The sequence below is a fragment of the Oncorhynchus clarkii genome, chromosome 4, assembly GCF_045791955.1.
Source record: "Oncorhynchus clarkii lewisi isolate Uvic-CL-2024 chromosome 4, UVic_Ocla_1.0, whole genome shotgun sequence".
NCBI lineage: Eukaryota > Metazoa > Chordata > Actinopteri > Salmoniformes > Salmonidae > Oncorhynchus > Oncorhynchus clarkii.
The window spans coordinates 62773096-63016888 of NC_092150.1; the positions used below are offsets into that span (position 1 = coordinate 62773096).

At 43.4% G+C, this 243793-nt stretch overlaps 4 protein-coding genes and 1 pseudogene across 12 annotated transcripts; 1 reads left to right on the forward strand and 4 right to left on the reverse strand.

The window, feature by feature from the left end:
- Positions 1-8994: 8994 nt before the first annotated feature.
- On the reverse strand, positions 8995-10026 carry LOC139407769 (trace amine-associated receptor 1-like). Its single transcript, XM_071151629.1, has one exon. The coding sequence runs from the start codon at positions 10024-10026 to the stop codon at positions 8995-8997; it is 1032 nt and encodes a 343-aa protein (XP_071007730.1).
- A 1583-nt stretch (positions 10027-11609) lies between these two features.
- On the reverse strand, positions 11610-12263 carry LOC139408023 (trace amine-associated receptor 13c-like; annotated as a pseudogene).
- Positions 12264-70826: 58563 nt separating this feature from the next.
- Positions 70827-73434, forward strand: LOC139407075 (protein LEG1 homolog). Its single transcript, XM_071150414.1, has 6 exons — positions 70827-71278; positions 71453-71536; positions 71645-71829; positions 72398-72519; positions 72740-72978; positions 73233-73434. The coding sequence occupies exons 1-6, from the start codon at positions 70855-70857 to the stop codon at positions 73397-73399; spliced, it is 1221 nt and encodes a 406-aa protein (XP_071006515.1). The 5' UTR covers positions 70827-70854; the 3' UTR covers positions 73400-73434.
- Positions 73435-73593: 159 nt separating this feature from the next.
- On the reverse strand, positions 73594-79333 carry LOC139407076 (protein THEMIS-like). The gene is made up of 6 exons (XM_071150415.1): positions 79183-79333; positions 78609-78758; positions 77867-78328; positions 74655-75700; positions 74374-74515; positions 73594-73916 (listed from the first exon to the last, which is right to left on the reverse strand). The coding sequence occupies exons 1-6, from the start codon at positions 79280-79282 to the stop codon at positions 73732-73734; spliced, it is 2085 nt and encodes a 694-aa protein (XP_071006516.1). The 5' UTR covers positions 79283-79333; the 3' UTR covers positions 73594-73731.
- Positions 79334-79918: 585 nt separating this feature from the next.
- Positions 79919-230406, reverse strand: LOC139407077 (protein tyrosine phosphatase receptor type K). Of its 9 annotated transcripts, XM_071150416.1 has the most exons (34): positions 230196-230385; positions 180783-180905; positions 169941-170212; positions 159278-159359; positions 154789-154904; positions 153832-154006; positions 145142-145435; positions 114839-115141; positions 112660-112769; positions 111379-111580; positions 109304-109409; positions 107142-107412; positions 106914-106950; positions 100086-100221; positions 98940-98975; positions 94670-94699; positions 92384-92544; positions 91994-92029; positions 89238-89428; positions 87917-88004; positions 87616-87692; positions 87406-87423; positions 86623-86659; positions 86382-86479; positions 86081-86197; positions 85724-85878; positions 85233-85368; positions 84921-85070; positions 84469-84642; positions 82724-82855; positions 82473-82598; positions 82174-82337; positions 81825-81960; positions 79939-81184 (listed from the first exon to the last, which is right to left on the reverse strand). In XM_071150416.1, the coding sequence occupies exons 1-34, from the start codon at positions 230266-230268 to the stop codon at positions 81131-81133; spliced, it is 4416 nt and encodes a 1471-aa protein (XP_071006517.1). In that variant the 5' UTR covers positions 230269-230385; the 3' UTR covers positions 79939-81130. The 9 variants fall into 9 exon arrangements, with proteins under 9 accessions (XP_071006519.1, XP_071006522.1, XP_071006524.1 ...); XM_071150425.1 differs by lacking the exon at positions 98940-98975 and having other exon boundaries at positions 87559-87692; positions 230196-230381; XM_071150417.1 differs by lacking the exon at positions 91994-92029 and having other exon boundaries at positions 98949-98975; positions 230196-230381.
- Positions 230407-243793: the final 13387 nt, after the last annotated feature.

The window sequence follows — 243793 nt, forward strand, 5'->3', positions numbered from 1 at the left end:
GCGCTCGGTGTCTCCGGTTCGCCTGCATAGCCCAGTGCGGGCTATTCCACCTCGCCCGCACTGGCAGGGCAACCGTGAGCATTCAACCAGGTAAGGTTGGGCAGGCTTGGTGCTCAAGAGCTCCAGTGCGCCTGCACGGTCCGGTTTTTCCAGTACCACCTCCACACCCCAGCCCTCCGGTAGCAGCTCCCCGCACCAGGCTTCCTGTGCGTGTCCTCGGCCCAGTACCACCAGTGCCAGCACCACGCATCAGGCCTACAGTGCGCCTCGCCTGTCCAGCGCTGCCAGAGCCTTCCTCCTCTTCAGCGCTGTCGGAGTCTCCCACCTGTCCGGAGCTGCCAGTCTGCAAAGAGCTGCCAGTCTGCAAAGAGCTGCCAGTCTGCAAAGAGCTGCCAGTCTGCATAGAGCTGCCAGTCTGCATAGAGCTGCCAGTCTGCAAGGAGCCGCCAGAGCTGCCAGTCTGCAGGATGCCGCCAAAGCTGCCAGTTTGCAAGGAGCCGCCAGAGCTGCCAGTCTGCAAGGAGCCGCCAGAGCTGCCAGTCTGCAAGGAGCCGCCAGAGCCGCCAGTCAGCATGGAGCAGCCAGGGCCGCCAGTCAGCATGGAGCAGCCTGGGCCGCCAGTCAGCATGGAGCAGCCAGGGCCGCCAGTCAGCATGGAGCAGCCAGAGCAGCCAGTCAGCATGGAGCAGCCAGAGCTGCCAGTCAACATGGAGCAGCCAGTCAGCATGGAGCAGCCAGAGCAGCCAGTCAGCATGGAGCAGCCAGAGCTGCCAGTCAGCATGGAGCAGCCAGTCAGCATGGAGCAGCCAGAGCTGCCAGTCAGCATGGAGCAGCCAGTCAGCATGGAGCAGCCAGAGCTGCCAGTCGACCAGACTCTTCCAGATCTGCCAGTCGACCAGACTCTTCCAGATCTGCCAGTCGACCAGACTCTTCCAGATCTGCCAGTCGACCAGACTCTTCCAGATCTGCCAGTCGAGCAGACTCTTCCAGATCTGCCAGTCGACCAGACTCTTCCAGATCTGCCAGTCGACCAGACTCTTCCAGATCTGCCAGTCGACCAGACTCTTCCAGATCTGCCAGTCGGCCAGACTCTTCCAGATCTGCCAGTCGGCCAGGATCTGCCAGAACCGCCAGCCAGCCAGGATCTGCCGGATCCAACTACCTGCCTGAGCTTCCTCTCAGTGCTGAGCTTCCTCTCAGTGCTGAGCTTCCTCTCAGTGCTGAGCTACCCATCAGTCCCGAGCTACCTCTGTCCCGAGCTGTCATTTAGGAGGGTAACCTATCTAGGGACGCTAAGGAGGTGGACTAAGACTATTATGGAGTGGGGTCCACGTCCAGCGCCAGAGCCGCCACCGCGGACAGATGCCCACCCAGACCCTCCCCTATAGGTTCAGGTTTTGCGGCCGGAGTCCGCACCTTGGGGGGGGGGGGGGGGGTACTGTCACACCCTGACCATAGTTTACTTTGTAAACTACTTTTGTATGTTTGTATGTTTTGGTTGGTCAGGGTGTGATCTGAGTGGGCATTCTATGTTACATGTCTAGTTTGTCCAGTTCTATGTTCCTGTCTATGTGTTTTCACCAGATAGGGCTGTTTAGGTTTTCGTTACGTTCTTTATTTTGTAGTGTTTGTATTGATTCGTGTTTTGACGTTTGTTTATTAAAACATGGATCACAATCTACACGCTGCATTTTGGTCCGATCCTTGTTCTACCTCTTCATCAGAGGAGGAGATAGAAGAAAACCGTTACAGAGGCCACTGTGTTCTTGTGGACCTTCAAGGCTGCAGAATCTTTTTTGGTAACCTTCCCAGGTTCAATCCTGTCTCGGAGCTCTACAGACAATTCCTTCGACCTCATGGCTTGGTTTTTGATCTGACATGAACTATCAACTGTGGGACCTTATATAGACAGGTGTGTGCCTTTCCAAATCATGTCCAATCAATTGGATTTACCACTGGTGAACTCCAATCAAGTTGTAGAAACCTCTAAAGAATGATCAATGGAAACAGGATGCACTTCAGCTCAATTTTGAGTCTCATAGCAAAGGATCTAAATACTTATGTAAATATAGTATGCCGTGGAAATTACAACTAGGGACACCTGAAGTCAATCTTAAATGAATCATTCTTTATTATTAACAGCAAGCTGGAGAGGTCACAGTCAAACTTAGATGCATAATGTACCGGGCTGAAGTGAGCTCTACCGGGGCAGTCCCGTTAGTTCTCTTATATACTGCTTACACAGACAAGTTATATTGGCATGATTTAGCTTATTCATCATTCATAATGAATTCCTCATTAACGTTTGGTTCATGCATGTGACCATTCATGCATGTGACCACAACATTTTCCATCAAACGTATTTCTGTTTTTTATTTGTAATACATTTGCAAAAAAAATGTCTACTTGTTTTCACATTGTCATTATGGGGTATTGTGTATGCATTGATGAGGATTTTTAAAATCCATTTAAAATAAGGCTATAACATGACAAAATGTGGAAAAAGGGAAGGGGAAGGGGTTTTGGTAAGTCGGTTAGGACATTTACTTTGTGCATGATACAAGTAATTTCTACAACAATTGTTTACAGACAGATTATTTCACTTATAATTCAATGTATCACAATTCCAGTGGGTCAGAAGTTTATATACACTAAGTTGACTGTGCCTTTAAACAGCTTGGAAAATTCCAGAAAATGATATCATGGCTTCTGATAGGCTAATTGACATCATTTCATTTGAGTCAATTGGAGGTGTACCTGTGGATGTATTTCAAGGCCTACCTTCAAACTCAGTGATTGATTGACATCATGTGAAAATCAAAAGAAATCAACCAAGACCTCATTTTTTGTAGACCTGGACAAGTCTGGTTCATGCTTGGGAGCAATTTCCAAACGCCTGAAGGTACCACGTTCATCTGTAAAAACAATAGTACGCAAGTATAAACACATTGGGACCACGCAGCATCATCCCGCTCAGGAAGGAGACACCTTCTGTCTCTTAGAAATGAATGTACTTTGATGCGAAAAGTGCAAATCAATCCCAGAACAACAGCAAAGGACCTTGTGAAGATGCTGGCGGAAACGGGTACAAAAGTATTTATATCCAAAGTAAAATGAGTCCTATATCAACATAACCTAAAAGGCCGCTCAGCAAGGAAGAAGCCACTGCTCCAAAACCGCCATAAAAAAAGCCAGACTACGGTTTGCAACTGCACATGGGGACAAAGATCATACATTTTGGAGAAATGTCCTCTGGTCTGACGAAACAGAAATAGAACTGTTTGGCCATAATGACCATCGTTATGTATGGTGGAAAAAGGTGTAGGCTTGCAAGCCGAAGAACTCTATCCTAACCGTGAAGCACGGGGGTGGCAGCATCATGTTGTGGGGGTGCATTGCTGCAGGAGGGACTGGTGCACTTCACAAAATAGATGGCATCATGAGTCAGGAAAATTATGTGGATATATTGAAGCAACATCTCAAGACATCAGTCAGGAAGTTAAAGTTTGGTCGCAAATGAGTCTTCCAAATGGACAATGACCCCCAAGCATACTTCCAAAGTTGTGGCAAAATGGCTTAAGGACAACAAAGTCAAGGTATTGGAGTGGCCATCATAAACCCTGACCTCAATCCTATAGAACATTTGTGGGCAGAACTGAAAATGCGTCTGATAGCAAGGAGGCATACAAACCTGACTCAGTTACACCAGGTCTGTCAGGAGGAATGGGACAAAATTCACCCAACTAATTGTGGGAAGCTTGTGGAAGGCTACACGAAATCTTTGACCCAAGTTAAACAATTTAAAGGCAATGCTACCAAATACTAATTGACTGTATTTAAACTTCTGACCCACTGGGAATATGATGAAATTGTCACGTTCTGACCTTAGTTCTTTTATTATGTCTTTGTTTTATTATGGTCAGGGCGTGAGTTGGGTGGGTTGTCTATGTTCCTTTTTCTATGTTTTGGGATTTCTGTGTTTGGCCTGGTATGGTTCTCAATCAGCGGCAGCTGTTTATCGTTGTCCCTGATTGAGAACCATATTTAGGTAGCCTGGTTTCACTTTTGAGTTTTGGGTGATTATTTTCCGTGTTAGTGTTTGTTACCACACTGGACCGTTTCGTTTGTTTCACTTTGTTATTTTGTATTTTTGTAGTGTTCAGTTTGTCTTATTAAAATGGACACTTACCACGCTGCAAATTGGTCCGATCTCTCTTACTCTTCATCAGAGGAAGACGACGAACGTTACAGAATCACCCACCACCAAAGGACCAAGCAGCATGGTAACGGGCAGCAGCAGCAGCAGCGATCTCAGGACTCCTGGACATGGGAGGAGATCCTGGATGGCAAAGGACCCTAGGCACAGGCTGGGGAATATCGCCGCCCCAAGGCAGAGCTGGAGGCAGCGAAAGCTGAGTGGCGGCAGTATGAGGAGGCAGCACGGCAGCGCGGCTGGAAGCCCGAGAGGCAGCCCCAAAAATGTATTGGGGGAGGCACACGGGGAGTGTGGCGAAGTCAGATAGGAGACCTGCGCCAACCCCCCGTGCTTACCGTGGAGAGAGAGGGACCGGGCAGGCACCATGTTATGCCGTGAGGCGCACGGTGTCCCTGGTGCGCAGGCATAGCCCGATGCGATACATAGCATTGCCTCGTATCGGCTGGGCTAGAGTGGGCATCGAGCCAGGTGCCATGAAGCCAGCTCAGCGCATCTGGTCTCCAGTGCATCTCCTCAGGCCGGGGTACATGGCACCAGCCTTATGCAAGGTGCCCTCGGTTTTCCAGCACAGCCCAGTGCGGGCTATTCCACCTCGCCGCACTGGTCTGGCTACGGGGAGCATTCAACCAAGTAAGGTTGGGCAGGCTCGGTGCTCGAGAGCTCCAGTGCGCCTTCACGGTCCGGTCTATCTGGTGCCCCCTCCACGCACCAGCCCTCCGGTGGCAGCCCCCTGCATCAGGCTGTCTCTCCGTCTCCTTCCTACAGGTGCTCCCGCCTGCTCAGAGCTGCCAGAGCCGCCCGTCTGTCCTGAGCTGCCAGAGCCGCCAGTCAGCCAGGAGCTGCCAGAGCCGTCAGTCAGCCAGGAGCTGCCAGAACCGCCCTTCACTCCGGAGCTGCCGGAGTCTCCCGCCCATCCGGTGCTGCCGGAATCTCCCGTCCATTCGGGGCCCCGTGGCTTGGGTCCCCAGTCCGAGGTCGGCGGCAAGGGTCGCCGCGTTAAAGAGGCCACGGAGGCGGGTAAAGAGGTGGAGAAGGACTATGGTGGAGTGGGGTCCACGTCCCGCGCCAGAGCCGCCACCGCGGGCAGACACCCACCCAGACCCTCCCCTATAGGTTAATGTGTTGCGGCCGGAGTCCGCACCTTTGGGGGGGGCGGGGGGTACTGTCACGTTCTGACCTTAGTTATTTTATTATAACTTTGTTTTAGTATGGCCAGGGCGTGAGTTGGGTGGGTTGTCTATGTTCCTTTTTCTATGTTTTGGGATTTCTGTGTTTGGCCTGGTATGGTTCTCAATCAGAGGCAGCTGTTTATCGCTGTCCCTGATTGAGAACCATATTTAGGTAGCCTGGTTTCACTTTTGAGTTGTGGGTGATTATTTTCTGTGTTAGTGTTTGTTATCACACGGGACCGCTTCGTTTGTTTCACTTTGTTATTTTGTATTTTTGTAGTGTTCAGTTTGTCTTATTAAAATGGACACTTACCACGCTGCAAATTGGTCCGATCTCTCTTACTCCTCATCAGAGGAAGACGACGAACGTTACAGAAATAAATAAAAGCAGAAATAAATCATTCTCTCTACTATTATTCTGACATTTCACATTCTTAAAATGAAGTGGTGATCCTAACTGACCAAAGACAGGGAGTTTTTACCAGGATTAAATGTTAGGAATTGTGAAAAACTGAGTTTAAATGTATTTGGCTAAGGTGTATGTAAACTTCCAACTTCCACTGTAAACAAAAGTATCTGGACACCCCTTCAAATGAGTGGATTTGGCTATTTCAACCACACACATTGCTGACAGGTGTATTAAATTGAGCACACCGCCATGCAATCTCCATAGACAAACATTGGCAGTAGCATGGCCTTACTGAAAAACTCAGTGACTTTCAACGTGGCACTGTCATAGGATGCCACCTTTCCAATAATGATTGCTAGTTATAGCATCAATTCTTAGTTTCACAGTGTTCTCTGACTAAGGTATTAATGTGAGTTTCTGTGCCTCTGCCTCCACAACACAGACACCAGAGAAGAAGTAGATACTTCTCAAATAATGACATGCCTCCTTTGTGTAATACAGTCCATTTGGTGAGCCAGCAGCAGTGCCATTTGTTGATGTATAAGTGCTGTTAGTATTTCATGAGATATTGTCGAGATGATCAACTAATGATGTTATATCTACATCAAGATATAACAGAGAGAACATGCTGCCGACAAACAGGGCCCAGTAGATGATTATTTTGATGTTCCTCTTCATCCAGATGCAGGGTGCTCACTGGGCAGGGATCTTGTATAACTCTGAGGTTTTGTTTTTGTATATCTACTGTAGGTGGGACAGTATATAGGCCTTAATATTGGTATGTGAACCTCATCACGCTCTTATGAACATACTGCAGACTTATCGTATGTTCTGCACACGTTATTTTTGTGCTCTTGAATACAAGTGAATGTGAACAAATGAAAACGTATCAGTACTGAATCACCTGGAATGAGTTATCCATCTTGTTAATCTTTTTCTCTGCAAAACTGACAGGCGCTCAACTGAAGAAGTTTGTTTGTCCGTCTGTATTTATTTGGACAGTGAAGCTACTTTTTTTTTTAAACATTTTCGCTCTATACTACATAATTTTGGATTTAAGATACATTGTTTCTTATGAGGTTACAGTACAGAATGTCACCATTTATTTGAGGGTATTTTTTTTAATACACATCTGTTTTACGGTTTTGGTCCCATATTCCTAGCATGCAATGACTACTTCAAGCTTGTGGCTCTAGAAACTTGTTGGCTGCATTTGCAGTTTGTTTTGGTTGTTTGATTGTGTTTTGCCCCAATATGAACTGAATGATGAATATTGTATTGTGTCATTTTGGGAGTCACTTTTATTGTAAATAAGAAGCGATGTTTCTGAACACTTCTACATTGTGTATGCTACCATGATTATGGATAATCATAAATGAATTGTGTATAATGATGAGTGATCATTACCCCCCCAAAACATGCTAACCTACCCTTTTTTTTATTGGTTTTTGTGAGAGGTAAGCGTGTTTTGGGGTTATGATCTTTCAGAATCTGTGACTTTCTCTCTCATCATTATTCACGATTCATTCATTATTATCTGTAATCATGATAACAACCACATTAATGTAGAAGTGTTCAGAAACAGGACTATTTCTAGCTTTTTTGGGCCCCTAAGCATTTCCTGGTTGCTAAAATTCTAATAGTTCACCTAATTTCAGTTTATGGGGCAAAACAAGCAGTGAAATATATTTTCCATAACCAAAAATATTGTATTTTCAGCTGTTTGAAGCTGATGTACAAAACCAAAAGGAAAAGAAGCAAAAACAAAACTTAAAGGGAAGCAGCGAAGTAGCGCGCACAGAACAGATGTACTGCTTCGTAGACTTGCTTTCAATGCGAAAGACAGATCTATAAATCTCATTTCTATGTGAATTTGGTAGGGTCGCCCCAAAAAGTTACATATTGTAGCTTTAAATTAGTGTATTTATGTACAAAAATAATACAAGAAGAATTGAGTTGAAACATGGATAATTGGTGGAGTACTGTGGATACTACTAAACCTTGTAAACCTCCAAGGCCCATGTTGCCCAGGGTTAAGAATGTACATTGTAGATTAATATTATTACATTGTATTGTACTATACCCTCTAAATATTATTATTCCAATCTGTTGTTTTTTAATATTCCTTAAAAAAAAGAAAAAAGAAAAACGGGACCGCGGACCCCACGTTGATAACGCCTGCCCTAGAGATCTGGATTGCGTGACCGGTCAGTAATTTTGCCATGATTACTTCAATGTTTAGATAGCTGGGTAGACTACCTTCCCTAAGGGGGGCCCCTAACCGACTGCTTGTCTCTTATTCCTAGAAACGGCACTGTTCAGAAACTATTCTATTCTTATTTACGATAAAAGTGACTCCAAAATGACACACAACATTATTTACCATTCGTTTCTATCGGGCAATACATTTCAATTTTGGCCCATTAAATTACTGGGAATTTATACATATTGAGTGTGCGACTCTCTTTGTTTTTCTAGTTTATTCACCGTTAGACAGCACCTCTACACTAAATAATTTTCTCTGGGTGTGCGCCAGCTCACGCTTTTTATTACACAACATTATGTGAAACACGACCAAAACAAACTGCAAAAGCATCAGCCAAGTTTGTAGAGCCACAAGCTTGATGCAATCATTGTGTGCTAGGAATATGGAACCAAATACTACATTTTTGACAAAATGTAACACACTATAAGTGAATTTGTCCTAATACTTATTACACCTTCAAATTCAGGGGACCACAGATGTAGGATATTTTGCTACAGCAGGAAAAAGATTCAGCAGCAACAAGAAATGTGGATTATAATGAATGGACACTTTTGTATTGGCTGATATTTTATTTGCCATAACAAAAAATCTAAGTGGAAATTAGAAACTTCAGAAGCCTTTTTAATACTCAAATACACTACAATTTTTCTCAGCAAGAAAGTGTGATCAAATTAAAAACATACTCTGTAGATACATGAAATGCATTCATTTCTAAACAGTAAAACAGATATGTATAAAAAATACCCTAAAATAAAATGTGACTGTCACTTCATATGAAATATTTGATCTGAAATGCTGGAGTATAGAGCAAAATTCAACTGGATTGTACTTGTTTTTTACACCTACACACCTGTGTCTGATATTGTTGAATAAAGGACTGAGAGCAAGGCACATATGTGTCACACTTCTTTGTCAGTATTAGATTTGGCCATATTTATTCTGAAAACAATTGCATTATTGAAGAGTCAGGTTGAAATATTTGACCAGAAATGATCATTCTAAACGCCCTCCTGAACCAACTGTAGAAGAATGCATACACCATGGGATTAATTGTTGAATTCAAATAGCCAATCCATACAAATGTTACAAACAAAACGGGTGGGGTAGAGTAACTAATAAAAGGATCAATGCAGTTGACAACAAAAAAGGGTGTCCAGAATGATAGAAATACACCCATAATGACAGCAAGTGTTTTGGTGGCCTTCCTCTGTGATTTGCCTACTGAGTTCTGATTGGTTGTACCCTGAATTGAGCGTGCCTGTCTCTGTGCTATAAGGAAAATCTTTAGGTAGATGCTAAGCATCCCTACTCCTGGGATGTAGAATGAGATCACCGAAGACACAGTACTCGACACTTTGTTTTGAAACAAAATACATTCTCCCTCACAGGCAACATTATTATAGTAAAAATCCTCCATGCCCCAAATATTGATCCCCAGAAATATCATGCAAAACCCTACTACGGCAGAAACCGTCCAGATGACCAGCATCATAATCAGAACAACATGAACAGTTATTTTAGTTCTATAAAGGAGAGGGCGACACACTGCATAATACCGGTCAATAGAAATAAAACACAAGTTAAGAATGGATGCAGTGCACAACATGACATCAGTGCTGGTGTAGATTTTACAGAATAAATCGCCAAAATACCAGCAGCTTTCCAGTGAATGTACCATGCTGGGAGGCATCACTAAAACCCCCAAGAGGAGGTCTGACACAGCCAGAGAGAGGATGAGGTAGTTGGTTGGGGTGTGGAGCTGTTTGAAGTGAATGATGGGGATGATTACAAGAAGGTTGCCACACACTGTGAGAACAGACATTGAGCCTAGTAAGAGATAAAGTAATACTCGTATTGTTGGAGGAAAGATTGATCTTTTGCAAGACCCATTCACTGACTCAAAACATAGAAATATATTCTCAACAATATCAGCCTTGCTGAGACTGATTCCTGGTTCCATTGTCATTGTTGAAAGAATCTGGAAAAAATGTAATAACATGATTGTCACATTAGTTAGTTATATACATTTTAAACAATTACATTTTGGAAATTACATTATGCATGGTTTAATACAAACAAAATTAAATGCTGTATTCTTCCCAACAGTATACTGTCACTTAGTAAAATCTATTAAATTACTGTTGCTTATTCATTGGAAATATTTTCACAAACACCCAAAGGGACATGCTTTTTCCATTTCAAAAGGTGTGACATTCAATGTAAATGTTTCCAATTCAGCAAGTATGATTTGTTTTCGTGGTGCTTCATCATAGCTTACCTCTCAGCCATGCAGATGATGCATCACATGTGAATCCCTTATCTCTGGTCACAATGTGATACAAAAATCTGAACTTGAATCTCATGCTTTTGTACCTATAGTCTATTAGCATAATGGTGATTACAATATCCTTTTGACCAATCAGACATTTCTACATTCAACTCTATAGGGCACTCAAACTGATGATGTCGTATGGTTGTCATCACTCCCCTCAACACCATTGTGGATAATTGTAAAACCTTGACAAGTATCATGCCATTTTATAATAGACTCAAATTCAGTCAAACATTGTCAAACATTGTTACACAAAAAGAAAGTCAAATATAGAGAGCAGTAGAATGTGCAAAATATATTTCTTAAATGCTTCTATTCAGTTTACTGGGGGAGGTCGGGTAATGTAAGTCCCGTGCAAATCGACATCCCCGTGTTTTGAGAGAAATGTCTGTGGTTTTAGCAAGAAAACATGAACTGGTGCAATAAATTGAACGAAGTACTGCGCATAAGATATATGAAGGGCCTACATGTATCAACCTGCACAGTGAATGTTTCTGTTCATGTTTTGTGCGTGTGAATTGAATATTGACAAATGCATCAGTAAAACATATTTCCCCCATTTAATGCGACCCTTGCTGTTAATAGATTGCAAAGCAGCATACAACTGACCTAAACGTTTGAAAATTACAAGTTAAATTTCTCATCCATCGTCTTAAAACGCATCTCAAGTGCACTGTTTAGCTCACATCTGAAGGCTGGGGGGGGGGGCATTTTAGATGTAAAATATGCTAACGATTATGATCACACTTCCTCAATTCAAATATTATGGCGACACTATACCAAAGATGGTTTTGAAACTTGGGAACCAAACTCAAGTTATCATTGTTGCCCTGTTGTCGCCTAGCCCTAGACTTGTTGAAATACATTATCTACACGCGTAAAAAGAAACCTGCAGGCTTCCGTCATAACTATCAGTATGAAAAAAGGTAAGAATGACAGGGGGTAGTTTGGAAAACACTAATCCGGTCCGAATCGTTCTCTGGAAGAACAGACATTCTGGGTTAATAATTACATAACCAAATGTTCTCTAGTAATACTAGTCCCGTGCAAATAGGGTTTAAAAACACTCTATTCAGGGTGAGCATGTCATTGCTTAGGTAAAACAAATAAAAATACAGCCACTAAGCCACATACATTTATTGACATTAATCCAACAAAGACTATTTTCTGGAAAGTAAATTACCTGGCACATCAGTCTGCCCCTCCAAAAAGGTCCCTTATGTTTTCAATGTGACAATAAGATGAAGACGTTTTTGGAACCAATAATAAAACACTGCATAGATGATTGGATTTGCAGTAGAATGAAAGTAACGCAGACAGATAAACACTTCAAATAGAATGGCAAGTGTGCTAAAGTTTGTATGTAACAACTACGGCAGTAACAACGATAGGCAGCCAGGATAAGATGAAAACACCCACCACAATGCCTAATATTTTAGCTGCTTTTCGCTATGACCGTTGAGACACCATGTCTCTACTTCCCTCAAAGGATTTAAAAAAATCTGTCTTCAGTCTTTCTTACATGTTATTTTGCAACCAAAAGTGTTCTGGTATACAAACTCCCCATAATAGAGCATGGAAAGAAAAAGCTATCAATTTGTCTATGGAGCCCCACAATGTATTAAAGAAAATATTCCGACTTCCCAGGCAATATATGGGTGCAAGGAATTTATCCAGGTCACTTACATTTGTCTTTTAAGATAGTAGGCCATAGGAGTACAATGCAAAATGGCCCAACTGGCAAAAACCATGAGCCATGCAATTGGTATAGTAATCTTGGTGGAATAGCGAAGTAGATTGTACACAGCCTCATATCGATCTATGGCTATAAACACCAGGTGAAACATTTCAACAGATGGTGCCAGAGACATTGTAAACATGTGAGTTAGCATGTGGAGCTGATGTATGTGAGCAAAGGATGCATGGTGCAGGAGGCATTAGATTCTGGATAACATAACAGCTTGAGATCCCACTAAGCACGGACCAACAGCAAAGTCTTTTTTTTTGGTGCAGTCAGGACCGGCCTTGATTTCAATGTCCCAAGACCGTTATGTTTGGTTCAGATTTGGTCCGGACCGGCCTATTGTTTTCTTGTGATGTTTTGTTCCAGTTTGGATCCCAGTAAGTGTAGCTGCTGCCTTTGCATACTTAAAGGCAGTGTTTCCGCTTTAGCGGAGATGTCGGCTCAATCACCTTTACATATCAGCAATACTATTTGGCCCAAACATAGACGTCTATGATTGGTTCAGATCTAAACCGATCATAGGTCCTCTAAAGTTGAATGAATTGGTGCCGATAGTGAAAGGCTGACTGAGGACATTTTTGCTGAAGAATGTGTTTATTTTCTATAATTGTATTTAGATTTTAGTGTATTGATGTGAATATTGATGTGTATGTTGATGTGTACAGTGCCTTCAGAAAGTATCCAGACCCCTTGACTTGTTCCACAATTTGTTAAGTTACAGCCTTATTCTAAAACAATTCTCATCCATCTACACACACTACCCCATAATGACAAAGCGAAGACAGGTTTTCAGAATTTTTGAAAAAACTGAAAAAACGTGTTTATATAAGTATTCAGACCCTTTGTTAAGAGACTCGAAATTGAGCTCAAGAGCATCCTGTTTCCATTGATCACCCTTGTTTCTACAACTTGATTGGAGCCCATCTGTGGTCAATTCAATTGACTGGGCATGATTTGGAAAGTCACACACCAGTCTATATAAAGTCCCACAGTTGACAGTGCATGTCAGAGCAGAAACCAAGCCATGAGGTCGAAGGAATTGTCCGTAGTGCTCTGAGACGGGATTGTGTCGAGGCACAGATCTGGGGAAGGGTACCAAAAAAATTCTCCAGCATTGAAGTTCCCCAAGAACACAGTGGCCTCCATCATTCCTAAATGAAAGAAGTTTGGAGCAACCAAGACTCTTACTAGAGCTGGCCGCCCGGCCAAACTGAGCAATCGGGGGAGAAGGGGCTTGGTCAGGGAGGGGACCAAGATTTCAATGGTCACTCTGACAAAGCTCCAGAGTTCCTCTGTGAACATGGGAGAACCTCGCCATCCCCAAGCGGTCGATCAGTTTGTCCGCCCGGGGCATGGGGTAGGCATCGAACTTACTGACCTCATTCATGAGGGGAGATGTGAAGCCCTAAGAAGAAAAAAATGTTGCCATTAGGCGATGGCCTTGTCCCCCGAACCAAGAGGCAGGTGAAGTCATTCCTGGAGTTAGCAGGATACTACAGTCGGTTTGTACCTAACTTTGCTGCAATATCTTCTCCCCTCGCAGACTTAACGAAAGCATGACTACCCCAGACGGTGCGATGGACGGAGCACACAGAGGCGGCATCTCAGGCCCTGAAGGATGCTCTATGTTCGCACCCGGTACTTGTCACCTCCGACTTCTCAAAAAACCTCCTGGTCCAGACAGACGCATCTGACACAGGGGTAGGGGCCGTTTTGTCCCAAGAGCAGGAAGGCGAGGAGCACCCAATCATGTTTGTCAGTAGGAAGCTCCTCCAGATGTAGAAGAAGTACTCAATTGTTGAGGAGTGCCTCGCCGTGCAGTGGGCACTGGACACCCTCAAGTATTACCTCCTCGGAAGTTCGCCCCGATCACTGACCATGCCCCTCTTGCATGGATGGCAAGAGGTAAGGACACGAATGACTGTGTTACCCGCTGGTTCCTGGCCTTACAACGATTCTCTCTCTCTCTGTCATCCACAGGTCGGGGGCCCAGCACGGCAATGCGGATACCCTCTCCAGGAGGGATGCAAACCTAGCCCTGAGCATACCTCCCTCCCAGTCAGGGCTAAGGGGGGTATATCCCAGCAGGTCTACCCGAGGAGGTCTACCCCAGGGGATGGTAATAGAGGGAGGTACGTGATGCTACATTGGCTCCCTCTGCTGGGCACCCTGACACGGATAGCTCCAAGTGGAGGAAATTAGGGGAAAGTGCCAACCCGCCATGGAGGCCAAATAAAAGGAGAACTGTGGCACACCGCGAGAGAGAACGGGGAGAGACATACACAGAGCAGAAGTGGAGAAGGACTGAGCCAAACCTATGTGATTTTCTTTATGTTTATTCTATGTCCTAGTAAAGTTGTTTTTGCTGACTAAAACCTCCCTGTCTCTGTTTTAATCTCTGCACGTTCAACCCAACACCCCACGGTTGGGTGCCGTGGGGTCGAGCGTACGGATATTACCATGGAGGAGCTGGTGGCTCAGTTCATCCTAAGCCAGCAGAAGCAACAGGCTCTCCAGGAGCAAGCGCTGGAGGAGCAGCACCAACAAAACCGCAGACTGTTAGCGGAGTTAGCCCAGTTGAAGGTTGGGAGGGCTCAGGAGTCTGGCCCGAATCTGTTCCTGGTTCAGTTAAGGGAGGAAGATTTGTGCACCTTCCAGAGGACGGCACAGAGGAAAGGATGGCCCAAGTGGGCCAGCCTGTTGGCACCCAACTTCTCTGGGAAGGCCCAGAAGGCCTAATTTGATTTGAACGCTGACCAGGCCGCGAATTATGGGGGAATCAGATGGGAGATTCTGAGCGGTTATGGATTCAGCCTCACACACCGTGCACAACTGGTCCACGACTGGGCCTTTGACCTCACCCTTTTCCCCCTTGCTCAGATGAGCGACCTGGTGCGCCTGACCAAGGGCTGGCTACGGACTGAAGTACCATCCCTCACGATGATTGACAAGCTCGTCCTGGATCAGTACCTTCGGGCCCTGCCATACGAGATGAAGAAGATGGTGATCATGCAGAACCCACAGAGCCTGGAGGAATTGCTGACCGCTGTGGAAATTCCCCAGAAGACCCAGGACCTGCTGAGAGGGGCCCGAGTGGAGAGAGGAGATGCGGCGAGGGGGATGAACAACACAAAGAGAGGAGAGGAGCTGAAGGGGGCCCGGACAGAACCAGCCAAGGCTGTGTAGCAGGAGGGTGACCCAAACCGACGACGTTGGCGGCTGCTGGACCTAGATCAGAGACACTGCTGTGAGTGCGGTGAGCCGGGGCACCTCGCGTGGAGCTGTCCCGGCCGGGAGGAGGCCATGCCCTCCACATCCCCCAGCTCTGGGGACTGAATACTTATGTAAATGTGATATTTAAGTTTTTTATTTGTAATAAATTTGCAAAAATGTACTGCGCTGTTCAAAGTTGTTTAGTACTTGTTTGGGGGCGGTACTCATTAGAATAATACCCAGCGTGCTTAGCATGTGTTTGTTTTTACATTTAGATTTTCGTCATTCCGCAGACGCTGTTATCCAGAGTGACTTACTGTCAGTGCATTCAACAAAGGTAGATAAACAACAACATATCACATTCATAGCAAGAAATAAATATTACTTTAACTGTTATTGAGAATGTTATTGTACACTAAACAAAAATATAAACGCAACAATTTCAAAGATTACAATTTTAAAGAGTTACAGCTCATATAAGGAAACCAGTCCATTTCAATAAATTCAATAGGCCTAATCTATGAATTCCACATGGGACTACAGATATGCATCAGTCACAGGTACCTTAAAAAAAAGATATGGAAAAAAAGTCAGTATCTGATGTGACCGCCTCATGCAGCGTGACACATCTCCTTCGCATAGAGTTGATTGGGCTGTTGATTGTGGCCTGTGGAATGTTGTCCCACTCCTCTTCAATGGCTGTGTGAAGTTGCTGGATATTGGCGGGAACTGGAACATGTTGTTGTACACGTCGATTCAGAGTATCCCAAACATGCTCATTGGGTGACATGTCTGGTCAGTATGCAGGACATTGAAGAACTGGGACATTTTCAGTTTCCAGGAATTATGTACAGATCCTTGCGACATGGGGCTGTGAATTATCATGCTGAAACATGAGGTGAATGGAATGACAATGGGCCTCAGGATCTTGTCACGGTATCTCTGTGCATTCAAATTTCCATCAATAAAATGCAGTTGTTTTCGTTGTACCATAACCCCACCCCACTCTGTTCACAACGTTGACATCAGCAAACCGCTCACCCACACAAACCATACACTGCCATCAGCTCGGTACAGTTGAAACTGGGATTCATCCGTGAAGAGCACACTTCTCCAGCATGCCATTGGCCATTGAAGGTGAGTATTTGCCCACTGAAGTCGGTTAAGACACTGAACAGGTCAGGTCAAAACCCTCGGTGAGGACGACGAGCATGCAGCTGAGCTTCCCTGAGGCGGTTTCTGACAGTTTGGAAGAAGTTCTTTGGTCGTGCAAACCCAGAGTTTCATCAGCTGTCCGAGTGGCTGTTCTCAGACAATCCCACAGGTGAAGAAGCCGGATTTGGAGGTCCTGGGCTGGCGTGGTTACACGTGGCCTGCGGTTGCGAGGCTGGTTGGATGTACTGCCAAATTCTCTAAAATGACGTTGGAGGCGGCTTATGGAAGAAAAATGTACATTAATTTCTCTGGCAACAGCTCTGGTGAACATTCCTGCAGCCAGCATTCCAATTGCACATTTGCTCAAAACTTGAGACATCTGTGGCACTTTGTTGTGTGACAAAACTGCACATTTTAGAGTGGCCTTTTATTGTCCCCAGCCCAAGGTGCACCGCGTAATGATCATGCTATTTAATCAGCCTCTTAATATGCCACACCTTTCTGCCAAGATAGTCCATCCACCGAAGGGGAAATGCTCACTAACAGGGTAAACAAGTTTGTTTGCAAAATTTTAGCAACATAAGTGTTTTGTGTGCATGGAACATTTATGGGATCTTTTATTTCAGTTCATGAAACATGGGACCAGAAATGTACATGTCGCTTTACTATTTTTGTTCAGTGTTGTTGAAGTGGTCTGTTGGTTTATTCTGTAGGTTGGAATACTTTTGAAGCTTTTGAAAATGCTGCCATAAGTGCACCTGACAGATTGGAGCAATAATACATATCATATGTTGAAATCTTTCAGTTTAGCTCCTCTGTCCTATTTTAAATGGATTTAAAAGTAATTGTGATATAATGCTTACTTCGTTGAGAATGTTTGAGCAGTTGAAATTTCTTAAAATGTCATGAAATCAATGACCAAAAAAATACATTTTCAATGCCTGTAAATGTATTTTCAACTTTCATTCAGAATCGAAATTCAGAAAGGATGTTTGTGAATTAATAAATTATGACACATTTAGGTTTTTATCAATTACATTCAATTCAGCTTTTAGAAAAGCACAAGTTTAAGTTTGTTCCACCTAAGTGAGTGACCACAAGTCAGACACCACTATGATAACACACCAAATGCATTTCTTCTAATGCCTCTTGAGGGGAAAGTAACTGAAAGTAATCAGAATACGTTACTGAGTTTGGGTAATACAAAAGTTACGCTACTGATTACAATTTTGTACAGGTAACTAGTAACTATCGGATTAGATTTAGAAAGTAACCCAACTAACCCTGTTATGCCGTTATGTTTGCACCCCGGTAACCTCATACCAAGGCTATTGTGCACAGTTTATGTAAACCTGGTACATCAACAATTCAAAGTAGGTCTTAGTGGGAGTGACCATAGAATTTTATTGAAGTGACCTTACTGAGTGAAGAATTTGTCATCATTCAATTTTAGGGAATCACGCGACTGCGAGGCATGGCTCTGTGCTTGTGGTGTGCTAGCATACAGAGGAGGGTTAGGGAGAAGGTGTTGTGGAGAGATGATTGGTTGGTAGATTAATTATTATTAAGACAATGCCTATGCGCCTGGAGTTACTCCCAGTATTTCTGTATTGGCTAAATAAGGCCAAGTTGGAGGTGTTGATCCACCATACTATTTGCTCATTTGGCATACGTGTCTGTGAATGAGATTAGCACCCCGGTGTAGTTTGAAAACATACCTCAATCTAGGGATGGAAGGTGTCACTGTACTCCTAATTATCCCATTGTCCGATGTGGAACATTTACAAGATTGAAATACTGCTAGTTTTGAATTAAAATGCCTTTTTCGGCAGCATCCTAGGCCAGCTAATGCTAAACCAATTCATTGGATTCCACTACACTTCCAGTAGCTACTCAGCCCAATGCTAGGTGTTGTATTTTCATGGAATCCAGTGGTCTGCTTTAGCATTAGGTTGTCTAGCATAAACAGATATGGGATACCATTAAAGGACATCCCCTGGTCAAAATGGTCACAACATCCATTTTGAACTGTTTAATATTCTGGCTGCTCCACAGCCAATGAAATCAGATGATTAGTCAGTGGAGACTCCTACTGTATGTTGTTCACTGTGTCTGATGAGTCCACATGATTCAGTTGATAAAAGTTATTCATCAGTCATGGGCCCAGTTGTAATAACCCTGTATTGTTAGAACGCTCACTGTTTATCTTTAAATCTGAAATAGCAATCCATTTCGGGTGCAATTCAATCCGCGGGAACATTGTCTTTACATTTCTATCGCACCGTACTGCAGCTCTTCAGCACTACGGATTGAATCAAGCCCTTACTTCTTCAACAATCAATGGGTATACTGTCCAATTGCTCAATTGTTATTTCTATTAAGGAGACATCTACAGACTGTGTGCCTTTATGGAGTGTTTTGGAGTGCGATGTGAGTTGTACATCAGTGAGTCTGCAGCACCTTAATCAGGACCTCCTACAAACCCCTGCTTTACAGGTCCTGTGATGTAATGGTCTGTAACTCTATCTGTTTGTACACTAACTACAATAATATCTTGCCATGCTGCTTATGTATTCTCTACAGTAGCTGTCTGACAAAAGCATTGACATTGTTTGAGATACTGACTTCTGTAAGTAATAAAATGAACCATGGCAAACGTCTTTTAATGTTCAGACACAAACATTTTGAGAATGTAACTGTTAACTGTAATGATGACCAAGCAGGTACTATAAACATTGGTAAAATGACTGCAGTATGTCCTAATTAGAAGATTTTACATTATTTTGCAGAGACCTGATTAAAAACCACACTAGTACAGAAGAGGTCGGTCACTTTGTGTAGTGAGTCTGTGACCTCAATGACCTGTTCATTGAGGTGCCCATGGCAACCACTTCATGGCATCAGATGAGCATGTTGAGAGGTCTCCATAGTAATGATTCTGTTAAAGGTGGACAAATGGAGGATCCACAGGGCTCTGTTAACACCTTTTAATGATGATTCCATTCCCACAGGTGTCTCGCCACTCAGAAGGTGTTGATAAACAATAGGGGCGATGTCATGTTTGGCAGTTGGTTCTCATTTTGATCCCATTCCCAAAGGTGTCTCGCCACTCAGAAGGTGTTGATAAACAATAAGGGTGATGTCATGTTTGGCAGTTGGTACTCATTTTGATTAGGCTCTCTGATCATGCAACTGTAGAGGGGTAATCTGGGATTCGAAAAACAACAGAGGTGACCCCGCCATTTGTTTTGGTTAACAGCTGAGGAATGTGGCTAGAAAAATGTAACCACTCTTCAATTCATAGACAAGCTTTAAATGCAAGGACTGACCATAAATATATAGATTAATACATAAATAAAAAAGAATGTGCCTCATTTGTAAAAGAGAAAGCATAATTATCACATTATAGTCTACATTCTGGACAGTTTCACAGAGACAGATGGAATATATCCAGGAGTAGGTATAGTTCTGGTTTATAAAACAAGAACTAAAAAGGTGAAGGTGAAAGATTCCAGGTGTAGAAATCCTAGACCCACAGCGCATAGCGGGATTCAGCGGGTGGGCAGAGCAGGATGCAAATGTCTCCTTACAACACCACTGAGGACACCTCAACTAAAAAAACACGATTTATTTTTTTATGTTTTTATTAAACCTTTATTTAACCAGGTAGGCTAGTTGAGAACAAGTTCTCATTTGCAACCCCGACCTGGCCAAGATAAAGCAAAGCAGTGTGACACAGACAACAACAGAGTTACACATGGTGTAAACAATAAACAAGCCAATAACACAATAAACAAGTCAATGAGACAGTAGAAAAAAATAAATTATATATACAGTGTGTGCAAAATGCATGAGGAGGTAGGCAATAAATAGGCCATTACAATTTTTAGCAGATTATCACTGGAGTGATAAATGAGCAGATGATGATGTGCAAGTAGAGATACTAGTGTGCAAAAGAGCAGAAAAGTAAATAAAATAAAAACAGTAGAGGCCTCCCGGGTGGCGCAGTGGTCTAGGGCACTGCATTCCAGTGCTAGCTGTGCCACCAGAGACTCTGGGTTCGCGCCCATGCTCTGTCACAGCCGGCCACGACCGGGAGGTACGTGGGGCGACGCACAATTGGCCTAGCGTCGTCCGGGTTAGGGAGGGTTTGACCTTGTCTCATCACACACTAGTGACTCCTGTGGCAGGCTGGGCACAGTGCACGCTAAGTAGGTCGCCAGGTGCACAGTGTTTCCTTTCGACACATTGGTGAGGCTGGCTTCCGGGTTGGATGCGCAGTGTGGCTTGGTTGGGTTGTGTTTCGGAGGACGCATGGCTTTCGACCTTCGTCTCTCCTGAGTCCGCACGGGAGTTGTAGTGGTGAGACAAGCTAGTAACTACTAACAATTAGATACCACAAATTAGAGTGCCATAGACTGCATCCAGTTTGCTGAGTAGAGTGTTGGAAGCTATTTTGTCTAGCCAGACACCTAGGTATTTATAGTTGTCCACATATTCTAGGTCGGAACCGTCCAGAGTCTGCCGATAAGAATACGGTGATTGACAGAGTCGAAAGCCTTGGCCAGGTCGATGAAGACTGCTGCACAGTACTGTCTTTTATCGATGGCAGTTATGACATTGTTTAGTACCTTGAGCGTGGCAGAGGTGCACCCATGACCGGCTCGGAAGCCGGATTGCACAGCGAAGAAGGTACGGTGGGATTCTAAATGATCAGTGATCTGTTTATTAACTTGGCTTTCGAAAGACTTTAAATAGGCAGGGCAGGATGGATATAGGTCTGTAACAGTTTGGGTCTAGGGTGTCACCCCCTTTGAAGAGGGGGATGACCGCGGCAGCTTTCCAATCTTTAGGGATCTCAGACAATACGAAAGAGAAGTTGAACAGACTGGTAATAGGGGTTGCAACAATGGTGGCAGATAGTTTTAGAAAGAGAGGGTCCAGATTGTCTAGCCCAGCTGATTTGTATGGGTCCAGGTTTTGCAGCTCTTTCAGAACATCTGCTGTCTGGATTTGGGTGAAGGAGAAGCTTGGGAGGCTTGGGCGAGTAGCTGCGGGGGAGGCAGAGCTGTTGGCCGGGGTTGGAGTAGCCAGGAGGAAGGCATGGCCAGCCGTTGAGAAATGCTTATTGAAATGTTCAATTATCATGGATTTATCAGTGATGACCGTGTTACCTAGCCTCAGTGCAGTGGGCAGCTGGGAGAAGATGCTCTTGTTCTCCATGGACTTTACAGTGTCCCAAAACCTTTTGGAGTTAGAGCTGTACCTGGTGGGTTCCTTGATGATTTGTATGAGGTTGAGGGCACCTAGCTTAGATTATAGGACTGCCGGGGTGTTGAGCATATCCCAGTTTAGGTCACCTAACAGAACGAACTCTGAAGCTAGATCATTCTGAAAGGATCTTCTATTACTCACAGATTGTTTATGGTGGTATACAGTATCTAGGTGGGTCTGTCCCTTACAAAAAAACATATGATTTCACGTGACATTTCACATGTGAAATCATGTGAAAATTAGTTAAAAAAAATGTATTCACATGTGATCACGTGTAGTTTCATGTTATCACATGTTGCTTTACATGTTGTCACATGTTATCACATGAAATAAGATCACATTAAAACATCGCACTGCTGGCTTGACTCTGAAGCTAAGCAGGGTTGGTCTCTGGATGGGGAAACCAGATACTGCTGGAAATGAGTTGGAGGGCCAGTAGGATGTAGTCTTTCCTCTGGTCTAAAAATAAATATCCCAATGTCCCGGGGCAGTGATTGGGGACTTTGCACTGTGTAGGGGGACATTAAATGGGTGTCCTGACTCTCTGCGGACACTAAAGATCCCGTGTGTAACCATTTTCATTGGTGGAAGGAGAGGAGGACCAATTGTCAGCATGGTACGTATCCATACTACTTTTAATTAAGGATGAATACACGAACCAAAACGAAAAACGAACAGTTCTGACAGGTGCAACACACACTAAACAGAAAATAACTACCCACAACCCATAGTGGGAAAATAGGCTGCCTAAGTATGGTTCTCAATCAGAGACAACGATTGACAGCTGCCTCTGATTGGGAACCATACCAGGCCAAAACCAGAAATACAAAACATAGAACAAAAACATAGAATGCCCACCCCAACTCACGCTCTGACCAAACTAATATAGAGACATAAAAAAGGAACTAAGGTCAGGACGTGACACCGTGGCACATATCGTAATAGTACTGGTGTCAACCCCGGTGCCCTGGCTAAATTCCCAATCTGGCCCTCATACCATCATGGCCACCTAATCATCCCCATCTTCCAATTGGCTCATTCATCCCCTCGCTCCCCTGTAACTATTCCCCAGGTCGTTGCTGTAAATGAGAATGTGTTTTACATGGTAAAATAAGGGTAAAATACATCAAAATAAAAAATGGCGTGCAGCGTATAAAGGCTTCATAAAGCCTTCATAAACACTACATAAATATGTCACAAATCATCTATAACCGTATGTAATGTCTATAAATGTGGCGTAACTGTGTGACATAACCACCCATGTCAAATGTGATATAACCCACAATGTCAAACATGACAAACATGTGTTTTATAAAGGGTGGCATAAGCACCGCTTATAAGTAATATTAAATTGTGTTCACAACAATGCTTAAACCACATCAGGGGACGACATTTGAGGTCTGGGAAAAATCGAAGAAACTAATTTTTGAGTGTAGTTGCCCTTTATTGCCTCTTTATTTCATAGGGCATGCCCTTGCACAGTTTTTTTGTTTACTATTGTAGCACAATAAGTGCACGTGATGAGTTTGCAAATCAAATGCCCACCTTTGGTGCCACTGGACAGCATAAAACGAGTAAGTTAAAGAGGTTTAAAAATATTTTTAAAAGGGATCTGCCCCTTTTTTTTTCAAGGGATCTGCCCCTTTTTCTCGCCTAAACTGAAAAACCCAAATCTAAATGACTGTACCTCAGGCCCTGAAGCAAGGATATGCATATTATTGGTACCATTTGAAAGGAAACACTTTGAAGTTTGTGGAAATGTGAAAGGAATGTAGGAAAATATAACACAATAGATCTGGTAAAAGATAATAACAAGAAAAAACAAACCGTTCTTTTGTATTTTTTAGTACCATCATCTTTGAAATGCAAGAGAAAGGCCACCATGTATTTTTCCATCCCTGGTGCAATTTAGATTTTGTAACAGTGTATGTGCAAATTTTCAGACTGATCCAATGAACCATTGCATCTCTGTTCAAGCTTTTGTATCAAGACTGCCCAAATGTGCCTAATTTGCTTATTAATAACTTTTCATTAAAAAAATTGTGCACTCTCCTCAAACAATAGAATGGTATTCTTTCACCGTAATAGCTACTGTAAGTTGGACAGAGCAGTTAGATTAACAAGAATTTAAGAATATGTATATGTCCTGGGAAGTGTTCTTGTTACTTACAACCTCATGCTAATTGCATTAGCCTACTTTAGCCTAACTGTCCTGTGGAATGTATTTATTGTCATTTAAATGAGTTTGTAGCAGTTAAGTGTTGAGTTAAATTACATAGCTGTTGTACCTAAATCGTCATTTCAAATCATTTCAGTGACTTTACAGCAGTTGCTTGCTACATTACCTAGCTAACAAAATGTATGTAACTAGTAGGTTCAGCTAAATAAAAATCCCCCAAGATACACCGACCGAGGAATATAATAGTACGAATCAAATGGAGTTTCCAATCTACCCTTTACAGAAATGCCCTTATCCAGATGGTGTGACAAAGGCATTTCCTAACAGACCTGCTCATTTTCTTTGTTGTTACTTTTAAGGTTGGAACCAACGAGTCAAGAACCATTCATCCGCCAGCTCAGAAACAAGCTACACTCTTCACATCCCTGTGTAATGTTCAATGTAATTGCATTGCTGAACTTTTTTAAACTGAATGTATTTGTATTGTTTTAAAAATGTAAAAATAAAAGGACGTATGTTAGTTATTAGTTATAATTCCCTAAGTGTTAATACATTTGTGTTTACATCATTAAGCCTTTATGTGTAATGAATGACCAAAGGTGTCTGACTTTATAGTAAGTACAGCGTCACATGATATAAGGCATTTATGTATGTGTTATAAAATACCAAAGGGGTCTGACTTAAAGTAAGTACAGCGTCATGTGTTACAGAGTCTTTATGGATGTGTTATGAATTATCAAAGGTGTCTCACTTCAAATGAAGTGTTACAGGACAATTAATGTCAATTAATGAATGCCAATTAATAGGTTATTTAATAATAGGTTATTAATAGGTTATTAACGTTCTACTGTTTTATGAAGGTTCTCTCATCATACACAGGTTACTGTAGGGTGTGAAAGGTATTTAAATGAATTGGGCGGAAGTGTTTGGTAGCGAGATTAGGTGTAACGTTACTAACATGACTTCACTTTAGAGCTTGTGCCATCCTTCAGCCCAACATGTCACCCTTTATAAAGCACATGTTTATATCATATTCAACATAGTGGGTTATGTCACATTTGACATTGGTGTTTATGTCACACAGTTATGCCACATTTGTGAACCCTTTATGAATGAAGGGTTTATGAAGCCGAATGTCATTTAAAGCGGGACTAAACATTTGTTTTTGAAACACTTCAGGTGTTCACGTGAAATTCATGCTGTTTTCCGTAAGGGGTATATCGGTCTTCATATTGGTATGTGAACCTCATTACAATATTATGAACAGACTGCAGAGTTCTGTACTTGTTTTTCATGTGCGTTTGAATATTTTTTTAAAATAAAAATACAATTAAACATCATACTGTATCAGTCTGGAATGAGTTGTCCATCTTGATAATATTCCTCTGCAAAACTGACAGGTGCTCTACTGAAGAAGTTTAAAGATGGAAAAACAAATAGATACAGTAAAGGCCTTGTACATGCCTGGAGTATTTCAAATGCATTCAAATGTACCATTTCACGTTGCCATCCTTCCTGAGAAGCCTCGGCTTCAGAAGCTTAATGTACCATAACCTGTTTTCATCTCAGACACAGATGGAAAACACAGGGCCAAATAAACAAACAAGGAAAGAATAAATGTATATAACATATGACTTATTTGTTATCACATTACAACCTACATTATGGGCCAGTTTCACAGATCCAGATTAATATGTACAGTACCTGTCAAATGTTTGGACACACCTACTCATTCCAGGTTTTATTTTTATTTGTACTATGTTCTACATTGTAGAATAATAGTAAAGTTTTCAAAACTATGAAATAACACATAAGGAATCATTTAGTAACCAAAAAAGTGTTAAACAAATCAAAATATTGGCACATCAGGCCAAGGGTGGCTACTTTGAAGAATCTCAAATATAAAATATATTTGTTTAACACTTTTTTGGTTACTACACATATAATATGTGTTATTTCATAGTTTGATATCTTCACTATTATTCTACAATGTAGAAAATAGTAAAAATAAAGAAAAACCCTTGAATGAGTAGATGTGTCCAAACTTTTGACTGGTACTGTATATTGTGTGCGTACTGTTGATCAGTTGTTATGAGATGAAGGGAAATTAAGGGATATACTGTATTATGTGATTTATAAAGTAAGATCTTCAAAAATAGTCTCACAGAAAACATTGCACATTATCAACACAAATAATCTTTATTTCAGTAAAATCTCCTAAGTGCAAACATACACTGCTCCAAAAAATAAAGGAAACACTGAAATAACACATCCTAGATCTGAATGAATGAAATATTCTTATTAAATACTTATTTCTTGACATAGTTGAATGTGCTGACAACAAAATCACACAAAAATGATCAATGGAAATCAAATTTATCAACCCATGTAGGTCTGGATTTGGAGTCACACTCAAAATTAAAGTGGAAAACCACACTACAGGCTGATCCAACTTTGATGTAATGTCCTTAAAACAAGTCAAAATGAGGCTCAGTAGTGTGTGTGGCCTCCACGTGCCTGTATGACCTCCCTACAACGCCTGGGCATGCTCCTGATGAGGTGGCGGATGGTCTCCTGAGGGATCTCCTCCCAGACCTGGACTAAAGCATCTGCCAACTCCTGGACAGTCTGTGGTGCAACGTGGTGTTGGTGGATGGAGCGAGACATGATGTCCCAGATGTGCTCAATTGGATTCAGGTCTGGGGAACGTGCGGGAACGTTACAGGAACTGCTGACACACTCCAGCCACATGAGGTCTAGCATTGTCTTCCATTAGGAGGAACCCAGGGACAACCGCACCAGCATATGGTCTCACAAGGGGTCTGAGGATCTCATCTCGGTACCTAATGGCAGCCAGGCTACCTCTGGCGAGGACATGGAGGGCTGTGCGGCCCCCCCAAAGAAATGCCACCCCACACCATGACTGACCCATCGCCAAACCGGTCATGCTGGAGGATGTTGCAGGCAGCAGAACGTTCTCCACGGCGTCTCCAGACTGTCACGTCTGTCACATGTGCTCAGTGTGAACCTGCTTTCATCTGTGAAGAGCACAGGGCGCCAGTGGCGAATTTGCCAATCTTGGTGTTCTCTGCAAATGCCAAACGTCCTGCACGGTGTTGGGCACAACATCACTACTCTAGAGGAGATCTGCATGGAGGAATGGGCCAAAATACCAGCAACAGTGTGTGAAAACCTTGTGAAGACTCAAGTAGTCGCTAGAACCCGATAAGACAAGTAAAGTCCCCCCAGCCAAACCCTCCCCTAACCCGGGCGACAATTGTCCTCCTAATGGAGTCCCGGTCACAGCCAGTTGAAACACAGCCAGGATCAAACCCAGGTCTGTTGTGACGCCTCAAGCACTGTGATGCAGTGTCTTAGACCACTGCGCCACTCGGGAGGGCCGTCTCTAAACACTTCTACATTAATGTGGTTAAAACCATGATTACGGATAATCCTGAATGAATCGTGAATAATGATGAGTGAGAAAGTTGTAGACACACAAATATCATACCCCCAAGACAAGCTAACCTCGCACCATTACAACAAAGAGGAGGTTAGCATGTCTTGGGGGTATGATATTTGTGGGTCTGTTACTTTCTCATAATTTAAAGTAAAAGTGACACCAAAATTACACAATACATTATTTACCATTAATTTCTATGAATGGAATATGTAGAGTCCCAAACTGGATGTAGTCATTGTTGCGTGCAATGAATATGGGACCAAAAACCAAACTTTTTACTACTTTAATACACATATAAGTGAATTCGTCCCAAAACTTTTGGTCCACTAAAATGGGGGGACTATGTACAAAGTGGTGTAACTTCTAAACAATTCACCTGGTATTTATTAAAATACCTTCAAATTAAATCTGTCAGTCGCACGTTAAACTTATAGTCATTGTATCATTTCAAACCCAAAGTGCTGGAGAACAGAGCCAAAACAACAAAAAATGTGTCATTGTCTCAGTACTTTTGGAGCTCACTGTATTTATTCTGAAAACAATTGTATTTCTGAAGAGTCAGGTTGAAATATTTGACCAGAAATGATCATTCTAAATGCCCTCCTGAACCAACTGTAAAAGAATGCATACACCATGGGATTAATAGCTGAATTAAAATAGGCAATCCATCAGCCACAAGGCCATCCAATCAGTTAGTTCATTACACATTTGACTGTTTTTGCCAAATTGCTACAATAATTTGATTTAATTAAGGGGCTGGATTCAGTAGGATTTGCCTATGTTCTGCATTGTAGCCCAATTGACATTTAAAAGCAGTGGTCTATTCACAGCATTACCAGGAATTACCTTTACATTTTAAGGGCACTACAGAGCAGAATTTCAGAGATAAGAATTGAATCCAGCACTACCCCACAAGACCAGACTTGTGGTTACACGTAAGAGAAATGACTGATAGGGTTATAATACCTACAGTAACCTCCTCCTCATTCTGTCACGAATCCCGCTTCCTGAGTCTGTGTTTGCCTGTGTTTCTGTCCTGGAGTGTGTTTCCGGTGTCCTGGAACGCACCCTGTCTGGTTGCCGGGTGATTTAGCTTGTTGGGAGATCGATGTTCACCCGCACCTGTATCCCATCAGTAATCTGCACACCTGTCCTGATCATCACCTCTCCCCTTCAAAAGCTCTGACCTGACATCCATTCCCTGCCGGATCGTTAGCCATGAACAGTATGTTGTGCCATAGTATCAGCCTCAAGTTGGATAGAATTTGTTTTGTTGTTTTTTACGTATTGCTTGCCTTAAACTTACCTCCGTTTGTTCTGTCTTCAGTTACTCACCCGGATCATTTACCCCATTCCCGCCTGGTCGTCGGAGGATTCCGCTACCCCATTGGATCCACCTATTTACTCCCATCAACTCACCACCGCTGCTCGCTACGCCACCTGGATATATCTACCCATTCACATTCACTTGTAAATAAATACTCACCTTCTTCCTACTCTCCTTGTCCTGGTCTGCTTCTGGGTTCGATTTTGAAAGAACGTGTCAGAACGATCAGGCCAAGGATGAACCCAGCGGACCTGGACTCCGTTTGCCATGCCATTACCCAGCAGGGGAAGACATTGGGACAACACAAGACGGCGCTACAGGAGATAGCGGGTTCAATCCAGAATTTATCTGCTAGCTTGACACAAATCCAGGATCAGCTCAGTTTGCCGGCGATTCATTCACCACCTGTTTCACCCATCTCACCTGCCGTGTCTGGTGCGGTTTCCTTCCGTGAACCCAAGGTACCGACGCCTGATAAATATGAAGGGGATTTGGAAAGATGCCGTTATTTTCTTATGCAGTGTGGGTTAGTGTTTGATCTGCAGCCCCATTCTTACGCCACTGACAAGGCTAGGATAGCCTTTGTTATTGAACTGCTGCGTGGAAGAGCTCTGGAATGGGCTTCAGCCGTTTGGGAACGACAGGAGACCTGCATGGCTTCATACCAGGAGTTCACGGGAGAGATGAGAAAGCTTTTGACCATCCAGTCCGAGGTAAGGACGCAGCTAAACGTTTGTTCACTCTTCGCCAAGGAGCTCGCAGTGTGGCAGACTTTATGATCGAGTTCAGGACATTGTCTGTGGAGAGTGGTTGGAATGAGGAGTCACTACAAGCGGCTTTTTACCAGGGGTTGTCGGAGCAACTCAAGGACGAGCTGATATCCTATCCAGAGCCTAGTGATCTAGACAGCTTGGTCACCTTAGCTATTCGGGTAGATAATAGAGTCCGAGAGAGAAGGAGGGAGAAGCAGTGGGGTCCATCTAATCAATCTGAGACTCGGTTACCATTCGGGTCAGGAAGTGGACCAGAACGGGTTGATCATTTTCCTTCACACGGGATTAGAGTCCTGCCGCCAGATCCTGAACCTATGCAAGTGGGGCGGCACGGGTTAACTAAGGACGAGCGCCAACGTAGACGTGAGACCAACAGCTGCCTCTACTGTGGTAGCTCGGGACATTACATCTCCGTTTGTCCTCAGCGCCCGTTAAACTGCTCGGCTCGTTAAGTTTGGGAGGTTTGTTAGCGAGCCAGTTTCAACCTCTCAAGAGCCCTGTCAGACCTCGTTTTCCTGCTACCCTCATAAATAAGAATCAGAGTTTAGCGATTAACGCTTTCATCGATTCAGGTGCCGATGACAGCTTCATTGATGCCGACTTAGTGGAACAGCTGGGGCTTTCCAAGGAGCAATTACCGGAAGCCATTGAAGCAACCACTCTGAACGGCAGTATTCTGGCACGGATCACTATGAGGACTGAACCGGTTAAGATGTTGTTGTCGGGGAATCATTCAGAGGTTATTTCTTTTTTCATTTTGCCTTCCCCCCATGTTCCTCTGGTTCTTGGATACCCCTGGCTAAGAGAACACAATCCTTCGTTCGATTGGGTGACTGGTAAGGTAACTAGTTGGAGCATTGAGTGCCATGCTAACTGCCTCAGGACTGCCTGTTCTCATGCTGTCCCCAGTCGGGTCAGTGAGTCTGCTCCTCCTGATTTGTCTTTGGTTCCTGAAACATATCACGAGTTGGGTGAGGTGTTCAGTAAGCAGAAAGCTCAGTCACTTCCTCCCCACCGACCTTATGATTGTACGATTAAGCTGTTCCCTGGAGCTGCCTTTCCCAAGGGACGGTTATACAGTATTTCTCGACCTGAGCGGGAAGCCCTGGAGACCTACATAAAGGAGTCTCTTGCTGCAGGTCTCATTCGTCCCTCGTCATCACCCCTGGGAGCTGGATTTTTTTTTTGTGAGTAAGAAGGATGGCTCTCTTCGACCGTGTATTGATTATCGGGGGTTGAATGATATTACGGTCAAGAACAAGTACCCCTTGCCCTTGATGAGCTCCGCTTTCGATTCTTTACAGGGTGCTACTGTGTTTACGAAGCTTGATCTACGCAATGCGTATCATCTGGTTCGGATCAAAGAGGGGGACGAGTGGTTGACTGGATTCAATACACCTATGGGACATTTCGAGTACCAGGTGATGCCGTTTGGACTTTCCAACGCTCCAGCAGTGTTCCAACGTTTGGTGAATGACGTGCTGAGGGATATGATCGGTCTGTTTGTGTTTGTTTACCTGGATGACATCCTGATTTTCTCCAAGGAGCTTTCCAGCCACATCCAGCATGTTAAGCAGGTCCTGCAGCGGTTATTGGAGAACCGTCTGTTTGTGAAGGCAGAGAAGTGTAATTTTCATGCCCACACTACATCCTTCCTCGGGTACATCATCTCCAGGGGTGAGATCAAGATGGACCAAGAGAAGGTTCGGGCGGTTCGGGATTGGGCCCGGCCCGGTACGAGATTGCAGCTCCAGAGATTCCTGGGATTTGCGAACTTCTATCGGAGGTTTATCCGTGATTACAGCCGGGTGGCCGCCCCTTTAACTGCTCTGACGTCTTGCACCAGAATTTTCTGTTGGACTCCTGAAGCAGACCGAGCATTTCTGAACTTGAAGAGCCGATTCACCAACGCGCCGATTCTCTCTCAACCTGACACTTCCCGTCAGTTTGTTGTTGAGGTGGACGCGTCTGATGTGGGGGTGGGCGCCATCCTGTCCCAGCGTAGCTCCACTGACGGTAAACTCCATCCCTGCGCCTTCTACTCTTGTCGTCTTTCACTAGCTGAGAGAAACTACGATGTGGGTAACCGGGAGCTTCTCGCTGTGAAGCTTGCCTTGGAGTGGCGTCACTGGTTGGAGGGAGCGGAGCAACCGTTTGTGGTCTGGACTGACCACAAGAATCTGGTTTACGTGCAATCGGCTAAACGTCTCAACTCCCGTCAGGCCAGGTGGGCTTTGTTTTTTGGACGCTTCAATTTTTCCCTGACGTTCCGACCTGGGTCGAAGAACGGCAAAGCGGACGCCTTGTCCCGGATGTTCTCCAAGACGGATGAGAGTGGGGCCAGGACTGAGACGATTCTTCCCCAGAACCTTGTCGTGGGAGCCGTTACATGGAGGATTGAGGAGGATGTGATGGCGGCCCTTCGGACGCAGCCCGGCCCCGGTAACAGTCCACCCGGTCGGTTGTTCGTGCCTGAGTCGGTCCGTTCTGCTGTTCTTCAGTGGTCCCACGCCAGCAAGATAGCTTGTCACCCTGGCGTTGCTCGGACTATGGCGCTACTGCGCAGACGATTTTGGTGGCCTGCCATGGGAGACGATACCTGGAGGTTTGTTGCCGCATGTCCTGTTTGTGCTCAGAACAAAAGTACCAATCGGCCCAGCTCTGGGCTTCTTCACCTATTCCTCGGCGACCTTGGTCGCATCTGGCCCTGGATTTTGTCACGGGATTGCCCCCTTCTGTTGGGAACACGGTCATTCTGACCATTGTGGACAGATTCAGCAAGTTTGCTCATTTTGTCCCTCTCTTCAAGCTTCCATCTGCCACGGAGACGTCCGAGATCCTGGTTAGGGAGGTTTTCAGGGTCCACGGATTGCCCAGTGACATTGTTTCTGACCGTGGTCCTCAGTTTACCTCTGCTGTCTGGAGATCCTTCTGTTTGGCCATTGGAGCTACAGTCAGTCTCACTTCTGGATTTCACCCACAATCTAATGGTCAGGCGGAGAGAGCCAACCAGAAGATGGAGTCCACGCTGCGTTGTCTTGTCTCCTCTGATTCCACCTCTTGGTCATCTCAATTACCCTGGGTCGAGTATGCCCATAATACCCTTCCTTCATCTGCCACTGGGATGTCCCCCTTCCAATGCCTGTACGGATACCAACCTCCCTTGTTTCCTTCTCAGGAGAGGGATCTTTCGGTTCCTTCTGTCCAGGCCCACATTCGTCGTTGCCACCGGACCTGGCATCGGGCCAGGAAGGTCCTCCTTAGAGTTTCTGACCGGTATCAGATCCAGGCGAATCGTCGCCGTATTCCTGCTCCCGCTTATACCATCGGAGATAAGGTTTGGTTGGCTACTACACGGGATCTTCCTCTACGGACTGAGTCAAGGAAACTGTCACCAAAGTTCATTGGTCCGTTTGTGGTGGAGAGAATCATTAACCCTGTTGTGGTCCGACTCAAATTGCCGGCAACGCTTCGAGTACACCCCACCTTTCATGTCTCCTGCCTCAAGCCGGTTCTCCTCAGTCCTCTGTTGCCCCCTCCTCCTCGTCCTCCTCCTCCTCGGATGATCGGAGGTGGTCCTGCCTACACGGTGCGCCGCATAATGGATTCCAGACGGCGGGGTCGAGGTTTCCAATATCTCGTGGATTGGGAAGGATATGGTCCAGAGGAGAGGAGTTGGATTCCTCGGCGTCAGATCCTTGATGACGACCTGCTTCGTGACTTCTACCGCCTCCACCCTGGCGCTCCAGGTAGTCCGCCCGGTGGCGTTCGTTGGAGGGGGGGTACTGTCACGAATCCCGCTTCCTGAGTCTGTGTTTGCCTGTGTTTCTGTCCTGGAGTGTGTTTCCGGTGTCCTGGAACGCACCCTGTCTGGTTGCCAGGTGAATTAGCTTGTTGGGAGATCAATGTTCACCCGCACCTGTATCCCATCAGTAATCTGCACACCTGTCCTGATCATCACCTCTCCCCTTCAAAAGCTCTGACCTGACATCCATTCCCTGCCGGATCGTTAGCCATGAACAGTATGTTGTGCCATAGTATCAGCCTCAAGTTGGATAGAATTTGTTTTGTTGTTTTTTACGTATTGCTTGCCTTAAACTTACCTCCGTTTGTTCTGTCTTCAGTTACTCACCCGGATCATTTACCCCATTCCCGCCTGGTCGTCGGAGGATTCCGCTACCCCATTGGATCCACCTATTTACTCCCATCAACTCACCACCGCTGCTCGCTACGCCACCTGGATATATCTACCCATTCACATTCACTTGTAAATAAATACTCACCGTCTTCCTACTCTCCTTGTTCTGGTCTGCTTCTGGGTTCGATTTTGAAAGAACGTGTCACATTCCAAATATTGGTGATCCAAATGCACCTGGATCCTGAATGATTTGTTTGCTGATATGGTAGTAGGTTACACAGAATACACAGAACACAGAGCCATTTTAATGTGACATCGTTGCTCAGCTCTTTCGAGTTACTAGGTACTCGTCATGTTCAGGCAAGTGCACAGATAGGGCTCAAGACCAGCGCCCAAGCAACTGCTAAAAAATTATCCCCAATTTCGTTGTTTACTAGCTACTATCTTGTCTCATCGCTACAACTCCCGTACGGGCTCGGGAGAGACAAAGGTTGAAAGTCATGCGTCCTCCGATACACAACCCAACCAAGCCGCACTGCTTCTTAACACAGTGTGCATCCAACCCGGAAGCCAGCCGCACCAATGTGTCGGAGGAAACACCGTGCACCTGGCAACCTTGATTAGCGCGCACTGTGCCCGGCCCGCCACAGGAGTCGCTGGTGCGCGATGAGACAAGGATATCCCTACCGGCCAAACCCTCCCTAACCCGGATGACTCTAGGCCAATTGTGCGTAGCCCCACGGATCTCCCGGTCGCGAACCCAGTGTCTCAGGTGGCACAGCTGGCGCCCTTAACCACTGCGCCACCCGGGAGGCCTGAGCAGCTGCTCTTTTGCCGCTTATGAAAATGTGTCCTTGCAGCTTGGTGGATTTTTTACAATTGTATGAATAATGCAAACATAATAAATTGTCTCTTTTAATTTGTAATGTAATCGATTGCACATCAAAACAGCTAATTTCATGAGCTCCCGAATCTCAGAAAATGTCCCCTTCACCTGCCCGAAGAGTGCACTTGCCGGGTGGGGAGACTTGAATGCTGGAAGGAGGCTATTATTGAGTTGAATCTGTCATATGTGTCTCTCGCTGTTATGGACATAGAGTGAGCTAATTCTACTACTTGTTAGTAAGAGGCAGATGTCAGAAGCAGAACAAACTCAAGTCAAGTACAGCGAGTTTGTTTCAACAGCATAGCTAACAGAAGTGTAAAGTAACTATACTGAACAAAAATATAAACGCAACATGTGAAGTGTTGGTCCCATGTTTGATGAACTGAAATATAACATCCCAGAAATGTTCCATACGTACAAAAAGCTTATTTCTCTCAAATGTTGTGCACAAATTTGTTAACATCCCTGTTAGTGAGCATTTCTCAATTTCCAAGATTATCCATCCACCTGACAGGTGTGGCATATCAAGAAGCTGACAAGACAAAACAACATGATCATTTCCTGCCCTCCAGGACACCTACACCACCCGATGTCACAGGAAGGCCATAAAGATCATCAAGGACAACAACCACCCGAGCCACTGGCTGTTCACCCCGCTATAATCCAGAAGGCGAGGTCAGTACAGGTGCATCAAAGCTGGGACCAAGAGACTGAAAAACAGCTTCTATCTCAAGGCCATCAGACTGTTTAACAGCCACCACTAACATTGAGTGGCTGCTGCCAACACACTGACTCAACTCCAGCCACTTTAATAATGGGAATTGATGTAAAATATATCACTAGCCACTTTAAACAATGCTACTTAATATAATGTTTACATACCCTACATTATTCATCTCATATGTATACGTATATACTGTACTCTATATCATCTACTGCATCTTTATGTAATACATGTATCACTAGCCACTTTAAACTATGCCACTTTGTTTACATACCCTACATTACTCATCTCATATGTATATACTGTACTCGATACCATCTACTGCATCTTGCCTATGCCGCTCTGTACCATCACTAATTCATATATCTTTATGTACATATTCTTTATCCCTTTATACTTGTGTGTATAAGGTAGTAGTTTTGGAATTGTTAGTTAGATTACTCGTTGGTTATTACTGCATTGTCGGAACTAGAAGCACAAGCATTTCACTACACTTGCATTATTAACATCTGCTAACCATGTGTATGTGACAAATACATTTGATTTGATTTGATTTGCTGGGGACAATAAAATGCCTCTCTAAAATGTGCATTTATGTCGCACAACACAATGCCACAGATGTCTCAAGTTTAGAGGGAGGGTGAAATTTGAATTCTGACTGCAGGAATCTATACCAGAGCTGTTGCCAGAGAATGTAATGTTCATCACTCTACCATAAGCCACCTCCAACGTCGTTTGAAAGAATTTGGCGGTACGTCCAACTTCAGACCACGTTTAACTTGCCTGCCCAATACCTCCACATCTGGCATCTTCAGCTGCAGGATTGTCTGAGACCAACCACCCAGACAGCTGATAAAACTGTGGGTTTGCACAAGCAAAGAATTTCTGCAGAAAACCGTCTCATGGAAGCTCATCTTCGTGCTCTTCACCAGGGTCTTGACCTGACTGCAGTTCGGCATCGTAACCAACTTCAGTGGACAAATGCTCACCTTTGATGGCCACTGGCACGCTGGAGAAGTGTGCTCTTCACCGATGAATCCCCGTTTCAACTGTACCTGTGTAGATGGCAGACAGTGTGCATGGCGTTGTGTGGGTGAGAGGTTTGCTGATATCAACATTGTGAACACAGTGCCCCATGGTGGCGGTGGGGTTATGGTATGGGCAGACAAAAGCTACGGACAACAAACACAATTGCATTTTATCAATGGCAATTTTAATGCACAGAGCTATCGTGACGAGACCCATTGTCGTGCCATTAATCCACCGCCATCCCCTCATGTTTCAACATGGTAATGCAAGGATCTGTCGCAATGATCTGTACACAAATCCTGTACGTTTAAAACGTCCCAGTTCTGTCATTGCCTGCATATTCACCGGACATGTCACCTATTGGATCATGTTTGGGGTGCTCTAGATTGACGTGTACAACAGAGTGTTCCAGTTCCCGCCATTGTCCAGCAACTTTGACAGCCATTGAAGAGGAGTAGGACAAAATTCCACAGGCCACAATCAACAGCCTGATCAACTTTATGTGATGGAGATGTGTCTCGCTGCATGAGGCAATATGGTGGTCACACCAGATACTGGACGGTTTTCTGATCCACTCCCCTACCTTTTTCTTTAAGGTATTGTGACCAACAGATTAATATCTTTATTTCCAGTAATTTCCTTGTAAGCTGTTACGCTGTAAAAAATATTTGAAATTGTTTCATTTTACATTTATATTTTTGTTCAGTGGAATTACAACTACTCTCGCTACTGTAATTGAGTAGGTTTTCTGAGTACTTGTACATTTTTTTTGTATTTTTAAAAGTCAGTCATTTTTCTCTTACTTGAGTAAAAGTGTATTAAAGTAACAATATTTCTACTTGAGTAGGATATATCAATACTCTTTCCACACCTGGTGAGTGAAAGAGGTGGTTTGTGAGTAAGGGAGTGAGTGAATGAGGGAGTGAGTGAAAGAGTGTGAATGGGTGAGCGAATGTCAGTCGGTCCCATGGACAAGTAACTTTTGGTTAAGGTATGTAACCCTGGTTCTCTGTAGCAGATGGGACATGCCCTCTCTAGCGTGTCATAAGTTGAATCCTTATTCAATCATGGCTAACAGACCAATCATAGCTTTGTGGATGTACACCCCACGTTTCTATATAGAACCACGCAATGCTCTGATCTCCTCATTCTAAGAAATACCTCTTACACGAGTCTTGCAAGAGGGGCAATCTAGTGAGATGTCTCCCTCCTCTCCTTCAGAGAACCGGGGTTACATTCCGTTAACCAAAGTTCACTTCTAGTTGACCTGGTTCGACATCTCACTACGGCACACCCCGAATGCCAATAGCCCATTTCTTGAGAAGTCTGTTGTGGTACATGGTAATATGCCCAATCCATCATACACAGCTCTAGTGCCGAGGACTGTGTGCGCCACAGAATGCAAAGTGACACCCAAACGATAGAACCTCACAAAGGTGTGAGGGGAAACCCAACTAGCTGCCGCACAAATCTCCAAGATGGAGATGGCCCTGAACAGTGAGATGTCGAACCGGGTAAACTAGAAGAGAACTTTGGTTATATCCTTCCCGTTTGGCCCTGTCCGGGGGTATCGTCGGATGGGGCCACAGTGTCTCCTGACCCCTCCTGTCTCAGCCTCCAGTATTTATGCTGCAGTAGTTTATGTGTCGGGGGCTAGGGTCAGTTTGTTATATCTGGAGTACTTCTCCTGTCCTATCCGGTGCCCTGTGTGAATTTAAGTATGCTCTCTGTAATTCTCTCTTTCTCTCTTTCTTTCTCTCTCTCAGAGGACCTGAGCCCTAGGACCATGCCTCAGGACTACCTGGCATGATGATCCTTGCTGTCCCCAGTCCACGTGGCGGCGCTGCTGCTCCAGTTTCAACTATTCTGCCTGTGATTATCATTATTTGACCATGCTGGTCATTTATGAACATTTGAACATCTTGGCCATGTTCTGTTATAATTTCCACCCAGCACAGCCAGAAGAGGACTGGCCACCCGCATAGCCTGGTTCCTCTATAGATTTTGTCCTAGGTTTTGGCCTTTCTAGCCACTGTGCTTCTACACTTGCATTGCTTGCTGTTTGGGGTTTTAGGCTGTGTTTCTGTACAGCACTTTGAGATATCAGCTGATGTACGAAGGGCTATATAAATAAATTAGATTTGATTTGAACAGTGACCATGACGTAGCAATTCCTCTAGTGGAATGCGTCCGGACACCCAGGGGAGACTGCAACCTCCTAAAACTGTATGCCTTGACAAATCCCTACTCCGAGCAGGGTTGGAAAAGCAAACAGTTGGTCACACCCCCGGAAAGGCCTAGTCCTGTCCATGTAGATGTGCAGGGCGCATACTAGTCACAACGTGTTCAGGCGCAGCTTCTCTGGGGAAGAGAACGGCAGAGGGTGGAAATGGAAGAGGTCAGTGGCAAGACCACTAAGTCTTAGGAATGACTTTAGGAACTAGCGCTGGGTTAGGACATATCATAACCTTGGAGTAGTTGGGGGCAAACTGAGTACATGAAGGATGAACTGAGAGTTCATAAAGGTCACCAATGCAGTTGGCCTTGGCAACAAGGCCGTCTTATAAGACAGAATCTTAAGCTCCACCTTCTCCAGGGGTTCAAAGCAAGGCTATTATAGTTTTGGGATTTCATTTTTTTCAGTATAACCTTTCAAAAAACATTTTACACACATCATATGTGTCCATTACAATCTATGGAAGAACTTTTACATGTGAATAAAACAGTAAATACAATATGCTCCAAACATACATACGATATGCTACAGTAGAAACAACAACATGATAAACAGAAAATAAGGCACGTACTTTGATAGGAACACACACACGTCCAAAGTTATTACTTGTAAGGAAAACAACAATGAAGGCAATGCGGGCGCCAGCCAGAAAATGTGCCAGGGGGAATAAGTTTATGCAAGGCCTGTTCTGACTTGAGATGCGCTATTGTCTTCAAACTTGATCTGGGGAAACACTGGGGAAGTGCTTAGGCTCCCGTCGAAGAGAGAAGTTTGTCAGGCTCAGTAAAGCCTCAAAGATAAACTGTTTGCAAAAGTTAAATGGGCTACTTCTTATGTGAATTAATGAGGAGGCGGAACACATCTCAATTCAAACAGTTGTTAGAAAATTAAACTTGTTAGAAAATAATTTGAAATTTAGTTGAATAAGTTGAAATATAGCCTATAGATCATTTGCAGCCAGCGTACCTTGGTTTGAGTACAGAGCGGGTTAACTGTCCTGTTGCATAACAATCACATTTTGGAACAGTGACTGCATTCTGACATCACACACATAAAACACTCAGCTGGGGTGACTATTAGAGATATTTGCAACTCACATGTGAAAAGGTTCATTCAGTTTCGGTTTGTTTTCAGACTTGATTTACTAGTTTTTCTTTAGTTTCTGTATAATAAAAACATTTTATTTTGCTTTTATATTATTTTGTTTCAGTTTCAGGGTTAGGGACAGAAAGTAGCCTATGCATGGGAGGCTTGGAGACATGTATGTGTTGTAGGCCTATAGTGTCACACCCTAATCTGTTTTACCTGTCTTTCTGCTTGTCTCCACCCCCCTCCAGGTGTCGCCCATCTTCCCTGTCATCCCCTGTGTATTTATACCTGTGTTCTCTGTTTGTCTGTTGCCAGTTTGTCTTGTCTCGTCAAGCCGACCAGTGTGTTTTTTGTACTCCTGTTTTTCTTGAGCCCGTTTTCTAGTTATCCCGGTTTTGATCATTCTGCCTGCCCTGACCCTGCCTGCCGTTCTGTATCTTTTACACTGCCCTGGATTACTGACCACTGCCTGCCCTGACACTGAGCCTGCCTGATGCTCTGTACCTGTAACGGCTGTCAAGGTTGGAAGAAGGAGAGGACCAAAGCGCAGCATGGTTAGTGTTAATCTTATTTAATAATAATCAAAAACTGAACACTGAATAACAAAAACAACAAAGAAACTACCGAAACAGTTCTGTCTGGTGCAGACACACAAAGACTGAAAATAACCACCCGGGACACTCCGGCAGCGCCGGACAGGCGGGAGACTCCGGCAGCGCCGCAGTGACAGGCGGCTCTGGCAGCTCCTGGCTGACTGACGGCTCTGGCAGCTCCTGGCTGACTGACGGCTCTGGCAGCTCCTGGCTGACTGACGGCTCTGGCAGCTCCAGGCTGACTGACGGCTCTGGCAGCTCCAGGCTGACTGACGGCTCTGGCAGCTCCTGGCTGACTGACGGCTCTGGCAGCTCCTGGCTGACTGACGGCTCTGGCAGCTCCTGGCTGACTGACGGCTCTGGCAGCTCCTGGCTGACTGACGGCTCTGGCAGCTCCTGGCTGACTGACGGCTCTGGCAGCTCCTGGCTGACTGATGGCTCAGGACAGACTGGCGGCTCTGGCAGCTCAGGACAGACGGGAGACTCTGGCAGCTCAGGACAGACGGGAGACTCTGGCAGCTCAGGACAGACAGGAGACTCTGGCAGCTCAGGACCTACGGGAGACTCTGGCAGCTCAGTACAGACGGGAGACTCTGGCAGCTCAGGACAGATGGGAGACTCTGGCAGCGCTGGAGAGGAGGAAGGCCCTGTAGGAAGCAGACGGAGAGACAGCCTGGTGTGGGGGGCTGCCACCGGAGGGCTGGTGCGTGGAGGTGGCACCGGATAGACCGGACCGTCTTGGCGCACAGGAGGTCTCGAGCACCGAGCCTGCCCAACCCTACCTGGCTGAATGCTCCCCATAGCCAGGCCAGTGCGGCGAGATGGAATAGCCCGCACTGGGCTGTGCTAGCGAACCGGGGACACCATACGTAGGGCTGATGCCATGTAAACCGGCCCGAGGAGACGCACTGGAGACCAGATGCGCTGAGCCGGCTTCATGGCACCTGGCTCGATGCCCACTCTAGCCCGGCCGATACGAGGCGCTGCAATGTACCGCACCGGGCTATGCACACGCACCGGGGACACCGTGCGCCTCACGGCACTCCCCGTGTGACCCCCCCCAAGAAACGTTTGGGGCTGCCTCTCGGGCTTCCTTGCCCGCCGTATTCCCTAAAAGTGCTGGCTCCCTTTAGCTGCTGCCTCCGCTCTCCTGGCTGCCTCCACCTGTTCCCATGGGAGGCGATCCCTTCCAGCCAAGATCTCCTCCCATGTGTAGCAACCCTTGCCATCCAGAATGTCCTCCCATGTCCATTCCTCCTTATAGCGCTGCTCCTGCTGCTGCCTGTCACCACGCTGCTTGGTCCTTTTTTTGGTGGGTGGTTCTGTAACGGCTGTCGTCGGTGGAAGAAGGAGAGGACCAAAGCGCAGCATGGTAAGTGTTCATCTTATTTAATAATAATCAAAAACTGAACACTGAATAACAAAAACAACAAAGAAACAACCGAAACAGTTCTGTCTGGTGCAGACACACAAAGACTGAAAATAACCACCCACAAAACATAATGGATAACAGGCTACCTAAATATGGTCCTCAATAAGGGACAACGATTGACAGCTGTCTCTGATTGAGAACCATATCAGGCCAAACACAGAAATAGAAAATCATAGAAAACCTAACATAGACAACCCACCCAACTCACGCCCTGACCATACTAAAACAAAAGACAAAACAAAGGAACTAAGGTCAGAACAGTACCTTACAGACTCAGCTCTGGAATAACGACCTCTGCCTGCCCTTGACCTGTCGTTTGCCTGCCCCCTGTTTTATTAATAAATATATATTTTTCGAACTGTCTGCATCTGGGTCCTATCCTAGTCGTGATATGTAAACTCAGCAAGAAAAGAACGTCCCTTTTTCAGGACACTGTCTTTCAAAGATATTTTGTAAAAATCCAAATAACTCCACAGATCTTCATTGTAAAGGGATTAAATACTGTTTCCCTGGCTTGTTCAATGAACCATAAACAATTAATGAACTTGGAACTGTCATTAAAACACTAACTGCTTACAGACGGTAGGCAATTAAGTTCAGAGTTATGAAAACTTAGGACACTAAAGAGGCCTTTCTACTGACTCTGAAAAACACCAAAAGAAAGGTGCCCAGGGTCCCTGCTCATCTGCGTGAACGTGCCATAGGTATGCTGCAAGGAGGCATGAGGACTGCAGATGTGGCCAGGGCAGTAAATTGCATTTTCTGCACTGTGAGACGCCTAAGACAGTGCTACAGGGAGACAGGATGGACAGCTAATCATCCTTGCAGTGACAGACCACGTTTAACAACACCTGCACAGGATCGGTACATCTGAACATCACACCTGCGGGACAGGTACAGGATGGCAACAACAACTGCCCCAGTTACACCAGGAACGCACAATCCCTCCATCAGTGCTCAGACTGTCCGCAATAGGCTGAGAGAGGCCGCAATAGGCTGAGAGAGGCTGGACTGAGGGCTTGTAGGCCTGTTGTAAGGCAGGTCCTCACCAGACATCACCGGCAACAACATCGCCTATAGGCACAAAGCCACCGTTGCTGGGCCAGACAGGACTGGCAAAAAGTGCTCTTCACTGACGAGTCGCGGTTTTGTCTCACTAGGGGTGATGGTCGGATTCACGTTTATCGTCGAAAGAATGAGCATTACACCGAGGCCTGTACTCTGGAGCGGGATCGATTTGGAGGTGGAGGGTCCGTCATGGTCTGGGGCGGTGTGTCACAGCATCATCGGACTGAGCTTGTTGTCAATGCAGGCAATCTCAACGCTGTGCTGTACAGGGAAGACATCATCCTCCCTCATGTGATACCCTTCCTGCAGGCTCATCCTCACATGACACTCCAGCATGACAATGCCACCAGCTATACTGCTCATTCTGTGCATGATTTCCTGCAAGACAAGAATGTCAATGTTCTGCCATGGCCAGCGAAGTGCCCGGATCTCAATCCCATTGAGCACGTCTGGGACCTGTTGGATCGGAGAGTGAGGGCTAGGGCCATTCCTCCCCCGAAATGTCCGTGAACTTGCAGGTGCCTTGGTGGAAGAGTGGGGTAACGTCTCACAAATCAAATCAAATCAAATTGTATTTGTCACATACACATGGTTAGCAGATGTTAATGTGAGTGTAGCGAAATGCTTGTGCTTCTAGTTCCGACAATGCAGTAATAACCAACGAGTAATCTAACTAACAATTCCAAAACTACTACCTTATTTATACACACAAGTGTAAAGGGATAAAGAATATGTACATAAAGATATGTGAATGAGTGATGGTACAGAACGGCATAAGCAAGATGCAGTAGATGGTATCGAGTACAGTATATACATATGAGATGACTATGTAAACAAAGTGGCATAGTTTAAAGTGGCTATTGATACATGTATTACATAAAGATGCAGTAGATGATATAGAGTACAGTATATACGTAGACATATGAGATGAATAACGTAGGGTATGTAAACATTATATTAAGTAGCAAGAGAACTGGCAAAGCTGGCGCAATCCATGAGGAGAAGATACACTTCAGTACTTAACGCAGTTGTCGGCTGTCTCAGTTGTTGAATCTTGTTAAAAGTTCATACAACTACTTACACATGTTAGGTTTGCTGAAAATAAACACAGTTGACAGTGAGAGGACGTTTATTTTTTTGCTGAGTTTATATATTTTTGGGGGATGTCACTTCTTTCCACTGGGGGGAAGTAATACATAAGGTGATAGGCCAGGATCATAGACTTGGATATGCATAACATCTCTGTAGCTGTGTCATAGTGACGTCTGTGAGAGCATGGGCAGCGCCATTGACGCCATCTCATCTTGAAATAGTCAATGGGGATCCGTTTCAGGAAGCTAGGTGTACGTCAGTGCCAATTGTGGAGGTATGGCTGTTTATATTCAGAACCACATTCCTGTAAAGCTTAGAGAGGATCTCATGTTAAATACTGTTGAAGTAATATGGCTACAGGTTCATCTGCCTCACCTGAAGCCCATTCTTGTGGGAAGCTGCTATAGACCAACAAGTGCTAACAGTCGTTATCTGAATAAAATGTGTGAAATGATTGATAATGTATTTAATATCAACAGAGAGGTATATTTTCTGGGTGATTTAAATATTGACTGGCTTCCATCAAGCTGCCCACTCAAGAAAAACTGTAACCAATACCTACAACCTGGTTCAGGTTATCTGTCAACCTATCAGGGTAGTTACAACAGCATGTATTGTGCTTTAAAACCTCTTAGGGCTAGGGGGCAGTGTTCGGAAGTTCGGATAAATTGCATGCCCAAAGTAAACTGCCTATTACTCAGGGAAAGAAGATAGGATATGAATATATTTGGTAGCTTTGGATAGAAAACACTCTGAAGATTCTAAAACTGTTAAAATAATGTATGTGGGTATAACAGAACTGATATGGCAGGCAAACACCTGAGGAAAATCCATCCAGAATATGTTTTCTGTCCATTTCAATGCTTTTCTATGGGATATACAAATAAATAGCTCCCAGCTTGCAGTTCCTATGGCTTCCACTAGATGTCAACAGTCTTTACAAAAAGGTTTCAGGCTTGTTTAAAAAAAAATAGTAGTTGTAGTTTTTCAAGGTGGCTCTCATTTTGATTGTAGTCTTGTGATGCGCGTGGATGAGGGCGCGCACATCGTTATTTATCTCCGGTATTGAACATACTACATTCTGTCTTACATTTGTATCATTTATTTACATATTAGGGTACCTGAGGATTGATTTGAAACATTGTTTGACTTTTTTGGGACATAAAGGACTTTATCGAACAAAACGACCATTAGTTTTGTAGCTGGGACCCTTGGGATCTTCAAAGGTAAGGTATTTATTTTCAGCATTTTGTGACACCTCTGCCGGTTTGGAAAATGTTTTTAATACTGGTGTATGCGGGGCTCTGTCCTCAGATATTCGCATGGTATGCGTTCGCCTTTTTGAAATCTGACAACGAATTTTGCATGCTCCAGCTTCACCGGATGTTGTCTATTTTGATCCCTGTAACGGGATCTGTAAGTATGCACCCATTAAGAAAATGACTGTAAAAATGTTTATATCCCTGTGGCTTGATGAGGAATTGAAACATTGTATGGTTGAGAGGAATTAGGCAAAAGGAATGGCAAATAAGTCCGGCTGCACAACCGATTGGCAAACATACTGCAAATTAAGAAATCAATTGACTAAACGGAATAAAAAGAACAAGAAACTATACTATGAAACAAAGATAAATTATATAAAAACTGATAGTGAAAAGCTTTGGAGCACCTTAAATAAACATTTGGGCAAAAAGGCAAACTCTGCTTCATTCATTCATCCAATCAGATGGCTTACTCATCACAAAACACACTGATATTGCCATTTACTTTAAGGATTTTCATGGGCAAGATTAGCAAAGTTAGGAATGACATGCCAGCAACAAACGCTGATGCCACACATCCAAGTATAACTGGTCGAATTCTGATAGACAAGCATTATAATTTTGAATTACGAAAAGTGAGTTTGGAAGAGGTGAAAAAATGACTGAGGATATTGCCACTCCTCTTTGCCATATCTTCAATCTAAGCCTACTAGAAAGTGTGTGCCCTCAGGCCTGGAGGGAAGAAAAAGTAATTCCACTACCCAAGAATAGGAAAGCCTCTTCTACTGGCTCAAATAGCCAACCAATCAGGCTGTTACCAACCCTTAGTAAACTTTTGGAACAAATTGTCAGATACAATGCTATTTTACTGAAAACAAATTGACAACAGACCTTTAGCACGCTTATAGAGGACTTTCAACAAGCATGGCACTTACACAAATGACTGATGATTGGCTGAGAGAAATTTATGATAAAAATATTGTGGGCACTGTCTTCTGATGGTGGTGATGGGGAAGAAACGGCGATCAACAGTGTTATTGTCAAGGAAGACGTTGACCACGTTTTGAAATCTGTGGAATGCCCGGTGGAAGCAGAGTATGATTGCAAATGTGTATTAAGTCGAAAAGAGAACACAGGAGCCTGTTTTATAAAACACATGTCTATGGATTATTCAAAATAAGGGCAACCAATGTATTTTTCATTGCAAGTGAAAGCTTACGGTTAGCTAGCTAACTAAAATTAGCTGGCTGCTCGCTATGATCTGTGCATGACCTGTGTAGTAATATTATTTGTATCTTAGAAAGCCATTTGAATTGCTAGTTATAGCCTAATGTTAGCTAGCTAGCTAACATTGAACCTGGTTGGTTATCTTTAGCTACCTGCAGATTCATGCATGGTGCATGCTAGTATGAGTTGGGATCAATGTTCTTCTAATTTTATGGGGCACTGTGCAAATTTTAGGTCTCGTGAGCGGAAACTTGAACATTGTGAGAATTTTGTGCAACTTCCAGGATTCGTTTACCATAGTCTATTATGGCTATTTGAACATAATGTAGTCCTACCAACAAAACCAATGGAGCAAATCCCATAACATTTTCACATGGAAATAGCATTAGATTTGTATAAGAGAGCCTACAGTAGCCCATATGTGGTGTTCAGTGCAGGCCTACATTGCATGAGACTCTTAAAAACGTTTTTACATTATGAAGGGCTTGACATTAATTAATGTTTTTTTACTTGGTCTGTAACACGATGGGCCAAATAGGTGACCGTAAATTGCATTGTATTGTGTTGTATGTTGCAAGAAACAACTTTATAAAAATAAATTATTATTACCATACAGAGAATTAGACATTGTACAATAGGCTACCCCTCTGCCTATTGGCTTATTAGCATATTCAAGCCTGTCTCAAAATACAACACTACCCATTTAATTAAGACACAAGCTTTTGTACCTGACTGGCTTTTCAAAGTCAACTTGAAATGTAGCCTACATGTTTTGTGCTATTGTAGGAAACAGTAATTCCCCATTGCTGACTTATACTTATCTATAACTGGGCTAATAACTCGCTAACTAGAAAAGATTATCAACAAATGTGCACACATGCGGCTCTGCGCTCTGATCTGAACTGATCTGAAAAGCGCATTCACTTACGGGTGATTAAAAGACCACTAGTGGGCTACCCCCACCAATAGAATTCTACTCCGTTGCGCTCTGGCTCTGCCTACAAAAAATTCCCAAACTCAATTTTGCAAAGTTAGAATTGGTTTGGTTTGTTGCATTGAAAAGGGGCTGATTTAATGTTGATTCGATCCTTGAAAAACATTGATATAGTGCAAACTAATGGGGCGAACTCAGTGAAGTTCAATCTCTTGCATCTCTGCATGGCATGACATTTCCTCTGTGCCGCAGTCCTGGAGGGAACATTGGTTGGGATCATGGTTAATTGTTTAGCTAGCTAGCTACATGTCTAAACAAAAAACTCCACTATGCATGTAACCATTTCAATGTACCGTTTACAAGTTCTGTATCCTCTGCATGTGACAACTGAACTTTTATTTTAATTGATGTAGTGTGTGTTTTTCTGAGATGGTATTATGAAGAACAACATGACCTGCACCCCTGCTAAGGACTAGATAAAGTGTATTTGTGCTACTGCTTTTTTCTACTTCCTTCGCCACTTTGGTGAAATCTTTGGTTGTTTAGTTTACTACACTACCTCACACACTCTGTTTAGCACATGGCCTTACAAGTGAATCCTTAAAGAGGGGTGGGGCTAATGCTTAAGAGGTTAAGAGGGTGTGAACGATGCTGAATGGGTGTAGACAAAGGGGAGCTCTCCAGTAGGTGTACCAAAACATTCAAGGGCCATTTTCTCAAAAGTGGGGTTACAAGTTTAGCAACTTTCAAAGCAAAATTACTTTCCCATTGTTTTTCAACTGCAGTGTATGATATACCATTGTCTAGCTCTGAGTCTCCACTTTCATCCAATGTAAAAAACACAATTCTAAATTTTGCCACATAAGACCGAATCGAGGCAGTCAGTAAAAAATGTGATAAACAATGTTAGATTCAGTTTTCATTTACTATAATATCCTTTGTTCAAAGTGATGGCCTATGAGCGCATCCAGAACCAGTGCCAAATCCCATGATGGGGCAAGTGGCTTGGAGATCGGACTGAGACGGTGCGCTGCCTTCATCATGCCCAGAAAGGGAATGCCTACAGAAGCACGTCTGGCCATGCCCACTGGTGATGCACGGGTTGACTCATAACCTGCAGTTGAGCAGGTTTATGGTCATTAAAAATTGTGTGGATGAAGGGCAGGTGGGAAGCGGGCAGGTTGAATAAAGAGAAAACAATGTGTTAAAAATTCCTAAATGTGAGGCACTTCAAATACGGCACATCAAGGGAACTGCACTGTTCAGATGGGTTAAATGGAATAGTAACTGAAATCTGGACACTGACTATAGGTCTATAACCTCTCACATAACATAATATAATATTAACTTTTGCAAAATTAAACATTTCTTGCAGTAAAATTATACACCAAATCGGGATTAGGAGTGGTAAAATAAGATTTTTTTTTTTTCAGTATCTTGAGAGAATGAATGCGGGGTTAGGGACTGTCTGTAAAGTTGCTATCTTTATCAGCGTCATAAAAGTTGATAGTATTTCAACCACATAAAGTATGCATCAAAGCTTAACTGAAATCTTATCAGAAATATGTTGGGTCGTTTTCAAAGCTTAAAACTGGTCAAACTAATGTAATTTGGAAGTTTTGCATGAAAAAACCTTGTCAGATGTTTTTTGTTTTGTTATTGCATTTTCTCCCCAGTTCCTAAACATCTTTGCTGCGTGAGACAAGCAGAGATAAAAGCAGAGATTTTTGCTGGTGAGTAAGGGTTTATTCAGTCTTGTAGGCAACAAGTAATGACAGAAGAGAAGCTGCATGCATCTAATTATAGAGAAGTTGACTAACAAATATCCTACCAAAATGGCGGAAATTATAAGCAGAAACATTGGCCTATCTAAATTAGGCTTTAAAAAAGCCTAGAGGGTTGTTGTGATCTCTCATCAAGATGAACAGGCGACACTATGCATTGTCCTTGGATGTACAGTACCAGTCCAAAGTTTGGACACACCTACTCATTCCAGGGTTTTCATTATTTTTACTATTTTCTACATTGTAGAATAATAGTGAAGATATCAATAGTGAAGCCGTTTAGATGTTCTGAAAGAGCTGCAAAACCTGGACCCATACAAATCAGCTGGGCTTTTCAATCTGGACCCTCTATTTCTGAAACTGTCCGCCGCCATTGTCGCAACCCCTATTACCAGCCTGTTCAACCTCTCCTTCGTATCATCTGAGATCGCCAAGGATTGGAAAGCTGCCGCGGTCATCCCCCTCTTCAAAGGGGGAGACACACTGGGCCCAAACTGTTACAGACCTATATCCATCCTGCCCTGCCTATCTAAGGTCTTCGAAAGCCAAGTCAACAAACAGATCACTGACCATCTCATACCTACCGTACCTTCTCCGCTGTGAAATCCGGTTTCCGAGCCGGTCACGGGTGCACCTCAGCCACACTCAAGGTACTAAACGATATTATAACCGCCATCGATAAAAGACAGTACTGTGCAGCTGTCTTCATCGACCTGGCCAAGGCTTTCGACTCTGTCAATCACCATATTCTTATCGGCAGACTCAGTAGCCTCGGTTTTTCTAATGACTGCCTTGCCTGGTTCACCAACTACATTGCAGACAGAGTTCAGTGTGTCAAATCGGAGGGCATGTTGTCCGGTCCTCTGGCAGTCTCTATGGGGGTACCACAGGGTTCAATTCTCGGGCCGACTCTTTTCTCTGTATATATCAATGATGTTGCTCTTGCTGCGGGCGATTCCCTGATCCACCTCTAAGTAGACGACACCATTCTGTATACTTCTGGCCCTTTCTTGGACACTGTGCTATCTAACCTGCAAACGAGCTTCAATGCCATACAACACTCCTTCCGTGGCCTCCAACTGCTCTTAAACGCTAGTAAAACCAAATCCATGCTTTTCAACTGTTCGCTGCCTGCACCCGCACGCCCGACTAGCATCACCACCCTGGAAGGTTCCGACCTAGAATATGTGGACATCTATAAGTACCTAGGTGTCTGGCTAGACTGCAAACTCTCCTTCCAGACTCATATCAAACATCTCCAATCCAAAATCAAATCTAGAGTCGGCTTTCTATTTCGCAACAAAGCCTCCTTCACTCACGCCGCAAAACTTACCCTAGTAAAACTGACTATCCTACCTATCCTCGACTTCGGCGATGTCATCTACAAAATAGCTTCCAATACTCTACTCAGCAAACTGGATGCAGTTTATCACAGTGCCATCCGTTTTGTTACTAAAGCACCTTATACCACCCACCACTGCGACCTGTATGCGACCTCTAGTCGGCTGGCCCTCGCTACATGTTCGTCGCCAGACCCACTGGCTCCAGGTCATCTACAAGTCTATGCTAGGTAAAGCTCTGCCTTATCTCAGTTCACTGGTCACGATGGCAACACCCACCCGTAGCACGCGCTCCAGCAGGTCTATCTCACTGATCATCCCTAAAGCCAAAACCTCATTTGGCCGCCTTTCCTTCCAGTTCTCTGCTGCCTGCGACTGGAACGAATTGCAAAAATCTCTGAAGTTGGAGACTTTTATCTCCCTCACCAACTTTAAACATCTGCTATCTGAGCAGCTAACCGAGTTAGCTCAGTGCTTTCTGTGGTGGTGATGGGGCAGCCAGCGTAGGGGTTGGTCATTTTCTCTAGTTGCGCCGTGATTGGCTCAGTGTTTTGTCACTCATGGGGACAGTACGTCACCGCCAAGTCCTCAAGCTCCATGGATGCTGCCATAGAGTTACATTAGAAGTGCCCAACCAAGAACGCTCAAGGTCATTGACCACAGATAAAATTATGTCAAATCACGTTATATCTACAGGAGCTTTGATTTGACTGATCATGTCAACATAACATTTTCAAAATCTTAGCTAGCAGTCATCATCATGAATAAAGTCGACAATCTACTGGCAAATCCTTTTTAATCCTTGTCATATGAAGAGAAATAATGAAGAGAAATTATAGATAAAACGTATCGGTGCTCATCGGCCATTGGACATAAACATTACACAACACGTTGGAAATCGCAAATTCAACAATGAGTGGTTTGGAAGGAATCAGTGGCTAACTACAAGCATTGCAAAGCAATCACTAGCCTGTTATTCAGTGGAGTGGCTGTGTGGTCCCAAATCTGAGATTAAGGGTCACTTTTCCAAGTTCAAAATTATAAACATTCAACATTGGCCATGCTGTCAATGAAGCAGGATTTGTGCAGCGCCCAAAACAACTGTTAACTCAGAACAGGGTAATCTCAGACTTCAGTGAATTCAAGACAACTGGGAAAAAGAGCTCAGACTGGGAAAATACGTTTTGAATGGTCATCCAACTCGGAATTGTAAATCGGGAATTTGGGCCTCTTTCTAGAGCTACGACCTGAAGATCACTGACACATTTTACAGAGCACCATAAATCCAGAGAATGCCAGACATTGATGACAAAATTTGTCCCTGGGGGACCGCCGCGCCACCTTACTGTTCAAAGAGCACAGCACAACAAGTTGAGTGCAAAATAATGTATTGTATGCTGTAGCTAAGAAAGTAATATTAAGTGTATGTTGTGTAGTAAACTGTTAGTAGCCCATGTGCTTCGCCCTAAGAATTTGGTCTATTTTCCCCTCTTAATTTTGCCTACTGTTCTGACTTGGTGCTGCATATACATTTTTACGAGAAATGTAATCATCGAATATTGTAATTTTCTTTCCCCCCACCAAGATTTACATGCTAAAATCACCACTGTACATTTCATCAATAATAATTTTGTCATCTTCATGTTTTTTTCTGGATGATAAAATCAATTTACAAACTAGTACTTACTTCCTACATTTGCGGTAATCTGGTACAAAATGCGCAAGGAGGCCAGAGGAAAGGCAGCCTCGATGTGTGTCTTTCTCCTGCCATTCAAACTCCAAGCAAAGCATTGACATGACTTGCTCATGCGTGTTTCTACCTTATACTGCCAGCTAACGGATGCCGAAAGGAAGACAGAGAGATCCGCTGCCTTTCATCTTTCAACATGTCCCATTCATTTGTCCCATTCAAAGTAATGGGATAGACAAAGTGATGGGATAGGCAGAGCAATGGAGTTTGCTTCTGAGATTGAACATCAGCATGTACAATGCCAAGGTAAAGAGAACCGTGAGATTTTGAAAGACCTAGCTAATAAATGCTACATCATGCTACCTAGGTTAACAAGAGTTGACATTTCGTGGCAATGATGAGAGTGCTAGCTCATCAAAGTCCCAGGGGAAAATATGTGGAACTATTACATGCCTTTGCTAAAATAAATGAACAGTTAACAACCCATTTAGAGACTGTCGCTGTGTTTGCTCTTTGCTCATGGCCTATGATGGAATTTTCAATGAAACTTTCAAGCTTTTTCATGTTCTGCTGAACAAAGTGATGGATATGGGTTTCTGCCATATCTGTATCAGCGACACAATGAAAGCACTGGAACGGCAGCGACAAGTTTCTATGAGTGATTGGAGCAGAAATGCAATGAACTGGGCCTGGCAGAAAGCGAAACTCGTTTTAAACAGCCGATCAGAGTAGAGAGGGGGTGAATCTACTACAACATACTGGACAATATCAATGTTCAGATGACAGCCAGCTTTGACCGATGTGGTGAACTTAATTTCCTTGGCTTAGTGGACTGCAAACAATTTGAAACAATGTCACAAAAGTTCAACACCAGCAAATGAGAGGCTGTCAAAATATGCCAAGTACTTCATTTTCGTTAGACTTAAGGCTGATCTTGTCGGATTGTACAGTTCAGAAATGGTACGAGACAATGTACGAGTGCTGAAAGACACTTCAACAACAGAAGCACGCTTCTGTGCCGGTGGAGGGATGGGCCCAAGCGGAGTGAGGCCACCCAATGCTGGAAGTCCCTTATGAGGAGAAGTCCAAGCGGAACTACCCCTATCATGGAGGCCATGAGCCCAAGAAGCCTCAGACACATTCAGTACGTGATTGATGTTGCCGGGCGAAACACTGAGAGGCAGTGACAAAAAGCCGTCACTCTTTCCACGATGAGGGCTACTCGACAGACCCAGAGGCAAACCCAAACATATGTTCTGTTGGGTCAGCAAGAATGAGTTTTTGGCACAATTTATCCTGAAGCTAGAGTGAGCAGGTGCGACAACAGCTGGGCTGTGTGCTCCGCTGCCAGCCAGGTAGCCTACTGGGTAAGAGCATTAGGCCAGTAACCGAAAGGTCGCTGGTTCGTATTCCCGAGAGGACTGTATGTCGCTTTGGATAAATGCAAAATGTTAGATTTTATATTATATTGATCTAAAACATTTCTAAGATGGCCCAACCTCTTTCCATCTTGGGTGCATAGTTAATCATTGACCTGACCTCAACTTTCCCCAAAACGGCTGTGCTGCAGGATGACACATGCTCTAAACTGCAGTCATGAACAGCAAAAAAACATTGGTAGGGCCTTTTAAAAATCAGTTTATATTTTTTGCCTGAATCATTTTTCCCCCCAAATTTCATTCAAAAAAAAATGTAGTTGCCCTTTTATTCAGTACGCATGACCTGCACTGTTGTTTGATTAGCAGTATTTCTATAGCACCGGTCCCAGTTTTGGGACTGGTGCAGCAGATAATAGTTCCTGTAACACAGGACAAATTATGAAACAGGAGAACGTGGCTTCTCTTTGAAAGGTTCTCTCAATTATTTTATTCAACATTCTCTCATGTCTAAATCGTCTTTTTCTGTCTTCTCATTGTATTTCAATGTTTTCTTTAAAGTGTATATGTCTCATAAATCCCTGACATATTAGTTCATACACATATCAAACAATCATCAATTTACACATCAAAAACATTAAATTCCAATCCAATTTAATCTTAACTTGAATTCACCTGTTTAGGTTATAATTATGTAGTTGACTGTTGCCCGCTATAGCCCCACAGGAGACTCTAAAACATCAAAGCCTTTAAAGACTGGTATCTCATTAGAATTTATTTTATACACATGCTCAAAATACATCCAGCCAGTGTAAGAAGGGCTAATAGAAAGATAAGACTATTGCAAATGACATTAATGCTAATTATTGGGAAATGACTGAACAAGCTAGCATATTGCTAACCGAAGCTAGCAACCAACTGACCGGAGCAAGCAAACAGCTAACCTGAGCTAGCCAAAAGCTAACCGCTTTTCTGACATTTACAGTACAACAATTACAAAGTTCTTAAACATCACAGTTACAACATTCAATTCTCTTAACCCTTAGGATATTGTCAGGGGTGTCTTTTTCAAAAAATAAAATGTTAACAATTAGTTTTTTTCTAGATCAAAGGAATGCATCGCCATCATTTCATTTTACACTCAACATGCGTTTTCCGTCTAGTACGAAGTTACGCAATTACTATGTCGTTCAAAACCATTACATTCACCTCAACAGGCAAGATACAAAACTATATTGTGGTATTCAGTGTATTTTTGCACTTTACTGACCTGTAACACGGGATAAATGATGAAACGGGAGAATGTGGCTTCTCTTAAAAAGCTTCTCTCAATTATGAGAACCCATACAGTGGGGCAAAAAAGTATTTAGTCAGCCACCAATTGTGCAAGTTCTCCCACTTAAAAAGATGAGAGGCCTGTAATTTTCATCATAGGTACACTTCAACTATGACAGACAAAATGAATGAAAAAAAATCCAGAAAATCACATTGTAGGATTTTTAATGAATTTATTTGCAAATTATGGTGGAAAATAAGTATTTGGTCACCTACAAACAAGCAAGATTTCTGTCTCTCACAGACCTGTAACTTCTTCTTTAAGAGGCTCCTCTGTCCTCCACTCGTTACCTGTATTAATGGCACCTGTTTGAACTTGTTATCAGTATAAAAGTCACCTGTCCACAACCTCAAACAGTCACACTCCAAACTCCACTATGGCCAAGACCAAAGAGCTGTCAAAGGACACCAGAAACAAAATTGTAGACCTGCACCAGGCTGGGAAGACTGAATCTGCAATAGGTAAGCAGCTTGGTTTGAAGAAATCGACTGTGGGAGCAATTATTAGGAAAGGGAAGACATACAAGACCACTGATAATCTCCTTCGATCTGGGTCTCCACGTAAGATCTCACCCCGTGGGGTCAAAATGATCACAAGAACGGTGAGAAAAAATCCCAGAACCACACGGGGGGACCTAGTGAATGACCTGCAGAGAGCTGGGACCAAAGTAACAAAGCCTACCATCAGTAACACACTACGCCGCCAGGGACTCAAATCCTGCAGTGCCAGACGTGTCCCCCTGCTTAAGCCAGTACATGTCCAGGCCCGTCTGAAGTTCGCTAGAGAGCATTTGGATGATCCAGAAGAAGATTGGGAGAATGTCATATGGTCAGATGAAACCAAAATATAACTTTTTGGTAAAAACTCAACTCGTCGTGTTTGGAGGACAAAGAATGCTGAGTTGCATCCAAAGAACACCATACCTACTGTGAAGCATGGAGGTGGAAACATCATGCTTTGGGGCTGTTTTTCTGCAAAGGGACCAGGACGACTGATCCGTGTAAAGGAAAGAATGAATGGGGCCATGTATCGTGAGATTTTGAGTGAAAACCTCCTTCCATCAGCAAGGGCATTGAAGATGAAACGTGGCTGGGTCTTTCAGCATGACAATGATCCCAAACACACCGCCCGGGCAACGAAGGAGTGGCTTCGTAAGAAGCATTTCAAGGTCCTGGAGTGGCCTAGCCAGTCTCCAGATCTCAACCCCATAGAAAATCTTTGGAGGGAGTTGAATGTCCATGTTGCCCAGCAACAGCCCCAAAACATCACCGCTCTAGAGGAGATCTGCATGGAGGAATGGGCCAAAATACCAGCAACAGTGTGTGACAACCTTGTGAAGACTTACAGAAAACGTTTGACCTCTGTCATTGCCAACAAAGGGTATATAACAACGTATTGAGATAAACTTTTGTTATTGACCAAATACTTATTTTCCACCATAATTTGCAAATAAATTCATAAAAAATCCTACAATGTGATTTTTTTGATATTTTTTTCTAATTTTGTCGGTCATAGTTGAAGTGTACCTATGATGAAAATTACAGGCCTCTCTCATCTTTTTAAGTGGGAGAACTTGCACAATTGGTGGCTGACTAAATACTTTTTTGCCCCACTGTATGTGCAGGATTGCATGTAGTCCCAGTGCGAAGCAAGCACGTCTCACTGCCCCCTACTGGCCAACAGTAGTATAAACGCATTGCAATGGCGAGACCTTGGAGGACTGACATTTCAGGAAAATCATTCTACCCCAATATAAAGAAACAATACATAAACACAAATGTGAACATATATTTTGTGTGCGTCACACACTCCCTGACAAAAATAAACTGTCTCCTGACATTCCCTAAACTCTAAACCTAAACCTCAAAATCTGAAAACTCCTTTTTCATCAATAGCATGTAAGTGGGCTGCATGTAAGGTGCAAGTGAGTAGGGTTGAGGAGTGTAGTAAGGTGTTTCCCATACTGGTAAGTAAGGCGCACTGTGTGTTACACCGAGTGTGATCACTGTAGGGTGTGATTGCATTGAAGGTTGACCGAGTGTCTCAGATGTGAAAATTTGCTTTGGCCTTCTATCTCTAGTGGACCGCCTACACTCAGTGTGTGCACCAACTACAGGGGGGTTCCTGGGTCTCTCTTCCTGCTCATATTCGAGATGCTCCTCGTGCTCATTCTCTGGCTCTGGTTTGTTTCGATCGGTAAGTGTTCCTTCTCAGGTTGTCTTTGTTCTTCCATTACAGGTACTGGAACTGTATGGTATGTACTAATTTGCAGGTTGTCTTTCCTCTTCCCTTACAGGTACTTGAACTGCATCTCTTTGTATCATGGGAGGTCTTGCAGGTACTTGGAATGGAGATCTTTGTTCTGTCCTAGTCACTGGTCTCCTTAATCAATAGCCTCCTGTCCATTCCTCATTCGAGTCAAATGTGTCTCCGTTGTGAGTGTGTTGTTCCACATCACTGACTCTTGAGTGTCTGTTTCTCTGCATAGATCGCTTCTCTGGTGCTGGTTTAGTTGGACAAGGTGGTGAAGGTTCAACCTTTAAATCATTCACAAGTAGTAACAAGTTTCTGTGCAGTGTTCTGGTTTTATGCCTGTCTCCAACATCGGGATGAACTATGTATATCAGATTGTCTGCAAATGGTTCCTTCACTACTTAGATCACTTTCTCCCAGTATGATCTTAGCTTCCTGGGCCCATCCCACTCACTGAGGTTCCCAACCAGAACTCGGTCTCCAGGTTGAAGAACTACCCCTTTCATCATCTGGTCATAGTAGGATTTGCCTCTAGCATTTGACTATTGCTGTTCTCGTTCGCAATCCGATATGCTTCAGTCATTCTTCCTGCCCACTCTTTTGCATATCTCTTGTGTGCGACTGGGTCTCCCTCTCTCAACAAGCCAAACAACAAGTCCACTGGAAGGCGTGGATGATGACCATAGAGAAAATAGCAGGGTGAGTAACTAGTGGACTCATGTCGGGTGCAGTTGCATGCGTGTACAATTTGCGAAATATAGTCCTTCCATCTCTCCTTTTCTTTGTCTACCAGCGTTCACAACATATGTAGCAAGGTATGGTTAAATCTCTCAGCTGGGTTACCTTATGCATGGTATGGTGATGTTAAGGAATGGCCAATCCCCGACAACTGCTGGAGTGTACGGAACAGCTCATTCTCAAACTCTTTGTCGGGTAAGCTTGAGCAAATCTTGTAAAATGATCAACCACCACCAGAATATACTCATAAGACAGATGAGCTTGAGGGGTGAGCTAGACGTGATGCTACCCATAGGTGCTCGCACATGCATGGCAGGTTTCTTCTGCTTTATGCACGGACATTTCCTTATGACATAGTTCTCGATTTCCTTCTTTACATATGGCCAGTAGAACCTCTCTCTAGCAAGGTTGAGTACTCTTTCGGTACCAACATACCTCCTGACGTCACCCACTGTCTGTGGTGTCTTGGTTTTCAGGGACAGCACAGCTCCCAGGTGCTTAGAGTCAATCCTCACCCCTTTGGCCGACACGAGGCACCCCACATACCGGGCCTCCCGGTGGAAGAGTTCACACTTCTCTGGCCGGAGTTTAAAAGCCTTGAGGACTTTCCAGATTTCCATCCACATGCTCGCCAAAGGACTTTGCATAGCAAAGGACATCGTCCAGGTATGGTATACAACATTCATCCCTGAGGGAGCTCAGCATCTCCTCCATGCTCTTCTCGAATGCTGCATGTGCGTTGGAGAGTCCAAATGGAATTCTCACCCATTCATAGAGTCCCTAGGGGGTGATGAAGGTGGTGAGATGACGAGAACCCTCTGCTATGAAACATTGATGGTAGGCTTTTCCCTGGTCTAAGATGCTGAACCAGGAGTAGCCACCAAGGGTATCTGTCAGGTCTTGGATTCTGGGTAATGGGTTCCTGTCAGGTACCGTCTTCTGGTTTAACAGACGGTAGTCAATACAGAGGCGCAACATACCATCCTTTTTACGGACGCACACAACAGGAGCGGAGTAAGGATACTTAGATTTCACTATTCACCCCTTCATCAGAAGATCTTGAATATATCCCTTAACTTCTTGGAACAATGGCTTCGGGACTGACGACTACACTCTCCGCACAGGAATGTCATCTTTGAGGTTGAGTGACATTTGCAGGCTTGGAATACACCCAAGGCCATCGCTGTCTTGTGCAAGCTCTGCTGATTCTTCATATAACTAATATATCTCCTTGGCTGTTTCTTGCTGCTTCTCGTCTAGGTGACTGATGCTAACTGGCGGGTGCCACAGTGACGGGTTTCCATCAGCTGGTGGGGGTGTTAACACTGTTTACCTTCACATTGAACTCTGATTTGCTTGATGAGTCTGTGTCAAGCACCTTCTGAACGGGCTGAATATTGCCCAGAGCTGTCTTTCGTGGCAGGATGATGTTGTGTTTTGTGTTGCTACATATGGCATCCTTGGGTCCTGGATTTCTAGCAAGCCTGCACCCATATCCAGTTGCTGTAGCAGCTTACTTTTTCATCTGGCTCAAACAACACCAGGGCATCGGATTGGTCCATAGTGAGCGGAACTGTTCACTTAACCCAAGCTACCTGGCCAGCAGTAATGACTATGCCCTGATGGCCAACTCTCAGGCGTCCTTGCTGCACATTGGGTGTTATGGTCTGCATACAGCTCACAATGGTCTTTGCTTTGTCAATCAGGACAGAGATGACCCCACAGAGTAGGGTCATGAGGGTAGGTCTGAGTCTCTGGTGCTCCTTGGACCAGTTCTTGAAGTACGTTGAACCCAAGCAATGGCCTCTCCAGTCGTAGACTACTCACTAGGAAAGTGACGTTGATTAACAGGCTGGGGTCCTCATTCTCAGGTAAGTTTACTGTTATGGCAAACCCAACCGTCGAAAGGGATGAGGTCTCCATTTACTGCATACACCTCCAACTCGTTTCAATAAGCGGTCTGATATCCAGATCGGGTAGGTATTTGTCTTTCCAAATATGATCTATCATGCTGTCTTGAGCTCCCTTGTCAAGCAAAGCACCCACTGCTAAGCCATTCAAGTTACACTGGGTCAGGGCTCTTCTCCCTATGAGTCTTGCAACATGTTCATTTTCAGCAGCTGGTGGGTCTGGTGAGGGTAAAGTAGAGGTCTTTCTCAGTCTTTGTTGTATGCTGACTTCTTCTGGCGTGATACAGGGAGGAGTATTGGTATTACTACATGACTCTGTATTAAGTTCAGTTCTTTGGACGCTGGTTAGCCTGGGATGGTTGTCGAGGACCCCAGTGACTGGCTCCAGCTTCCCTGGCACTGCAGAAGAAGCAATGGCTACAATTAGATAGACCCTGTTCGACACATTTTGAACAGCCATAAGGTTTCTCTCATCTAGGCTGCGTTGTTTTACTCGTGGGACATCGGCACATATGATCTGATTGCCGTTGCGGTATTGAATGTTTCATTGAATCAATTATGCTGATGAGTGCATCTATTTTGGCTGAAAGATGTTGTATGGTGGCAATCTTGGTTTTACACCCAGATGCCTCTGGATTGGCATTGGAGTCTGGTACAACTCCTAACTGCGCGCATATGACGTGTGTTGACAAGGCATGGGGCCTAGCCTTCATTGTCTCTCACTTTCCTCACTCGTTATTCTCATCACACGTCTCAATATTGTCTCGTCACTGACATCATTACCTGAGGGTAGGGGTTTTAGTTCTCGGCGAATGTCGTTGTATTTACGCCGAAGCCCCTGGTGCACAGTGTGTAGGAAAACATCTTGAACAGTGACACTGTATTTTATGCCTGCATCAGGTAATTTAGATGAGAACAGGACTTGTTGTTTTAGAGCTATCACACTGTAGAGGAACTGTTGTGGTGTCTCTTGCTCATCTTGTCTAGTGCACATTAGCTCCTGGAATAGTTCAGTACTGTTATTTTCTCGAGCCAGCAAAAATCTGTTACAAGTCCCAGTTTTGGGACTGGTGCAGCAGATAATAGTTCCTGTAACACAGGATAAATGATGAAACAGGAGAACATGGCTTCTCTTTCAAAGTATCTGAATATTTATGTAAATGTAGTATTTCTGTTTTTGCAAAAATGTCTAAAAAACTAATTTTGCTTTGGCATTAGGGGGTGTTGTGTGCAGATTGATGAGGCAACGAAACGTAACAAAATATTAAAAAATGTCAAGGGGTCTGAATACTTTCTGAATGCACTGTATATGATTGATATGTACAGTATACTCCTTCATGTGAGATTTTGAAATAAACATGTCATGTATTCTTTCTTGTCTATCCACGTAGTCTTAATATGTCTTTGTTATTCAGAGACTAATGTAATGGTCTGATGAAGAGGAAAGTGTCAAATTAGACAGACTGTAACTTGAGCCCACTCATTATCACTGCTTTTTCTGTCAGTCCCTGTGTGCAGTTCCTCCAATAGTAAACTCTACCTCTGGCCCTTGCCAATCATGCTGTTCACACCTTCCCATAGCAGGGGACTCATTAGCTTCTAACACAGCCTGATGTCTACCTGGCTGTTTTGACAACCTGGTGCATTAGCCATGTTTTATACAACACAATTAAATGCGCTCTGTGCACTACGGAAGCTTAATGAACAAACATCTAGTCTCGCTCCTGAGGCTGATGCTTCCCACAGGCTTTTTGAAAGTTGTTTGGACAACTTTATGTTTGTTGCATCACTGAATAAATAAAGTGATATGTGTTCTATGGTTAATCAAAAACTTTATCTACCCTCGATTTCTCTTATACAACAGTGATTTTCCCTGTTAAATAAGTGTTCTATGCCTATGTCCAAGGCCACATGCAGGACAGAGTTTGATTCAGGAAAGCAGCACATCATGCATGATTAAATAAACTGTAAGTTTATGCTGCACACACATATAACAGCAGAACCGTCAGTAAACTCTGGGAACCCCAAGCCCACATGCAGGACAGAGTTTGATTCAGGAAAACATTGTAAAGTAAACATAGATATCAAATCAAATTGTATTTGTCACATGCGCCGAATACAACAGGTGAAATATAAAGAGCAGCAGTAAATGACAATAGCGGGGCTATGTACAGGGGGCACCGGTATTGAAGTAATTGAGGTAATTATGTACATGTAGGTAGAGTTATTAAAGTGGCTTTGCATAGATAATAACAGAGAATAGCAGCAGCGTGGGGGGGGGGGGGGGGGTGCAAATAGTCTGGATAGCCATTTGATTAGCTGTTCAGGGTCCTGGCTTGGGGGTAGAAGCTGTTTAGAAGCCTCTTGGACCTAGACTTGGTGCTCCGGTACCACTTGCCGTGCTGTAGCAGAGAGAACAGTCTATGACTAGGGTGGCTGGAGTCTAAGACAATTTTTAGGGCCTTCCTCTGATACGTCCTGATATAGAGGTCCTGAATGGCAGGGAGCTTGGCCCAGGTGGTGTACTGGGCTGTACGCACTACCTGTAGTAGTAGTGCCTTGCAATCGGAGGCCGAGCAGTTGCCATACCAGGCAGTGATGCAACCCATCAGAATGCTCTCGATGGTGCAGCTGTAAAACCTTCTGAGGACCCATGTCAAATCTTTTCAGGCTCCTGAGGGGGAGTAGGTTTTGTCGTGCCCTCTTCACGACTGTCTTGGTGTGCTTGGACCATGTTAGCTTGTTGGTGATGTGGACGCCAAGGAACTTGGAGCTCTCAATCTGCTCCACTACAGCCCCGTTGATGAGAATGGGGGCATGCTCGGTCCTCCTTTTCCTGTAGTCCACAATAATCTAATTTGTCTTGATCACGTTGAGGGAGAGGTTGTTGTCCTTGCACCACATGGTCAGGTCTCTGAGCTCCTCCCTATAGGCTGTCTCATCGTTGTCAGTGATCAGGCCTACCACTGTTGTGTCATCAGCAAACTTGATGGTGTTGGAGTTGTGCCTGGCCGTGCAGTCATGAGTGAACAGGGAGTACAGGAGGGGACTGAGCACACACCACTGAGGTGCCCCAGTGTTGAGGATCAGTGTGGCGGATGTGTTGTTACCTATCCTTACCACCTGGGAGCGACCCGTCAGGAAGTCCAGGATCTATGAGCTTGGAGGGCACTAAGGTGTTGAACGCTGAACTGTAGTCAATGAATAGCATTCTCACATAGGTGTTCCTTTTTTCCAGGTGGGAAAGGGCAGTGTGGAGTGCAATAGAGATTTCATCATCTGTGGATCTGTTGGTGCAATATGCAAATTGGAGTGGGTCTAGGGTTTCTGGGATAATGGTGTTGATGTGAGCCATGACCAGCCTTTCAAAGCATTTCATAGCTACAGACGTGAGTGCTACGGGTCGGTAGTCATTTAGGCAGGTTACCTTAGTGTTCTTGGGCACAGGGACTATGGTGGTCTGCTTGAAACATGTTGGTATTACTGACTCAGACAGGGAGAGGTTGAAAATGTCAGTGAAGATACTTGCCAGTTGGTCAGCGCGTGCTCGCAGTACATGTCCTGGCAATCCGTCTGGCCCAGAGGCCTTGTGACTGTTGACCTGTTTAAAGGTCTTACTCACATTGGTTGCGGAGAGGGTGATCACACAGTTGTCCGGAACAGCTGATGCTCTCATGCATGTTTCATTGTTACTTGCCTCAAAGTTATTTACTTTACAAGGCCTGCTACAGCCAATGAGTGTCGGAGCCGGTATAGTACGATTCGATCTTAGTCCTGTATTGACTCTTTTTCTGTTTGATGGTTCGTCGGAGGACATAGCGGGATTTCTTATAAGCTTCCTGGTTAGAGTCCCGCTCCTTGAAAGTGGCAGCTCTACCCTTTAGCTCAGTGCAAATGTTGCCTGTAATCCATTGCTTCTGGTTGGGGTATGTACTTACAGTCACTGTGGGGACGGCGTCCTCAAAGCACTTATTGATGAAGCCAATGACTGATGTGGTGTACTCCTCAATGCCATCTGTGCTGGCAAAACAGTCCTGTAGCTTCGTCTGACCAATTTTTAATAGACCGAGTCACTGGTTCTTCCTGCTTAAATCTTTGCTTTTAAGCGGGAATCAGGAGGATAGAATTATGGTCAGATTTACCAAATGGAGGGCGAGGGCGAGCTTTGTACGCGTCTCTGTGTGTGGAGTAAAGGTGGTCTAGAATGTTTTTCCCTCTGGTCGCACATTTAACATGCTGATAGAAATTTGGTAAAACTGATTTAAGTTTTCCTGCATTAAAGTCCCCGGCCAGTAGGAGCGCCGCCTCTGGACGAGCGTTTTCCTGTTTGCTTATGGTCAGAATACAGCTCATTGAGTGCAATTTTAGTGCCAGCCTCGATCTGTTGTGGTATGTAGACAGCTACGAAAAATACAGATGAAAACTCTCTAGGTAAATAGTGTTGTCTACAGCTTATCATGAGATACTCTACCTCAGGTGAGAAAAACCCTGAGACTTCCTTAGATATCGTACACCAGCTATTGTTTACAAATATGCATAGGCCCCCGCCACGTGTCTTACCAGAGGCTGCTGTTCTGTCCTGCCTATAGAGTTTGTAACCCGCCAGCTGAACTGTATGTTCTTAATGTCGTCGTTCAGCCAAGACTCGGTGAAACATAAGATATTACAGTTTTTAATGTCCCGTTGGTAGGATATACATGCTTTCAGTTCGTCCCATTTATTTTCCAGCGATTGAATGTTAGCTAGCAGAACGGAAGGCAAGAGCAGATTAGCCACTCGTCGCCTGATCCTCACAAGGATCCTCACGTTTCCTTTTCCAGCGAATCACAGGGATCTGGGCCTGGTCGGGTGCCCATAGTATAACCCTCGCGTCCGACTCATTGAAGAATAACTCCTCGTCCAATTTGTGGAGAGTAATCCCAGTTCTGACGTCCAGAAGCTCTTTTTGGTCATTAAAGACAGTAGCAGTAGTAAAAAAAAACAAAAAACAGTATTTTCCCACACTCTACCTCGGCCAGGTGCTAATTGGAGGAAGGACACAACAAATAAATAGCTTTGCATGTGTGGCTACTTATCACAATTAACCAGTATGACAAAAATAATCTCTGCTCAGGGGGCCTTAGAAATCATTTTTGCAGAGAGAGAAGCTAGTGTGGAAGGAGCGTCTTCCACTTTGGAAGATGAAGAATTTTCCAAATATGAGGATCATGTGTCTGTCAATTCGGAGTCTGACAGTGAGTTGGAAGAAGAGGATGAGATTGACCCTCAGCCAGGCCGAGATTAGCCAGCCCCAGGACCAGCCCATCAGCAACCAGCTCATCAGTAGTTTGCAGGAGGAAGAATATGGATGTAAAAAAATTGTGAAATTGAATGGTCTTCTTGCTCAAAGAATGAGCCACCCCGCACGGCTGCCAATGTAATAAGGATGCAAACAGGCCTGACTCGGATGGTGGTTACTCATTGTCACAGATCCCTCTGGAACTTTCATTGCGTACACCTGGACCCTATTCACACTGATTGTATTTGTATATATGTGCCCTTTGTTCACCATGATGCTGTCGAGTCTTGTTACAATGTCCGTTGGTGCGTGTGAGTATCTGTGCTGTGTGTTTTGGGCTTTCGTGCACTTGTGGATAGCACAGATGATTACATGGACTCGTCCCGTGTGTAAATCATTGTGCGCTTGTGTTATTTATGCAAGGTACTCCTCGCTCTTTTGTTTGTGTTTCAACCCTGTGTTTTGTTACGTGTTTGTTTGGTCTTCGTCCACGTGCCTTTACACGGCACGCCTTAATTTGGGCTGAGTAAAAAAAACTTTTACGCATTCCTGCGCCTGTCTCCCGAATCAATCATACCAATGTGACACTCATATGCAGGACATAAAGTCTTATTTTGAACTGTTCATCCCAGACACCATCCAGAAAATCATTCTGGACTGAAGTACTTTGGAGGAAAGGTGTGTTTTTGGAGAGAGATGGAAGGAGATGGACCAAAATCATTTACATGCATACTTTGCGGTTCTTATCTTTGCTGGTGTTTTCAGATCTAACAGGGAATCCATAGAATCCCCGTGGGATGCAGACACTGGCAAAGAACTTTTGTGTAACTATGTCTCTGGAAAACGTTCACATTATTTCCAGGGTTATCCGCTTCGATAACCGAGACACCAGACCAGCTCGGCGGCAGAGAGACAAGCTAGCTGCAAATCAAATCAAATCAAATTTTATTTGTCACATACACATGGTTAGCAGATGTTACTGCGAGTGTAGCGAAATGCTTGTGCTTCTAGTTCCGACAATGCAGTAATAACCAACAAGTAATCTAGCTAACAATTCCAAAACTACTACCTTATAGACACAAGTGTAAGGGGATAAAGAATATGTACATAAAGATATATGAATGAGTGATGGTACAGAGCGGCATAGGCAAGATACAGTAGATGGTATTGAGTGCAGTTTATACATATGAGATGAGTATGTAAACAAAGTGGCATAGTTAAAGTGGCTAGTGATACATGTATTACATAAAGATGCAGTAGATGATATAGAGTACAGTATATACATATACATATGAGATGAATAATGTAGGGTATGTAAACATTATATTAGGTAGCATTGTTTAAAGTGGCTAGTGATATATTTTACATCATTTCCCATCAATTCCCATTATTAAAATGGCTGGAGTTGAGTCAGTGTGTTGGCAGCAGCCACTCAATGTTAGTGGTGGCTGTTTAACAGTCTGATGGCCTTGAGATAGAAGCTGTTTTTCAGTCTCTCGGTCCCAGCTTTGATGCACCTGTACTGACCTCGCCTTCTGGATGATAGCGGGGTGAACAGGCAGTGGCTCGGGTGGTTGTTGTCCTTGATGATCTTTATGGCCTTCCTGTGACATCGGGTGGTGTAGGTGTCCTGGAGGGCAGGTAGTTTGCCCACGGTGATGCGTTGTGCAGACCTCACTACCCTCTGGAGAGCCTTACGGTTGTGGGAGGAGCAGTTGCCGTACCAGGCGGTGATACAGCCCGACAGGATGCTCTCGATTGTGCATCTGTAGAAGTTTGTGAGTGCTTTTGGTGACAAGCCAAATTTCTTCAGCCTCCTGAGGTTGAAGAGGCGCTGCTGCGCCTTCTTCGCGATGATGTCTGTGTGGGTGGACCAATTCAGTTTGTCTGTGATGTGTACGCCGAGGAACTTAAAACTTACTACCCTCTCCACTACTGTTCCATCGATGTGGATAGGGGGGTGTTCCCTCAAGTCCATAATCATCTCCTTAGTTTTGTTGACGTTGAGTGTGAGGTTATTTTCCTGACACCACACTCCGAGGGCCCTCACCTCCTCCCTGTAGGCCGTCTCGTCGTTGTTGGTAAATCAAGCCTACCACTGTTGTGTCGTCCGCAAACTTGATGATTGAGTTGGAGGCGTGCGTGGCCACGCAGTCGTGGGTGAACAGGGAGTACAGGAGAGGGCTCAGAATGCACCCTTGTGGGGCCCCAGTGTTGAGGATCAGCGGGGTGGAAATGTTGTTGCCTACCCTCACCACCTGGGGGCGGCCCGTCAGGAAGTCCAGTACCCAGTTGCACAGGGCGGGGTCGAGACCCAGGGTCTTGAGCTTGATGACGAGCTTGGAGGGCACTATGGTGTTAAATGCCGAGCTGTAGTCGATGAACAGCATTCTCACATAGGTATTCCTCTTGTCCAGATGGGTTAGGGCAGTGTGCAGTGTGGTTGATATTGCATCGTCTGTGGACCTATTTGGGCGGTAAGCAAATTGGAGTGGGTCTAGGGTGTCAGGGAGGGTGGAGGTGATATGGTCCTTGACTAGTCTCTCAAAGCACTTCATGATGACGGAAGTGAGTGCTACGGGGCGGTAGTCGTTTAGCTCAGTTACCTTAGCTTTCTTGGGAACAGGAACAATGGTGGCCCTCTTGAAGCATGTAGGAACAACAGACTGGGATAGGGATTGATTGAATATGTCCGTAAACACACCAGCCAGCTGGTCTGCGCATGCTCTGAGGGCGCGGCTGGGGATGCCGTCTGGGCCTGCAGCCTTGCGAGGGTTGACACGTTTAAATGTTTTCCTCACGTCGGCTGCAGTGAAGGAGAGTCTGCATGTTTTAGTTGCGGGCCGTGTCAGTGGCACTGTATTGTCCTCAAAGCGGGCAAAAAAGTTATTTAGTCTGCCTGGGAGCAAGACATCCTGGTCCATGAGGGACAAGTGGGTGGACCGCCTTCCCCTGTTTTACAACGTTACTGTTGATGACCAGCTTATGCCATGTAGGGGCCGCTGCCCCTTCAGGCAGTACATACGGTCTAAACTTGCAAAATATGGAATCAAGATCTGCGCTGCCTGTGATGCTGCTTCATCATATGCATGGAACTTGCAATTGTATACGGGGAAGACAGATGGAGGAGCCTCTGAGAAGAACCAAGAGATGTGGGTTGTCCTGGACGTGTCACAGCATCCCATGCGATAACTTTTTTACATCACACAAGCTTGGACAGGAGCTCCTCAAGAGGAAGCTGACGATGGTAGGAACAGTATGAAAAAACAAGCCAGAGCTCCCACCTCAGCTGTTGAATACACGGAGCAGGCCTATCAATTCCTCTAAGTTTGTGTTCACGGCAGACACGTCCCTAGTGTCCTACGTGCCAACGACAGGTCAAAATCTGGTACTCATGAGTACGTTGCATAGGGATGGGAGAATCTGTGGCCAGGAACATTAAAAAACAGAAATCATAATGGATTTCAATGTCACAAAAGGAGGAGTGGACAATTTAGACAAGCTGGTGACTGGCTACAGCTGCAGAAGAAGAACCCTTCGCTGGCCACTTGTGATATTCTTCCATATCTTGGACATCTCGGGGTACAACGTGTATGCCATCTGGATGGCGTTGAATCCAGATTGGAACAGAGGGAAGCTCCTGAAGAGACAGTTCTTTCTCGGCATTGGTAAGACCTCAAATCCAGAGGAAGACGCATATCCCAAGGACCCCAGCTTCTGCAGCCATCGTGAGGAAGCTTCAGGAGGAGGATGCTGGTGCCCCATCCACCTGACCCACAGAACCAATAACCCCAATACCGGAAGTAAGTGTGAGTGATGTTGTTGCATGTGTGTGTGTCTGACTCACCTACTTTTTGGCCTGCTGTAACTATACATGTGAGTGAGATTTTGGTAAAATTCCTGAACTAAGTGTTTTCATCATTCTAGATTGCAGCTGGTAGCTACAATAAAAAGTGCTGCAATGTGTGTGGACCCATGAAGGACAGGAACACAGTGCACATGCATCATGTGCAAGAAATACATTTGCAACACACACACACACACAGTAAAACTACCTCTAAACACCATGCATATTGGATTTCTATTTGCCATATATTTTTGAACTGTGCTGTAATGTTTCACAAAAGTTCTGAACCTATCAATTCTCAAGTCCAGACCTGAATCCAATCGAGAATCTGTGGAAAGACCTGAAAACTGCTGTTCACAAATGCTCTCCATCCAACCTCACTGAGCTCGAGCTGTTTTGCAAAGAAGAATGGGAAAAAATGTCAGTCTCTCGATGTGCAAAACTGATAGAGACATACTCCAAGCGACTTACAGCTGTAATCGCAGCAAAAGGTGGCGCTACAAAGTATTAACTTAAGGGGGCTGAATAATTTTGCACGCCCAATTTTTCAGTTTTTGATTTGTTAAAAAAGTTTGAAATATCCAATAAATGTCGTTCCACTTCATGATTGTGTCCCACTTGTTGTTGATTCTTCACAAAAAAATACAGTTTTATATCTTTATGTTTGAAGCCTGAAATGTGGCAAAAGGTCGCAAAATTCAAGGGGGCCGAATACTTTCGCAAGGCACTGTATGGTGTTCTTTGGATGCAACTTAGCATTCTTTGTCCTCCAAACACGATGAGTTGAGTTTTTACCAAAAACTTCTATTTTGGTTTCATCTGACCATATGACATTCTCCCAATCTTCTTCTGGATCATCCAAATGCTCTCTAGCAAACTTCAGACGGGCCTGGACATGTACTGGCTTAAGCAATGGGTCACGTCTGGCACTGCAGGATTTGAGTCCCTGGCGGCGTAGTGTGTTACTGATGGTAGGCTTTGTTACTTTGGTCCCAGCTCTCTGCAGGTCATTCACTAGGTCCCCCCGTGTGGTTCTGGGATTTTTGCTCACCGTTCTTGTGATCATTTTGACCCCACGGGATGAGATCTTGCGTGGAGCCCCAGATCGAGGGAGATTATCAGTGGTCTTGTATGTCTTCCCTTTCCTAATAATTGCTCCCACAGTTGATTTCTTCAAACCAAGCTGCTTACCTATTGCAGATTCAGTCTTCCCAGCCTGGTGCAAGTCTACAATTTTGTTTCTGGTGTCCTTTGACAGCTCTTTGGTCTTGGCCATAGTGGAGTTTGGAGTGTGACTGTTTGAGGTTGTGGACAGGTGACTTTTATACTGATAACAAGTTCAAACAGGTGCCATTAATACAGGTAACGAGTGGAGGACAGAGGAGCCTCTTAAAGAAGAAGTTACAGGTCTGTGAGAGACAGAAATCTTGCTTGTTTGTAGTTGACCAAATACTTATTTTCCACCATAATTTGCAAATAAATTCATTAAAAATCCTACAATGTGATTTTCTGGATTTTTTAAATAATTTTGTCTGTCATAGTTGAAGTGTACCTATGATGACAATTACAGGCCTCTCTCATCTTTTTAAGTTGGAGAACTTGCACAATTGGTGGCTGACTAAATACTTTTTTGCCCCACTGTATGTGTTCGATGGTTAATCAAAAACTTGATCAATCTACACCGATTTGCTTTATATAACCGTTAGTTTCCCTTTTAAGTTAAGTTTTCTATGCCAATGTTTAAGGGTCATGCACGGTTACATAAACTGTAAGTTTATGCTGCACACACAAATAACAGCAGAACAGTCAGTAAACTCTGGGAACCCCGAGCCCACATGCAGGACAGAGTTTGACTCAGGAAAACATTGTAAAGTAAACATAGATAAGCATCAACAAACAGGAATGACGGGAGAATAGACATGCTCTTTTCGATGATGAAATCACTGATCAATGTCTGAAGCCTTTGCCTTCCCTATGGATCATGTTTGCTGAGGGCTGACATAACTGTTTTGGTTGTTTCTCTGACCCTTGTCCAATAGCTCTTCAAAAGTGCTGAGTGGACAAAAAACGACATGATAAGTACTGTTCACAGTGGATTTACCCCCGATACCCCTTCTCTATCATGCGATGTTGTGAGGCCAAAGTGCACTGACCACTCCAGTACAAAAAGGGGAACTGTTACTTACCCAGGTGTAGTCAGCATGCAGCGTGTCTGGACCCTCTCCCTGCTTCAGCTAGTTGCCCTGTGGGCCAACGCAGCAGTGCTCACTGAAAATGGCCTCCCCATCCTCTGGGACCAGGCACCCAGCCAGCTGTCGGACCTGCCTCAGGCGGACAACGTGGTCACGATCAACCCCTGGAACTCCCTGCAGAGGATGAGTCTGTATAGGATACTGGTGGGCTCCACTGACAAGTATATGGCCTCCATGGGAACCAATGACAGTGCCAGCCCGTTGTGGGGCCTGCCTCTGCAGCTGGCCTGGAAAGTCAGATCAGGTATGTCGGGCCTTCATTAGGTAGGTTTGGGGAGTCGAATATATGCACATTGTTTTTGTGATAACTGTAATACACAATAATGTTGACTACGTTTCTCAGTTGTCTCAATCAGATGGTTTATCAAAGGATGTCATGGGGGAAGAGATGTGACTGAATGCGCTTCTGTTCCCTTAGGGCGTTTGGTTGACCCCACTGGTGCTACAAAATGTGGACAGGAAGGAGATCCCATGTGCATTTCCACTAATAGCTGGTGGGCATGTAAGCACTGTGACACATATTCAACCATGCAGGCCATGTGTGTAGCCCTACACTTCAATAACAGACCATTAGTAAACTCGCGCTCTCACTCCTTCTCTCCCTCCCCAGGTGTGAACTACTACCTCTCAGTGATACCGTTCCTGGCTGCTGTGCAGAAAGGCCTGATTGGAGATGGTCTCATTCAGGTCCAGGTACAGGCACCAGCTGAGGCAGCTGAAAACTCCTGCACCTCTTACACAGACTGCTCTGCTAAGTACCCAGACCTCATGGCCAAATGGGAAGAATTCTTCCAGGTAAGCTATTCAATGAACCTCCTTCCCCATGGGAAGCATTTTCCTTCTTGCCATAGGAGATAAACCTGGTTTGTTAATTTAGTTGAGTGAGGCCTAGACTCAATCAGATCAATAGCAGACACCCGTATAGTGGATGTTTTGGCAGTTGTCAGAAGTGGAACTATGTTGGAGCTGTCAGATTGGTGAGCAGCTGCTCTTGTGATCGTGAAGCCACACCCGTCCACCTGGCTTTCAGAACGCCAAGGTGTAGGCCATATAGAAACAATTACGCTTAAATTGAACAATCATTCAACAAAATAATGACTTCTATCACTCTAATCAAGGTGTAGATTAGGTCTCACATTCCAGTGTTCAAACTTGTAAATAGCAATGTCCGCCTTAAGTATAACAAGGAGCCACTTGTGGATCTGACAGCTGCACCGCAGTTCCACCTCCGATACCGCCAAAACAACCGCTATGCGGATCTGATTGATTCGAGCCCTTAAGTCACTGTTCATATGTGTGACCCATTGGTGAATGCATATAATTATTTGTTGTTCTTGGTTTATATGCTACCTTTCCATTCTAGACCCTGAAAGATGTTAGCGCATCTGAGATTTCTGACTTTGAGAAAAGGGACCAGATTCTAGGTGCCTTTTGGGCAGGTGAAACGCTCTCTTTAAATACTGCCTCATCCAGCTGCAAGGCAAAGTGAGTAGAAACATTAAGTGATACAGGTCATCACCATTTGACTTCATTTTTGGTACTCTGGTACTCTTGACACAATGTTGAGTTTCAATTAAATATAGGACTCTGTCCTTCAATCAGCTTTTACCTTGATTATTGATTATTATTTACGAAAACGATTATTGATTCAGTCTTTTGAGTCCCAATTTAGTCCTTGTAATCACACCTTTGACCTTTGTTACAGGATGAGCTACTATTCCAGCCCAGAGGTTGCATTCGCCAAAAGCTGGATGAACGCTGCAGATTACGTGGCAGCCGCATACTTCCAGTCCAGCCTGAATAACTCTGTGCTTTTCATGGGACCTCTGCCCAGCAGAGTGCTTCAGGAGGGGGATAGTGCTCCTAACATAGCTGACCTAAGCACAGAGGAGAACCACACCCTCTATATCTTTGGTTGGATGAACAGGATGAACACGATTCTTTGTGAGTACTTTTAGTCTCCCGAGATGGATGTTAAAAAAATATATTTGATCATTCTTTGTATGAAAAGTAAGAGGAACATTTCAGAGTGAAATTGAGATGACAGACACCAGTCAGTGAGAAAATGAAGTCTATAGTCTCCCTCTAGTGGTGACATGTATGAAGTGTATTGAAATTGAGAGATCTACAGTACCAATTCGGTTGCATCAGGTTACTTGATCACATTTTCTAACCAGTTGTTGTTCACCTTGTGACAGTGGGCTCTCCGGTTAAGATGTGGCGCTCAGCCATGTGCTCTGACAAGGCTCGGGAGAAGGGCCGGGAGCTCCTACAGAACCTGATCCTGGACCCTAAATTCGCTGTTTCCACCTTCGTCTCCATTCTGACAGAGATGACCCGCAGCTGCACGGGCCTCAGCACATAAGTCCAATGAATAAAACTCACACAGTGCTATTTACACTTCCTGTGTTTGCCATCATTCCTTTTCCACAGTAGACAAAGTCCTTGTTGATTAATGCACAAACAATGTATTTATTGTATGACTATAATAATACATTTACATGGAAGAGTGGCTCAGTGTAAAGTGCATAATAACAAAGATATATACATTTTGCTTGAAATTTGAACATTATATCTCACATGCCAAAATGTTCATTGATCTTCACACTCAAACTTTAAGCTTGGATATGTATCAGATATTCATCACATCCATTGATTCTATTCCATCCTAAAGATATCCATTGATTCTCTTATTTCCTAAACCTGTTTCGCAGTCTGCATGGCATATGTGTTTATTGTTTTTCTCTTGCCGTGAATACTTTGGTCATTCAATTTTCTCCTGATGCTGGCAAGTTCATCCTCGTCAATGTGTTCATTATCTTTAGTGTCATCATCATCCTGTTTAATTGTCTTGTGCCGAGGACTGTTTTCTTCACCGGTGGCTGAGGAGAGGACACAAACACAACAAGGCAATGAGAATCAAAGTCAAGCTTTAGACATAGAGATTGATTAAGCAATAAGGTCAGAGGAGGTGTGGTATATGGCTAATATACCATGGATGAGGGCTGTTTCTTAGGCACGACGTGCCTTACTGCTATTACAAACTGGTTACCAATGTAATTAGACCAGTCAAAATTATTTTTTTGGTCATACCTATGGTACAGTATGTGGTCTGATATGCCATGGCTGTTAGCCAAATCAGCATTCAGGGCTCGAACCACCCAGTTTATAATATTAGTTATCGGTTGCTTTCCAAAATCTAGAATGTATTTATATTGTCAGCTGACAATTAAGTTAAGTTGCAAAATGAGTCTGCTGCAATTTTGCTCACAACTATCCTTTAAGCATGTTGAATATTCAACAAAAGTATTCTGATAGAATATAGAAACATAGACAAACCTTTTTGTGGGCCCGAATCAGTCACTGTGACCAGACTTGTTTTGGAAGTTTCATTTCTTGGTGGAGGGGTGTTCTGTTCTGCACAGCTTGATGTTCTAGAGGTAGGCACTGCTTGTTCGGCTTTATTGGCTGCATGTGGGCTCTTCAATATAATAACACAGACCACACAAAGAATTAGTACTGTAATCGATTGAATATAACTTTTCGCTAAAATACATCTGATAGCTATTGTTGTTGTTATTGTTTATTAAGGCATAAAATACAACGGATGATCGACTCACCTTTGGAGAGGGGGGGTCTGGCTTCTTCGGCCTGGGAGGCGACAGTTTCACTGTATCTTCCGAGTGCTTTTGGTGTCTCTTGGGTGGTCGAGGGGGAGGCAGCACGCTGGCATTGACATACCTCCTCAGGGTGAAGTAGCAGTCCTCTCCTATCTCCTCTACAGCTGAGCGGACGGCCTCGCCCTGGGTCAGCTTTGGGCCATTCCACCGCTCCAGAAGCTGCAGGGCCATGTTGGTGCGGTTGACAGGTACCTCCCAACACTGGGCCAGGTCCAGGGTGGAGACAATAAGGTAGGGGTCAGTGATCTCCTCCTCCAGCTGCAGCCCCGCGGCCCCAGCCAAGAGGTCCTCCTTCACTGAGAGGTCCCTCATGGACACCTTGGCGTTGAAGGGCAGGGCGAACCTGTGGCAGAGGTCTGAGAGCATGTACTGCTTCTTGTCGTGGACCACCTCCACAAAACCCCCGTCCAGACACATGGGGATCAGCACGGCCTCGTACTTCTTCCCCACCATCTTCTCACAGGCCAGGGCCTCCACCGTCTTCCTCTTGTCTCCGTAGATCACCTCGCTTGTCTCCATCTTGTGTACCAGGTACTGGTCTCCCACCAGCACCGAGGACAGCCCCTCGTAGTGGGTCTCAAAGGCCCTGGTGGCCACTACGTGCAGCTGCTCCATGTTACTCTTGGCCACCTCCAGATCATACGCTGTGGGAAATGTCCGGGGCCTGCGCTTGAACCTGCCATTGTAAGACACTGGGATGAGGAAGCGTCTCTGGGCCTCGCTGCGAATCTCAGATGCTAGGATTCTCTTCGCCTGGTAGGCACTGTGGACAATGACCTGCTTAGAGGATTTCAGGAAACCCAATTCCTCCTGAACTTGTGATGGTGGCTTGATGACTTCTGCTTTGAAGGGGAAGAACTCGCTGGGCTTGGCAAAGACATCACGGAAGGACAGAGGCTGCATGAAACAGGCACCGTCACACTCCTCTGTAACGTCCAAAACCTCAACATCCAGGGTGGATGGCATGAAAACAACATTCTTCCCAACTGTGAACAAATTGTTTTATTATTTTTGTTTAGTATGCAAGCACAAGCTATGATAGGCAGGCTACTTTTCTGTAAGAAATGTTTCAACAAGATTCCTGATTCAAATGTTTTTCCAACAATATATACAGTGGGGCAAAAAAAAGTATTTAGTCAGCCACCAATTGTGCAAGTTCTCTCACTTAAAAAGATGAGAGAGGCCTGTCATTTTCATCATAGGTACACTTCAACTATGACAGACAAAATGAAAGAAAAAAAATCCAGAAAATCACATTGTAGGACTTTTAATGAATATATTTGCAAATTATGGTGGAAAATAAGTATTTGGTCACCTACAAACAAGCAAGATTTCTGGCTCTCACAGACCTGTAACTTCTTCTTTAAGAGGCTCCTCTGTCCTCCACTCGTTACCTGTATTAATGGCACCTGTTTGAACTTGTTATCAGTATAAAAGACACCTGTCCACAACCTCAAACAGTCACACTCCAAACTCCACTATGGCCAAGACCAAAGAGCTGTCAAAGGACACCAGAAACAAAATTGTAGACCTGCACCAGGCTGGGAAGACTGAATCTGCAATAGGTAAGCAGCTTGGTTTGAAGAAATCAACTATGGGAGCAATTATTAGGAAATGGAAGACATACAAGACCACTGATAATCTCCCTCGATCTGGGGCTCCACGCAAGATCTCACCCGTGGGGTCAAAATGATCACAAGAACGGTGAGCAAAAATCCCCAAAATCCCAGAACCACACGGGGGGACCTAGTGAATGACCTGCAGAGAGCTGGGACCAAAGTAACAAAGCCTACCATCAGTAACACACTACGCCGCCAGGGACTAAAATCCTGCAGTGACAGACGTGTCGTGTCCCCCTGCTTAAGCCAGTACATGTCCAGGCCCGTCTGAAGTTTGCTAGAGAGCATTTGGATGATCCAGAAGAAGATTGGGAGAATGTCATTTGGTCAGATGAAACCAAAATAGAAGTTTTTGGTAAAAACTCAACTCGTCGTGTTTAGAGGACAAAGAATGCTGAATTGCATCCAAAGAACACCATACCTACTGTGAAGCATGGGGGTTGGAAACATCATGCTTTGGGGCTGTTTTTCTGCAAAGGGACCAGGACGACTGATCCGTGTAAAGGAAAGAATGAATGGGGCCATGTATCGTGAGATTTTGAGTGAAAACCTCCTTCCATCAGCAAGGGCATTGAAGATGAAATGTGGCTGGGTCTTTCAGCATGACAATGATCCCAAACACACCGCCTGGGTAACGAAGGAGTGGCTTCGTAAGAAGCATTTCAAGGTCCTGGAGTGGCCTAGCCAGTCTCCAGATCTCAACCCCATAGAAAATCTTTGGAGGGAGTTGAAAGTGTTGTCCAGCAACAGCCCCAAAACATCACTGCTCTAGAGGAGATCTGCATGGAGGAATGGGCCAAAATACCAGCAACAGTGTGTGAAAACACAGACTTACAGAAAACGTTTGACCTCTGTCATTGCCAACAAAGGGTATATAACAAAGTATTGAGATAAACTTTTGTTATTGACCAAATACTTATTTTCCACCATAATTTACAAATAAATTCATTAAAAATCCTACAATGTGATTTTCTGGATTTATTTTCTCATTTTGCCTGTCATAGTTGAAGAGTACCTATGATGAAAATTACAGGCCTCATCTTTTTAAGTGGGAGAACTTGCACAATTGGTGGCTGACTAAATACTTTTTTGCCCCACTGTACATAATGCAGCATATATACATATTTTGTAAGTCATTGAATTGATCGCCAAAGGTTTGACATTAGTAAATCCGTTTAACTGCAGCTTTGAATAAAGTTTTCTGTTGTGTTTTTTCTAAAAAAAGTAGTAATGCATCGTGATTGCCTGAACAGCATGATGACTACACATCAAAACATTGGCGACTTTTGTGTCTGTGCTTCTAAAACAACCTAAGACCAGTGTAGCTTTCATGAACATTAGTTGTCAAGATTGCAGTGTCCCCTTTAACTTGAAAACCAACATTGAGATGAGAAAAATGCAATTAAAACATGAAAAACATTTTGCGATTTTTTTTTTTTTTTTTTTTTTTTTTAAATCAGGAGATTAAAGACTTTTTCATTCCACATAACTTTGATGTAAAGTGAAAATATTATTGGTACGTTTGAGACTCACACTTGGATACCGTCTGAAGCTCGTAGACAGGTGTGAGAACCAACTCTCCACTGTAGTCCTCTGGCAACTCAGACACGCACTTCTCCTTTGACGGCAAAGACTTGGCCCAAGTCACTGTCCTTTTCCTTCCTTTGCGCATTTTCCATTCCACCAGCTCCCCGAGGGTGTAGAACTGGTCGTCGGCACACTCATAGAACTCCCCAGTGTGCGAGAGCTTCACAGTGAAGATGTGCTTGGAGTCTTTCCGCGTGACCTCACAGTCAACATGGCTGTCTCCGTGCTCTGTCCTAATAGCAGTGAGTCTGAAGCTCTCCTCTGCCTGGATGGTCCCCTCAGGAAGCTGTAGCTTCTCAGGGCAGTAGAACTCTGGTTGGCCCAGGCACTCAGGGCTGATACGCACCGAGTCAACAATCTCCTGTATACTGGTGTATGGCCTCTTGTCGGCCACGATCCTGAAAAGGCCTGACAGTACAGGCAGGCAAAGCAATATATTAAATTATATTTATTGGTACAATGCACAAAATCACATGTTGGTAAGGTCCCTTTCTTACCTGAGAGAGGGGTTTGGACATTGACATACTGTAAAGTGCAATACATGGTAAAGGCCAATAAAAAGCCATTTATTAAGAAATTAAAATCAGAATATATTAATCTATATTACAATGCTCTATAAAGGTACACATTTGATGACAAAACAATTAGATTTCATATTCAAGGTACAGTTTGGATGTTTCGGGCCCACCTGGGTAGTCAAGCGATAGATCGACTGTTATGGATTTGGATCCCTCAGACTGAAGCTCCACGATGAGTCTGGTGACACTGATCCCAATGATCTTCAGGAGCTCTCCGCAGGAGAAACTCCCCTCTCTTCCATACAGCTCATACACAGAACCTGGTAGAAAGTCATTTCAATGGATCTAGTGTAGTGGCACTGGATGGCTCTAAGAACAGTCGATTGTCTATTCTCCTTGTGGTGTAATGGATCCAAGTAAGTCAGAAAATAAGTAAAGGGCAGTAACATTTAATAACTATCATAAATAAGCATTAATAATTCATGCATACACATTTATAAAGGCTTATTCATGAAAGTTAGCACAAAGTGTTACCACACAATTTGCCCCAATATTAAGCTCGTCAACAGTTTTATGTTGAATTTTGTAACGTGAAATACCTTTTGTTTATATCATTTGCATGTTAAAATACTTCATACACTGTGAGCCGTTAATCTTAACTTGCATTCACACGACATAATTTGTTATTCCAAAATGCCAGTCCAGTGGGTAAAGTTGGGGCTAATATGATGTCTTCAGTCTTACCTTGGAAATAATATCCAGATTGCATCTGCAGTACTCTAGGGAGAGACTTGGCATCCACCGAGCGGGTGAACTCATCCAGTGTCATAGCCATCCTTTTCATTTGATCTCTGGGAGATCCGGACAAGTGTACCGAAGGAAACCTAGAGAGGAGACGCCACCTTCAACATGGGTCAGCACAAAGTTGACCAGCGGTGTGTTTAATGCCAAGTAACTCGTGTGCCAGGGCTCATCCTTGAGTATTAAGGCTCTCTTTCTGTGGCATAGTCAGGCACAGTGAGCAACGCGAATCAGTGACACAGAAAGAAAAAGCATCCACGTATGAGTCACTCCTGCAACAGCAGAGGTTACAGGAGCCCTCACTCTGCCTCCGGAAACCAGAGGCAGCTAACTAACCACAACTCACTAAGTAGCTAGGTTGTATCACTGGGAATCCAGCCGGAGACCAATGCCACAGAACAACAATATGTTAGTCACAATAACGATGATTAACATAAAATCAGAAAAAGGCCACTTGTAAGTCTGTAGTGACTTGCACTTCTGCAGGCACTGGATTAAAGGGGAACTGACCCAAACAACAACAAAAAAAACAGCACGTCTCCAGACAAAAATATCTGTTTCTATCTAATATTTAGTGATCAGATTAAAATAATCATTAGGTGCGTAGTTTCTGAACAGTTGTGGGCCAATGTATGATACATATGACTAAACCAAACATACTCCCCTGTGATGACACTAATGATGTCTTACACAATGACATTTTATTCAAATATTTAAATGTTTTATTACAGCCAATAAGCCAACAGTTACAGACAAAAATAATAATAATAATATATGAAACATGACTAAACTCCACACGATAATGACTTGTTTCCTTTTCTCCAGGAGGTCCACTCATGTCCCAAATCAGTATGGCTGCCCCAACACATGCCTCTGCTGTGTTGGCTTACATCTTAGCAAGCTGTATCTAATACTGATTTATAATTCATTTTATTTCTCTTTTGTTTTTCCAAAATACCAATACAGGTTAGGAGATCATCAGGATAAAAATAGAGCTCTTTCGTAGGTTGTCACTTGCCCTTCTGATATTCTATCTGCATGGGTAGAATTCACAAGCATGTTTTACACAAATTAACCCACTGTAACATCACACAGAAGATAAGAAAACATTGAAAATAAGATACTACTACTGAAATTTACCTTAATACTTAAAAAAAAAACTTTAAAAAAAACGACATTAAATGTTTACAGTTTAAAGGCATAGGTAAACATGGAATGAAGATGATTGTTTTGAGCCTTCAAAAAGGAAAGTAAAGTAAACGATCGATACAAACAATGTGCTTTATCCATATAGACATATTTACATAAGTCTTTGGCTTATGATTTAAGATTTGCTACAAAATAAAAACAAGATGAGTCAGCCATCAGTCCACGATACAAACATTACCAAGCCAATGTCACGCGTCAGCACTTCTAGAGCGCTGTATTTTCTCCTTTCACATTTGTGATCGACTTCTATATATAGATATATATTGTTCGTTGACAATAATGCTGCTAATATAAAAAAATGAAATTAAAAATAAAGTTTTTTGCATGCAACACCATGGCATTAGTGTTACCCTTTTTGTTTCTTTTTTTTGTACAATGGCTGCACGTAAAAAATAACTAAATCTGCAAAAGACATTGAAGCAAATGTGGCCTAGTGGCCGACACGTGTCTCTCTGGCACTGAACACGGCGAAGTACAATGGAGACATTTACAAACCACTCACATCATACTCCCAGTACAATTAGAAACATTAAAGAGTTTTCAACAACGACAAAAAAAAATAATCCAAAAACCATCTATAGCAGTCTGTATAGGCTTAGTCAACGATGCCCACCTCCAAAGGATCTGTAGTGTTGGAATGGTTACCAAGTTCCGGATGTTCTGTTTCGTCCCGTCTTCTTGGCTAAGATGTCTCGATGAACTCCAGAGCAAGGTCGTAGCAGAAACGATACTGCTCCTGTTCAGATGAAAACACATCCTGTGTGAACCGTTGTGGTGCTAAAACACGATAAACACAATGCTATAGTACAACCGTATACGATGAACAATACACTAATAACATGGTGATAACAAGATGAATCACTACTGAATGGAGTATTCAATTCTTTACATAAAAATATGTTATTTCTAACTATTCTCTGGCAGTGAATTGAGGAGCTAACAGGTAACTTTGACACAGGGCTGCAGACATGTGCATAGGCATCCTTTACATCTTCCTGTAAAGGATGTGGCGAGGTTTCTCTCATGTTTACCCACAACAGTTTATTTCATCATCTCGACAGACTCTTTTGTTAATTTGTCCATGGTCCATAACATGATCATTGTCCTGTATTTTTGTCAATATTATAATTATAATTTGTTCCCAAACCATCTGCAAAACAAATCTAACATGAGGTGTTCCTATCTGTTCTCTAATACCTTCCTATTATTGGCCGGCTTCGTTCCAAATTTCTCCAGAAAATATCAGAATTGAATATCACCAGAAATGAGAGGTGGCGTAGGCCTACGCTAATATACTGGCACTATATGAGTCAGAGATGCGTCTGTTGGGGAAACTCAGATTGACTGAACTGGAGTCAGCTGCTGGCCTGTCTTACCGGGCTGTCCACCATGTTGGGCTTGCTGTTCCTCAGGCTCTTGACGGCGTGGAACACGTCCACCACATTCTGCCTCTTGATCATCTCACACACGATGCTGATAGCACAGAACATGCCGCTGCGGCCGCCTCCGTTCCTAAAGCACAGGAACACAAGGGTGGTAACGGGAGGTTGGTTGGGTGACTAATGCTATTCTACACAACTGCTAAAGTTGGCAAATACAAGAGGTGGGTGCAGATAGGAGAGAGATGATGGGATTTTTATTTGTATACATGTCGGTGGTGTGTGTGTGTGGGTGGTAGTGGCGATAGTGGTGGTGGAGGGTGTGTGTGTTTGTGTATACACTCACAGGCAGTGGATGATGGTGCGTCCCTCTCCCTCCTCACACTCCTCCTGCCACTTGTCCACCTGCAGTATGAGCTTAAGGAAGGAGCGCTTGGACGCTGGCACTTCTCTGTGGGCGGCCCAGCCCAGGTACTGGAACTGCCTCACCATCAGGTAGCCCTCTTGAGGCTGTGCGGAACACAGAAACATACATAATCAACGGCAGCCATTTTGGCTCCGACTCTGAACGTCATAACATTATAAGAATCAAACCATCAACCTCGATGGCAGCGACTAAAAAAAACAAGACAGTGGAGCACTTACTCTGGTGAGGTTACATATTCTGAAGAGACGGCTGATGATGTCACAATCCATGGAGCAGGACATACATTCAACTTGGACAGGACCGTAGCGAAGCATCCCCTCTTCAGGCCAGTACTGAGGACAGCCCTGATTGACAACAACAACAACCTTAGCAATGACTTGTAGCCTACCTTCGCTCAATGCACAATAATGCGATTTGGAACCAGGGTCCACGGCAGTGAACGCAGGAGGGGGAAGTGGTCAGGTATTACCTGCGCTAGGTCAATCTCATTGAGCATGACCAGGGACGTGCAGCCGTAGTCGTACACCAGCCTCCAGAAGTCTTTGACCGTGTTGGGCAGAGGGTGCTGGGTCACAATGAAGGCTGCTGGCTGTCTGTAGCTCTACGGTGGAGGAAGTCAACAAGGAACCATGTAACATCTCACAGCACTGAGTCTGCAGACATTTACAGAGAACACATACTGAAGATATGATCCCTGTCAGAATGAACAATGTGTGCATATATGAACATGCAAGGAATGTGGAGACATTTCTGATGTTTGAATGACAAGTGTTTGTTTTTTTTCAAACCAGGGCAATCCATGTGGTGGGCATGCTTCTAGCAATAGTAACATTAAATGAAGTTCTGCTGACATACGCCTTAATTAAGCCATGAAACAAATCCAGTATAGTTAGAAGCATTTGAATTATTCAGAAGTGAAAAGTTCAAAAATTACCTGGTATTCTTCTGACGGCTTGGTTAGAAAAAGTCCAGAAGTTTGTGAAGCGTACGAGGAAGTGATTTAACATTACCCTCCAAATGAAAAAGATCATAATCTAGCAAAGTTCTGCTTCTCTGTGCACATGAAATACCATCTCCCAGGATCTATGTCAATACTCCCAGGATCTAGGTCATCTCCCAGGATCTATGTCAATACTCCCAGGATCTATGTCATCTCCCAGGATCTATGTGTCAATACATAGTTTTATTATTTATTCACCCCGGTTTCTCTCATTCAGAGTATTTAGCAAGAGTCTCTTTTGAGAGTTCTGTTTTACGGTCCATTGGAATTCTAGCAAGGACTGAGAAGAGGATTTGAATTCAACCTCTTTGTATAAAATACACTGTATTTTATACAAAGAGCAGGGTCATGTTTAGTACGGTCACCAACCACATTCTCTTTGCTATATGCAATATATTTCCCCCAAAAAAGGCTATAGCTACGCGTTGGCTTCTGACCCTTTTCTCAATTACGCAGCTATGACAAGATGACTCCCAGGAGATGGATTCACTTTCGGGCACAGATCCTGAGATCAACCTTAGAGAATCCTGATCCAAGAGGTCAAATAGTGAGGCAGTCTGTTGTATTATGTGGATACTGTAGTAGTAGTAGTTACCAACTGGATTATTGGTAGAACTAATAATAAAATAACGTGGTTATACACTGCACCTGTTTCTCTTACCTCGCCCTTTTATCAAACGGGTCAAACTTTTTGGGGGGCTTTTTTTTGGGGGGGGGGGGGGACCCAAAATGTTTAAAAGCTCAAGTGTAATTTAGGACCACTTCAATAGCCATCTTGAAGAATAACATCAACAAATGACATTGTTGAAAAGATAGATGACCAAAACTTTCTCCCAAAAAAATGCAATTAATTTGAGCAAATTTTTTCATTTTCGTCGACATCACTACTTGCTCTATGAGAAAATAAATGAAGGATTGCCCAAAAAGAACAGAAACTGTTGAGCACACGTTAAAAATACAATGAATATGAGTCCTTCTACATTTTCCAAAAGAGTACACAAAACAGAAGTATACACCTGGATTTGTCTCTAGCTTTCTGTCTCTACTACACATTCAGATAACGTCCAGTGCACTTAGTAAAGCCGAGGGAGTGTGTATGTGTGCGTGTCTGTGTATTTGTGCGTGCTTGCATATGTGTTTGCGTGCGTACGTGCATGTGTATACTGTGTGTGTGTGTGTGTGTTTACGTGTGCACGAGGGGAGAGGACACTTACATCCATGAGGGCAGCGTTGATGTAGTTGCTGCTCTCCCCGTCGATGGTGATCAGGAAGGGCAGACAGCGGTCTGGAGGCAGCATGTCCATGAAGCGGTTCTTCTCGTGGTTCCTGGGCAGCAGGGCGATGCTGCAGTCCTCTGGCTGTGGCTGAGGGGTCACCGAGTTCAGGGTCTGCAAACAACACAAATAACATGAAAGCCCAAAAATGACAGGGAACATCGTTTGTTAGAAGACGTGGGATGTATCTCAAATGGCACCCTATTCCAAGTAGTGCACTCAAAGGGAATAGAGTGCCGTTTGAGATGCACCCATGATCTATTTCCATATTTTTATTGTTGTCTTTTAGTGTTGTACGACACACGATTAACGTCAGGCTATAAAAGACTGAGGGTTGAAACACGGATCGTGCCACCATAAATATGAAAGGGCTCCAGAAAGGCTTCCAGTACCTGGAATTCGTCTTTGAGGTGTGAGGAGTTGCTCTGTGAGTCTATCCTGATCATGTCATAGTGAGCTGCTTTGTACTCGCAGGCGGGGATGGCCGTCTCGCCACACAGACAGGCCTCCAGGATGGCGTCATGGATAAAGATGTACTGCTCCTGTGGCCGGACCACAGACACACACTCAGCAAAGGGAAGGCACTGCGTCTCCAGACAGTCCATGCATACAGTAGCATGAAATGAACAGACGGACAGAAATGGCGAATGGTGTTAATGTTAATTGGCGAGGTGTGTGGCGGTGGGGGTGGATCTAGTAGTCACCTCAGTCTGTACCATGTTGATGCGTCTGGAGCGCAGGGCCTTCACGCAGTTGTAGATGTCCACCACGCCCTCCCTCTCCGCCATGTCCAGCATGATGTCGATGACGATGTAGCAGCCTGTGCGTCCGGCTCCGGCGCTGACCAAGGTGAGAGGGCAGCGAGAGGACAGGGAGGTGAGCACGGGGCTGCGTAGCACCGCTCTGCAACGGCCTACATATCCAGCCGTTGTGCAGTATACACAACAATGTGATACCTTGTGCATGAGATTACATTTACAAGTGTGTGCATCAAAATCCACAACAACCACATCCTGCCAAGGGTATATCTTAGCTAGCTTAGCAGTGGTTGACATTGAAGCGTGCTAGATAGTTTAGGTGCACTCATTTCGTAATCACATGACAGTGTCGCATGAGAGATCAAAGAAAAGTCAATCGAATGCACCTGTTTTCTCAGGCGGTCTGGCGTAGAGGAAGTGTCGTGTTAGGGGCTTACCTGCAGTGCACCACGATGGGCCCAGCGCTGGGGGGGTTTGACATTTTGACCCGGCGGATGAAGGAGAGGAGGCCTGTAGCGTGGTAGGGCACTCCGTGGTCAGGCCAGCCAGTGAAATGAAACTGCTTCACCTCCCGCAGCTCGTTAAAGCCTCTCTGATGACAGAGAGCATACGGGTTATTAGGTAACAACTGGTCTGGGTTCAGTCTGACTTCCACATTTGCAACGTGTGTTGATTTTAAGGGGCAATCTTGGATTCAAGCAATAACAAAGCGGTGAATCCCAGATTGCCCCTTTAGCTGTTACCAACCAAACTGTTGAATACGGAATTGAGGGGTGGATAAAGGACTGACTCACCCTCTCCAAGGTGAACGTTCTGACCACATATTCAGCAAGGGGCTCCACCTCCACAAATGTCACTTTGAAATCACCATAGACCTCAGCATCATCGGGCCAGTACTTGTAACACTTCACCTACAAGAACATAGGCATTTCATTCATTTAAAGAAACAGACAGTCTTTAAAGTACTACACATACTTGCACACAATAGGTGCCCAGGTATACAGTATGCCAGATCAATATCTGAAGACTGATCCAACGACTACATCGTCTGACAGCAATATGATATTATGGGGGTCTGGCAGCAATATGACCTACCCGTCCAACTTCCACTAGGTTGGTGACCATGACGATACAGGCAGACTGCTCTTGCCAGACCATCCTCCAGAAATCATAGACTGTCTCATGGACAGGCCCTGTAGAGGACAACACATATCAATCAATCTCTGAACTAAATACAACACAATCTGATCATCCTTTTTAGATCAATTGCTCAATGCTGAAATAACAACATGAGCATCAGACCTTCTCTAGAGGTTAAGGCAGAACTTTGTCTTACCTTGGGTTGCAATGTAGTGACTTGGCCTCTGGTAACCCTGAAAATTGCAACAAACACAATATGTTAAGATCATTCGGTTAAGACTTTCATTTTGGTGTTGCAACAACAGCAGACTACTACACAGCACACCGTGCCTCGACCCCAGCTTGGTGTGCATGTGATATATCTTCACGGGAGTCAATGGCTTTATGCACTAATATGCACAGAGCTGTTCTTGTGCATTAATTCATTCACTGAAATACACTTTCAATAAGAGCACGTTTCCTACTTGTGCTTTGAGTATCTGCCAACTAAACGGACATTTATTCTCTGTGAAGCTCAACTCGTGTGTTTCAATTGCCAAGAATTTCACATTAGCGATTACTTCGTAGGAATAATACATTATTGTAGTTGGCTACTTATTAGCAAGTTGCTTCATAGAGTCAGCAGGTTTAACACCTTAAAGGATCCCCATCAGATTGGATCTGGCTGGGCACAGGCACAGGTGGGGAGGCAACAAAGAAAAACAAATGGTGGCCACCATCTTGTAAATATTCCTATCGAGAACAGTCGCACACGGATCAGGGATGTACACGTCGGGCATGAGGACATGTGAAATGGGAGAAGCGGATGAACAACAGCATGGTAGGATCAAATCAAAAAGGAGGGGGGGGGGGACAAAAGGAGGTCTAACATCTCGTACAGCTGCCATGCAGATGTTATTAGAGGTAACCAGAGGTGAACAAGGGAGGAGGGAGAGTGGGAAACATGAGGTGTGGTGAGGTCCCCTACAGTGATACTTACATCCCTGTACAGCCATATCTACAGCCCAAAATCATAGGCAAGAGTGAAAGAAAGCACAACAATGTCAGTGAGTACAAGCACTTTGACTGAAGGAGGGAAATAAGAGCTGTATTCATATTGTTGACAAAGACATGCATAGAAGGCCTCACATACGAGAGAAGGACGGTCGTGTCGCACACGGTCGCCAATGGAGGAGGCTGCGCCACTTACGTCAATGTAGTTGGCGTTGATGTAGTCAGAGGAAGGGTCGTCTTCCATTGGTTGCAGGATCACTCTAGAATGATCGTCTGCAACACACCATGGGTTTGTAGGCTGACTAGTTGCATTTCATTAACAGGAAGTCAAATCAAAACGATTCTTCTATGTTTCCTGGGATTAAAAGACCGCTAGGTACATGATAACCGATGTTGCGATTAGCCATATCTAAAACGAGCTCATTCCTAAAAACACGCTAGGCAAAAGGAGGCGTCAACATCTAGCAACTTTATTAGAAGTTCAATACAAGACTTACATGCAATGATGTTTCCATAGCGGTTCTTGGTTCTGTTAGTGTCTTTCTTTGCCACGTCCCAGGAAGCGGACTGGCCTTCAAAAAAACTCTGCATACCAAACAGAATGAAACAGAGTGAGTGAGGCTGAAAATAAAAACACATTTCGCCACATTACTGTCTAGACTGTGGTTTCTATGGACTTTTCGATTGTACCGTATGTCAAGGACCATCACTTCAAAGCTTCAATGTCTGGCCTGGTGCATCGCAGAGAACAATTGAGATACAGGGTAACCATATTTCCTGACGTGGCCAATTTAAAACGTGAAATTACTTCAATTGTCCATTGAAGAGGCATTGCAGCATGTGTTTCGATGCTTAAAACCTGAAAGTTTGGTCTTCACCACAGAGATCATTGTTACAATATTACAATAGGAACTGGACATCACATTGAAACTTCCTAGAGCTGCATGGGGAGATGACTGTCGGAGCTGAGCCATACTCACACAAGACAATTTTACTTTGCCTGTAGCATTTTGCCTGTTTCATTGAACTTTCAAAGGCTGCAGAGCAAGTAACTGAACGCCTCTAAACCCCTGCAGCAGTGCAAACCTCTAACCTGACAGGCAAACTCCTCGCTGACAGGAAACTCTCTCTCTGCAGGGCTGTGGTTGCCTCATCAAGTCAACACAGTGAGCAACACAGAACCTCAACAGGATGTGACATTTAGTGGGTATTCTGCTTGTTCTCCACTGTTGGGGTATTCTCTCTTTGAAGAACCTCCCAAAAAATGGAGTTAAATGCTTGATTTGAAGCAGATTGTATTTGAATGAACTTGAAGTTGGGTTGACTGTTTGAACAGTGAGGGCTGACGACCTCATACACTTAGCTAATATGCGTGTGAGCTGTCGCTTCATTTTAAAAGCTACTTGCCCCATTAGGGCCATCGTAAATACGCTATTTTATACATATAGACCAGAGTCTTAGGGCCTGTGTTATCTGTGTTATGCTACCATGGCCTATGTATTGCCTTACCTCCCTTATCTTACCTAAATTGCACACACTGTATATAGATTTAGATTTTTTCAACTGTATTATTGACTGTATGTTTGTTTTTTCCATGTGTAACTCAGCGTTGTTGTATGTGTCGAACTGCTTTGCTTTATCTTGGCCAGGTCGCAGTTGTAAATGAGAACTTGCTCTCAACTAGTATAGCTGGTTAAATAAAGGTGAATTTCTTAAAATGTTTTATTTAAATTTAAAAATGTTATGAGTGTACTGTCAACTAGAGTCTTAGGGCCTGTGTTACGGATGTACTGTAGACTAGAGTCTTTTGGTTCTGACCTCATATTCCTCCTTGAAGCCGTAGCTGTCGGAGGTCTTCATCAGGTTTATGTGTTGGAGCAGGTCAGCCACCCTGATGGCTGGGTGCAGCTGACCGGTCTGGTAGGGCGACTCTGTTCCCTCACAGTGGTACCGAGGCACGTCCAGCAGCCGGCTGGACTCTGCAGCAGCAGCCGCAGTGTGGTTCTCATCTGTCCAAGGAAATCACATGCTGGTGAGGATTACACAGGCTTGTGAAGGATCATCATCACCATCACTCACAGAATACATAGCTGGCCTTAGCCAAGTTAAACTAAACTCCACGGTGTACTTCACATCAATGGCACATTGTCTCATGTAATTGCGTGCTGAAATCCGTCATTTTTGATTTTGTTTTACAAATAAAAACGTAATTTTATGTAACGTTGGAGCTCCAGTCCGTCCACTCATCTCCACTCAACTCTGTGAAGAACATGGTGGAGCGGAGTTGTCCTTGGCTAATCTGGCCTGGGGTCAAATCACGATTAATACCCTATTATAACCAAACTGGGTTACTTTCTCTTACAGAATTACGTTTACAAAACTTAGTTTTTCTTGCAAAAAAAAGAACATGGCTCCTGCCTTCACAAAGCAGCTAAGCTCTGAGGAGGATGTAAGTCACAAGGCACCTAGCAGTAACTGACATGTTGTGTCAGCTTGGTGAGTGGGCAAGACAGGGCTTGATAAAGCTGAGGAGTGGTGCCTGTCTTTCCCAGCAGACGGACAGGCAAACGCAGGGGCCTCTCAGTTACGACAGTGCAGGAGCCTCTCAGGGGAGAGACACTGGGCTCACAGGACTGACAGGCACCATATGCTCCGTTTAATGTCTTATCTGAGCCGTGTCAACCCCTGAGAAACATAGCCATTTCGCCTGTGGAGATGTGTGCGTGTGTAAGTGTGTGTGTCTGCGTGTGTGAGTGTGGTTGTGTGTGTGTGTGTGTGTGTGTGGGGGGGGGGGGGGGGGGGTGGCTGCTGAGACCTAGGTTATCTGCAGCCAGGATTTTCACCCCTCTAAAGCCCAGACTGACCTGCTGGCAATCACATTACCTACTGAGCCGTGAGCTCTATATCTTTTCTGCTTGGCTAGCCCCTGAGCTACTGCTAGCCTCCATATCAGGTTAAGAGAATGTTAAGTTACAGTTTTAAGAACCCTGCACAATTTACTGTCAGCGAAGGGGAAGCCGGCTACTGTTACTGACACCCACACTCTGCACACACTTTTAATGGCTCAATCGACTGCATTGAAATCCAGTATTTGCGATCTGGTAATCAATTTCTTTTCATTAACCACTTTGGGACACTTTAGAATTTCCACACACACTTACCGGTAATTGGCACTTCACAATTAGGGCAGCAAGAAAGGAAAACCACATGAGCTTTTCACTAGATCAACAGTAAGCACACAGAGGTTGTAGTACATATATAATATGATGAAGTGACATGACTTCAAGCACACTACTGGAAGATGAGGGTGATGGAGTTGATCACCTAACAAGGACGAGGGATTCACAGTTGACTGACAACTGACCCAAGGACCTACTTTACCACACGTACACAACACTGACTTTCTTACACATCTGAACACGGCTTTCTAGAAAGTTATGGGGAGACTGACAGACACACTAATGCAGTGGGTGGGATCTAAGAGGAGTGACACTAAGCTGGCGAGAGAACTGCTGCACTCTAGTGTAGAGACTATCTAAGCTGACATTTCTACTCATTTGCAAATTTGTACTACTTAATTCGGCCCTAACATACTAGACTGAGTCATGGCTTGAACTGCACCCTTCACTTCCTATTACCAAGCCCAGCGAGAACACAGAGCTAAAATAACACATTTTCACAGCAAATACTGTGGCCTGAGGGGGCATTTTAATTCCCCATCAAACTTAGGTTTTCAGTGAGCCGTAAAGACCCTCCGCGGTGGCTTGCTTGTTCTGTCAGTGTGGACTACACTGCTCGTGTCGAGTGTCTAACACTCTCCATCCTGATGTCACGAATGAACGCTGAACTCCATTACATAGAAACTGTCAGATGTGTTTTTTTAAAACTCTACACAGACAAGTCCCAGAGGGGCTGAGGGTGATTTAAAATGGCACCCGCACACAAAGCCTGTACGACTTACACACAGTGACAGGATGACTGGTGTCATTCTATAAAAGTGTCATGTCATGCAGGATGTTGATCTTCAGGTAAGGACTCAGGTGAATGTAGCCATCATGTATCTTCACTTGTGTTTGAATTAGTTTTCCCTCCTCATCTCCTAAACCAACGTCCTGAGCAGGATTTGGAGCGTGCAGACAGTTGTAATGCATACAGGAGTGAGTGTGAGTCTCTGAATGTGGTTTGGACCTTTAGCTCCATTCTAACGGCTCATAGGTGGGTCCTAAACGCTGGAGGATTGTTCATCGGTTCACTGGAGGACTGCCATGTCTCCACTCTACCATGGCTAAGGGCCAAGTTTGTTTTACAGCAGCCAGGGGAAATCCAAAATCTGGAAACAATTCTTATTTTATTCCCCTTACTGGATAAGTGAATGTGGAGGCTAGTCATTCTGACTGTGGTACTGTATATTTTCAGGGCTAGAGTGAGTTGTACGTGGCTAAACAGACTCAACACAGAGACAATCAATGGACGGCTACAGGTTTACAATGGACGACTACGGGACTGTGACAACGACATGCATGAGGAACACAACAAGCCATGGCAAGGCAGATGATATAGCACCGGGGCCTCACCTAACACTGCCGTTGGCACAAGTGGATCATTAGGCACTGTAGGGAAAAAAGTGAATGAAATACATTCCAGAAGCTGCATCACACAACTGAATTATACAATTCCAGGGGCAAGATGAACAGAGCATAAGATTAGAAGAAATTCTACCAAAATATCCTGTGCCAACAGTTCAAATCATTAAAGGCATTCATTCATATCTTGGGATGTTCCTATTATGCATTTTAACTTAACACCTCTCTTCAGAGCCCGTCTCATGGACCCTTCTTGGTGTTAGGGTCTTTCCCATCGTAAGGCATTAGATTATCTAACTGTCAGGAGCCTTTCTCACATGTACCATGTATCTGTGGAGGGTGGTGTTCCCCAGGGAACTGTCTTAGGACCATTATGCTTACATCTGTTGCTGAAGTTGTGGGAGTCCATAAAGGTGACGGCCATGGGATCCTCAGCATGGAGCGTGCTCTGATCAGCATAACTGCGGTCCATGGCGTTCACCATGTGGGTCATCTCCTGCCGAGTGTTCCCGATGGCGTCTTTGCGCTTCTTGGCCAGTTTCCTGAAGGATCGGACGAGCAGGTTAAAATATCACAAAAACACATTGCCATCGATTATTCATACACAACAGGAAAGACTAAAGGGACAGAGATGAAAGAGAAAAGCTCATCTCCATGACAACAGACCATTGGTTTGGTTTCCACATACAGCCTTTAAAAAAATTATTTTTCATCCAATAATAGGTGCACGCCTCACAAATACTCTATTATTACGGTCAAGTATCATTCAGTACACTGTAGGAAACAAATAGGGGAAACCCAAAAGGAATCAAAATCATGCAGGAGTAACTTCTGCTTCGAGGGGGACAGGTAGATGCTTCATGCTAAGGTGAGAGGTTGCTGCATGTCATCCCCAGTCTGGGCTCTGACATACACATTCTGAGAAATGGGGACTCCCTGATTGGTTGATGATCTATTGATCATTTCACCTGGACAGGAGTTGATTGGGTTAATACAGTATATTAGCAAGATTAATATGCCAAATCGGTTGATATATGCCAAATCGATTGTGTACGGACTTACTCATTGGCCCCTAACTGAGAAAAGCCGATTGAACGCCTACAAGACTGGGAGGTTTCCATTTTAAGGCAATTACGAGTTTCACTACGTTTGAATTGTAAAAAGGAGCACTGCGATGAAAACACAGACCCACTCTGTTCTAATCCTAGTTCCTTATTCCACTTTGCGAGCACCCTGAAGAAAGGTGTTGCAGTATAAACTGTCCTCTGATTGGAGTTTTCAGATTGCAGTTAGATGAAAGCACTGCGACAGGGTTTTAAGGAGCCACTCTAGTGAAATTGAAGGGAGGACTCTTTGTACTAGAGAAGAGACAGATGGGACAGCAGGAGAAAGAGACCAAATACTATAATTTCATACTGTTCTAGTAAAATGACAATTACAGACAGAATATACTAATTTCTGCCCATCATAAATTGGAAGTGAATTGAAAATAGGCAAGCACAGCATGGGGTCAATTATATCAAGAGCCATGAGAAAATTATCCGGCTTCCATTTTGAGCCTTTTAATTACCTTTGATAGAGGCAAACTGTAGGATACCTCACTTTCCCGTCGGGAAAAACTGATTTAACATTTGAGGTAATTATTGGTAACTTTCTGTTTTTCAATTATTCCAAACTTAACAGGATATAATTGTCAAAATGTCTCCCAGCGCTAACAAATTTGGTGTCCTAAAATCGCTTGAAGGGACTATCCAAAGCCAGCAAAAAGATGTTCTCTGTGAAAATCTCTTTCATTTTCATGGAGAGAAAATGGTTTTTTTTGTAAAAACAGATTTTTTTTTATCCTGTGTCGGGGGGAATCATCTCTGAAATGCTGAAAAGGCTCATTCACCTGAATTCACTTGAGGTTGGGTGTCACTTCTTGGCATGAAATGAAAAATGATTGTGAGAAATACAAAAATGAGAGGAGTTGGAAGGTAAATGCAAGGCCTGTGTAGCTTAAACACACTCTCACAGAGGTGAGGGTAAAATGGCAAGCATGTCGAATGGTAGACCATGTGAGCGCATCGGGCAGATCAGGACGACAGATCAGGGAGTTTCTCTCTCTCTCGTTGCAGCCCTTGTGGAAAGCACCGCAGCATGGAGATGGCCGTCTACGGTCTACTGTACAACAGGAGAAGAACCTACACCAACCCAAAGAGGAAACCCTCTGCCACCAACAATCAGAGCAACCAATTGGAAAGGGCTTATGACATATAGATGACATTCAACACAAGCAGTGTGCATGTGTAGAGGCACACAGATTACCCCATATATCCTTTCAATGGACAAAGGAGGTCCAGGAGATGAAGAAGATGAATGAAATACATGAGTTATTGACATACAACCACATGCACTCAGACTGAACACAGGACACAAAGTGCAGCATTCTTTTTTCAAATAACACCGCTTTTGGGTCATGACGACTTTGGTTTGGAGAGCGTTTCGAAAGCATGTTGGAGCTGGTCAATGGCAATGGGAATTGGATCTGAGCGATATGCGTTTTCACTTGAAAAAAGGATACTGCATCTTTAAAACACTACATAACTAACCAAGGACATGTGCAGTCATTGTATTTTTTGGGGGTTTGATTGTTTCTGTTTTGTTGTTGCTTGTCTGTTTACTTACAGGTAATATGAGTAAGAATAGTAGCTCCTCCTGGCACGCAAATCAGAGACAGCAGGATAAAGAAATATTGGTGAATGCAAAGTGGGAATCAGTCGGATCAACAAAAGCAGAAAAAAAAGTACAAAACAACATTTTATCTCTATGAATTAACTTCCTTGATGTTAGAATTTCATTTTTTACATGCATTCCTTCAAATTGAGCTTCATGCAGTTTTATGTTCCAGTGTAATTGAAGATAGGGTGCAAGAAAATGATTTTCGTTACAAACATGTTAACAGTTCATCTTTTTGGTTCTGGTTGAATTTTGGGTGTAGTCATTATTGTCATGCATTAAAATACGGTCTCATTCACTTGGACAGTCAGACCGTCTTAAGACTGACTGTTGGTGTTATGGACTCGTCGTTAGATTTAGGCTACAGTGTTACATATGAAAAGGTAATGTCTTGATCACCGTAATGGAGAAACAAAAATTGCAGCAAACTAAAGAACAAGCTGCTTGCTACCTGGAAAACAAGCAACGTTGTGGACCACCATTTTAAAGATGCAGTATCTTCTTTAAGTTGATTTCAGTAAGGGAACCACATTTTCATTATTGTATTAGATCAATGAATTGTGTCTTGCCCATAAGTGTTCATCTCCCCAGCAACTAGTGTTTGTAATGGAATCATCAAATATCAATTCACAACTTCCCTTCACACATAGCATGACCATTCAAGAAATACAACATGAAAACAAAAGAAGCATACAAATCTTGCCACAGCCTTTACGTTTTGGCTCTAACCTTGATTGTTTCTGCGCAAAGCAATTACAAGATTCCAATATCCACTTCATTAACTTCTATTGCTTTGTATATCATTGAGTTCTACTCTACTGGTCACCTGATTTTGGAAGAAAATAAAAAAAAATCAAGCCATTGCAACTAACAAGAGGAAGAGAGATGCATACATACAGGCTCACTGGGTGTGAGAAAAAGACACCTTTCTTATATCTGACGGACTGAGAGGATGTCAGCACCAACAGCAACCATCAACTACACTGAACAAAAATATAAACGCATCATGCAACAATTTCAAATATTTGACTGAGTTACAGTTTATATAAAGAAATCAGCCAATTGATTGAAATTAACTTGGCCCTAATCTATGATTTTGTATCTGTTGGTCACACATACCTTTATTTTATTTTTTTAAAGTAGGGAGGTAGATCAGAAAACCAGTCAGTATCTGGTGACCACAATTTGCCTCATGCAGCGTGACACATCACCTTCGTATAGAGTTGATCATGCTGTTGATTGTGGCCTGTGGAATATTGCCCCATTCTTCAATCGCTGTTCGAAGTTGCTGGATATTGGCAGGAACTGGAACAACGCTGTCGTACACGTCGATTCGGAGCATCCCAAACATGCTCGATGGGCGACATATCTGGTGAGTATGCAGGCCATAGAAAAACTGGTGTTCAGATCCTTGCAACATGGGGCCATGCATTTTCATGCTGAAGGCACTGTGTTCCCAACATTGACGTCAGCAAACGGTTCGCCCACACGACGCCATACATATGGGTCTGCGTTTGTGAGGCCGCTTGGACATACTGACAAATTCTCTAAAACAATGTTGGAGGCGGCTTCTGGCACCAGCTCTGGTGGACATTTCTGCAGTCAGTATGCCAATTGCACGCTCCTTCGAAACTTGCAACGTCTGTGTAATTGTGTTGTGACAAAACTGCACATTTTATTAGTGGCCTTTTGTCCCCAGCACAAGGTGCACCTGTGTAATGATCATGCTGTTTAATCAGCTTCTTGATATGCCGCACCTGTCAAGTGGATGGATTATCTTGGCAAAGGAGGGATGTAAACAAATTTGTGCACACAATTTGAGAGAAATAAGCTATTTGTGCGTATGGAAACCTTCTGGAATTCATCTCATGAAACAAACACTTTACATGTTGCATTTTATTTTTGTTCAGTGTACATTCAAGACATCCACAACAGGTTAAGCTAACTAGTTCCAAAACAAATGCATTTCTCTCTTTATATGGATTTTCACAGGAGTTCTCTTTACTTTGGGGACAAAGGGACATTAGTCATACTTCAGAATTCAATTACCATCAGTACTTTTAATCCATTCCAATGGGATTAGGAGCTTATTGCTCATTAGCACTCAATGTACCCCCATTGCTCTTAACACCAGTCCTTTAAGGCTGAAATTACAAACCAGGAAGCCATCCAAAAACTGAAAAGCAGGCACTGCAATTAATGCCAATGACTTATATGAAAACTATTCAATGAAATGAACCCCTTCCCATCGCTCTGAAAAAGATTCTAAACCACAGGGAATAGATTAGCTAGATCTATTACAAAACATTGAACTACTATGCAACCACAACAAAAGTATACCAACATCAAACCAACACAATCCAATTGTTTGTAATACGGAACAAAGACGTGTGTATATGCCAGACTTACTGTAGCATAATTCAAAAGTCACTCTTGACCCAGAAGAGCAATGACGAAGTCACTTTCTTTTAATATCAAAGAAAAGGAAACGTTATTGTCACTCAACCCACGTCTGTCACTCACGACCAAGGAGGGGGGAAAAAAAGACTCTGGTCGTGACCTTCTCTTATCTCCACGAAGTAAGCCTGGACCAGCTTCACTAAATCTTAAACACCCAGTGAAGAAAATGGAGGAGAAAAAGAGTGAGGGGAGAAGGAAGGGAAAGGGGGAATAAATAAGGAAGCTAAAGGAATGACCTGTGGTGCAGGAGGGTGTGGCAGAATGAGATTTCTCTGAAGTTGAAAGGTTATAGAGGGGGGTGGCAGGGGAAATTAGGAGGGAGACAGCTGTAAATGAGCATAGGTCGTTAGGAACGAGGCCCTTAATTGGCAGAACATCTAGAGAGACGCAGAGGCTGCTCTGCCAATTACGATTCATTTGGAAGGCTCACTCATCAGTAGTCACAGGCACTGCTTGACTGTCCAACACTTTAAACAAAGATACACTGTACACTCAGTGTTCAAAACATTATGAACACCTGCTCGTTCCATGACAGACTGAACAGGTGAATCCAGTTGAAAGCTATGGTCCCTTATTGATTGTCACCTGTTAAATCCACGTCAAATCAGTGTAGATGAAGGGGAGGAGACAGGTTAAATAAGGATTTTTAAGCCTTGAGACAATTGAGACATGGATTGTGTGTCAATCAGAGGGTGAATGGGCGAGACATAAGATTTAAGTGCCTTTGAACGGGGTATGGTAGTCGGTGCCAGGTGCACAGATTTGTGTCTAGAACTGCAAAGCTGCTGGGTTTTTAACGCTCAACAGTTTCCCGTGTGTATCAAGAATGGTCCACCACCCAAAGGACATTGAGCCAACTTGACACAACTGTGGGAAGCATTGGAGTCAACATGGGCCAGCATCCCTGTGGCACGTGTTCGACACCTTGTAGAGTCCATCGAACAGCCTCAATTCATTGGGGTGAGGGGAAAATCGGGGGGGCAAAACATGTTCTTAATGTTTTGTACACTCAGTGTATCAACCTCATTTGCTTTCTCCAGTACCCTCCGGATTATCGGTACTAATGTCATTCCAGTTCATTGTGATGTTCATGTGTTTGTTAAACTGGATGATTAGATACTGTGTCGGTCAACCTGGAAAAAAACACGAGTTGAAAAATCATTCATCAACCACCCAGGAACTATACGGGTGTCATCCTCTGTGTTAATTATGTGAGATATCAATATGTATACTCTTACATGGCAATTGACTTCTAAGAGGAGAGTGGGAAAAACTGTCCTTCTGTTAAATGTCCACATGATGGTGCCATATGTCATGGAAAAAGAGAGAGAGAGAAAGAGAGACAGGGTGTGCAGGGTAACGGCACCTCTGCGCATATCGTTCCTGCTAAACCTGTTCAGCATGTAGAGATGTGCTCCGACTTGGGAATCGGCGCGTGTAATCGATATTTTCCCTTTTAAAACAATCTCAATTTCTTTGGAGAATAATAGAACATGTGGGCTTTCCAAAAGCATTCATCACAGGTGCTGGGGACAGTTCAGTTTGCCAGTGTTCATTACAAAACCTTTTCTGGAAAAACTGAACGAAATCAATAGGATGTTCACAAAGTAATTACAGCACAACATCATTTACTCTCTCAAGGCCTCAGATCCTTCCTGATCTCTGCAACCTGCCTCCTCCAACATGACCCCAACTGTGTGCGTGTGTGTGCGTGTGTGTATGTGTGTACATATATGTATCAACAAATAAAAACACACACCTGACTGACCAATTCTTCGTAGTAAAGCCTCCATGACTAAAAAGAAAAGTAGCATTTAGACAACAGAAGTTTTGGCTTGTATATCAGCCCATGACCTTTCAAAATACGGTCTATTCCTCCATAACTTGTCTAAGTAGGAAAATACTAACACAAAAGTATAGTAAAAGCATGTTGAGTTTGGACTTAAATCAATTCCACTAACAGTCAATACTAGATTGCACAGGAGTTCATATAGGCTCAACCCACTCTCTGCATCAGTGGCTGTCTATTGGTGATGACTGGGGGCTGTTAGTTTGCCAATTAATGACATTAACACAGTTAGATGGTCAACATAGTCAAACACCACAGAATAAAGGCCAGGAAATGTAAATAAATCTAGTGTGATAACCATGCAATAAACAGTGTTCTGAATTAGTTGAATGAAGCAGCGCCAGAATTACTGAGTGGGATGAGGAGGTAAAGCAGGTGACAAAATGATTGACCTTGAGGCTAGTAGAAACTGAGCACAGCTCAATATCGTTGTTACAGTATGTATCCTGAATGCAACCCTCAACAAAAAGCTGTCCACCTTATTGTAAATGACAGCAAAAAAGCAGAAACCCTTGAACAACCTGCAGTGGAGTGCTAACGACCCACAGTAAATCACATCTGAATACTACCTCTTCATTGGAAGTGTTGTCTGTTCGCATCGTACACCACTGGTATGCACTTGTGTGAGTACACATCCACTTCAAAACTCGTGGCTTTTCAGACCAGCCACTTCAGATATAAAATCTCAGAAGATGTTAAGAGAACCTGGGGAAATCTATATGCTCATAAATTCACTGTGCTGCTCTGAGAGACGGGCCTTATGGGTCCTCGTCTAAATCAGCTGCATGTACAGTACTCTGCCTGCTACCCCTTGAAACTCAATCCAACTCTCTACCAAACCCTGGTAAAACAGTATTACACTTAGTCTTGGCACTACAAAAACAATAACATACAGTACTGTACGTGTCTTCCCCCCCAGTGTACTGTAGGCTTACTGATAGTCATGACCCAGCCTCACGGTTATGCTGATGGCATGGGATGGAGTAGAGGATGAGCTCATGGTGTCGCATAGAGCCAAGTAACACAGCGTTTCCTGTGTAACGATGCTCCACTCACCTCTTCTTGACCAGAAGGATGGCTACCAGCACCAGCAGGATGAACACCAGCACCCCAGCACTGATGCCAGCGATCTTCACCACCCTGTCTGTCTGCTTAGCCGGGTCCGGGATCACCTCTGGTTCCTCTGTAGCTCCTAGGTAACAGGAGAAACAAAGAGAAATGAACAACAACAAAAAAAGGGAGATTGTTGTAGTTTTGACCAGGAAACACGACTTGAAACGGCGTAGTGAGTCTCTCCCAGCGGAACCATGCTTTCTTCGACCACTTTAGTTGACCAGATGGTGGTCCACTCCGCGCCACATACATTCTGTTCCATCACACGTGAAGGCATACACTTCAAGATTTACTGTGGACGTCTTCCAGATTGAGCCACGTCACAGCAATGATTTGAGCACAAACACATTCAAAGAGACATCTGAAGACACAGCTACTCGTATTTCAATACACCGATATTCCAATTACTGTATAATATCTATGTGCACTGGTTCTACACACACTGATATCATGATTATGTTGGGTTTTCTACTAAATGCCATCAGAATTGAATTTCTAATTATGTTCCATACCCCCTATGGTCCCACGAGATTTTCCAAGCATAAATTCATCATTTCAATACTTTCGAAATCTTCAGAGCCATTAACTTCTGTAAAGCATTGGGTGTGGATCCTCATTATAAAACAAAGAAACAACTATTATATCTTAGTACCCAATGGGTTATTTGCTAAACAAATGACAAAATAGGGACATACGCAAATACTGTCGAATGTGAACATCAAACTCTTTTTTTTTTTTTAAACGATGTACCAAACAATAAAAAGTGAAAACAATCTAAATATCTACACTGATACGGTTCCCTCTTTGATATATTGTAATATTTTGCTATTGATAAATACAAATGCAATAATCCTCTTTCTAATGCAAAACACACACAAAAAACAAAGCCTAATACTTCCCTCTACTTCTCTGGTCTCCCAGTACTTAGTAAAATGTGTTTCCTACAGTAGTGGTACACTGTAATGCTATTGTACAATTTCAACAACATAATTATTCTCTTGCCCCAAGTCCTATATCTCCTATAACCTTCAGGGCAAATATGAGGTACAAAGGATATTTATCTCCCGACGCAACACTGAACCTAGTACATTCATTCATACAATAACATAGCCCTTTTATGTCAACAGCTGAAAGATAACCAACCGTTTCCTATCAGCGAAAGGAATGACAAATGCGACAGCTCCCATCTTATACCCATCCTCAGATTCAAACGGAAGGTGTTTACGGAGAATGATACAATGGGCCGACTGGAAACATGGGCAAAGGCCAGCTTCAACCAGCACTCAAGCCATTATTCCTCGGGATCAATTCATTGGCCTAGTTTCTGCCATGGGAGAGAAGACCAACACGCTGGCATCTGTGTCACTAGAGGAGCCACTCTTGTGTATTTCACTAACTCACCACCCTGAGGCAAGAGGACAACTAAAATCTTCCAAAGACAGACTACACCCCCCCCCCCCCCCCCCCCCCCCGCCGCCTCCTTTAGAAAGCTTTCAGGAGCACAGCAGGTTTTAAATAAGTGCTGATTTCTATGACCCTCAAATCCTTTTTTTATATCAAGTAAGGGAAATCAATGGTCAGTGTTTTTCAGAGAGCAGGTTGTCATAATCTTAGATATTTAGATATTTTCACTGAAAATTGTACGTAGAACATCATCTGTGATCGGAGAGATCGCTAACAAGTTGTGGATGGATGACACTACCCTAGAGATCATGTCCAACAGCCACTAAAACACATCTAGGAACAGAAAGCTGGATGTATGTAGCAGGAAGGAAGTGGTCTCTGGGGCTAAAACTAATCTCTGTCAGTGTAGGGGGGGGCTTTAGGGGCATACCCTTTGGGACTGCCTGTTGTACTTGACAGTGGGCCCCCTACCTCACACACCCCTCCCCATGTGCCTCTGCAAATCTCAGGTTCGGAGGGAAACGGAACGTCTACAGAAAGTGTCCCAGCGGAGCAGGACAAACTGTCCTTGTCTCTCACGTTGTCACCCACTGGCCATGCCGCCGGCTTTAACACTTCAAACACTCCTACAGCTCCCCTCTCTCTGTTTGACAGCTCTTTCACCCTCACTTTAGCCATGCTATCGTACCCAGGAAAATTACTGTACAGAAACAATTTTCTGGTATTTAAGTCCGGTTCAAACGCATTTAGAAATCAAATCTGCTAAATTAACTGAAGCAGAATAGTTTGGTTCTGCTGAGAGTATTCCTAAACTTAGCCACACGGTGATAAACAAGGCTGGACATTACTAGGATAGAACTGTGAGTTGTTCTGTCAAAGGTTGCTTATCATTCATTGCGGCAAATATTATGGAACAAAGGAACGGAAGAGTCAGTCACAGAAAAATGTCACTTCTTCCATATGGTAAAACAGCAGCAATAAATAATCTCATAGGCATAATCCACTCACTGCTTTACATGCAACAGCCGGACTACGCCATCAAGAGCACCATAACGAATGTAATAGAGCGCAACCAGAAAACCAATAGGTTTACTAGCAGAGGAGGTTTCCCAATAGATGCTGACACCAGTTAAAAAGGTTATTTTATCAGGTCTGCAGCCCGGTATCAAATGTTTTTGAAGGTTTTGCTTGAGACATAATCGCCATTTTGCCTCAAGAATCCTTACGTTTCTGTTCGAGCTTATGAGATACGTTCATGGGAGAAAAAAAAGTACAGGAGGAAATTCAAATGGAATTGGATTACAACTATTTTGCAGATCAAATTCCCGGCTTAAAATGAACATCTATTTTCATTCCTGACGGTGGGCTACATGGCAGAGCCCTTATCAAATTCTATCTGGATTCGTTTGACAACCTTCAGGCCAATGCGCTTCGGAGACATTTGTACACGGAAAACAATTAATGACAACAGTTATTTTTTTTCTTTTTTTTTAAAAGTTAAAAAACAAAGCTTTCATATCCAATTAAGTTAGGGCAATTAAGGTGGTTCTCAATTCAGAGAATGAGAGCACTTCTAGCATTTAATCTATCACAAATGGAAAGCGTGAGTGATTGAGTGTGACAGGCACAAGTGGCCAAAGCCTACACATACTCCAAGTGGATACTGCATGGACACACACATAGCTACTTGAAATTCTGAGCAGGACACAGTTCTGGGAAACGGATCGTTTGTTGTTCAGACTAAACAACATTGTTAAGGGAGGATGTAACACTTACATTTGTTGTATCTTACTCTCCTATAGGCTTATTTCGTTATTATGACCGGATTCATAAATCAATAAGCTACGTCTGGTATTCTCCTTTTGCAGTCATGAAACCACCCACCCCTAATTGAAGTGACACTGACGACACGGGCACACATAATTGTGACACTAATAAAAATCATCCACAGTTCAGTCACTTCATAAGAGTGTGTTGATGTGGCCAATGGATTCTCTCTACCAAAGCCATGATGAAAGATGCTACACTATTTTTTTCACCCCCTGTCCGATCTTTGAAATGAACAACAAGTCCAACCCCTGTTGTGTCAATGCATAGACAGCTGTTTACGGATTATAGATACAGCGCTTTCCACGTCTGATAATCTAATAGCATTTGTGGGCTGATTTCTAAGCTTGGCTTTATAAATACACAGCACTTACTATATAAATCTGCATCTTAACTGATTAATAAGAACTGCATTACGGGGATACTCGTCCGAATCAAGGAGAAAAACACACAAACACTCAAACACATAAATATGAGTCCAACTGATAAGCATAGAGATAAAGCTGAATGAATCTACGTTGATAATACACCACTGTGGGTGACAACATAATCACTGACGATGAGTTCCATGTTGGAACTTATCCTATTCTATCCGTGACGTAAGGCGAAGCAAGCTTGTCATTCCTAGCAACAACGGCGTCAGTGATGTCAACCTTCGCTGAGAGCTGATGCAGCTACACTGATGAGTATTAGCTGCCACCTTAGGCCGATATCAGGGATCAGATGTTTTGATCAGGGAGATGTTTTGCCTGTAGCAATATCATCATATAGCTCTCTACTGAAGGACATTAGGGTTTTACTAGTTTTCATACCTCCTAGTTTTCATACCTCCTAGTGGAATTAAAGTTGCTGCTGGGGTACATTCATCTGTTTTTACACTCGAGTCATTTAGCAGATGCCCTTATCCAGACCGACTTACAGTTGGTGCATTCGTGTTAAGATAGCTAGGTGCTCCGTATGCAAGTACCATGGTCTTGTAGTGGATGCAAGCTTTGACTGGAAGCCAGTGGAGTGTGCGGAGGAGCGGGATGAAATGAGAGAACTTGGGAAGGTTGAAAACCAGGCGGACTGCTGGATAAGTTGCAGGGGTTTGATGGCACAAGCGGGGAGCCCAGCCAACAGCGAGTTGCAGTAGTCCGGACAGGACAAGTGCCTGATTAGGACCTGCGCAGCTTCCTCTGTGAGGAAGTGTCATACTCTACGGATGCTTTGATGTTTGCAGAGAACGACAGGTTGTTGTCCAGGGTCACGCCAAGGTTCTTTGCACTCTGGGAGGGCAACACTGTGGAGTTGTCAACCGTGATGGAGAGGTCTTTGAGCGGGCAGAAAGAGCAGTTCCGTCTTGTCGAGGTTGCGCTTGAGGTGGTGGGCCGACATCCAAGTTGAGATATCTGCCAGGCACACAGACATGCATGTTGCCACCTGGGTGTCAGAAGGGGAGAAGGAGAAAAGTAGTTGAGTGTCATCCGCATAGCAATGATAGAAGAGACCACGTGAGGATATGATGGAGCTGAGTGACTTGGTGTATAGAGAGAAGAGGAGAGGGCCTAGAATCGAGCCCTGGGGGACACTTGGTGTATAGAGAGAAGAGGAGAGGGCCTAGAATCGAGCCCTGGAGGACACCAGTAGTGAGAGTATGTGGTGCAGACACAGATCCTCTCCACATCCCTGGTAGGAGCGGCCTGCCAGGTAGGATACAATCCAAGAGTGTGAATAGCTTGCGACGCCCAGCCCTGAGAGGGTGGAGAGGAGGATCTGATGGTTCACAGTGTTGAAGGCAGAGGATAGATCTAAGAGGATGAGAACAGAGGAGAGAGAGTAGCTTTGGTGGTGCGGAGAGCCTCCGTGACACAGAGAGCAGTCTTGGTTGAGTGACCCGTCTTGAAGCCTGACTGGTAAGGTTCAAGAAGATAATTCTGAGAAAGATAGCGAGAAAGTTGATCAGAGACAGCACGCTCAAGTGTTTTGGAAAGAATAGCAAGAAGGGATACAGGTCTATAGTTTTTGACGTCAGATGAGTCGAGTGTTGGTTTCTTGAGGAGGGGAGCAACTTGGGACATTTTGAAGTCAGAGCAGACACAGCCAGTGTTCAGGGATGAGTTCATGAGGAAAGTGAGGAATGGGAGAAGGTCTCCAGAGATGGTCTGGAGAAGGTAGGAGGGGATGGGTTTGAGCAGGCAGGTTGTCGGGGGGCCAGACCTCACTAGTTGCAGGATGTCATCTGGCGAGAGAGGGGAAATAGAGGTCAAGGCGTAGGGTAGTTCTGTGTGATTGAGACCAGTCAATAGGCTGAGTGAATGAGTAGTGGATGTCGTCACCCTTTTTTTCAAAGTGGTTGACAAAGTCGTCCGCAGAGAGGGAGGAGTGGGGGGGGGGGGGGGGGGGGGGGGGGGGGGGGTGGAGGATTAAGGATGCAGGAGACGGTGGAAAATAGTTTCCTAGGGTTAGAGGCAGAAGCTTGAAATTTAGAGTGGTAGAAAGTGGCTTTAGCAGCGGATACAGAGGAAGAGAAGGTAGAGAGGAGGGAAAGGATGTCCTCCGAAAATGTTGTTTTCCTCCATTTTTTTTGCTCAGCTGCCTGCAGCCCTGTTCTGTAAGCTCGCAATGAGTCACTCCGCCATGGAGCAGGAGGGGAGGGCCATGCCGGCCGGGAGGAAAGGCGACCGTGCGAGTCATGGGATGCGGAAAGGGAGGAGAGTAGGGTCGAAGAGACAGAATCAGGAGACAGGAGGGAAAAGGATTTAGCAGAAGGGAGAGATGATAGGCTAGAAGAGGAGAGTAGTGGGAGAGAGAGAAGTAGGGTGGAACTCAATTACCTGTCGACTTGATGGGACTATTGCTTCTATGTCGCCTAGCCTAGTGCCTTTTGAATGTGATGCTGAAGCTAAACTGACTGGCCCTTTAAATTGTAGTAAGAGACATAGTCATAAGTACTTGAAATACTTGGCCAGTTAAATCCAATGCACTTGCAAAAATGCATATTCAGCATAAATGTTGTCCATAATCTATAATGCAGATCATTTCAATAGTGCAAGAGGACAGAGTCCATAAATCGGCAACCTATTTCCCTTTGATTTACATCACGGATGAGCTGGCACTGTATGAATTGTAACAATTGAATGACCACTCCCTCTTAATCACCAAAAACCAACAGCATGGCTTTATTATGAAAACCAGTGAGCTTTCTCTCTCTCTCTATCTGTGAAATCCAAAGGGTTGGCACTGCTAGCCCCCTGTTCCCACAGAAACAAGCTGTTCACCAGAGAAGGTGCTTTACAAGCGCGAATGTTACAAATAAATAAGCTTTCCTTAATTCTGCTTCAATCCAGATCCTCGCTGCACGACAATTCTCTTGGAAGAGTGACAGAAAATAAAGTGGCACACACATTATCACGTAACAGTTCTTCGTCGGAGCACGAGAGAGGGCATTCATTGGCTACTGGGAAAAGTGAAATCCAACTGTACTGTACGGTCAATGCATTAATATTGGGCAAGAAGGACTTTTATTGTTGTACAAATAAGCAAAAATGTAAGTCTTACCTTTCGTTGCAAGTCTCAGACATTGTGTTTTTGTTTCCTGTGGAAAAATATAAAAATACAAATAATATACAATACAACATAAGGATTTTAATTCATTCAAAAAGGTTGGGGTGGCAAACAATGCTCCTCGATGTAAAACTCAGTTTTAAGACAGACTTAAAACCCCAATAACCCAATGGGGTAACATTAGAGAATCCTATTGGCTGATAGAGCGTGGTGCATATTCACCTTCTCCACGCTGCTGACGGCCTGGAAGTAGATGTTATAGTTCTTCCTGGGAGCGAGCGGAGGGTTCCAGAAGCCTTGGTATGTCTTGTTGTCGCCCACCGTGAACGGAGAAGGCTCCGGAAGGTTCCCAGGCGGGAGTTCTGCCGCAAAGTAATACGGTGAACCGCCACTGGAGGCGTGGAAGGAGACTGGGACCTGGTAGCAGTCCACGGAGCTGGCCTCCCTGCGTGTGCGATGAGGATTCAGCTCCTCCACTACGATCTGATAAGCACTGCGGAGAGGAACAGGACATCACAGGCAATCAGTCCTCACAAAACAGCACAAGCAAACAAAGTCAGCTAGCCAAACAAAAGCAGGCTAATCTTAAAGCAATCTCTCACTTCACGGAGCACAGAGAGGGCATGCCAAATGAGTTGAACTGCTGGAATTAGCCCTGGCTTGGTAACATTGTACACGCTGCAGGCCATGATATCTCTACCTGAGCCCATTTATCTGCACATAGCCTTTAACTAATAACAGTCCATTCTCTCAGACTGGGAGGCTGTAGACTAAAGAGAAAGGGCTCATGAAACTCCGGTGGGAGTAAACAGGTCGTGTCTCTCATTAGTATTACAAAGTCACACTGACGCAGAGCGAGGAGAGGAGGAGCGCCCCTCGCACACCCATGGAGCTGTAAACCTAGCAGAACCTCCTTCCTTCCACCCTTGGTAATGACTGCCCGGGGGCGCATCTCTCTCTCCCCCCGTCCGCCCTTCCCTCACCATTAGCGCCCAGCGGCATGACAGCCTTCGCCACCTCCCTGACCTTCCATAGCTCCTATTTTAGCTCAAAGCGCCGCAGATCTAAAATGCAAGTGACACTCCATAATGCCGGGCGCAGATGGACACAAAATCTGCCCCCTTCCACCGAAATAGAGTGAGTGCTCTGGCTCGTTTCCTCTTCCTTGTATCGCTTGTCAAACTGTTACAAATTACCTGAGCAGATGGCCTGAAGGCTCATTATAGCTCAATCCCTAATACACACCTTAACCAAACCTCTCTAAATTACCCCTGCACAGAGTTGCTGCGTGATTAGCCAATCAGCTTTCATCAGAGCTTGGCCAGTTTTACGGTGCACAGCCAAAACTGGTCAAATTAAACTATCCTTTTGATAATGCACTCAGGCCACAATCTGTCCAATTCCGAATCACTGTCTATTTTAAAAACACACATCTTTGTTTCATTGGTACTCCTAAATCCTTTAAAGGCCCATGCCTTTACCACGTCATGTAACTATGACATGTAACGCCCTGAAAAATGTCATATTGCATATAATTGTTTTGCATTTCGTAGGATATGTTACGAGTCCATTTCGTACAATGTGTTACGAATTTGTTATGCTTAAGATCCTGGACTGTATCTTTAATTGCTACACAGAAATGATTTGATATTGAGATAAAAATGGCTGCATTGGACCTTTAAGCGGGTGAAAACGTGACATAATCCTAGTGGCAGTGTATTTCCCAATCCTAATACCCACCCTCCATTGCATATTTGGTATCTGATTATGCGATTCATCTTTATGATATTTGTAACAATACTCTACACAACGTCTGTATCCCAGACAAAAAACAGCCACATTTAGAGGGGTGTGTGACATATTAGCAACAACTGCCACATCTACTGAGTGAGTGCCTGTGAGGAAGAAATGTGGTCAGCTGGTTTTGTATTCAGGGCTGTTGTCCTTCCCCTCCCCATCTGCGGCCCCTCCAATTTCACAATCGAAGCCCAGGCCTGGCCGCATAATAGCTGATTTACTGAATCTGAGAGCAAAGAGTTATCTTCAAATTCCCTTTATGACAAGTACCTTCAAACTCCATATCCCTGCCGATTGTGATAGGGGAGGGGAAATGAAAAGGCACAGGCCAACAATGGCCAAATCAAATAGAGATCGGCGGGGCCATGGACCTGAATATCTAAATTCCCTGCAGAGTCTCTGCAAACATTACCCAGCACTGCTCTCTCTATTTGTGGGCTGTGCTGCATTAAGGGACAGGGAGGGACAGGGAACAACACGACACAAACGTCCTGACAGAGAGGTCAGGCAAGCGGACGGAGGAGCTTCATTAAAATGATTGGATGGAACCTTTGGACTAGAACAAAGCCAGGCATTAGTTCTCTTACCTGATAGGGGCACCTTTGGCCTGAGCTGGCTTCAGTAGGACCGTGATGGTGGTGGCCGTCTCATTCAGAAACGCCTCGGATCCATCATACTCCTCCAGAGTTGGGGCTAGGGGGGGGGGGGGAGGGGGGGGGGGGAGACAAGAATTAAATGCAAAATCACAGATGGGGGAAAAATGCAAGAGTGGGGGTAATCGACGCCAATGGGGTGTACTATGTTGAAGGCTTGGGGAAAGCATGCTCCGCCAAGACACATTATGTTTCATTTTGAACTTGGCTGAACTTGGCTTTATTATAGTACTGCAAAGTGCATAGTAAACAGCCCCTCTCCTGCTTGGAACATGTTTTCTAATGCATTTCTGAGAATTGCAACCCAACAGTTTTGCCAAAAAAAGCATGAAATGATGTTTCCTGTGTGATTACAACTAAATTGTGTACATTGCATCTCTTAAAGATTGAACTAGGTGTTTAGTGCAAAAAGCACAAGTCCTCTCTTACTTAAGAAAGGCTACTGGCCTTATTTGCCAATATATCAAGAAGCTTTTAGCTTCCATTCACCTGCTTAATTTGATTGCTTTAAATTCTGTCTGTGGTTCGCATTATTATCTAATGAGGTCCTAGGCTGTCACTTCAACAGATTTCAAATACATCCCTGTCTAGTGCATGTTGAGTGCTGCCAAGATTAGAGTTGGGAAAATAGTGTGCTGGAGAAAATGACTCCAACAGGTATGGAGAATCCATATATTCCATTAAGCAACCGAGTCTGACACAGTAACCATTACAGACAGATATCTCAGCGCTGTGCTTAGTATTATGGGAGAAATTGCTCTGAAAATCAAAACCCATAACCCAACCACATTATGCATTAAAATGCACTATTTTCACCCCATTTTGGTTACTTTGCTTCCTAGATGCTACTTGCAGCTGAGGTGCTAACAGACCCTTTTTAACGTAACAACAACAACGATAACAGTTACATTATGCATCAATTTAACACAACTACGATAGCTACTTATTATATACAATAAACCATATTTCCTCTGGTAGCACTCCTTATAGCCTAGCAGCTGCAACACCACTGCCATTGTATATGTAATCTACCATACTAGGGAGGATCCTCTCGGTCAGGTTTCCCTTGTAAAAGAGGTCTTCTGACCTCAATGGGACTTCCTGGATAAATAAAGGTTAAAGGTCCAATGCAGTTGTCTCAATATTACATCCTTTCTGGGTAACAATTAAGTGTACCTTACGGTGATTGTTTTCAATCCAAATGGTCAAAAATAGACAAAAATAGCTTCTTAGCAAAGAGCTATTTTTCAAGCAATAATTTTTCTAGGACTCTCTGAGTGGGGAAGGGAGAACTGACAACTAGCAGTTATGGGCGGGGAGGTTTGGAACTCTCTTATTAGTCTATTAACTTGTTTACCGCCTGGTGTTGTCACCGGGCAGGCCAAAACTCCATCCTACCAAAACAGGCTGAAATTTCAGGGGGTCTTTTCAAACAGCTCTTACACTAAAAGGGCATTATCATAGTATTCACAATTTCACAGTATTATTCCAACCTCATTTGGAAATATATACAGAATGTACAAAACATTAAGAACCATGACATAGACTGATCGGGTGAAAGCTATGGCACCTTATTGATGTCACCACTTCAATCAGTGTAGATAAAGGGGAGGCAGGTTAGAGAAGGATTTTTAAGCCTTGAGATAATTGAGACATAGATTGTGTATGTGTGCCATTCAGAGGGTGAACGGGCAAGACAAAAGATTTAAGTGCCATTGAACGAGGTATGGTAGTAGGTGCCAGGTGCACCAGTTTGTGCCAAGAACAGCAAAGCTGCTGGGTTTTTCATGCTCAACTGTTTCTGTATCTGTAACTGTGTGTATCAAGAATGGTCCACCACCAAAAGGACATCCAGTCAACTCGACACAACTGTGGGAAGCATTGGAGTCAACATGGGCCAGCATCCCTGTGGAACGCATTCGACACCTGGCAGAGTCCATGACCCCGACAAATTGAGGCTGTTCTGAGGGGAAAAAGGGCGGGGGGGGGGGGGGGGGGGATAAATGTACCAGAGATGTTGGTGGTGATGTTGAGTGTGGTTGGGGGCCCGAAGCCCTTGACGGTGCTGGCTCGTATGATGAACTGGTAGGTGGTGCCAGGGTGCAGCTGGTTGAAGACGTGGTGAGAAGTGTTCCAGGGCAGAGACACGATCAGAGGAGGCCGCAGTAACGGCACCGAGGGGTCAAAGGACCGAATACCATTGTAGCTGATCTGTCAGGGGAGGGAGAGGTGAGGGAAATATAATATTTACCTAATGAGCTGTCGAAAAAGTGTTCAAGCAAATGGTAATGAGGTTTCTGTTACATTATGCCGTGATGGAAACTTTTTTATCCGTCTTTAAGTAAGCGGAATGCACATACATAGCAAAGTACATGGCATGAAATTCGTTTTCAGTGATTTTTCTGCATTGTGTTCACAGCATGCATACAATCTCATAAACCTGGACTAAAATGTGTGATAAAGATTTTGATCATGTGACTTCCCATGTCATTATGTAGTAAGTGTCATGTTACATTCCCATGTATTATGTGGGCCAGTGTTCTCATACTCTCACAGCTTGATGACATTTGAGAATGAGGAAATGTTTCTTCCAGACACCCCATTGCACACAAGCTATGAATCACTGTTGTTTTTACCTTAAATAATACAATTAATTATGGATCAGAACACCTCATTTTCATACTGTATCTAAGCAGTACTCAAAAAAGTATTTTTCAACAGTAACATACAATGAGATCCCCTTCGAACCCACTGTCCACTGTTTGAGTTACAGTATTTGCACCATAGTCCTGTATGAAAAAGGAGCAGGATGTTTCCAGAGTTCATAAAACCTGTGAAACATGGTTTAGATATACAAACCACATGTGGATCCTGGACAGACCTGTCTACCCTCACACCTCCACCCCCAATCCCCCCCACTCTCTCCCTCCCTTCCCCACCTCTCTCCATACTCCCACCTCTCCCTCCCCTCTCCCCCCTCCTTCCCTCCCTCCCACATGTGGATCCTGGACAGACCTGTCTACCCTCACACCTCTACCCCCAATCCCCCCCACTCTCTCCCTCCCTTCCCCACCTCTCTCCATACTCCCACCTCTCCCTCCCCTCCCCTCCCTCCCTCCCTTGCCCACCCCCGTCACTCCCTTCCCCACCTCTCTCCATATCTCTCCTCTCCTCCCTCGCCCACCCCCGTCACTCCTTTCCCCACCCTCACCTCTCTCCATACCCCTACCTCTCCCGCCCCTGCCCTCCCTCCCTCCCCCCACCTCCTTCTGACCATAATGCTTCATTACCTCATACTGGGTGATGATCCCATTGGGCTCCAGTGGTTCCTTCCAGTAGAGGAAGATCCGATCCTCAAACGGTGTGGCTTTCATGGACTGGCTGGGAACGGGGCCAGGCACTGCATTAGGACAGAAGACAGGAGGAGTAGGTCCTAGTGCAATCAAAGGAAGGCCACTGTGCTGTAATGAATCCTATTCTCACAGAGAGAGCCACTCCTGAGCCTCTGCGCCCGTAACAAGACCACTGATTGGATTTACTTACCGTAAAGCAACATGTTGAAAATGGCATAATAATGTAGAGCTCTGTGCTAGCACTGAATGGCAGACGCTCGAATCCCTGGTGTTTTTTTATTTTTATTGAATTTTGATAATGTATTTACACGAGATGAGATCAAGGTGCAATGTCTTTCCAAGAGCATCCTCTCTCTCTGTCTGCATGTTTTATGATCAAATTAGTCTCCTTTAATTTGTAACTTTCACTATTAGAGTACATCCATCAGCAAGAGAAACCAGCATGCCAGACCACTGTGACATGAGTACTGATCAGTGGAAAACTAAATGTATTGACTAGAATCTCCAATCCAAAATGTTAATGTATTGGAACTCTCTACGAAGATACTTCCTAGTGTTTCGTCTAACATTTTAGCAGTACAATAGCTGAGATAGCAGGGCTGTCAATGGGTAACAGTAGTAGCCTAATATTCTGAGGACCTTCGTAATACATCCTGGATTGGTGAACACTACTGACTGACAGCCTCATCACTACTGATGAAACCTGGCAGTCCCATGGGTCTCTATGGCTGCCACAGGACTGGTCTGCCATGGGGCTGTGTCTGCCTGCATGCCTGTCTCCCTGGGCTGTGTTCTAGTCTAGTCAGGCTGGGTCGGGGATGTCCAAAGCCCTCTCCTTCACAGCAGACAGACAGAGAGCAGTAGCGTGACCAGGTCACATGGTTGGGTGCTTGTCAGGCCTGTCTGTCTGAAGAGAGGAGCAGGGCCCGGGGGCGGCGCGCACGTGCATGTCTGCTGTCTCCAGATCAGTGTTAGAGGAACTGTTTACGTGGGCCTCTCTTCTCCTCTCCCCCAAGTCAGACAAACTTAAATTTATCAAATCTGCTGGATGGATGTCACTGAGACATCAGCTTTTTACACGCAAAAAAAAACAAAATGCATGCATTCCTGATGCTACTGAAAATGGGCTTGGTTTGATATGTTAAAAACAATCAGACAGATTTCTCTTCTGCTGTTGGAATACCACTCAAAAGTTATACACCCCAATCTATTAAAAAACTAAACAAATTGTAGAAATAGGTAATAACATGTTTTTATTTATTTTGAATTTTTTATTTAACCTTTATTTAACTGGGCACGTCAGTTAAGAACAAAATCTTATTTAAATCACGGCCTAACCCGGCCAAACCCAGACGACGCTGGGCCAATTGTGCGCCACCCTATGGGACTCCCAATCACGGCCGGATGTGATACAGCCCGGATTTGAACCGGGGACTGTAGTGACGCCTCTTGCACAGAGATGCAGTGCCTTAGACTGCTGCGCCACTCGGGAGCCTAGCAGGACCGGAATATAACCCCAAAAACAAATCTCTAGCTACATGCAGAATCAGGGAAAAGTTCAAATAAGTTCTGGTGGAACAATTACAGAGGGCTCAGTCATTTCTCTAACATTATCTCCTGGGCTTGTGCGAACGTGAAGTGAGATTTAAACAGGTTCTCTTCAAGGGACAACATGTCTGCCGGTAGCCACAGGATAGAGCTGGTCACCTGGCTGCATGATTATAATACTGAAGCGTTTAATGTGAGTTACAAATTCCGGGCTGCCGCCAGTGCTGTTATCTCAGCCCTTGGTTAGCTACCCAGCTAGTGTCTATTCAGAGAGCAACAGTGAGAAAACGTGCCCTGCTTTGAAATGAGTAACTCAGCCCAGAGTTAGGAATCACAGGGGGGCAGCAAAGAGCATGAGTCAATTTCAACTGGTTACAAACAGAGCTAGATACATCTACCTTTTCAAAATAAATGAGAATTATAGAGATATAAAAACACACGCAATGTATGTGGGTGAGCTTGATTCGTTAACACTGACGAATAAGTGTGAATTCTACATCTGAAATCGGAGCATTAAAACAAGCCTCCCTGTCTCCTGACACCTATCTGTTATGTAGAGTGCACATACCATCTTCATCTGTCTGGATGATGGTCTCGTCGCTCTCCTTGCGTCCCTCGGGGTTGGTGAGGATCATCTTGAGGCTGACGTTGGTGTTGGGGGGCAGGTTGCCCACCACGTGGCGTGGGGCCTTGGGGTCCATGTCCAGGCAGTCGGCCTTGGTCTGATTGTTGGCGTTGTAGTAATGGTAGCAGATGGTGACGTTGAAGGTGTGGCAGCGGGTGATGTTGTAGCCCAGAGACTCCCAGTCCACAGCGATGAACCTGGCCTGGGTCTCGGCAATCTTCAGCTTCTTCGGGGTCCGCATCGGCTCTGGAGGAGAAAAAGAAACCCATGACTACAACTATGGCCAACATAAAATCACTGGAGAGACCCGTTTGTGTACAGTGTCATCTGATGTGGGGACAACATATACTGCCACTAACATGTCTGTCACAGAAGAATGTGCACAGTTAGCCAGTATTAACACATCAGTTCCACATGGATGCTCTGTGAAAGCGCAGTGTTTATGATGGTGCCTGACAATTGTCCTTCAGCAGCACGGCGGCCAGTCTACACAAAGCTCCACTTTTCTTTTCCTCATCCCCGGATCAGAACATATCCACAGACAAATAATGAGGCCGTTATGAGGATTAAATGTCCATGTGAGAGAAGGGGAGGGGGGGGGGGCTAATGAGCAACGTAAACTGTGTGGATTGTGTTGAGCCAGCGCTGGTGACCAGGAGGACACTCACACAGCCTCTTAAGGGCTTCTGAATTAGCCAATATATCACCCTGGGAGAAAGTCAATATAATCCAGCCCGCAATCCATCAAGCAATCGCGCCATGCTGGATACTAATGACTCTAATAGTCCAATTTACCTGCGCGATTAAGGCAATGATGCAAGTAGCGCCTTTGTCTCACCGTGACTGTTTGCTATGTGGAGATGCAGCCAACACTGCAGCAACCAGCAAGGGTAGGACTTCAATAGGAGAATGACTTTAAACACTTTTAACACTGTATTTGTGTACTGTGCTGATTTCCTCATTTACAATGCAGTGGTTTGGACTTTCTGCACATTCATATTTGGATTATCACATAAGAGTATTAACATGTTAGGCTTTATATTCAAAACACTACGCATTTCCTGTCCGTGCATAAACATGAGTTAGGGGCCAGGTTTGAGGGTTAAGGGGCTTTCAATTTGTCCTTTATTGATGCGTTTCAGACACCAGCCTAGTCGTGGCTAAAGTGCAGGACCTGACATGTAGAGGTTGTGGGGGTTCAGTCTCAGCTAAGTATTTCACCGCAGTGAGCCCTGGTGCCCCTTCCCACTCTGCAACACTCATTCATTGAGTAATGGGGTAAGGATTCTGCCATGGCCGGCCTGGGGGGGGGGGGTGTACGTGTGCACCGTGCAGGCTCTTGGCGTGGCAGGCCATCCTCACACAAAAGCCTCTCTCTCTCTCAAATTTCCTCTGTGGAAACAGACCTGCCCTTATTCTGTGCAGTCTCATCTCTACGACCACTGCTCTGAGCCACAGAAAGAGAGATTGACAAAAAGGTTAGACGTTCTATGTATGTTAATAACATGTTCTTTTTAGGCCAAACTGACAAGAAGAGAAGAGGAGAAAGGTTAACTCGTGGTGCTAAATCACAGATTGTCCATTTTTAAAGGCAGGGCCCTCAGCTGGGTGTAATCACCTGCTCTTTGATGAGCGTCACCCAGGAGAGTCCTTCCTTTCTAGCCTAATTAAAATGAAAAGCTCTGAATAAAGACTGGGGACTTGTTAACATGAATCTTAGATCGACTGTTGGCTCTGGGGGTTATTATGGATAAAGCTCTCTACAACTCCATACACTGTTAGAGAGATAGTGGACCATCTCCAACATTCATCTACACCACTTGTCATTACTCGCACTCATTTGTTTGAGCCATTTATATTGATGTGGCGTATTGTCTCAAATCAATGGCATGGATGTTGGCGCTAACTTGGGAAAAACATGTCAATAGATACCAAAATGTAATTAAATCCCTCTTTTCCTCGGCGAAGAGTGGGGGGGGGGACAAATGTTCACACTCCTCTACCACCGTTCACCGCTGCCCTGCAGTGTTTCATTTGAAGTGGCGCCACCGGTGATGATAAAATGTTTGTCGTGACTTATTCAGTGGCCAGTGTTCCTGAGGGTGAGCAGTGCTCAGAGGGGAATTGGTCCAGGAGTGGCCACAGGTTGTCTGTAATAGAGCGGAAGCCGTCGGGAGCAACCTGTTGACCTCCTCTCTCTTCTCTTCACAGTACAAGCATTTATTAAATACCCAGAGAACCGGGAAACTAAAATTCAATTTCTCCCCTTTTTTGCTTCCTGAGCCGGCGACATGATAGTTCAATACGAGACCATTTCTGTGTAGAGCCAATGTACACTTAGTCAGAGATAATTGTGGAAATAAAAGCAAGGGAGAGAAAAGAATGAAGAGGAAAAAGAACACGAGGGTAGAGACACACATCTCCCATAGGTCCGTTTTACCTATAACAAGTCATTATCTGGTTGTCACTCACTGGGAAACGCACACAAAATTCAGTTGAGCCAGTGACAGCATGCAATTTCTGCACATTTTCACATGGCACATTTTTTTTTCTTCTTAAATCTCGACAGGTTCTTTGGAGGCACGTCATAAATGAATGGAACGAATAAGTCAGTGCATTTTCCCCCACATAATAATACTCTTTGTAAGTTTGGTCAAGGGCAAAATCATTTCAAAAGCTGATTTCCCTGACAATAGAGAGTGAGGTCAACAGTGACAAATAGCGAGAGAAAGAGCGAGAGAAGGCCATTCTAACAGAAGAATCGGAGAATTCAGTCATAATGACATGTTATGATCAGGGACACGTTTCATCTGCCAAGTGGAACACATGAAAAAGCCAGGGTAAAACTATTCCTATAATCTTTACCACACTTGATCCACTCCACAACGTGAACTCAGTAACGGCCAAATGATTTAGGATCAGCCTGAAATGGGCCTTGACTGGGAGATAGAGGCAAAGCCAAAGCTATACATTATCAACCTATTAGTAAGTGCCCAACCCATATGATGACCCGAAATTCAGCTATTCAGTTTGGGGGTGAAAAGATAAAAGAGTAGACAAAATAAATGAAAGTACCAGGGACGAATAGATTCCTGACATCCTCCATCATTTAAATGTCAACCAGGCAATAATAAGTTGGGGTTAGAAATGAATTGCTTACGACTTCCAATGCCCCATCAACTTTCACCACATGCGTACACACAAAGAAGCAATAACATTTGCATAGCAGACAATTACCTGTCCCCCTCTCTCTCTTGCCCCCCCCCCCCCCCCCCCCCCCCATTCCCTCTTCTTTATTCTGTGTATTCTATCACCCAGGGCCATGATTAACAACGTGTGTACCCTTCAGAGCTGATCAATAGCCGTGAAGTCCTGCATTAACTTTACAGATTAGGCAAGCCCCCTATAATAAATTCCATCGATTCCGGCAGCCTCAGATGCTAAAATCCCAGAGTATTTTTCAAGCCTTAAATTAAAAGGAGATATACGGTCCTGGGAGAGGCAAGGTGCCAGAGCGATTAGGAAAGCGTGCCCACTTTCCTAACTCCCCTTTTTCAGGATGGATGCAGGCTGCAGCCCGGTGGCTCGCCATACTAAACAGGACAGGGCCCTCCTTTGGCCCCTCAATTCAAACACACATTTCCCCTCTGACCCTCCTTGCACTAGGCTTCCTTTATCTACAGTGCAGTGGGTGGGTGAGGAGGGGTGAGGGAAAGAGGGGTCGGGGGGGGAAGTCTGGAACGTGGCCATTTGGGATGAGGACACCGTGGCGTCGTCCCTGGATCTTTAATCAACTATTGATGTTGAAAACAAAACCCATTGTTCGTACCGCCCTCTCTTCGTGGCGAGCGACAATGTATTCTTTGTCTCCACGGCGTTCAGCAGAGAGAAAAAGTAACATTTGCATATACGGAGGTAAATATTTCTCTACAGAGTGCTTACATGATTCAAAGGCATGTCTGAAGCACCTGATTAAGTGCACAAGCAATCAATCATAATCAAATAAGCAGTCACCAGACTCCTTAATGGCAAAGAAACCACATTGAATATCCTGTATTGATTTCAGATCTTCCCTCCTTATTTTGCAGCTTGATTCCATTATTTGTTTGCTAATCCGATTAGCAAGGCCCATGATTGCATTATAAGAGAGTTTAAGAATCTGTCACCCGTTGGGCTAAATGACCAATGAGGATGCGTCATGGCATTGCTGACGTGCTGCTGGTCCAAACAAATTACACACAGGGGGCTGGGAATGTGACAGGACGGTCACTGTCCTTCCTGCTGGATGGCAATCAGCGACGCTGCCAACCAGGCTCCACGGACCATGATTGATGTTGATTGGATGGAAAGGCCTGAAGTAATGCACCAACGTTCGCTAGCTTGGCATAGCCGGACTAAGAGAATTTAAGACACTTTATATTGTTGCTATGTGCATTTCTGCATGTAGTTGGTGTATACACGTCCAAGAAAAGTGATAAGTGCTGTCAATCAAATCTCTAATTGTCGCACAACAGACACCAGGTGCAGGGAGAAAAAAACCTTTTAAATTATCGGATGCAAATTTATTTGAGTTGTTCAAAAATGCAAATATTGTTGTGAGTCTAGGAATGCACACCAAAGACGCTTCGCCTCCACGTGGATCCCACAACAGGTGCTGTCATTGTCGCACAGGAAAACAAAGCCCCCATTTCTCCTGTTTGTGGGCAGAACAGGGGGATTAGATCTTTAATTGCACCAGGAGTCTCCTGTTTGCTCACAGATTGCTTCTTCTCTGCTTCCCAACTTTCTTAACGTCAATCACAGTCACCCGGTCTTCCACACTGCTCCACCACTATCTCTCCCAGGCTCCACCGGCTTTCATATGAAATCGACAGCTAAACCTTTTGGAGCAGAACAGCTCCTTTATCTCCTAGAATGGCAATAATGTCAGCCAGGAAGGCGGCTGCGGCTTGCACTGAGTTGCTCTGCAACATGTCTTGTCTGTCACTCTTTTATCATGACAAGAAAGGGAAAAAGTTAATGAAACACCCCAAAAAGAATGTAATTGAGGATTAAGGCAGACAAATTGTAGCTTGTGTAAATCAAATGGAGTTGGTAAACTTTGTAGAAGGTTCTGCTCTTTGACCACCCTGGCAGAGACAGGGATCGCGGATGACCAGGCATAATGGGTGTTTTCCAGAAATGGTGTGATTTGATGGTGATGGTGACAGCATACATATAGGGTCACTATGGGAAGGGGAAACAGCACAACAGGGTCTGGAGCAAACACACTTCAATTCCCCATAGGCCTTGCTGCCTGAGATTGCATGGTCAACAACAGGCCACTGTGACAAGCAGTGGGCCGTCAAGAATTGCACGAAGGACAGTATTTGTATTCCGACCTGACCCGCAAAAAACGCCTGCATAGGATAAAGGGGCCCATTTCGAAGGACACAAGATTTCAATAGAGATTTTACACAGAATAAGACCTTCAGACTACATGAGCTATATGATTCCATAGTCAAGCAGGCTGACGCACTCTCCCCACCGTCACATGTGCAGCTATCGCCCCTTCTCAAGGAGACATGGGAGAACAAAGCCTAAGGACGGCCAGCAGAGGGAACAGAGCATTTGCAAGGAGACTTCCTCAACAAAGCAATCTGAGAGTCACTGTAATTGTGTTCACCCTATTGTGGTTGATCTTTTGCGCCTCCATTGTGATTTGTTTTCTATCTCTCAGACCGCAGACGCCTAGCAGAGTGTTTTCCACTTCTTAAACCTGAGAGACGTTTTAAAAGGAAGCGCAGTCATTTATTTTTTTAAATGAAGATCTGACAGCCACCATCAGGCACACACTATGTCTCTGGCCAGTCGGGAGGACGGCGAGACGTTTCTATATGAATAAAATCCAGTGGAAACGCTCCATTACTAGTCTGTCCATCTCTCTGCTCTTGTGAGTCAATACAAAACAAGTGGGGTGAGTAATAGGAGGCATTTCACCTAATTGATTAGAATTGTCAGGTCAGAAAGCTAAATGCAATTTTGAAGTGGCACTCGCCACTTGTCGGTGCAGCAGTTTCTTCACTCGTGGCGAGAGAGTGAGAGGGGGAGAGAGAGAGGTCTTATTGAGGAGCACTCCCTCTCTCTCGCTTTCTCTCCCTCTTTCTGGTCTTCTTGACATAACTGTGATAAGTGGAGGGATTGAAAATGGATGGCTAGTGGTGAAATCAACTTGGGTCTAAGCTGGCCTTTGCAATAGAGGTATTAATAAGGGTGGCTGTTTTCTCCATTTACCTCTCCATTAGCCTGGGAACCATTTGGGTGGTCTCTGGGGGTGACCCAATTGATGTAGACCTTCCAATGACGAGGCGGCGGCGAAATCAACAGCCAGCTGCCCACACATTTCCCATTATTCCACTTCCCATCGAACCACCACAGAACATCCACTCTGCAATAAAGCTTGGCCAACATAGCTTTCCTACCACACATCACTTACATGGTTATGGGGAGAATGTAAATCCAATATCATTTATTTTTAATTGTGTTTTTAGCTGCTCCTGTAGGTCCCTATGGACCAGTGAATGTTGAGGCGAACACTGGGATGCACTAGACGCTAGGGCTGTCTAATGTGCTTTGCTCCATTAACCTCTGCTGGCTAAGACATTGTATCTAGCTAATGGCGTGTACATTACTTAACGGGTAGAAATATACAGACCCCCCCAAAAAACATCAATATCAACCCGGGGGAGAGGAGAAAGGGAAACTGCAAACTCTTTAGAGGATACAGGTTTATCACACTTTTCTCGCTGGCTGAAGAACGAACATTTAAAAGAGATAGCGGCAGCTTGCCACGCAGAGCCAGTGTGTGTGTGTGTGTGTGTGTGTGTGTGTGTGTGTGCATGCATGTGCAGTGCCTTCAGAAACTATTCATAGCCCCTGACTTATTCCACATTTGGTTGTTTTACAGCCTGAATTCAAAATGGATTAAATACATTTTTCCAAAATCACACCCATCTACACACAATACCCCATAATGGACAAAGTGAAAACATGTTTTTAGACATTTTTGCAAATACAGAAATCTCTCATTTACATAAGTATTCACACCCCTAGAATCACCTTTGGCAGCGATGAGTCTTTCTGGGTAAGTATCTAAGAGCTTTACACGCCTGGATTGTACAATATTATTCTTTAAAACATTCTTCAAGTACTGTGAAGTTGGTGTTGATCATTGCTAGAAAGCCATTTTCAAGTCTTGCTGTAGATTTTCAAGCCGATTTAAGGCAAAACAGTAAAAAGGCCACTCAGGAACATTCAATGCCAACTTGGTAAGCAACTCCAGTGTATATTTGGACTTGTGTTTAAGGTTAGTCTTCTGCTGAAAGGTGAATTTGTCTCCCAGTGTCTGTCGGAAAGCAGACTGAACCAGGTTTTCCTCTAGGATTTTACCTGTGCTCACCGCTATTCTGTTTCTTTTTATCGTAAAAACTCCCTAGTCGTTGCCGATGACAAGAATACTCATAACATGATGTAGCCACCATGCCTGTAAATATAAAGATTGGTACTCAGTGATGTGTTATGTTGGATTTGCCCTCAAAAATAACATTTTGTATTCAGGACATGCTCAAAGGAATATTCAGTGCCTTTTTTTTGTTTTACCCATCTACCAATAGGTGCCCTTCTTTGTGAGGCATTGGAAAACCTCCCTGGTCTTTGTGGTTGAGTCTGTGTTTGAAATTCACTGCTCGACTGAGGGACTTTACAGATCATTTTATGTGTGCGGTACAGAGGCGAGGTAGTCTTTCAAAAATCATGTTAAACACTATTATTGCACACAGTGAGTCCATCCAACTTTTTATGTGATTTGTTCTTGCCACAACAAAGGGACTGAATACTTATTGACTGAAGACATTTCAGCTTTTCAGATTTAATTATTTAAAAAAAATGGTTTTATCTAAAAACATAATTCCATTTTGACATTATGGGGTATTGTGTGTAGGCCAGTGACGTGTTAAATCCATTTTAAATTCAGGCTGTAACACAACAAAATGTGGAAAAAGTCAAGGGGTGTGAATACTTTCTGAAGGCACTGTATGCCTGCGTGTGTATGTTAACCAGTATTGGGGGCAAAGTGTTACAAAGTAACGTGTTCGTACCCAGACTACTATTTTGTGATAACGAGTAACCTAACGCGTTACTTTTTACTTTACTTTTACAATATTATTTCATATTTTACTTTGTTGGTGCAAACAAACAACGAAAATCCCTCCCCCTAAGCTACGTTCACCGTGGTTCCTGTTTCTGCATGAATGTTGTGGCGGGTAGCTGGCATGGTAGCTGTTAGCTTGATAGCTAGCGAGATGGCAGAAATAATAGCCTTTGTCGTGGAAGTATTCATATTACTTTGAATTGGTAGAAGAAAAGGACAGATGCTACCTCTTAAATCTTGACTGACGCTACTTGCAGGATTCAAACACAGGACCATCGGGTGAAGGCGAGAGCACTATTCATTTATTTGGTAATAAAGTAAACAGCGTAGCTAGGTGATCAAGTTAGGCTCAGTTGATAAGAATGGACATTTCTCCAGCTCCATCTTCTCCATAAACATAAATGAAAGGACACTACAATTACACATTGTGATCATATGATTTTACATAGAATATCTCTGCCCAGTTTGTATCTGTGGGTTAAATAGATTGGCTGCCAATTGTCCATGTTGGTTTTTATAGATGTAATAACTTATGTGTAAATACAGTAATTCAACAAAATCTTTTGAGTATTGTAAAGGAGATATTGCGTCTGTCATTATTCCTTGAGTTGGTATAGCCCAGAGTTATAGATTAGGCTATGGATGGTAGGCTTATTCAAGCCATTCAAAGATTGTGTGTGCCCTGTACTGGGCATAAGAAGGAATTGACATTTTAGTAATTTAGCAGACACTCTAATCCAGAGCGATTTATAGGAGCAATTATAGTTAAGTGCCTTGCTCAAGATTTTTTACCAACTGGGTTCTGGGATTCAAACCAGCAACCTTTTGGCTACAGGCCCAACGCTGTTAACCGCTAGGCTAATATTTCACATAGCAAAGACAGTTTTGTTTACAAAGCTAGGTATGCTCAGGTTTGAACTCCTCCAAGGTGCTCAGTCTGTCTGTACCTGAGGCTAAATATAAACTCTTGAGTTCTCATTCCTCCTCAACCTGAAACAACTGTCATCCACTCCGCTTTGTACACAAATACTGCTCCAAGATGTCTGATGTCATAGCAGGTACACCGTAAACACCTGAAAACCAGTTACAGCTGCCAAATGAGCTTGGCTTCACTGATGAATTCATAATGGGAGCTGCCATCTGTTAATTACCCAACTGAAATTAGCCAATCATTTAGACCCCTCTTTCCCAGACATAATAGGAAATGTATTCATTTGCATGAGTTTAAAACACCCTATCAAAGCAGTGCTGTTTGTTTTCACAGTCTCTTTAGAAGTCGGAGGCATTGAAACTCAAACCATCATTTACACTCTTGGTTCTTTGCTCTCAAATGTATTTGCTCTTATTTACTCTCTATAGTGCCTAGCGGTGCACTACAGGAAGTCGGAGCAGTTGGAAAATATTTAACCATCTTCACATTACTGCCTGGCATCTCTATCTGAATATATCCATTAAAATATTAACCACAGAAAAAAATGAAAATAAATGAAGGCTGAGAGTGTGAAGGGGTGTGTGTGCGTGTGGGTGGCTAGGGCCATCTACTTTAAGTGGTGTCTGTCTTCCCGGTAGCCTACTCGGTGTGTGAACTGCCGACAACTTGCAGCTGATTGTTGACACATCATCCAGGATTAAGGGGCAGGACAATTTGTGACTGTTGTTGTTTTGGTAATCAGTGGCTGTATTGGAGGGGGAGTGGTTTCTCCTCTCCTAGGCAATCAGCAATTAGTACCGGGAGGTGTGCTCTTCACCTCTGCTAGGCAATTAGCAATTAGTGATAGTACTTCAGTCTCCCCTGTTTTCTCAGCGGCAGCTGTAAGCTGTGGTCGTATCAGCGGCGGTGTCGTCGCCAAAACCAACTTCTGCCGAGCTGTTCAATGAAGGAAAGAGAGGAAGGCTCCACACCACTCTCTCACTTGAGTATTTTACCCAGTTATTTTCAGATTCTCATTTTGCTCTTTTGTAGCTTTGTCAACTATGTGTGTTTCTATACCTGTTCACTTCTCTCCCTGTGGGCCTCTCCCTTCTAATTTAGTGTACCCTCAGCGCACAACCCATGCAGAATTCCTGGTCTATGGCAGCGTTCAGAACTGCCAATCTGAGGTCAAGAATGCAGAGTTAATCCCAACCTATGCTGCCCTTCAGTCCCTAGGGTTTTTGGCCCTGACGGAGACATGAATCACCCCAGAGAACACTGCTCCCCCAGCTGCGCTCTCTTCATCTGACTATGTTTTCACTCATAGTCTGGGCACTGGGCTAACAATTTCTCCCTCGCTCACCTGTCTATCTCATTTGAATTCGACGCTGTCACTTTTCCGCTCAAGGTTAACATTGTTGTCATCTATCACCCACCAGGTGCCCTTAGATAGTATCTCAATGAGCTTGACACCTTGATAAGCTAATTTCCTGAAGATGGCTCTTGGCTCATCGCACTGGGCGACTTCAACCTCCTGACGTCTGCCTTTGATTCATTTATTTTCACCTTTCTTCCCCTCCTTACCTCATCCTTTCCCAGTCCACACCTACTTACAACGCAGGCAATACGCTTGACCTCATTACTAGAGGCTACTAATCTCTCTGCAACCCCCCTCCAGGTCTCTGATCACTACTTTGTTCCTCTTCATCTCCTTCAACCCTAACCAGATGGTCATGGCCCGTTGCAATCTTTGCTCTTTCTCTCCCACTACTCTCTCCTATCCTAACATCGCTCCCTTCTGTTAAATCCTTTTCCTTCCTGCCTCTTCGGCCCTACTCTCCTCCCTTTCCGCATCCTATGACACACTGTCCCCGGCTGGCTCGGCCCTCCCTTCCTGCTGAGTGACTCACAGCAAACTAACAGAACAGGACTGCGTTCTGCCGAGAAAAAATGGAAGCACAATCATCATTTCACTCCCTCTACCTTCCCTTCCTCTGTATTAACTGCTTAACGTCTTGTACCTAGGGGGCAGTATTTTCAATTTTGGAAAAATAACATTCCCAAAGTAAACAGGCTATTTTGTCAGGACAAGATGCTAGAATATGCATATAATTGACAGCTTAGGATAGAAAACACTAAAGTTTCCAAAACTGTAAGAATATTGTCTGAGTATAACAGAACTGATATTGCAGGCGAAAGCCTGAGAAAAATCCAATACGGATTCTCCCTCTCTGCGGACGACTTTGTCAACCACTTTGAAAAGAAGGTTGACATCTGCTTCTCATTCACTCAGCCTTTTCATCTTTCTCCCCTCTCTCTCCAGGTGAAATCCTGCGACTAGTGAGGTCCGGCCGCCCAACAACCTGCTCACTATACCCCACCCCCTCCTCCCTTCTCTAGACCATCTCTGGAGACCTTCTCCCACTCCTCACTTCCCTTGTCAACTCATTCCTGACCACTGGCTGTGTCCCCTCTGACTTCAAAATTATCAGTCGCTACCTTGCTCAAGATACCAATACTCAACCCCTCTGATGTAAAACTACAGACGGATATCCTTTTCTTTCCAAAAGACTAATCTGATGTCAAACTATAGACCTGTGTCCCTTGCTGTTCTTTCCAAAACATTTGAGCGTGCTGTCTCTGACCAACTCTCTCGCTATCTCAGAACGATCTTGACCATAACCAGTCAGGCTTCAAGACGGGTCATTCAACCGAGTAGTCTCCTGGTTGAGGCTTTCCGCACTGCTAAAGCTGACTCTCTCTCCTCTCTTCACATCCTCCTTGATCTATCCGCTGCCTTCGACACCGTGAACCATCAGATCATCCTTTCTACCCTCTCGGGGCTGGGTGTCTCAGGTTCTGCACATCCTTGATTGCATCTTACCTGGCAGACAGCTCCTACCAATTCACATGGAGAGGATCTGTCTGCACCACATACTTTGACTACTGGGGAACCCCAGGGCTCGGTTCTAGGCCCTCTACACACCAAGTCACTCAGCTCCATCATATCCTCACATGGTCTCTCCTATCATTGCTTTTCTCCTTCCACCCCCTCTTCTGACACCCAGGTGGCGACACAGATCTCTGCATGCCTGGCAGATACTGTATCTCAGCCTACCACCTCAAGCTCAACCTCAACAAGATGGAGCTGCTCTTCCTCCCGGGGAAGGCCTGACCGCTCAATCACAGTTGACAACTCCATGGTGTCCCCTTCCCAGAGTGGAAAGACCCTTGGTGTGACCCTGGACAACACCATGTCATTCTCTGTAAACATCAAAGCAGTGACTCGCTCCTGCAGGTTAATGCACTACAACATCCATAGAGGTAAACGTTACCTCACACAGGAAGCGGCGCAGGTCCAAATCCATGCACTTATTTCCCATCTGGACTACTGTAACTCGCTGTTGGCTGGGCTCCCCGCTTGTGCCATCAAAAGCCTGCAACCTATCCATAACGCTGTAGCTTGCCTGGTGTTCAACCTTCCCATGTCACCCTGTACACTCCACTAGCTTCCAGTTGAAGCTCATATCCACTACAAGGCCATGGTACTCAACTTTGTAGTGATGGGTCAGTATTTGGAAATTCGGATGAATGACGTGCCCAAAGTAAACTACCTGTTACTCAGGCCCAGAAGCTAGGATATGCATACAGTGCCTTGCGAAAGTATTCGGCCCCCTTGAACTTTGCAACCTTTTGCCACATTTCAGGCTTCAAACATAAAGATATAAAACTATTTTTGTTGTGAAGAATCAACAACAAGTGGGACACAATCATGAAGTGGAACGACATTTATTGGATATTTCAAACTTTTTTAACAAATCAAAAACTGAAAAATTGGGCGTGCAAAATTATTCAGCCCCTTTACTTTCAGTGCAGCAAACTCTCTCCAGAAGTTCAGTGAGGATCTCTGAATGATCCAATGTTGACCTAAATGACTAATGATGATAAATACAATCCACCTGTGTGTAATCAAGTCTCCGTATAAATGCACCTGCACTGTGATGCTCTCTGCGCTTTTGAAGGACCTCTGAGACTATCATGAAGAACAAGGAACACACCAGGCAGGTCCGAGATACTGTTGTGAAGAAGTTTAAAGCCGGATTTGGATACAAAAAGATTTCCCAAGCTTTAAACATCCCAAGGAGCACTGTGCAAGCGATAATATTGAAATGGAAGGAGTATCAGACCACTGCAAATCTACCAAGACCTGGCCGTCCCTCTAAACTTTCAGCTCATACAAGGAGAAGACTGAGCAGAGATGCAGCCAAGAGGCCCATGATCACTCTGGATGAACTGCAGAGATCTACAGCTGAGGTGGGAGACTCTGTCCATAGGACAACAATCAGTCGTATATTGCACAAATCTGGCCTTTATGGAAGTGGCAAGAAGAAAGCCATTTCTTAAAGATATCCATAAAAAGTGTTGTTTAAAGTTTGCCACAAGCCACCTGGGAGACACACCAAACATGTGGAAGAAGGTGCTCTGGTCAGATGAAACCAAAATTGAACTTTTTGGCAACAATGCAAAACGTTATGTTTGGCGTAAAAGCAACACAGCTCATCACACTGAACACACCATCCCCACTGTCAAACATGGTGGTGGCAGCATCATGGTTTGGGCCTGCTTTTCTTCAGCAGGGACAGGGAAGATGGTTAAAATTGATGGGAAGATGGATGGAGCCAAATACAGGACCATTCTGGAAGAAAACCTGATGGAGTCTGCAAAAGACCTGAGACTGGGACGGAGATTTGTCTTCCAACAAGACAATGATCCAAAACATAAAGCAAAATCTACAATGGAATGGTTCAAAAATAAACATATCCAGGTGTTAGAATGGCCAAGTCAAAGTCCAGACCTGAATCCAATCGAGAATCTGTGGAAAGAACTGAAAACTGCTGTTCACAAATGCTCTCCATCCAACCTCACTGAGCTCGAGCTGTTTTGCAAGGAGGAATGGGAAAAAATTTCAGTCTCTCGATGTGCAAAACTGATAGAGACATACCCCAAGCGACTTACAGCTGTAATCGCAGCAAACGGTGGTGCTACAAAGTATTAACTTAAGGGGGCTGAATAATTTTGCACGCCCAATTTTTCAGTTTTTGATTTGTTAAAAAAGTTTGAAATATCCAATAAATGTCGTTCCACTTCACGATTGTGTCCCACTTGTTGTTGATTCTTCACAAAAAAATACAGTTTTATATCTTTATGTTTGAAGCCTGAAATGTGGCAAAAGGTCGCAAAGTTCAAGGGAGCCGAATACTTTCGCAAGGCACTGTATATCCGAGAAGACACTCTAAAGTTTCCAAAACTGTTAAAATAATGTCTGAGTATAACAGAACTGATATGGCAGGCGAAAACCAGAGGAAAATCCATCCAGGAAGTTGGATTTTTTTTGGGGGTGAGTTTTCCATTGAATACATATTGACTATGTAATGGGTTAGGGTCCAGATTGCAGTTCCTATGGCTTCCACTAGATATCAACAGTCTTTAGACATTGTCAGGCTTGTTTTCTGAAAAATTAAGAAGAATGAGACCTTTCTGTCAGGGGACTGGGGAGGCATGCAGTACTGGTTTGTGCACATGACTGTGCACATCCTTCATTCTTTTTCCTTTCTATTGAATATGCTATTGTCCAGTTGAAATATGATCGATTATTTAGATAATTGACAACCCAAGGATTAATTCTAAACATAATTTGACATGTTTTGACAAACTTTACCGGTACTATTAGGATGTATTCGTCTGCATGTTTTGACAGCCTTTGAGCCAGTGGATTACTGAACAAAACAGTTTTTGGGATATAAAGAGGGACTTTATCAAACAAAACTAAAATTTTATTGTGTAACTGGGACCCTTGTGATTGCAACCAGATGAATATCTTCAAAGGAAAGTGATTAATTGTATCGCTATTTCTGATTTTCATGACTCCTACTTGGTTGGAAAATGTTTGTATGCTTTTGTAAGCGGGGCGCTTTCCTCAATCTAATGGTATGCTTTCACTGTAAAGCCTTTTTGAAATCTGACAAAGCGGCTGGATTAACAAGAAGTTTCTTTTAAACGATGTTTAACACTTGTATTTTCATGAATGGTTATTACTATTTCTGCAATTTGAATTTGGCGCTCTGCAATTTCACCGGATGTTGCCGAGGTGGGTCGCTAGCGGCACGCCTGCGCCAAAGAGGTTAACTACGACGCAGCGAGAGGAACTGCCCCTCCCTACCTTCAGGCTATGCTTACACCCTGACCAAAGTACTCCGTTCTGCCACCTCAGGTCTCTTGGCCCCTGAAACTAGGACCGCAGAGTGCCTTGACCATCTACCGAAAACATCTGAAACCCAACCTCTTCAAAGTATCTTATATAATAAAGTAAATGTAACAGAAATTGATGCAATGCTGAGGCATTGAATAGAGTGAATAGCATTGTGCCTTTTTTCAACCCAGTTGGATCACATTCACAGGTTTGGAAGAGCTAGCCTGCCCTGCCTAAGTCTGTCAATTTACCGGATTATGGTAAGCCGTCGCCATCTTCATATGTTTTCTGCTGTTAGGCCTCAAATCTTCCCTTCGTTGACAGGAAGTTCTTAATAATGGGTTTCCAAGAAACTGAGGGAACAGCCAAAAAATCTTTGGTTTCCACAAATAAACCCCATACAGTCAGTGAGATTATAATGCACCGGATTTAAGGCGGCTCGGGGTAAGAGCTGAAATGTGAAGTTCTTTGTGTAACACCTCACCTGCTGTAACTAGCTACTGTGCTATGCTGTTGTGACTATTTGTGTAAAGGTTGAACTACCGCAGCTCGTCTGTGCAAATATCAACTAGTTTCTATAATCGATAATGTCCACTGTAACACAGGCTGGCATTCTCTGAATCACTTGTCAGCCCCTCTGTGTGAAGTCCACCTCGAACATAGTCAATGACGATCCGTCAGCCATATCCCACTTCGATGGAGAATGTCTGTTCCTGACCTCCACAAGCCTTTCTCCATTCCACTCCTCTCTGTCCATAAGCCTGTTGACTGACAGTATCGCTGCTGAAATATGGCCCGATGGCTGTTTCTCAATCAACCACACAGCCTATACTGGGTGTTAAATATCCCACCCTTCACTAACCATTAACTATTTCACCCACAAGATGCTAACAAGTGCGATCATGGTTTCAGATTTTAGTCTGCATGGTGTTTAAGATGTGGACTGCTTTTAAAACAGACGTGTTTATCCCAAACTTGAGAAGTAGAGGAGACTAATAATTTTGTTGCCGCTCTGAGTGATCAATATTTTTTCCTTTTCCTGCAATCAACCAATTTGCGATCCATTTCCTGTGTCAGTCATTTCCAGCCCGGGCTTGCCACCATTCAGACTAACCTCCCAGTCCTTCCCAAACTTGATTATATTTCACCTTTTATTCTCCTCAGACAAGTACCAATAAATCACTACTTCAGGAGGAGGAGAGGAACTCCTCATAGAAAATATAACAAAGGAATGGCGAGTATTGCCTGCGTCTGCCTCCCCCTGAGACAGCTGGGAAAAACTAATTCTCACTATTCCCAACGGGGAAATGAAACGCTGTGTGTCACTCCAGTATCATATCAATTACCCACACAGTTACCACTAGCACTAGAGAAATTGTATTCGGGGAGAGGGACGGATGTGATTTTCCTCCTTGTGATGTACCGAACGACGATTTTCAATTAAGAGTCAGCAGGGTTGACTCTGGATGGAGCTGGCAATAAGAGCACTATCTGCTGCTACACTTTCCAACACGGAAACTATTATGAGAGATCTAATGGCGTACATGCCACAAGCGAGGCTTGTAGTAGCTTGATACACTAGAGGAAAAAGTGCTACTTAATTTTAGCATTTTAAATTACCTGAATTTCACAATACTATGTAGATTTCCAGCAGTGAGGAATGAACTGTTTTTGAAATCACAAAAATACACTGAAACATTCAGCAAGATTGCACAACTTTCACATTCTGAATTGCCACACATCGAAAAGCTGAGATTTCAGTGAACTACGGCTGTTGTGTGTGTGTATGTTTGGAGGGGGTATTCGGCGTGCCACTGTGAAGTCATGGCCACATGTGTTTTGAATACACGCACATCCCTTTTAGCTTGCGTCAGGCATACGACCTGACAAACTACACTACTGTGGATGTGAAATGTTTGTACATATCAAGTCACAGTGCCCAGCCATTCAGAACACAGCAGTCGCTAGACTCTCTACTTCCTAGTCACTGACAATTAATCTGACGGCTTCTGAGGAGGTTTACAGCCCCGGGACGAGCAGGAAGCTGCTCCACTGCTGCTGTCACTTTCCATACACATTCCTCCTTCCACCCTTTACAGAGAACAGGTTCCTCTTTGACCGTCGCTGATAATGGGTGTAGTAGAACAATAGCAGGTACAGTATGATCGTTAGCGGTGAAATATGAGGTCTATTCCTGAGCGAGGCCATGCCATTTCCACGGGAGGCTGCGTGATCCATACATCCCTATATAAAGAGTAGCACCACAAATCACAGGGAGGAAGGAGCCAGATAAATCTGTAAAACAAGCCCGGGCACAGATTACTTAACTTTGGCACGAGCAAAATGTCAAGGAGGCATCTTTTTCTTCTTCTCTTTTGCCATATTTTATTCATCTCAGCCCTGATAGCAATCCATCACATTTAAGTACTACTGTACAAGGTGAAGGGAGAAGTAGTGTCGACTCACACTGTGCACTGTTGGGACTTCCACTTAGCAATCTTACCTCAGGACAACCAAGTTCCAAGCAAGTAGTTAGTGCCTTATCTTATGGAGCTTATTGATGTGGTAGGATATTAACCACTGCAGAATAGTAGATGTGAAGAGGATCATACACACTAGAATGCAAAGTCTATATTCCTGTGATCTTTAATTGTATTGAAATTGCAGCCGGTGCAGTCTGAGGAACACCGATTGGGAGTGAGAAATGGCCAGGTAGTAGAGTTAAAAAAAAGCCACACATTTGTCCAATTGCCTCGTTTTGAAATTTAAATTGCAGAGCCTGTAAGGAAGCTGATAAGCAGTCTAAAGGAGTAGTCGACACACACCCTAAGATATAGTACAGGTGGAGTATATGTAATGATGGAAAGGGGAAAAATATATATCATTAAGGATTAATGCAGAGTAATGGTTTATTAGGAAGGTCTAGGTAGTAAGGTTTTAGCATACATGTGTTCTAAACACCAGTAGGAGAAGATGTTCAACTGGTTCAGTAAAAAGGCTAGTAAAATGGGAGAATCCATTGTGTGAATTGACTGTATAAAATGTAAAGTATGGCTGAGAACTCATTCAGTAATACACTATTCTGGCACCTGGTGTATGACGCACATGTTTGCACAACATCATGGAGGTATTTTTCTTTTCCATGTGATTTATTGCTTTATGGTTCAAATGGAAAGCGACATTGTTCATCACATCCAGAGTAATGCAAAGGATAATGTTTTTTGCCTCGACATAATGAGCAAAAGATGGGCGGATGGACTACAAAAAAAATCTACCAGATCCGAGCAAAAAAAATAATAATATTGAATTTACATTTAAATAACATTTCCCCTCACATACAGATAATGTGAGCAACTTCATGTTTGTTGAAAGGATCTGTGGTCCCACTGACGCTTCGTTGTGCATTCTGCAGAAGAAGCCCGGGCTAACTGTTGAACAAACATTAATCACCATCTCCTTTATCTGCTCTGCCTGGCCCAGCCTCCACAACACCGCCAAGCGTTCTGCTGTTAGGGAGGCCTCGGCACGCCGCGGGGTGCGCCACAGAGCCAAAGCCATCCCTTGCATTTCATTACTACCGCCTCTTTAAAAGGCTTTAGCCTGGGAAGATGAGATAGTCGGGAAGGCTGCCGCAGGGCATTCCGGAAAATTGCTCAGAGTTTTATATATTTGTGGACGGCCACTCGTTGGTGGAATGACTTTCACAAGAATGAGTGATAACTCGCAGACATGCTATGTCAGGGAGAAAGAATAGCGCTGCCTTGTAGTTTAACTATTCAAAAAGAGGCTTTCTGAGGATAATGGCCTGTTATAATGGGCTTCCAAGGAAGAGTCTGTATAACCTATAATACAATTATTATATTGGCTGAGATATGAAAATATGTACGTGGTGAAAGTATAAGTAATAAAACCACACTTTCTTATTGTTGGAAAAGACACATTTTCATTGAAATGTTAAATGTTTTTCTCTGGCAACCTGATCAATACCAAACAATTGTCTCATGAGAACTGCTATTCACTAGCTCCTTTTGTGTGAATTGTTTGGTACAGCATGTGAATAACATGGCATAGTAGGCTTTCAACAAAAGCACTAAAGCCTTTAATAGTATACTGTTACTTTAAGGCAAAGCCGACCCTGTTTCAGCACAAAGACAAACCCCATTTTCAATGAATTGCTTTCATTTAACTTACTCCTCAGAATTGATTTCAGTTATCCAAGTGCGTGTGTGTGCGCACTCTTACTGATCTATGTTTTAAATGAATGCTGGGACCATACCGAGGCCACGGTTTATTTTACAGATGAGCCCTGAATAACACAGTAAAACTGCGGGAGATTTGACCGTTATTCTGTTTCCAAACTTTGCATCTGTACAGTTTTGCCAGTAAATGCGTTTGAACAATTTCCACTGAAAATTAGACAAAGTAGTTATTGTCCATAGAGTTGTATGGTTTGATAACCACTTACACTCATGGAAATTGGTCTATATGGATAGAAACATTTAAAATGTGGGCCTAACAGAAGAACTATAAAAAGCATGTGGTAGTGCTAAGCGATTAGTTCTTTTTGAGGTCGGTTTGGTCATTAAAAAGGTAATCACGGTTTTCGGTTTTGATTTATATAAATGCTGTAACACAGAATAAAACAAAAGTCCCATGATGGTAGTGACTGCTCATTACTGCATTCTTTGCCTCTTCCGTAGTGGGCACAAGAGAGACCAGACAAGTAGATGCGCAATGGATTATGGTCATTGTAGTTAATTACCACATTTTATGCGTTAAACTAAGAATATTGGCCTGTATGAAACTACAACGCACAGTTCAAACTGGATCAGATTTATCTCTGGAGAAACTGTGCAGTGTGTGCATTGAGCTCCCAGAAAAAAACGAACTAAATGGAATTCAAATAATTGAACCGACGTGGGTAAAAATATATACAGTGCCTTGCGAAAGTATTCGGCCCCCTTGAACTTTGCGACCTTTTGCCACATTTCAGGCTTCAAACATAATGATATAAAACTATTTTTTTGTGAAGAATCAACAACAAGTGGGACACAAATCATGAAGTGGAACGACATTTATTGGATATTTCAAACTTTTTTAACAAATCAAAAACTGAAAAATTGGGCGTGCAAAATTATTCAGCCCCTTTACTTTCAGTGCAGCAAACTCTCTCCAGAAGTTCAGTGAGGATCTCTGAATGATCCAATGTTGACCTAAATGACTAATGATGATAAATACAATCCACCTGTGTGTAATCAAGTCTCCGTATAAATGCACCTGCACTGTGATAGTCTCAGAGGTCCGTCAAAAGCGCAGAGAGCATCATGAAGAACAAGGAACACACCAGGCAGGTCCGAGATACTGTTGTGAAGAAGTTTAAAGCCGGATTTGGATACAAAAAGATTTCCCAAGCTTTAAACATCCCAAGGAGCACTGTGCAAGCGATAATATTGAAATGGAAGGAGTATCAGACCACTGCAAATCTACCAAGACCTGGCCGTCCCTCTAAACTTTCAGCTCATACAAGGAGAAGACTGATCAGAGATGCAGCCAAGAGGCCCATGATCACTCTGGATGAACTGCAGAGATCTACAGCTGAGGTGGGAGACTCTGTCCATAGGACAACAATCAGTCGTATATTGCACAAATCTGGCCTTTATGGAAGAGTGGCAAGAAGAAAGCCATTTCTTAAAGACATCCATAAAAAGTGTCGTTTAAAGTTTGCCACAAGCCACCTGGGAGACACACCAAACATGTGGAAGAAGGTGCAAAGTATTAACTTAAGGGGGCTGAATAATTTTGCACGCCCAATTTTTCAGTTTTTGATTTGTTAAAAAAGTTTGAAATATCCAATAAATGTCGTTCCACTTCATGATTGTGTCCCACTTGTTGTTGATTCTTCACAAAAAAATAGTTTTATATCTTTATGTTTGAAGCCTGAAATGTGGCAAAAGGTCGCAAAGTTCAAGGGGGCTGAATACTTTCGCAAGGCACTGTATGTTAAATCGCTCAGCACTATGCATGAACATGGTAGCAATTGAAAGACAACACTGGAGATTCAGGCCAAAGGTGAGGACAAAAACAAGACTGAATCCAAACATTACAGATTTTTCTGTGCATTTTCCATTTACTGTACTTTTTAAAGGATTTGTAAATAATCTGAAAATACTCTGGATACATTCAGTAACATAATATGAATTAACATTTTGGAGTAGGTGCAAGATGAGAAAAAACAAGCTATTACAAGGGTTTGAGTGAGAGGTCTAACTGGTGTCTCCAAGTGGCCACAAACCTCTCTAAACAGTGTACAGTTCCTAAGTAAAATCAATGCACTTTTATGACTAAAGGAAAGAGCATTGTGGTTTTTCTGGGGGTTTTTTTTGCCATTGAGGATTTTTTTTTTAACACAGCCCTGCATCCCCACCATCATACAATCACTGTTGTTGTTTACGCAATCCAGAAATGTGCCATTAAATCACCATCGGGTTCAGGTGAGCATTATTCGAAAGCTTATTCTATTGCCAACATGGCTAGCTAAGTTATAAAATACAATCTTAGTGTCAGGCTTTCAAAATGCACTTCAGACAAACAGATTGCAATTTTGATGCGCATAGAATGGAGTCATGAGTACATTCAAGTGCGTGTTCTGCAGCTACGTTGCTTCACAATAAGACAAACACAGGCTTATTCTGTTCAGGGCAACCCGGGGTGTCACCCATGTAACTGTGGCTCAAACATAGCGATCCGTAAACGTTGATAGTGTAAATTACATTTAGTTTTCAATTATGGAAATGTGAAGTGCACATTTGGACTCACGGGTGTGGGGTTAGCTTGCATGACTTCAAAGCAATACTTATTATAATCCTCAACCTTTCATCTGTCAGAATACATCGACTCCTCTCGATTTACAGCGTTTCCCTCCACTCGGACAACAAATGTGCAAACGTTGCCCAATTAGCAGGAGGATTGGGAGGATCTTATTGTCGTGCGCGGTGCTCAAGTTTATAACGGCAGTCAGTCAAAACCCATACTGCGCTGTGAATTGGAGAACCTGAGCTCTGATATGTATAGCATGTTACTCTACAGCCACTGCGTTGCAATTTAGGCAAGTATCAATGGCAATCTGCCATTTAACCCATAATAATAACAACAACATATTGAGCAGGTGCTAATCCAAAGTGACTTAGTCATGTGCATACACTTTAAGTATGGGTAGTCCCAGGAATCGAACCCACTATCTATTCGTAGCGAGCACTATGCTCTACCAACTGAGCTACAGAGGACTGGACAGTATAGAGGGGCAGTGAGTGGAAAGAGCTACACTTTGAAAGCAATGGTTTTTGTTTGACATGTTTAAATGGGCAATTCCGTTACCATGGAATTGCCCATTAGCTTCCTTTCGGAACAGGGAAGGTCAAGTGTGGGTCAAGTGTTGACCGTGGCCTGCAGTCGAGGAGGCCTCTTCTCTGGACAGAAATCATTGAGAGGGCACACACTTTAATCTAAAGAGGGCTACAGGTAAGGCCTTTGTGGGAATTAATGAATTGAATGTAGCCCTGCTCTCCGGGTAAAAACAAACAATCATTGGGAGGTAGAGTCAAGGCAGGTCAAAAGACGGAGAGCAAAACAGACATCCTGTCAAATAGACATATCTCCCACTGGGCTTCTAGCCTGACTAACTCAATACTATAGACTTTTTTTTTTGTTCAGCTCAGTCCCCGTGTTCTTGCAGCTGTTGCATTATTTACCATTATCAATATGCACTATAATGGAGTTAGTCCTTCAATGTCGTCTAAAAGGCTGCTGGCCAGCTCTCAAAGACAGAGCAAAGTGTCTCCCTTACTCCCCTGTGTTTTTCTCCCTGCACTTTGTTTATAATGAGAGTTCTCTGATTTACTGAAGCATTACACACCATCGGGCTCAGCCCACATTCTGGCCAAATGGACGTGCTGCCCCTACTGGTGCTTAGGAGGACACCTTCCACTGGCTCCTACACTCATTAGTTCCATTTTCAAAAGACCCATCGCCCTCAGTGTCCCACTCTTCTGCTGTGGCACGGAATCATATAGGGCCAACTACGGAAAGACGCAGCTTTAGATTCACGTAGTAGCATGCACTATCGTCAATGGATGGGAAAGAGGGTAAAAGATCCCAGAGGTTGAGTGAGGAGTTGAAGAAAAGAGAATGAAATGGATAAAAAGTTTGCTTGGGGTTCTCTGCAAAAAGAGTTGAATAAAAGTGACACATTCAATTACTGGGCTGTGGGACTGGAGGGTAAATAACACGTGACCCACAGATTTGAACAATCTCACTCACTTATAGAGGCAAAAGGACACAAAAGAAATTAACTAGATTTTTATTCATTCAGAACATTACCCCTAAGATAGAGCGTGGTCAAGTCAAATAATGTTTTTTAATGCCCTGCACTATTACAGTTAATTATTTCTCGAGTCGGCAGAAATTGTGTCATGACACATTAAATCAATCTTAATTGATATGAATTGTTCCCCCTCCTAATCCCTTTTGCAATGCACAGTGTGGAATGAGACAGGACAAATTGCTTTGCTTTGTAAATATCCTCATTTATCATGATGAAATAAAAGCCGGCCTCCTTCCTATTGTAGAGTAAGCCTTCCTGTGTTTGCATCATTACTGAGAAGCACTGAGCAGCCACACAATTAATAATAATCCACATAAAGTCAAAATGGTTTGTGAGGCAGTGGTAAAAAACACAACAAATACCAAACAATCCCTTCCAGTCACAAGGCAGGATTTCTCAGAGGCGCTCGTGATTAAAAATGGAGCAGACAAACAAACGAGAGGATTTATAGAGAGAAGATTCCCCAGCAGTGTAGCCTTAATTGAGAACTGGCCAGGGGACTTGGTAGAGAGAGGCTTGAGAGGAAGAGCGGTGCCTGGGAGCAGAACACATTACCATCCACCGCCTCTGCTCTGACAGTGAGTTCTACTGACAAAAAGCTGGACTTGTTTTTGTGCCAAGCCTAGGTATGAAATATTAGCTGTAACATGAGAGGAACAACACAGAAGGTAAACTCGATTTACCACCCATGCCAAACAGGGTGCATTTAAATAATACATCAGAGTCCATGCTTCAGCAGTCCTGTGTGGATTGTCAGTGTCTGGAACACCATTCCTTATGATTCATCTTCATCCCGCGCAGCTTCCCATTTCTCTGACTCCCACGAAAGAGTAATGCCAGGCCTAGCGCGGGAGACTCTCGAAGCGCCCGAGGTAACGAAAGTAATATACCAACTCCATGTCCCCTGCCATTCACTGCTTGACAGTCATTTATGTTATCAACCATTCAAACTCATTTGGCAGTGGAATGCATTTCTGCTCCCCCTTGAATCCATCAAAATATGATATTCCAGTAGGGAGTCATACTAATAGATGCTGTGCTCCAACACGTCTTTCAGAGCAGGGGTTCCCAAACTTTTTCACTCAAGCCCCCCCCCCCGTGCCACATCTATTTCTATGGGCACAAGCACTGTTGATGACACAAACTGTTCACACCCCTCATATTGGCTGAGAGAATGTTTTGCAGGTTTAAAGCTTATTTCCTGAAATTCTACAGATTTTGTCATTGGGTACAGAGAAAGTTTTGCCGTTTTTAAAGCACATTTTCTCGCAATTCTATACATTTTACCATGTTTAATGTGTATTCATGTGATATTTGAGTGACTCGGAAATTGCTACAAAATCTATGGACTAAAAAAATCTAGCTAGAAAACATTAGCTGACATGGGCTAGTTGATCGGGACATTTTTGACCAGTTATAAATGGCTCTCGAAGTTATGCAACGACTGACATCACAAGAGGAAAACTGATACCACTACCCAATTTCGAAATTGCACCTTGTGCATTCTACTTCTACCTCTTTCAAGAGTAAGTTGAAGCCGGACTGCGTTCCCTACGGGGCCCGCCCCACAGTTTGGGAACCACTGCTCTAGAGGACGATCACAACTCTCTGACTGCTACCAGGACTACTAATATAACGACTACTGCTACTATTACTAGTGTAGTACAACAGCTAACGTTTTTTGTTCATTCCACACACAATGGGTCTCACTCTTTCTCTCCCTCACATTCTGATAGTGTGCATGTATTATCAAAATCTCAGCTTTTCATGTCTTTCAGTTCTTATGGGGTATTTTTGGAGGATAATACTGTTTGAAAGTTCTCCCTGACCCATGGACAACCCCACCACAACTGGTGTCAGTCTCACTACAGGCAAAGTCATGGGCAACAGATTAGCAAATGTCACAGGAATTCATCCTTGAAGAAACACTAGTCCCTCTGAGGTAGGTCAGTAGTAGCATATACAGTTGTGTGTGTGTGTGTGTGTGTGTGTGTGTGTGTGTGTGTGGTTATTTTCAAATGTGTCAAGTGGAGAGTACAGACTGAGTACCCAAATCAATAATATTAATCCCAGTGTACTAGGAATGTTAATAACATCAATGGGGGCCATAATCACCATGATCGTTTACCACTTTCCTACGCAGGAGGAAGAAACAATCATCCGTACAGGGGGAAAAAACAAATCTCTAGTGCTTTAAGGGTCTTTGAAATGAATGCAGAACTCAAAGAATTAGACCCCTAAATAGTATTTCTGGCTGCAGGGCCCAATCAAAATCAATATGTAAGACTGAGCATTGATCATGTGTGGAAAGTCAATGTGCATATGAGAGTGGAGGGGTGGAGACCTGTGTGTTTTGCACCTGAGAGGAAATAGTCCTCACCGCATCACTAAACACGCCCGTTGTGTTCGGAAGGTTTGTCTTGAGACTCCTAATCGCCGGTCCCTTCGGCGTTCAGCAAATAGATGGCGACAATTAGTGATCGCATACACCAAATCAAATACCTTGGCAACACATTAGTGAAAGGTGGACAAAATCCTGACCGAATGCATTCCTTTCAGTACCACAGGACAGGTTGAACTGTTGACCTTGGCTCTCCTTAGGTTGTTATTGGATCGACTGTTCATCTGAAGGGCCGCCGGTGATTTCATTGAAATTGCCTCCAATAAAAAGGCCTGCCACTGCAAATGTCAGCCCAGAGAGGTCATTCAGTAGTAATCAGTATACCCTTTTTCTGTGTAATCAGCAATGTGATGGTCAGCCGCTCGTGGTTCTCTATTACCTTTACTAATTGGAATGGTGTCTTGCCACGAGTACGACGTCCCGACTCTCACACCGACTGAGGTCCTTGGAGAAAACACTGACAGAGTGGTCCTGAAACATCGCCCTGATAGATTAGGCCTCTGTTGTGTTTGTCAGTCAAAGGAAACCTGACACTCCATCACTAGACAGTGGATACATCAGCCTCAACACAACCTAGACATGGGATTCTTCCCAAATGACACCCTATTCCCTTTTTTTTTGTGCAATTACCTTTGAACAGGGCCCACAGAACCGTAATAGGTTGCCATTTGGCACACATATGGCTACTTTTGCTCCATCCCAATGCTCTTCAACATTTTAAGGGGGATATTACTAAAGCCCATGCAGGACTACTCTGTCTGGAGGAGAAGGGATAAAGTATACGGCTGAGGACCAAGTGCAGTGCTAGCTAGTTCGGCAGAGTTAATTGCTTTTTGAACTGGCTTCAAGAGCTTATCCTAGCCTGTGACGCTCTGAACGCACAACATGCTCAGACATGTAGAACTATTAAAACCAATCAGGTTGGTTACAGATGGCAAAAGGCGTTTTTAGCGCGACTTGAGGTGCTCGTAGAAATGCATGAGTACAGGCGAATCAAAGCCGTACGGTGCACTAAGAGCATTAATTTCCCCTGCCTGTCTGTCAGGCAGGAAACTGTTCTAGTGCAAGTGTCAGCTTAACAACTCTACTATTTCCTCTCCAGTCAATACGGTGTTTCCTGTTTGAATTTAAAAGGCGACAACATTTCAACACTCTCCGGTAAAACCCCTACTGGGCATTAGGAACCGAGTGGTCTGTTCATTTCATTATACGCAATCTAATTTCCAGCCGAGGAGTTTTGAGCAGGCAGTGGTATGGAAAACACTTTAGGTTCTTGGAGCATAGAGTGCAGAGGACTGCTGAATCTATACTTTCAATAAGAAACGGGTCCAAATGAAGCCTCTGCTCGTTCTACCAGACATGGGACACTTATTGAGTAATGATGATGATGAAGCTACATCTTTAATATTTGAAATCTCCAGTTGAATGTAGCCGTTTAATGATGTTTTACTCATCGATTCTGCTTGCAGGAGGTGTTGCTTGGCTAGCTGAAGAGAGAGGTCTTGATGAGACCAACAGTCCTCCATGTTGTCTCACTATTGTGTGGGTGAGTGGTTTGTCTCGACGGTGATGAAAGAAAACCCTTCCCGTGGGAAAGCAGACCTGCTCCGTCTCTCGTTCACTATATTTTCCCTCCTCTCTAACCCTCAGTCCCAGTCTGCTGTCTGCTGGTAGGTAACCAGTCCAATAGGGCTCAGGTGGCTATTCCAGCAGCACCGTGTCATGTGCTTCCCTCAGGAAATCTGAGACACTTACACAATAGTACAGTTCTTCCACAATCGTGCCACACCTATTCACACACACATACATACATCCAACTTAAAGGCAACAGCAAGCAAGATCGTTTCTTATGCTTTCTTTTCTCTTCTTGGCAGTGTTTATGGCAGGAAATGGGGGACTTACGGCGGAGTCTACGTGGTCTGAAGCAGTCGGGGGAAATGAAGCACAGCTGGGAACCATGGTGGTGCATGATATCTGTTTAATGTGCTGGGACAGACGACAAAGTGACAACGTGGTAGGAATGCCACCACCGTAATATAAACCAGACACTAATGGACCCACCCATTTTCCCAGTACAACAATACTATTACACAAAATGGTGGGGAAAGAGAAATATATGGAACGTGAATTCTATGCAGCAATAAATGGTGGCAGTAACATGCACCAGCAATTATTAGATTTCATTCCCCGGCCTTCGAAATCGTTTTTTTCTTTGTTATTTAACAGTGAGGCATGGGGAAATGATCAATACGTTATTTTGCTGAAATGGCATGACATTTGTAAGAAGTAAATTACATAGGGAGCATGCAAAAAATATATATAAATACAAATACAAACTCTCTGGAGAGAGGCGCCCTGAGGATTTTCATAATGTGTTCGCTCACCCTGCAAATCAGGAAACGTGACATTGACTAGTCTGTCGAGCCACCCCGCCTCTCTGCTACCCAGGAGCCCTTGTCCTAATAGTAATGTACTGCTAGTGAAAATAACCTGAAGTTCACAGGAAAAAGGTTAAACAATGCGAGAGGAAGTGGATTTTGTTTGTGTAGGAGAACACGTACATAAGAAATCTCTGAGCACTGTTTGCCATTTTTGGCCTGCACTTGCTCATGGCACCCGTTCCGGGATGGGGAGGAAGATGCTCAGATGCTTAATATTTGCATTTTAGATACAAAGCAAGGATATCCCGTTTCCTCTGTCCCCTGTCACGTAAGACACATACTATCTGATTGTGACCCGTGATGCTACTGTGGGAGAACATCCCTAATGACTTCTTGCAATTATTTGATGTTGTCATTCAACTTGATTCCAGGTATAGAAGCTGGGAAACCCATTAGTGGAAATGATCCATGCTACGATGCCATAAAATTCTTACTGGCGATAAACTAATAATCTCAAAAGGAATCTAGGGGAAGTGTAGTCTAGTATAAAAGCGTCTGTCATACATACAGGATATACTTAAAAAAAAATAGAATTAGGCTGCCTCTTTTAAGCCCAGTTATCAAAAATGTGTCTGCTGAGATCATAGCCATATCACAACTTCTATTTACACAGATACCTGGTGCCTACATCTCTCAAATAGACTTCCTAATCAACAAGGATTCCTTTTGCTGTGGATGTCAGGGTCTGAACACCAAAATATGAAACTAGAAAAAAATCCTCATGCATTCTGCTAGGTGGGAGCGTGCAGTGAGATGTAGGACAAACTAAGGAAGAGGAAGATATTGATATATACGCTTCCTGTATTGCTACAAACATATAATGCGTTCCTGCCATTTCCATTCCTGCCAATTCCATGGGCAGCACATAATTCAATGATATGATTGGCTGTGATGGACGAAAGCAGTGACATGGAGTAGGCATCTCCTCCCGAGCAGACTACAGGACTGTACCTGGACTATGTCCCCTGGAAAACCTCACTCCACAACTGGACAGTAGCCAAGAGGAAACACAAAACGACAGAGAGTCCCCACTCTGAATGTCAATCTGGGAATACAGCTGGTCTATTCACATCTGAGGGTGAGGCATGGGAATAGATGGATAGTGTCTCAGGCTGATGGAAAGGCAATGCCCAGAGTAATGAAACACTGCATACATTCCGCATTATTCTTAATAACCACTTTCCATCTTCAGATTCCTTCTCCGTACACAAACGCTCCACTATGTGCTCCCCCATATAACGTCTGTATATAGTCTCCGCCTTGTTGATGTGCTGTTTAAATGCAGATGCCATGGCAACCCGGGACTGTGTATCACGCCGCCCGACAGAAATGAATGAGAATTCCTGCCTCAGGTTTGTCATCCATGGACCTCGGGGTAAATACTGGCAAGGTTCGTTCTGAAAAGCATGCTAGTTTATTTCCTTAGAAACACCCCCACCCCCGACATCTGAAAGGAACTCTTAGTGAGTGACGGCCATGACACTACCTCTACCAGGAACCTTGTTTATTTTCCCTGACTTTTCCAATTATGTTTTCTAAAAGCACCCAAGGCAATTATCTGTATGCAAATATCAGAGCAGTGGAACGCAGAGAGAGGCAACAGGGAGCAAAAAAGAGAAAATTAAAAACAACGGAGAGAAAGGAAGGAAGGAAGGATGAAGATGGAGACTTACCGGCACACTTGGTCCTGGTGATGAGAGGTGGTCCAGACTGGCCGGTGCCACCCTCCCCTGGTCTGGTGAGCAGGACACGGATCTCGTACTCTGTGTCTGGGTCCAGGTGCCACAGCTTGTAGTTAGGGGAGTTGACAGCATGGGTCTCTATCCAGCTCCCTGAAGTCATACGATACTCCACCTCCTTTAGAATGATAGGGCCGTCCCCGAATATAGAGTTGGCATTGAGCTGTATCAGAAGGTAGGTGGGACCAACACCCAGCAGCTGAGGGGGTGCGATAGGCCGCGGGGGTTCTGGGGGAGACAGGAGGGAAACAGAGAATATGGTTTAGCACAGCTAAACTACATACTACAAGGCATTTCAATTGGGGACATTATCCATTTTTGGCAAAAGCTTTCCATGTCTGTATTTTATTGCAGACAACATAGTATCTATTCAATCAGAAGTATCCAACTAAAAAAGTCTGGATAACTCTTTTTTTTAATGACCCATTTGGACTCTCCTTTCAAAATCGATAATCAATCTAATGAGATTTGTGTCATACACCCAATGAATTCAACAGCAAGAAGTTAAAGTTAGAATGGGGTCCGGGGGCACCAAACTATCAAACAATCTCAGACCAACCAGATGGTTCCACTTCCAGTCATCTCTGCTTCTAGCTCCTAAGCAACTTTGCAGTATTTTTTTTTGTGTGTGTTATTTCTTACAAGCATTTTGCTACACCCACAATAACATCTGCTAAATATGTGTATGTGACCAATAAGATTTGATAAGGAGACATAAGGGCAGAGCGTTGTTTAACGTACTCGGATGAAGCTGGTCTCCGGCTCTGCACATCATGCAGGCCTCTTCTTTTCCCTCTTCTCTTCCCTCTTCTCTTCTCCCAGGCCAGATGGCTGTCGGCCGACTCATTTGTTGAAGCTAATTCAACAGCAGTGGCAATACTCAGAGATCACATTAAGTCCAATCTGATAGTCACTGTACTGGTGCTAGCCCATCCTGCCCAGATCATCTTCGTGAACACACATTACCATCACAACGTCTGCCATTCCACATTCTGCTTGCAGTACATTTTATTCATGTCCACCTGTTTACCTTCCACTTAATCATACGTTTATCAAAAACTGTGGTACATGTACACTGAGTATACCAAACATTAGGAACACCTTTTTAATGTTGAGTTGCACTCCCCACAGCATGACGCTGCCACCACCATGCTTCAATGTAGGGATGGTGGCAGGTTTCCTCCAGACATGTAGCTTGTCATTCAGGCCAAAGAGTTCAATCTTGGTTTCATCAGACCAGAGAATCTTGTTTCTCATGTCCTGAGAGTCCTTAGGTTCCTTTTGGCAAACTCCAAGCTGTCTGTCATGTGTCTTTTACTGAAGAGTGGCTTCTGTCTGGCCACTCTACCATAAAGGCCTGATTGGTGGAGTGCTGCAGAGATGGTTGTCCTTCTGAAAGTATCTCCCATCTCCACAGTGGAACTCTGTCCAGTACAGCCAGCTCTAGGAAGAGTCAGGGTGGTTCCAAACTTCTTCCATTTAAGAATGATGGAGGCCACTGTGTTCTTGGGGACCTTCAATGATGCAGACATTTTTGGTAACCTTCCCCAGATCTGTGCCTTGACACAATCCTGTCTCAGAGCTCTACGGACAATTCCTTCAACCTCATGGCTTGGTTTTTGCTCTGACATGTACTGTCAACTGTGGGACCTTATATAATATAGACAGGTGTGTGCCTTTCCAAATCATGTCCAATCAATTGAATTTATCACAGGTGGACTCCAATCAAGTTATAGAAACACCAAGGATGATCAATGGAAACAGGATTCACCTGAGCTCAATTTCAAGTCTCATTGCAAAGGGTCTGAATACTTATTTACATAAGGTATGTTTTTTATTTTTAATACATTTGCAAACACTTTGTAAAATTATAGTTTTCCCTTTGTCATTATGGGGTATTGTGTGTAGATTGATGAGGGAAAAATCACCTAACAAAAATGTGGGAAAAGTCAAGGGGTTTGAATACTTTCCGAATGCACTGTATATTAATCTGTCTCTCTGCATATTTCAATACATGGCATATGAGGGTGAAGTGAGATACTTTTCACATCAATCATCTTGAAAAAATGTAGACTTAAAAACTGGAAATCAACCAATGCTCCATCGATAACACAATGGAAAGGTAAAATGTTGAAAGTGTGTGGGCGACGGAGCGAAACAAAATGGTGCAGTTTGAGGCCATGTGGCAGAGAGTGATGTGCGCGCTGGAGATGGGGGTGTGAGCAGGTGTGATGTTGATGTTTGTGTGCATTTGTATGCTGTCATTTGCATTTGTATGTTTGGTATTGTTTAAAAAATATATATACAGTACCAGTCAAAAGGTTGGACACCTACTCATTCAAGGTTTTTATTAAAAAACTAAAATTACTATTTCCTACATTGTAGAATAACAGTGAAGTCATCAAAACTAGGAAATAACACATATGGAATCATGTAGTAACCAAAAAAGTGCTAAACAAATCAAATATATTTTAAATTCTTCAAAGTAGCCAACCTTTGTGTTGATGACAGCTTTGCACACTCTTGTCATTCTCTCAACCAGCTTCACCTGGAATGCTTTTCCAACAATCTTGAAGGAGTTCCCACATATGTTGAGCACTTGTTGGCTGCTTTTCCTTCACTCTGCGGTCCAACTCATCCCAAACCATCTCAATTGGGTTGAGGTCGGGTAATTGTGGAGGTGGAGTGGGATGGAGTATTGCTGCAGAATGCTGTGGTAGCCATACTGGTTAAGTGTGTCTTGAATTATAAATAAATCATTGACAGTGTCAGCAGCAAAACACCCCCAAACCATCACTCCTCCTTCTCCATGCTTCAGGGTGGGAACCACACATGCAAAGATAATCTGTTCACCTACTCTGCGTCTCACAAATACATGGAACCAAAAACCTCAAATTTGGACTCATCAGACCAAAGGACAGATTTCCACTGGTCTAACGTCCATTTCTTGTGTTTCTTAGCCCAAGCAAGTCTCTTCTTATTATTGGTGTCCTTTAGTAGTGGTTTCTTTGCAGAAATTTGACCATGAATGCCTGATTCACACAGTCTCCTCTGAATAGTTGATGTTGAGATGTGACTGTTACTTGAACTCTGAAGCATTTACAGTAGGGCAAAAAAGTATTTAAATCAGCCACCAATTGTGCAAGTTCTCCCACTTAAAAAGATGAGGCCTGTAATTTTCATCATAGGTACACTTCAACTATGACAGACAAAATGAGAAAAAAAAATCCAGAAAATCACATTGTAGGATTTTTAATGAATTTATTTGCAATTATGGTGGAAAATAAGTATTTGGTCAAATAACAAAAGTTTCTCAATACTTTGTTATATACCCTTTGTTGGCAATGAGAGGTCAAACGTTTTCTGTAAGTCTTCACAAGGTTTTCACACACTGTTGCTGGTATTTTGGCCAATTCCTCCATACAGATCTCCTCTAGAGCAGTGATTTTTACAATGTGATTTTCTGGATTTTTTATTTTTAAGTGGGAGAAATTGCACAATTGGTGGCTGACTAAATACTTTTTTTGCCCCACTGTATTTGGTTTGCAATCTGAGGTGCAGTTAACTAATGAATTTATCCTGTGCAGCAGGGGTACCTCTGGGTCTTCCTTTCCTGTGGAGGTCCTCATGAGAGCCAGTTTCATCATAGCGCTTGATGGTTTTTGCGACTGCACTTGAAGTAACTTTCAAAGTTCTTTAAATTTTCCGCATTGACTGACCTTCATGTCTTAAAGTAATGATGGACTGTCATTTCTCTTACCTTATTTGAGCTGTTCTTGCCATTATATGGACTTGGTCTTTTACCAAATCGGGCTATCTTCTGTATACCACCCCTACCTTAACAACACAACTGATTGACTCAAAAGCATTAAGAAAGAAAGAAATTAACTTTTAACAAGGCACACCTGTTAATTTAAATGCATTCCAGGTGACTACCTCATGAAGCTGGTTGAGAGAATGCAATGTAAAAAATAGTAAAAATAAAGTATAACCCTGGAATGAGTAGGTGTCCAAACTTTTGAATGGTACTGTATATAGAATATATATATTTTGATATATTTTCCTTTATTATTTTCCTCTAACCCTACCACCCCTCCCCTAGTTGGAGTAAACTAATGAACAATAACGCTTAGGCTTTTACATACTATATACAATTTACGGACACAGTATATTTTACAATAGTTATCTTTTGTTCGTTTTTAGTCCAAGCCTTCAGCTACCCTCAACCCCTCCCAGTGACCTCTGAAGACCATCCAGATTTCTATTTGCCATCTTTTTCAACTGTGCTGTGAAGTTTCACAAAGGTTCTGAACCTTTCTATTATCATAGTTTCAACAGATTGTAAATTAAAGAAACATTTTTACTAAGTGCATTATTATATTATTAATCGATTGACTGACTTTCTAAAGCACACAGCAGAGCTATTTGCAGAGTTAGCTCCAGTTAAATCTTGCAATTCTTCAGCCATTCCTGAAGTTGTGACCAAAAACAAGCTACATATGGACAGTAACATAACAGATCATCTAATGCTGGCCCATGTTGACTCCAACGCTTCCCACAGCTGTGTCAAATTGTTTGGCTGTCCTTTGGGTTGTGGACCATTCTTGAATCACACAGGAAACTGTTTAGCACGAAAAACCAAGCAGCGTTGCAGTTCTGGACCCAAGCCTCTGAATGGCACGCGTACACATTCCATGTCTTAAAAATCATTCTTTAACCTGTCTCCTCCCCTTCATCTACACTGATTGAAGTGGATTTAACAAGTGACATCAATAAGGGATCATATCTTTCACCTGGAATCACCTGGTCAGTCTATGTAATGGAAAGAGTTTGTGTACCCAGTGTATAAATAGCGCTTACACTGAGTCATAAACATGGAATCCAGTGCTTTGATTCAGCCTGAAAAGTGGATCAAATTTGGCTCGTAGGGCCCCCATCTGACGTGACCCATGCTTTTGTCTGTTGAACCTAACAATTATCTACAAAAAAGGACCTGTTTAGTGTTTAGCCCTGCAGGGCATACAAATATACATTGTGTTCTTGAGACAAATTGTTATTTGCTTGAATTAAGCCCCAACAGAAGACCATAAATTAGAAAGTCATTGTTTAGCTCTTTTGCATTGGACGTAGCTCTATAATAAGCTAGTGAATCGTGTATGGTGGTGCTGGTGGATAGCGTCCCAGAAGTGCTCTCTTTGTGGAACACACAATACCTGAACCCAGGACACTCCCCTGTAGAGAGTTCCCAGGAGTTTTTAATTGTGTTTGCTTCCTGGTTTTCTACGCCAATTCATCTCTCTCTGTCTCATTAGTTGTGCATGAGACGTGTGCTGTAAAAATGATTGGGCTGCTCTGACAAATCTAATTTCTCATAATTCAATAAGATAAGAGCATTTGAAACGGACACAACTACTGTGGACCTACCGTACTAGTGCCAGAAATCATATACGAAAAGCAGAAAGAATATATGAAAATGCATGTTACATGTATATTTTTACTGTTCCCTTAAAAAGGGCACCAGAAATGTGTCTGTGTATTTTCTTTATTTTTTGAATTCCTGAAATCCTTTTTTTCCCAGGTAAATACATTGGGTCAAAATACTGGATTGCTTATAGACTCCAACTAAAACAAACCAGAAGCATCTTCACAATTGATTTAATCAAAACAATTCATTATTGAAACCGCTGATCGTGTATGGTGGTGATGGTGGATAACGTCCCAGAAGTGCTCTCTTTGTGGAACACAAAGTAGTTTTCCAGGAAAACGAACCAACACCATCAACGGAAAAAAAATAGAACGAGGAAAAAAGCCATTTAAATGCAGAGGCAATTGCCAACCTAATTTGTACTTGTACCTGTAGGCGAGGACCGTTCTCATTTCATTAAGACGTTTGGAGGAAACGGCATAAACATAACAGAGAAGGTCTGGAGTAAATGACACCCAAAATGGCTTCTTTCAACTGAAAAACTATAAATACGCTTGCAATAAAATGCACAGTAGCATGCATGCAGAAGGCTTTAGCAAGCAGGCGTTTTAACAGCCTTCCATGACAGGTACTAGGCAGGCAGGCTGACTGACTCTCCCCATTTAGGGCTTCATAACAGTGGCAGGATGATAGTAACAGTAGGACTGAGCAGGTAGATAGTGGCGGGCGGGCAGAGGGGGGAGGGGAGGGAGATGATGATGAATCTTTCATCATCTAATATTGCTTCTTCCCCAGCAGCCCATCCATCACATGTGGGGTGACAGTGTGGAATGATATCGCAGAGCCCTCGCATTACTGCTCCTTGAACCTTGTCTCATCCATCTCTCATCCTTCAGCAGGCCGCGCCGCTAAACATCAGCCGTGCCGTCGCACAACTTAGGCTACTGACTGGCCAGCCTGCAGCTCTGCTCTGACTGCTCTGACCCAGCCCCAAGCATCCATAGCCCCGGAGCCATTCTAATAGTAATTGATTTTCATTTATTGCCGATGCAGTCGACAATCTCCAAGGCAGTAGCTTGATCAAAAAAAAATGGGAAGGAGGAGCGGGTTAGGGGGAGGAAGGGGAGTGAGAAAAGAAATGAGAGATGTATAGAGAGAGAAAAAAGAGTGTGCTGCAGCAACTTCATTTTGTGCAGGAGGAAACGTTCAGGTCCGCTCTGGTTTATTTTGAAGTTAATGATAAGCTCCGAGGCAAAAGATGACAGCGACTAGGCAGGCCTTGAAATAGCAAAGTGCACGCAGCAATCTACAGCTGACTGATGGCATTACAAGACGCAGCGGAGTGATCCCTTCCTCCACCCGTCTCCCCCACTTTACCTCCTGCATGTAGACACTGTTTGGGCTGATGGTATTAGACTATCATCTACAAGGTGACACAATCATTCTGCCTCTTAAAACCCTGTGGTTAAGAAGCAAACAGTCCACAGACTGCTTGGAGTTCATTTCAGGTTAAATTTGCACATCACAAAAATACATTCTAAACCAATATTTTTTAAATTTGTTCCCCCGTGCATTGGAATCAACCCAGTTCCATATTCATATCATTAGAATATTTTCCTTTGTTGACGCGTTTCTCTTTTCTTGTGTGCCTTCCAAGTTCTTCCTTTGGCATCATTATGAGGCTTCATCAGAGTTTAACAATCTCTCTTTGAGCCGGGGATTGTCAAGCAGGAGCCTTTCTTCAGTGGGGAAAGAGCTGGCAGGTACTGAGTTTGAATCTACTTTTAAGCAGAAAATATCTCCCAGCCTGCTCCTCAGCTGACATTCGTGTCTGCCACCAATCAGACAGTTTGTTTACGGCAGGGTGGCACACTGGCCCCCACACGCACACCCCGGTGGGAGATGACAGCACACACTATCTACACAACAGTCAGTGTACACACACAATTGTGCATACATTCACAAGACAACATACTAGAACCTTTAAGATGAAGCACATATTTCCCATGGATTCCTAATCATAAAGCCTTGGATAAGAAATACCATGTTGAGAATTGCACCTAAGGTCAACCACGAAGCCTTTCAATAAGCCGTAAGAAACATCACCATCAAAGCCGTTAACAGGCTGCTTTTCCTTTGATTTGTTAAAGTGGAGCGCACCAGGCATGTTTGTTGTAGGCCCTGTTCCAATGAGCAGTATTGTCAATAAAGTTTTGTTTCTACTAGCAAGGGGGCAACATCATTACTCAAAGAACTCTGGGAGCTGCGCGAACCTCATGACGAAGTGAATTGTGTTCCGCTTGGTGTTGTTTCCCTCACCGCTGGGGGACACATAGATCAATAGTTCTTCAGTGAAAGGAATTTGCCACTTAAATTTTCATTTGTTACAAAGCGGACCAAAATTGCCGGCAGCATCCTCTGTCACTTCGGTTTTGGCAGAGGACCCACTAATAAACTGTTACCCTTAGGCCATAATCGACAACGGGCAACTCCTTGCCAGCTCTCATTATGGGCTGCCTGTATCAATGGCCCCAAAATTTCCTTTAAAATTACCATCTTTCGGATTGCTGTAGCAGGATGTCAGTTTTCAAGCGCCAGTGAGATATCGGACCTGTCAGTGCAGTTAATGTTCAACTCTCTTCTAACACCAGGGTTCTGGGGCCCTCTGGCCTGCGCTAACAATAGGATTTGCTTTACTGATGCAAGAACACTTTCCCTCCCTTCCTCTGGGTTGGGAGCGGAGGTAGGAGCTGGGAAGATGCTACGATTGTCTGTATTAATTCTCTGTGTGGCTGGAGATATGCAGAGCAGCTCAGAGAGAGAAGTCTGCTGATTTGCGAGGTGTCTGTTGAAGCAGGGCCCGTCGCCAAGCCTCTCTGCGCTCTCCACTGACCCCATCTGAGAAGCATTCCCACAAGCAGACTTCACACATCATGACATGAGAACTTGTGTATTTATTTTCCCTTTGGTGATTCTCATTTGAATATCCTAATAATATTCAAACTCCTCCATCTGAATAAACATATGCTAGTTGTTTTTTCCCTCACATATTTATCTTTGATTCATGCATAATGTTTACGAAGAAATTTGAGTCCAAAACCACAATTAACAGCGCTTAGACTTGAATAAGAGCTGCTACCAATCATTTATAAGGTAGTAAACAGATGTGCATGGATGTTCATCTGAAGAGGGCACATACCTCTGACGATGAGCCCGGCGAAATTGGACACACCAGATCCTCTCTCTGATTGGGTGACACATCGATAAAGGTCTTGGTCCAGATTAGTCACTTCCTTCAGTCTGAACGAGGCAGCAAACCGCCTGTGGTTGATGTTCTTAGTCGACGCCACGGGAATGTCCTCCCCATTTCGCCTCTGCGCGATAAAAACAAGGAAAAAAACATATCCGTTTGCACTCATTGGAAGGTCGTTACACTATCAGGAAGATGATGGCGGACATATCAAATCTGGAGTAATTTCTCAAAAACAAACATGGCATCAAGGACACATCAAGCTAGTAACACATACTGTAAAAGTGTATCTCAGAGGGATAAATGGGTTTGTTAAGCTGCCACTTCCTCTAAGGGCTTATCGCGGCGAACGTTATCAGACAAGTTTGGTGTCGACAGCACTGTCTCTTTTACAGTTTCACCTCCACGACCGCCGGCACCGAAATGGTCACATCACCTCTCACACTTTCCCACCCAGTCATCCATGAGAGGAGTTATCCCTTATTCCGTCCCTACCTCCTCCTCCTCCTCTCCCTCCATCCATCCCACTCTCCCTTCAACTCTGTGGGCCTTATCAGTTCACCCTAGGCATGGGGGGGGCTTCGACAATGCAGTCACCTGAACAGTGATTTTCCTGCAGCCCTAGCTGACAAAATAGATTTTCCATTCTTTCATAATAGACATTTCCCCAAAGAGATGTGGCATTGCCTTGAGTAGCGTATCATATCTGAGATGGTGTAGAGAGGTGTTTGAGTTTTGAGGACACAATGCCAAGTGATATACCAAGTGATAGATTATAATTTGGTTGAATTTTGAACTCAGTTTTTGTCTTTTGGTATGATACATGAACAACAGTATGACCCCACCATTTAATAACGAGTCCTGGTGTTCAGTGGTTATCCTGCCCTGCCCGCTCCCAGTCCCTACCTGCAGCCACAGTTTGTTGTTGTTGGCATCCCGGCCAGTAGCGATGCACTGGAAGGTAGCGTTCTGCCCCGCGTTGACCTCCACATCTCCCAGGCGCAGGAAGTGAGGCGATTTATCTACGGGGGGAAGAAAACAATTACAGCAGTCATAAATGCAACGTACACGACATGATCAATGCAGCACCTCCCTCTCCTCGCCATGTCAGACAGCCAAGTCCTAATTACTAGCTTCTACCTCATCTGTCACACGGACACAGCCAGAGCTGAGAGGGTGAAATGGTACAGGTAAACACACACCACTGCTACGAACAGCCTGGATTATGACAATACGCACACTAGCACCTCTGATCAAAAGATACTAGTGTCCCAAGAGGGAAAGAGACATATCAAAGAAAAGGAAACCTAGGTGCACCGACATGAGGAGAAGGATGGAAGGAAGAAGAGACATTTGGAAGGAAGAATATTAACGAGCAAAGTTTTGATCTGGACAGCTAAATTATTCATGGTGATTTGGCTGGTTGGCAGTCCAGATGCCGTGTGGTAGTCTGGAGCACTGCCGGCGGTAACTGAGCACACATGACTAGGAGGAACGTTTTACGAAAAGGAGCTAAACTCTATCTGAACGCAACAGGACCACATGGTCAAAACGGTTGTCTGGCTCCCCACTGTTGTTAACATCCAGGGATCCTTATTACATATTATCTAACGAGGCAAACGATGGCTTGGCTGTTCATACTTTCGAATACATTAACTATGTCAATGTACAGAGGCACCAAGTGTTCTCTCGGTAAGTTTAAAGATGCTGCATTTAACATTCCTTCAATTATCTTTCTTCAATTTGACTTTGAGGACGAAAACTCACTGCCTGTAGATGTTTTCTTTTAATTAATGTTTTGGAGTGATTGTGAATTTAATTGTGTTCTATAATCCAGCAGTGAATTCAAAAACACAGCCTAAGGGTACTCCCCCAAATTAGCCTGTATACTACAGCAGGAAAACGGATTAGGCATATTTTATGCACAACCCATACAAAGAGACAGAATCTGAGAGAGCACTACCAAGTGTGAGATCTAGAGGCGGCCGAGAAGTGAGGAAGAGGAGATCGAACAGTGAGATGATCCAATGAGCTAGTGCCATTCAAAATAAAGTCCCAACCATAGTGATTTAACTAGCTATGAGACGACGGCGAAAATAGAGACTGAGAATCCCAGTGTCAGCTAGGGCGTGTGCTTAGTTGGTTCATTATGATCAGTGCAATGGGTGGTTAAGGAGGTGGGTGGTTCAGCACACCCTCGTTTCACACAGAGCTTAGTCGGGGATCCATTCTAGCCTCTCGGCCGCTGAAGAGCTACAGTGCCTTGCGAAAGTATTCGGCTCCCTTGAACTTTGCGACCTTTTGCCACATTTCAGGCTTCAAACATAAAGATATAAAACTGTATTTTTTTGTGAAGAATCAACAACAAGTGGGACACAATCGTGAAGTGGAACGACATTTATTGGATATTTCAAACTTTTTTAACAAATCAAAAACTGAAAAATTGGGCGTGCAAAATTATTCAGCCCCCTTAAGTTAATACTTTGTAGCACCACCGTTTGCTGCGATTACAGCTGTAAGTCGCTTGGGGTATGTCTCTATCAGTTTTGCACATCGAGAGACTGAAATTTTTTCCCATTCCTCCTTGCAAAACAGCTCGAGCTCAGTGAGGTTGGATGGAGAGCATTTGTGAACAGCAGTTTTCAGTTCTTTCCACAGATTCTCGATTGGATTCAGGTCTGGACTTTGACTTGGCCATTCTAACACCTGGATATGTTTATTTTTGAACCATTCCATTGTAGATTTTGCTTTATGTTTTGGATCATTGTCTTGTTGGAAGACAAATCTCCGTCCCAGTCTCAGGTCTTTTGCAGACTCCATCAGGTTTTCTTCCAGAATGGTCCTGTATTTGGCTCCATCCATCTTCCCATCAATTTTAACCATCTTCCCTGTCCCTGCTGAAGAAAAGCAGGCCCAAACCATGATGCTGCCACCACCATGTTTGACAGTGGGGATGGTGTGTTCAGTGTGATGAGCTGTGTTGCTTTTACGCCAAACATAACGTTTTGCATTGTTGCCAAAAAGTTCAATTTTGGTTTCATCTGACCAGAGCACCTTCTTCCACATGTTTGGTGTGTCTCCCAGGTGGCTTGTGGCAAACTTTAAACGACACTTTTTATGGATATCTTTAAGAAATGGCTTTCTTCTTGCCACTCTTCCATAAAGGCCAGATTTGTGCAATATACGACTGATTGTTGTCCTATGGACAGAGTCTCCCACCTCAGCTGTAGATCTCTGCAGTTCATCCAGAGTGATCATGGGCCTCTTGGCTGCATCTCTGCTCAGTCTTCTCCTTGTATGAGCTGAAAGTTTAGAGGGACGGCCAGGTCTTGGTAGATTTGCAGTGGTCTGATACTCCTTCCATTTCAATATTATCGCTTGCACAGTGCTCCTTGGGATGTTTAAAGTTTGGGAAATCTTTTTGTATCCAAATCCGGATTTAAACTTATTCACAACAGTATCTCGGACCTGCCTGGTGTGTTCCTTGTTCTTCATGATGCTCTCTGCGCTTTTGACGGACCTCTGAGACTATCACAGTGCAGGTGCATTTATACGGAGACTTGATTACACACAGGTGGATTGTATTTATCATCATTAGTCATTTAGGTCAACATTGGATCATTCAGAGATCCTCACTGAACTTCTGGAGAGAGTTTGCTGCACTGAAAGTAAAGGGGCTGAATAATTTTGCACGCCCAATTTTTCAGTTTTTGATTTGTTAAAAATGTTTGAAATATCCAATAAATGTCGTTCCACTTCATGATTGTGTCCCACTTGTTGTTGATTCTTCACAAAAAAATACAGTTTTATATCTTTATGTTTGAAGCCTGAAATGTGGCAAAAGGTCGCAAAGTTCAAGGGGGCCGAATACTTTCGCAAAGCACTGTACAAGCTCCTCGAGACAGGGATCAGAGCCAGTGGCCACTGATAACCAGGAGGATATGGTCATGCCAGACGCTTTGAACCAAGTGGTTTCATCGAAAGTGCAAAAGAAAACGACACTTGCTGATTAACCGATTGGTCCAAATCGGCAGCATTTGTTATTGAAGAGCGATCACGCACTTACTAGGAATATGATTGTTTTCCTATAGTGCTCACTAAATACTTAACACTCCTTAAAAAACTAAAATGTGTTTCTCCAAAGTAATAAATGGGTAAATGTTTGAGACTGAGGGATAATTATTATTGTTAAATCCAACTGAAATTACCCTCTGGAGCGACAGCATTAGCAGATTAGCTCCAAATTAGCCTGGGATGTATCGGTCCCCTGAATCAATCCACTTACCACGCTGCCAAATGAGGGGTGGCTAGTGCTCAGTACTGAGCATTTCTCTGGATGCAGCTGTCAATTTAAATGAATGCTGCTACTGTGGAGGCTAGGGCTGTATCTCAAATGGCACCCTATTCGCTACATTGGGCCCTGGTCAAAAGTAGTGCACGTCGGGGATAGGGTGCCGTTTGGGATGCAACCTAGGAGGAGGTAGCCGGAGAAGACGCATGGCTGGACACACTGGACTGCACCAGTCTAGTCCTCAAAGGGTCCAGTGTCCCTAAACCAGCCATTTTACCCACCCTTTATAATTAACTGTCACAAAAGGTTGACTACACTGTTCAAAAGGATTACATTCCTAGTTAGTAGACCTCATCAGTGAAGGTGAAATCACTACCCCCTGTGGTTGCTGGTGCTCCTAATTGGGATGCCTTTCCATTATTTAATATAATCCTTTATCATCCTGGATAGACTAATCCAAATGATTCTAGACAAAACGGAAGAGAGGGAAAAAATCGAAATATTACAATTTTCCGTTTGGGCCCTTTTGATGTGTACGAGTGAGTACAGCGCAAACAACTGTGGACACACTCACAACGTTTTCTTAATAACACTTCAATTAATGAAACGTCGATTTCCAATGACGTCTCAGAATGTTGGCGTCTGTGGGAGCTGTCGGAAACATGCTTTCACTGTGTCTTTGTGAAATGGTCTCTGGGTAAAAACATATTATTTTTTTTAACACTACTACGGTATATTTAATAGTCAGGTCATCGGGAAGCCAGGGATTTTTGAAAGTTAAAGTACTTCATTGTGCTGAAGTGGGTGGAAGTCAGCTATTACAACCCAGAAAGCCATGCTGAGAGCGCACAATTATCCTTTATCCCATGGCTGATTCATCTATTAATGTATTTATTTATTCCATCCTCTGCCGACAGTCACTGATGTTTTCAAATGCAGGTCAGCCCACTCTATTGTCTTCCAGCAGCAAAACTTGCTCACTTCACCTTTCCCCTCAACCACAGTGTCACCTTACGTATCTTCATTTGCAGAGCAACAACAAAAAAAAATCCATCAGCAGCAATGCAGGAGTGTCTGGTAATTACTGCCTGTGTAATGACTTACCACATGGATAGCTCAGAACCTGGATGTCATCAATCGCAATGAAGCCTGTCTTCCCGTCAGAGACCTCCGCCTCAAATATGACCTGCCAGAGAGAGGGGGGGGCAGGATGTTTACAACACTCATTTCCATCAAATTTTCACAGATCGATCCCTAATGCGCCATCATTCTGCCCGAGACACTTGCAGGTTCCGACAGGCAGCCGTTTGGTATATCCGCTGCGGGCACTTTATGGTGCCATGGGATGTGATCGTAAACTGGGACAGAAATCATATTCTCCAGATAAAAAGTTGAAGGGGAATATAAATAAATCAACAGTCGATATAATTCTGTAACAAATCAAAATGTGTGGCTTGTGATTGCCACAGCAGCGTGATGTCAATGTGAGGTGGAATATTTCTTCCCCCTTTTCACTTCTTTTAAAGTAAGTCAAGTCACTTATTTTGTGCCACGAGGCAAACAATGTTGAGGTTGAATTCTAACACAAAGCTAAATGCAAGTGAAAGCTTTTAGAAGACAAGTACTTATATAAACATCGATGTTATTAAGTAAAACATTTTGGACTGAACCGTGTAACACTGTAACACTGAGAAAGAAATCACACTCTTCACAAAAAATGTGAAATTTCCTCCGGGTGGTTATTGAATTAGCACATAGCATACTGTACCCACGGAAAACATTTCAACTAAAATTCCACACGGTGGGAAATAATGACCATCTAAAAATACTTTCCTGTTAAGTTTTTGTCCTTAACCTCAGTCAGAGTCTTGCACACAAAGAGGGGAAAAAAAACTAACCAATTGTGTGGGCAGAACATACGGTTCAGCCTTAATAGGTTGACATACAATGTCAACCCCAGTCTAACGTTTATACCTTTGTGTGGGGATAGCAGGCTATATGGTTACATGGCTACAGTGCATTGCAGTTGTCCATAGCTGCCCCCACATCCGGCTGTCAGAGAGGTGATTACAGTACTGAGGACGTCATGCTAATCAGAGTACTTACAGGGCCTGCCTTGGAGACTGGGGCTCAATGGCCCTCTGCTTTCATCCATCAATACAAAATTGATGGTGGGCCTCTTAGGCCTCTGGCAAATTATGGACAGTTGCCCACTCACAGAAAATCGGGGTACTTTTTGGAACATACCCAGCTTCTTACTAAAAAAAATGTGTCCATCGACCGCACTATACATCCAACCGCACTTTACATCCAACCGCACTATACATCCAACCGCACTATACATCCAACCGCACTATACATCCAACCGCACTATACATCCAACCGCACTATACATCCAACCGCACTATACATCCAACCGCACTATACATCCAACCGCACTATACATCCAACCGCACTATACATCCAACCGCACTATACATCCAACCGCACTATACATCCAACTGCACTATACATCCAACTGCACTATACATCCAACTGCACTATACATCCAACTGCACTATACATCCAACTGCACTATACATCCAACTGCACTATACATCCAACTGGCTTACATGGTTTTTACTACTCTGGACACATTCAACCTTCATTGAACTAGGCAAGTCAGTTAAGAACACGTTCTTATATACAACAACAGCCTACCAGGGAACAGTGGATTAACTGCCTTGTTCAGGGGCAGAATGACAGATTTGTACCTTGTCCGGTCGGGGATTTGATCCAGCAACCTTTCGGTTACTGGCTTGACGCTCTAACCACTAGGCAACCTGCAGCCCCTAAACTGCAATGCACTCTAGCCATGTAAACACATACAGTGCCTTCAGAAAGTATTCACACCTTTTGGAATTTTCAATTCACACCTGAATTGAACATGGATTACATTTATATTTAGTACACACAATACCCCATAATGTCAAAGTGAAATAATGTTCTTAGAATTCTTTTGAAATTAATACAAGATGAAATGTCTTGAGTCAATAAGTATTCAACCCTATTCTTATGGCAAACCAAAATAAATTCAGGAGTAAATATTTGCTTAACAAGTCACATAGTAAGTTGCATGGACTCACTCTGTGTACAATAATTGTGTTTAACATGATTTTTAAATGACAACCTCATCTCTGTACCCCACACATACGATTATCTGTAAGGTCCCTCAGTCGATCAGTGAACTTCAAACACAGATTCAACCACAAAGGCCAGGGAGATTTCACAATGCCCCGCAAAGAAAAGGCACTGATTGGTAGATGGGTGGAAAAAAAACAAAAGCAGACATTGAATATCACTTTGAGCATGGTGAAGTTATTAACTACACTTTGGATGATGTATCAATGCACCCAGTCACTAAAAATACTTCCTAACTCAGTTGCCAGAGAGGAAGGAAACCACTCAGGGATTTCACCATGAGGACAATGGTGACTTTAAAACAGTTACAGAGTTGAATGGCTGTGATAGGAGAAAACTGCAGATGGATCAACAACATTGTAGTTACTCCACAATACTAACGTAAATGACAGAGTGAGAAGAAGAATGCCTTACAAAATACTTTTTTTTATTTTTAAATGCATTCTGTTTGCAATAAGGCATTAAAGTAAAACTGCAAATAATTTGCAAAATAAATGTAATTTATGTCCTGAATACAAAGTGTTATGTTTGGGGCAAATCCAACACAACACTGAATACCACTCTTCATATTTTCAACCATGGTGGTAGCTGCTTGTCATCGGGTATGGTTGTCATTGGCAATGACTAGGGAGTTTTAAAAAATATAAATACATGGAATAGAGCTAAGCACAGGCAAAATACTAGAGGAAAACCTGCTTTCCAACAGACACTGGGAGACCTTTCACCTTTCAGCAGGACAATACCCTAAAACACAGTAGCCTAATTACAGTTGACTTAAAATCATCTTGAAAATCTATGTCAAGACTTGAAAATGGCTGTCTAGCATTGATCAACAACCAACTTGACAGAGCTTGAAGAATTAAAAAAAATGTGCAAATATTATTCAATCCAGGTGTGCAAAGCACTTAGAGACTTATCCAGAAAGACTAACAGATAGAATCACCTTTGGCAGCGATTACAACATGTATTGACTGAAGGGCGTTAATACTTATGTACATTTGATATTTATGGGGTATTGTGTGTAGATGAGAGAGAAAAAAAGAAGCTATTTAATACATTTTGAATTCAGGTCGTAACAACAAAATGTGGAATAAATCAAGGGGTATGAATACTTTCTGAAGGCACTGTAAGTGTGTCACAGTGTTGGAAGGGCAACGGGAGAACAGATTTACATGTAAGTGGTCAATTTAAAAGGATGTGCCTCCCCTTGAAGCTGATTATAGAAAATAACCCTCAAACCTCATGCACTTTGTTTTCCACTGAACACAACCTTTAATTCACCTTTCACAGACTTCACAATTTGCTAAATCTACTGTGGGATCTAAGGACATTTTACGGCTGAATCCTGATCCCCAGAATTGCATTCTAAACATGCCTTTCAGCGGGAAAAGAGAGAGACCGAATAAACATTTACAATAATAGTTTGTTCCAGCTGCTGCTGAGCTCTAGCTTAATGATGGTATTTTGCTTTTAGCTGAGATTCATATCCTTTTAAGTGATCTCTCTCTTAATGCATACGACATTTGCTAAACAAATCTTAAGCCAGCACTTGCGATAACTCCAATGAGAGGATTATGGTATAAATCTTTAAGCGAGCAGCGCAGTCAGGGCAGTCACAGGAATCTTCCATGCTCCCAACCCCCCCCCCCCCCCCCCCCATTCTATATCGCTTTTCCACAACGAGTGAAAATGGACAGATGTACTGTATTCGATTACCAGCTTTTCCCCGCAATAACGTAATAACATGATCTTATTAGAGCCTGGTCGTACAACATAGATGAACAACTCATAATACTCTTGGAGGGGAAAGGTGAGAGTGGCCCTTCCGGAACTACCAATTGCAATTTTCAGTAGTGACAGTAAAGAGGTCGGCTATCATTGGAAATTGAACAAACAAGTTGAGATAAAAGAAAAAACTCTGCTGTGACACCCTGTGCTGGTGCAATTATCTTAACCGAGCTAGCTGCGACAGACTAGCCCTGATGTCACCAAGCCACAAGCCAGTAGGCTCACAGAGTGAACACAGCATCAGCCCCCTGACAGCTCTTTAAAAATAATACACTGCTCTCCTCCGGGTGAGGAGAAAATACTGACATGTTCACAGCACAGGCTGAGGATGACAGCCAATGGAATAAAAAACACTCACAGCGGATATATCCAAATTGTTGGTTCATCTTTGTTTACTCCATTTTGATTTGAGGAACTGAGGAGCTTCATCAGAAATCCAAGTCATACTGAGATAAAGTTAACTGGAAGTTAATTTATCCAAAATGTCTCCATAAACAGTACAGAGAGTACTAAATGTCTCTGAAATCTGAAATACAACGAACCCAACTCAATGACTAGAGCACTGAGGTTACCTTTCAGAGGCTGAATGCTGGGTAGCGCTTTGGACCAGCAGGTCTTGGCTAGAGGAGGAGAGGGAAGGAGAGGAGCTCTGTGGTCTAGGAGGGGGTGGCAGATGGACCTAGAGAAGGGTTTCCTGTCTGCTGGAGCCTCACATGGAGACATGCAGGGACAGAATCAGGGACGGACGGCCAGGCAGAGACTGCAGCTGGGCTGGAGCCTGCATTAAGCCTGCATGAGCTGCTCAAATGACCATGATGTCAGCAACTCCTGCCCTACCAGCTGGTATAGGTTGTGTGTGTGTGTGTGTGTGTGTGTGTGTGTGTGTGTGTGTGTGTGTGTGTGTGTGTGTGTGTGTGAGTGTGGGGGGGATCATAAAGCATTTGTTCTACCCCTTCCTCTAAAAAACAGAAAAATACAATCCATTGATTGTAATTTCAACATACACGCAACCAATGCAGATATGTCTCAGGAACATCAAAACACGCGGACCAATCATCGACCGTGACTTGGAAATATACAGAAAACACTGTCAGAGATGCAAACATGTGCACGCATGCGCACACACACACACTCTCTCTCTCTCTTGCCAGGCACCTACTCATCACATCACCCACCTTATGGGGGAGGGGGGGTGTATTTGCTGTTCTCTTATCACTTCACCTGTCACAGAGAGGCCTGGCTAGGAGAGGAGGAGAGGCATTCTGCAGAGGATCTACACCCCCCTCCCATCTCCCATCTGCATTTATTCCGCTGATCATTACTACAGCAGTCACAGAGTAAACACTGTCAGAAAAAAATACCACAATTGATACAAATGTGACGAGAGAAAAGCCTTTTATTTCCTTGGGAGCAGCCCGGGAGACGTCGTTCATCATGTCAATGGGGGGGGAGATGTGTGCCGAAATGTTTGTCTTTATAGAAAGATGCAGTAACCTGTTTTCATGGGCTCCGATGTGATGTGCAGTGCTGCGAAGGCTCTCGCTCTCTTCCAGGATGGCCCATTAGAAGCAATATATTCTGGCTTCAGACTCCCTCCCATGATTCCTCACAGGGCGGTTCATTGGAGGTGCATCCCTCTCAGTTGAAGAGTAATCTCTCAGCTTTCAATCTATCATTTCACCCGCTGCATGCCGGCAGAGGAGCAATCTCCATAAACGGCCATTACGCCGTACTTTACTTTAATACGGCAGAGAGCGCCGACAATACTGAGGTAAGGGGCTTCGGGAAAATGGAAACGTGTTTTGAGGTAGATACTGACACTCTCCCTTATTAACGCTGATTGTTTCCGTATTCAGATCAATGGCCGGGGCCAAATCAGAGCAATTGCACTTGGAGAGGTCGAGCCTGAAGCATGATGAGAGGGAGGGTAGAGACCTGCGGTGAGGGATAGATGTTCACCCTGGTAGGAACGGGAAGAAAATTCCTGACCGAGTCATCAAACCGCCAAACCAGGGGTAGGATATCTACCAGAATAAGGCACCAACACCGACCACAACGGAAGAGCAAACAAGTCTTTCAAAAAGGGCCCAGGCTCAATTTTACTTCAATAACAATTAGACTCTAAAATCCATTGCGAGTGTGGCTCTAATCACGTTAATCATCTTAAGACTGTGTCATTAACACTGATTAAATGACTCTAATGGATGTATTGCATAGCTCCGCTACGGCTGGAAAAGCCCTCTGTGCAAGAATTCAATTTAACTCAACGTAGCATAGTCAGCACCTTCCAACAGGTCAAATACGGACTATTAATGATAATACCTGTTATTTCTACTCGACAGGAGGGCTGTATTCACGCACAAACACAGTCAAAGCTCTGAACGAAGGAGAGACATTCTAGCTCTTTGTCAGGCTGTGCCTTAGAAGAGCCTCCCTGTCATTTGTTTCCTTCATTGCAGAGAAGTGCTGAGAGCCGCGCCGGGGTCATTCCTCTGGATCGCACACGCAGGGGTCATAATCACCACACCTCATGACGCAGATGGAAGTATTCAGGGCTAAACAAAGACCCCGGTGCTTGATTTGCCCCCCATTCCGATCTTCTGCAGGCCATCTATAGGTTCAGAAGTAGTCAGAGCGTCAGGAATGGGTCTGCGTTGGGCCAAAATATGTGCGGGGGGGGGGGGGGGGGGCAGTGTTGACGAGAGGAAATGGAACGACCTTGACAAGAAATGCCAGCCCTCAGCCTTCAGACCTCCACCCTCCCCCACAACTCCTCCCTTCCCTATATACACACACACATTTGAACAAACCAACCCCCACCCACACCAAGTGTACACAACAAGGAGTGCGACAGGAACTGGCTTGCCCTCTCTCACACTCCTAGTGACTTTACTCCTTTAAGTCCTCAGTTGTCACTCCATTAATTAAACGAGGCTCACACACAGACACACATCTCTAGCGTGGAAAAGCCTACCAGTCTGAGCCCTAATTGTTTCAACAGTCTTGATTGGTTAAATCCACACACACCAATTCGGTCTTGAGCTAAAGAGTAAACACCTGGCTTGTGAATAAATCACTTGGGTCCCTACAGGCCCCTCAGTTCCATTCCAGCCCAGACCCCCTCCATGACACCATAGTTCCTCTAAGATCCCCCTTAAAGACAAGTAGAGTTGACGGCTGAGGGTTCTGGACAGCAGCTAAGACCATGTCGATCAGTGCCCTTACCCCAGGACAAAGAGGAGCCCGCATGTTGACTTTCAAATTGTCAGCTGCAGCAATACAAAACAGTGTCTACGGGAGTAAAACGTCGTATATCCATGGCAATTCGTCTGAACTGTCTGAAGAGACACACAAATAAATAGTCTATTGACACATGTAAATCATGCATGTATGACTGCTTCACCAATGTGTGCTCAGCTGCTACATTCTGTTCAACGTTTAACAATCCCCAGAGAGTATGTCATCTCATCTCTAACATTTCATTAAACATTCATTCTGACACGTTTAATCAGTCCTAATTCATTTATTTCAATGCACATGCCAGAAGTGAAGAACTATCATAAATGCGAAATCACATGATTCAAATATAGTAAGACACCAATATTTACACACCATGACCAGGTGTCTGGGGTCATCCCTCCAATCAAAGGTGACAAATACACCAATCCTGGGCTTCACGGTGATGTGGGTTTGTAGAAATGCGGACAAAGGTCAAATGAGCAGCAGCCTCAGAGAGAGGATAGAGAAACAGACAGAGAGAAAGAGACAGAGAGAGCGAGAGAGAGAGAGAGGGGATAGAGAAACAGACAGAGAGAAACAGACAGAGAAAAACAGACAGAGAGAGAAAGACAGAGAGAGAAAGACAGAGAGAGAGAGAGAGCGCGCGAGAGAGAGCGAAGGACGAAGAGACATGCCGGCACTGGTCCTAGTGCTTCATTAGCTTCTCCCCTCTGATATCAGAGGCTTTTAATTATAACGCTCTGCTCTCTCAAATGATGCCTAATCCCCTGCGTGTACAGACTTATTTACAGGCTAAGATGTCTAAGCTTGCTCCGGCCTCTGCAGGGGATCGGGGATGGGGCGGACTGGGGCTGCCAGGTCTCTATGAAGGGATCTATTCAGACAAGGCCTTTCCCAGCACACCTTTTGGGAGACAACAGCTCAGTGGGAGACCCAAAATGTCGTTCAGCAGGGGAGGAACAATGGGATGATGATCTCTGGCCTACGATTAAACATTTGTTTTACCTGAATGTGGTCAACTTTGAGTAGGCTGGCATTGCAAATATTGGCAATAAGAGTTATGACTCATCACTGAAACATATACACAACTGATGGGCGAATGAGTTGATGATGAATGCATTCTGATGCCTTTTACTAAATCGTATTGATGGAATAAATCTACATGTTTGCAGTTCTGTAACTACAGTTTGAAGACACTACACGTGTAATGACTACTCGTGACCAGCAGAGGCAGCCCACTATAATGAAACAAAGAAAAGCGCACAGCTGTGGCCAAACCTTTTTCATCTCACTCATTCGTCATGAGCTATCGTCATTCACTCACGTCACCGATAGCTCACGCCAGTGTAAGTACACCTACTTCACAACAAAAATACTTTCGCAAAAATAAAACCATTTCATAAACGTTACACAGTGATGCTTATGTTTCTATTTCATCTCTCACTAATACTACCGTTCTGGTATTACAGCGAAGTGTCCTCGCCGAGGCATGCGGAAACACAGGTGTCCAATTACACTAGCCACCGTCAGCGTGACAGCGTGTCAGAAGGCCTTGACGACTCTAGCTCTGGCACCACTGGCAAAGGAGACTACGAAACCAAATTATCGGATTAGAATAATAAGCATCGCCCACTTAAAAATTCCCTATCACTCCAAGAGGACACGTGTTGACAAGAGTACTGAATCATTCATTCCTTCCAATTAGTGACATGACGGGCCACGGGTTTCATTAGCCATACAGAGAGAAAAGGAGGCGGCAAGAAAGAAATGCAAACGAAATACTTACAAATACGGCATTGGCAGGGAAAGAAAGGGAGGCGAGCTTATTGAATCAAATCCCATTGCAAAAAGGCGGATAAATAAAGTATCTGAAGAGCGAAAGGAAGGAGAGAGAGGGAGAGAGGCGGCGAGGGGAGAGAGAGTACACAGAGGCAACACTAGCTACTACATGGCAATTTGATATCCACAAAGTATCTGGCACAGAATCTAGTCCGGCGTCTTTAGCTTTCAAAGTCTCCTCTCTCATCAATCAACATGCATTCGGAATATTTCACATCCGTTTTCAGTCATTTACAGCCAATGTAGCCATCTCGCATGGTGGACCTGGCGTGCCTCCAGGGTTGTGAAAAAAACAACAACTCTGAACATTGCTGGGGAAATAAAAACCTGCCTCCACTTATGTTACAGGCTGCAGCAACGACAGCAGCAGCTATTAGAAGGACTCTGAGGATAAAGAACCAGGCTATCACCCTTGTTCCTGTGTTTCAACCTTTCAGAGGTATAGCCCGGGGTAGTTTGGGTTGTCACCCAGAAATTCCCTCACCGAGAACCCATACTTAGGGGTGGGAGGATTGGGTTGTCAGGCCAGCTTTAGATGGCGCAGAGTGATATGCTGCTATCCTACTGGGCCCCTCTGGCGTACACAGCGACACACATTGCATTTGTGCCCCAGTCTCCACTCCTGAGTCCCGGTCAAGACCGATAAATCAGTGGCCCAGCCTAGCCGCCTTCCCCAAAGTCTTAGACAAAGATCCACGGTCCAGCTCCACTCGACCCCATTGCTAAGACAAGGCCTCATTACCAGTGCACAAACAACCACTGTCTCGCGTGTGTATGTGCGTGAGTGTGTGCGTGCGTGCGTGCCAGCATGTATGTGAGTTTTAAGACCCCATCGCGGGTTGGGGGAACACAAGGGTAGAGCGGGGCTGTAGGTCTTCCTGCCCATCTCCTCCTCAACCATCCATTCTCATTACAGAACTGGCTACTTGAGAGCCTTTCTTATCAGCTGTAAATCTGACTGTGAGGAAGGTGTAATGATCTTTAGTGACTTGCTATCACTCCATAATTTACACCGGGGAAAAAAAAGTATTGACCTGTGAAATGAACCACCATTTTCTCGTCATGTTGCATGACCATGCATGATGACATTATACAATACAATTAGCTCAGCAGTTTTATTGTCCAAAACGGAGCAAAATGAATTGGCCATAAAGAAGGAAAACATAATAAACAAGAAATAAATTCAATGATCCAGCTGACATTTGGAGAACTATGCATTTGCCTACTTTCACAATTGGACGCATCACAATCAACATGGCATTTGAAAAATGTGAATATGCACCAATTAATTCCTATTTATATGGAATCAGTTCATTGCCCATGCCCTCTCAATAATAATTATTTGAATAATTAAACGTCTATAATTTATAGTCTTTAATATCCTTTTCTGGACCCTGACTAATTTGAGAATCTAATTGCAAGCGGGGAAGAAAATTACAATTCCTTCTTGGCTTAAAGACCATCAAGCCCCAACAGTCCAGTGAACAAGAGACATACAGCCAATAGGTCCATCTCCATATCAGTGCTACAGAGGCCTTGGTCCATATGTATCAAATGTAGGAGAGCTGATCTAGGATCAACCCCCCCACTCTCCATGTAATCTTTTTTATTGTGATCTAAAAGTCAAAACTGATCCTAAATCAGCACCCCTACTCTGAGACGGTTCATACAAACGGACCCAGATGGATAGGTAATGGAGCGATGTAGTGGCTCTGTGTACCTGATACTCGTTGGGCCAGAAGGTACTGACGGCCAGCTCAGCGCGGAGCCATTCCTTCCCGGTGTAGCTGGTCACATTCCAGATGGGATTAGCCATGGGACCTTTGTTGACCTTCACCAGGATGTTCAGCGTCCCGGGGCTGGAGCCATCTTGGGTGTACAATAAGTAGTTGAAGTCAATACAGTGGGTGTCGTTTTCCTTCATTACTGGCAGCTGAATGCGGGCCTTCTCTCCGGCGTCGTGCTGGGAGGAGTCCACCATCATGTAGGAACCTGAGCAGGGATAGAAGAGAAGGAGAAGAGAATAGAAGAGGAGAGGAGAAGAAGAGAGGAGAAGAGGAGCATTAGAGGACATGGAGATAAGAGGGGCCTAGAGTCAGACTCTCGGCAGCTAAGGTTCTCCACTCCACTGTAAGTGCGCCAATGTTTCTTAGCAACACATTTTTGGGTAAAGACCAAACAAATAGAAATGCTTCAATTAAAGGACATGTTAATTGATTAACTACAGTTAGATCCAATAAATGAAAAATAATATGATAATTTTGGGGAAATTGCCATGTAGAGTTCAGTGCAGGTAATTTAGTATTGGTTTAACAAACAAATATCAAATTAATTTCCTATTTGAATCTTTTTTATGCATGATTTAAATCCATTTTGCTCATGTGTTATTCCCTTAAGCAAGACATCAGGCCTAGCCAAAGCCTCACTTCACAACCATTTGTCACAAAATCAGTACATCTGTTCACCATTTTCAGGCCTGCCAAAACAATGACTCGAATTTAACTAGAGTTCTGATGATTCATATTGTACAAGAACTCTGAACCATCGTTGTGTACTCAGCTCCAAGCAAAGAAGAAGTTCTAAGAAATCTTTTAGGAACCCATCTGGCCGTGTTTATGTGTGCTGGGTTTTTAATGGAGAGGATTCGCTGTGAAGTGGGGGATATTTTCAAGGTGGTCAAATTCAAAGAAACCTTTGGAGTGCAACAGTATACATTTTCTTGACTTGTGGTACAACAGCTTTTTGGAAAATTGCATTTACGAATAGCTAATTGTTGAAATGTATATATTTCCAGACCTTTGAAATGGCCTGTGTTCAAAGGCGAGTCTTTGTCCTTGGGAACAAAGGGAGTTTGTCTGTTGGAGGTTTGTTTCAGGGAAAAAGGTACAAAAAAAAGCCTTCCTCCCCAAAACTAGGCAGTTCACCCTTCCCAATGTCCTGCTCCCTCCCCCACCTGACAGACCGTTCCAGCAGGGCCAGGCAGTGTATTTTTCACCCTCCCCCGCTAACCCCTCCTCCCACCTCCCTGATGAACCCTTCCAAGCCAGGCAGTGTGTTTCTCATCAAGGTACAAAATAAACATGAGGCCTCAAACAAACAAAAAAACGTGTCTGTTTCCCTCTCATGCATTACTTCTTTACGAGAGCAAGATCATCAAGCTTTCACACAAAAAAACGAAAGAAACGGAAAAAGAGCTAGAGCCAAAAGCTGTTGGCAGTTCTATTACACACATCTATGATTTTATTTATTTATTTCACTTCCCCACTAAAGCTCAAACAAAGGACGTCCAAAGATGAACAAAATCCAGACTTATTTTTTCCCTATTAAAAATCCTTTGACTTTTTTTTCCAGAGAGGGAAATAATCGTACAGCAAAAATAAAAATGGGAGAGAGATGGGAATTCTTTGCTCAACAGTACTGGAAATCAGCCTCGATTCATGTGGACTGAAAACAAACAAATTCACCACCTTTCTTCTGTTTATGCCTCCAAATTCCAACGTTACCATGATAGCCTCTCTCTCTGAATCACACAGCCAGCCTCAAAGCATGATCCTCCTTTCAGACAAGGACAGGTTTGAAAACGGCCCATCATATTAACATACTGTATGTACATGTGCACTCCTTACATTCATGTGCTCAATTACGTGCATTTAATATATGAACTCAGTTAGCCTGCATGTATTTATTTCACAACCCCGCACTCTCAATTAGGTGAAAGGTGTGTTTAGAGCAACAGTGTTGAAAACCATTTCTGAGGTAGCCCTCGAAGCTATTTTAAAAAACAATACTAATTTAACTAGGCAAGTCAGTTAAGAACATACTCGTATTTACAATGACAGCCTTCCCCGGCCAAACTCCCCCCTAAACCGGACGACACTGTGCCAATTGTGCGCCGCCTTATGGGACTCCCGATCACAGCTGGTTGTGATACGGCCCAGGATCGAACCAGGGTCTGTAGTGACGCCTCTAGCACTGAGATGCAGTGTCTTAGACCCCTGCGCCACTTGAGAATCACCTCAGGAAACACCTCAGGGAACCAATTTCTGCCCATTTCATAGCCACTGGTCTCCAATCTGCATCACAAAGACTATTTCCCAGAGAATGTGAGCAGCTTTTTACCCCTATGGCCCTTCCTCGTTGTGATAATTGTTGGTTAAACACCTGTTTATCAAACCAGGTCCTAAACGACCTGGCGATCGGGGTCAGGGATAATGAGGCTATGTGAAATGACCAGATGGGGATTCACTGTATCATGTTACTCATGAATGGCCTCTTGTGTCTCAATGCAAATTGGTAAGGGTCTCGGTCTTGTAAATATGTTGTCTGTTTTATGGTTGATTCCATATTCGATGTCGGGAGAACCATGATATCCAAGACAAACCAAGATCAAGCAAGGGTTAGTTTTTCTCCAATGTGTCTCACCAAAGGCTAAATCTGTTAAATCCATCAATGACATCAAGGCCAGAACCCTTCTCAGATTCATAAGCAGTGTTTTAGGATGCAGCTGGGTCCACTCTTAAACCACAGCTGAAAACACCAGAAACCAGGCCTCCCCTCAACTAGCGCTTTACGACAGATTACAAATTTCTCCCCAAAAACAACAACCTGCAATTAAGGTCGGGCCAAACCCTGGTGTTAAGTTGAGTACAGTGGTGCACTGCCACAAAACACTGGCTTCTCTACAGTGTTTGGGGAGCAAGTGCCACAGACTAGTGCTGTGGTGGTATTCCTCTGCATAGCTCCAGAACATTGGATCTGATAAAGCCCTTGGCCTGGGGAACTAAGCCTGTTATCTCACTCAGAGCTCCAATCCTTAGGGCTCTCCCTTTCTCTCACGAACCCAGCCTGCTATCAGTCTACGTCAACATGGGCCAAATAAACTAGGCTGAAACATGAGATTCTCAAAAGGCGGGGGGGGGGGCATTGACAGCTGTGATGATTTCCCTCTCTGGACCAGTGGCTGATTACATTCTTGATCATAATTCAACATTACACAAATAATTAATTTATGTAAATTCAATTTACTTTGAAAGTAGTTTAAGAAGTGTGAGCCAACGGGTTTATAAAATTGTGTTTTAATGCATCACATTAAGACTTAAGCAAACAAGCACATCATCACTCGTATCCGACCCGACACAGACTTTTCAGAATTGAGCTGCAGATCAAAAGCAGATGCCTGGTGCTGTTTGTAGTGAAACCCGATAGCCATGCAAAAGCAGAGCCACTTTGTTCGAGCGAAACGAACACAATCTCCTCTCCTCTTTCTATCAATGTATACAGTTGATCACGAGTCGTAGAAGCAGTGCGAGAGTGGAGACTTAAAAAAATACATGTTTGTCTGGAACAAAGGGAAAGCAAGCTAGAAGTCTCTCTGTTAATGCCAGAGCGATCAGATTGCAAGGAAGACCCAACTAAGCTCCTAATAGGCCATATCGCCTGATTCAGACAGGCTTTTTAACACCAGGGAGAGGGAGCTGTGTTTATTTTATGCATCTGGGTTATTCTAATATGGTGATTGGCAGTGTTTGGGAAGCTGCTCTGAAAATGTAGTTTATAGTTACCAACTACTTCAAACTGGAAGAAGTTAATCTACCCTTAAGAAAAATACAGCTTACTTAATAGAAATGACGATTATCATATCTAAATCTGAAATGTCATAGACTACAAATTGCAAGAACAGATCACTCTGGAGTCAGATGTTAACAGAATGTGTCATTTATCCTATTCAACACAAAAGGAGAGAACTAGGCACACAAGTGAAAATTAGGCAGGTCTGAAAAAGAAAGGCCTACTTCACCCATAGCAACAAAACAGAGTGTGTAGTTTCAGTAGTTAGTAGTTAGCTGCACCGCTATATGGCAGAAAAGTAACTATTAAGATTTGAATTTAGTTCAACTACCACCAAGCTACAGCAAAATGTTATTAAATGACTAGTTCAACTAAATGTAGTTCACTACTTCCCAACACTGGTGATTGGCAATGGTGTTTAATCAAGAGCTGAAACTAATGACGCTGGAGCCGAGCTGGAGCCGAGCTGGAGCCGAGCTGGAGCCGGAGCTGGAGCCGAGCTGAACTGCAGTGCTGGCTGAGGCTGAGAAGCACATGAGAGAAGCATGGAGCAGTATAGGAGAGACAATGACGGATCACCACATCACTCCTCCACAACCAACCAACCTATCACACACACACAGAGGTTTCACAGATCTCTACAATCTACTCCTGTCATACATCGATCCCTTAGACAAACAACCGATGATCCCAGCCAAAAACAACCCAAGCAAACCATTCTGAAACAAGAGGAAAACTCTAACCCGTTTCTTTTGGTGAGCTTGGTACATTTGTAAGGATCTGAGTTTGAAAGTAGCAGGGAAGTGTAATTTTAATTGACCATATGGAATAAGTTCATTGGGTGACTAGAGCCTACAGAAAATGTAAATACAATCTTTCAAGGAACTCCAAGATGATGACTACACACAACAACTAGATGCCAGACCACAAACATAAATCCTGAATGGGCATCTCCCAAAGGCTTATTAACAGGCACAACCACAGAGTTGGGCTGGGAAGTTACAATGAAGAAAGCAGGCGTTAAAACAGACGATAGTACTTTACCAACACAACTACACACAAACCCTCTAAAACTGCAGACTCCTTACATCTCTACGACTTATTTTCTATCCTTCTATCCAATGTTTCGAAAAGCTTAGAAAAACAACAATTTGAGAAAGACTAAAAAGGTGAGAACATTGTTGCTAGATTTAGGCGTACAATACATGTACAATAAATGAATGTAACAAGCAATTTCCCCTGCCGTTACGCAACTGGGCAGGGGGGGGGTGAAAAACATAATGCCAACATTCTGGATAATTTCCTTTCCTATTACTTTACAATTACTCATCCAAAGGCAGAACATTAAAGAAAGGAATATATATATATATATATATATTTTTTTTTTATTATTTTTTTTTAAATATGGCTTTTAGAGTTGGTGTGTTTCCTTCACATCAACGTCAGGTATCCAGAGGATGAATGCAGTCCACAAGATGGCTGTCATCAGATTCATGCCAGTCCACAAGATGGCTGTCACCAGATTCATGCCAGTGCACAAGATGGCTGTCACCCATCATGGCCTCAACCGCTGACAGAACAGTCTTGTGAGTTACAAAGGAAACAGAGAGAGAGCCTGATATGCCAAACAACAACTCCTGCTCTTGCATGGCATAAAAATCATGGCAATTCAAACCCTGCTATTCCCTATTAGGACTCTCTAATCGAACAGTGAAAAGAAGAAAAACAAAAATCAGGCTTCACCTTGTTATACACTGCCCTGCCCCACATTAGTGATCAGCCTCTACTGATTGGCAGGAGAGGTGTAGGCCTAACCAAGAGCGCTGGTACTCAGAGAGAGAGGCGTGACGTTTGACACACTGGTGCAGTCAGTGCCGTACACCCACTCAGCCTTTCCAATGGGAGGCTTAATAGACCAACAGGGCCTGACACTGGCACTGGGCCAAGCAAGCCTGAGCCAAGCCTAACCCCACCAGGACCAAATTATAAGCACAGCTCCAAATGAATATTGATCGAGGGAGTCTTAAGCATTTGTTCTTCAGTGTTGAGAATGCCGTTTAGGAAAGTGTTCTTGGACTGAACCTTTTCCAAAATGTCAATCAAACATGGTTTCAGAGATAAGGAACGGGAGGTTTCTGCAGGGTAAATAGCACTTGTTATCTTGTCATGGAAACTCCCTGATGTGTCTGCTTTTCATCCTCCCTGCCTGAGAAAGTATGTTAAGCTGCTTTATGATGAAGCTTATTCCATTTGCGGGATCTGGTTGCTAGCTGGGAAACATTGGAGGCTGATCAAATCATGCTGGAGCTCTATTTGTTTTGTTATGGGATGGGGGGGGGGGGGGTATAGAGTGGTCCTGCAGTCAACCCCATGTCCTTTCACCCATTAAAATGGAGGATCTCAGCTATATTGTACTTAGTCAGTACACGGGTCCCTCCTAACCTTTCCAAGATGAGATTTATAGAAAGGCTTTATTTCCGCTCACAAGACAATCATTCCATCTGCTTTCATTCACTTTTGAAGTCATGATCAATGAAGCAATCACTTTATTTCATTATCACTGCCGTTGCGTGTTTTCAAACAATAGCGAGGCCCGTTAATGGAGCTAATTCCCATTGGAATGGAAACTCATCCCTCCTCTTTAGATTAAAAGGAACATCTGCTATACTGTTTGCCGTTCCATCTCTACCTGAAAAACTTGGTAATTCATCATAACTGACATACAGTAAACTGGCACCAAGGAACAAATGAAAACAATAACAAAAAACATTGTTGGAGGATGACACAGTAAAGACAAAATCAATCTGTCAATCTGTTTTGTTTGCGTGTTTTCTTCAGTAATCCACAGGCTCAAACGCAGTCAAAACAGGCAGACACAAAATCCAAATTGTATCTGTAAAGTTCACAGAAACATGTCAAACTATGTTTATATTCAATCCTCAGGTTGTTTTTAGCCTAAATTATCTATAATATTTCAACCAGACAATAACGTCACCAATATAAATGGTAAACAAGAAATGCACTCTCTCGGGATTGCGCATGAAAAAGCTCTAAGTCCACTCATTCAACTAGTCTTACTCCCTCATTTATAAGAATGCAAGCCTGAAACAATTTCTAAAGACTGTTGACATCTAGTGGAAGGCATAGAAACTGCAAGCTGAGTCCTAAATAAATGGATACTGTAATGGCATTGAATAGAAAACTACAACAAAAAAATCAAAAATACTTCCTGAATGGATTTTTCTTAGGTTTTCGCCTGCCAAATCAGTTCTGTTATACTTACAGACACGATTTTAACAGTTTTGTCAACTTTATAGTGTTTTCTACCAGTTATATGCATATCATATCTTCTGGGTCCGAGGAACAGGCCGTTTAATTTGGGCATGTTTTTCATCCAAAATTCTGAATGCTGCCCCCTACCCTTTTAGGACAGGGGACGGTTGCGTCCCACTTGTGCAAAAAAATGGAAAATGCAGCGCGGCAAATTTAAAAAAATTATATAAATCAAACTTTCATTAAATCACACATGTAAGATACTCAATTAAAGCTACACTTGTTGTGACTCCAGCCAACGGGTCAGATTTTTAAAAGGTTTTCGGTGAAAGCATAAGAAGCTATTATCTGATGATAGCACAATAGTAAACAAAAAGGGTAGCATATTTCAACCCTGCAGGCGCTACACAAAACGCAGAAATAAAATATAAAACATGCATTACCTTTGACAAGCTTATTTTGTTGGCACTCCAATATGTCCCATAAACATCACAATTGGTCCTTTTGTTCGATTAAGTCCGTCCATATATATCCAAATGTCCATTTATTTGACGCGTTTGATCAAAAAAAAAACAGCTTCCAAAAAACGCAACGTCACTACAGAATATTTCAAAAGTTGCCTATAAACTTTGTCAAAATACTTTTGTAATACAACTTTAGGTATTTTTAAACGTTAATAATCGATCAAATTGTAGACGGGTCTATCTGTGTTCAATACAGGAAGACAACAAACCATGCTACTTTTCATGTCTTGCGCACTCTCAACAGTGTTACCCAGTTCCTAGATGGCCTACTTCTTCATTGCACAAATGAATAACCTCAACCAAATTCCAAAGACTGGTGACATCCAGTGGAAGCGGTAGGAACTGAAAACAGGTTCCTAAGAAATACATTTGCCAATGAGAACCCAGTGAACAGACAGAGACCAAAAAATAATAATTCTGAACGGTTAGTCCTCGGGGTTTTGCCTGCTACATAAGTTCTGTTATACTCACAGACATGATTCAAACAGTTTTAGAAACTTCAGAGTGTTTTCTATCCAAATCTACTAATAATATGCATCTTATATTCCTGGCATGAGTAGCAGGAAGTTGAAATTGGGCACGCTATTTATCCAAAAGTGAAAATGCTGCCCCCTATACCTTAAGTTAAGTACCACCGCATATGTTCAATTGGTCGGATAACCAGAATATTGTTCATTTCCCCCCACCTTCTGATGTTCCCAGAATTTCTATGTTAACCAAGGGTTTTGCAAATGTAACATCAGTAGGGTAGAGAGAGCGGAAAAGGAGGGGGAAGAGGTATTTATGACTGTCATAAACCTACCCCCAGGCCAATGTCATGACAATAGGTAGAAGGAAATTAATTTCAGGGCCTTGTGTCTTATTCTCCATCTTTGTTACTACCCCAAAATACAGTCTTAGTTCCAACGTTTCGCAAATTATAAGAAAGAAATAAGTAATTTAATTTCCTGAGGAGAGAGAAAAAGCTTTGTGCTCGGCAGCGGAAAAAATGTATATTTAGGTTTGAAGACTGTCCAACACAACGAAGGTTTTTAACTAAGATCAGGGAAAGCAGCGTGGTAAGTGGAGACATGGGCCCTGTGACCTTGTCCATTCACCTCTACACAGCTTAATCACTTGTTTTTTTTAGACAGGATTGATATGGGTAGGAATTTAAAGCATTTCACTTTCAGCAAAATTTCCCAATTTAGTAAGAAATTAGGTAATTAATCATGCAAGGGAACAGAAAAGGTCATCAGCAGATTGTCTGAAAAAGGTTGTGTCCCATTACAATGTTACACAATGAGGCGGCATTTGTCTGGCCCAAAAAGGATGGCTGGGTACTTTGTTTTTTACTGTAAGCTATAAAAATAAAGAGAGTCGCACTCTCTCTCTCTGTATATAAACTCCCTGTTATTTAACGGGTAAACCACCATCGTTTCGGCATCACTCTGCCTTCTTCAGGGTGGCACTTTTTATGACACGACTTGACCGGAAACCAGAGGTATCTGGTTTAAACTTATTTTGAAATATTTACATTGTCTTTTGTGAGGTAAGAAATTAGAGGAGGATTATTATGTGCTAGAACTACATTGCACTTGTAGTGTTTAATGAATATGATGTCAGTTCGGTTGTCATCTGAGACATTCTCATCAATGATAAGATGACATAAACTCTACAGTGGAAAGTCTACACAGAGTTATCGGATTCACATGGAATTGCTGTTCAATTTAAATGTTTGAATATGAAATTATTCGTGATGGGATGAAATGTGATTTTAGATTCTAAAATGTGAGATTTGGGTTTTCATAAGATTCGGGCTGCTCAATCAGTGGCCCGCCCCTGTGAAGGGACATGGGGTATACAACTTTTCAAACACGCCCTCCTCTCCCTTCCTATATAAAGCCTTGACGACAATATAACCATCTGTTCCGAGGATGTGAGGACGACGGTCCGATGTCAGAATGGTTCAGATAATAACGACAGAACGAAGCCAACATCAGCGTGAGCTTTGGTTGAGAATGGTATGAACTTTGAACTCTTATTCACTACAGAAGTGATACCTCCTAGCCGTTGAATTAGCAACAGCCGCTGCAAACGAGGGTTAGGAAGGAACAGACAGAGTATCCCGTCTACCACACAACGACGTTACTACAACGTACTCAATTTACCAGCAGAGACATTCTTCAAAGGACAAAGGACTTGGTTGGGCAACACGGCCTTCCATCTACCACCAACCTACCGAAGCGCAGCTCAGAGTAAATATTTATTGCATTTTCCTTTTCCAAATGGGCGGTAATTTAGAATGCATAAGATACTGTATTTACGATAGCACAGCCTCGCCCTTTGTTCCTCAGTCTTCCCACTCTTTCACTCAAACCCAGCCCCTTTTCTTTTGTGTAACCAGCTGTCATATGTGTTCCGCCCGCTAGGGACGTTTTCTTTTATGACGTAATTTGTAATCAAGTTATGATTTAAATATGTGTATGTGTAATTCTGTGTGATTAGTTAGGTATTTAGTAAATAAATAATTAAACCCAATTTTGTATTACTGATTCAACTTGTTAGCCAGGGTTCGTGCAGATAACCAAGAATTTACAACTTTCAGATGAGACTGAATTAAGATGACTATTAATATTGACTGCTATTGATGTAAAATATTACTAGGTCTTTAAGAGTTTATTCGGAAGATAACAGCTCTATAAATATTATTCCGTGGTGCCCGACTCTCTAGTTAATTACATTTACATGATTAGCTCAATCAGGTAATATTAATTACGGAGAAATTGTTTTATAGAATAGCATGTCATATCACTTAATCCGGCATAGCCAAAGACACGACACTATCCATCGTTTCACCTTCCTTCCTTGTCTCCGAAACGAGCAGCTGTCTGCAGTTCCCTCATTGGCTCCTCCACTTACTCTGGTGAGTTTACACATTAGCCCAATATTCTTTGTTGCTTGTTTTTACGATGGAAGCACTAAATAGATTACATTTGTGGCCAAATGTGCAGGGCAAAGTTAACTGTGTTGCTTTTGTTTCAGCTGTTGGCATTTACACTGGAGGGGAGAAAAATGAGTCTAAAAAAAAGTTGTTCGTTTTTCTACATAGCAGTTGTTGGGAACCTGGTGTAATGGCCTTGGTCATGTTTGCTAACACATTGCAGGGAGGGGACAGCGTCCATTAGGTTCGTGGACATGGTGGCAGAGAGTCTCACCTTGAGGTAGTTCAGACGATAAGTATGGCACTTCCTGTGCGCTGACATGGGTCCAGTCAAAGTCATCGTAGGGATCCTGCTGGTAGTCACACTGGGCTGGGCCATCGTCAAACGTACAGCCACCTGGAAGGACAAAGAGAAAATGAGGTCATGAGGTCATTTTTTCAGCTAATTCCATATTGCCGGTTAATAACATTGTGCCCTTTATTAATTTACTAATGAATTACCACCAATTGCAACAGGTGAGCCCAGTGGTACCTCTGATCACCAGCCAGGGCAGTATAGGCCTTCAATCCCCCTTCCTTCCTACAGAGATAGTCTCCTCCATTGGGTAATGCAGCATGTGCTAAGATCTGACAACTGAGTAGGCAAGAGGAGGCCATGCCACCAGACAGCTCAGTCACACAGCGCTCTCCTTTTTCAGTTTCAGGCTTAACTCAGAGCCAGTCACATGTGAGATGGTGTGCATAAACAAAGGCCCTCCTGAAGGCCCTACCTGGAAGTCGACATGTCACAGGGCCTGACCGGAGCAGAGAGGAGAGACAGGCCTCTAATGACTTTGACATGGGTGCCTAATACGTGTAGCCAATTCCACCTGGTGTCACTGGTGACTTATGGGAGGAGATACTCATTCCAAGTCCTCTGGATGAATTATCGGTTGTTGAGAAAGAGCTTCTCAGTTTTAGGAGAAAAGGGATTGTGTTCGGCAGTATTCTTCCTCTTGAGTTTTCTAGCAAGCTATGTATATGAAATGCCAGGTCTATATTTAATGGTCAAATTTGAACACGGTTAATTGTAGGTTAAAATCCCAATGACCGGAAAGGCGCATATAAATGACCTGTACCTCTCTGCTCATTACCAAGAGAGAGTTCTTCACAAATGGAAAAAGGTCACCCTATCTGGGTACAACTGCGATCTTTCAAACCTCTGAGTGATGGCACACAGAAATATCATAATTTGCATTTTAATTCCAGGACAAAGGTAGATGCTAATTAACACTGGCTACTAGAGGGTTGTAGCTAAAATAAATAATATTCAAATCCCCCACAGGATGATACACTGTGTTTTCTAAGATAGCATAACCTCGAAAGCATCTACATTGAACACAAACACCAGTCATTACAGAGGAAACATCAAGTGGGCACTCTGTATTGCAGTTGACTCATATTTCCAATGGTTAATTAAAACGCGGTGGAATAAGCCCAAAACATAGACTAGGCTACATCTTAGAATTGAGAACAAATCAAACTAGTCACTTCCAGACAGGGTGTCCCTGGACAACATATCCTGAGTAATACAGGAATTTAACATTGACAGAGAGCAAAATCACATTACTGACTGAGTGATTCAGAAATAAAGGGATTCTTCGGGATTTTGGCAATGAATCCCTTTATCTACTTCCCCAGAGACACATGAACTCGTGGATACCATTTTTATGTCTCTGTGTCCAGTATGGTAGTTTCGTAATAGCGTAATGCTAATGACTGGAAGTCTATGGTAATAATTAGCATGCTAGTTAGCAATTGCGCTAATACTAGTTAGCATCTTCCTTAAACTGAACGCAGAGACATAAAAATGTTATCCACGAGTTCATCTGACTCTGGAGGAGTAGATAGATAAAGGGCTTAATTGCCAAAATCCCGAAATATGCCTTTACTAACTCTGTCAACTTAGCTGTTTAATCCCCAGTTTTGAAGGTGATGACTCAACACAGCCCGTGCTTGTTTTGTGACTGGACAGCTAGCGTAGATCAAATACATGCAAATGCGAACGCCTTGCAGCACCGAAAACCATTTATCACTTGTAAGAATATCCTTCCATTTCTACCAATCTTGCTCAGCTTCAATATGCAAATCTGAATAGCTGCAACTGACAAAATAAAAGCCCTTGTTGCACCAGGGCTTCCTTTACTACATCAAAAACATGCGAGTCCCTCTTCCTGCCGTGAATGTGACAGAGGCTTTGTTATGGTCTAGATTACTCCCAGCAACTGGAGAAGGCTTACCACAAGGAGTTACATTAATGGGATGCTTACTTCTCTTAACAGAAACGCCATTTACATTGCCATACCTACATCTTTCCCTGAATGTAGTTGTTAAATCACTTCACCCAGTCACTGCAGCCTAATGTCACCAATAGTGAGATTAACACAATTCTCCCAAATACAGTACAACCCAAAAACGGCTGCAGGCCATATAAACTCAGCAAACACTGCAGTGTAACGCATGAGTGCCCATGAACAAACTGGTTCAGTCATGAACATGGAATGTGCAGTTTTGCTATAACATTTCAGAGAAATACCTCCACTCAACGTCTGTATATAAACCCATGTTACATTTTCCGTTACTGACAATCATTTCGTCCCTCTTCTGGATGAGTTTACATTTCCCGCGCATTAATCTACTTTATGAGAGTACTATAGGTTGTAGTGAGTTTGACTTCTCCATGAAAAGGGAGATGAGACGGCCTGTTGGATGCATGGCACTGAGGGACTAATGTGTGTGAAACTGTCTGCCCACACACACAGGCAGAGGCAGCAGAGCCACCCTCCAGCCCACGTCTTAGCAAACACCTTCTCCTCTCTCCTTTGTTCTGCCAGGAAAACCAGTCTGCCACCCCACAACACAATCTGCACACACGCACACAGACAGTCTGGCAGTCCCTGGCACCTGTGCATCTCTGACCTGGGTATTCTGGTAGACTTTCAAGCATTTATCATCTTTGTCTCGAGAAGTGTTGTTGTTCTCCGTTTAATTCAGTGACACTTAACTAAAAACTCCAAGAGCACAAAATAAAGCCCAACCATGTCAAATCAAGGTTTATTTGTCAACAAAAATAAAAAAAAATCAATCAATCATACAACAGGAAAAGGTAGACCTTGCAGTGAAATGCTTACTTACAAGCCCTTAAAAAGAAAAGAAAAAAAGTATTAGGTAAATAATAGATAAGTCTAGAAAATGACGTAAACAGTAATAAAGTAATGGTAGCGAGGCTATATACAGGTTGTACCGGTACGGTGTCAATGTGCGGGTGCACCGGTTAGTCGGGCTATTTGAGGTAATATGTACGTGTAGGATTAGTGAAAGTGACTATGCATAGATGACAAAACTGAGTTTGGACCGTCGGCAGTGGCGAACAAAGCTCAGGTAGAAAACACGTTAGTCACGGATGAGGGTAAAACAAAGCCTTTCAATGATAGTCACCTAGCCACTCGGCATTGCTTATGCAAGCACACCTAACAGGTCAGTGGTGTTATAATTGCATTATTAGCGAGATAACAACTAGCCGCTGAAGAAATGAGTTGTAAAAATCCCCTCTGCCTGCAAGGACCCCGACGAGATGATTTGCATACTAATCTGAGGACTCAAATTTGGAAGTCTGCTAATGAAACAATAGTTTGTGCTTCATTTACATAATAAAATAATTATTGTGGCTGATAGACCTCGCGGGCGAACATTGTTCATATCCCTGATAAAAGTGGGTTAACAGCTCTATCACAACGCATACATGAACTATAGCCGCTCAGCGCAGTTTGTGTGAGGGATATAGGAACAAACTACTTGCAATTATTGGACAATGTAATGCAAGCCTCATTATTGGGAATAGATATTTTGGACCTATTAAAGGGACTAAGTAAATGCAGGGTTCAGCCGAACTGGGAAACATTCAGTGAAACCGTCAACCATCTTGTAATTATTTCCCATTAACATAGGGACGAGATATATAGCTCTCCCACTCAGACGTGCTTTTCATTGCTTTTGGAGATAAATGACTATTGATCTGCATTATAGCTCTGAGAAGGAAATACGTGGCATAGCGTCTTTTCCACAAGCAAGTGCACTTTAAATAATATATCTCAAAAGGTATGCCCACGTGTACAATGGAATACACACCTTTCACAACTTTCTAGACCAGAGTGAGACAGTGGGAAAACACACACTAGGAGTCAGTTTCTTGTGGTCAAGGATTATTCAACCGTGGCTAGAACACAAGAAATCCAAGTCATTGTACCAAAAGTGCAGAAACCAATACATTTTGGCGAAGCCAAGAACGCTCATGAAGCTTACTAAAAAAAGTTACAAAATAATTGTTTAAGAAAGCCAACTAAGTGTAGAAAACGCAAACAGAAAATCAATCAATCATAAATATCTGTTGAACTAAATTGAAAAATATGAATAATGATCTAATTTAGATAGAGGAGAACAAATCAGCTCTGAAGTGTTCTTCTGAATAATTCTGACAGAGATTCAACTGAGGGTTAGTCATGGTAGAATGTTTTGACAGATCCAACTACGATCAAAGCCCTTACAATCACATGGAGTACACTAAATATGGATACTGAAAATTATACTAATGTGATGGTATCACAAAGTGGGGTCAATATGCTGTCAACTGGACAATTGCAACATTCCAAAAACAATGTTGACCTCAAAAAAACAGAAGTTCACTGCTGTTTTGAACAAAACATACCTCAGTACTGCGCCATGAAAACAGTGAAAAGGCTTAGTCAACCTAACAAAAAGTTGAAAACTGGACACGAATCAATCTTCATTTAAAACACTCTCCAAAGACCAGTGCCTGACTTTGAAAACACCAAAAGGGCAGTATTTTTTTTTATTTTATCAAATCCTGATTGCTGCCCCTGTTTTACATGAGAAAAGGTGAAATTGCTTAGAAATTACACAAGTCCTCATTTTTCTTCCATCCACAATATGCTTACTCTATATGCACTATATGGTCATTGAGCCTCGGCGCACTACGAGTGCAAAGCTGACATCATCAAAAGGATGGCCCAGATAAAGGCAGGGAGAGCAGAGCACACCTCACCTCGCTTCTGTTAAACAAGAGCATGACATTGGCAGTAATTCATTATGCAGGGGATGAGATGAAGAAGGAATTCTACGCCACTGCCAAAGAAAAGGCCAATTAAAACCCATGAATGAAACCCTATTAAAGATTTTGTCCCCAAAAAAAGCCCTGTTTCTCTTTTGGCCTTTCGTCCTCTATAGCCCTGTAGCATTAGCTGCAAGACAGGCCACAGTGCTTCACCCTCCGTTTCAGCTGAATCGGGAGATTTAATTCACTGTTAACATGATGCCTGTTTGCATCCTAACTAATGAGCACCTATTTTTTTCTCATTTTTGACCGCTTTCAGCTCCTCAGCTCTCCCCCTCTGATTCACCTTGTGTTGGCAGGATGATTGTGAAGTCCAAAATCCACTAAATCCATCCCTGTTTGCAATGCCATGCATTTTATACATATATGCTTCCACTTATCCTGCTGGCAGAGAGCGTACGGCTTCTCCCGGTTAATAAGGCAGAGTGCTGGCCAGGCCTGTTCAGACACCACACACCATCACTGAGGAGGAGGAGTGGGATATGGCCTTCATGGCCACCACAGAGTGAAACTCACTTTTATCTGACAGTGACAGGGCCAATGAAGGCTCACAGCTGTAGTCAACTCCGAACCCCACAGTGCCCACTCTGCAGGGAGGCAATGAGAACAGCCATGAAACCAACCTCGCCATGGGTTGATAGGCTCCAAAGGAAGTGACATCCCCAGAGTGGTGGGATGGCAGAGAATGTCACAAATCACACGAGAGAGAGAGAGAGAAGAGAGAAGAAGAGAGAGAGAGAGAGCTTTCTGACTATATTATAGTGAGAGAAAAAAAAAGGTTATTGTCTCAGGGGTTAGAAATGTGAACATATTCACAGCGGACATTGAGGGGGAACAGCTCACTTCCTCAGCACCCCTAAGCCAACTGGCTCCAAGAAGAATACTATAACAGTACAATAAGCAGCTGTAACTGGAAACCAACAGGCCCTCTGGAAGTGCCTGGGTTAAGCTGTGACTGGAGAACAACAGGCCCTCTGGAAGTGCCTGGGTTCATGAGTGCTTTACACGGAATGTTCTGCTGGACCATCTTTAACAGCCCATTTGTGTGCGTTAGTCTTCCAATTAAACATGAGGTGTTTCTTGTGGGAGACATTTTAAAACTAAATTAAGCCAGATAGGATGACAGCGAGTGTAGGGTTGCCGTTATCCTCTCTCACAAAGTACAACCTTGTGACAGAACACACGCTTCTATTGGAGAAAGCCCACTCCTTATTAATACCAGGGAACTTCAACCGCAGCCACATCTTCGGGAAATGACGGCATCGAGATGGCAACTTGATGAAGAGATGATAACGGTCCCAATCAGTCACCTCGCATCTTTTAAAACAAAGCACTCGTCTCCCATAGCCCTTGTTTATCCCTTCAGATCCTGCAAAGTTGCTTTGTGCATGTTTCTGCAGGATGTCTCTTCCTTCGGTTAACCTGTCCCTCCCAACACCTCCACCCCTATTACGCAGCCTGTTATGAAGAACAAAGGAGAGTGAACCGGCAGCAGCGTATAATTATAGAGAAAGTGTGGGCTTCACTGTTCTCGTGTTCTTGGACACATATTGTGTGGATCCTGCTCTCCTCCTGGTTTGAAATGCTCTGTAGCTTTATCTAACAGCGAGGGCTGCACATTTTCTTTCTGTTTTTTCCCCCCACGGGGAGACAATAAGGCAGACATTTTCGAGAAACGGGAAAATGTCAAGATTTGAATAGTAATAAAGATCCATGATATGGAGAAAAGAACCTTTCCATAAGCATTTGTCTGATGGCATAACCCCAGCACGTCTCCAGCCCTGTCTTGCTCTTTGCAAATGCTGGCTGAAGCCTCAGCGCAAACAAATCCAAAACGCTCACTTGGAAAGGCTGAGGGGGCCAGTAAGGTCGCTCACATTGTGTATAAGACATTTAACTTCATTTCAGAGAGGTGTTTACATTAGAGAAAAAGCTTTCGGGGGGGGGGGGGCAAAAATGATGGAGCGTGATTTGGACTGGGGTTGGCCATGATTCACCTTTGCACAGCATTTCAAAGCTTTCGGGTGAGGAGTGTCTAGAGGTCTGCACCAATGGTGTAAAGTACTTAAGTAAAAATACGGATTTCCATAAATTAAAAATGGTGCCATCTAGTTTGCTTAATATAAGGAATTTGAAATGATTTATACTTTAACTTTTGATACTTAAGTACATTTTAAACCAAATACTTTTACAAAGTAGAATTTTACTGGGTGACTTTTACTTGAGTCATTTTCTATTAAGGTATCTTTACTTTTACGGGAGTCTGATAATTGGGTACCTTTTCCACCACTGGTGGAACGACCCAAGATCGGATCCAGCTTGGTGGCCACATGTCTCGGATCTGTGTGACAAGATGTGAAATACCAACGGTATCCAAAATTATATTTGAATAGTTTAGCTCCTTAACAACAATTGCAAGTTTCATACATTTAAATGAATGTCAGTGGGTCCGCTTTCATCAAACCAAATGTGTCAATATCATTGTGACAAAAAGGCATATTCACTTTATGAAAACGAGCCACTGCATGTGACGTGGGGTAAAATAGGCTACTTGTGGGAGAGGAGGGGGACGCAGCGGAGAGAAAAAGTGATAGCCCGTAGTCTATACACGGAGTGTATAAAACATCAGGAACAGCTTCCTCGTATTGAGTTGCACCCCTTTTGCCCTCAGAACAGCCTCAATTCGACGGGACATGGACTCACTACGGTTTCGAAAGCGTTCCACAGGATTGCTGGCCCATGTTGACTCGAATGCTTCCTACAGTTGAGTCAAGTTGGCTGGATGTCCTTTGGGTGGTGAACCATTCTTGATACACACCGGAAACTGTTCAAGTGAGTTTCAGAAACATTAAGTTGTTCTTTGTTGATGTGAAGAAGAAACTGAATGAGAGAGATTACAGGGAGGAAAAACCGACAGGCAAATCATTTGTATTCGCCTCATTTATGCACATTGTGGATACAGAGGGGTAAAAGGTCACCCATATTTTTAAGACCTGAGCTATTTTATTCAATTTGCTAGTTTATTTAGGCTCTAATCTAATTTATTCATTTACGCTTGGCCTATTTAGTAGGCTGTTTTTCTATTTTATTTTGAGTATTTTCTTTGTTAAAAATAACAGTTTGTTAATGTTTAATGACTCGAGACAAGCGTGATATTTGTCAGCATAAAGATGAGTGACTCATTTATGCTCTAGTTTTGTGGCTTTCGTTGAAAATAAATAAGTTCTACTATAATGCAGAGTTACCGACACATTCTTTCTGATCGTCTATAATAGATAATGTTTGACCAAGTTAATCTGCTCATGTTGTGTGTGAGGTAGACTAATAGCCATGGGCTTATCTACAGAAAATATTATAGCAGAAAATATAGAATTATTACAGAAAATATTAATATTATATTACAAGCTTCCCACAATAAGTTGGGGGAATTTTGGCCCATTCCTCCTGACTGAGCTGGTGTAACTGAGTCAGGTTTGTAGGCCTCCTTGCTCACACATGCTTTTTCAGTTCTGCCCACAAATTTCTATAGGCCTGAGGTCAGGGCTTTGTGATGGCCACATACCTTGGATTTGTTGTCCTTCAGCCATTTTGCCACAACTTTGGAAGTATGCTTGGTGTCATTGTCCATTTTGAAGACCCATTTGCGACCAAGCTTTAACTTCATGACTGATGTCTTGAGATTGAGATTGCTTCAAATTATCCACATCTTTTTCCTGCCTCATGATGTCATCTAGTTTGTGAAGTGCACCGGTCTGTCTTGCAGCAAAGCACCCCCACAACATGATGCTGCCACCACCATGCTTCACGGTTGGCATGGTGTTCTGCGGTTTGCAAGCCTCCCCCTTTTTCCTCCAAACATAACAATGGTCGTTATGGCCAAACAGTTCTATTTTTGTTTCATCAGACCAGAGGACATTTCTCCAAAAAGTAAGATCTTTGTCCCCATGTGCAGTTGCAAACCGTAGTCTGGCTATTTTCTGGCTATTCTATTTACAGGTTATGTCGATATAGGACTCGTTTTACTGTGGATATAGATACTTTTGAACCGGTTTCCTCCAGCACCTGGGATTGATTTTCACTTTTAGCAACAAAGTACGTTCATCTCTAGGAGACTTAACGTGTCTCCTTCCTGAGCGGTATGACAGCTGCGTTGGTCCCATGGTGTTGATACTTGCGTACTATTGTTTGTACAGATGAATGTGGTACCTTCAGGCATTTGGAAATTGCTCCCAAGGATGAACCAGACTTTTGGAGGTCTACAATTTGAGGTCTTGGAGGATTTCTTTTGATTTTCCCATGATGTCAAGCAAAGAGGCACCGAGTTTGAAGGTAGGCCTTGAAATACATCCACAAGTACACCTCCAATTGACTCAATGATGTCAATTAGCCCATCAGAAGCTTCTAAAGCCATGACATAATTTTCTGGAATTTTCAAAGCTGTTTAAAGTTCTGACCCAATGGAATTGTGATACAGTGAATTATTAAAAGTGTGCAAAGCTGTCATCAAGGCAGGGTGGCTACTTTGAAGAATATCAAATAAAAAATATATTTTGATTTGTTGAACACTTTTTTGGTTACTACATAATTCCATGTGTTATTTCAGAGTTTTGATGTCTTCACTAATATGCTACAATGTAGAAAATAGTAAAAAAATGAATGAGTAGGTGTCGCCAAACCTTTGACTGGTACTGTAGATATTTAAAATGACCGGATCCTGTCGGGATCGGGTAGGAAATTATCGGATCTCAATTTTGGGATCCGAGAAGACTTCTAGGAGTGTCTTCTTCACCAGGCCATTTTAACCAACACTGTGTTCTAAATAGCTCAGATAGATGGGGGAAATAGCAAACCATCTAGCGTGATCCAAATGTGCCGAGTTAAACAGCCGTCCACTGTTTTGAGGCCCAATATCTGTCACAACTGTAATCCCTGCCCTGCCCGGCAGCCTGTTTGATAATAATACTGGTTTGGGATATAAGCATGAACACCTAGCTTCACAACAACCACAGTTTGAAAATGTCAATGGTTTCCTGGGTTGGGTATTAGGATTAAAACGGCACAATAAATAGCCAAGAGGGTGAAATTAGGCTGGCTGATTTGAGGCCATTCCAAGTGGAGTGAAGAGCCTTTTAACCTCTGACCAACCCTGTTGATCCCTCAAGCTATTGTCGAGTAGATAATTACGGTGCCACTGCATGCACCATATTTGAATACTTAGAGAACTCAAATATAGTTGTTGTTGGTTTTTGGTATTTTGGTTTCCGTGCTTCAAATCGAATCAAATTGCATTGGTTGCATACACATTTTTATCAGATGTTATTGCGGGTGTCGTGAAATGCTTGTTTTCCTAACTCCAACAGTGCAGTATTATCTAACAATACACACAAATGTAAAAAGTTAAATAACGTAATTAAGTAACACAGAAATATTACAACTACATGGTTAACATGTTTTGTAGCGTTAAGAGCCACTCAATCTCATTGAGAAAAGCCAATATCCATTTCAAACAAAGTTAACTAATTCATAAGTCCAATTAGTGTTGGGATCTCCGATATCCTCAACCAACCGTGACGCTTCAAGACAAGTTACCATTCAACCCTTTTGTTGACATTTGAGGTAGCAGTTGAACACAAAAATGTTTTAATATTCTTGGAACGAAAGCATGCAGAACAGCAAACATTTAATATGCCTAGACGGTCTGAGAAAATCATTTACAATAAAGAGTTTGTTTATTTTGAAACTAAAAGTAGCAGATCTTAGCAGATATTAGAGGCTTTGGTTAACTTTGTGGGAGAGGTCAAAATATCTTGGTCAGTTGTTTTTTTGTACATAGGGATGTTAAGTCAAAAGAATACTTAGCAGCCAGAGGTTCGGCTGAATAGAAAGTTTTTAGGTGGTTTGTTTGGATGTTTAAATATTTGTGTAGGAAAAATCCTCTGTTTTTAGCTCTCCAAACAAATTACTTATTAAGTAATTGTTACTGAGTTGAACCTCGACACAGTACAAGCAAGTCAAAACTCGCTTGGCACCACTCCCATTTAACAAAAAGATGGAGGCCCACAATAAATGCAGCAAATAAACAGTGCTGCGAGAGACAGGGTTTGCATTGTCCCCGCCAAGGCCAGACCAGATGTTTTCCCGGGCAGGCAGCAGTTTTACAGCCTCGTCTGCAGGAGGTGATAAGCCTTTAAAATGTCCAGAGCTCGGCAGGGGTCCTAGACACTCACACCGGGGACCGCACTGCCAAAGCCCCTTTCACCACAAACCTCCGTTCTAAAATCACACACCCATTCTAAACATGAGCAGACAAGGCTTAATGACACCTTCCGTCAACTTAAGCACAGCCTAGAGTTCACCTGTCTAGATGAAGGTCAGGTGGGGATAGTGGGATAGTGGGAACAGACAGTGGGATGAGAGGAATTCAATCCGAGCGCAGCAGAAAATAAGTACGGCAAACGCTCGCATTGCAGGTTAATAACACGTCTGAGGTTGACATACTGCCCCTCCCCCCCCCCCCCCCGACTGCAGCTTGTGAGCGTTCTTTCCTCCAGCACAGCAGTTTTGTTGTCGACCTGCTGCAGTCATGGCTTTCATTCACGTTGACGGTGACTGACAACTCCAGAAAGAACCCCCCCTGTAACATTACAAACTTGTTAGTGAGGCCTGCCTTTCATGCTTCCGAGAGCCTAGCCAAGCATCCCATTAACCATTCCCAGCGTAAAACACAGAGCGACAGCGGATAGAGCAATCTACTGGCTGGCTCCTCTCCTCTGCAGTGAAGTATCTATCGATCCCCAAAAATATGGATATTTAGCTTATGAACATGCTTATGCTTTATTTCCTTTGCTCTAGATATTTGTTTTCCCCCAGCCACAATGTGTGAACCTATGATCTTCCTGCAAAAGGGAATTAATACACTCCCTCCACAGTATCAATTGAGTCTCCACACTCTGTTGATTAATTGAAAGTGTCTGATAGATGTGCAGCCTTTCTCATGAGGCTGTCTCTCCTCGCACAGTGGTTATCTCCCAGACACAGTCCACATGGCGAGGAAACTCATCTAAATTCATCTGATATCGCCCATAACTTCATTTCCCGATTCATCCCTTTAATTGCAGCCCAACAGACCAGTCATAGCATCGACGCTATACTCGCTCATCCTGTTTAGACGGCCCGTTAGTGGAGTGCACGAGTATAAAGTCCGAACATATGTCCTGAGTCATGAGCATATTTTAAGGGGCTCAACTCTACTTTGAGTTTAGTGATGTCATGGGAGCGGAGGGACGGAGTCGGTGCCAGGTCGCAACATAGCCATTAAGCTGGAGACGATTTCAGGCTGGCTGAGGATTTTAGGGCTTACACTCCAGGATCCACCAGGCCAGGTTGACACTATCTCCACCACACAAACACCTGGCAGCTCCGCCACCAAAGCTGCTGAGCTGGGTTGATAACGGCCGGGCCGAGCAACCTGCTGGTGCTCCGCGGTGCGGAGTTATTTATTTGTGGTTTGACAAGAGCAGCTACAGTGCACTCATTTGTGGTCCGAGGACAGGAAGTCCATTAAGGCAGCCTCAGTTAAACAATGATCAGCAACCTCTGATAACACAAGGGGTTTTAAAACAAGTGGACACTGATGTAACAGACCACAGGCTAGCGGTTTTGTTCCCATTCAGAGACACACATAAAGCTCCATGGCAATGGCTGAGCCAGGCTGGGCCATTCCATAATTCTAGACAATTCAGAAAAAAATATATGTTCATAGTTGAGAGGGCGGGTTATGAATGCAAAGGAACATCATAAATGATAGTAAACCTTTACAGCAACCATGAACATGACCCAGTCATATAAACCATTAATGACCTCTTGGGTGGATTCAGTAATAAATAATATAAAAGACAATAGAGGTTGGAGTGAGAAGGGGAGGGGTTGGTTCCCCTTCAGTTGAAACTTTGGTCAAACGCCACTTAGGGGCAGAGAAAAAAGGAAAAAAAGTTGCTTTCAAAACCATCCGAGGCCACCAGGCATTCCTGGTTAAATTAGGTTTGCGAGTTGGAAGGAACTTTATGACGGTCATTAAAAAGGACTGGAAATAGTTTACTTTTACACTTAACATACAAGAATCGCCAGGAGGAGAGGACGCTAGAAAGTCAGCCCTCCCTCATCTGTGACTGGCTGAGGGCGTGTGCAGCACTGTGCCGCCGCGCACGGGAGTGGCTCAGGGAGTTTGCAGTGCCGTCTGGGGTCTATTGTGCAATGACAATGTGAGACTAGGAAATGAGTCCAACCGGTCTGACTCATTCAGTGTGTGTGAGACATTCAGGTAAGGGCAGACAGCCTCTGGGCCAAAAAACACAATACCTCTCCTGTAACGTTTCTCCTCTTCGTCTGAGGAGGAGTAGGAAGGATCGGACCAATATGCAGTGTGGTAAGTGTCCATGTTAATTTATTAGAACTGAACACACAATACAAAATAACAAAGTGAATGAAAGAAATGAAACAGTCCTGTCAGGTGAAACAACACACTAAACAGAAAATAACTACCCACAAATCAGTGGGAAAGCAGGCTACCTAAGTATGCTTCTCAATGAGAGACAACAATCGACAGCTGCCTCTGATTGGGAACCATACCAGGCCAAACACAGAAATACAAAACCTAGAACAAAAACATAGAATGCCCACCCCAACTCACGCCCTGACCAAACTAAAACAGAGACATGAAAAAGGAACTAAGGTCAGGACGTGACATCTCTGTTTAGTCACCAGAGGCACTGTTGTTCTGTGACTCCCTCCCCCTCCCAACCCGTCCGCCTCGCATGTCCATGTCCAAAGGGAGGGGTACTATTACTGTGCTATTAAGAGTCTGGTTCAGGCCCAAAACCCCTTGAGAAGTTAGCTGCACCACGGCTCTCTTTAAAGCGCTGTCCCTCCACATCATAATAGCCTGTGGAGGCACTGAGGCAACACGCCTCTCTTCAATAGCCTCAACCTGACCTTGAGTCCAAAAACATTAGTAGCTGATAAGCAATTTAGAACAAGCGATTCATAAGTAAAGGGAAGAAAATAATTTAGGACCATTACTATGAATTTGCTACATGTTTTGTAACATTTTCTACTGGCTTTCCATGGCTCCTGTTCGGGAGAATGCATTTTGTTGGATGTTTGTTCACGCATCCATACGTAAATACCATAGGCCACAGCTAGAGGGATGCACACTTTGTGGAGGCATTGGTGTAAAAAAAATCCTCCACGTACAGCCTCTGCTGCCTCCAATACCTTTCATGTGTTTCCAGGCATGAAGCAACCCCATCGCCCAGTTGCCTGAGGAAAGCCACAGAGGCTTGACGGACAACCCAGATATAAGAGGAAACCACCCGAGGGCTAGACATTCAGTCCAAAAAGCTGTTTACACTTAGCCATTATTGGAAAGGATTTACCCTCCTCCTGGCATTACACACACACACACACACACACACACACACACACACACACACACACACACACACACACACACACACAGTTTATATCGCCTCAAATGCAACCCGCAGTGATAGCTGAATGAGTTCTGCTGTTCTTATACAGTGTAGCCCAGTGAACGGTCTTTCTTCATTTTTCAAGCAGCACACTTTAGATTCCAGCTCGTGCTCCAGGAGAATTCTGCAAATCTCTTTCCCTACAGGACACTGGCAATGACCAGGTCTAAAAAACAAAAGCCAAAAGGAATTCCTTCCATCCGTTGCGAATGTGGAAGAAAAATATTCAATCAGTCGTATTTTTCAAATCATTTGACTTCAAATACATACAGCGGCAGCACCCAAGAGAGTCACGCACGCAATATGAAATTATAGCAAGTCAAACGTTATCAGCACAACTCGGATTACATCAACAAACTGCAAACTATAGAGCTTCTCCTTGCTACTACCAATCATAGTGCATCCAGAATAAGGGAAAAAAATAACCCGCTTGGTTTTTTTTTGGAGGTTGAGGAAGACACAAACCCCATGCCTCTTGGCAGCACAAAGGCAAATGTCCAGTTTCATTAGTTACATTAAACTGGACAACTACAGAGGGCCCTGTATCTGTATAAGAAAGACAATCCACCTCCCGGTAGATGGGAGCAAGGGGCATGATGCCCTAGTTGGCCTGCGTTCGATTGAACAGTGGTGACAAGCCCCTGGTCACATGACGACAAAACAATGTCCCGAATTGTCCATTCCATAATTGTCCACGCCACAGAGGAGGAAATGTGTCCAGGCTTGGCCATGCGTGAAGTCTCTCTCCTCTGGAGAACTGGAGAGCTCAGAGTGAAGAGCATGTGGGTGCTTGTTTTCTATGCACAGGATGAACAATTCAGTTGTTCAAAGTACACACTTGGTTAATTGCCTGGCACTGTGTTAATTTCAGCGGGAACAAACACACACCGTGGAATGTTGTCGAAGATAAGGAGACAGTGTATGTCTACCCTTGTTCTGAACATGCCTCTCAGACAGTGTGCATGCACACCACTACACTACTGGTTAATATTCACTTGCATGGGTGATATTGAAAAATGTACGTCTCAATACTATGGAGAAAGGAAAAATGCCCCCAGATTACTAATTAGCATTTGAATAAAAGAACAATGGGCTGAATAAAATATATGTCTTTATAAAAAAAAGTGAAGCCCGATTTCATTATAGATAACAAAATGTATTTTACTTTCCTCTCACTGTAAAAGCATAGAAATAGGCATTTCAACACAAGGCCAGTGGAGTGTTTGACATTCAGTGTTCATGGACTGATTCTCAGTGAAAATTCTCACTTAGAAATGTCATTAAATAGCACGTCCACCTGTTCCAATTTGATCATTTACTGGAGGCGCTTCAAATCAGAAAGAGGTGACGGCTGCGGACACAGGGAGAGAATGCTTATGTAGCTTAACTGTTGGAGCACAGGGTATTGTAAACGAGGAAGTAGCTGTAGGGTTTTCTGTAGACTCTGGAGTGGCCTTAATAAAACGTCTTTCTTTTTTTTAAAGCGTTGTATTATGAAGTGGGAATGTCAAGAAGTTAAACAATCCCGTAATGTGTAGTAGCCATTGTGGTTGGTACAGTCTATGCAACATTCTATATATATATTTAAAAAAAGGAAAGCACTCTCCCCCAAAAAAATATAATTATTGAAAGTTTGAGGAGAAGACTGCTGACCACGTCGAAAACGCAGCCCAATGTGAAACAGCTGAGCGTTGCTAGTGCAGTCATATAAGATTCATCTCTAGGTCTGGCTTTGCCCGGCACAACTAGCCTACTGTATATTGTTTTTCCCTCAGTGACAAAATAAGAGCTCTGGTTTCACTGTGAGGACCACGGCTGGATATCCGTAAAGCTTATATGAGGAGAAATGAAGTCAAACTGCACCCATCAACCTCTTATCCCCATCTCATCATCGCTGGGCCAGTGGTGGTGATGGTTTCTCAGTGAGCTGGATATCAATACATCAAGCTGTCACAGGGCTGAACCAGCAGTCGAGCCTGCAGGATGTACTCTATAACGGCTGGTCAAAGTCACCACCAGCATTTCTACAGAAACCCCCAAAAGGTTGAGACCTCAATTTCTCCTTATTCAGTGATGCACTAATAACCACAGAGATGTTCCCTTTCTCCCAGACTATGCCTGCACCCTCACCTGGCTACGCTATGCTTAATAAGCTGTATTCAGACTCACTCCTCCTTACTCCATTCACACGCACTCCTCCTTGCTCTATCCAATGGGCTGAGCATGCATTCCAATAGAGCTCAGTGGGAGGGGGGGGGGGGGGGGGAAGGAACCCTTCCTCCTTCGTTTTCTGTTCCTGTTGAAATGTAATAATGTCATTGAGATTATGCCCCTGTACTTAGCATGTGAATGGAAGACGTTCTGATGAGCATAATGAGCGTAGGATCTGAATACATTTAGCCTGCATGGGCACCTGGAGGAATGGTCCTGGGGCAGAGAAAGTGCCTCTGGTGAAGTGAAGCCATCCGAGCCATTGGAGTGGACAGTGCCATTTGCTGTCTGCCAGCTTGGAGTTGGGGAGGGGACTGAGAGTGGAGGGGAGGCTGTGGGCCATCTGGAGAGACCCCCTGTTCACCGTCTCCAGCTCCATATGGCCACCCCCACGCCACGCATCACCCACTGGACAGTACCAGGTTGGGCAGGCAGGCAGGCATGCCGGGGTTGAGGACCAGCGTTTGGAGCAGGGCACGGAGACTGTCTCCTGCCCTCAAATAATGTTGATATAAAATATACAATTATAGGAATAAATGGCTGCGCTTCAGTTCAGGGATCAGTGACTGTGCTTTACTGATAAAAGTCTGCAAATGGTTACGTTCTGTAAAACGTTCTATTGGCATAACCAATGGACTAAAATGGTAAGTCAAAATGGCTGAGGGTCTTCAAATGGCAGGGATCTAAGTGACGGTGACCAATGCACAGAGGGTCCTATCCATCTGCATTTAAACACGTGACCCCAGGCCTCATAAGAAGCCTCCTCTGACGGTGACCAATGCACAGAGGGTCCTATCCATCTATCCATCTACATTTAAACACGTAACCCCAGGCCTCATAAGAAGCCTCCTCTGCAGTACGGCTCTATAATCACGGAGGGGGAGCATGGTATCTCCACTGTACTCTGCACAGGAGGAGGATGCGGTTAGCCCCCCCCCCCTCCCCTCCCCTCCCCTCCTCTCCTCTGGTGCCACCTTGCCAGTAGAGTTACAGCCATGGGAGGTAGCCTTAATGAGGGCATCCATCAAACCCAACTAATAGGTTTGTTATCCCCAGAACTTCACCTGTTCAGTTCAGCCACTGGCTACATCCGTAAGACAACGGGAAAAACTACGACTGCACGGGAGGCACTAAAACATCTCAACAACACAAAAAAAACTACAGCAAAGTCCAAGCACGAGGTAGACTGACCATAGTGATGTAACGGTGGCTTTACAGAGATGAGGTCTCACAGAATGAATGCTCTCTCCCAGTTGAGTCACAGACCATCTACCACGGCATCACTGTAACTACATCTCAGAGTAGCAAGGCAGCTGACGCTTTAGGGCAGAGGGGCGAAGACAATCATGCCCACTACACTTCCTGACAGATCCAGTTCACAGAGCATCATGGGATGGCTAATACTCCCAGACAGTAGAGTGATGCTCCTCCCCCAGTTCTGCATCAGCGCCGTACCAGGCCGACCCATACACTGTACCACTCCATCATATGGCCTTAGTTCTCAGCAGGACTTTCCAACTCAAAGTGGGGGAGTCAGTACTTACTTGTGGTATTGTGTAGAAAGACATGACCGTACAATTAAAATGACTGAAAATGTATGAATTCAGTTTATTGTTAGTTGTTTTGGATATTGTCTAGGCCTATATGATCAGGACTATTTTCTAAGAGTGATAATGTACTTTTCTTAAAAACATGTAACCTTAATCATCTCTTGAGATTAACAGAGATTAGTGGATGCATGGAGATATCCGTACAATGTTGAGAGCCCGTACTGAGAGCCCGTCAGCAGAATGAACCCGATGACTCGGTGGCGGGCGATGCCTACAAGGCAAGCAGGTACAAGCTCCGCAAATCCATTAGGGATACAAAAAGACAATACAAAACTCAAACTTGAAATGAACAGACTCACATCGCATGTGGCAAGGACTACAAAACATCCCAGACTACAAAGGAAAATCCAGCTGTGTGGTGCCCACCGAAGCCTCCCTCTCAGACGAGCTTAACACATTCTATGCTTTCTTCGAGGCAGACAATACTGAGCCATTCAGAAGACTCTCGCTGCTCCGGACGACCAGATGCTCAAACAGATCCAAGGAAGGACACTATTTCCATCGCTATTCACACGGCTGTAACACATCTGGACAAGAGGAACACCTATGTGAGAATGCCAGTGGTGTAAATTACTTAAGTAAAAATACTTTAAAGTACTACATGGGTATCTGTACTTCTTTTTGGGTATCTGTACTTCACTCTTTATATTTTTGACAACTCTTGCTCCACTACATTTCTAAAGAAAATAATGTACTTTTTTACCTTTTCTTTGACACTCAAAAGTACTTGTTAAGTTTTGAATACTCAACAGGACAGGGAAATGGTCTAATTCACACACTTATGAAGAGAACATATCTGGTCATCCCTACGTCCTCTGATCTGGAGGACTCACTAAACACAAATGTTTTGTTTGTAAATTATGTCTGAGTGTTAGTGTGCCCCTGGCTATCTGTAAATTAAAAAAAAAAAAAAAATCGTGCTGCCTGGTTTGCTTAGGAATTTGAAATTATTTATATGTTTGATACTTAAGTATATTTTAGCAATTATATTTACCAAATACTTTTACTCAAGTAGTATACTCAAGACTTTCACTTGAGTCTTTTTCCAATTAAGGTATCTTTACTTTTACTCATATATGACAATTGGGTACTTTTCCACCATTGGAGAATGCTGTTCATTGACAACAGTTTAGCGTTCAACACTATTGTTCCCTCCAAGCTCGACACCAAGCTTAGAGCTCTGGATCTGAACACCACCCTCTGCAAATGGATCCTGGACTTCCTGATGGGCAGAGCACAGGCTGTGAGAATTGGCAACAACCCCTCCTCCACACACTCCCTGTTCACCCACGACTGCATGGCTTTGGACGATACCAACTCCATCATCAAGTTTGCTGACGACACCACAGTTGTAACCAACAACAACGAGCCAGCCTACAGGGAGGAGGTAAGTGAACTGGCATTGTGGTGTCATGACAACAACCTCTCCCTCAACATCAGCAAAACAAGTTGAATGAGGAGGGAACATGCCCCGATCCACATCAGTGGGACTGCAGTAGAGAGTCACGAGATTTAAGTTCCTCGGCATCCACATCACTGCAGACTTGACATGGACCAACAACACCACCACCACTCTTGTCAAGAGGGTGCAACAGCGTCTCTACTTCCTAAGGCGGCTGAAGAAATTTGGCATATCGCCTGGCCTGGTACGGTTATTGCTCCATCCATGACCGCAAGGCCCTCCAGCGGGTGGTGAAGACGGCCCAGTACATTACTGGGACCGTGCTTCCAGCCTTCCAGGGCATCTACTCGAAACAGTACCTGAGGAAGTCCTGCAGCATCAAGGACCCCACACCCCCTAGCCACAGGTTGTTCTCTCCCGTACCGTCGGGCAGATAGAAACTATCAGACCTCATTCTCCGATTCTGTCTCAGCCTGTTGGTATCTACAATCCATCAGACTGCTGAACACTTGAACTGGACTGACCATCTGCTCAGGATTCCGTGCACCTTCGCACACATCACAACTGCTGTTACCAGACTCTTATTATACTGCTCAATTTATACACTTGCACCCCATTCCGATACACATGTAAATATTGTACTATAAATTGTTCCTTCCTGTATTATATTTTTATTATATGCTAATATATTTATTTTATTCTACTGCCATTTACTTTATGTTGGTATTCTTATTTTTTACTATTTCTTATTGTTGTTGCATTGTGCATTGTCGAGAAGGAACCTGCAAGTAAGCATAAATAGCCCACATTATCTTGAAAAATGTATTAAAGGTTTTGTATTTCCAGGTGTCAGTTTTTCAAATTTTCATTCTCCAAACCACACCTTTTTTATATATAGAAAAAACCCCTACAAAACTGGACACAACAATACTTAAACCACCTCAGGAGACCACTTTTGAGGTGTAGGTAAAATCTAAGAATGTTTTTTGGTTGTACTGTAGTTACCCTTTAATTCAAGTTCACAGCAAGAGCCTGTCGTGTTTTTGTAACACACGTGATGGTAGAGTTTGTAAAACAAAAACTTACTGGATGGATGAAAATAATCATATGATATCATTCTGCCAGGTAAGCATAGGCTACTTTGTAGTTAGCATTTCATCGAGAAGGTTTTTGGGAAAGACTGTTTTCATTAGCATCATCGCTAACGGCTACACAAAGCGCACCGCACACACACAGACAGGGACGTTCTCATTGCCTCTTGCAGGAAATACATACCACTGATGCCTTCTGTTCTTGTCTTATGATAAACTTGGTGAAATTAATACATGTTCAATACATTTAGTTGATTCCCTACTAAAAGGTCAAAACATGTTTTAATATTGTTGAATTTCGTTTTAATGCCTGGATTCCGTGTGGCCATTAATTATCATATTTGGACCAGAATGAGGTTCTCTGTTTTCATAATGAATCTGCAGATAATCACCAAAAACTCTAGGCCCACCAGTTGCCTTTGCAAATTAGTTAGCTAAATGAACGGCTCTTTCACCGATGTGATTCGGCAACCAGAGATCTGTAGGCTATATAATGACGAGATGCTCATGTCTCTGCCCTGGGAGTCGTTGTTCTAAAGGCGGGAAGGTAGGCGACAACTTTAGGTCCAAAATAAACCCATTTTGGACAGATTTTGGCGAGAGTGAAACCTCTCGCTTTGTCTCTTCCTCTCTGCTGCATTTCCCTGTCGTGGCTCACATTGTGACTGACTGCCGCCTATCCGATCAACAGATCGGTAAAAGATGCATATCATTCATTCTAGCGGGAGAGTGCTCACGTACTAGAGAGGTGACATTTTTAAATGAAAAGTAGCCTAGTTAATATGAAGTGGAAAATATTGCCGGCTGAAATTGAGTCTGTAACCGGTTGATCAGCCGACACTAATGAAAAACACTGTTTTAAGATCTTATCTTACCGTTTTTTTTGCGTAGCAACACTTGAAGCCAAGGCGGTGGTGCCCAATAGAAACAGTGTGGGCCTGTCTTCAGTCAACAGGAGGGGTAGAGCACTGTATGGAACAGACATTACTGCCATCTGTCTCCTTGTGAGCAATAACACATCCAGCCCTGAGCACTCCCACGTGCTACATCCAAACTCCCTTGTGCTGACCCCAAGCCCTTCGCTCCAGAAAGTGCCACTCTGTGCATTCTCTCTCACACGATGAGAATTGGCCGTCCAATGTCACGAGAAAGACAAACGTGAGCTACAAAAGGTTTTAAAGGGAAGGTTTGAACCGAGGATGAGATTAGTAACAATTACTATTTTAACGCAGATATAAACAATACACTAATGTAGTGAATGACTGCCCTATATTCTGTGATGCTAATCACAGCAACATCATGAAAGAGTACATGATCTTAATTGGTTCATTAAATATTCAAGAACATCTTTCATTGTGAACCAGCATGAGTGACCAACGTCATCAATTAATCTTAATTTCCACGCGGCTGTTGACTGCTGTCAGCCATAGGTTCAGCCATGTCACGGCTAACAAGAGCTTTTGACAGCACATAGCAAGGAAGGGTAAAGGCATCACGAAGTCAGAGATCATCCAATCAGAGATCATCCAGATCATCCAATTACTATGACCAAAGATGGTCGACTGACCACTATAACAATGGAAATACATGTCCAAGCAGACGGGAGGAGGCGAGATCAGGTGGGAACATTCTAGCCAAGGATCTTTTGTAAAAAAACATATCAATACACTTGTAACATAAGCATTATGAAACTTCTATTTGATCAAATATGCCTCACCTATCAAAGTAGCAATTCACTTTTATCTTGGCCAAATTCAACACTCTTATTGCCCCCCCCCCCCCCCATACAAAACAAATGCTCCCTTGGTCTGCCTAACGCTATTAGCAATCAAAGTCTGCTTAATCTACGCAAACAGATTTTGGGCGGAGTCGACCCTAACGTTTCACCTCTCCCTCTGCTATAACTACACAGGTCTGATTCCTGACTGCTGATGATGATGAAAAATGTAAAATTAAAACATTTTCAAAGTCCACCCAACTATGTTTTCTACATCACTGACACCATGGAGAAACCATGCATGTCAAAGTTGAAGTTATTCACCGGTCACAATTACTGGAAATGGCAGGGATGTTGTGTATAATGTCCAAGATACAGGTAACTAACTGCCCAAATAAATGAAACACAAACTAAATGTCTTAATAGGGCAGTGGGCCACCATAAGCTGCCAGAACAGCTTCAATGCACCTTAGCATAGATTCTACACGTGTCTGGAAGTCTATTGGAGGGATGCAGCGATCCATTATTCAACGAGAAATTCCATAAGTTGGTGTTTGCTGATGGTGGTGGAAAACGATGTCTGAGGCGCCGCTCCAGAATCTCCCATAAGTGTTCAATTGGGTTGAGATCTGGTGACTGACAGGGGGTTTAAAGGGTGTGTGTGTGTCTATGTTCCTTTGAGACCACTCTTTCAAAGTCACTGAGACTTCATCTTCTAGCCATGGTAGTCAAAATAATGTAAAAAAAAGAATAATTTAAAAGCCAGTTGCACATGACCCTAAGCATGCTGGGATGTTAATTGCTTAATTAACTCAAAAAACACAATTTTGTGAAAGCACCTGCTTTCAATATACTTTGTATCCCTCATTTACTCAAGTGTTTCCTTTATTTTGGCAGTTACCTGTAGCTATTAAGCCGATCTCTAACGTCACACTTCTGCTTCACAGAAGAGTCAAATCAACCTCACTTTCAACAGGAAACTCTGACAGACATTACTGACAGAGCATGCACCTCCATAACATAATAAACTACACTGAACAAAAATATAAAACTCAACATGTAAAGTGTTGCTCCAATGTTTCACAAGCTGAAATAAAATATCCCAGAAATGTTCCATATGCACACAAAATGTTATTTCTCTCCCTGTTAGTGATAATTTCTCATTTGCCAAGATAATCCAAATACCTGAAGCTGATTAAACAGCATGATCATTACACAGGTGCACCTTGTGCTGGGGACAATAGGCCACTCTAAAATGTGCACAACACACCACAGATGTCTCAAGTTAAGGGAGTGCAATTGGCATGCTGACTGCAGGAATGTCCACCAGAGCTGTTGCCAGATAATTGAAAGTCAATTTCTCTACCAATATCCGCCTCCAATGTCATTTTAGAGAATGTGGCAGTACATTCAACCAGCCTCACAACTGCAGACCACATGTAACCACGACGCTAGTCCAGGACCACCACACCCAGCTTCTTTACCTGCGGGATTGTCTGAAACCAGCCACCCAGGCAGCTGATGAAACTGTAGGTTTGCACAAATGAAGAATTTCTGCACAAACTGTCAGAAACAGTCTCAGTAAATCTCATCTGCGTGACCGTCATCCTGACCAGGGTCTTGACCTCACTGCAGTTCGGAGTCGTATCGTCTTCAGTGGGCAAATGCTCATTTTCGATGGCCACTGACATGCTGGAAAAGTGTGTTCTTCACGGATTAATCCTGATTTCAACTGTACTGGACAGATGGCGTTGTGTGGGTGAGCGGTTTGCTGATGTCAAAGTTGTGAACAGAGTGCCCCCCATGGTGGTGGTGGGGTTATGGTACGGGCAGGCATAAGCTACGGACAACAAACACAATTGTATTTTATTTGAATGCACAGAGATACCAAGAACAGATCTTGGGGCCCATTGTCGTGACATTCATCCGCCGCCATCACCTTGTGTTTCAGCATGATAATGCACGGCCCCAGGTCGCAAGGATCTGTACACAATTTCTGGAAGCTGAAATGTCCCAGTTCTTTCACGGCCTGCATACTCACTAGACATATCACTCATTGAGTATGTTTGAGATGCCCTGGATTGACGTGTACAACAGCGTGTTCCATTTCCCGCAACTTCACATAGCCATTGAAGGAGTGGGACAACATTCCACAATCACAGCCTGATCAGCTCTATGTGAAAGAGATGTGTCGTGCTGCATGAGGCAAATAGTGTTCACACCAGATACTGACTGGTTTTCTGATCCACTCCAGTACCTTTTATTTAAAGATATCTGTGACAGATGTATATCCGTATTCCCAGTCATGTGAAATCCATAGATTCGGGCCTAATGAATTTATTTCAATTGATTGATTTCCTTATATGTGTCATGGCCGTTGAATGAAGTGGACCAACGTGCAGCGTGGTGAGCATACATGTTCTCTTTATGAGAAAAAGACACCAAACAAAACAATAAACACTACAAAACCAACCGTTAAGCTTAAGGCTATGTGCCATAAACAAAATCAACTTCCCACAAAGACAGGTGGGAAAAAGGGCTACCTAAATATGGTTCTCAATCAGAGACAACGATAGACAGCTGTCCCTGATTGAGAACAACACTCGGCCAAAACATAGAAATAGAAATAGAACATAGAATACCCACCCCAAATCACACCCTGACCAAACCAAATAGACATAAAGGATGTCTAAGGTCAGGGTGTGACAATATGAACTGTAACTCTGTAAAAGCTTAGAAATTGTTGTATGTTGTGTTTATATTTTGGTTCAGTGTACAACACAGAAGTCTAGAACATCATTGCTATAAAAACATACAGTATATATTTTTTTATCGACACGTTAGGGAAAATATACCAAAACAACACTTGAGTTGCAAAATGACTTGAGGTTTGTCTTTTTTTGAGTGCAAATCTACATCTCCCAAAATATTCTTAGGTCACAGAGCAATTCAACTAGTTGTTTTTCATGAAGCAAGGTGTGGTATTTTGTGGATTCTGTGGATGTTTCAGGACATTAGAGGTTAAACTTCTGGTAATTAAGATTCATTGTAGGCTTCGTCTTGTCAAAATATGCGAATACACAGAAGAGGCAGAAACACTAGCAGACTTACACAGAGTCATCACTGTCTATTAGATTAGCCTTTAAATTCAGGGCCACACTGGTTGGCTGGGGGATTTACACAAGGATGTCTTGTGTATACTGAAGCATCACCACACCATCTCTGCCTGCATACATACAGAACCAGGGAGATCTTCGGCCTCACAGTCATAGAATTACATATAAATAAAATATTAAAGTCCCAATGCAGCTGTTTTATATCAATATCAAATCATGCCTGGGTAACAATTAATAAGTACCTTACTGTAATAGTTTTCATTCAAAATGGTCAACAATAAACTACATTTACTTTTTAGCAGAACAAATTACTAGGACTGTTTGGGAGTGGTCTGATTGTGGAGGTGAAAACTAAAAAACATCTGTTATTGGCAGAGAGGTGTGGAACTCTTTTTATTATTGGTCTATTAAATAATGTCACCAGGTAAGCCAAAACACCATTTACCTTTTAGTCATTTAGCAGAAGCTCCTGTCCAGAGGGACTTGCAGTTAGTGCATTTCGCTTAGGTGGGACAACCACATATCTCAGTCATAGTAAGTACAGTTTTACTCAATAAAGTAGCAAAGTCAGTGCTAATATGGGGGAAAAGAGTCCAGAGCGAGTGTTAGTTCAGGAAAGGCACATTTCTTTGAAGAGGTAGGGTTTGATGTTTTCCGAAGATGTGCTGACCTAGCTTCAGGGGGAAGCTGGTTCCACCATTGGGGTGTCAGGACAGAGAAGAGCTTGAAATAGCTAAAACAGGAGCTTCCCTCCTGTAGGGGTGGGGTATAGGGTTTGAGCATAGCCTGACGGAAGTGAGGGGCAGTTCCTCTTGCTGCTCCACAGGCAATAACCATAATCTTGTAGCGGATGTGAGCTTCAATTGGAAGCCAGTGACGTGTGCAGAGGAGCATGGTGACATGGGAGAACTTGGGAAGATTAAACAGGCAGGCTGCGGCCTTCTGAATAAGTTATTATACGGTTGTTGTAGAGCATGAACCTGCAGGAGCGAGTCACTGCTTTGATGTTTGCAGAGAAAGACAGGTTGTTGTCCAGGTTCACGCCAAGGTTCTTCGCACTCTGGGAAGGGAGAGCAGGGAGTTGTCAACCATGATAGAAAGGTCTTGGAGGGGGCAGACGTTCCCCGGAGGAAGAGCAGCTCCATCTTGACGAGGTTGAGCTTGAGGTGGTGGACCGACATCCAAACCGAGATACATATCTGCCAGGTACGCAGAGATGGGTGCCGTCACCTGGGTGTCAGAAGGGGGAAGGAACAAAGTACTTGAGTGTCATCCCTATAGCAATGATAGGAGAGACCATGTGAGGATATGACGGAGCCGAGTGACTTTGTGTATAGAGAGAAGAGGAGGCCGAGCCCTGGGAGACACCAGTATTGAGAGTACGTGGGGCAGACACAGATCCTCTCCACGTCACTTGGTAGGAGCGGCCTCCCCGGTAGGATGCAATTCAAGAGTGTGCAGTGCCATGAGACGCCCAGCCCTGGACGGTGGAGAGGAGGATCTGATGGTTCACGGTGTTGAAGGCAGAGGATAGATCTAAGAGGATGAGAACAGAGGAGAGAGAGTAGCTTTGGCAGTGCGGAGAGCCTCCGTGACACAGAGAGCAGTCTTGGTTGAGTGACATGTCTTGAAGTTAGGGTCAATAAGATAATTCTGAGAAAGATAGCGAGAGAGTTGTTCAGAGACACAATGCTCAAGTGTTTTGGAAAGAAAAGAAAGAAGGGATACCGATCTATAGTTTGTGACAGAGGGGTTGAGTGTTGGTTTCTTGAGGAGTGGAGTGACTGGCCATTTTGGGATGTGCTGATGAGGGAAATGATGAATGGGAAAGGTCTCCAGAGATGACCTGGAGAAGGGAGGAGCGGATGGGGGTTGAGTGGGCAGGTGGTCGGCAGCGCAGGATTTAATTTGGGGAGAAAGAGGTCAAGGCGAAGGGTAGTTCTGTGATAGTGGGACAAGTGGACTCAATAGGCTGAGTGAATGAGTAGCGGATGTCGTCAACCTTTTTTTCAAAGTGGTTGACAAAGTCGTCCACAGAGAGGGAGGAGTGGGGGGGGGGGATTAAGGAGGCAGGAGATGGTGGAAAAGAGTTTCCTAAGGTTAGAGGCAGAAGCTTGACATTTAGAGTGATAGAGAGTGGCTTTAGCAGTTGATACAGAGGAAGAGAAGGTAGAGAGGAGGGAGTGAAAGGATGATAGGTCCTCCGGAAGTTTTCCTCCATTTTCGGTCAGCTGCCCGCAGACCCTCCCCTCCAGCCACAGAGCAGGAGGGGAGGGTCGTGCCATAGGAAGTGGAAAGGGAGGAGAGTTAGGGAGGAGAGTTGGGTCGAAGAGGCAGAAGCAGGAGAGGAGGGAGAAGGATTTAGCAGAAGGGAGAGATGATAGGATAGAAGAGGAGACAACCACTGTGATTATTATTATTTCACCCTGCTGGTCATCTATGAACATTTGAACATCTTGGCCATGTTCCACCCGGCTCAGCCAGAAGAGGACTGGCCACCTCTCATAGCCTGGTTCCTCTCTAGGTTTCTTCCTAGGTTCTGGCCTTTCTAGGGAGTTTTTCCTAGCCTCCATGCTTCTACACCTCCATTGCTTGCTGTTTGGGGTTTCAGGCTGTGTTTCTGTACAGCACTTTGTGACATCAGCTGAAGACCTTTATAAATAAATTTGATTGATTGAGAGAGAGAGAGAAAGAGAGTAGTGGGAAAGAGAAAGTGAAAATTTAAATGGCACATGGCCATCTGGTAGGGGCTGGCGGAGAGGGAGACAGAAAAGGAAACAAAGTAGTGATCAGAGACCTGGAGGGGGTTTCAGTGAGATTACTAAGCAAACAGCTTCTAGTAAAGATGAGGTCAAGTGTATTGTCTCCCTTGTGAGTGGGAGGGGACTGTGTAAGGGTAGGGCCAAGAGGCAAGAAAGGGAAGAAATAGGTGGAAAGTAATTAATCAAAAGCAGACGTCAGGAGGTTGAAATCTCCCAGTACGATGAGCGGTGAGACATCTTCAGCTTAACAAGGTGTCAAGGTTATTGAGGAACTCTCTAAGGGCACCCGAGGGGTATCCTACGATCCAAGCCAAATCTATTCAGGGTTTTCTAAACTAACCAGCTTCAGTTAGCTTCATATTCCAGATCATGCTTCATCCGTACTTTGACGGTGGATATTGCTTGTCTGCCTGACTCTAGCAGGTTTGTAACTATGCATACATGTTGCACATGGCTAATCGAATGGCAAACTTTTAATTGAGACAATGCTGAAACATCAATTAGTGGGGAGTCAATGCCACATTTTCATTTGTGAAAATGAGGACTGCAGATGTGGCCAGGGCAATAAATTACAATGTCCGTAATGTGAGAAGCCAAAGACAGCACTACTGGGAGATAAGATGGACAGCTGATCATCCTCGCAGTGACAGACCACCTGTAACAACACCTGCACAGGATCGGTGCATCCGAACATCACACCTGCGGGACAGGTACAGGATGGAAACAACAAGTTACACCAGGAACGCACAATCCCTCCATCAGTGCTCAGACTGTCCGCAATAGGCTGAGAGAGGCTGGACTGAGGGCTTGTAGGCCTGTTGTAAGACAGGTCCTCACCAGACATCACCGGCAACAACGTCGCTTATGGGCACAAACCCACCGTCGCTGGACCAGACAGGACTGGCAAAAAGTGCTCTTCACTGACGAATCGCGGTTTTGTCTCACCGGGATGAGCGTGTCTATCATCGTAGGAATGAGCGTTACACCGAGGCCTGTACTCTGGAGCAGGATCAATTTGGAGGTGGAGGGTCCGTCATGGTCTGGGGGGGCGGTGTGTCACCATGATATATATAGAATTAAATAGATAGATAGATAGATTTACACAAATAAAATATTTAAATCAGTCGTCTTCCTCAAATGACAATGCAATCTTTACAAGAGGGAGGGAATCTGATTTCATTGGTCCTCAACTCACAGCTTATTTCATTCAGGGTAAGGGAAGTTAGCCTGCCTCAGAGCACGTTAGTTCTGAATAATTCGTTGCCATAGAAATTTACCTGGCTGAAAAGGTGAACCACTTTCATGACAGGTTATCCTGAGTTGAACTACGAGTTGACCCAAGTTACCACGCTAACTCCTCATACCTGCTTCATAAGATACCCCTCTGGTGGGCGATAGATGACAACAATGTTAAGCTTGAGTGGACAGGTACAAAACATGCTGATTAGAAGGTGCTGTGTTGGTTGTCTTTTAAACCAGCAACTATCAGGGAAATTACAATGATCACATTTTTTCACACTTTTACAGTGTTAGTTTCATCAGCTGTTGTGCAATATGATACAAAACAAAAGGAAAAAAACACATTGACCGCTTTGGGCCTAGTATTGTCACGCTAAATCAAATCAAATAAATAAAACAATAACAATATGCACATTTACAACTGTAGCAATGATAGATTTACATTGAGGGGGAGGGGGGGTAAGTGCCCGTTAGTGGGGGGGGGGTATCCATAAGGGGAGCAGCAGGGGACTAGGTAGCTTCCTAGTGCTATTCAGCAGCCTAATGGGAGTAGAAGCTATTGGCCAGTCAGAGTTTTTCCCCATGATACTCCTATACTGCCCGCGTCTGAGTGATGGAAGCTGGGATAACAGGCCGTGGGTCAGATGCCTGAGGTCCTTGGTGATCTTCTTGGCCTTCCTGTGACACCTGGTGTTGTAGGTGCCCTAGAGGACAGGCAGTGAGCACCCAATGATGTGTTCGGGCTAAGCGTACCACCTTCTGTAAAGCCTTGTGGTCAGCAGTGTTGGAGTTGCCGTACCAGGCTGTGATGCAGCCCGTTGTTTTTTTCACGAGGCCATTTTTCATGGATTTAAAATTGCAACTGTAATTCCACACCTATTGCCCTACTTTGCCCTAGCATATATAAAATGTAATGTTTTAGTAAAGGTAACGCATTGACAATGACCAAACCAAAGTATAAAGTCAGACATTCTTTTGAGATATTTCAATATGCTTCAAATCACTTTCTTTTCCACATTGACATTTCATGGTCTATAATAGCTGAACCACTTTAGCAAAAAGCAATGTCGTGCTGAAAACTGCCATCCTCACTCCCTGGAATTTGTCTCTGGCTCTGTGTTGGCAATCACCAAAACAATTTCTTTGAGCAAACTGTGTCCCGCAGTGTGCAACCGTTAAAAAAAGAATGGAACACCTGGGGGTCAAATGTCACAATACAAAGATAATTGTAAAAACGTATTGCAGCCAAGGTGGCACTCAAATATTAATAGAGTCCTGGAAATATGTGAGGAAGTCAGGTTTTAGCTCTGTCTACCACTTCCTCCACCTACAGGAAGGTGACAAGAAGGCCTTCACCATCACACTAGTTAAAACAATTTGGTGATACATCAAGCAGGAGAAAAGGGGAGGAAATCAATCAAGAGATCTGGGCTAACCGCCATCGACAGAGTTTCTGACGGCGGAGATGACGGATCACAGACACAGGGGCTGCGAGAATGGACCTCTGACTTCCCTGCATGAATTCTGGTTCCATGCTGGAAGACTGTCACCCCGGATCATCCCCACAGTTCAGACAGCATCCTCATTAAGACAGCCTGTCAGGCCTGGGAGTCCACAGTCTTACAATTAAATACCTGCCAAGACGCATCACTGTAAACAACATGGCACAAACTACTCATAACAAGCCTGCTATGACATAGACTTGGGTAAATTAATGGGTGGGGAGGGGTCTATTAATGAAGCAATGTTTCCTTCCAGTGATAAAACCCCCACACATAAGAACAGCATTTGGGCAAATGAGCTGGTAAGAATAATAATATAAGTAGTAGAATTAACTCTACACACAAAACATTTAAATTTGCCCATGGTTCAACGTTTGTCAGTGTTCAATGGAGTCCTTCCCGCAAACCCCTCTCTATCAAATGAGAGATTAGTGTTCCTGAGGCTGTGCTCCTTTGATTGGCATGGGGTGACATTGGCCCACAAAACACAGAAGTGAACAGGAGCCAAGAAGGCACACAGACACTTTGGGAAGACCTGCTAAACTGCATGGCTAGGGAACAGAGAGGTGTTTTAAACCACCCTCCCCCCTAAATCAACTTGCCTTGGCATGCTCATACAGGTCAAAAGTGTTTTCTTAGCAGGAAAGAGCCCTCTCTTTCATGAGGCCAAGACTGTTTTGGCAATTGGGGGAAAAAAACACTGAAATCTGAGGGCTTCCTAGCTTGGACAAAGAGGCATTGAGGAGCAGATTACAGAGTGAAGATCCTCAGCTGAAGATGATAGATCATAATTCTCCATCACTTCTCCTAATCTTATTCGCTGAGAAGACAATTGTGGTCTTGTGTCTTGACCCATGTCCTGTTCTGAGGAGAGACTATGACTGTATGATCGCATCAAAGACCCAAGACCATCATGGAACTGGCAGGTCCAGGTGTTGTCCAAAACCAAGCTACTTGCAAAGGATCTGAGAAAGAGTTTAGTCTGCCGCCAAAGTACGCTGCTGCAACCACTTACATTTTTTAATGTTTAGAAGCCCAGCATGCATAGTGGTTGTCAGTTGAAAGACCCGTGACAAGTAAATATTTATAACCCAAGATTACATTAGAAAAGCAATGGTTCACTTTGGACTTTTCCTGGTATTTGTGTGTTTGATACAAATCAAACCAGCACAAACAATACAAACAGTACACGCAACAAACAAACAAACTTCAAGAACGAAAAGGAAGAAGCCAATTTTCAGATTAATGTAGTGTAAAAGTAATCTGAGGAGGGTGAGTCAGTGAATGATTTTCCTAATGATGAAAAAAAGTGCAGGTGAAATGTGGGCCAATGTTTATAGACTTATCATGAGGGGACTCAGTGGCTCTGCGGTTGTGGTTCTGCGTACCCACATCCAGAACCAAACATGCAGTCAGAGCCGGCCCTAGCCTCTTGGCTAGCAGTTGCACAAGCAAATTCAGAAATTGCACCTCGTGTATTCGACTATTCTTACTCTCAACAGTAAGTTGAGATGCCAACTGAGTTATTGAGACCCCAGTTGAGTTCCATCACCGGGTTGATTGAAACAATATGGATGAAATTTGGTTTCCTCTTTTATCTTCTCTGATTCCCAACTCCTCTGTTGTCTATCGTCACCCTTTCGGAGGGGTAGGAGAAACAACAGTCCAATGTTATCCATGGAGTAGAAACAACCCATTGGAAAAGGGTTTTAGGAATTAACATAATAAGAGAGCTAGAAATAACATGCTGCTTTCAGGTTTGTATTTCAAATAGAGCTGTAAAATTGTATTTTTTTATTCCATCATCAATACACACAGTACGAGCTACCTTTGAAATATTGCATTAAGCATGACAGAGACAAGCGACAGAATTCTGATTGGGTAATCAGATTGGGTTTTTCCCAAGCAGCAGAATCACAGCTATTTAACCTTCATCTCTAAGCTGCCGTAGATGTGCACATTTCTTCATTAGAGATTGGCTGCCATGAAATAATGTTAGCCTACTGGGATAACTTGACCCTATCAAAGTTCTTAGCTTGTAAATGATGTCACTGACAAACAAGGGATGAACTCCCAGGACCCGCACCTCCATTAAGAATACCAATGAGTCTCGAAGCCAAGTCGCGTCTGACAGCTCCAAATTCAGGCCATTGTTCATGGCTCTAAAGTGCTACCAATTTTTTTGCCAATTAAAACTCCAGGTCGCACAGAAGACCCAATATCTCAATACCCCATAATTACAAAGCAAAAAAGGTTAAGAATTATTTGCAAATTTATTAAAAAGAAGAAAATGAAATACCACATTTACATAAGAATTCAGGCCCTTTACTCAGTACTTTGTTGAAGCACCATTGGCAGAGATTACAGCCTCGAGTCTTCTTGGGTATTACGCTACAAGCTTGGCTCACCTGTGTTTGGGGAGTTTCTCCCATTCTTCTCTGCAGATCCCCTCAAGCTCTATCAGGTTGGATGGGGAGCGTCGCTGCACAGCTACTTTCAGGTCTTTCCAGAGATGTTCGATCGTGTTTTGCTCCATTCATCTTTCCCTCGATCCTGACTAGTCTTCCAGTCCCCGCCCCTGAGAAAAACCCACAGCATGATGCTGCCATCACCATGCTTCACTGTAGGGATAGTGCCAGGATTCCTCCAGACGTGACTCTTGGCATTCAGGCCAAAGAGTTCAATCTTGGGTTCATCAGACCATGAGAATCTTGTTTCTCGGGGTCTGAGAGTCCTTTAGGTGCCTTTTGGAAAAGCGGGCTGTCATGTTCCTTTTACTGAGGAGTGGCTTCTGTCTGGCCACTCTACCATAAAGGCCTGATTGGTGGAGTGCTGCAGAGATGGTTGTCCTTCTGAAAGTTTCTCCCATCTCTACAGTGGAACTTTGTCCAGTACTGCCAGCTCTAGGAAGAGTCAGGGTGGTTCCAAACTTCTTCCATTTAAGAATGATGGAGACCACTGTTTTTTTGGTGACCTTCAATGATGCAGAAATTTTTGGTAACCTTCCCCAGATCTGTGCCTTGACACAATCCTGTCTCAGAGCTCTACGGACAATTGCTTCAACCTCATGGCTTGGTTTTTGCTCTGACATGCACTGTCAACTGTAGGACCTTATATAATATAGACTCGTGTATGCCTTTGCAAATTATGTCAAATCAATTGAATTTACCACAAAGTGGTAAATCAATCAACTTGTACAAATATCTCAAGGATGATCAATGGAAACAGGATGCATCTGAGCTCAATTTCGAGACTCATAGCAAAGGGTCTGAATAATTATGTAAATAAGGTACTTCTGTTTTTTACTGAGTGTAGATTGATGAGTTTTTTTTTTTTTTATCTTATCCATTTTAGATAAAGGCTGTAACGTAACAAAATGTGGAAAAAGTCAAGGGGTCTGAATACTTTCCGAATGCACTGCATATATCTATGCATGCATGTGTGTTATTTTATATATACATACATTCATGCATGCATGTATGTATATATAAAATAACACACATGGAATCATGTAGTAACCAAAAAAGTGTTAAACAAATCAAAAACTAAAGTAGCCACCCTTTGCATTGATGACAGCTTTGCACACTATTGGTACTGTTTCAGCCAGCTTCATGAGGAATACTTTTCCAACAGTCTTGAAGGAGTTCCCACATGCTGAGCACTTGTTGGCCGCTTTTCCTTCACTCTGCGGTCCAACTCATCCCAAACCATCTCAATTGGGTGATTGTGGAGGTCAGGTCATCTGATGCAGCACTCCATCACTCTCCTTCTTGATCAAATAGCCCTTACACAGCCTGGAGGTGTGTTGGGTCATTGTCCTGTTATAAAACAAATTATAGTCCCACGACACGCAAACTAGATGGGATAGTGTATCGCTGCAGAATGCTGTGGCAGCCATGCTGGTTAAGTTTGCCTTGAACTCTAAATAAATCACTGATAGTGTCACCAGCAAAGCACCCCCACACCATCACACCTCCTCCTCCATGCTTCACGGTGGGAACCACACATGCGGAGATCATCCGTTCACCTACTCTGCGTCTCACAAAGACACGGCGGTTGGAACCAAAAATCTCACAATTGGACTCATCAGACCAAATGACAGATTTCCACTGGTCTAATGTCCATTGGTCGTGTTTCTTGGCCCAAGCAAGTCTCTTCTTATTATTGGTGTCCTTTAGTAGTCGTTTCTTTGCAGCAATTCGACCATGAAGGCCAGATTCACGCAGTCTCTGAACAGTTGATGTTAAGATGTGACCGTTACTTGAACTCTGAATCATTTATTTAGGCTGCCATTTCTGAGGCTGGTAACTCTAATAATCTTATCCTCTCCAGCAGAGGTAACTGTGGGTCTTCCTTTCCTGTGGCGGTCCTTATGAGAGCCAGTTTCATCATAGCGCTTGATGGTTTTTGCGAATGCACAATTTTCCCCATTGACTGACCTTCGTGTCTCCAAGTAATGATGGACTGTCATTTCTCTTTGCTTATTTGAGCTGTTCTTTCCATAATATGGACTTGGTCTTTTACCAAATAGGGCTGTCTTCTGTATACCACCCCTACCTTGTCACAACACAACTGACTGGCTCAAAAGCATTTAGGAAAGAAATTCCACAAATTAACTTTTAACAAGGCACACCTGTTAATTGAAACGTATTCCAGGTAAATACCTCACAAAGCTGGTTGAGAGAATGCCAAGAGTGTGCAAAGCTGTCAAGGCAAAGGGTGGCTACTGAAGAATCTCAAATATAAAAAATATTTTGATTTGTTTTGTTTTTTGGTTCCTACATGATTCCATGCGTTATTTCACAGTTTTGATGTCTTCACTACTATTCTACAATGTAGACAATAGTAAAAAAAATAAAAAAAATAAAAAAATAAAAACTTGAATGAGTAGGTGTGTCCAGACCTTTGACTGGTGGTGTATATGATATCTCTATTTTTTAGTCTTTGAGTGCCTACAATCATCTTGTCATGTTTCCAGGGCAAGGGTTAGTCTAGCCCAGAAATATACAGTGTTCTTTACTTCAAAATGACAGACTTTACCCAAATGACCCTGTTAATTTCAGTTCAAACACAGAGATGTGGTTAACCTAAACCACGTGGGGGAAAGTCACGAGTGGACCATAAATACTGGAGTCAGTTGGGGGGCCTTTTAGTAGAGTCACAGGGAGGGGAGTCTGGGGGGGCACTACTTTTCTAGAGAATGGTCAAGTATACCACACAGGATGGGAAAATAACCAAACAAAGGCCTAGGACAGAAACATCCCACGGGCTCTGGTATTCATACAGTAAGCACATCTCTTATGGACATAACTTGCCAAGACAACGTCTGTCATACAAAGGCAGACTCTAGCTTAACTTAATCTACGCTAAGCACATTTTTCCATCTCCAGTTTAATGCTTCTCACGAGAACATTTTTAGGAATTTACCTTAAAATAAACTGTGCACATAATTCACCAAAACCTACTGTATCATAACATATACCTTAACTTGAGTCAAAACCTTGAACAAGTACCTAAAACACACCTTTCAGAACACCTTAGGAGTGTGATGATCTAGGTTATGCTCCATAGGTAAGTGTTGGATGAGGAGAGTGCTGGGTGTGCCCTGAGAAGTCCTTTGCTCCTTTGTTTGAGTAAGGGGCAATAAATTCCAAGTTGAGTGGGGACGTGAGGACTTGGCTCTTTGTGCCTTTAATGTACCCGTGGGCGACAGCCCAGCTTTCTCTGCAACCTGCAGGGGGATCTGCTTATTAACATCAATGCAGAAAACGGACTAGGGGAGGTGGGGGGGGGGGGGGGGGGGCATGATCAAATGTATATCATTAACATTAATTTGTGCCGACTTAACAAGCAAATCCTCTTTTTGAAAGCCTCCCTACTAAAATTCAACAAATAACACAACAGTGATCATGAGGATCATGTGTAGTTTTAAGCTTTGTTGTCTGCTTTTCCACAGGAAAGTAAGCAGCTTAAGTTTATTAAGCAATGCTATACATTTTTTTTGCTTGAAAATATTTATTTTTATTTATTTCACGTTTATTTAACCAGGTAGGCTAGTTGAGAACAAGTTCTCATTTACAATTGCGACCTGGCCAAGATAAAGCAAAGCAGTTCGACACATACAGCAACAGAGTTACACATGGAGTAAAACAAACATACAGTCAATACTACAGTAGAAAAATAAGTCTATATACAATGTGAGCAAATGAGGTGAGGTAAGGGAGGTAAAGGCAAAAAAAGGCCATGGTGGCAAAGTAAATACAATATAGCAAGTAAAACACTGGAATGGTAGATTGTGGAAGAATGTGCAAAGTAGAAATAAAAATAATGGGGTGCAAAGGAGCTAAATAAATACAGTAGGGGAAGAGGTAGTTATTTGGGCTAAATTATAGATGGGCTATGTACATAATACAATAATACAATTTATAATACAATTTTACATTGAGGAAATAAACATGGAGTACTGTAACATTTCAAATGCTACATCATGAACTACCTAAATGAGGATTGTTCTGTACTTAACGTTTCTGTTGTACAAACAATCCAGACAATAGTGCCAGACAGACATGTATTGATAGGAAAACATAAAGCCTCCCAGACAGAAAAGGCAACAGTCTTATTTTCTTATCTGTTTCAGCCCTGAGCTCGTGTGCCTGTGTGAGAATTCCACTTTAATATGATGTTGAGACTTCAGCCCTCAGGAGGTTTTCAGAAGCAGGTGTACAGCAGCTAAAAGCACATGGTATCCAGGTTGCTACAAACATGATGACGAGGTAAACCACCCGTGGGGAGAAACCCACTCCACCTGGAAGACAGACAGGACGATGACGATGATGGTGGTGGTGGGGCAGTTCACTGTGAGTCAGTCACACAACAGCTCCACGCTGTAGCAGCATGTCGACTATGCACACTCAACCATTAACTACAGACATATCTACAGAATCTGCAGACAAATCTACAGAAAGTCATTCATGAGGAGCAGACAGGCCTACACGTGGCATGTCATTCAATTGGAATGAGCATTTGCTCTCTGAGGTACTGAACTTGTAGGTCATTTTTGGTAGTTCATCGTCTATAAAGAAATCTGATGACAGTCAATTGTTATACATTCTTTTCCACACTACAACAAAAATATGGTCTCATCCAATTTAGCTATTAGCAGTTTATTCAACTATTCATCTGCAAAGAATATTGTTGTTCGCCACTGAATGCCAACTTTTAGACCATACGTTGGCTGCATGTATATTGGAGTCGTGATTCGAAGTTAAAGTATGAGGAAGGACAGGCTGAAAGTCTATTTTAAATCACCAGACACTGGCTGTGGAACAGTTTTTTCTCCAGCATGTCTGTGAAACCTGTCAATAGCTAGATTTCCATCTGATTTGTGACAGATTTACATGCAAATATTCTCAAATTTGCATAAAGAAAATATGATAGACGGGCTGTGCTGTACTTGTTTGCGCATTCCACCGAGTGCCATGAGCCAATTGGGAGACACAGATCCATATGCAGGATGTTTGCCACTTCCTCTGTCCTCTTAGACCTTAGTTACTCTTCACAATGAGGGATTCAAAACATTTTCCTACCAGTGGTGTTTCCGCAAAACTGACTTATTTAAGATAGAAATCCGTGCGTGATGGTGTGCAAACAGAATGTGCTTTTCACATTATCCCAGAAAACGTATACCCACTCCAATTTGCATACCGCCCAAACAGATCCACAGATGATGCAATCTCTACTGCACTCCACACTGCCCTTTCCCACCTGGACCCTTTCCCACTAGGAACACCTACGTGAGAATGCTATTAGTTCAGTGTTCAACACCATAGTGCCCTCGAAGCTCATCACTAAGCTAAGGACCCTGGAACTAAACACCTACCTTTGCAACTGGATCCTGGACTTCCTGAAGGGTAGGTAGCAACACATCTGCCACGCTGATCCTCAACACTGGAGCCCCTCAGGGGTGCGTGCTCAGTCCCCTCCTGCACTCCCTGTTCACCCACGACTGTGTGGCCAGGCACGACTCCAACACCATTATTAAGTTTGCAGACGACACAATAATGGTAGGCCTGATCACAAACAACGACGAGACAGCCTATAGGGAGGAGGTCAGAGACCTGGCCGGGTGGTGCCAGAATAACAACCTATCCCTCAATGTAATCAAGACAAAGGAGATGATTGTAGACTACACGCCCTCATTCTCATTGATGGGGCTGTAGTGGAGCAGGTCGAGAGCTTCAAGTTCCTTGGTCTCCACATCACCAACAAACTAGAATAGTCCAAACACACTAAGACAGTCATGAAGTGGGCACGACAAAGCCTATTCCCCCTCAGGAAACTAAAAAGATTTGGCATGGGTCCTCAGATGCTCAAAAGGTTCTACAGCTGCAACATCGAGAGCATGGTGGTTGCATCACTGCCTGGTACGGCAACTGTTCGGCCTCCGACCGCAAGGCACTACAGAGGGTAGTGCTTACGTCCCAGTACAACACTGGGACTAAGCTGCCTGCCATCCAGGACCTCTACACCAGGCGGTGTCAGAGGAAGGCCCTAAAAATTGTCAAAGACCCCAGCCACCCCAGTCATGGACTGTTCTCTCTGCTACCGCATGGCAAGCGATACCGGAGCGCCAAGTCTAGGACCAAAAGGCTTCTCAACAGCTTTTACCCCCAAGCCATAAGACTCCTGAACAGGTAATCAAATGGCAACCTAGTCACTTTAACTATACATTCATGTACATATTAGCTCAATTAGCCCGACTAACCAGTGCCCCCGCACGTTGGCTACCCGGACTATCTGCATTGTTTACCGCCACCCCCCACCCGCCAACCCATCTTTTACGCTGCTGCTACTCTCTGTTTATAATATATGCATAGTCACCGGTGCCTGTATATAGCCTTGCTACTGTTATTTTCACTGTCTTTTTACTGTTGTTTTTATTTCTTTTTAATTATCTATTGTTCACCTAATACTTATTTTTTACTTAAAATTGCACTGTTGTTTAGGGCCTGTAAGTAAGCATTTCACTGTAAGGTCTACACCTGTTGTATCCGGCGCACGTAACAAATACACTTTAATTTGACTTGATTTGATAAAGGCGTTTCCACCGACATTTCCAGCAGAATTAATTTTACCAACACAAAGCTATCCCACCATGTCAAACTAACAAATTATCCGTTGGCATTTGTGACCTGATTAGGCGTATGTCCCAAGTCGCGACTTCACAGGAGAGCCGTTTGAATGCCGTTTTTTTTGGCAGAAAGCCTTTTCAAACATGTGAACTTTCATGTGCCTTAATAACAAACTTGTATGCCATCTGTAAATACGAATAAAATTGTTATATTACGAGCCTTGTTGGTTAAGCCACAGAAAAAGGTTGCAACCTTTCCACTAGACATGATTGGCTGAGATAATGAGTGGGCTGGTCATTGGTCTGCCATATAGAAGGCTTGTGTCTATTTGAGCTTGTCAGTCTGTGTTGGTAATCCTGTCAAACACAGCTTTTAAAAAATGTATTGCGTAATAGAGTTGCATAAGTATTGGTCTCCACTTTCTGGTGGATCACGCTTTGAAATCAGTGGAATTAGAGTATGATAGCTAAAGAGATGGAGAAAACACCTATCTCCGGATTACATCTTCAAACTAAGGGCAACTGTGGTTTGGCATTTCTGACAGGGAGATGCGTCCATCATGCATGATTATGTATACAGGGAAGATAGCTAGCTACATTTTCAGATATTACACATTTCTAATTTTGTTCATTGTTGTTTAACTAGCCAATGTTAGCTGGCTGGCTCGTTAGCTAAATTTACATGACGTGAGTGACATTAAACATGGTTTACATAACTAGGTTCATTGTTTACCTAGCTAGCTAGCTAGCTAGCTAGCTAGCTACATGTCTTAAGCTAAAGTGTACTGGTAGCTAGCTAACATTAGCTGGCTGGCTCCCTAGCTGACGTCATTATTCGTATCCCTGTGCCGTTTGCTATTCTAGTTAGAGCCAAATGTTAGCTAGCTAACATTGAACCTGGTTGGTTACCTCCCAGCACTGTGGCATTGTTGGCACGGTGTTCATTGTTGTTTAACTAGCTAATGTTAGCCGGCTGGCTCGTTAGCTAACATTACATGACGTGTGTACAACACCCGTTGAATATGGCCGGTGTCAGTAAACGTCTGCAAAAAAGTGTAATGAAATTGTTGCCAGCAGAGCTGGTTAGGCTGTTCATGTTATCCATAGGTAAACAAATCATCGGCCAGAGCATGAACTGTGCGCTCAGAGAGCGAAACGAGATGGGTGGGGCTAAAGCTTAAGAGGGTGTGAACGAATCTGAATGGGTGTAGATAAAGAAGAGCTCTTCACTAAATACCAAAACATTCAAAGGCCATTTTCTCAAAAGTGAGTTTACAAGTTGATCAACTTTCAAAGCAGAATTACTTTCCCATTGTTCCTCAAATGCAGTGTATGATATACCATTTTTGGTATAAAAAAAACTATTTCAAATGTTGCTACATAAGACCGAATCCAAGTGGTGAGTCACATTTAGAAAATTGTACCAAAAGGTCCTGTTTCCATCACAGATGTCGTGATTTAAAAAAAATATACTATATGGCTTTATGCGGATAAAAACTGTGGATGGAAATGTGAAATAGTATGTGCAGCTAAAGAGAATCATGTTAAGTGATTTAAAGTTTCCCCTAACAAACGTTGAGCAGGGGAGTTTGGCCAGGCCTCGAATTTTCTCATTTGTACAACGCAACCATTTGACAGAATTTAGACCATGTTGAATTGAAGTCAACCTCAATGGAGAGTACTGTTGCACGGTAAGCCTATACCAAAACTATATTAGAACATGAAAAAATGGTTCGGTACTAGAGTTTGTGTTACTTTTGATACTTCTGTCAAATGTTTCTCACTGATCAAAGCCTGTCGATCAGCTCAGCTGACCCCTTATTTTAGAGCGCCGTGCCTGCTCCACGTAACATTGTGCAGGCTAGCAATGATTAAATCCCCACTCATGACGCACAGAAATTAACACACTTCAATAATTCGACACGGCATGTAGAAATGTTGAAGAACACTTTACAATGGAAGAAGATGCCGGTAGCATCCAGCTTTGTAGGCTAACTTTCCTTGCTAGCAGACAGCTAAAGCTAACATAAATTCACTACCCAGGTACTCTGTGATAATATTCAAACCATAACACTAAATATCCTGATTTCAAAGCTGATTGCCACCAAAAGCTTATATCATTCACTTATAGAGAGTAATCGTAATGTCGTCTTTCTGTAGGCACTTACTCCGACATGGTTCGTTGGACAAATCCTTAAATGAATGGGTTTTTTGGATAAACGCAGAAAATAAGAACTGAGGTAAACACAGGCTTAGGAGATCTTATATTTTTTATCAGCTAACGTCACTTTGTGAATTTTGAAGCATTTATGAAAAAATATAAAAGCTTCATAATTCATAAAGGTCATGTTTACTGATTGATATTATCTGTGTCAACCTCAGACCTATTTTCGCCGTTTATCCCAAAACCCTATTCTTTTCCCATTCATTTTCGAATTAGAGGCAACTCATTTCCGAGTGTTATGACTACAAGCTGGCGAGCACTATTCAGTCTCTCTCACACATCTCTCCCAAAGATGATCTATTGCCTCAGCAAACTGCCTCCTGAATGACGTCCTTACTGGTTAAAAAAAAAAAAGACAGCTCACATTTTTATAGAAGAAGCTACTTCTATGCAAATGTTGTTGACCAGTACAATCAAGTAAGTCCCAAATGGAATCTGTATCCCCATGACATCAGCCAAAACAAGCTCAATAACTCAATGCATGCACACACTCCTTTTGAATATCCATTCACCTGTATTGTGGATAGGCTTAGGCTATATATTTACCCAGTTTATTTATAGAGATTTACTTTAATTATTACCATTATGTAGTTAGACTGATTAAAATAATTCATTAATGCATACATGGCTGTCTCAGATGTAAAAAAATATATATATATTTAAAAAATGCAACTGTAATGATATTGAACTCAAAAGATGCCCAACGATTGAACAGAGCAGTAGCTGAGTTTATCTGTCTGGATCAAGTGCCATTCTGTGACTTCTGCTAATAAATATGCCTTCTTTTTTTTGCAGTGGTATTGTTTTGGTATCGAGAATTGTGATACTAAACCTGGTATCGAAGTCAAAATTCTGGTATTGTGACAAGACTAATGGAGAGTTGTTTTTCTGTCAAATCAAGGACATGGGAGCTGCACTTTCCAGAACAGGGTGTTGAATGTATGATGACGTATGATCATCTTAATTGAGTCAATGCAGTGATACTTCGATCTCCGTAAACCCTCCAACCAGAACAAAATGCCAAAAATCTAATCCGTCAGACTTTTTTCTCTCTCCCAGTCTCCCTTAGGAAAAGTCCAGTCAGCCTTCAAAAGAAGCTTAAGGGCAGGCATCAGAATAGACCACCAAAAAACACCATTACAGCTTTAATCTCCAAAGTGCTGTGATGACAAAGACTGGGGATAACTGGGGTCTGAGACATTCACCAGGGCACTGAACACGAACAATTGCAGAGCATCTCTCCCTGTCCCAAATACCCAGCAGACAGGAGCATGATGCATGCTGAGAGCTGAAACACACTAACACTGTCCTCCCATGCAGAGCTTCAAGTGCAACTCCACAAGGCTTTTGTTGCCTTGCGTGTTACAATAGGCCCAAGGCCCCTGTTGCTGTGGGCATGAAGAGGGATGAAATGCTCCTTTAAGTCCAGTTCAGAATACATCTGTCTGAGCGGGCACCAACTAAACAACAAGAGCACAGGGCCTTGGAAACACTGCAGACATTTAATACTGTACAGTAAAAGGGTCATTGGATGGATTATTCAAGGCAGTGGGCCTATGTTTAACATGTCTGTTGGGTTTATAACAAGAAGAAACTTGCTTATTCATTCGTAATCCCGAGAAAAACTGGCAGATGGGTAAGATGCTGACAAAACCCTTACAGGTGAAGTTCTGAATACATAAAGGGGAGAAATAATACTAAAGCTGCTGATTTTGAGGAAAACCAAATTAAAAATCCATACTGTTGCAAAATCACTTGACACATTCTGTCAGGTATTGATTCACCATGCATAATCTAAAACTTCAGAAAACTAAGGGAACAATAAGTGGCTGCATGCTACAAATAGATTTTGTTGAGGCCATGCATAAAAAACATACAATTCCCTCACAGGTGCTGAGATAAGCAACTTCTCTCACTGTCACCTAACCTGTAATAAAACGAAGATATACGACTGCAAGTGCTGCACTGAGTGGTCAGCAACTTCCAATCTTAGAAGAGTCTTATTGGTATTGAATAGCGGGGTGAGGGGGGTGTCTTTCTCTCTGTATTGCCTCACACACTAGACAAGACCATTGTCTACCACGGCCTATGTTTTAATGGGGGGACATAGTAGTTTATGGCACCAAGTTGCCTTTTTTTTTTAAAGAAGTGGTTAAACCAGACCAGGATGTAGACATTGGACAAAGCATGCCGTAACTAACCATACTCTAGGGGAAAATTGCGTGCGTAAAAAAAAACCTGAAGCTGAGATGTAGTGAAGGATATCCTATTAGGCCTTGGAGAAACTCGCTCTCCTGTGCCAAATTCACAAACATAGCAAAGTAAAAACATACAAATGTACTGGAAATGCAAGCGCTGTGATGAATTGTTTGTCAGAACAACCAATAAGAGTAAGGTTAGGCTAGTTATTTCTAGTGCTGACTCGCCATATGAAAGCATCAATAGTGTTCTTCTCATTAGGGGTCCATTTTGAATACACCTCACCCAGTAACAGCTGTTCATCTCCTGCAGTGTCTACCTTTTGGTTGATGGCCATCTCTCCCGAGAGTCATTCACACTTGATTCTCAGATAGGTGGGCAACTAAATGAGTTTGCTTCTCTGTAATTACTTAGGCAACCACAGTGATTTTGCAAAGCAAACACTAAAGGGTAACTGCAGACGAATGTCGTTTAAAAATAATCCATTTATTCCATGCAATGTGATGAATGAAACCGTGTTGCTTATCTGCAACAACAGCTGTTATTTCATGTTATCGCCCACGGACGTGACAATCAAATGAATGTGTGGTATTCGGCTAAACTCACATGATCTGTAGCCCGCAAAAGTTTTGAAAATGGTTTGTTTTATATATATATATATATATATATATATATATATATATATATATATATATATATATACACACGAGAAAGAATCAGATCATGTGAGAGCGTCACTAGCCATTCCCGAAGAGAGAGCCATTAACCGGGAGATGCAGTGACACATCTGCACAGAGACCATATTGAGCATTCAAGGTGGCATAGTCCAACAGCCAAGGAGTCATCAGGTCACAATTAATCAGGACAGGGGCTCCTGTCGAATGATAGCACAGCTCTGTAACTCACCCTTCACCGGTTGTCCCATTTGCGCTGCGGCCAGATGCAAGCAAACAGCAAATAAATCAGAAGTGGATTAGCACACCGATTTGTATATTTTCATCGCAGAGCATTGCTTTATGAAATTGACATTGTACATTTATGTAAAGTGATCTTCCAGATCATTTCCATAATACCGCCAACATAATCACATCATTTACGAATCAATCTCGAAAATGCGTAATTTGCCTTTTGTCATTGTGTGTTTTTGATTACTCTAATGTAATTAATCCATGGTTAAGACTTTCTGATTAATTAATCTGCAATTATATAGACAGCTGTATTTTATATTTCCAACCCCCAACCAGTGGTGAATTAATCTGATGATGCAGGTTACACTCAAACAGATATGTGAGAACATGTGTGTGTGTGTGTGTGCGCTTTGAAGAGCAAAGACTTATGGAGGCCCTTAGTTAATCAGCAATTAAAAAAAAAAAAAAATGGACTAAGGCCAAAAGGTTATAGAGGCAGAGGCTAAAGTAACAATTATGGGCTACATATCTGACTACATAGTGTGGGGTCTGAAATTATTGACACCCTTGATAAAGGTGAGCAATAATGATTTTAAAATAAATAATTCAAAAACGGAACTATATTGTATGCTCATTTTTTAAAAATGTATATTATTTTATACTAATACATTTGCTCAGAGAAAGATTGTATAACAATTTTTTTTCTCCCAACAACACAAAAGGTAGGGGTCAAAATGATTGACTCCCCTAAAGATTCTTGTAAATACTGTAGTTTTGTATTTGGTAAAAAAAAAAAAAAGTGTAGTATTTGGTCCCATATTTCTAGCACACAATGACTACATCAAGCTTGTGACTCTACAAACCTGTTGGATGCATTTGCAGTTCTACATTACTGTAAATGCTACCATGATTACAGATAATCCTGAATGAATCATGAATAATGATGGGTGAGAAAGTTACAAAACGGTCAAAGATCATACCCCCAAGATATGTAAACCTCCCCTGTTATTGGTAATGGTGAGAGGTTAGCAGGTCTTGGGGGTATGATGCTTGACCCTCTGTAATTTCTCACTCATCATTATTCACGATTCATTCGGGGTTATCCTTAATCATGGTAGCGTCCACAGTCATGTAGAAGTGTTTAGAAACATATTCTATTCTTATTAACAATAAAAGTGACACCAAAAGGACACAATACATTATTTACCATTCATTTTCTATTGGACACTAAATAATCCGAAACACAACCAAGATGAACTGCAAATGCATCCAACAAGTTTGTAGAGTCTAGGGCAGTCCCCAACTAAATAAATCTTGGCTGACCAAGAGTCGTCTGTTCTTTCAACCAATCAAATTGTTTAAATTTGTATTTTTCAATATATATATATTACATATACATACACCCTTTGTGTTTTAATAAAATAAATTATATGTAGGCTACTGAGCTTGTATGATGCTTCAAGCACACTGTGACTAAATAATTAAGACACAAATGACTCAAGAGGGAGCCAGAGATCAAGACAACTTTAGCATAAGAAAATAACCTCCTCCCGCCGCTGCTATGCCTTCGCAGATTCTGCTATTACTCTCCCGAAGTTGTCAGTAATAGGCCACACCAGGGGTCGCCAACTTTTTCCATTTGGAGTGCCAAATGGAAAAAGAACAGGTAGCCTAGTCCTACTTATATGCGTAATCAGGTGCGCGTCCTTAGTCAACATTGACAGGAGCGCTCCAAACAAAACACAATTAATAAATTGACAACTCGTAAATGGAATGAAATAAACCAAAACTTGTTTCTCATAAGTGTAGCATAGGTTGTGCGCTATACAAACAATGTTTCCACTCCTACAATCACAACAGTAAGACTGTAATAATAATAATATATTAACAGAAATTACCGTAACCAAACAAACATTGTAAATTAGAAATTATGGGAATTAACAGTAAATGTACTACTGGTGATACTGGTGTGCCACCCCCACGGCCTCCGCAATGGATTAGTCCACTGGGACAGGTGTCAATCAAGACATTTAGACATTTATTAATCAACCAAACAATCTAAATGGGATCAGCCCTAGCAGAGAGACAAGCTTTATGTAGTCATTGCGTGCTAGGAGTATGGGACCAAATACTACACTTTTGACTACTTTATTTATAAGAATCTTTAGGGGTGTAAATAATTCTGACCCCTATCTTTTTGTGAAAATAATGTATTACTTGTTAAACAAAATCTCTTTCTCTGAGCAATTGTATTAGTATGAAATTATATAATTTCCCAATTTTTTTGACCATACAATATAGCTCAGTATTTGAATTATTTATTTTATCCAGTCATTACTGCTCATCTTTATCAAGGGTGTCAATCATTTCAGACCCCACTATATCTGAACACATCAGATTCTCAATAAGAATTCCAAAAATGGAAAATTGTTTCAAAAGAGATCATATCGATTGCAATACAAAATATACATTAAACATCAATCTTAAATGATTGGGAATTAATAAATATCTATTTAAATGGCAAACAGCATTTATCAGGTTTCTTTAGAATTAACATTTTGAATGGTTTATAGAAAGCAGGACTCCCCCCCCCCCCCCCCCCCCCCCCCCACCACCTACTGTTTTGCAAGTCCCCTGGGACACAGTGTGAGATGTATTGGATTTCATTTACACAACAGAAAAAGCTAATAATATGTTTTACCATTCCAAATAGAGTAGTAGAGCCTAAACATTCGGTTACAAAAATATAGAAGCCGTTTAAATGAGTGACTGAGCCATTAAAACTGGTGGTTTATTTTTGGTTGTATCTTTAGAGCACTTATGAAGAACTACAGTTTTGTCAATTTAGATGAAATTTAGTTGCAACTGAAGGTGAAACACATTGGACCCTCAAGAGTTGTCTCAACTAATATATACTAAAAAAAAAAGTATATATTTTTTACCCTGAGAGTAACTTGTGACGCTTTATTGTATGGTTCCACGATCTGCTTGTTTATTTAAAGGTCACTGCGAAAGTTCAAAAGGGCAAAAGCTTTCATCTGTAATCACAATGTTGCATTGTATTCATTCATGTTTCTAAACAAACGGACTTTTACCTTTGGTTCCATGTAATAAGGAAGAATTAGGCTATCATACATTATATACCCCTAGTTGAATCAGTGTAGCCTATTCGTATAAGGACCAGTCTTTCTCGTGTCCAAAAAGTTGTCAATTAGGCCTATTGTACAACCATATCATGCCATATTTAAGGTAACAGTAGAGACAGCAGGCTCCTACTTTCAGTCTCACCTTTAGCCAGCCATTTCTTGGCGTAAAGTTCCTAAATGGCCAGTTGGTGTTTATTCAATGACTTCAGGTTTGCACAACAGCTTCATTAGGCTACAGTATGCAACATAATGCGAAATTACAACAAGCAGTTTACTGCTATGTTTGCTTGTTATGATCAAATTGACCATTTCAATGTTGTGATCATGCAGAAATCATGGATCCGATAACTTTTTTTCAAATTGGCGACATAGTCTATGGGTGCATGCAGCGACGTCAGGACAGACTCAAATACTTTCGTTCTAGGTGGCAACATTTTGGGACGTAACCGTATATTCTGAACGGTAACTTGCTCGCTATACCTACAGTAAAGCCACCGCAGAAATCAGACCCGATTTTGGAGCAATGATTCGGAACAATCTCAAACATTAGGCTATCAGACTTGGCAAAGACATAGGCTAATTGTGCTTTTGTATCAAGTTTTTCCGGATCAACGAAATGCAACAGTCCACACCTTCATTTAAATTACTCAAACTAAAAACATTCACCACCAACTTTCCTCTGCGCTCGGCTCGTACAGTCTCTCTCACATAAAGGTTTAAAGATCCTTACCTGTCGTGAATTGAGCCCCGATGCTTAGAATTGAAGAGTAGAGTAGTATGAAGCGAAGTCTAAATGTATCCATGTTTGTTTATAGAGTTGTTCAAGTTTTAAAGCAGTTTGAGACGCTTATTATTCCTGTGGATTCACGGGCTCCATTCTCACCCCTTCACTCTTGCGGATACTTTGTTTCTCCGTGAGTGGAGTGAACGTCCATGACGTCAGCATTGTCACCTATTCAAACGGCTCCTCTCGGAGAGATTTGGCTGCTCGGCAGGCTCTGAGACCGACAGCAGGCTCCCCCTAATGTTGGCAAAGTGCTACAACTGCTTCGTTTTCATGCGTCTTTTTCTATCCAAACGGAACAGAAAGTGTATCCAGTTGAATTTGTGTTGCATTAAATTGTTGATTAACTTGAATCAGATGAATATGTATAGACTAGATCCATGAAATGCATTAATTTTTAAAAATCGCATAGCCTTTGAGACCATTCACAATGACAGTGCCACTTATCACTATCATTCATAGAAAGTGGTACACTGGTGCCGCTATACTCCCGGTTTACCGGAGGGAGGGATTATAGATGTCTCATGAAAAGGAAAGGTAATTCTTCACAGTTGCAAAGTGAGCTGTTTGGTGATTGGACAGGGTAGGCTACTCGTAATAACTCAGTAGAACCCTTCTGCAGACACTATAGGGACTTGAATTGAACTGGAAATATGAGTTGTAGATTAATTAGGTATAAAATCTTGAAATCCCTGGTTACTGTAGCATACCAATCAATCAACAGAGGCAATTTGCTGTACTTTCCCATTAATTCATAGGAAGTACTGATCTCCATGTATTGGTCCCTTTAGGCAGACTTGAATATGACTGCTGGCAATTTGCTGCCTCCATGCCATCTTGGGTGTCAAGTCAGTCTGATCAATGGCACGATAGAGAGATGTAAGAAGAGAGGGAATGTAACATGATTGTATTTGTTGTGGGCTTGTCATTACACACCGTAGCACGCGAGTCTGTAAGTCTGTCAGACTAAAGGCTTATCATACTTGACCCTCAGCTCTTCTCCAATGAGACGCACTGACCCTTCGGTGAGGGACTGTGAAGCAGGCCTGGCTGCCATGTAAACAGCTGAAAACAAAGACTGCATTTACATCTCTCTGCAAAGGAAGGGTGGGCTGAAGAGCCTTTGAAAGGTGCCAAATTCAGGAGTAAAACATGTTTGGACAGCATATAGTCAGCTCTGCTCTTGCAACACTTACCAAATAACCCTGATTTGCTCTCTCTGAAACACATTTGACATTTTTGTCATTCAGAGCAACTAGGGTTAATTGCCTTGCTCAAGGGCGCATCGGCAGATTTCTGACTTAGTTGCCTCAGGGATTCAAACCAGCAACCTTTCGGGTTACTGGCCCAACGCTCTTAACCATTAGGTTACCCGCCTACAAACAGGGGAAACATCACTGGAAGGTGATACAAGACTGACGAATCAAGACAAGGTTTGAAATGGAGATAGCAGGGGAAAGAAAGAAAAAAGCCAAGTAGACCACAAAGTGAATGTTTTAAAGGTGCTCACAGCCAACAGGCCAGGCCTCAGTATACATGAAATAAAAGGGAAAGAAACATACACACACTCTTCAAACATCCCTTTTGATAACCAGGACTAGATACATAGCATTCCAGAGGGCTGTAGCTTGGCCTGGCTCATTAAAAAAAAGCTATTTTCCTTGCTAGGAAAACACATAGTGGTCATGAATCTAATTAATTCACAGCTAGTCAGCGAGCACATTTAGGATCATGTTTGACTTTTCAATCAGATTTTTTTTGGAACATGAAATCATTAGTACTACATTAGCATTAAGGTTACAGGTACTTCATATGTACAGTAGCCTCAAGACTAGCTAAATAACAGCAAATATTGGCAGTCTTTTTTTTCTCTCTTTCTGTGAAGATATTCATGAGATTTTGATAGTTACTGCTTTGTTTGACATCACATGGTGCACTTCAATGGGCTTGTTTCATTTCCCAGACTCATGGCTTTGTGAACCATTGTTTTCAAGCATGATGTGTAAACAATGCATGACTGGGTGAGCACACCAGACCACACCCTTTAGAATGACACAATATTTAAGACACAAAACAATACAGTGTTATCATTTCCCCCCTGAAATACCACAAGGCATTTCAACACAGTGAGTTGAATTTATACCCGTTGTATTTTATTTACGATAATTCGGAGACTGCTTCGGTGAGACTCGAGACTGTTTTTTGATTACTTCAGTCACAATGTTGTTTTCTGGTAATATAAAGGGAATTTTTCTTTACTCCAAATCATAAAACACAATAATGGTACAGACAAGCAAACAAAAATACTCCCAGCTCACATTACGCAGCAGCAATAAAAGTGTTGGTGAAGAAAAGACATGTAAAATGCCAACCAGTTAGTAAACTTCAGTCTTTGAATCATATTCATTTCCTGTTTGCATTTGGTTTGTTTGAACTCTAAAATAATCTTGTCTTCTTAATCCCAGTTTGTGAAATTCTGATGCGCTCACACTCAAGCCTTATAATAAGGTGACATAACACACACTTTACAATGAATGTATGAACATGCACATGACAACTGGCCTTCACAGGTTTACACATGTACACGGCCTAGTGATGATTACGTACTCCCTACGTTCTACAGTGACTGACTGGTGTGTTCAGAAAACCAATGAGAGGTGACAGCAGTCGAAACACGTGATTTAAATGAAGTGTCTGTTAAACACATCTACCCTGAAACATACTGTATATCTACACTATCATGTTTGGAGACATTTCAACGCGCACCAATATGTCACGGAAATACGTTACAAATTTGTCAGATATACTGTATGTTTTCACAGCAACACAAGGTCAAGTTGAGGCAACAAAAAAGGTACAGTAGTCAAAGTACCGAGACGTTTGTCTTAACAGCATTGTCACGCTCGTCTGACGAAGAGGACCAAAGCGCAGCGTGGTACGCGTTCATGATTATTTATTCAAACTGAACACTGAAACAAAATAACAAAGTGGAATAAAACGAAACAGTTCTGTCTGGTGCAAACACAAAACAGAAAACTACCCACAAAACACAGGTGGGAAAAAGCTGCCTAAGTATGATTATCAATCAGAGACAACGATAGACAACTGCCTCTGATTGAGAACCACACCTGGCCAAACACAAAGAAATAGAAAACATAGAAATAAGAAACTAGACTGCCCGCCCTAGTCACACCCTGGCCTATCCAAAATAGAGAATAAAGACGACTATGGCCAGGGCGTGACAGTACCCCCCCTCCCCAAAGGTGTGGACTCCGGCCGCAAAACCGACCGGGTGGGCCTCCTTTACAGCGGCGGCTCTGGTGCGAGACGTACGGGCAGTCTGGTACGTGAAGCTGCCATAGGGCTCACCAGGCTGGGGAGACATACAGGAGGCCCTGTCCTTGGCAGAGGCACCGGATAGACTGGGCCGTGGAGGCGCACTGGAGGTCTCGAGCTAAGAGCCTGCACAACCCATCCTGGCTGGATGGTGACTTTGGCCCTGCACGTGCGGGGCGCAGGCACAGGACGCACTGGGCTGTGCAGACGCACTGGAGACACAGTACGCAGAGCCGGCGCAGGATATCCCGGGCCGTAGAGACGTACTGGCGGCCAGACGTGCTGAGCCGGCATCCTCTGACCTGGCTGGATGCCCACTCTAGCCCGGCCGATTCGGGGAGCTGGAAGGTAGCGCACCGGGCTGTGCACGCACACTGGAGACACCGTGCTCTCCACCGCATAACACGGTGCCTGACCAGTACAACGCTCCCTCTGGCAAGCACGGGAAGTTGGCTCAGGTCTCCAACCTGGCTCACCCAATCTCCCCATGTGCCCCCCAATTTTTTTGTAGTGGCCTCCCGGTCTTTAGTGCCAGCCTTGTCCCCGTGTAATCTTTGGCCCTTTTACCAGCTGCCTCCGCCTTCCTGGCTGCTTCGACCTGCTCCCATGGCAGGCGATCTTTTCCGGCCAGGATCTCCTCCCACGTGTAGGATCCGTTACCGTCCAGGATGTCCTCCCATGTCCAGTGCTCCTTACAACGCTGCTTGGTCCTTTGGTGGTGGGTAGTTCTGTCACGCTCGTCTGAAGAAGAGGACCAAAGCGCAGCGTGGTACATGTTCATGATTATTTATTCAAACTGAACACTGAAACAAAATAACAAAGTGGAACAAAACAAAACTGTTCTGTCTGGTGCAAACACAAAACAGAAAACAACTACCCACAAAGGGGCGGCAGGGTAGCCTAGTGGTTAGAGCGTTGGACTAGTAACCGGAAGGTTGCAAGATCAAATTCCCGAGCTGACAAGGTACAAATCTGTCGTTCTGTCCCTGAACAGGCAGTTAACCCACTATTCCTAGGCCGTCATTGAAAATAATAATTTGTTCTTAACTGACTTGCCTAGTTAAATAAAGGTTAAATAAATAAAAACACAGGTGGGAAAAAGCTGCCTTAGTATGATTCTCAATCAGAGACAACGATAGACAGCTGCCTCTGATTGAGAACCACACCCGGCCAATGAAATAGAAAACATAGAAATAAAGAAACTAGACTGCCCACCCTAGTCACACCCGGCCTAACCAAAATAGAGAGAGAAAAAACATACGGTTGTTGGTGCTGTTTAATTTCTAAGGATTTCTACACTTAAGTCTTACCAAGTGTTTATAGTGCATTTCCTCATCCAGGGGAATGGAAAAAACATCCACCCTGCTGTGATGGATCGCTCAGAGTTCTGTGTGTCTCATACCCCCTGAAATATTGGAGGGGTAGTCAAGGCCCTTGGTATTGGCTGTGTGGTGTGCACAGCCGTGACCACAGCCAGGAGACATGGCGGCGAACCTGGACCAGGAACAGAGATATATCCCCCACAACCGAGCCATGAAGAGAATCAACCACTGTGGGAGTGTGAGAGGAGAGGATATGGCATACTGGAAGGTAGCCAAGTGCTACTGCAAAAACCAAGCACTCTCAGTCAAATCAGTAGCTGGTTACTACAGATAAGTAGAAGTCGATTGTCTTAGAATGCATTTTTCTGATTGTTACTCAGTGCTATTAAGTGAGTAATTAGTTAGAATGATTATGATTTAGTTAAATAGGTTATCAATGGTTATTATCAAACAGGGATACTGTTAAATTCAGCCAAATATTTTTATGAAGCCTCTCTCCTTTACTCTCTAGCGCTGTAGTTTGAGTGGACTTGACCTCAAGTCCTCAATGGTAGGTCCCCTGAAAATACTTCATCCACCTCTCGGTCTCGTAATGAAAACCAAGCCACTGTTTCTATCATCAATCACACTTGATCCAAGTCTCTGAGAACCCCCAGGAGAAGACCTGACAGGTAGACATAGGAGTAATAAAGAAGACAAACAGTGTCACAGTGAAACAGAATAAAAACACAAAGGCCTGTTGTGTCCCCTTGTGTGTCTCTGTGTCAAGCTTTCCCTTATCAATGTCATTCACGGAGCCGTGGTTTCTATGCTGTAATTGCAACCCTGGATCAGATCTAAATGCATTTGTAGCTCTTTGCATTATTTGTATTTGCATTATCTAACATTCTCAGAAATTATTGTGGCGGCATAAATGTGCTAAAAAATGAAATAAAATGGGGGTTATTAAAAACAGGCTTAATTGCTCTCGCCTGCAGCGGCACCAGACTTTATGACGGCAACTATACTTGCAGAAATATATGATCTTATTAGGCCTATATACCATTGACTTTATTGTAAACAATTTATCACACTAAAAAGTATGCTCAGCTCTACCCTTGATATATTGGCGTGTGTAATATGTTTTTCTGTCTTTAATACACCTTTTAATCAGGGGCTCACAGCTAAGCTGTGAAACCTGTAGTTATTCTTAGATATTTTTCCCTCTTGACATAGTCAAAAAGCTTAATAACTTTTCTAATTTGGCACACAGAAACCAGAAGCCATGAGTAACTTGGTCAAGAATAATGGCACCAATTGGCCTATAGGTGGCGTTGTTACAAGCAGTCTCACTTAAACCCTCATATCCACCTCCCTGTTTTACCTAAAAACTTAAAGACTTGAAACTTTGTATGTAGGTGTCTTTCTTCATACTGAACACATTTGCCTCAAGGACACACAAGGTTCATTAGGATAGATTTTCCTCCATCTTGGACATTTTGGAAAACCTTTGAAAAACGTATTTTCATGAACCACAAGTCCAAATAACACTAGCTTCGGTATGTAGACCCATGGTACATATCTTAAGTTTGAGAAAAGCTAAGGGATTGGGTAAGAGAGTGCTGAGCTATACACTGGAGCGACGAACCGCCCTTGATTTCTCTGACTGGCTGGTTCCCCTCAATCCACTGGGATTCTCTGCCTCTAACCCTATTATGGGGGCTGAGTCACTGGCTTACTGGTGCTCTTCCATGCCATCCCTGGGAGGGGTGCATCACTTGAGTGGGTTGAGTCACTGACGTGATCTTCCTGTCTGGGTTGGCGCCCCCTCTGGTTCGTGCTGTGGGGGAGATCTTCGTGGACTATACTCGGCCTTGTCTCAGGGTAGGAAGTTGGTGGCGGTTTAAAGATATCCCTCTAGTGGTGTGGGGGCTGTGCTTTGGAAAAGTGGGTGGGATTATATCCTGCCTGGTTGGCCCTGTCCAGACGTATTGTCGGAAATCAGATTTTACATTCCATTCCATTCCATTCCATTTAAATCCTTTGTAAATCCACTTCACCACGTCCTATCAACTTGAAGCTTTTTAGGGCCATCAAAGACATTATCATGTTGAACCATGTTAAACTGAGGCATCAATAACTTGAAAAATTAACTATTAACAATTCCCTTTTTGTATGTAATGCTAATGCTTAAAATAACCATATGACATTTTCTCATGGACTAAAAGTCAGACTCACTCCAAATTTGGTATTTTTAAAATTTGATCTTGTTTTAGAAAATAACATTGATGATTTCAAAGATAGCTGCCCTAGCAGGTCCACAGACGATGCAATCGCCATCATACTGCACACTGCCGTGTTCCATCTGGACAAGAGGAAAACAGTGCCTTGCGAAAGTATTCGGCCCCCTTGAACTTTGCGACCTTTTGCCACATTTCAGGCTTCAAACATAAAGATATAAAACTGTATTTTTTTGTGAAGAATCAACAACAAGTGGGACACAATCATGAAGTGGAACGACATTTATTGGATATTTCAAACTTTTTTAACAAATCAAAAACTGAAAAATTGGGCGTGCAAAATTATTCAGCCCCCTTAAGTTAATACTTTGTAGCGCCACCTTTAGCTGTGATTAGAGCTGTAAGTCGCTTGGGGTATGTCTCTATCAGTTTTTCACATCGAGAGACTGACATCTTTTCCCATTTCTCCTTGCAAAACAGCTCGAGCTCAGTGAGGTTGGATGGAGAGCATTTGTGAACAGCAGTTTTCAGTTCTTTCCACAGATTCTCGATTGGATTCAGGTCTGGACTTTGACTTGGCCATTCTAACGCCTGGATATGTTTATTTTTGAACCATTCCATTGTAGATTTTGCTTTATGTTTTGGATCATTGTCTTGTTGGAAGACAAATCTCCGTCCCAGTCTCAGGTCTTTTGCAGACTCCATCAGGTTTTCTTCCAGAATGGTCCTGTATTTGGCTCCATCCATCTTCCCATCAATTTTAACCATCTTCCCTGTCCCTGCTGAAGAAAAGCAGGCCCAAACCATGATGCTGCCACCACCATGTTTGACAGTGGGGATGGTGTGTTCAGCTGTGTTGCTTTTACGCCAAACATAACGTTTTGCATTGTTGCCAAAAAGTTCAATTTTGGTTTCATCTGACCAGAGCACCTTCTTCCACATGTTTGGTGTGTCTCCCAGGTGGCTTGTGGCAAACTTTAAACTACACTTTTTATGGATATCTTTAAGAAATGGCTTTCTTCTTGCCACTCTTCCATAAAGGCCAGATTTGTGCAATATACGACTGATTGTTGTCCTATGGACAGAGTCTCCCACCTCAGCTGTAGATGTCTGCAGTTCATCCAGAGTGATCATGGGCCTCTTGGCTGCATCTCTGATCAGTCTTCTCCTTGTATGAGCTGAAAGTTTAGAGGGACGGCCAGGTCTTGGTAGATTTGCAGTGGTCTGATACTCCTTCCATTTCAATATTATCGCTTGCACAGTGCTCCTTGGGATGTTTAAAGCTTGGGAAATCTTTTTGCATCCAAATCCGGCTTTAAACTTCTTCACAACAGTATCTCGGACCTGCCTGGTGTGTTCCTTGTTCTTCATGATGCTCTCTGCGCTTTTAACGGACCTCTGAGACTATCACAGTGCAGGTGCATTTATACGGAGACTTGATTACACACAGGTGGATTGTATTTATCATCATTAGTCATTTAGGTCAACATTGGATCATTCAGAGATCCTCACTGAACTTCTGGAGAGAGTTTGCTGCACTGAAAGTAAAGGGGCTGAATCATTTTGCACGCCCAATTTTTCAGTTTTTGATTTGTTAAAAAAGTTTGAAATATCCAATAAATGTCGTTCCACTTCATGATTGTGTCCCACTTGTTGTTGATTCTTCACAAAACAAATACAGTTTTATATCTTTATGTTTGAAGCCTGAAATGTGGCAAAAGGTTGCAAAGTTCAAGGGGGCCGAATACTTTCGCAAGGCACTGTACCTATGTAAGAATGCTGTTCATTGACTACAGCTCAGCATTCAACACCATAGTACCCTCAAAGCTCATTATCAAGCTGGAGGTCCTGGGCCTCAACCCTGCCCTGTGCAATTGGGTCCTGGACTTTCCGATGAGCCGCCCCCAGGTGGTCAAGGTAAGAAACAACATCTCCACCTCGCTGACCCTCAACACTGGGGCCCCACAAGGGTGCGTGCTCAGCCCCCTCCTGTACTCCCTGTTCACCAACGACTGTGTGACCATGAACGCCTCCAACTAAATCATAAAGTTTGCAGATGACACAACAATAGTGGGCTTGATTACCAACAACAACGAGTCAGCCTACAGGGAGAAGGTGAGGGCACTCGGAGTGTGGTGTCAGGAAAACAACCTCTCACTCAATGTCAACAAAACAAAGGAGTTGATCGTGGATTTCATGAAACAGCAGAGGGAGCACCCCCTTATCCACATCAAAGGGACAACAGTGGAGAAAGTGGAAAGTTTTAAGTTCCTCAGCATACACAACAAACGACAAACTGAAATGGTCCACCCACACAGACAGTGTGGTGAAGATGGCGCAACAGCGCCTCTTCAACCTCAGGAGGTTGAAGAAATTTGGCTGGTCACTCAAAACCCTGACTCACTTCTACAGATCCACAATCGAGAGCATCCTATCGGGCTGTATCACAGCCTGGTACGGCAACTGCTCCGCCCTCAACCGCAAGGCTATCCAGAGGGTGGTGTGGTCTGCACAACGCATTACAAGGGGCAAACTATCTGCCCTCCATGACACCTATACCACCAGATGTCACAGGAAGGAAGGCAAAAAGGCAAAAAAATATAATCAAAGACAACAACCACCCGAGCCACTGCCGGTTCACACTGCTACCTTCCAGAAGGCGAGGTCAGAACAGATGCATCAAAGCTGGGACAGAGAGACTGAAGAATAGCTTCTATCTCAAGGCCATCAGACTGCTAAACAGCAATCACTAACTCAGAGAGGCTGCTGCCTACATGGAGAACCAATCACTGACCACTGTAACAAGTGGATTACTAGTCACTTTAAACCATGCCACTTTAAATAATGCCACTTTAATAATGTTTACATAGCTTACATTACTCATATCATATGTATATACTGTATTTTATACCACCTAATTGCACCGTGCCTATGCCGCTCGCCCTCGGCCATCACTAATCCATATATTCTTATGTACATATTCTCATTCACCCCTTTTAGATTTGTGTGTATTAGGTAGTTGTTGGGGAATTGCTAGTTTACTTGTTAGATATTGCTGCACTGACAGAACCAGAAGCACAAGCATTTCGCGACACTCGCATTAACATCTGCTAACCATGTGTATGTGGCCAATAGAATTTGATTTGATTTGATTAGATGCATATTAGCACATCCGCTAATATGCTAAAATATGCACAAAAATATTCTAATGTTCCATGGGAGCAAATTACACCACATTTAGAATGTAGACCCATGGTACATGTCTTAACTTAGCTAAGGGATTGGTCAAAAAATGGATGAGTTATTGACCAATCAAAAAAGCAGATTTTACATGTTCATTTAAAGCACTCTAAATCCACTCCACGGTGGCCTGTCAACTTGAAACTTGTCATCGCTATCACAGATGTTCCTAAGATGAACACATTGTTATTTATATCTTGAAAAACAAGGAAACTATTACAGTGCCTTTCAAAAATATTCATCCCCTTTTGCGTATTTCCTATTTTGTTGCACTACAACCTATAATTTGAATATATTTTTATTTGGATTTCATGTAATGGACAAACACAAAATGTCAACATTTCTGAAGTGAAATGAAAAAAAAATACTGGTTTCAAAATATAAAAAATATAAAAATATGGAAAAGTGGTGCGTGCATATCTATTCACCCCCTTTGCTATGAAGTCCCTAAATAAGATCTGGTGCAACCAATTACCTTCAGAAGTCACATAATTAGTTAAATAAAGTCCACCTGTGTGCAAACTGAGTGTCACATGATATGTCACATGATCTCAGTATATATTCACATGTTCTGAAAGGCCCCAGAGTCTGCAACACCACTAAACAAGCTGCACCATGAAGACCATGGAGCTCTCCAAACAGGTCAGGACAAAGTTGTGGAGAAGTACAGATGAGGGTTGGGTTATAAAAAAATATCAGAAAATTTGAACATCCCACAGAGCATCATTAAATCCATTATTAAAAAATTGAAAGAATATGGCACCACAACAAACCTGCCAAGAGAGGGCCGCCCACCAAAACTCACGGACCAGGCAAGGAGGGCATTAATCAGAGAGGCAACAAAGAGACCAAGATAACCCTGAAGGAGCTGCAAAGCTCCACAGCGGAGATAGGAGTATCTGTCCATAGGACCACTTTAAGCCGAACACTCCACAGAGCTGGGCTTTACGGAAGAGTGGCCAGAAAAAAGCCATTGCTTAAAGAAAAAAATAAGCAAACACGTTTGGTGTTCGCCAAAAGGTATGTGAGAGACTCCCCAAACATATGGAAGAAGCTACTCTGGTCAGATGAGACTAAAATTGAGCTTTTTGGCCATCAAGGAAAATGTCTGGCACAAACCCAACCCCTCTCATCGACCCGAGAACACCAAGCATGGTGGTGGCAGAATCAAGCTGTGTGGATGTTTTTTATCGGCAGGGACTGGAAAACTGGTCAGAATTGAAGGAATGATGGATGTCGCTAAATACAGGGAAATTCTTGAGGGAAACCTGTTTCAGTCTTCCAGACATTTGAGACTGGGACGGCGGTTCACCTTCCAGCATGACAATGACCCAAAGCACACTGCTAATGCAACACATGAGTGGTTTAAGGGGAAACATTTAAATGTCTTGGAATGGCCTAGTCAAAGCCCAGACCTCAATCCAATTGAGAATCTTTGGTATGACTTAAAGATTGCTGTACACCAGCGGAACCCATCCAACTTGAAGGAGCTGGAACAGTTTTGCCATGAAGAATGGGCAAAAATCCCAGTGGCTAGATGTGCCAAGCTTATAGAGACATACCCCAAGAGACTTGCAGCTGTAATTACTGCGAAAGGTGGCTCTACAAAGTATTGACTTTGGGGGGGTGAATAGTTATGCACGCTCAAGTTTTCTGTTTTTTTGTCTAATTTCTTGTTTGTTTCATGATAGAAAAATATTTAGCATCTTCAAAGTGGTAGGCATGTTGTGTAGATCAAATGATACAAACCCCCCAAAAATTGTTGTAAGGCAACAAAATAGGAAAAATGCCAAGGGGGGTGAATGCTTTTGCAAGCCACTGTAGCAACTCATTCTTTGCATATTTAACGCTAATGCTCAAAATCATCTTCTCCTCATGAACCATACTTCAGATTCACTCCAGATTTTGGATTTTGACTCATGAATGAACATACAGGAAGGTAGTTCCTACATGATAGAGTGCTTGCTTTGTTATCCAACTGATCTTGTGTCCATTCTGTCATCCTGTGAACCCCGTTCCTTGCTGCTCGTAGCTATATTCGCATGTTATATTGATCTAGTTTTCCAAAAGTTGGAAAAGTTCACTTGCCCTTAGTTCTCTTCCTGTAATCCTTGAGTAGTCACTATACAGTAGGCGAGGTGTTGGCAGTGTTAGTCCCTCCGATGAGGAATGGTGTCATAAGAGAAATCAAGCTTCCTTAAATATCCTATCTGGCAACTGACACAGCTGATGGTGAATAACAATGACCAGCTGATCTTGGAATATATGTGTCTGTGATGAAAATGCTGAGTGAGAATTGCCCCAATCCACAGCACGCAGGGCTGAAGGAATTGCCCAAGACAGGCCTAGAGACCCACAGCATTGGTAGGTAATTGGATGCTGAGATAAGTTGTTAGCTCTCTGCACTTTATTGATTTCAGCAACAGTGCAAAGCGTCACAGATAGCACAATTCATGGCCAAACCTTTCATCACACATAATTGATTAAACAGCATTGCTTTACAGGGAATATAAATGCTGACCAGATAATCAAACTGTGTGAGTGAGTCACACTGGAATTGCTTTTGCATCTACAAACCTGACTATAGCCTCAGCTAACACTCATTACCCCAGTCCAGTGCATCAACCATAAAGATTGTATTTTTGCAGAAGAAATCCACACATTATGCTCGAAGAGTCTATGGTTGCCTCCAATGCCTCCCTATAAGGAGTAGTTCAATTGTCCACAATCCTCATGTCCCCATTGTTGACGATCTCAACCTGTCCTTCCATGAGCTGTAGCTGGTTATCTTTTGAGGGTAGCTCCCAGTTTCTGATATCCAATAATATACAGTATATCACAAAAGTGAGTACACCCCTCACATTTTTGTAAATATTTGAGTATATCTTTTCATGTGACAACACTGAAGAAATGACACTTTGCTACAATGTAAAGTAGTGAGTGTACAGCTTGTATAACAGTGTAAATTTGCTGTCCCCTCAAAATAACTCAACACACAGCCATTAATATCTAAACCGCTGGCAACAAAAGTGAGTACACCCCTAAGTGAAAATGTCCAAATTGGGCCCAATTAGCCATTTTCCCTCCCCGGTGTCATGTGACTCATTAGTGTTACAAGGTCTCAGGTGTGAATGGGGAGCAGGTGTGTTAAATTTGGTGTCATCGCTCTCACACTCCCTCATACTGACTGGTCACTGGAAGTTCAACATGGAACCTCATGGCAAAGAACTCTCTGAGGATCTGAAAAAAATTATTGTTGCTCTACATAAAGATGGCCTGGGCTATAAGAAGATTGCCAAGACCCTGAAACTGAGCTGCAGCACGGTGGCCAAGACCATACAGCGGTTTAACTGGACAGGTTCCACTCAGAACAGGCCTCGCCATGGTCGACCAAAGAAGTTGAGTGCACGTGCTCAGTGTCATATCC

What these genes read in the sequence shown, in the direction of transcription:
- LOC139407769 (XM_071151629.1), bottom strand. Translation starts at nt 10,026, where the DNA reads ATGACAATGGAACCAGGAATCAGTCTCAGCAAGGCTGATATTGTTGAG.
- LOC139407075 (XM_071150414.1), top strand. Translation starts at nt 70,855, where the DNA reads ATGATAAGTACTGTTCACAGTGGATTTACCCCCGATACCCCTTCTCTA. An exon ending in AATGGGAAGAATTCTTCCAG is followed by an intron (nt 71,830 to 72,397) that starts GTAAGCTATTCA and finishes TTTCCATTCTAG; the next exon opens with ACCCTGAAAGATGTTAGCGC. An exon ending in TCATCCAGCTGCAAGGCAAA is followed by an intron (nt 72,520 to 72,739) that starts GTGAGTAGAAAC and finishes CCTTTGTTACAG; the next exon opens with GATGAGCTACTATTCCAGCC.
- LOC139407076 (XM_071150415.1), bottom strand. Translation starts at nt 79,282, where the DNA reads ATGAAAAGGATGGCTATGACACTGGATGAGTTCACCCGCTCGGTGGAT. An exon ending in ATCTGGATATTATTTCCAAG is followed by an intron (nt 78,759 to 79,182) that starts GTAAGACTGAAG and finishes ACTTTCTACCAG; the next exon opens with GTTCTGTGTATGAGCTGTAT. An exon ending in TCTATCGCTTGACTACCCAG is followed by an intron (nt 78,329 to 78,608) that starts GTGGGCCCGAAA and finishes CTGTACTGTCAG; the next exon opens with GCCTTTTCAGGATCGTGGCC.
- LOC139407077 (XM_071150425.1), bottom strand. Translation starts at nt 230,268, where the DNA reads ATGGATACATTTAGACTTCGCTTCATACTACTCTACTCTTCAATTCTA. An exon ending in CACCAGGACCAAGTGTGCCG is followed by an intron (nt 115,142 to 145,141) that starts GTAAGTCTCCAT and finishes TTTCTCCTCCAG; the next exon opens with AGCCGATGCGGACCCCGAAG. An exon ending in CCGTCAGCAGCGTGGAGAAG is followed by an intron (nt 106,951 to 107,141) that starts GTGAATATGCAC and finishes ATTTTTCCACAG; the next exon opens with GAAACAAAAACACAATGTCT.